This window comes from Neurospora tetraspora (assembly GCF_033439725.1).
Source record: "Neurospora tetraspora strain CBS 560.94 chromosome Unknown B0H65scaffold_7, whole genome shotgun sequence".
Lineage (NCBI taxonomy): Eukaryota > Fungi > Ascomycota > Sordariomycetes > Sordariales > Sordariaceae > Neurospora > Neurospora tetraspora.
The window spans coordinates 2,036,759-2,248,565 of NW_026944389.1; the positions used below are offsets into that span (position 1 = coordinate 2,036,759).

The following is a 211,807-nucleotide window of genomic DNA, read 5'->3' on the forward strand; positions in this document are numbered from 1 at the left end:
AGAGCTCGAATGTAACAGGTCATTATGAATCGAGTAGTGATAATATGCAGCGAGCGGAGAAAGGGGAGGCCTGTGGGTATCCGGAGTAAAGCTGCAATAAAGCATACCGTGACACCAAGTCCGTACCCAACGTAGTATAGTAGAATACTAGTCGTCGTCTGGACAGTTATTCAAGAGGTCCGTGGCCTCATACACTCAAGTTCCTCTCATGAGTCCGTTCGTTATTATAGTTGGTTCTGAGCACTCTCTCCGGTTTCTGTTGAGCCATCTCCCTCAATCGTTCGCCGCCAATGCTCGGGAAGGCACACGCACACCAGCGGGAATGCCTTGATTTCTCCGCTCACAGGAGGCGACACATCCCGCATCTTTCCAGACGTGTTGGAGACTCCACTGTCTCGCTGGGCTTGACGTCGACTTTCCCATTCCTCAGCAGTCTCATCCACCATGACGCCAGTTGCCCATCCGTCATCCCAAATACCAACGACCTTGAGCATGTCACCCCGTTCAAGGGCGAACTCGTCAGCAGCTCGTGGCTGGTATGCCCAAAGTGTGGCAACCTTATCGCCTGGATGGATCTCGTCCTGAGAATAGTAGTCTTTGAAGAAGGGCAGCTGCTCGCTTTGTTGGCTAGCCACACCACCCTGGGGTGATGACATTGGCGAGACACCGTCTTCGCCTGCGAGAACTGAACCGCTCGACAGAGAGCCACTCCTCTTCATCGTCGGCGGCGGTCGCAGAATGCCAATACCTCGGTCGGATATCGGGCTGTCACGGTATCCGTCGGAAGACGAGTAATCATCGCCTCTCCTTCTGCTGGTTCTACCAACAGCATAGGCGGCTGCCGTTTTCTCGCCAGATCCGGAGCTGAAGTCTCGATGAGAGCGTGGGGACGGGGCATCGCCCTCGAGGGCCGACATCCGGGCTATCCTTCCACCTGGTGGCCCTGCAAATCCATGATTCAGCCCGTCATTCTGTGTCATTTGCGCTGTTGACGGCCCTTTCCTAGCAGGCGTCGGCTGGTTGAGAATGCCGCCGTCCTGGCTGCCACGTCTCCTCCTCCTCAAGAAAATGCACGCGAAGATCAGCAGTGCCAACAGAGCCAAACCCACCACCACGCCCACAACAATTCCAGCAATCGCGCCGCCGGAGAGCCCCTTTTTGCTGCCAGGATCTGTTACCGGTTCGCTGGTCGAACTAGCGCTTGGAACGGGGTTCAAAGTTATTGATGGCGAAATCGAAGGGAGGACGACGTTGGCACATCTGGTCTCGGCGTCGGAATTGTAGCAACACGTATCCGTCGAGTTCGGTCCCCCAGATTTGCAATAACCGCACAAGCCCAAAAGACTGCTCCCGAATCCACAATTGTCGGGCTCATTCGCAATCCCCGAGATACACTCGCCACCAGATAAGGAGTCCGCCGGCAGGGCACACGTAGTAAAGTCGGCTCGAATCTGATCTGAGTAGTTGTCATTTGGATTTTCGCAAAGAGAGCTGTCAGCGACGATGTTAGCTTCGCTGATCGCGTATTGTGCCTGTTGGAGAAGTCAGCAAAGATCGTCCAATGAATGCCGGTCGGTTACTCACGCAAGTATCAGCGCAAATTGGTCGAGAATCTGCTGCTGAAAGGTTACATTGGGTAACGGAATTCTGAATGACGCCGTTACACAATACGGTAGTCGCGAATCGCGCATAGAGCTCTGTCGTATTGGTGAGCTTAATCCCCCCGCAACCGAAAAGATTTTGGAATCTGAGGCGATGTTAATATGGAGTTAACGGGTATTTTAAGGGCCAAGCCGACGTACTTGAGTTGAACGTAGTTCGTCTGTACATAAGACTTTAGCTGCTCATCAAACGTTGCGGTGTCTTTGACGTCCTTCAAGAACGGACTAGCAAGTAAAATAGGTCAGTTTCCAGACATTTCCCCAATTTCATTATAACGTACTATAGTTTCACCAGGTCCTCATCTGTCGATATCGAAGACACTTGGAAGGCAGAGCACGCCGTCGATCCCTTGAGTGGCACGCACTGGGCCATGGCTGTCGGAATTGCTGACAGGAAAGTGAGAAGAAGTGCTTTTGTGCTGCTTTGTCTGCGAGAGACCTTTCTTTTCGCAGAACTGTGATTGATTCTTTTGGTGATGTATGTTGGTGCTAACTTTTGGCGTTGGGCTCCCTTTGCGGCACCGACAACCAACATCTTTTTGCTGGCGTAATCGAGACTGTTGTTGTCGTCCAATCGCGGCCCGGGGATTCTCAACTCCAACCTCCTAACGTCATGTTCTTCCCCAAGTTGTATCATGGCTCATAATCGAAGAACGAAATCAGAAATGAATGACGGTGGGCCCAAAGTTGGGAATATCTGCTGGAGTGAGTGATACTGCTCGAACTAGATCCCTAACCAAAAAGACCCTTGGCGTCGAGATGGTCGGCGACGGCCCGTAACCGAGCTGTGGGCTAGCGTGGGGGAAGTGATCGCAACGATGACCGACGTCCAAGTGGTTGTTGTTGAGATGGCGTATGTTGTGAGGTTTAACTCAAAATGCGAGACTGGGCGGCGTAGGTAGAGATCGGATGGTAGCTGGTACACTATGCGAAAGAGTGGCAGACCGGCAGTGCCTTGCTTTTGAGGAAGGGACAAGTCGGTCGGAAGGGATCGTTGTTGTTTCGGTGGTGTTGTTGTCGCACACTGGTACACAGCGCCGGCTGCAATGCCAATTGGGCCCTCTTTGTCGGCAAGGCAGGGCCGCTTGTACTTGGGTAACCTGGGATGCAGCTGAGTGTTTGGAGTTGAGGCCGGGAGGTCGGTCTGGAGTGGTGAGGTGCCGTCGGGGTGCCTGAAAAAAAAGAAGGTGTGGGTGCCGTCAAAGTCGGGTGGTTGGATGAGGTGCAATGCGCCGACTCCAGTGGAATGCAAGCTTGACAAGGCAAGGCACACCCGTCGCAACAGAAGGGAGAAAGATCAGACACAGGGCGGGTGCAGCTCCATGCGCAGGAACAAGCCGCGCAGATGGTAAAGACGATGGATTGAAATTCGTAGATGGAGGCGGGCGGTGGCCTAGAGGGAAATAGATGATGAGGGCCGATTACCGACCCGACCAAGGTACTCTAGATAGCGCGACGCGACCTAGAATATGCGATCCCAACCTGGAGTTGATGATGGCGGTCCAAGGCGACGGTCTGTGGAGAGGACCGAGCGAGTCACGACGACGATTCCCGGATCGAGAAATCGTGTGTGAAGGGAGGAATTGGAATTGGATTGATGGACAGAATCCAGAACTGAATCTGTCTGTCACTTGCAACTGCCAACTGAGAGAATTGTTGCCCTGACTTTCACTCGGGACTTTGACCCTGACTTGGACACGCCAGGTGGCTGTCCGCGGAATTGGTGCGCAACGGTCCAATCTCGCTTGACGATTGCAGGCTCGAAGGTACTGTGTACGCCTTTCCTTTTCAGGTTAGACAACCGTAGCCCTTTGGCTTAGCACCCCTGTCCGAGGGCAGTTTCCGAAACTCCTTCCCTGCAACATATGCAAAGCTCACAGCTTTGAGACAAGGCAGGAGCTTTGAAGAATTAATCGGCGAAAACAATGGAAGGCGCCGCGCACGAAAATGATCACAGAGATGCTCGATAACCGATTGATAAATGCGATATCATCTATCCATCAGTGCTTTGTGTTCTTCGAGTGTGCTCAACACTGACTGACAGAGGCAACTTGAAGCTTGCCATCTGCCGAACTCTTTGCCGTAGTTGCCGGCTATGAAATATCCCAGCGGCTTTCTAATTTCAACTTTGACAAGTTTTTGGCCACCTTCATCTTTGGGAGATATGAAAAAAATGCACAAATGCTAGCCACCGTTCCATGCCTTTACTTACCCTTGTCACAATCAGGAAGAGGATTTCAAGCCCTTCATGACAAACAGGTATCATTTGGTTAGAGTTCAGAGCACGTGTCGGTTATCGGGCTTCTCCTCCCGTCCCAAAATGAAACGAACGATAAGGTAGCCGCGCGACCTTGAATGGAACCCCTGTCCTACAAGAGTGGGGTTTCGTCTTAATTTTCCCCAGATTTCGGGTGCTGAACGTGGTGCTTAGTCCAGGGGCATTGGTGCTGTGGTCAGTGGTGAAGTCTCGAACAGTCGAACTCCGGCATCCATTCGCTTGATCATCCGTCTGCAACAATGACATTCAATGAACTTCCCGACCTGACATTCATGCCGAACCCATGTGTCTGGATACCATCCACACCAATGATTCGGTAGTCTATACATAGTGAAACAAGAAGCATATAAGCGCCAAGGAGCATAACGAGACTCCCCGTCCTGCCCCTGAGTTACGTTTGGGAAAATCTGTCGACCATCGAATAAGGTATTACAAATAGAGGAGATGTGAGACCATGTTATACAAGTGGAAAGGAGTAATGTTGGCCATCTGTTGATTGATATTGGCCAGAAAATGTCTCCAAACGACGAAGTGTCCATCCGAACTTCCAGTACTGATTGTTGCTACGATCTTACAACCCCCAAAAAACATAACCAAGGACACCAGACCCAACCATTACTCCTCGTCGTCGTCGTCGCCGTAAAGCTCGCGCTACATCATTCAAGAACAATCAGTCAGTAACCATAGATTGACATCATTAATCAACGAAAGGAATAGTCTTGGAATGGTGAGTGGTTCGGTTCGGAAGGTTTCGTGTAAAGTGGTGTGTTCGTGCCAAAGGTGGTAAATCTCCCAAAGGAGAAATTAAAGAAAGCCAGAAACTAAAGGAAGGGGGAAAAGAAAGAAAAGACATACCATAGCCCTAGCCATCCACTCCATATCAGGATCCCCGGCAAGCGCAGTAGTAGCAATACTCTCATGCGTCTCACTAAACGGTAACTCCGGTAGTGACAGAGAAGAGCCACCAATCTTCCGGCTCTTCGACAACAAAGACCAATGCGAGCCCCTCCTGCTACCAGCCGACTCATAGATATGCGGCAAGTCCGCTGTTGTAAAGCCTGCTGCTGCTACTGCCCCCGTCCCCGCGACGCTAGAGGTAGTTGTGCCACCAGTAACACTCTTCGACAACAATGACCAATGCGAACCCCTCCTGCTACCAGCCGACTCATAGATATGCGGCAAGTCAACAGCTGTAAAGCCTGCTACAGCTGCTGTCCCCGTCCCTATCCCCGTCCCCGTTTCCGTCTCCATCGGGACGGCGTCCAGAATCGGATCCAGAACCCCACGACTGACCCTCTTCTTCCCGTTGGTACCGACACTAGAGGTAGTTGTGCCACCAGTAACACCAGCACCACCACCTCCATTGACGGTACTATTGCGCGCCCCCCCTATCCCTGCGCCTACGTTTGCCCCCGCCAGCACTCCATACTCCGACATGGAGTAATGACCCGGCGCGGAGCTGCCGTCGGGGATATGGAACCTCCTGTCAAACCGCGAGAGGAGGTACGTAATCACGACGACGAGCTCGATGCCAAAATTGAAGCAGTAAAACGCCGTCTTCGTCTGCGCCCATGCCGGGTTATTCAACGGGCGGACGACAAAGTTGGTAGCGGCGCGGAAGATGGCGCCCGTCGCGAGCAAGACCGAGGTAAACGTGAGCAAACCGAATTTGGTCCGGAAGTGACCGACGCCGAACCTGTCGATGGGCGTTCTGCGAGGGACCAAGGCAGCCGCTAATACGAGCGGGATAGGCAAGAAGGCAATTACCGCCAAGTAAACGCCGCAGAAGAGCTGGATTCCTTTATCGATGCGATGCGTCCGCCGGTTCAGCGTGAAGAAGGACTGGACGGTTACCGTGATGACCATGGCCAACACGGCAACGATGCTGCTGAACAGGCCCCTAAACAAACGGGTTACCCCCGGCGACCAGCCGAAAAACCGGTGGTAGGCGCGGATCATACGTTGGGCGAAGACGAGGTTGGTGATGAAGAGGAGAAGGACACCGGCGGCAACGAAGATCTGCGAGGCGATGGCGAGGTTCTCGTCGTCCGGGTGGAGTGCCCAGGCTATTCGTGTTGCTAGAGCGACTACCCGGGCCATGCAGAAGCCGAAGAGGAGGCCGGTGAAGAGGAACTTGAAGCCTATACGGCGGTTGATTTGGAAGATGGCCATGTTCATGGCGGCCAGGGCCAGGAACACGACCAGGAGAACGGCACACACTGGGACATCGATGGAGCGGGTGGGCTTGCCGCCTAGCTGAGCTTGATGTGGGAGGTAGGGGGGTCCGTCTGGTTCAGGCTGGAATTGTTCAAGACGGGTCAGCAATAATTTGTTAAAAGTGAAGGGGAGCAAGTGACGATGAAGCGGTTGGGCGGCCAGGATATGGACTGCACCTCCATGGTAGATGGCAAGATAAATGGGAGTTACATACGGGTGCGCTATTCCCTCCCGTCCCCCCGGAACTGCTTGTTGACGAGTTGGACATCCTCTTTCTTCACTTGTCGCTAGGCGAACGTTGACGGAAGATTGAAGACAACAAGAAGTGAAGTGTCCATTGAGTCTACTGTTGCAAAGTATGACTGACGGTTGAGTGATCACATAGCGGGGGTATTCGACTTCAGTTCCTTAAAGAACGAACAGAGAAGCTCAGCTTTACTTTTGTGATCAAGTACACACAAGGTATGACGACATGTGCTCGGCCTGGTGTTCTTGGAGGTTTAACAGAGGACCAGCAAAGATCTGCTGTTGGAGGCCAAACTAGCCATCAGCAAGCAAGGGTCGACAAGCACAGCGCAGTGGCAGAACACTGCATCGCACTTCGAAGCTGGTGATGGCTGGAATGAGAAGTGAAGAAGACCCTGCGCTGATTGGAATCACGTCCTGTTCAGGAGCAGAATCTACCAAGGAGAACGACACTCCCCGAGAGCCTTGACTAAGGGCGGTAGTGTAGAGCACTCGACTTCCTCAGCCTGGGCCAGTTCTGACATCACGATGTGTAACCACCGAAGCACACCAGGTGTCTGAACTGATAGCTGGAGAGCCTTCTTCGCCTGATATGTTGGATGATATCCAGTTCCAAGAATGAACAGCAATAGATATGTGAGTTCGGGAAGCAGGGCGCTTATGCATTGCTTACAGCAGACGACGTATTTGTGATGGAAATCATCACTATTAATGACCGTTGTCAGTACGTTGGTCTTTTCGAAAGTGTCTTGGTTGTTTAGGGTTCATGGTGACTACAATCAACTGGGTCCATCAGCAGATACTAACAGAGACCTGGCATTGATTACAGAGAACACCCACCGAAGACTGGAGTACCTGTGAACAGTTGAGGTGAATCGTAATTGTCACCCAAGATTTGTCGGAAGGAAGCGAGGATATGCACCCACATATGCAGAGCGCCGAATTTCTATCATGGTGACGAGTTATCATGTACTGCACCTCTACCCAATGAGCCGTCTCACCTGTTTAGCTCACCGAGCTCACCGATGAAGTCCAAAATGTCCACTCCTCCTTGGGAAGCCCACTGAGTAAGGAATACCTACGCCGGACAGTGTGGATGGAAGATGAAAATAAGTAGACGTCTCAAGCTGGAAAGCAAGGACGCACTGAATGTATTGATCTAGAACAACTGGTTATCCGATTTCTACATGAACTGACATGATCAAGGCCTGTGTTCCTTTCCGCCTTTACACCTGCATTCCCCAGTTATTCATGAAGTGTACACCAAAGGTAACTAACTGGCTGAGCAAACAAAGAGTAAGACATGACTCCGTTTCGAAGACGCTGGGCTTTGTTGTTGAGCCCGATGTTCGATACATTACTTGTCTAATCATGTCTCGCGAAACACAATGCTCACTATACGAACATGTGTCATGGGAATCGTGTCCTGGCTCCATCTAGCGCGGAGCTTATATATGGTTGCGCGAAGAAATGTATCATTAAGACTTTTCGCTCTTCTATGTCCCTTATTCTTTCTTCTCAGGGCATAACACAATGAGGCGAAGGCAGGCTTAATCATTAAAGGAAGTAATCGGGAGTTCCTGTGGATCATAGCATCAGTAAAAGGCACCATCAAAAGAATTGGTGAGTTTCGGGGAGTAGATGGAATTGGAATCTTACGTCTCGAGACCATAGGTTCGCCAGCCCTAGGGCACGGGTCGAATTGCAGGCTAGCATTTTGGTTAGCGACACTAGGCAGAGCAGCGTGAAATGCTTCACGGAGGGTATAGGAGAACGTACAATGTGTATTTCAGGTGTTCATCAATTTCCATGATGGCGGCTTGGTTACCGCACCTGTAGCAGTAGTTGGGTGCTGTATGACCATGTTAGAAATGTCCAAGGGGAACAACAGGTAGGTCTGGAAGGAGTCTGCTTACCCGAGAATATGGTGACAACGTTCCTGTCTTGGGACCAGTTGTAACCCTCCATCACAAGCTGATGCGCTCTGGCAATAAGCGTCAAACCGTTGTTGTGGTTGAAAGCTTCCGAGATATCCTGGCCGAAGGTATAGCCTGCACCACGGGGCGAGATTCCCCATCCGCAACGGTCATCGGGATCCGACCACAGCAGGTCGCACATGGGGCCCTCGTGGGGAACCTCCTGGATTCTGTCGAGCGCTCTGATGTTGTCGAGCGTGTCGATGCTAGGGGAAAGACCGCCGTGCAAGCAGAAGATTTGGTTGTCAATCAGGGCGGTGAGAGGAAGATAGTCGAAAAGATCGGTAAAGTACTTCCAGACGTTGGCATTACCATACTTGCGCAGGCACTCGTCGTAGAAGCCGTATACTTGTGTGATCTGGCGCGACTCGTGGTTGCCGCGCAAAATGGTGATGCGGTTGGGGTATCGGATCTTGAGGGCGACGAGCAAAGTAACAGTCTCAACTGAGTAATATCCACGATCGACATAATCACCTATACATCCGGACGGCTCACATTAGCGGGACTGGTCATGGTCTGACGGAAGTTGCTAAGGTTGGAGGCATACCCATGAATAGATAGTTTGTGTCCGGGTTCGAACCTCCGATCTTGAAGAGCTCCATCAAGTCATGGAACTGACCGTGGATATCTCCACAAACGGTAACGGGGCATTTCTGTCATCAGTCAGCGCGCCTGGCCAGTTGGGTAGAAGACGAATGTTGGCGAAACAGGACACATACCACCGGCTGAACGTTGGACTCGTCTTGGAGGACTTCGCGTGCCTATAATCAATCATCATGTCAGCATCAGACCCCGAACAACGGTGCGCACGCGACCGACAACCCTCGGCAGAACGGCCCTTCCCCACGGTAGCAGCAGCGGCAGCGACAGCGGCAGGGGGGTTTAACGTGCGGGAAGCCAAGCCGGCGCGGGCGCGATCGCGGTGGTAAACGGCGGGCGAAATGATGGCGGGACCGACCTTCTCGCACAATCTCTGGACGTCAGACTCGGCCAACTGCTTGCAGTTCATCAAGCTCTCAATCCAGCCGTCCAGTGTCGGGATGGTGGTTGGCTCGAAGTTCGACGAGGTAAGCTCGGCGGGAACGCGCCCGACATCCTCCATATTCGTATCCATGGTGGTGGGCAATTGGGCTTGGCTATTGCGGGGTTAGGTACGGGCGGTCGTGGGCGATAAGAAGACGGTGATCAGGATGTCGTCGATGTAGCGGGCGGTGATGGTGTTGAAGGCAATGACGTTGTAATCTCTAGGGCGCGGCGCGGATCAAGCAGCAGCTCAAAATTGGGCAGGTGGAGGGTGAGCCGGGTTGCAGGGCAAGGCAGAGTCGCCTCCCGTGTTCTCCTTTTGGACCGCAGGGGGTGAAGATGGACGGGAACTGGTGAGTGGTAGCTGATGCTCCAAATTGACCTTTGTCACTGAATCAAAGACGGCGCTGGGCGTCTAAAGGGCTTGCCGGTCGCCGCGAGAGATGTCCTATCTCGGCAGAGGGGTATACTGGGACGCAATCGAAGACTGGGGTGCAGAAAGTCGTCGTGACGTTTCGCGTGGTGTTGTCCCTTTTTTCGTGTGTCAGGTTGCTAGGTAGAGGTAGCGGATTGTGGTGGTGACGGGACTAGGCTGCTTGGTAAGGTAGGCGAGTTGAAGAGTGGTGGTGGGTGGAGGTGGGTGAGTGGTGCAGTAACCACTGCACACAAACGAAGTGGGCTGGGGCAGCAGCTGAGAGATTGCGCGCCCTTGTAAGGTTGGTCAACGTTCCCCTCTGGCTCCTTGTTAGCAGGTACAATGGAGACCCGCCCGACCCTGCTGGCGCTGTGCTGGTGAAATTGCCAGGGTGAGTTCAGGTTGAAGCCGGGAGGTTGAAGGCTTGGGAGGGAAGCCGGGGCCCAAGCCTGGTCCGGGTGGCTTCCGTCATTTGGCTGGATTGCGCGAGCTGGACAGCAAGCTGGATTCAATGGATCGGATTGTGCCCAGCAGGACTGGGTACCTGGTACCCGCAAATTGAGGAGAGACGGGCGGCCTTGCGCCCAATGTCAGCAGGTGGAATCCCCGCTAGCGTCCCTGCCTCGCGTGTACTTCTCCACGCATTTATCGGGGTAAGGTACCTCCTGCTAGGGAGGGGCAAGGGGCACACTCGCTTTCACAGTCACAGCCCAACATGATAGGGAACTTTATGATCAATTATGAACAATGGCATACTCGTCAGGTCTACAAAATCGACCGTCTGACTAGGAGGAAACCCCCTAGTCAGGGACAGCGATTCGTACATGGACAGCAATTCGTACCGCGGAAGCGACTTTCACTGGCTACCAAAAACCCTTGGCGCCGAAGTCGCCCACGCTAAGCCGATTAGCGGGCTTACCTGCATATGAATATGGTTTAGGTGCATCTTACCTCTCCGAGCTGAATGTCAGATGCATGCACACCATATACCGTCTCGGTACAAGAATCCGGTACGAATCGCTGTCCATGTACGAATCGCTGTCCCTGACTAGTGGCTCGCCCGCTAGTCAGACGGTCGATTTTGTAGACCTGACGAGTACTTGATGGCTTCAGTCTCATCCTGGGGACCACGATTCCGAGCACCGTGATCTGAAGGCACATTCAGCTCTAGGCCCTGGATCCGGTACTAATGCCCATACTTCCCTCATCATTGATATACTACGATTACTTTAGCTTGCTCTTTATATATACCTCCAAGATCACTTCACTAGATCAACTGTCTTCATAAATTAGGTCCATCAGAGCTCAGGACAGACCCAGCCCAACCGGAGCACCTCCAGACACTGTAGCAGATGTACCAACATTCCGCCCAACCAGGTTCCGAAAGTCAAGACCAACGTCGGAGAGCATGCTCGCGTGCTCCTTTGCCCTGTTCACACACTCGGTCCATACCTCGCCGCCCTCCTCCGCACTGCTGAGCTGTCTAGCTAGGATGACGTTGAAGGCGTCGACTTCCTCCTTGGCCCACTTGACGCACGCACTCATCATTGGCGGTGGGAAGCAACTCTGGAAGCAAATAACCGTGTTCCGGATGACCGTGAAGTAGACGAATGAGATCTCCCAGATATACAGGTGAAGATCTCCCTGGAATATGCATTGCCTACTGGGCGTTAGTCCAATGCCTATAAAGTAACATGTCTTACTGGTTGGGGCAAACATACCTTGATCGCTTTTGAATGACCTCGCTTCGGGCCTCAAGGTAGGCTTCCCGCGCTCTATCCTCGAAGCCCAACCTGACCAACCACGTCACGTTCCTCTTGGTCTTTTTCTGGTCATTGTGGCTGTTCATCAGCTCACGAACAACCAATGTCGCAAGCCTGGCGCATCTCTCATCAACCTTGAACGAGATAAAGTCCTGTGCGATCATGTTGTTCTTCAGACCGGAGGCAAGGTTTTTCAACATCTCGATTCGCGCAACGGCTGGCTCGATTTGCTGAAGGGCAATGTTGATGTCTAGCTCATCCATTTGGCTCTCAACCCAGCGCAGATTCTGTTGTTTTCCATCGACCTCGATGAGCATGTCCTTGATATCGGATAGGGTCTCCAGAAGCTCCGTCTTTTGGAGTAGACCGGGATCGCGTGAGGCAAAGTAGTTGATCGTTTCTTTCGCCTTATTAGTCGCATCGCGTTCTGATTGAAGGTTCCTGCGTAATTCCTCCACCGTCTTCCGAATATTGAGCATCAAAGTCGTCTTCTCGGGATCCTCGGGCTTCTCGGTTCTGTAAATGAAGGACTCGTTCTGGCCACCACCTCTGACCATGATCGCATCAGCAAGCTTATTACGGCCATTTGACGAGTCTCCGGTTCCAGCCATGTCAACAACCTCAACGTCCAAGAGATGCCAGCAACGGTCAGCAACGAGCTTCGTCATGGGCCCGCGTGCATCCGCTCCAGGAGCGTCAACCTTTCTCTTCTTGCGCGAAGCAATCAACAGATGATCGTTGAGCAGAAATATTTGCATGGATCGCCTCGACTTGTAGGTGGCGTTATCTAGTTCAACCCATGGGCCTGCATTCTGAACAACATGGCGGCCTTGTGAGTTGGGTAAGAACTTTTGTGATCCTTCGACAGTTTTGTATAGAGTCTATCGTTATGTTTAGCAATGGTAAGAGTGATTGCGAGTTTGTGGATAATACTGACTTGCATCTGAGCACTCCATAAGGCGGTTCGGTCAGTGATGGAGCTTCGCCTGTCTCTCTTACTCATTGAGAACTCGGGTCCCAACCCCCCAGAACTATCGGCGCTGTTGGACGAAGCCCGAAGGGCGGTAGTGTTCGTCTTAAGTTCCGACATAAGGTTGCGGAGGGTACGCATCTCTCCCTTAAGTTTCTCGGCCTCCTTGCTGATTTTGATAAACTGCGTGCGGTTCTGATAAACATTTTGCTGAAGGTCGGCAGCTGCTCGAGCCTTGAGCTGTTTCAAAGCGTCCTCGTAGTCCCGTATCTCGTCTTCGGTTGCTTCACCGAGAACCTCGGCCACATCTAGTAGCAAGTCAGCAAATCGATCCGTTACCCCTATCCTTGTCCAACCCTCCTGACTTACACTGCTCGGGCGCAAAGTTAGGGTCTCTCAGAGTTCGTATGTCCACCCTAGGTGGTTCCCTTCCCGCGGGTCCAAGCCCTCCAGCATCTCCTCCTCTAGATGGTGGTGGGCCGACCTGGGCTTGCATGTACTTTTCAAAGTCCGGAAGAGCAGGCATCGGATTTGAAGACGGGTCAAAGTCGGTCGGCATATGACCGAAGCGAGTCGAATATCGCTTCTTAACCAAATCTGATGTCTATCAGGAGTAACAGATACACAAGTTAGCCCCAACATTCTAGCCATCGGCGTTGCTGATGAGATGGAGCTCCTCTTACCTTGCCGCCCGGGGGCGGAGGCCGGGGCCGCATCGTGCGTGGCTCGTCGGCCATTGTGGCCCCCGGAGGGAGTTGAGGTGGTTGAGGCATGCCATTGTCTTGTGGTATCGGAGCCGAGATCTGCCTGGGAGAACTGATGGTTGGGCGGTTCTTCCGCTTGCCACCGCTTCTCAGCGATATCTTGGATCGTTCTTCGGACATGATGGTGGTCGCTACTCGTTAATCACCCGTCGGGACATGGGACTCGAAGGAAGAGGTCGCGTTGTTGTCGTCAAAGCTATCGCACGGCTAGGTACCGGCATACAGATACTGGTGAGGCGTCGGCGATCGGGAGGGCAAGAGTCGCGGAACGACAGACCACCGGATTTGACTGTGGTTGTTGATAGCTTCAAAAGTGACAGACAAGTGACGACCTCCAGGCCGATGGCAATGGGAAACGTCTCCGCAGTCCGGATGGACACACCCCCTGGAAAGCGGGTACCTGTACGTACCTGGCCGTGGACGTCCCTTCTGTAACCCCGGCCGTTGCCAGCGCCGTGGAAAGCCATTGGCTCGTGCACCACTGTTCAAGTCCTTGCTAGCGTCATTGGCCCGTGAGCTTGTCGGTAACGCGGAGTGCAGTTTGAAAAAATATCACATCGACAATCGCGTGTTGAAGGAATCCAAGTTGGAACAATCTCAAGAACAACAGTTCGTGTAGTGTACGGGTACGATAATTACGGTATGTGCAATGTCATGACCTGCAGCCTTCCGTTACCTCCAACCATCTTCGGGAGCGCTGTTGATGTTGCTTGTGAACCTTCCCGTGGAGCCCGTGTCATATACTGACCCCCACTTGCAGCAGTCTTTCAAGAAATCGAGAGAGGCTTATATCCATCGCATCTTTCCCTACTATTATAATTCTTCTCTCTTGACTCTCCCCCGCATCCACCATCACCGGTCTAAACCACCACAACCAGCCAACAAGATGCCGTCGCAAGCCGTCACCTACACCACCGCTGCCGTTGCGGCCGTCGCCACGGGTTTCCTCGGTTAGTTTGCACTTCGATCACAACGTCACCAATGTCTCGAGAAAGTAAACATTAGTCGCTGATGCCTTGCGCTCCCCTACCTTCCAGCCTACGCCGTCTACTTCGACTACAAGAGGCGCAATGACCCCGAGTTCAGGAGACAGCTCAGGCGCAGCGCCAGGCGACAGGCTCGCCAGGAGAAGGAATACGCCGAGTTGGGCCAGCAGGCCCAGAGACAACGGGTCAGGCAAATGGTTGACGAGGCCAAGGAGGAGGGCTTCCCTACCACTTCGGACGAGAAGGAGGCCTACTTCCTCGAGCAGGTCCAGGCTGGCGAGATCTTGGGTCAGGATCGTAAGTGTTTTGCCAATCAAGCGAGAAGAAGGGACTCCCGGAACATGTGACGGCTAACAACTCCGTCCGTAACAGCCACCAAGGCCGTCGATGCCGCCCTCTCTTTCTACAAGGCCCTCAAGGTCTACCCCACGCCCGGCGACCTCATCAGCATCTACGACAAGACCGTCGCCAAGGTAAGAGGAATACACCTGGTAACACGGGTGGCATGTTTACTGATCCGAAGGACAACAGCCCATCCTCGACATCCTCGCCGAGATGATTGCCTACGACCCCAGTCTCAAGATTGGCACCAACTACACCGGCGGCGTCGACGTTGCCGAGCTCATGCGCGAGATGGCCTCCGCCCCTGGTGTCGGCCTCGACTAAGCAAGTCCACACCATAAAACAGCAAGAAGCAAAACGCTAGGGAGAACATCAATAGCTCACCTCGCAAAGTCCGGAGAGGTGTCAGTTAATGTTGTGTCCCCCGCAGTCCCGTAAGGGGGTTAGTAGGGGGGGTTGGTGGTTATGGCTGTTGGAAAACGGCGCGCGTGACGCAAACCAACGATGGCTTTTGTGGACGAAATGAAGAAAGCTAGGAATAGTGGAAACAGGACGAGCATTCCAACGGACGACCCCCGATCGATTTATACCCAGCCAGCTAGAAGAAAAAGGGGAGACTAGCGGTCCTATATGCTTGTCTGACACTTACTCCCCTCCCCCTCCCTCTCCCTTGCACCACACTTCGGCTCTCTCCCCGGTCAGTGTATCTCTCTCACATCACTTACTCTTGCACCCCCAACAGGTCAGCAGGTTTACGGGCACTACACTCCCTCCCTCATCACTGGCTGGCTAGTATCTCGACGAGCGTTTCAGGTTCGAACGCTCACCCGGACTATCTGCCTACCACATTGTACATTATTTCTGTTCTGTTCTGTTCATGTTCCGGAGACGCGCGGGATGGGTGATGCGTCGTCTCCTATTTTATCCTGTAGCATCATGTACATAGCGAAACCGGGGTCCCATCAGGAAAACGGACGGTGATTTCAGCATACGCATACGGGACAGGCAGGTACGGGGTATGCAGGCCATTATCAGGGGTGCTTAAATGAGACAAAGAACGTAAAAAAGACATGTCCAAACCATATATCCGATCCTTTCACCAGAAGACGCAAACAATCGGCAACATCAAACGAAAATTTACATCATGTATGGCATTATGTGTACGTTATATATACCCCTAAATACCTATCATTTTTGTTTACCATGCTCATCCTCATCTCTATGGAGCCTCAATCGGCCTACCCTTTCTATCCACCCTCTGATCCCTAGGATCAAACCCGCCGTTACCCCAAGTCGCCCACTCGGGCGTCGCAGCGCCCATGTAGTCCTCAGGGGTAAAGTCGCCATCGGGACCCTTCTCCTCAAGCAGGTTGAAGAACTTCTCATAGTCAATAAGCGTATGCCACTTGCCGTCGACGTTGAACCGCTCGCTAGCCAGCAAGATGCAGCAGCTGTGCGCGTGCTCGGCCGCGATGCCGTACTTGAGGCCCCTCTTGTTCAGCGCCTTGTTGAGCGCGACAACAAAGTCGCACACCTCCTGGTAAAAGGGCACGTTGGCCATGGTCAGACCCGCGCTGCCGGCCGTCGACGTGCCGCAGTACGTGACGCCCTTGATCTCAACGAAGCAAGGGAGACCCTTCTCGACCAGGTCCGCGTACCCCTCCACCTCGTCCTCGAGGTTGAAGTCCTTGACCAGCGTGAGGCGGAAGACGGTGCGCTGGCGGAAGCGGCGCTCGCGCAGGATGTCGAGGCAGCGCTGGAAGCGCTCCCAGAAGTCGCGGTGCAAGGGCCGGTCGATGCGGCGCAGGGACTCCTTGTTGGAGGCGTCGATGCTGACGTACAGCTGCGTGACGTGCTGCAAAGCGGCGAGTTGGTCCGGATGCTGGGCGTTGCACACCAGGAACGAGGAGATGCGCTCTTTGTGCAGCATGCCGAGGAACTCGTTGATGTACGGGTAGAAGATGGGCTCGCCGACAAGCGAGAGGGCGCAGTGCCGGATGCGCATGGCCTCGGCGAAGCGCTCGGCGCGCACGCCGGGCACGCCGCGCATCATCTTGATCTTCTTGTAGTGGTTCTCCTTGACGCCGTTGAAGATGAGGTCGGGAGGGTCGACGACCCAGCGCCAGGATGTGCCCACTGGGTTGGTGCCGTGACGCCAGCAAAAGACGCACTTGTTGGAGCAGGAGAGCGAGGGGGTAGTTTCCATGCACTGGTGAGAGTTGATGCCGTAGAAGGAGTACTTGTAGCAGGAGCCGCGGCCGCGGAGGGCGGACTTGGTCCAACGGCAGATCTTGACGCCGGAGTGAGAGCCGACAATGGCGTAGCCTTGCTTGGTCAGAGAGGTGTACGTAGGCGAGCCTTTGGGCACCATCTCCTTAACGGTAACGGTCGCTGTCTTCCTTGCGCGGACGGTCTTTCCGGTCTTTCCGAAGTCGGTGAAGTCGATCGCAATCGGCGCGGCTTGTCCATCTCCCTGTGACTGTTTGATGATGCGTCCCAAATCCTCGACGTCTTCGAGGGTCTTCTTCGACTCGTACTCCTCGTACACAACCTCACCGTCATCTTCCGCGATATCTTCGTCGTCGCTTTCGATGGGCTCACCAGAACCGGGAACGCCCTCTCCAAGACTGCCAGTTTGCTCGATCATCTTGAGAACGTCCACCACTCCGGTTTGCCACTCTGACAGTCTCTCCTTACCATCCCGTTTGTAGTCGCCCATGCCGAGAGGGAATGCGCGCTTGCGCCCTGTAAGCTTGGCCATCCACTTGTCCACCTGCTTGGCCTGCACGCAGTAGCCCTCCTCCTCCGTAGGCCATCCATCTCTATCGCCATATCCAAACACTGAGTATCCAAGAAGCGGCGCCAGCGGGGATGTATCGATGCGGAAGTCGTGATGTGTCTCGTCCAAGTGCGCAAGGAAGGTGTCGTTGATGGAATCGATGTTATAGCTGGGAATGATAAGCAGGTAGAAGTAGTCGACCGGACCGTCCGCAGCAGCCTTCGGAGTGGAAAGGAAATATTCGTCGTAGTCGATTTCGGCGAGGTCTAGCACCTGGGGGGCCAAAAAGTTGCTCTCAGCCTTGCTCTCGGCGTCGGATTGACCAACGAGCAAGTCTCCGAGTTCCTTTGCGAAATCCTTGGTGTACCGTTCCGTGTTGCCCGTGAGTGACGAGTAGAAGACGAGGACCTGAATCTTTCGCGGTCCTTCGCTTTCGCTACCGCTGTCGTTGCCATTCGCCCCCTTCTTCGTGCGGACCTTGTCACCTTTTATCCGCTTTGGGCCACCATTGGAAGCCTTCTCCTTCTTGGTGGTCTCCACACCAGTCTTCTTGTCCTTGATTTCCTTCTCAACAAGCGCAGTTTCCTTCGTCTTCTTGTCAGTTTCGTAGATCGTGGGCAGGACGAGCAGCTCTTGTCTCGGTTCCGAATAGAGATGGAGGTACGTCCTCAGTAGACCCAATAGAAAAACGGTCGAGAGTAGGATTGGGATCCGGTGTTCGTGCCACAGTTCCACGGCATCTGATGTAGGTCGGAGCAGAGTGTACAATTAGCTTTCGCGAACCAATGCGACTCCGGTGTCACCCCAATGTCGTCCACTTATGCGCGCGAGCACGAGAACCGAAAGAGACAAAAACGTTTCGAGAAGGGATGACATACAGCGAGCAACCTCGGCGACGGCCGTCGGGTCCAGACCCGGTATTTCGAAAGCCATGACTGGCCTGGTGTTGTTGGTTTCCCTGGAAGGGAGAGGTTACGACATACGCAACCGAGTTCTGTGAATGTTTGCTGTTGCAAAACCACATACAAAGCTGAAGGCTCTAATTGTGAAAGATTTTGGGCCCCTCCAGCGCACAGTGGAAAATCTTGCCCCGCACTTAGGTAAGATGGACTCGAGCTACGAAAAAGAACGGGGCCTTTCAAGATCCCTGCAAAGTCATTGTGGAGTTGCTGTTTTAGCGCTATGCGGGGCCGAGACCCAGGGGCGTGTATCGAACACCACCAGACTTCCCAAGTTCACAGACTCTTCATCACGAGAGTAAGGACAGCATTGCTTCAGTTCAAGAATGTGCGCCTTTTCGTGCCATGAAGGATGGTACTCACCGTGTACACTGCATGCCTAATTTCCCTTGACTGTTATACTGCGCTTAAACTCAACCTTTGTGCAAGCAGGACCCGTATCATTCAACTTACCAAGAGGTTGTATTTCATATGACGCCGACCCAATGACACGCTCAAAATTTATCCAACAAAAATATATTGAAGAGATCTACCAGAAAATAACAAGGTGATCATACGGAGCTCTTACCGTCCGTTACCAGCTGCTTCACCACCAAGCATCGTGACGTCCTCATCACTTTCCTCCTTCTCCACCTCATCCACCACCGGTATTCCATCGCCTTGTCTTCCACGACTCCCCGACCCTTCAGCCTGAACAACACGCCTATACGTCCCCAAACCATCCTCAGCCAAACCTTCGGCCGAGCCACCCACGGAAGCAGCATCATTGCTGCCACTGCCAGTACCATGTCCATCATCTCCATCCTGTTTCGTGTCACTACTCCCTTGGCCTTCGCTCTCATCTTTCCGTCCGATAATCACGTTCCCCGCAACCAGCATAGCGGCGCCCACCCACCACATAGGCGGTAACGCCTCAGAGAAGATGACAAACCCGAGCATGGCGGTGATGACAAAGTTGGACGAGGTGTTCATGATGGAGACCTGTGTTGTGGAATGACCGCGTGCGAGGGCTTGGGTGAAGAGGGTCCACATCTGTGAGAGAGAGAGAAAAGGTGAGTAAGGATGGGATGAACAAAAGGTGAGCGAGCTGGTGAAGAGAGGCTTGACTTACTACACCGTTGAATACTAGATTGAGACCGAAGAAGATCTTATCATCGTAAAAAATATCAGATCAGCTCATTGTCTCTTCACCTCAGTAGTAGCACGTAAACGGTCAGGTCACAACTGCACTTACACCTCTCACAATAACCTCAATCATCTTCTCTTCCTCTGAAAGATGCAGTAGTCTAGCAATCGCCTGAGAGAAGCTCGAGGTAAGTTCCGTAGTTGTCCTAAATTTTTCAACACTTATTAGCCTCCCAAGTCATCACCTAAACTACGATCAACCACGACAATAAGCTCAATAAATAGTAAACTTACAACTTCGCAAAAGCTCCATTAAACGCAGCACACGCTCCACTAGCCATGGCGAGCACAATCCACTGATTCCGACTTGCCCAAGTCGTCTTTATGGGTTCAGCGGCAGAATCCGCATCAGTAGCTTGTTGGGCACGCCCGCCATCCAACAACGGCCTCCGTTCGTCATCCGCCTGTAGGTGCTGCTGAGCGAAATCCATCTTTTTAGCAGCAGGTGGCCTTCCTCTCCTTTTCACAGCCGGTTTAGGTTGTTGTTGTTCCGTCGATGTCGATGTAGCAAGTGCTGCTGCCGATGATGAAGGAGGCAAGTCTGTTGAGAATGAGGAGGATGATGATGATGATAATGAGTCGGTTGCAGTGGCGCCGGCGGGGTTGAGGCGGGCGCTGCGGCGTGGTGGCATTGTTGCGGGCAACGGAGGGAGTTTTAGTTCTGATCCGAACGTGTAATGACCGAAAACAAGGCGAAAGCCGAATGCGGCGCGGGGCGAACGGGGCGAAAGGGGACGGGAACCGGAAGAAGTGGGTTCTGCCGGGCGGGTTCCCCGGGCGATCTCTGTTGTTTCGAAAATTCCGGGTTGCCAGCTCTCTGGGCTGACGGATGGTTGATGCAGGTTTCAGGAGCTTGCCCAAGAAAGTGCAGACGACGGTACACGTATTTAGCCTGCTGCCCTGGCTTTTTTTGTAGCGAGGTTGATTGGCCAGGGTTGAAGGTGGTATCATGCGCCCCCTTTTAGTCCAGCAGCGCTGCGGCAGCCTGTGGTGATGACATTTGAATGACTCCTGCTACAAGAAAATCATAGCTCGTAATGAGAAGCAGATTCATGTCTTTATCAAGCATGGAACACATGTTATTCACTCATTATTCACCACGTGATTATAGGCACATTGTAAGGATCAATCTTTATATCCCCAAAGGTTGAACGAAAGCCATTAGATGCAGGCGTGAGCCCATAAACTATCTCGATTTATAGAAACCGGAATGGGATATACTGTGAAAAACTGTCCCCTTTGATCGTTCATCGAGATTCCTGATGCCCAAATTTCGCAAGAAAAAAAAAACGCCGTTCGTATGCGATCCGATGATGTCTGCTGCATTCCCGAACCCAACGCCAGCTCCTGTCTGATGTGTGATGAAGCCAAATCATAATGAAAGCCTGAAAGCAAAACCATAAAGCAACCGTTCCAGCGCAAGCTAAATGCATCCCGCGAAAAAGCCGTTGGTATCGTTTGGACGTTTCCTCCCGCCCACTCTTGAGGAGCTCGCCCGTCTCGAAGTAGCGTGATGATACTGCGTGCTGTGCGATGGTTGCCGCATCCTCGATGCTCCTCTTTAACGGGATAATCGAAAGTGCCGCCCTCTTGACCTAGAGGTAGGATTCCTTTTCGAATTAAGGTTCCTGTTCGACGAGGCGTGAACTGGTAGACCCCTCCGCCTTGCCCTGTTTTCGATCGCCTCCGTTCTACTTTTCGTCACTGCGCTTCGCGCTGCAGCTCACGATCTTGACCTTGTCTGCTGTAACCACTGACTGACCACCATCCATCTTGAAGGTGACGTTCTTGATGAGGAAAGTCCAGACTTCGTCGCAGAAGCGATAGGTGTCAAGAGATCCCTGTATGTTACTCGCCGGCAAGATGCCAGCAACAGTTAGTCAACCAGCTTTCTTCGTAGTACAGTGTGATGAGGTGCTCTAGCACACGGGAACGGAGAGGGTATGAATAAGATGTATTGGTTCTGTATTTCTGTCCAAAATGCACATGAGGTCCTGACAAGTGAAGTCCTTCGGTATGACCGTTGGAGCGAATGGGAGTATCCATGGGTCATGCAAGATCCAAAAAAGTAAGATATTCACCTTGAAGGTCAAACGAGCCTTGACTTTCTCATTGAGAGCCTCAGTAATAACTCGATCGAACTGCATGAGGACCTTCATCGCGAGTTGAGGATCCATGCGTTCCGCCCCAATGAGGTCGTCGAGTGCATCGGTCAGGGTCGTCCCAAGACTGGAAAGGGTTAGCATACAGAGTGTCCTCTATAAGTTGAGGGCGTAGTCAGCGCCCCAGGAGCCCTGCAAAGGGCCACGGTGAGACTGGCAATATGTACCTGCCATGGCGATACAAATCGTAATAGTTGGTGTTCCCGTTGGCCGCCATCTTGTATTTTTATTTCGATTTACTTGAGATGCACGGCGACGTTCAGGGCGGCGACGGCGATGATAAATCGTTGTTTGTTGATGAAAAGGTGAAGGTTGCTTAAATAGTCTGGGAGAAGGAAGAGGAAGGGGACAGTGGCTGAGTCAGCAGAAGGCGTAGGCAGCGTCATCAGTCACGTGTGGCCTAAGTTATAGCGCTGTCGCGGTGGCACGGGTGGCTGGCCGTCACTGGACGCAGTGCCTGGGATGAAAGTGGTGGGAAGGTACGTAGCGAATTGGCGCGTTGGACGGCCCATCAATCCACCATCCACCACCCATGAACATCGAGGTTCCCAGCTAGCACCCAAACGACGATAACAACGACGACGACGACGACGGCTGGCTCCAAGAAGGTCGCACCGGATTCAGTCAGATTCTATCGAAACCTACATTGCTCGACAAACACCACACATCCGCAAACATGAGCTTGACGTATGGTGCCGGCGGCATAGGGACGTCTCTGGCCGTCATTGGAGCTTGTGAGTATATGGCATCTTGGGAATGGCTTGACTGAGGCTATGCGCCTGTATCTTTCCATATTGCCGTGGCTAACAAGTTTTTTACAGACATGCTCTTTACCGGCAGCGGCGAGGCGTTCAATGTAGGCTTCACGAATCTCCCAACAATACCCACTCGACGTCATCCTCTGACACCCATGGAATCTGAATAGGTCGGAGCTTTCCTCGAATCGGTATCACCATACGCCTGGGCGGATCTGGGTATCGCGCTTTGCATAGGTCTTTCCGTGGTGGGCGCGGCATGGTACGTTTTGGAAAAAGGGCTACATCCATTCCCCAACTGGCGCATGGCGCCAGCTATGGCTAGCCAAGATGTTGGGCTAACCACCGGTTGATCTACGAACAGGGGCATCTTCATCACCGGTTCCTCCATTCTCGGTGGAGGTGTCAAGGCGCCACGAATCCGGACCAAGAACCTGATCTCCATCATCTTCTGCGAGGTCGTCGCCATCTACGGCGTCATCATGGCCATCGTGTTCTCCGCTAAGCTCCAACCGGTCCACGGGGAACAATACTACTCGGGTGACAGCTACTACACAGGCTTTGCGCTGTTCTGGGCCGGCCTGACTGTTGGCATGTGCAACCTGGTGTGCGGTGTTGCCGTCGGTATCAATGGCAGTGGTGCTGCGTTGGCGGATGCTGCTGACCCTACACTGTAAGTTTGTTGTTGTTGCGAACTGGATAGAGAGGTCGTCAAGTCATATTACTAACGTGTCGTTCTTTATAACAGCTTCGTCAAGATCCTGGTTATTGAAATCTTCAGCTCCGTCTTGGGTCTTTTCGGCCTCATCGTTGGCCTGCTTGTTTCCGGCAAGGCCCCCGATTTCGGTAGCACACAGTAGAGATGGATTAGAAAGGAGAAGAGGCATTCCTTGCTTTCTTTTCTCTCATGCATCTTGGTATGCACACAACACAACACAACACAACTTCTTCGGGCTGCTAGCAATCAGCAGGCTTTTTGACGCTAGCTAGCGGACGTGTCTAAGTCTATGTTCAAGGTCACATTGTCACCGGCGTTTATTGGAAGAGGCATTGGGATGGTTAAACGATTAGGGCGCGGTCGGCATCATCGCACATGAACAGAGACGGGGGTAGAAGCTTTCAAATTGTTTTTGTACAAACATGAAAAAGAGGTCAGTATCGTTATGGAGTTCATTAACATGTTCATTTGTCTGGGGCTGTGACCCTTGTCTGTTATATATGTCATGTTCTATCATCACTTACACATCACTTCGTAAACCGCCCATAAGCAATGCTTCCACCTTGGCCCCCTTCCGCAACGGCTCTGGACCGCTAGGCAAGGCGAGAAGCGCGTTCGCCCCTTTCATGCTTCCTACCATCGAGCTTCTCTGTCCTCCTGTGCTGACCGCGGTGAGCACTCCGTCCCTGTTCACAGAGACAATGGCCCGGTGATACTCGGGTCTAGATCCATCGAGCGAGAAATCATGGCCCAGTGTCACAGGCACCTTTGGCAAGCCAGGTGGTGAGATGCCCGACATTTGGTGCAGGGACGGCAGCACAAACAAGTGAAACGTAACCAAGGCCGATGCCGGATTACCTGGTAGCGAGAAGATCACCTTGGAGACCCTCTCGCCGTCGTTATCTTTTACCGGAACGGTCGCAAACGTGGTGGGTTTGCCGGGCTTCATTGCCACCCGACCAAAGTGAATCGTCCCGCCCAACGAACGCTCTATCGTCGGCTTGAGGAGATCCAGCTCGCCCATGGACACTCCGCCCGTCGTGATAACAACGTCAACCTGCCTCATCGCCTGCCGCAGCGTCTCCTCCAAGGTTCCAGCCTTGTCTCGCGCCACTCCAAGATCAATCACCTCGTACCCCCAATCTCTCGCCGCCGAGATAAGCGTTGGCCGGTTCGTATCGCGCACCTCGCCCAGCCGCAAGTCTCCCGGGCGGTCATGGTCCACAATCTCATCACCCGTAGACAAAACGCCAATAACAGGACGTCGGTACACCTGCACCTCACCAACGCCCATAGCAGCCAGTAAACCGATCTCACCACCCACAGCAGACACCTGATCCCCCTTCCCCAGAATCAGTTGCCCCTGCTTAATATCGCTGCCCACCTCCCTAACATTCTCGCCTTCCCGAACTTTATCCGCCGCAAGAATCTCCACCTCCTTCTCCTCCTCCACACCATCCTCCTCCGTCTTGGACGTCGACACCAACACCGTATCCTCCACCATAATAACCGACGTCGCACCAGGAGGCAGGGGCGCGCCCGTGGTGATCCGCGCGATCTCGCCCTCCTTGAGCGTCGGCATTTTTTCTCCATCTCCAGGAGCGGCGTGCGAGACCGAGACGACGGGATACACGCCGCGCATGTTCCCGTCTTGGGGCACGACGACCGCGTATCCGTCGACGATGCTGGCGCGGAAGGCGGGCACGTTTTCGCGCGCTGAAACGTCCTGCGCCAGAACGGCGCCGACGAGCGAGCTGTTGACTTTGGAGGTGACGATTTGTGGGGCGGGCGTGTGTTGCGCTATTTGGGAGAGCGCTTCGGAGACGGAGAGCATCGGGTAGGGAGACTCGCGGTGGCGGCGGCTGGGGCCGAGGCTGGGATCGTTGGATTTGGGGTTTTCGGAGGGGGTGGTGTGCCGGACTAGGCCGGCGTGGCCGTGGCCGTGATTGTGGTTGTGATTGTGGTTATGGCCGTGGCCATGGGCACCGCAACCTCCTCCTCCTCCTCCTCCTCCTCCTCCTCCTCCTCCTCCTCCTCCTCCTCTGTGTCCACCGTGGTTGTGATGCTTATGTCCGTGTCCAAGTCCATGAGCACCACCTCCTTCCACTCCCGCCTCCTTCTCCAACCTCTTAACTCCCCCCTTATGCAAAGCTCTAGAATTAGCGCCAGCAGCTTGCAAACAAGCATGCGGCAGCATCTTGATCACCGCCTGCAGATTCTCTTTCGCGCCCTTGGGGGACCCAGGCAGCGTAATGATAACGGTGCCGTTCCTGACGCCAGCTACGGGCCGCGACATCATGGCAAAGGGGGTGACTTGCAGCGAAGCCGTCAGCATGCCGTGCACCAGGCCGGGAGCTTCCTTGTGTAGGAGAGCGGAGACGGCCTCGGGGGTTTGGTCGGACACGGCGAAGCCGGTGCCGCCTGTGGTCACGATGAGGTTGATGTTGTTGTCGCCATCGGTCCAGAGTTTGACTTGCTTTTGGATTTGTACGACATCGTCGGGGACGATTTTGGATTCGTGGACCTCCCATTGCGAACCTTGTTGTTCTTCGAAGACCTGGCGGAGAGTGACGTCGGCCGAGTCCGTTGCGGGGTCTTGGGCTGCTGTGGTTGAGACGATAAGGATGGCTGCTTTGAGCGCTGCTGGAGGAGTACTTGAGGACATGATTGACAATTTGGTACAAGGATGGTTTTTGGGGATACAGTGTAACAGAATCACCCCGTAGCTGCCAATGGTTCACGGGCAAAGCAGAGAAGGATCATGGTGATGGTGTCATGGTGTTGATGTTCCATGGAACTCGGTACGTAACTGATAAGCACCCATGTACGTACCTTATCGGAGCTTCTTGACAGGGGACGATTAGCTAAAACTTGTGGGGAAGTGGAGCGCTGCAGGCAGTGGATCCTTGAGAGCTTGTTTTGTTGTTGCCGGCGGCAACCGATTCGTAACTTTCAGTCTTTGGAAGTTTGATTCCAATTCGCATTTCACTTCCATCTCACAGCATTCTCACGACCTTTACTTAAGGCTACGACAGCACCAACTCAAATCGATCTTTGGTTGAGTTATATCAACAAGCTTGTTCATTTTCAAAGAACGATACCTATCGGGAAACTTCCACAACCATGGTTCGCCTTAAAGATCGCTATCTGTTGGTCAACATTGTCTACACAGATCTCCCCACTGGACAAAAGGGCCCCGTACCCGATCTGTTACTTTATAACCAACCCACCATCGGGGAACTCAGGCCCCAAACCATCCTGAAGGGCATTCGCAGTCAGGTGAATGCGTTATTTGGTGATTGCGGGTCAGGCTCAGTCGAGCGCAGCCTACAAGGTAAACAAACACAACACCAGCACATACTGACTTACACTTGATGAAAGTGGCCACTAGGCTAACTTGGTTCAATAGTCAAGTACCTTTCTACTGCGACCTCAACCTTCATTCTGCGTATCTCACGAGCCCATTACAGGCTTGTTTGGGCCGCCTTGACTTTTATGGACCGCCTCCCAGTCAAGGACGGCAGACCGTGCGTCTTCCGCGTCGTCAGAGTTAGCGGCACCATCCGCAAAGTCGAAGAAGAAGCCATCCGCCGTGCCAAGCTTCTTGTCCTTGCCGCAAAGGACGAGATGGCTGGCAAGGCATCATCAGACGCCCTCAATGCTCTCTTCCGCGGCGACAAAGATTCAGTTCGCAATCTGGCCTTGGTCAATGATGACCATGATGACGCAGAGATGGATGAGGGTGAGGTCTCTGATGGATGAATAGCCATGCTATTCAATCATCATGTCTTCTGCTTACGCGTTACCCGAATACCCGAGCCACTGGTGAACTGTGGCGCCACACCAGGTACCGAGCCGCCACCGAGACCTGCTTCTTCAGCGGCACGGGCCTGCTCTGCCCGAAGTTTCTCCTGTTCTTCCTCCTCCTTCCGCTCCATCTCGTCATACTCTTCTTTGTTATCGATCCACCTCTCCTGGATATCTAGGGCATCGGGCAATGACGACTCGTTGCGCATGGCTACCTGCCAGACGGTATCGTTCGTGCCCTCAGCGCCGCCAAACACGTACCCACTTGCTCGATCAATCACCCGCAACAGATGCATCATACTCTTCTTGTTCTCGACTGCCAGCACCTCGAAGCTGACGAGGCCGAACTGTTCGACCATATTCGCAACGGCCTCGTTAAGCTTGGTGAACTTGCCTTTCTTGAGGGCAGGCGACTCCGCGTCGAGTGACGGCATGAGGTACCGTAGGTCTTGTACTTCGGTATAGTATTCGAGATTGAATGGAAGAGGGTCGTACGACGAGATTTTGTCTATCTTGGTCAGGACGTTGATGTGGGGAAGGTCCATCTGCAACATGGCGCGCAAGGAGAGGAGGACGTTGGAGATGAAGAGCGATGGTTGTGTGAGGCAGAAGCAATCGGAAAGGTGGACAACGACCAGCTACAAGCCAGTTAGCGAAAGGACTGCGATTCGGAGGGAGGAGGACACTGGCGCACCCTGTAGCCCAGCTTTTGTAACCGGTAAAAGATGTTGCGCAACGAGTTGTGGTGGGTGTAAAGCTCGACCTGACCGGGGCAGTCGAAAAGCACATAGTCTTCTCCAAGCTCTTTGAGGCCGTTCTCGAGCCATTCCATATTGTTTTCCAGCTCTTCAAGCGCATAAAGAATACCGCCATTGGGACCTAACTTATCGTCCGCCATGATCTCCTCTAACGTGACAAGGTCGCGAATGTCGAGCGCGCATGGGTAGTTGGTGTGGTCGTTCGCAGGGTCGAGGTTGACAACCGAACATTGTCGCCCGATGGCGCCCATAAACTGTTGCACTTGCAGTTGAGAGTTTATGTTAGCACCCGTGGAAGTACTGCCATGGAGAAGGAAACCGGGGCGCAAACTTACTGCCATCGCAGTATGTGCTCTTTCCTGCACCGGGACTGCCGAGTACTAATTGTCCAAACGGCATTGTTACTTGCTGCTCCGAGGTGGTGAGACTATATCGCGTGACGCTCTTGTTGGTTCTCGTGGGTATGAAAGGCGCAAACTTTGGATGTCCGAGGAAGAAGCTGTTCGAGAGACGGGAATGCTTTCAGCAATGGAACCCCACCCCCAAATTGTCGGGCTGGGTCTTGAGATGACGGAACGGCGCCCACCCCTCCACCAAATTCTAGAATGCCTTGTGGATCTGCGGCAAGATGGACAGGGGTCTGGTGCTTAACCCGGCATCTGCAACCCACTCCACCCGTCAACTTCCAATCAGGTTTCCGACCCAGCTCGGGAAGGGACCATGAATCAGGCGGTGACTCGTGGCAGAACTTTGTTTACTTGGGCAAGGTCGACGTCGCTGGAGTCGCACTCCCGGTCAAGCTCCCCTCTGCCAATTCCCCATTTCGTCGTCCCGATTGCCAACAGCTTCGAAGTTGCGTCAACACCACGTCGGGTTCAATTCAAACACCACACACCATATCCATCACAATGGCTCCTTGTAAGCTTAGAATATCTCTTTAGAACCCACTACCATTTATGTCCTCCGTGGCTAACATCACGTCCGTCGATTCTAGCAACACAATTCGAAGTTTCGCAGCCACCCAGTGACGTTATCTCAGCCGTGGTCTTCGCCCCCGATAACACCAACCGCCTTCTCGTCTCTTCATGGGATAGGAACGTCTACCTTTACGAGATCGCCGAAGGCACCGAAGATGCCACCCTAGTTAACAAGTTCGAGCACCGTGCTCCCATCCTTGATGTCTGCTTTGGCGCGAACGGAAACGAGGCCTACACGGCGGGTCTGGACTGCTCAGTCAAGAGGTTCGTTGCACACACAGCTTACTCAACCAAGGGCATCCATCATTCTGCTGCAGAGTTCCGTGGATGCTAATTCGAATCAACAGAATCGACCTATCCACAGGAGAGCAGACCGTCCTGAGCACACATGAGAAACCCGTCCGATGCGTCGTCTACAGCCCCCAGCACTGTAAGTCCGATCCATCATAGTCCAACCATAAGCCCAAGGAATACACTCGATAAAATTCTGAGACTCGCGCGTTCCTCGACTAACCCTGCATTCTCTTCTTACAGCCATGCTCATCTCCGCCTCCTGGGACCACACTCTCCATGTCCACAACACCTCCGCGCCGAACTCGACCCCAATCACCATCTCGCTCCCGGGCAAACCGCACGCCCTGGCTGCCAGCCCCTCCAAAGTCGTCGTAGCCATGACCGCGCGACTAGTACACATCTACGACCTTCCCACGCTCGCCTCGGCGCTCGCGTCGCCCGACCCCGCCTCCGTGACCATCGCCCCCTGGCAACAGCGCGAGTCCTCGCTCAAGTTCCTCACGCGCGCCGTGGCCTGCATGCCCAACGACGCCGGCTACGCCACCAGCTCGATCGAGGGCCGCGTGGCGGTCGAGTGGTTCGAGGACACGGCCGAGTCGCAGGCGCGCAAGTACGCCTTCAAGTGCCACCGGCAGACGGCGCCCGAGGAGGAGGGCGGCGGTGACGTGGTCTACCCCGTCAACGCACTGACGTTCCACCCCGTGTACGGCACGTTCGCTTCGGGCGGCGGCGACGGCACCGTGGCGCTGTGGGACGCCGAGGCCAAGCGCAGGATGAGACAGTATCAGAAGTTCCCCGACAGCGTCGCGGCGCTGGCGTTCTCGAATAACGGCAAGTATCTTGCCATTGTCGTGTGCCGCGGGTTTGAGACGGATATGGAGGATTTCAACAGCGCGGGGAGGACGAAGGTGTTTATCAGGGAGTTGGGTGAGACGGAGGCCAAGGGCAAGGGACCCAAGTGATTAAGTTCACTTGTCTTTCTGCTTCCTGTCCTTTCTCTCTTCGCTTGCTGTCTCGTGTGACATCTTTTCGGGTATAATCTAGGTGCAATCGGCGTTTTATATGATATGGGACAAAGGGCGGGCGGGGGTCATTATGTGGCATTGCTATTTGCGGAAACGTCGTCGAAAAAAAGTTAGATCGACATTGCGAGTTTTGGTAATTGACCGGGTCATGCATGATCAAGACAAATCAGATGAATAGAAATACGGATGATCAAAGACCTGAAATGGTTGTATGGTAGTTAACTGACTAGAGAGTCACTTTAAAAGTCAGGGTGCCGTTGGTACAGATAACCTGTCGGTGCATGAAGAAATAAGGTCGAAATCCCACCTCAACTCATGCGCACTGGTATGTCAACACAATTCCTACCTGATACATGTCTTTGACCTCGCCCTTAGAACTTCCTGACAAACAACCACATCCCAAACCTAACATTATCACCATTCACCGAAATCAAACAGTATCCTCAATACAGCTACAAAGGCCTCACTCCTTCCTTATCCCCTATTATCTTACTAAACCGCAGAATTCGACCTCCTAAGCCCCGAAGTCCCGGGCCCGCGAGAAGTCGAAGGAACCGAAGGCACCGCTGATTTGGCTCTCGAATTCAAAGGCCTTGGAGGAGTGGGAGTGTGAATGTCAGTCTCCGAGACGTACGTCTCCCAGCCTGACCCTGGGGAAGTCTCTTCACTCGGCGGCGCATCTTGAATTTTCTCATGATCTTGATCTTGATCTTCATGGCTCCCCTGACTCTGATGATGGTGTGACTCCCCGGGACTGTCATCATGGGAGGTAAGTTTGGGGGGCTCTGTTGTTGTATGAATCGAATGCTTCTCGAGTCCACGTTGAGACGGCTCGAAACTGGACTTGGACTTAACACTGTCGCTGGCGCTGGCGCTCTCTTTGATGGTGACTGGCCTTGGATGGGATTCTCCTGTTTGGACATGGTTGGCCGGTTGTGCTTGCTCTTCTACAAGCTTTTTGACAGTCCTTTCAGAAGGGTTTTCAAGAGGCTGTTCGAGAAGCTCTTTGGGAGACTTCTCGGCAGGCTGATCGAGAGCTTCTTCCACAACAGGTCCTTTGACAGGCTCTGTGACAGGCTGTTCAACAGCTTCTTCGCTAAGCACTTCAACTGTATCTTCTTGATGGTCTCCAGGAGTAGCCTTTTGCTGTTGGCATTCCTCTTGATGATTGAAAGCAGAGTGTGCGACCACCTCCTTTCTAGCCGGAGACTCACCCAGCTCAACGGATGGCTCTCGAGCAATAGGCTCTTCGAAGTCGATGTTGCCTTCCTCGTTGTCGTCTTGATATGGAGGCATATCAACTTCTTTCAATCCACTTTCTCCTTCGTTCTGTGTCTGTTTTTGTTGTTGGGAGAGCGCAACAGCAGCGGCGTGTGGTCGTCTCTCTGCCAACTTTGCGTATTCTCCCAGGATAGCACTTGTCAGAATAATCTTTGGAGTCGATGCGGTTGTAGGCGGCAGCATTTCTTTGTCCTCCAAGGGGTTGTCCTTCTTCTTCAACAGTTTGTGTCTCTTCCTCTGACGTTCGACTCGCTTGGGGTCAGGGAGAAATGAGTTGTCGTAGACTCTCTTCTTCGTCACCTTCTTATTCTGATTTGCGGTGGGATCTTTCTTGGGAGACCTTGTGAAACTGTACTGTGTCAAATCCAAAGCACCCACTTTTGATTCAACTTGTGGTGCTTTCCTCTTGGCCGTCGGACGCAAGCCCAACTGAACCAGCCCATTTGGTTTTGCTTCGTCTTTGGAGAACCCGTCGCCGAGTTTGTACTTGGCGGACAAAGTTGATGTGTTGCTGTCTTCAGCTTTGGGCTTCAGTCTCTTGAACCCGCGCGGCGGTAGCTTGTCAAAGAGCAAGAATGGGCGGCGTCTCAGGCGATTCGACTGATCTGTGACAGTCTTGGAGATATACTTGGTGCTACTGCTGGACTTCACCGATGAAGGAGGAGTAGACTTGGATTCTTCAGGGGTTGTTCGTTCGTTTTCGTCTTCGTCGGTGCTATACTCCAAGCTGGCAACCTCTTCCGTCGCATAGTCGTCCGGGCTTTGGGAAGTATCCGAGGCATATTGTGGCTCTGGTACTCGTGCATTCTATGGTTAGTTTTTGGATCTTCGCCAGGTTATGGCCGCCATATGTAGGAAAACGTACCAAATTCAAGCTCATGCGCATCCTCGAAGTCGTACTCAGCTTGGTAAGCAATAGTCTCTTCTTCAGGGATTGAACCATTGTCCTGGCGGTTTTTGTCCTGGGGCTCGGGTTCACGTTGATGCTTCCTAGCAAGGCTCGCCGGTAAGTCTCTGGTCCTTAACAACGGAAGCACGCTGGCCGAGGCAGTCCTCGCTTTGTGGGAATATGTACGCAAAGGGCGAGGTCTAGCATAATCTTCAAAGGGAACCTGGGGCTCCATCTGTTGTATATAGTTCCAGCAGATGAGTTTGTCTGGTTCGTCAAATCACAAGTAATGTTCAACTACGAGAAAAACCCGGTCGGCAAAGAATCCATGCCAACGATTTTGCTTCCCATTGCAATTTGTGGGAGCTCCGTCCGGGCTCGGGTCAGGCAGTTTACTGTTGAAAACATGGGAAGGTACGTTGGGTGGTTTGAAGCAATCGCGGAAAGAACGATCCTGCAGTTAAGAGCATAGACCGGCCGACCATTTCCCGCAACCAGGTGCTCCAGGCACCATTGAGATTTAGTCAACAATTCACTGGAAGAAGAAAAAAAGACATACATCTTTACACGTGGGTTGGTGACGCCAGAAAATCAGTTCGTAGCGAGTTTCCCAACGCGGGCAGATGGTATTTATCCTAAAATCGTGATATCGTAAAAAAAAAGTGATCAAGTCCATAGACACACTCTTGTCTTTGTGCCTGGGGTTACCATATGAAGACCAGATTACTGAATATTAATGTTGCAGCTTGGTTCTCGACTGTATGCCCCCAATTTTGCTGCCCTGAACATCATCGTTTTCATATTGGGCATCATGAAAAACTTGACAGGATGGCATGCACTGGTTAGTTTTCACAAAGTAGTGGTCCATCTTCCTCATTTCAGTTTGCAACAATGACGATTTTGCATTGGATTGATACTGTCTGCTTGGCTTCCCTTATTAGAAGTACAAAGTCCCAGAGAACTGAATATCAATAACCGTACAAGAAAACCTGGTTATTTCTAGTAATCCTCCAACCTCCCAGTTATTATTACCACGTGCCAGAGCTGTAAAGATTCCCCATCCCATGAAAAAGTTTCGGTTAGTAATTGAGCATCCGCCATATGCTTTGGCATAGCCAGTTGATGCAACATCTTCCGTATCGATCATGTGCTCAGACCTATCGTCAGAAGCAACTTAATGATGGCCACAGATTAGCGATGCCGAGCTGTTGAGCCCTCCAAAAAAACATCAGCCGTATCGTATACTCAAACAAAGGAAAGCCATATCAAAGACAGGAATATCGAGGCAAAGCCCTCGTAGCCAACTACGGCTTCTCCTTCTTGATGGTGGGCGATGACTGGGTGCTGCCGTTCGCAACCGTACCAGACTCGACGATCGTGACGCCCTCGTCCGCTGATCCGTCATCCGAAGTGGACGCGCCGGTGGTCAGGTTACCCGGCCTGCAGAGAAGACGGTTAGTTGTCACGGCGACCTGAAGTCATCTTCCAGCTTCCAAAAACACGAATGCCGGGGTTCTCGCTTGAGAGTGACGCCTGAGCTCCCAGGGAGATAGTGCAGGAGGATGCTTTCGGGGTGCTGCTGGTGGAGCTGTACCTGACCGCATGGCTTCCACCCTGAGACATGGTAGAATCCATTCCACTGTCGCTGTTGACGTTGATGCGGATACGGGCGCCGGAAGCAAATGAACTGTGCCCAGAGTTAGTCAGATTTGGCTCTCGTTAGACGTTCAGGGTGAAGGGTGACTCACGTATCAGATGAGTGGCCGGCGCTAATGCGACGGTTCCACGGGGCCTGGTGGGTGTAGATGCTGGGATGAATGCCGACATCCGCAGTTCCGTAGGCGCCAATGTTGTACTCGTTGGTGCGGAACTGGCGGCGCTCAGCCGTGATGCGCTTGAGTTCCTTCTGCGCCGGAGTGTCGGCGTAGCGAACCTGCATCAGCATACCCTCCTCTCCAATCGGGGCGCCGTGGAATTTCTTGATGACATCCTCGCATTCATCACGGGTCTCGAAACTGCATTGCATGTTAGAAGCGACTCTGGTGTCACAGGATAGCTTCAATCGATGATGAAACTTACCGAGCAAAACCGACACCGCGGCTGTTACCCATGCTATCTCTGAGAATCTTGCTGGAGACAATGTGATAGCCAACAAAGATAGCATTCAGCTCCTGAAACAATGTTAGATTCTGTATGAACGGACAACGAGACAACACAAAGGAGTTACTCACCGCCTCAGTCAGACGCTTGGGCAAGTTGGACAGATAAAGGTTGGTGGAGCTCTCATCTCCCTCTGCCTTGAGACGGGCGTTAAAGCTCTCGCGAGCAAAGCCAACCTCATAGCCCAGGTGGTAGAAGCCACGGATGCACTTCTCCGAATCACGAACGTTGGCAAACTTGGCGAAGCCGAAGCTAGAGGTTTGGTCAGTACATGGATGGAAGACTGAACGGTCAGACAATGGGACACAACATACCCTTTGCAAGCTCCAGTAGACGTGTCGATGATCGCCTTGCTCTGCTCAACCTTGCCGAAGCGGGAAGCATAACGAAGCAGCAACTCATCGTCAGTGGTGGGATGAAGGCCACGGATGTAGACGTTGCGATTGCCCTGGATGCGGTTCTCCAAGCACTGCTCGATGGACTTGGTGTGAGTGGGCGGGGTGAACACAGCAGGAACCGCGTCAGGGATGAGAGGGCTCTCCTTGAGCAGGGCCAGCAGCTCCTCGTCGACAACAGGAGCGGATTTGGCAACGCCGCCAGATGCAATAACCTGCTCCGGGGAGGGAGTGTTGAAGCTGGAGCGGATCACAGCAACCCGACCATTACCACCACGGTCCGAGAAAGTGCCAAAGAAAGGGGTAGCAGGGGTGGACTCGTTGGTGGAGTACGAGCCCCTACGGTTCTCGAGCCCAGGAGCCTCGCTGCTGCGCTCACCGTACGAGGCGACACGGCCAGGCGTGTAAGGCACAGAATGGTAAGGAATAGGCAGGGGAGCATATCCAGCCTGAACAGGATACTGTCCGGCAACGCCGATCTGATAGGCCGCCTCGGGGGGCACGCCGACGTGCATGGGGACAGGGTACTGGTAGGCAACTTGCTGATCCTGCATGTAGTACTGGTGACCAGCCTGGCTCTGAGGGACGGTCGGGTTGCCGGGACCAGACGGCAGAGCGAGGCTGCTGAATTGGTTCATCACAGCGTTCATGTTGTCAGGGCCATGGTTGGCCTGATGACCATGAGGGGCAGCGCCGTCATGCTGGGCAGCATTGCCAGCTTGAGTGGTGAGGTAGGCTTGATAGCCTCCCTGGCGGTTGTTGCCGTCCGACATGATAGCGGTATTGGTGCGATAATGGGACATCTTTGAGAGTACAGCCTGGGTATGCCACAGTTAGCTCCATGCCCTAAGTTCCACTCAGTCACGCCAAAGAAGTAGAAACGGCGAGTGTAGAAGGTGAGCGCAGAGAAGGCCAACCCCGCATTGGTCGCGCGACCGCAAGCCCTTAGGATATGAGCTGGACACTCGCCGATTATCCATCCTGAGGGCAGCGATGACTTTAAACCAAGTGATGAATGTGCTTGACAGGTGGGAAGGATGCTCAGGAGACAGGTGACCATTGCTTCGGCGCACTCTCGCTGAGCAAAACATGACCAGAGGAAGCGAGTAAGGTGACGCGCTTGAATCCCTTGGACATCCCGAGAGAACAAATGAGGGCAATTGGACGGGTGAAGGTGACTCAAAGGGCGCGACGTGATGGAGGAACAGAGTGAGGGATGGAGGGGAAGTTATCACGAACCATTGTGTCTTGATTGACTGCTTGCCGACGCGTCGCTGAGGATGAGATGTGATAGTGTGGATGCTTTAGAATATGAAAAGAAGAGGTGCTTGATACTCAATGGAGCTCAATGCATATCTGTGAAGATGATAGAGAACCAATTCAAGTGATATTTGGTGGTAACCCGTGAGATTTTTGATTTTTGTGATCAAGTGGGGGTTTGTGTGTGGGAGGAGGAAAAGGGGAGGAGGAGAAGAGGGCAAAGGTTCAGTTAAAAGGGACGGAGGGGGACCGAGACTTCGGCAGAAGACCGGAGTGATTGGCCGGGAAACGCAGGCAAACACCTTCCATCCTGAGGCCACAATGAACCCGCAGGCAGAGCATGCTGACGTCGAACGTCGACTTACCTCCAAAACGAGATGTGGTTCTTGTAACAAACGGCTGATTGGTTCGGGCTTGGAGAGATGCTTTGGTGACAAGAAAGCGGCGGCCGGCAACGATGGAGGATGTAAGTACCAAAGACTCGGATGCAAGCGAGCGCAGGGGGATTAAGAAGATGAACCGAGCTATCAAGCAAGATGAATTGAAGAGACTGTGGTGGTCGCTGGGATGGATTGTGTGTTGATGCTGTAATGATCGGAGGAAGAGTCTACCAAGAGTTGAGAGACAGGAGAGTCGAGTCGGACTGGATGGCGGAGGGAGGGAGGTCTTTTAAGTCCCGTCGATCGTCGTCTGGTATCTAAGATGGAGTGAAGGATCAGTGTCGTTGAGGTTGCTTCCTCACGATGTAAACAATGTCGAGGGCAGCCACGATGTAGACTGGCCAAGGAAGGAGGCGATGTTCCCCTGAAGCCTGCACCAAGACCCACGATACCAGCCAGGAGAGCTGAGGATGAGGATAATGATAAACAAGGAAGAACTCTCGTATGCTAAGTTCCAGCTTGCCGCATGAAAAGGAATATTGAACGGAGGAGAAGCAGGAGGAGAAGAAGGAGAAGAAGGAGATGTCGGACCATGCTAGTACTCGAGATTGCACTCGCAGCAGGAACTCGGATCATCGACAGGACAGAGAACTACTCGGACTGTCGATGCTGAAATTGGAGCTCAAAAGAGGAAGGAGAGACCTCCATGTTCATACTACAGATAAGGCCAAGCAATCCTGAATCCGACATTATGTTCCATAAGTTGACAGGAAGGGAGCAGAACAATTTGATTCTTTGCAAAAATTGGGGAAGACGTGACTGAGCCAAATGCACTTTACTGGTGCCGTGGGCTGGATGGAAAGGCAGTGACGCTGGTGGCATCCACTTTGGAGGCTAGGGGAGTAATGACACAGCTTCAACTTGAAGCAATCGCTATGTGAAGGTTGTTGCTCGTGATGCAGGTGTGGATCTTGGCTTGGTGTTTCCTCCTTGCTCTTGCCGTCCATGTGACAGAGTCCGCCTTCTGGCCAATTAGGTGGTCGGGGATTCGAGATGCCAGGAGCCCCAGATACGCAATCGATTTGTAGGGAAAGAGCCGCAGTGTGTAATGTAAAATATCTACCAAGTGAATGCAGTAAGAACAGACTGAAGGCAGTGCCACCCATTCCACTTGGATTTCAGGTACGGTCTGCCAGCACTTGCTGGAGTAAGTGCACTTTAACAGTCTACCTCTACAATTGACAGCCGAACTCGGAGTGTCTCCAGGATTCCTTCTCGTCGCGGATCGGATTCGTGATTCCAGGCAACCAGACATGGAAGGAGGCCGGGCAAGGCTGGCACTCGGTCCCGGGTGATCCACCTTCACCAATTGCACCCAGGGGCATTGAACCTTCTCGTCCACGGGTAGAGTTCCTGCACAACTGTTAGTGACGATTTTCTTTGACAGCGGGAGGAGGATGAGTTCAATGAGACAAGGAAGCGCAACACAACTCCCAAGATGATAGGACGATTGCAGCTGACACGATACAATTAAACAGATCGCCTTCTTCCTACCTAGTCAATTGACCAAACGGTTTCTTTCCGGTTGTATTGTCCGACAACGCGTCCCTGTTCGACCAGCGAAGGAACGAGCCCGACCGACGCATATCGCAACAACCCTACACGCGTTAGCTTCCCTTCCCAACAGTCAACACAGCTTCCGACATCACTCACCTGCGACCGGTCACTGCCGAAGTATCGTCCGCCGACATCACCCAAGATTTCAAGCTCGACAACCGGTACCAGCCACAAGGGAGAGGACTGATCGTGACTGTCCCCAGACTTCATCGACAGCAACTCGGAAGGACGTGTAGGAGAGGATGGACATAAGGAAATGCCTTCCGCTATTCATACGACTTGCCGACTGCAGAAGTCTTCGTCAACGGAGGTGACCCTGTCGTTCTCTTTCCTCTTGATGGACAGTGTCGTACGCTTCCATTGTACTGCCCCCTTCTTGGCTTCCACCACGGAGCTCGACTGCAAGACATGCGCTTCCTTCCACGCCGTGTCGTTATCATGGTAATGGTTGTGGGCAACAAAAGAGCTTGTGGACAATACCTTCCGTTTTGCTTGTCCTGGTGGCTTTGTTTGGCGACATGCTATGAGAAAGCCCAGAAGTCTGAGGTAAGTATTCATGTGTCGTTCTTCGAGTTCATCGTGGGCAAACAGATTCTTTGTGGCTCCTTGAAGTCTTGAACCCAACTTGAATATTAAACCCTGGAGATCCGGGTGGGATGGGCCAGGAGGACAGTCGATGGCAAAGAGAAAGGTGTCGTCGCCTTTGACCACGATAAGCTTACCTGCATCTTTCTCAAGGGTTGTCTACTTGAAGATTCACCTACCCACTTGGGCCACTTGACGGTGATCACTTGACGCATCCTCCATGGAAGATCATGACAAAGACCGACTGACTGACTCTTACTGGAATCAGAGTAGCAAGTACCGACGGCTTATTACTCTGCCACTGATAAAAGTACGTGTATAAATGTGTTTCTAGTCGACGAGAACTACTCGCGCAGAACATGAAAGCAAGAGCCGACGTTCAAACAGCGCCTGGACCCAGGCACACCCCCCAGTCGAGGCTCAACCAAGCCAACCCATGAACCTCCGATCCTCCAAAGCCCCTGTACCTTGTCGCTCACCCTAGGCGATGCGGAGATCCCCACAGCCAGATCCGAGACCGAGACGTCGGGAAGTTGAAGCCAGTCAGCGTCAGGACGGCCGACGACGTATGTTGTGTGGTCGCATCTGCGGGTGTTGAACGTCGGTCGACATCGAGAGAATAAGAAAGAAAGGACGGGCGAGATACAACGAGAAGACAGAAGAAATCCAGAAAGACACTCAAAGAGGGGTACTAATTTGTGAGAGAAGAAAAAGTGGTGGAAGAAAAAAAAAGAGCAGTGGACAAAAACAAAACAACGGGCTGCCGTGGCTGCGAGGTCGCAATATCGGCAATAAAACAGTGGCCCGCCCTCGGACCAATCAGAGCCCTCCGCTTTCCAGTCCGCAGCACAGCAAACGGCGAACACCACACAACTTCCACTTCCCACGGCCACAATATTAGAAAAAAATGGTCGTGTTTGCGAGAAGGTAGCACAAGCTCTCGAAAGCTTGGGTCCTTATTGGATGGCACGATGCCCTAAGGAGGTGTTTTGTGTTTCAAAAGGCTGAAGATTGAAGGAAGGCACATGAAAATGGTGGCGTCGGAGTACCGCAGTGACATCGGACGAATAACCACCGAAGTTACACACGGCGAGGCTTGCAAAAGATGACGAAATTAGTGGGATGATATTGTCTTGCCAAAAAGATGACGCCCAGGGAAATACCCCACTACCGTAATAGAAACGCCCGTTCAGACGCGAAACTTGAGGGCGCGAGGCGCTTCTAGCCCAGACGAGTAGAAGTTCTTCATGTTTCTAATCCTAGACTAACTAACCGTTCTGACATGAGGGAAGGGACACGCCCCTCGTTCGACGTTACATGGTATCCGGTGGGTGTGTTGTTGGGGCAGTCTGTGGCCCAGTATGTTTTACCATAGTCAGGATGTTCCTTATGAATATGCGCTTGTTGTTGTTGGGTATTTACTATAGGATCTGAAACTGTATCATTGGAAATTAAATCCCGACTATCCAATAAAAAGGGTCAAAAAAGGATGTGTATAATGTTTTTCCCACCCCACGCCTTCCAACCTTTTCTATCCGCTTTCGCTCTTTATTTATTGGCATCTACTACAATAGCGTATATAGTTTATGACCAGACATCCTCCTGTAAAGCAGACAGCAGGTTAGCACTGTGTTCCCCTTGACGCGAACGGCAGTCTGGGAAGCGTAGGGGCATAGTGAGAAGATCACGGCGTAAGAACGTACCTGGTACTGGTTCGACGACCTCATGTTCTTGACAATCTCCTCGGCCTTGGCCTCGGGAACGCCTCTCTGCTCGGAAATGATCTGGCCGAGGACGGTGTTGACCTCGCGCGCCATGTTGGCGGCGTCGCCGCAGACGTAGAAGTAGGCCTTTTGCTCGAGAAGCTGGTTGATCTCCTCGGCTCTTTCCTTGAGACGGTGCTGGACGTAGACCTTCTTGGGGCCCTCGCGGGAGAAGGCGGTGATGAGCTCGAAGTTGTCGCCGAGGATTTCCTTGGCTTCCTGTATTTTTCGAGGTTTGTTAGCATCATTAAAGTGTGATGGTGGGGGGGTTATGGGATGCGCGCGTAACTTACCTCCCATTCGTTCTTGTACATGAAATCCTCGGTAGACTTGCGGCAGCCAAAGAAGAGCAGAGTCTTGCCAACCTTCTCGCCGTTCTTGGCCTGCTGGACGCGCTCGCGGATGAAACCACGCATGGGAGCAACACCGGTACCGGGACCAATGCAGATGATGGGCTTGGAGGGATCCGAGGGAAGCTTGAAGTTGGAGTGGCGGACATGGACAGGGACGTGGATGCCGTCGTACTTGTTGCGGGGGCCAGTGATTTCGTAGGAAAGACCGAAGGGGCAGGGTTCAGGATCGCCGTTCTGCTTCTGCTTGAGCGCGAGGAGGTAGTTGGTAGCGACACCGCGGAAGGGGTCATCACGACCGGGAAGCTGGGTACTTTCGACGACGGCAGTGATGGAGATCTTCTTGGGCTGTTCAAGGGACGAGGACGAGATGGAGTAGTAGCGGGGCTGAAGCTTGGTGACACCCTCAATGAAAGCAGAGAAGGGGATGTTGGTCCACTTCTGGCCCTTGCCGACGATATCCAAAACTCTGGCGATGTTGAGATGGTGCACGCTGATCTTCTCTTGGAAGTAATCCTTTTCGGCGCCGAGCTTGGTCATTTCGGCCTTAGCCTCCGCATCGGGAGCAAAAGCAGCGAGCTGAGCGAGGAACTGACGAGAGACGGGAGCGCAGATTTCCATGTGGTAGCGAACGATAGTGTCGTAGGTGGTGGGAGTCGGGAAGGGAACCTTGGCGGTGGGCTCGACAGCCTTGACGCTGACAACAGTGTGGCGCTTTTCGGAGAGACCCAAGACGTTCATGAAGCGATCAACCTCCTCACCAGGGTTCGTAGGCCAAACAGCGATGTGGTCACCAGTCTGGTAGTTGAGGTTAGAGGCGCTGATATCGATATCCATGTGGAGGCAGTTGCGGTCCTTAACGGAGAAGAGCTCATAGGACTGGGCGATGGGAGCAATGTACGGGTTGTGGGCGTTGAAGGGACCCTTGGCGGTTCCGTCGAGATGCATCTTGTTGGGTTCACCGAGATAGACTTCAGGAGACTCCTTGGTAAGGCTCTCCCTTTCAACAATGCTGAAGACGGGCTCGTAAACGGCCTCGCGCTCCTCCAAGCCCATCTTCTCAGCGAGAGCCTTCCACATGGGTTCCTTCCAGGCCAAGAAATCTTCTTCCATGGTACCAGCGCCATCGTCACCCTCGCCAGCATCGCCAATACGGTGGGCACCCAGCTTCTGGAGCGCCTTGTCCACATTGCGAACCATGGAGTTGTAGTGCTCATAGGTGTTGTTTCCGAGACCGAAGGTGACATAGCTCAGGTTGCCAAGCGCAGGTTCGTTGCCCTCAGTGAAGTTGACGTCCTCGTTGGTGATGAACTCGTAGAAGTCCACGGCGTTATCAGTAGGCTCACCCTCACCATAGGTGGCGAGCACGAAGAACACCACCTTATCGTCGGGGATAGTATCAAGGTTGTCGAAGTCGTATTCCTCAAGGTCAGCAACCATGGTCTCAAGGCCGAAACGGCTCTTGCCCTCCTTGGCGAGTCTCGAAGCGTAATCCTCAGCAGTACCGGTTTGAGAGCCATAGAAGATGATGCAGTTCTTGCCCTGCTCCTCCATCTTCTCCACGATGTTTCTTGTCTTGCCAGCCTTTGCGCCGCTGGCATTCGCCAGGGAGCTTGCATAAGGATCCTTTGTAACGCCCCATAGTTTGCCCTTTGTGAAGTAGGCGACCGTTCCGAGGAGGATGGCCGCTAGGACCACGAGGTCCAGCGTGTCGAGTTCGGCCATGACGGCGATATAGACAGGGGACGATATGCGCGTAGTACTGTAGCGGGCACGACCGGTATACGCTTACAAGCTATCGGATATGGAGATGTCTAGAGGTAGGAATACCGGACCGGGCCGGTAACGCACTCGGCTCGCTTGGCTGCTTCTGGCAGGGGGGAGCCAAAAGAAGCTGCCTGCGAGGGCGGGAAATGTTAGCCCGGTGAACAACTAAAACGGCTCTTTGAACCAGATGACAGATGCTCGCGCAAGATTGACATGTGGTCTGTGATCGGCGCGCCGTATGCATGGGAGCTCAGGCCAGATGGCAAGATCAGACCACGGCTGCTTCGCATACGGCTTCTGTCGGGCAGTTAAGACGACGTGCGTACCTGGGACGAACCGCGCAGGGAAATGGCAGAAGCGACGGGACCAGAAGCTCAAAGAGACAAGCAAAAGGAAAGAATGTCGGCTGGTGGTCGAAAAGAAGACAGGAAAGGGGGTAAAAGATGAGATGGCAGCGGTCTATCACCCTATAAAAGAGGAAGGATTGGTAGAGGTAGCGAAGATAAACTGGAAACTGTTAATGACACATGGCTGTGGACGCGGCCGGGGCCCAGGGGGATCCAATCCCGTCATTCAGCGCTAAATTCCCGATGACCGGGCCCCTCCCGTGGTCCCCACTTTGACATTGGGACCAGCGGGCACACCTCCGTACATTCACAGGCCAGGTGCTGACGGGACTCGGCAGCCTTCATTCCCGACCTCATTCACCTGTGCAGTCTTGGCGGAAGGGGGGGGATTGTGCACACAACAACTTTTTACGAGACGAACAAGACTTCATTTGCTTGCACCTCTACCAAATGAGGAAATGCAGAAAAACTGACATAGAATTCGAAATCGTTGCACTTGAAACTATCAGCGTGACAGTCTTTTTAATAACTTACTTGAGTTCGTTGGTTTTCTTTCGTTTCGAAGGTCCAAATGACAAAAAGTTGTTGTGTGCACAATTCCCCCCCTTCCGCCAAGACTGCACAGGTGAATAAGTCCGGGAACAGTTCGCCGAACAACACGGGGAAGGACAACTGGCCATGGTGTAGAAAATGATCTCTAGGCACTCTGCGGGTGCGCTGTCAATCTTGGATGATGCTCTCATTTTATATTTCAGCCATTCACTGTCTCAAAAAAGGTATCCATTCTCGCTCCTCGAGGTTCGAAAACCCCCCTTCATTGACACCAGCGGCCGCCCTGAGCATCAATACGGTTACAGGTGGCCCAGGGTGTACATTCCCAAAACTACGATGCTTTCACATGACCAGCAGATGTACTTGCTCGGGAAGCCAGAGAGATGAAGTCCCATGGAAGTCTTGAGATTCGAAAAGCTAGCCAGTCACCCATCGTTCGATACAGATCTTTTACAGAAGTCGAAGTATGAGCGAGCGAGGCCAATACCGGCCGGGGTGTGTCCGACAGCCGAAGCATTTCGCGGAACCCAGATCCCTCTGTCACCCTCGATATGACATCAACAACGGGCTCGAAACATGTCAGCACCGAGACCATCTTCATGGAATCCAGTTTGTTGTTGGGCTACAAGGAGACAAGAGCGCTGTGGTAGAGAGCATCTCTTCCCGTGAAGCCCTCCCGAACTCCCGTTTAGGTAAGTTCCCATCGTACCCCACATAGAGTCTGCATAAAGTTATGAACACCTGGCGGAACGGGGTTCACACGATGCAAAGATGCACTTTTTTGCACTGAAAACACAGTCTCTGGCTCTGAACAAGTATGTTTCTCTTCAACCGATCCTACCTATCCACCCGTTCCGCTTCCGACTCCTTGGACTCGCCGGGAAGTGGTTTGCCGCGCCGGCTCGTCAACATTCAGCCGATTCGGCGCCCAAGCCCTGATCGGTAGTCGAGCACGAGGCCGGGGAGATTCTATTGATTCGGGCCCCGGACTCTTTTTGGGGTGAGCGCTTGAGGATTCGAACAAGACCGTTCGTAAAAGTTGGTGGTTGCCAAACATTACTTTTCTCTCGCTGTCGACCTTCTTCTGCGGCCCGGCCTTTTACGGGCAGGTCCCCAGAGATCCTATCGGCTCCTTGCATCTCCTCACTCCCACAGAGGCTCAGAGGCTCAGAGGTGACCGGCAGTTGCCTTTACACCGAAGACATTGGATTCTATTCGCCCACGCTTTCCATCTCTTGTCTCGTATGGTGTGAAAGTCGGCCCTACAGTGGGGTTACGTCCGCTTGACACCCGCGGCCGCCTCGCCGCGGGAGGAAGCGTACCTCTAGCTCTCCGGCGCTACCACAGGTATGTTTTATGGCTTTCGTGTCCTCAGGGCATCAAATCTGGAAACGATGACACGATTCCACATACTACTACACAGCAAATACGAGTATGGAGTTGGGCAGACTTGGAATTATTTTTAAGGTATCTTTATCAAGTTGTCGTTACCAAAGTCAGCACAACTGACGGGATCAACACCCCCCGTCCCCAGTCCCGGCACTTGCACCCCACGTTTTGCAGCGGGGTTCTGCCTCAAAGTACATAGGGGCGAGCTCTAGGTACCTTTATACATGACTGCATGCCTTGAGTTCGGCATAAACAGCTCACATCTGCGGGGAAAACTCTTGTCAGGCCAGCAGGGTTCGTTGCAAATGTACAGAACCGCTCTCGTGATGGTCATTCCTAAAGGCGTGGTGTTCATCCCTTCTCGACTTTAAAAAGGGGTAACAAAAAGACCCTTGACCCCAACGACACGAGATATGGTCCGAGCGTCCTCTGATCAACACGGGCCTGTCTAGGGTTGAACATCTTTCGGCTCTTGAAGCCCGGACAGGAGTCCGTATACGCGGCGTTACAGGTATTGTTACAGGCATTGTTACAGGGCTCGAACCCTGACGATGCGGCATGCACTTTGTCCTGCCAGTTAAGCAGCGCATTCTCCCAGGTCATTGCAGGCCTGCCCGTGCAATTATCGATCACAAATTGCACACATCGGATACACATCCATCCGATGTGTGCACTGCTTGAGTGGCAGGGCGCCCGTTCGTCGCAGGGCAACCAGATCGTGGGACGGGAGCCAGGGAGCGAACGCGCTGCACGGGAGACGGGAGGGCTTCCACTTGCTGCTGCCACAGGCAACCTGGAATCCCGTCCTGGATAGGACTAGCCTGTTAATGAATCTAGCCGCGGACATCCATCAGACAAGCAGAGGCTGGGAACTTCCAGACTGCGTTGCTTGCTTCTAGTCACCTTCGCGCCGGCCAGTCGCGACGCCATCTTTTTTGTCCAACTTCCTCCAAATAATCAGTGCATATACAGACTCACCCGGAAAAAAAACCACTGCCGCTGCCGGTCTGCAAGGCAACGCGCGCGGATTCGACCCCGCCCTGAATGCGCTGAAGGAATATCATGACCTCGAGAGGCGAGACATTGGCAAAATGGGTGAGTCTTGTGATGGCGCTATTCGACTACCTACTTGTCTCCTCTCCTTCCTTCCTATGTAGAACTTCAGTCTTTGCTGCGCATTACCATGGCTCGAAACAAGCGACAACGGGGCGGATGATGGGGTAGTAGCTTCCAGTTCTCATCCCACTACGAGTGGCTCTGGGCGACACTGAAACCAGACCAGAAGGGTTCTCACAACTCGTGCGCGCGCAGCAAGAGGAATTGTCGATTTTGGCTCGGATTGCTGACTCGCAATTTGCGCCACAGCTCCGTCTCAGACGCTGCCTTCGGACCACGAGCCCTTGAACTTTTCGCCCCGAACCATTGCCCGGCTTGAAGAGGAGGATGAAAACACCGACTGGCAGAGAACACTGAGGCCGATTGCGCCCGATAGCCGAAGCATTGCCCATTCCCGCGAATCGTCTCTCGAAAAACTACAGTGGTCTGCCAGCAGTACTGTTCGCGCCCATGCGCCCCAGCGCCTTGTCGACCCCAAGTCATCCTCGTACGGCCACCACAGACAGACGTCCATTGTTCACGGCATTGGCATCCAGCATTCGAGAAATGGGAGTCTTGCGAGCAACCACTCGAGCCCTCTCAGTCCCCAGATGATCGCCGCCGCCGGCGCAGGCATTTCCCCCGATCGAGCGGATTTACATGGCTTCTCGCGCAAGGAAACCGACGGCTCTTCCATAGGCTCGAGGCCTCAGACGGCCCTTTCCGGAACGACGGCGGCATCGGTACCCGTGATCCCCGAACGAACGTCGTCTGCAAACGCTATGAACGATCCCGCTGGCCAAGGAGGACAAACGGGGACACATAGGAAGCCAGAAAGGATGGCCAGTGGGAGGTCTCGACGGGACCACCCCCACCACCATTCGCACTCGTCTCGACACAAGGATGACCCGAAGACGGTCGGTGATTACGCGCTGCATGTGCTCTTTACGTCCTTCATTGCCCAAGCGGAAGAGAAGTTGACGGAAATAACAAGCATTCCTCTCCACGAGCCGGAACCCCATGTCGAACAAATATGCGGGCCCGGTGTTGACGCGGCCTTCGACCAGTCCATTGTCGCTCTTGGTCATATTGCCAAGCAAAAGCCCAAGCCTTTGATAGACTCGATGATGTTATGGAGGAAAAGCAAAAGTGATGCTGCCAATGAGGCCCGCGAGGCCCGCGCGCAACTTCACCAAGCGCGGAGTCATCTCCCTGGCGGTACTTTGCAAAGGAGGAATACCGAGCCCGTTCAGTCCACCGGTCCTGCTAGTAATGGCCAGCCCGAAGTCCAGCATGCCGGACAAGCCGATATTGCGCAAACCGTCGCTGTGGCTGAGCGCCGGTCCACTGTTTCCATTTACATCCTTTGCCGTGTTCTCCTCGAGGTCTTTACTCAGAGCACACTTGCTTCCATCACCCCGGAGATGGAGGACAAGCTTGAGAAGATTATTTTCCAGCAGCTCAAAAGTACCGAGCCTGATTCATTGTTAATCTCACCGTTGAAACTTGCAAATTGGAACCTCTTTGCTCAACTGTTGGGTGCTATGAGCGAAATCAGCTTCACGAGTGTGGCCGACCGGTTCATCAACGACCTGGAGCGCTCCATGCAAGAGCTAAACACCAAGATCCCCACCGGTGGGCGAGATGTCGAAAGCAGGATAGAGCTGATTCTCATTGGAATGAAGCACCTTCGGATCAGACTCTCACCTCCGGATGCCTGGGAGCGCTCTTGTAACTTCCTCATTTCTCTCGGCAAGCTCTTCAATGTTTCCCATGGCCAAAAGGTAAAGGCAGCCTTTTGCCAGATGCTTGAAATGCTCGTGCTTCCCATTGCCGCCACGGCCAGCAGCAATGATCTTGCCTATCCGAAGTGGAAAGAAGTGGTGACAACCATCACTCCCCGGCTAGCCCATATGTTTATGAGACCGCGGCACTGGACCTATTCGTTTGCCCTCACAGCAACGATGCTTTGCGCCGATGTGCCCGAAAACTTTGGTAGTCAGTGGATGCAGTTGATCTACCCGCTTAACAGCAAGCTCCAGGACCGTATGACAAGACCGCTGTGTTTGCAGGCCATTTCTAGGCTCTTATGGACCTACCTTTATCGCACGAACGATAGCGTTGCGAACTCTACGAGGAAGTTGGACGAAGTCGTGAAAATCGCCCTTCCCAATACCAAGCGAGCATTTAGCGCGGCCGACCTTTCTGTCACGGAGCCGTTGGTCCAGATCATCAGGCTTATCGGGTACAAGTACCCTGAATACTGTTTTCGCAACATCATATTCCCCTTGGTTAACGCCGACCAGTTTGCATCCAACAAGGATCTCAAGATCGAGTTTCTTGACCCCGATAGGATGGTGGTTGGCATACACGCTTTTCTCGCCGTGATGGCCGACTTGGAAAGGGGAGAGCAGGGAAAGCCGCCGTTCCCTCTGGGTTACACCTATTCCGCATCCCTCATGGATCGAGTTTCTATCTTCTCAGTACTTGCATCTCCACACAGCAGCCTGGCGGCTACACCGGCCCTCGGTGTCGAAGAAGATAGGCTCTCGAAACCGGTCCAAATATCAGTCCTATCTGACACGGTGAAAGACTACTACAGCCGATTTTGCGAAATACTCGGTAAAATCGCCATAATCTGCGATAACACATTTGGTGGACAAGCCGCGTTGGATGAGAAATTCAAGGACGAAAAGTTCAATAGTCCTGGCCCCAAGACTCCCATGACAGACACCTTCAAGTTTTCCCGCCGAGATGATCAACAAAGCGCGTACGAGCAGAAACAAGCATTCTACGAATTGTTTCACGTTGCAGTCGAGGCCCTACCACGGTGTTTGTCGGTGGACATCCCGTTCAACACACTGATCAACCTTCTGTGTACCGGAACCGCTCATGTCCAGTCAAACATTGCGCGTTCATCAGCGCAGTCACTCAAGGCCATCGCTCGACAGTCCCATGCCCAGCAAGTTACCATGGGGTTTGCCCGCTTTATCTTCAACTTCGACGACCGGTACTCTACCATGTCCGATGGAGGGATGTTAGGCCCAGGGCACATTGAAAAGACACTAATGCTCTATGTCGAGCTTCTTCACATCTGGATCGATGAGATCAGGCAGAAGACAAAAGATGCCGAGGCAGAAAGCGATGAACCTGGTGGCGCTGACAAACGAGGCATCAAACTCGACCTCTCTGGTATCTGGGCTGAGGTCGATCAAGTCGAAGCACATGGGTTATTCTTTCTCTGTTCTCAGTCCCGGCGTGTGCGGTACTACGCAGTCACGGTTCTTCGCCTGATCACCGAATTTGACGCAGCTTTGAGGAAGACCAGTAACCACGAAGAGGAAAAAACCACGAGACTCATTGACATTCTGGAGAACGATTCCATGCAGGTCATGAGTTTCAAGGATGACCACCTCTCTGTAGCTGAACGCAGCAGACTGGAGCGAGGCATGCAAAACTCGAACAGTCAAGGAGCTTTGCTTGAGCTCTGTACCAGTGATGTGTCCTACGACACTACCCTTTGGTTCAAAATCTTCCCAAACTTTGTCCGGATCGCATACGACAAGTGCCCGTTCACAGTTACGATCGGCCGCGACCTTGTCTGCAATAGAATCCTGCAGCTTTATCAGGCAATAGTCATTATTTCAGAGCCATCCGGGAGGATGTACTACGGATCTGATGGAAGCAACTCGCGGATGGCCAGGACCCCGACCACGCAACCTGAGGTGCTTGTTGAGCAGTTCAAGCTGTATCTTGTCTTTGCCTGCACAACGCTTGCAGACCCAGGTAGTGTTCAGTCGAGCTCGGCACAAAATGGTCAACATGGCCGAAAGGGTTCCAAAGCCTCTTCAACCGTTGACAAGATTGTCACGGCGCGGACCTTGTTCAAATACCTAAACCCTTTGCTTGGGGCTTCACTCAGTTCTGTCAGAGATGCAGCGGTTACTGCAATGGGCTCGATCAACATTCACATCTACCGCACCCTTCTCGAGGAACTATCGGGACATGTATCCCGGTGTAACGACGAAGCTCGGGCGCGAATCCAACCACACCAGCGCACCAACAGCAACCCAAGGCGTAACCGGAAGATGGATTTGGTGCGAACTGAAATCACCCACGTCTACAAGCTGACGGCCCACTTCTTGAAACTGCCAGAAGTGTATAATGACGAATGGATTCTTAACAATCTTGTCACCTATGCCAAAGACCTCAAGCTGTTCCTCATGGACGTCGAAGTCCAGATGGACTGGGAGTTTCAAAGATTAAGGCGACATTACTGTGGTCTCATGGAAGAGCTCTTCGAAGGCATCAATCGAACGAAAGATCCATCGCGCTGGATGACGTTCGAGTCCCGCAAATCAGCCTTCACGCTAATGGAAGACTGGTGTGGTTTCTCACCCAATCAAGCGCAAATTTCGCAAAGGGAAGCTACCATGAGACAGTCTGTCATCAATGAGCAGGGTGCAGGCGAGCGTGGTAATGTAAGCGCCGCTATGGAAATCGAGAAAAGAAACTTGCGGACAGCTGCCCTCAGTGCCATGGCATCGCTCTGCGGAGGTCCTATCTGTGTGCTTACCGAGAGCGGCTCGTTTCTCTACTTCGATGCGCGCCGTATGCTGAACTGGATTGATGCGATATTCAACGCGGAAAGCAACCGGATTAATCTCATCGGACGACGAGCTCTCAGGAACCTAATCGTCCACAACCAGCAATATCCTGCTCTGTTGGATCATTGCATCTTGAAGTGCTACACAACCGAGGTTCCCAAGGTGTTGGCCAGTTACTTCACGGTTGTGGTAGAAGTGCTTTCGGAGCATGTCGACTACCCCTGTCCATTCTGGAAGCTCCTCGGTCTCTGCTTATTCACCTTGGGTAACGATCAAAGTGATATACGGTCCAAGTCAGCACAAGTCTTGCGAACAGTTGAAGAGCGGCAACAACCGGCGCGAAACTCCAAGATACAAGACTTCGATATCAGCATATCCGACAAGACCAAGGCCGTCTACAAACTTGCTCAGTTCGAAATATCCAAGAGACTGGCTAAACAACATACCGAGTTGGCATTTTACATCTTTTCCGAGTTTACTTACTACTTTAAGGAGGTAGGGTCAGTGGCCCAGAGGAATGTGGTTGCCATCATCCTTCCCTGGATCCAGTCAATAGAGCTGACCGTCGACCCCAACGGTGGACCAACCGCGCAATCATATGTGCTTCTCGCCAACCTCCTGGAAATCACCGTCAAGTCGAGCGCGGCCTTGCACAATGAGGTCCAGGCACTTTGGCAGGCCTTGGCGACAGGTCCTCACCCGGGCAATGTTCGGCTGATTTTGGACTTCATCATGTCCCTCTGTCTCGAACGACGGGAGCAGAATTTCGTCGAATATGCCAAGCAGATCGTGGTTTTTCTCGCTAGCACAAGCAGTGCCCCTGGAAATAAGGTGATAGAGTTCCTGCTTATGCAGATCACGCCAAAGTCCATGGTTACAAACGACAAGCGGGAAGCCGTACCGCCGCCACCTGATATCAACACCCTGCCTTACTGTGCAGATCTCTCAGAGGTGCTCCCTATAGGGACGAAACAAGCTGGCTTCTCTCTTGGTCAGCTTTCCCTTATACTGCTAGTTGATCTCATGGTGGCTCCGGTTTGCCTCGTCCCTGATAATGTGCCTGTATTGCTTCAGGTGGTCACTGTTCTCTGGGATCATTACACAGCGCTAGTCCAAGAGCAAGCTCGTGAGATGCTGGTGCACCTTATCCACGAACTGGTCATTTCGAGACTCGATGATGACGTCCCCCAATCCACAAGAGAATCCATCGAGAGTCTCATCGATGCCATTCGCCGCCATGACCGGTCTGTCGTGTGGGGTTACGAGGATAGCAATGGCAACGTTGGCGCCCATGACAACAAGGTGCCCTCGAGCATGGAATACCTTACCGGCAAGGTGGTCAAGACTTTTGAAATCACATTCCCCGGCATCAAAGAGAAGTGGGGCAGGCTGTCATTGACTTGGGCAACATCTTGTCCAGTCAGGCACCTTGCCTGTCGGTCGTTCCAGATCTTCAGATGCATATTGACGTCTCTTGATCATTACATGCTAGGGGACATGATTGCCAGGCTCTGTAGTACTATCTCAGACGAGGATACCGAACTCCAGAAATTCTCTATGGAAGTGCTGACGACTCTGAAGACTCTCGTGGCGAAGCTGGACGCCGACAAGCTACTCACTTTCCCGCAGCTCTTCTGGACAACCTGCGCATGCTTGGAGTCCATCAATGAGTGCGAGTTTCTGGAGGCGGTCGAAATGCTCAACGAGTTCCTGGACAAGCTGGACTTTCATTCGCCGACCGTTCGAAGGATGTTACTCGATGGCCAGCCCTCTAAGTGGGACGGCTCGTTTGAAGGTTTACAACCCCTTCTGTACAAAGGCCTACGGTCTTCTACCTGTCTAGACTTGACTTTGACAACACTCGACAAGCTTATTCTACTGCCCAGCGATCCCCTGATAGGAGACGGTGGCCGCTTCTTCTTTACTATTCTGGCCAACTTTCCTCGCCTCCTGCACGCCATGGAGGAGGAGTCCCCCGATCCAGCTGTTGTGCCAACTGTCGAGACACTCCTGCACATTGCCGATATTCAAGGTTTGCGAAGCATTGCTGTCGCTTTGGATGATTATCTCGGGCATCGGTACCCCTCGGCCAAGGATTTTGTAGTCCAGCTGTACGCAGCCCTACGGGAGTATTACTTGCCTGATCTGGAGTTCCAGATGCTAACAATGCTGATGGGGCTGCTGACCAATGCCACCGCTTGGGTCAAAATTCACACGATGCGGATCCTCCGGGTCATAATAACTGAGGTGGACATGAAGAAGCCAGAAATTGCCAGCCACGGGTCCGACATGATCTCGCCGCTTCTGCGTCTGCTCCAAACAGAATACTGTATGGAGGCTCTCGAAGTGCTCGACAACATCATGAGTATGTCTGGCTCATCTATGGACAAGCATCATCTCCGAATGAGCATGACACGGCTCACCTCCAAGGCCGTCCGAAAAGAATACGAGCGTGCACAGAGCCTATTCGGCATCCCGGAAGCGTCTGGCTGGGCTATCCCCATGCCGGCACGCAAGACCGAGTCGACGCGCGCTAACACCCACGCTGTCTTCTACATGTGCCAAATGAACTCCCAGAATATGGAGGGTGGCATGCCCGAGAGCGATATCCCTACGCCCGCCGAGATGGAATTCGAGTTCGAGTTCCACGATGAATATGCCTACGGATACCTCCCTGTTTCCGACAGGGCTGATACCATGATGTCGGACGACGCACGCGGGCTGGAGCATCAGCCCATCGGTGATCTCATCTCCAAGCTGGATAGCCTTGACGACTTCTTTGACGACCTGTCGTCGACCGGTCCGCCTAGCGAAGGGCGATCATCTAGGACCATTACAGAGTTCTCCCCGGATAGCTTCGACGCGGGAGCACAACTGTATGACGAGCAGATCTTACCCATCCTTCACCAAGCGTCGGCGAATAACAACAATAACAACATCACTGCGGCATTCCAGAGCGGTTTCGCAGATAGGCCAAGCTTATTCTCGGGAGGTGGGCCTGGACCAGCTGTAGTTGCCGGGTCTACCGCTTCCTCGCCCATCAGTCCCTCAATGATGCACCCCGCCACGTTCGGCAGCATCAGCAGCATTGTCGGCGGAGACACCGGCGGAGGGCCCGGTGGTGTCGTCATCACCTCGCCCACGGCATCAACCACCTCCACCTCCACCTCGCAGCTACGACCATTCCTGATGACCAACATCCGACCGGGACTGCATGCTAGATCCATCACCTCCCCCTCGGCCCCGGCCTCGTACCTCGCCAACATTGGCGACTTCACCTCCGACGACGACGACGGCATGGCCGAATACCCAGAGGACATCGGCGTCTTCTCCGACAACGAGGAAGACCAGTACCAGAGACCTTCAACGGCAACCAGCACCGACACCGGCACCGGCGTCCCGCACTTCCGCCACCCGAACTACCACATCTCATCATCTACCACCAGCGGAGGAGGAGGAGGACACGGTGGTACCTACTATAGCAGCGGCGGCGGCAGTGGCGGAGTAAGCGGTAGTCACAGCGCCAGTCCAAGCGTCAGCGTCGGACCTGGACCGGCGGTGCCGCTTCATCCAACTTCCTCTTCTTCTTCAACAACAGAAGGCTCCTCCAAGCTCGAAAACATGATCCGCCCCTTTGCGCAAAGTACCCGATCCCGCATGCGCCGGTTGACGGGCGGAGGAAGCAGTCGGTCTAGGGAGGAGAGATTGGCGGCGGTGGCGGCGGCTACGGGGCCGTTGTCGCCGCAGGTACCGAAAGTGCCGAACGCGTTTTTGCCGTTGGGTCATCATAATCACCACCAGCAGCAGCAGCCACAGCAGCCACAGCAATCGGGGTCGGGTTTGGGACAAGCTCAGGGTCAGAGTCAGGGGCAAGGACAGGGTCAGGGACAACAGGGCCATGGTGGACAGGGGCAGGGGCAGGGGCATAGTCAATCGAGAGCGCAGACTCCTGTGTTGGCGGGGGAGATTCAGATGATGTGAGATGATATAAAGGGGAAATATTCGCGGAATGGTGGGTGACGGTCATATGAGTTGGTAGTGGCATTGTCTATTTTCTTCTTTTTCGTAACTGGAGTACGTGCGTGCGAGGAGTAATAGGATATGGGAAAGCGTTTGGGGATGGGATACCATGGGATGGATGATCTGGCTTTTTTACACGGGACATATGATACGCTGTGTATATTGAATGAACTCTCACGGATTTGAAGAAAAGTCGCGATGCTTTTGGTGGTGGTTACACTACTGTTAGTCACCACCCCCGAATTTTAAGTGGGAGGCGGGAAAAGGGGCGCCTAAAACCGGAAATAAATACATACACTTACTTGTTGGGAGACAATCCCAGGATGATGACCGGGTACGTTTTCCCCAAGCTACCTAAACAACAATCCTCGGGTTCCGATATTACGCCCCTGGAGGTTGGTGAGCATTCTCTTCAGCTTCCTCTTGCAGCCACTCATGTGATTGGCCACCGCAGATACAGTGTGAGAGTGCTTCTCGATGCTGTGGCTCTTGTCGGTTTCTGGTATTGATATTCACAGCTGACCCACCCAGCTGGACATCTATTGGCGGTTAGCTCCGAGTACAATAGGGCTGAAGAACTGGCTCTTGTCCCGTTTCGTCTTATCACCACCATCGGACTGTTTGTCTTCTCCGTCACCCAATCCACGCCGTTGAAGTTGGGAAAAACAATGGACTATCTGTACTGAGCAGATCGCGATAAACGACGCCTGGAAGTCGGTGTCGCCTACGAAAACTGGCCTAGCCATAGCAGGCAAGTACGGCGTCGATAGGTTCTCTGTGCTTCTATTCGTACCTCCGCCGTGGGCTACTCCTTGGACCGACATCGAGTTCTCTGTTTTCCGACTCCGCCATCCCTTGATTGTCTCGGCGACGCTCCTCTCGCATTTTTTCGAGTACCGACTTTCGCACGTCTCTTCTCCGCTACATTCGTTTCATCTGTGTTTCTAACAACACACCACTTGCCCTACAGACGAATCTGTTTCTTTGTTCCCCCACGCGAGCGAGCTGATAGGCGATCCGTTCAATTGGGATTCTGGGAACTGGGTGCGGTAGAGGCATACCTACCACTGTATACCTTCTAGGGATTCTTCTCCCTTGCCGACTTTCTGGGCGTTCATTACAGCAGCAATCATGGTCAGGGCAGGAAGGCAAAAGGTCAGAACGGGGTGTTATACATGCAAGTGCGTAATTCTGTTTACTCTATCTTACTTTATCCGTCCATCCCTTCCGGTCCCTTCGGTTCCCTTGAAGCGCGCCTATCATCTACCTACTTGAGTGTGTGCCACCTCGTACGATGAGGCTCGGACCGGCCCCATATCCTGTTGGCATGAAGGTCCAATGTAACACCGAAACCATACCGCCTACCTAGCACCGCAACCATCTCACCCAAAAGATACTCCGAGTCTCACCTCAGTCCATCTTCATATATCTACCTACTGCTCGTTATAAAAAGTCAGAGAAGGATCCATAGGCTAACATGAGCACGCTGCCATCTGCACTTGCTCCGTCACGACAGGATCCGCAAAGTAAAATGTGACGAGACCAAGCCGAGCTGCCTCCGCTGCACCAAGACGGGCCGCAGGTGTGATGGCTATCCAGCCGCTCCGTTGCATTCCCAGTCATGGCAGGAGCTCTTGGCCAAACGGCCCATCATCCCGGCCGTGACGCATCGTCACAACTCCCAGGAGGGCCGCGCCCTCGAGTTCTACCGGTGCGTGCTCGCACCCACCTTCTCCGGCTCGCTAGACGACGACTTCTGGACCCACGTGGTGAGCCGGGCCAGCTACCAGAACCCCGTCGTCCGCCATGCCGTCGTCGCCATCAGCTCCATCTGCGAGCTCATCAGCGACCCCAGCGTCAAGGGGCAAGCCCTCGTCAAGTTCCCAAAGGGTCGGTATGCCATCGGGCACTATAACCGCGCCCTCCAGGACATATCCAAGACCGACGATGAGGCCATGGTCATCTTTGTTTGTATCCTGTTCGTCTGTATAGAAATCCTCCAGGGCAACCGAGAGGCGGCCATCTCTCACTGCCATCATGGCGTCCAAATCCTGAATCAGCTCAACGGGGGCAAGAGCAAACTAAACTCATCAAGTTCCATCCTGTCCCGGGACCAGCTTCTAAACCCCTTTGCCCGTCTGAGCATCTTCCCCTTCTTCTACGGCAGCACAGTCGACGTCTTCCCCAGGCTCCTCCGGCACGGGTCCGAAGCACCGGAGTCAGACGGTGGTACCTACGGCGCAGGAACCGCCGCCGCTCTCGCATCCGACAGCGCCCTAACCGTGCTCGACGAGCTCCGGTCCGGTCTCGACCTCCTCGTCGCGCGCGCCATGCGCTTCCTCCGCTCCGCCGACCTCTACCGGATCGGGCCCTCGCGGCACGAGCCCGTCCCCTCCCAGATCCTGACCGAGCAGGCCAACCTGACCAAGTCCATCGACGACTGGCTGGTCCGCTTCACCATCTTCAGCGCCGTACACTCGCCCACCGAGGACGCGGCCGGCTTGTTCTACCAGATGCGCATGAAGAGCTACATCACCAAGATCTGGATCGCCACGGCGCTGGACCGCACCGAGATGGTGTACGACCGGTTCGTGCCCCTGTTCCGCGAGATCGTCGACATGGCCGGCCGCTATCTGGCCGCCGAGAAGAGCCGACCGCGAGGACCGTCGCCACCTCGACAGGCGACTGAAGAGGATGCTGGTGGTGGTGGTGGTGGTGGTCCCGCATCCCCACCCAACAACAGCAACACCAACAACACCAACAAACCCCGTTTCGTCTACGAAATGGCTTACCTCCCCATGCTCTACTTCGTCGTCATGCGCTGCCGCCACCTCGAGACCCGCGTGACCGCTTTGGAGCACATGACCACCTTATCCGCTCTCCACCAGGGGCTCTGGGACTCAACACTAACCTTCTGCATCGGCTGGCGACTCATCGAGATCGAGCACGGCGCCGACCGCGAGACGCTCTTGCTATCGATGGCCCAGGCAAAGGGTTTGGGGCATCAGTCCATATCCCGTCGTACTACTACTACTACTACTCGTCTAGCACCAGATGTCAACTCGCTAGTCGGTCGGATGATGCCCGGGACGACGCCGATGCCCCCCGACAGGATGAGACTCAGGGAGTGTGTGATTACGGGCGATCATACCGTGGAGCAGGAGGAGGATAACCCGGGCACGGGCGCGGGCAAGGGCTTGAGGACGGGGTATAGGAGGGTGATTTTCCATGTGTGGAAGCCGGAGAGGGAAGGGGGGGTGGGCACGTTTGAGGAGTGGGTGCCTATTTCGGAGCCGCCGCCGATGAGGGATATGTGCTATGATTATGAGTTTGGGGCAGCGCCGGCGGCGGCGGGGGCGGGGAATGAGCTGGTTGAGGTGAAGCTAGAGCATGGTTACAATGCTTCGAGTTTGGTTGAAGCTAAGCATAGCTTTGGTTTATCAGGGTTCGTTGAAACAAAGCCTAGTTTTGCGTCGTCAGGTTTTGTTGATTTGGGAGGGGGAGAGCATGATCTACCGACGAGAACTATGCCCCCGGTTTATGATGGCTTCAAGTTGGAGAGTGTGGTTTAAGTAAGAGGAGTAATGATGGTTACGTGTGGTGGTGTACTCAGTTGAGGGAAAATGTTGCATTTCCTTTTCCTATGTGGGTGGGTAGGAGACAATGGGAGGTTTGGGTTGTTATCAAAAGATGAATGGGCAACCAGATTAAGGGGCGAATGGGTCGTTAATAACTTGGACAATACCCTGTACACGAATGTAGGTATTCTTCTTGGCTTAGATTTGAACCCAATAGCACGGAGTTACAGGTTTCCTTAGCACCTTGCATGGTTCGTCTGTTTGTCTCGGGCTAAGTCATTGCTGGATTCATCCAAAGAGTGTGCCATGCCGTAACTATCACGAATGGAGTCAAGTTCTTAGGTATAAAGATGTTCAATAATTTGTTCAGCTATGTAGGAAAAAATGTAAAACAAGAGCAACAAACTACGAAAGGTATCATGAAAAGCGCATCATTCATCAACTCCTCCTCCAATTCAAGCAGCAACACCAACCTCCACCGCTCCCGTCCTCAGTCCAGGAATCTTTTCCTGCTCCTTAACCTCCACAACCCCCTCCTCCTGTTCCTCATGCACCTCCTCGCTCTCCCCCTCCTCACACAACTTCTCCGGCCCCTCCGGGAACTCACTCCCAGCAATATTACACTGCCTAAACAGTCTCACCTCACTCTCCGCAAACGCTCCCACAACACTATGCAACGTGCCCCTATTATGAAAAATCACCAAATCGCCCTCCTCCCAGTCATGCGCATAAACCAAGCCCGGCGCAATCCCCGGCCTCTGCAGTCCATAAACAATCTCCCTCACCTCCTTCAAATCCTCCACCACCGTCCCATCCCCAAGGTGCAGCCTCCTCACCGCGCTGGGATGGACCTGCAGCGCCAACTTGCCCGTAACCGGGTTCCGCCAGCACATGGGCAAGATCTGGATTTTATCCTCTTCAATCTCCGGCAGTTCTCCGAGTGGCATCTCCTTCCCCTCAGACACCATGCCCAGACCGGTACTGCGTGACTTGGCGCTCGACATCCAGACATACGGATGCGGCGCGTACTCGACCCTCGTCGAGCGCGCAAACGCCTTTTGGGTGTCGGACAAAATGTCGTACATTTTGTAACCCGACACGAAAGCCGTGGTGCCAAGAGGCACATCCAGCTCGTCGCCCGTGCCGTCGTCGTAGACGCACGTCTGCCTGCGACCTTTGGGGACTTTGACGGCGAGGAGCGTGGTCACCACGGGCGGGGCGCGGGCGACGCCGCCGTAGAGAGCGGCGTCGATGTGCCACCGGTAGAAACGCGTGTGGGTGAGGTCGTGGGAGGCGGGGATGGAGGTAGAGTGGAAGGTGTGGTGGTGAGGGTGGCGGAGTTGGATGTTGGTGAGCCCTTCGTAGGCGGGGACGAAGCCGTTGCCGATTACTTGGACTTGGGGCTGGTGGGGGATGGTCTTGAGGTCGGGGTGGAGGATGGATTTGCTGGCGACGGCGGCGGAGCCCGACTTGGAGTCGTTGCCGTGGCCGTAGAGGGGGGCGGCGAGAGGGTCGAAGCGTTGGGTCAACTCGTACTGGGCGCGAGGGGTGACGTGGGATTGGTTCTTGATGACGAGGACTTGGTGGGTGAAGAGGGCGGTGCGGAGGACGGCGAAGTCTTGGTCTGTTTTTTTGGGAAGGATGAGGTTAGTGCCGGAGTTGGGAAAGGGAACAACGCCAGGTGAAAGTATCTGGCTTGAAAGTTGAGTGGTGCCTTACCGAGGAGGTTACCGATTTTACGGGTATTCTCCCATGTGAATGGTAGATATCAAATCATCATAATCACGAATATCGAGTTTCACGTTGTTGCAACCTTACCAGTCAAGTTCTCAATGTCGACTCCCGTTACTGTAGCTCCAAAGTCGAGGTTCGAGCCCTCGGGATGGGCAAGGGGGGTAATGACGGGTGTGGTAGTGTTTGAAGCCATCCTGGATATGTGTGTCTCGATGTAGTGTATGTTGATTCGTTCTCTTGTTACTCGCAGTTGTATCCGGTTCAGGAATTTAAAATTGAGATGTTGTGTCGTTACTTATACTTTGGGTGGAAGTCCGCCCCCCCTTATCAGTTACCTGATGTTGTGTCTCATGGTGGAGTCGGCCGAGTCCGATGACACAATGCATATGCCAAAAAGACGGGGAGACACGGGCAGATCCTCAGGAACATGCTCATCATGTTCGGGAAGATGGAAACTGCAGTCTGCAGTGTGGCTGTTTAGGTACAGTAATGTCCCCTGCTTCTACAAGGAATCCGGGCAGCCATTTTTCTTGCATTTAAGGGGGATCTTGCAATTAGGGGCGCCGGTGTACAGACCATTTGCAGTCGCTGCCCACTCTCGAGCCGCTGTGATCGCTCACTAACTACATTAAAAGTGGAGTAAGTCGCCCAGTCCAGGGGCCAGAAATATTCTCTCCCAGCAAAAATACACCCCTGTTCTTGCAAATCCGCCTTTGAGGCCTTGCAATTTGCAGTTTGCAGTCTTAGTATGGGAAAATAATTCCGGCACGAGAATTCCTTGCATTTAACGGCGATCTTGTATTAGGGGGGGGGGTTGCAGAAGCAGGGGACATTACTGTAGTCCAGGAGATGACGCGGCGATCACTGATAATCTGACTGATGTCTCGCTGCAACCACCGAGATAACGGACGGGGCTCCGGCAGACGGCCGTTCCTCCTTGGCGGACCTTAGCGGCCAACGCCGCCATCCGGCGAACAGCGATAAATGTTACCCACTGCAATATTTATTTGGTACACGGGTGCGACGGCGTTTTGCTTCATGTATTTAGATGTTATCAGTTTGTAAGTTTTTGTAGCTAGTAATTGTACGAAAACGGCATTATTATCTACACTGGTCTCATTCACCTACGCATGGCCCTTGCGTTTCTTGGTCCCTGTGGGTCCAAATGGTTGTGACATTAGCCCCACCACACCCACCTACCTACCAATCATAATGTTACACCATTTGAACCCGCAGAGACCAAAAAGACTGCGGAACGGAGTGGATGGGGGCTGACAAATTAGGTTGAACGTCTGTTATGAGAGACTAATGTGACGCTACGATACCGCCGAGGCCGGACGGCCGATGAATACGTGACAGGTGGTAATTACAGACAAGGTTGATGGCTGCAGATTGTAGACATTATAAGCTCAACATTTTATCCGGGACATTAACCATTGAGAAAAACCCCTTGTGGTGTAGTTGGATATCACGTTCGGCTGTAATTGTCTAGATTGTATACCGAAAGGTCACCGGCTCGATTCCGGTCGAGGGGACTCATCTTTTTGCGTTTTTTTTTTTTCGTTGACATGCGATTTGCCCTTTTCTGTCAGTGCAATTGTTTCTTTCTCCTGTTTTTTTTCGCTTTCTCTTCTTTTATCGAAAACTGGCATTCATATGTTATGGTTTCCTCATTCTCCTCTAATCCTTTCGACGTTCATGTTTCATTGAACATTTCATCACGGTTGCATCACAACACCAGGTCTTCGGTTAATTAAAAGAACATCGTCCTATAACGCAGGCATAACAGCAGACAAAGTATATCGAGGTGAGCCAAGTGCAAAGGTTTCTCATCCAATTAGAATTCATTCCTGGTATCTAAAATCCAACGATAACGGGTATCACCATCCTCTTCATAGTCAAGGTTCATAAGGTGTCACATCCTTAAAGATGAGATGCGGCTTGCGCTTTGCAATATCCAATATCGTATCCGCAAAAACTCCGTTTGCCCAAGCGAACCAGCTTCCTATGTTGTCAAAATATCATGTCAGCTTTGTTCATGCCTCATGGACATCCCTCCAAGAGCGTGAAGAGTACTCACGTGTATAAGAATGAGACCAGTTCACATCAATGCTCTCATGAATCAACCCAAGCTTGCTCGCGTTCAGAACCAGGTTCAAGCACTTCATGATCTCATCGTCATCATCTGACGTCTGCGCCTGCACCAAAAGGCTCATGGGCCATGCATTCTGCAGGCCGATATGCGGGCCTCCGATGCCCATGAACTCTCTTCCCTCCAGATAGTACGGATTGCTGTTCTTCTCCAGCAGCATCTTGCGCGTGTTCTGGTATGTCGTATCGTCCACCGAGACAAAGCCCATCAGCGGCAGCGCCAGTAAGCTGGGGTAGTTGGCATCGTCCATCATCAGGGCGCTGCCGTAGCCGTCCACTTCGTACGCAAACACCTCGCCGTACTTGCGATGGTGGACGACACCATGTTCCCAGATACCCTCCGTGATTGTCTTGCTCCATGCCTCGGCCGTCTCTGCCCTTGTGGCATCCTTCTTGTTCCCTGTCGTCCTCAACATGGCCGCAGTCCGCTTGAGCTCTGTAGCCATCTGCGCATTGGCAGGGATGAAGAAGCCGAAGATGGTGGCATCGTCGCTGGGCCGGAACGCCGAGCGGATCAGACCCGTTCCGTTGTTCAGCGGGTTACCGATTCCGCCGAGGTTCAGCGTCTCGGTGCCCGTGTCGGTGCGGCGCTGGAATGTGTACTGGTTGCGCCGGTACGAGCCCGTCTCCGGGTCGAACGTGCTCTTGCTTTGTGCTTCGAGCACCTCAAACACCGAGTCAAGCGCCTTGTACCACCGCGTGTTGAGAAAGTCGGTGCTCTTGGTGTGGGCGTAGAAGGCGTTGGTCAGCGCGAGGAAGTGCGCGAGCGAATCTAGCTCGTACTTGCACTCGAAGACGAATGAAGGGTCAAAGGCCGGGTGAACGGTGTCGTCTTGGCCGTTCAGGCTAACGGGCAGCCCGGAATGGGGCGGCGGCTGGAAGGCGTTGCAGTAGGGCGACTCGATCACATACTCGCTCTGCGTGTTGATGGCGCCGAGGATGAGGTGGAAGATGGCCTTGTCCTTGGTGGCTAGCTTTTGGTACGGCTTCAGCTGATTGGTGCTGTCACGCAGCCACTCGGCCAGGATGTCGCCCGTGATGATGAACGACTGCGGCCCCTCCCATTTGCCTGGGTCCTCGTACGTACTGATCCATGGGTCATCGTCGATGTCAGTCACTGTCTTCTTCTTTTCCTTGCCGTCTCTGCCATTGGTGTGGAATTTAACCGTGGTGTCCGTAGTAGAAGGGAAGGTATTTTCGAAGAGACGTGCAAGATCAGGGTTCTTCATGCGGGATGTGACATCCTTGATAACCTTCTCGATGGCGTCAGACTGAAAGGTCCGGCACCTGACGTGGGGGCGCTGGAAGGGGAGGGAGAGAGGACCTTCGCTATAGGGTCGGCTGTCCACACGAATTAGCGACTGCGCCTGACCAAAGGAATGCTGGACTCACTGGGGATAAGTGGCATAGGATGCATAGTCTGGACAAGCAGTCTCATCGAATTTGCCCTTGATTGGCACCTGGTCCATATCCCATTTGAGCTCTGATGCCTCTACCACTGCCGGCCTCAGCAGAGGTATCGACAAAGGCAATATCAGCGACAGCCAGGACGTGGTGCGAGTCATAGCACTGGCTGACGTATTCCCGGATTGTTGGTTTTATGGTTGCGATGGGAGCGGCTTTGCAGCTTGGATGGTTCAACTTGAGTGGTGGTGATATGGAAGAGGCTTTTTGGACTCGCGATCCTTCCTGCAGATGAAGCTCTAGGGTAAGAGGCTAATCATGAGCAAACCGAAACCTCGCAAAATGAAAGGATCAACAACACAACGTTTAACCTCCACTCGATGTGTATGAGCGAGTGACGTCGGAGTAAGAACTCGAAACCGCGATGTCCACGAGACCACTAATTGCCTCCCTGCAGTTCCCTAACGTGTAAGGGCGTGTTCGAGTCGCCAGGAAGTGGTCTCGGAAAGGGTGACTTGGAAATGTGGTCTGTGCCAAGTACTTCAAGGTTTTTGGGCTAATTCCTGACCAAAGTCACTCTTTGAATGTAAGTTTCCAAGCGTTCATTGGGCTTGGAAATGTCTTGGAAGTTGAATTGCTCCACTAAGTGTGATGCGTGTAGTGTGATTGGCCCAAAAAATTCTTGGCGAGCCAAATTTCCGCGAAACTCTTCCGTCGATTTTGAGGAGGGGAACTGGTCCAAATGGGACCTGGAAATGCGCTCAGACCAGCTTTGTACCTTTCAACTTCCAAGACCATTTCCGAGAGCCACTTCCTGGCGACTCGAACACGCCCTAACGTCTTGGCTGCGGGGAAACAAAGTTCTGGTAGTTGCTGTTAGTGATATCTTTCTGTAGCGGGTTGACAGGCGCAAGTGGGACACCATGTTTAATTTCCACTAACAATGCACTAACAGCATGAGCAAGTGTAAACATGAAGCCAAGTTATTCAGTGCGAAACATCCTGCGCACTTCTTCACATCCCATTCTTTAGCCCCATCTGTATAACAAGTGTTCCCATTCTTAGTCCCATGTTTACAACAGTCATCCATATACTTGGAGGTACGCTTCCAGTAAGCCAAGTTCAAACCTCCGTCCTCTGCCAATGGTTCTCGGAATCGCTTCCTGTTGACTAGATCGCGTATTTCCTTTACATGATTCTTGATGCTTGATGTGCCTCGCCGCTCGTTGTCCTCTGTTCAGACATCTTTCGAATTGAAATACAAACCCATACACCAATTTAATATATCGAGAAATAGCCAGATATCCTAGCCATGTCTCTGGATAGCCAAGTTTCCTAGAAGCTCTCATCCATCCCCTCCGGTGCGGCGAACATCGCATTTACAGCCAGCCCCAACGTGTCAGCGCGCGTCGCTTTTGGACCATTGAATCTGCCGCTCCCGCTATGAGCTCGATTGTTCAGGTATGCGTGCGCATCCTCCACCACCCCTTTCTGGACTGACGCCGTGAACCGCGCCGGGTCAATGATGTTCATCAACCGATGCGTCACATAGAAGCGGCCCAGTGTGTCAACTTCGGTCCGCACCGCGTCCCGCTCAACCAACGCCCAGCCCCATCGCGCCTTGTTGTACTTCTCGATCTCATTCCTTGACATGACTTCTTCAATAAAGACTTGGCCCAGAGACTCGGGGGTGACGACGTTGGGTGGCATGGGCGGAACAGACCGGACGGTCTGGAAAAGATTACCCTTGAACCGAATATTCATTCCGTGGGCATCCGTAACAATCTCCGAGACAAGCATGACAGCGTTCGCCTCAGCACCACCGTTGTTATGGCCGTTGCCAACATGGCCTCCAACGACGCGTACAGGATCACCGACACGGATCATTTCAGCCCCGAGATAGACTCCTTCATGGAAAACGGTATCTTGCACGCCACTGGCGTTCGACTTGTTAAGTTTGTTGAATGTAGAATAGCAATCATTGATGTACTTGGCCGCCAACTTTGACGCTTCGAGTCCGACGGTCTGCCTGGCGATATCCAGCTGACTGGGATCCGTGAGGCCAAGACTCTGACAATATTGGACAGAGAAGGTCGGCCAGTCGATCGAGTCATATGTCCGATTTGCCAAGCTCGAGAAGTTTTCGCCAACACCTGGAACACTGAAGGTGAGGAATGGGCGCATGGATTTGGCGTCGATATAGAAGCTTTGTTGTCCCAACGTCCGGTGGCCCAGGGGTGCCACCAAGAAGTTGAAGGCCGCGTCTGGCGCAGGGCCTGGCGTTTGCCTCTTGGGGGCGATCGAGAGGATCACGCCGAGCCTCCAAGCCTGATGCTTGTACCAAACCAGCTCGCCTGCGCGGAAGACATTGGTGAGACTTGTAACCCCTGGGGCCGCAAAGACCTGTGACTGAAGGCTGCCTTGGGCTTGCTGCTGTCCCAGTTGCTGGTGTTGTTGCTGTTGGTTTTGTTGCATGATTTGTTGCGCCTGTTGCGCCTGTTGCACCTGTTGGATTTGTTGCTGTTGTTGCTGTTGTTGTTGCTGCTGCTGCTGCTCTTTTTGTTGCTGCTCCTGCTGTTTTTGCTGCTGCTCTAGTTGCTGCTGCCTTTGCTTTTGTCCCAGTACCTGTTGGATTCTCTGTGCATGTTGTTGATCGGCTTGCCTCAGCTTCTGAGACTCAATCATCTTACCGCAGAGATCGCAGGAACATTGACTGTGATCAGCGTGCTTGCTGAGCAGGAAGAGGGCATGTAAGACGAAGTCACCCGGAGTCCGATATACAGCCTTGCGGCCAGCCGGGTGACCATACAGGTAGTAGTCTCTACCGCCGTCCTTTCTGATGGCGCATCGAAGCTCGTACCCCTTGGGTAGAACGGCGAGCTTGTACTGTTTGTCGCTTGGGAGGCCGAGCTGATGCTGCAAATGACCACCGATGATGACCTCCCAACGTTCAAGCTGCGCGACGTCCTGGTCCTCCTTGGGGTCTAGTGCATTGTGGTCGAGGTTGTCGTATCCCTTGCCATCGCTGCGTGCGATTCTTAAGCCAAGGTAAAGGTTCTTGTCCTTGTCGTCGTCCTGGCCGTTTGAGGCGGACATGGTGACCATGACAGGTGCAGGCGGCGTCCTAGTAACTGGGTAAAAGACTTCTCTTCAACGGTGAAAATCAACACTGTTGATATGGTTATGAAATGAAGAAGGGTAAATGTGGGGAAGAGTTGATTGAGAAGTGATCTCAAATGATGCTGCTGCTGGGAATTGCACATGCAATGGGTTGGGTTGTCGAGATCAGACAAACACCAGGTAGGTCGGAAGCCCTGAAGTAGCACTGGCCACCTGCCCAACGGGTATGTATTTGTGCAGTGTTCCCCCGCCAGCACGGCTTGTAACTGACGGAAAACCGACGGAATGGAGCTCCAAGTCAGAGACACTACTACTAGGTAGTACCTGACAGTTGGTACAAATGTTGAGAGTTCCTGAAAGTTCTGAGAAATGTTTGGCTGAAGTTTGGCAAGAGTGAATGTCTAGATTAACAAAGTTATTGGGATTGAAAGTTAAGAATGGAAAGTGAACTCGACACGCTGTGACACGGCAGGTCGTTCAGGACGCGCAAAGGCACGGGCCCCAAACACCCCACCATGCTGAGGCTCTGAGCTCGCGGGAGACATGGTTCGTGCACAATGCTCGGTACGGTACCCGCCAGTCCGCCCCTGAATGTGTACAAGATAATGGATCCTAAACACATTATAACGACCCATATTATGTACCAACCAAACTACCATCCGCTCACCGACCTGAAGCAACCTCAATCTGCCATCTCTACCTGAGTAAACATGACAAATCGATCCCCTAACCCGAGCCTAGCTGACCCACTTCATGTTGAGGCGGTCACGGAGTTAAGCCCGGTATGATCGAGTGCCGTATAATTATGCCCGAGCGGCCCGGGAGCGGCCGCGGTGCCGCATAGATCGGCCTCTCATCCGCACCAAGTATTCACACTCTTGGCCTACATTGGAAGTCGTGGACCTTTGATACAATCTATTGATTTGTAATGGCGGGTCGTGTGAAGAGCTATAAGATGGCCTCAGACCTCTCATGTTCTCCTGCCGGATGGTTAGAGCAGGCTTTACCACGATAGACAGAGACAACTTCGACAACAACAGTCCAATTTACTTTCCAGTAACCCATCACCAAGATCAACAGTCCAGCATAATGTCGGGCATCAACTTCGATCTCAACACGGAAGGCCTTGATGTGGTACGCCATCTTCAAGACCAAGTGTCCGGACGCACATGCAAGTTCAACCCAGCTGGCTCTTCCAAGAGCTCCATCGCTAACACTACGTTCCTCACATTTAGTCCTTATCACCGGCCCAAGTGAGGGAGGCCTCGGCGCGGAAACAGCCATCTCGCTTGCCCATGCCAACCCAGCGCTGCTCATCTTCGTGGGACGCACCCTCAGCAAGATCCAGCCCACCATTGACGCCGTCCACGCCGTCAACCCATCCATCGCCGTCAAGTTCGTCGCTGCCGACCTCACCTCGGCGAACAGCGTGCGTGAAGCAGCCCGCGAAATCCTCAACGACGCATCCATCACCCACATAGATGTCCTCATCAACAACGCCGCCGTCATGGCCTGCCCTTACGAACTCACCGTCGACGGTTTCGAGTTGCAATTCGCCACCGCCCACCTCGGCCACTTCGTGCTGACGAACCACATCCTACCCAAGCTTAGAGCATCTGCCGGTGCGGGCAAGACCCGCATCATCAACCTTTCCTCCCTGGGTAACACCCTCGGCGGCATCCGCTGGGACGACCCCAGCTACACCAAGCGTCCGGAGGAGTACAGAGCCTGGGAGGCCTACGGCCAGGCCAAGACGGCCAACGTGCTTTTTACTCTTGCGCTGAACAAGCGGCTTCTCGCCAGCAAGACGGGCATCAGGTCGTATGCCCTGCACCCTGGCGGCATCTATACCCCCTTGCTCCGGTATATGAACGATGAGTTGATGGAGGAGCTTAAGCAGAGGTTGGGGATGACACAGGAGTTTCCGTTCAAGACGCTGCAGGCGGGTTGTGCGACTACGCTGAGGGCGGCGCTGGACCCGGAGCTGGAGAAGCAGGAGGATGGCGTGTTTTTGAGTGATTGTCAGTTCACGAAGGACCCGGTGATTGTGGCGCCTTGGGCACTTGATGAGGAGGATGCGGAAAGGCTTTGGAGGTTGAGTGAGGAGTTGGTTGGGGAGAAGTTTGAGCTTTGAGCTGGGGAGGAACAACCGGAAATGAGGACAAGGTGGGTTTATCTCGTGGGTACATATTTGAATGCTGATGGAGCGGAACATGACCGTTGTTTGGAAACAGTTGAATACAATGCATACATCTCCTCTCTTTAAAATTGACCTTTACCCACGTGTTGAGATTGCCCATACCGCAAATTCTCATTCACATGGGATTTATCCCCACGCTCTAACGGCCAATCATATCTTGGGAAGAGGTTGCATGCGACGGCTCGACGTGCCTAGGTAGCAGACCTACGATTGGCCAGTACCGTCTGTGGATAAATCCCATTTGTGAATGAGAATTAGCGGTACAGAAGTCGTGGTGATCCAACATGTCTTCACCTGTGACAGATCGACATCAGTAATGACTGAAAACCTACCACCACCATCACTTACCATTTGAATAAACGGAATCGCTTATTATTGACGCACTTCAAAACAATAGCCTACATTCGAGGGGTTCGCTTGTTCTTGATCACGGAACCGTGGGGGTTGTGTCTTGAACGGTAATAAGCGACACCGAACGGTTGAGTGGGCAAGGCAATGTAAACACAACGGGACGACATGACATGAACTGTGTTTCCTCCACAAACATATCCACTCGCTAATCCCACGGGATGATGGAGTTGAAGTTGAAAGCGGGGATGAGGAAAGTAATCAAAGGGGTCAGTCCCATCAAGGTAACTGATCGCAGCCTCATAGTGCCTCGTTCCGCTCGTCTAATTCCGCCCCTTGGCAGTGGTATCCATTTTGATATGCCGATCGGGATCCATATCATGGAGGTTTTTTGTTAGTTTGCCTATCTTTGTCCGTATGCAACATAGATCTTCGCTGAATGGACTGAACGATTTGCAAAACCTCCTAACGTCCCTGCAGATTGTAAGGTTTCATCGCATACTTGGGGGCTTCTGGGCGCCAAGTAGGGATCATTCTCTAGAACAACGGCCATCGCTTACTCCTTGACAACATGGGGTTAGGAGGTGGCTCAACGAAGTGAACGACATAGCATACAGCCTTACAACTGCCGAACTGTACACAGTAACTGTAACTGTATCCACACAATTCAAGCCACTCCGTAATCCGTACGCCCAGAGGGTGTTTAACGATCTTGGTGATGAACCAGAACATCTTCTGCTCTTGCGGTCAGTCATAGAGTACTTGGGGGAGTAGGGGGTTGAAGAAAGGTCCCAACACCGCACCACAACCGCCAAGTAAGTGAGCAGCATCTCATCATCACTAGGTACCCTGGATGATGGATGGATGATGGATGGGTGGATGGGTGGATGGATGGAGACAGTACCCAACCCACATCTCCTATTCCCCTTGGGATGGGGAACAACAAAAGGAGAATGATGATCTTGACTTCAAGTCCATCAAGAAGAACATCTACATAAACCGCTCTCCCCTCCCGTCTTTCCGGCCCAATTTTGTCATCACCACCAAGCTTCTCATTCACCACACTCGTTACCAACTCAACAATCACCACATTACTTACTTTTTAACATAATACCCATTTTAAACACCCAACCAACCAAACACCACCACCACCATCCAAAATGAAGACCACCACCTCTTTCTTCGCCTACCTCCTCGCCGCCTCGGCCTCCTCCGTCTTCGCGGCCGCTATTCCCCTCTCCACCGCCGCTCCCGCGCCCGTCCAGCAGGTCCACCAGGTAGCCGGCCAGCAGGCCAAGGCTGCTCTTGACAAGGCCTCTTCCTACGCCCCTGCTCAGCCTTCTGTCGCTGTTCCGCTCTCGACTAGCGTCCCCTCCGCGGGCCACTATGTGCACCAGATGAAGAACGTCGTTCCTCCTGTTGACGCTCCTGAGGCTCCTGCCGCTCCTGCCGTTGACGCGCCCGCTGTTCCCGCCGTCCCTGCCGTTGACGGTGTTTCCGCTCCCGCCGCTCCCGCCGCTCCCGCCGTCTCTGGCGTCCCTGGCGTCCCTGCCGTTGACGGTGTTTCCACTCCCGCCGCTCCCGCCGTCTCTGGCGTCCCTGCCGTCTCTGGCGTCCCTGCCGTCTCTGGCGTCCCTGCCGTCCCTGCCGTCCCTGCCGTCCCTGCCGTCCCTGCCGTCCCTGCCGTTGACGGTGTTTCCACTCCCACCGCTCCCGCCGTCTCTGGCGTCCCTGCCATCCCTGGCGTCCCTGCCGTTCCTGGCGTCCCTGCCGTTGACGGTGTCTCCGCTCCCGCCGCTCCCTCCGTCTCTGGCGTCCCTGGCGTCCCTGCCGTTCCCGCCGTTCCCGCCGTCCCTGGCGTCCCTGGCGTCCCTGGCGTCGACGGTGCTGTCCCCGCTGACGCCACTGCTCCTGTTACCGACGCCGCTGCCCCTGCCGCTGCTGATGCTGCCGCCGTTCCCGCCCCGGCTGAGGCCGCTGGCAAGGTCGTCGATGGCGCCAAGGCTGTCGCGCCCGAGGTGTCCGGTGTCCCCGCTGTTCCCTCCGGTGTTTCCGCTGTTCCCTCCGGTATCCCCGCTATTCCCTCCGGTGTCCCCGCTCTTCCCTCCGGTGTCCCCGCTCTTCCCTCCGGTGTCCCCGCTGTCAAGCGCGTTTAAACGAGTTGCTTTTTGAGCAAGGCATCGATGGATGGAGTCATGATTAAGGAATATTATAGCGGAGGATATGAGAACGCGGAACTACCGCTTTGGCTCGCATAACTTTCCATGGATTATAATGGCGGCTGAGATGGAGTGGAGGATTTTGATGACATGGGAATTCGAGGGAGAGGGAAGAAAGAGAAAGGAGATATCTAAATAACTCAATCCGGTTGGTTGCTGGAGAGTGCAGATACCTACTTAGACATATACCCACAAAAATAATTATAATGGATATTTTGCGACTTTGAACCGTTCTGCGTCATAGATCCTTGGGTGTAGTGACGATGGTAAGAGCCGGAGATGCAACTTTCTTCAACACGTGTGAATGTTCCTGGTTGGTGTCTTGATGAAAATGTCGTCAACGTCGATGTACCTAGGTTGATAGCTGGGCAGCTGCTGGGATAAAACGTCTGTGATAAGGGTTAGGGTTGACACCGCTATTTCCCCCTGACAATTCCGCCCTTCTTGACAGCACTGACAGCTCCAAGTTGAAGGCGGTGATCTGCAGACACCTTCTGTGCTTCTGGCAGCCGCGGCTGTCAGCTCGGATTGTTCCAACAAAGACAAACAAATGTTCCGTGCATCAACATTTCTCTGGGCAGGCAAGAAGCGGTAAGTTCCGATGACCCTATCCGACAAGTCAAACCGACAGATGACAAAAGTTGGAGGGAGGGGGGAGTTCATGCATGGCGCTGCAATATGGCTTGTTTTCTGTTCTCAACTTCCCATCACATCCAAAGAAATGCCCTGAGAAAGCAAAACAAACACCATCTTCACTTTCCCTCCCACCCATGGCGCTGCACACTGCGTTACCGTTGCACACCTCTTACCTGTCGCTTCCCGGGTTTCCCGCAAACCTTAATATTCTGATCGGCCGACGGCGCCAGCAAATCAGCAATCCCTACAAACAGTGGTCTGACTGGCTACTCAGGGTCATCCGACTCCGTGCATAGTCGACAACGACCTCGAAATCGCCATGTGTAATACAGCTCAGACTTGAATCGAGGCAAGCAATGTTTTGTGTTCAGTCTTTTGCACCGGCCCCGACCCGGAGGAGACCTGAAGCCCGTGACAGCGGTCTGGCACGATGACCGTTAGAACGACCAATGGGTTTACCCCTGAGGTAAGAAAAAACTGGACCACGAGTTCCAGGCCCGGGCCCTGTCCAGTGGGCCCCCTTTTGCTCTTTGACCTCATCGCTCACCGTGGGGATCGCCGTGGGGATTTGGGGAAAGGGTCCAAACTCCAAAGGGAGGACGACAACAAACTCCCAAGCGAGGTGTACACATCTGGAAGGGCAATCTGAAAAGGAATGCCATGCCCGTCACAAAAAGAGCAGAGATTCCACTTTACGTGCCGACCCAGACCGGTCGGTAGTTATATCTCATTCCCAAATGAGCATGAACGGAATCGCTTGTCGCTTGACCATTCATGTCATCCTTCTTCGTCCCCCCCCCCCCCCCCCCCCCCAGCGCCTCTCGTCGGAGACATTGATTTGAACATCGCTGTAAAAGTCCTCATTTCATCGACCGCTCTGGGGTTAGCGGCACAATATCCAACACCCTCGATCATTGGTCGCAACGAGGTGTTCCTGGCACGAACCCGTTAGCACACCACCCACCGATGCTACCTCGAGCCCACCAGCCCACCCGGTGCCGAGATGAGGCGCCCAGGGACACCGAAGCGGTCGGCTCGCTGATTGGGTACACCCCCTGAGTCTATCGCGACCTACAGGTAGCTTGTCTTCCCCTTCCACGCAGCTTCCTTTTTGTTGGCCCGCCCCGGGGAGATACACTGAGTGGAAAACGCCTGGACATGGGGCACGACATGGGCCACAACATGCTCGGCTCCTCGTCGACCCATCCCAATCCCATCCCATTTCCCCGTCTGGGGTGAAGCTTGGCTTTTTCCCTCTCGTGCACCAAGCCCGGGACAAGCCTTCTCTTCTCTCTTCCTGTCGCTCTCCCGATCTTTCTTTCCTTCACGGACCTTCGTTGGAACCTCCACACTCGCTGACCTTGACCCCTTCGAAGCTCGACGCGCCTCGGCTTGTCCAGTGTCCGTCGAATCTCCTCACGATCGTTCCGACCTGACCATCTTTACGATTTTATGTCCTATGAACACCGGCTCGAGTTCTGAATAGGGAAAGTGTTAGTGCTGGATATCAGTTGAACGACAACCGACTTTGTACCAGAGCTCATATCGCGACGCGCTGAGCTCCACGACCATTCGACATGAAACTCTCCACATTCCAGACCGCCCTTGGCGCGGCCTCATTATTCTTCAGTGCCCAACCGGTCTCTGCCGGTCATGGGGGTCATCGCCATCTCCATGAACGTTCCACAAGGAGACAAAGTCGTGTCGAGGAGACCATTGAGAGCGTTGAGATGCCTCAGCTGCAAAAGCTGCAAAAGAGGAAACCCCAATGTTCTCTGCCCGATCACCCAGACCTTGTGTTTGTTCCGGGGGGCATGAACAATGGTTTCGCCATGAGCCCCGATGAGCCATGTGAGGATGGAAAATGGTGCCCATACGCGTGTGTTCCTGGAAAGGTTATGGCGCAATGGGAACCAAACTCGACCTATCAGTATCCCCAGTCAATGGTGAGTTGAAACATACCTCGACCTAGTAAGACTTGAAGCGCTAATACATAGTCAAGCATGGCGGTCTGTATTGCAATAAAGGAAAGCCTGAGAAGGCCTTCGACGACCAGCCATACTGTGTAGATGGAACCGGTGCTGTTCAGGTAGTTAACAAGGCTGGAAAGGTTGTGTCCTTTTGCCAAACTGTCTTGCCTGGTAATGAGGCCATGATTATCCCCACCGACATCCAGGGCCAGTCCAAGATCGCTGTGCCTGGACCCTCTTATTGGGCCTCGACCGCTGCGCAGTAAGCATACCCACAGATGATGATATTTGTGACTCACCAAGCTGACCTTCTCAGTTACTATATCAACGCGCCTGGCGTCTCTTCTGCAGAGGGCTGCATTTGGGGTAGCCCAAGCAAGCCCATCGGAAACTGGAGTCCTTATGTTGCTGGAGCAAACACCGTTTCCGCTGGTGAGACGTATGTGAAGATTGCGTGGAATCCCATTTACATGGACTGCGACTGGAAGAAGACGAAGCCCAGCTTTGGTGTCAAGATCGAGTGCCCCTCTGGAGGTTGCAATGGTTTGCCGTGCTCTATCGATCCTTCCAAGCATGGTGTTGGAGGCCTGGAAAGCCCAGTCTCCACCACGGGTGTCGGCGGTGCTCAGTTCTGCGTTGTCACCGTTCCCAAGGGACAGACTGCCAACATCGTGGTGTTCAACGTCGATGGTTCCAGCGATGAGCCCAAGACATCGACCACCAAGAAGCCTGATCCTCCCAAGACCACCTCGACGCCCCCGCCGCCCCCGCCGCCTAAGACCTCCTCTACCACGAAGGCACCCACGACCACATCAACTCCTCCTCCCACCACTTCTTCTTCTTCTTCTTCTTTTTCTTCGGTCCGCACGTCTTCGGCTCCAGTATCCTCGGCTCCAGTATCCTTGGTAATCAGCATAGTAGAGTCTTCTGTTGAGTCCTCCGAGACACCATCAGCCTCGAAGCCCTCGCTCTGGGGTGGTGGTATCTTCAAGGAGAACGGTGCCGATTCAACCCCTACTAGCCAAGCCCCCGAGACAACGGAAACACCGAAATTAACGGAAACCGAAGAGCCCGCACCTGTCTCGACCACATCGAAGAAGAACGATGGCGCTGCTCAAGAAGGTGGCGCTGCCATTGCAGGCTTGGTCGTCGCCATCGTCGCCGCTGCAACTCTCCTCTAGAATGCTGTCTCTGCACAAATCTAGAACGAGTTGGGCCCCAGTATCCCGCTGGGAGGCCGATTCTTTGCTTTCTTGTATACGACGTTGGATTATCTTCTTCATCAGATTTCGCGGCCACGATATACGAGATACATCCGGTCGAAATCTACCTGACTCTGCTTCTTTTCTTCGATTTTCGGGAAACGGCGACGAACAGCGACGACATGACATACCCGTCTGAAACGACCACATCGGCCCAGTTAGCAAAAAGCCCACTCGTCAAAACCCGGAAGTCGACAAAAAACTTTACATACCTTTTTTAACACCCCCCATACATACGCTCAGTACCTAGTGTCTATTGTTATTTCCGCAGCCCAATTGGCGCGCCAAAGGCTGCTGCCATATTGTGCCCTTCTTCTCACTCAGTCGTTCTTGCTGCTGCAAGCGGCATTTTTATTATTCGACGACTTAATTTCGGTATTGGTGTTTGTTGCGAGGATATCTTATTTTTGTTCGGCGATATACCCCCATTGAAGCTCTTGGTTGTTTTTGGTCTTTGCGTTGGGTGCGGCGAGTTTTTGGATATCTTCTTCTTGTTGCATATTTTTTTTTGGTGAATGACCCTTGGATATTGTTGTCAACCGCAAGGTGGAAAATGAAATGTATGCGGTTGGAAGGTGGGAGGTGGTGGGAGGTTGTAAGGCCGCGGCTCGGTTCTATAATTAAGGTATAGGCTGGATGGGATGATGGATGTCGAAACGTAACTTTTTGGTGAAAGGGAGGTGAAAGGGTAAACAAACAATGATGAGGTTCCGTGGCCGGACGGAGGAGGCATTGAGAAAGTCTGGTAGACCTAGGGTCTCGACTTCCCGGTGTGCTCTGGAGGACTGGGTTGGGCATTGGGTATTATTTGAGACGAGACACTGAATGAAAGAGCAAACGATGTTCGTGACGACGAATCTGTTTAATCCCAGATTTTGCTTTTTAAAAACCATATGCTGATGGTGACAATGACGCTTTGCCGAAGTTCGGAGCTTGAGAAAAAAGAAATTGACGTGAGAAGGGGATGACGGGATGGAAAGGCGACGATGTCGGATTTTGCTAGAATTTGGTGGTTGATGAGGAAATAGACATGGGGAAATGATGAGAACCAAGGAAGGAGAGAATCAAGACGAAGAAAAAAATCACAAGAAGTCAACCGACAGGACTTGAAACATTTTATGAACACAAGGCAGGTACGACTTGGTGACTTGTCCTTGGCGGGTACTGTCATACATGTACGGGTCGTACCAGTCGGCAAGCCCGGTTCTCAGCTGCCTCGCTCCACGTTGGCTGTGAGCCCCTTCATCAAGTAAATACGAGCTCGCTCTAAAAATAACATTGGCCTTCGTATCAGCTCACTTTCAACGATGTTATATCCGGGGCAAAGCCAGCTTGGCAGTTCACGTTTATGGAGAGTGTTGAGTTTTGAAACCATCATATTACAAACGTATGCCCTATGAAAGCTCTAGGATAAATCCGATGATTCAGTTTTACGATGATGCAGTCTATCAATATGCCCGCTTCTCCCATAGCAACATTACAGAGTTAAAAGCAACGAAAACCAGAGCAAGTATCACCACCCATCAACTATTCTCAACCCATCTTAACCCAACCAGGCACATCCTCAAACTCACCCGGCGGCTCGTTCGTCTCGCCCGCATCCGCCGCCGCCAGCTCATCCTCGTAATCCTCCCTGAACCGGTCCATGATACTCTCATACGGGCACGGCCAACCGGCCGCCACCGCGTTCCCTCCCTTGCGCTTGGCGCCCTCGACCGCGAACTTCTTCTGTTGGCGAGCGATAAACCCATTAAGCAGGCCCGCGTAGACCAAGCCCGCGACGATCGACTCCATACTGTCAAGATCCGGTTGCTTGTTTCCGAAGATCAATCCTTCCGAGGGCATCAACCGCTTCGGCTGTCCGCCTGGGGGAGGGGTGAGGGTGAGAGTGGTGCCAGCAGCAACGGGGGTGTAGCCCTCTAGGAGCTTTTGGACGTACGTGGCGGTTACCACGAGGTCGGAGAGGGAGAGGGCGGGGGCGCGGTTGGTCATCATGTTAGGATCGTTTCCGGTGGCGCCTTCCCATGTGAGCAGGAACGTCTTGCGCGTGAAGGAGCGCCAGACGAGGGGTTTGAGGCGGTAGAGGAGCGTTAGGTAGAGGCCGCGGTCCCAGAGCCAGTCTCTGCTGGCGTTGAGGGCCTGGTGGAAGGCGACAAAGTTGCCGGTCCGGATAGCGGCGCAAATTGGGATGAAGATGTCGGCGAAGCCGGCGGCCTCGGGCCGTGAGAGAAGCATCTGTGACGGGAAACGTCCCAAGAGAAGGTTCGAGGGGATCCAGTAGATCAGAATCTGTCGACGATGCTTGAGGAATTGTGGGTGGCATTGTCGGTATGCTTCTTCGAAGCACCAGTGGGCACGCATGTAATGGCCATGATCGAAGTTGAAGCGGCCAAGGTAGTAGAGGAAGGTAACGCGTTGTGATGCAGGGTATAGTGAGAGTGCCGGTCCGCTTGTAGAGAGGTTGGTGAACATCTGGACGGCCAGTCGCGATTTGTCGCACTACAGTATAGTATGGTCATGAGTATATCTTCTAGGATCATCTCACGTAAAGGAGGAGCATAAGACTTACAGCAAACAGCAGTTTCAGTGTCAAGTTCGCAAATAGATACACGGCAATCTTCTTCCCCTTGGGAGGTGACCAGCGAGTACTTGATCGATCTGTGAGACACGATGTGAAAATCTTCTGAATGATATCTGCGGCAAGCTCGACAATCGACTTCTTCTCGCCAGCTTCATCACCAGTCATGTCGCCCTGAATCTGGGCCATGAGATGAGGCTCCTTGGTAATGCTCATTACCAACTTGGAGAGCGCCTCTGAAAGCGACATGCTGGTTTGTAGAAGCATGATGCCATACGTTGGATTAGCAAGTGCATTTGCACATGATATGAGCAGGTCGCTGAGCCGACCATAGAGTTTAACGATGTCGTTGAAGTCTACATCGCGCCAGTACTTCAAGTACTCCTCCATGAACGAGTTGAAGCCGGGCCATGGCGAGCCTCTTCCTTCTGGAACATCATCCTCCTCTGGTAAATGTTTCTCAACCAGCTTCTCGATATTGCCTGAATTTGCGGGACAGGACGACCTCAGTTGTTGTCCAAGCTCATAATAATGTGCGGCAACATTCGGTTCGACGAGCAACCAGTTGCGGAGCTCGTCACCATTTTGAGTTTGTACGAACCCGCGAATGCTGGCCAGAAATTCCGCAATAAGGCTCATGGCTGTGGTTGATTTGTAGTTGATGCGTTCGTGAACGGTCGAATTGTGTCAACCCAGCTTCCTCCTCCTAGGTCCTAGCCCGGCCGTGCCAGGGCACAAGGAAAAGCGAAAATCAATCCGAGCTTGTTGAAGGGTGAGAAGCGGAGTACGTCGTGAAATATCGTCGTAATCTGATATCTTGATGCTGAAGCTATTAAGGAGCTGGCGCTTAAATGAAAATCCGAAATGATACGATAAATAACTTGTTGTAGTTGTTGCTGGATGTTTGGTTTGCTACACAAAGATGCAGACCGTTCCAGTTGAAGTTGCGATCTCAAAGGTGAAGTTGAGATGAGTGTGTTTGCACTGTGCTGCATTGATGCGTTACGTGTCTGACTGAACGGCGATAACCCTAACCCTTCGGGCTTTACCTACGAACCCTGGGACTTTTGTTGCACGAGAGTTGGATTTTGTTCACTTTATTTTCGGTTGTAAATTTACATCACCACCAAGATTATTAGTGTCAACTTGTTAGTTCTTTACTTATTCAATTCGATTGTGTCCCTTTTACCCAACAAGATGCAGCTGTAACTATGTGCAGACCGGCCCTGCTTTTGGCAGCGCACTATACCATTTGTAAATAAAAGGAAGCCCAACCAACTCCGAAGCTTTGCAAATCTTCATCCCGATACAAGCGAATTCAAACAAACACCCATCCTTAACGCCTCGATATCCCCGTTTATACCGACTCGATCCTCTGGACAACCATGGCGGTGGCCGCACCTCCACCGTTGCAAATGGCTGCCACACCGTACTGGCCAGGCTGGAGCTGGTGAAGCAAGGTAACAAGAATGCGGGATCCGGAGCTACCCAAGGCGTGTCCGAGAGCAATGGCGCCACCAAGAGGGTTGACTACAGCGCCCTCAAGACCCAGAATCTTCTCGTTGGCCTTGATGACCGCGGCGAAGGCCTCGTTGAACTCCCAAATGGCAACCTGGTCCTTGCTGATGCCGGCACGCTTGAGGGCAAGCTCAACAGCCTTGGAGGGCGCAATGGGGAAGTCGATGGGGTCCATAGCGGCATCAGCATGGCTGACGATACGGGCAAGAACCCTCGAGCCCTTGCCGAACTCTTGCGCGAGCGACTTGTTGCCGAGAACCAGAGCACTGGCGCCATCGTTGAGGGTGGAGGCGTTGGCGGCCGTCACGGTACCGGTGCCATCACGGACGAAGGCAGGCTTAAGAGTGGGGACCTTGTCCAGCTTGATGTCGTTGTAGCCCTCATCCACCTCGATGATCTTGTCGCCCTTCTTGCCGGGAACGGTGACGGGGACAATCTCCTCAGCGAACTTTCCGGAAGCCCAAGCAGCCTGGGCGCGCTTGTACGACTGGATGGCATACTCGTCCTGCTGTTCACGAGAGATCTGGAACTTCTTGGCAGTGTTCTCCGCGCAGTTGCCCATGTGGAACTCGTTGTAGACGTCGGTCAAACCATCCTTGATAAGGCCATCCTCCATCTTGATGTGACCGAACGGGGGCATGCCGCTAGCGCGGGGAACGTAGTACGGCACCCTTGTCATGTTCTCCATACCACCGGCGACCTGGGCCTCCGCTAGACCGAGCTGGATGTTTTGCGCAGCGAACACAACAGCCTTGAGACCGGAAGAGCACACCTTGTTGATGGTAATGGCCTCTACGTTGGGGGAAAGGCCAGCAAAGATGACGGCCTGGCGCGCGGGGGCCTGGCCGACAGCGCCCTGGAGGACGTTGCCCATGTAGACATCGGTGATCTTCTCAACGGGGATGCCCGACCTCTTGACGGCCTCTTTGATGGCAACGGCACCGAGCTTGGGAGCAGGAACGGTGGTGTAAGAGCCATTGAACTGGCAAATGTTAGCACAAGCACCATCTTGTGGAAGTGGTTATTTTTGCGGAGCGGCTCACCTTGGCCGTTGGTGTCCTCACACCACTGAGAATGTAGGCATCCTGAATCTGCTGACGGAGGGCAGACTGAGTGGAAAAAAGACGAGAGGAAGCGACGCGGGAAGTGCGCGAAGCCGAGCCAACGGCTGTCCTGGCGTGGCAAAGGACCATTTTTGCTGTCGAAAAAAGAAGCTGCAGCTGGTGACGATGAGTTACAGGACGCAGGGACGGTACTGCACAGCGCAGATGTCGGTGACGAAGAGGAGATGGAGATGGCCGAACGGGAATGAACAACAGCACAACAGGAGAGGCAACACAGAACAAGAGCAGGAAAGAAATATGAATAGGGACAGGATCGCAAGAGAGACTTGTAGTATTGATGGGGAAAATGATTAATAAACTACAAAGCTGGGGAGCTCTCTCTCTTTTCCTCGGAGCTTGTCAGATGCCATGACGGCACTGGTCGGCTTGTGACGGTACATGTGGAGAGGATTCACACAAAAGCGATCCTCCACCCCGCCAATTGAGCGCCAAAAGTGGCCGCCACCGTGGTTTTCGCGGGGACCCCAAGGGGCACATGGGACACAAAAAGCTTCCACTTGGTATCCGGGGTTTTCCGTGGAGTCTGCCGCTGACAGCCAGGGGAAGCTCATCCATTCACAATGCCCTGCTTGGACCATGCCGTGCCCATGCCGTGGCCGGGCGGATGGAGAAACATGGAGGAGAGTTGAGGCCGCGGCGGAGAAACGGATCCGGAGGTGGACGCTCTCCCGTTCATTCACTCTTTCCGCAGTCTCCTGCTGCCAGTGCCGGCATCATAGCTGTACCGGATACGGCTCGTATAAAGTCAGGGATCAAAGCCCACTGCACGCTCAAGAGTCGTTTCGCGTCACTATGATATATCCCAGTCGCGCTTGTCCCTGCAATTGCCGTCCCGCGCGCGTCTGTGAGTGTTGGGCAGAAACAAAGGAACCACTTTACGCGCGGGAGGTCAAAGGCCGAGCTCCCAACGCGACTTGAGATGTTGCGTTAGTTCCAAGCAAAGATCCTGTTGTGGCGTTGAAGTGTTTTCGGGCAGCTGCCGGGGGTGCCACAAGAGAAAGCTTGAATCGCTGCTTCAACCCGAACAATTGGCTGACAATGCACAATTCTTGATGTTTTGCTTGGGATTCATTTGTCAGTCCGATTCGGATGTTTGGCTAGACAACCATTCAGCGGTGGCGCGATAGGTTGACCCCCAATCCAACAGCTGGCGGCCACCTTGTGCACAGGCCATAACCGCTTTGTCCTCAAAATTGATTGGCTGAGAAGTGGTCTTCGACAAGCCAGCGGCAATTGCCAGCCGGTCACTGGATGTTCATTGCCCTCGGCGCGCGTTCTCCCAGCTTCTTTGTGACGCCCCCCTCCAATCAGTTGGGTACGATAAGATAGCGGTCGTTATGCGCGTTCACTTGCTGGCTCTGCTGGTTTCCGTCATTCATCTCCGCATCTTCCAAAACAGTTGATTGTCTCGTCGCTACTCCAACCACAAAACCCATCTCGACTCGGACAAAGCATCGCATCCTATTCCATCAACCTTGTAGCTTTCCCTCCATACGTTCGGGCCGACTTAATCATCCATCACCAAAGCCAAAATGTCAACCGCTGCCCGCCGCCGGCTTATGCGAGACTTCAAGGTGCGAGACATCATGAGCCATCCCGTTGGGTTCACACCGCTCGATGACTTGGCCGCCATGAGCACAACATACTCACCTCTTTTCTCGACAGCGCATGCAAACCGATCCTCCTGCTGGTGTTTCCGCCTCTCCCGTACCCGATAATGTTATGACATGGTAAGGAGAATGGTTGCTGTGGTGCCCGCTATGGGCGGTCTACCCCCGGCACAGCGATGACTGACATGAGTCTCCATACAGGAACGCCGTGATTATCGGACCCGCCGACACGCCCTTCGAGGATGGCACCTTCCGCCTCGTGATGCACTTTGAGGAGCAGTATCCCAATAAGCCTCCCTCGGTCAAGTTCATCAGCGAGATGTTCCACCCTAATGTTTACGCCACCGGCGAACTCTGTCTCGATATTCTACAGAACCGCTGGAGTCCAACGTACGACGTGGCGGCTGTACTTACAAGCATTCAGAGGTACGACTCCTTTCTCGATAATTTGGGTGGTTTCAACATGCTGACGGAACTATCTACTTCAGTCTGCTTAATGACCCGAACACAGGATCACCTGCGAACGTCGAAGCCTCCAACCTGTACAAGGACAACCGCAAAGAATACCACAAGAGAGTCCGGGAAACTGTTGAGAAGAGCTGGGAGGATTAAATGGCTGCAGCATTCAGTACCACAGGGCTCCTCCATGGCGAAAAGCCAATAATAGGCCCGGGTGCTGCAAGTCGGTGTTGATATGGCTCACGGGACTGTTCGAGACAGATCTTTTGGCTATATCGACAGTCCGTTGTCGACCGACGACGAGTTACGAGATGATCCATATTCGAGGATACCCGGCGGTTTTGCCCTTTGGGCGTGAGGATGGGACAGATGTCGTGATATCACATTGCATTTGGGAGGCGTCGTTCTTTTGGGGCGTTCTTGGTATTTCAAATATCCGCATTTCTTGCTTATTGATGGCTGAGAGTCAGCCTGCTTGTCTGCAATGGAGAGAGTGGGATTGCTTGGGTTTGCCGACACATTAGGGCGGTTGCCGGGTTTGGAGTTTAGGCGCTCGTATCATACTATGACAAGCATATCTGGCGAGGCAGTCCCTGGATACTTCAACTCACCCCAAGAAGCCCTAGATAGCGTTTTTTTCCTTTTGTCCTAGATGTGAATAAGGAAGTGGTCTAGTGTCTTCAGGTTTCACTACAAAAAGCATACAGCGTTATGTCGGCCGGCTTAGATGTACAAGTTTCCGAAGAGTCCTGAATTTCCCACCTTTTGTGACAAATGTGTACATGACCCTGCTTGACGCCTTACATTCACATGGCTTATATGGCCTATAAGGCTTTAGGGTCATGTCTAACGTGCACATTGCGAACAGCGGCGTCCCTTGATATATGCTCATCTTGAATGCAAGGTCCCTGCGTGAATGAAAGACAAGCTGACTGCGTCCTGGTCGTACCTACCTACCTCTACAGAACCCTTTTGGAACTCTTCTCATATCTTGTATACTATTTCATATTGAATTGACGCTTTGCAAATGATCTACATGAGGGGTGAGGTTGTCATATTCTGTGGGTAGCTGAACTTTGGCTACAGCTGTAGCCTCTGGAAAGCTCAACTTGACATTTCTTGAAGGTTTCAAGTTAACCAAAAGGAAAAAGAAATGGCAACGGGCAACTTGAACAGGGAAGGAGGCTTCAAGCAAGGCATTGGGATGTGGTTGTAGAGGTAGGCATCTCCGAGAGTACTTCTGCTTGTATGCTTGTACCACTTTTAGGTCTCCATGCCAGGAACCTGCCAGCAAATTGGGGGATGGGTTCCAGATCGGGGTTTCTCATGACCACTACGTTGAGGATCCCTAACCAGTTGTAAACCTTGAAATATCTCTACAATCGAAGTAAATATCATCTACGCGACACTTGAGAGTGTTGGCCAGACATCCGATCTTGAGGCAGGTACATAGTCCTACACCTCGGGGAAGGAGGTACCGGTCGCCGCCCGCCTCGCAGCCCCAGCCGCCCCGAGTGCCGTCCCGGTTCAAGGGACAGGGGCAGCAGGCACAACCTTGAACCCGCTGGGTCCGCAGAGCGCCTGGGCGTTCTTGCCCCAAGAGGCCCCAGCCGAGTCGAGTCGTCCACTGGCAACGACTGGCAGCGGTTCGCTTTTAGGGCCCAGAGTCCCCTGGCTGCGCACCGTCCAAGCCCGTCCAGCGTCTCAGGTGCGACTCTGCACTGACCGACAAGACCCCACCATCTTCATCGCGTTTCGACATTTGTTTCTTCTAGACCCTTGGATTGCCTTGGGTACCGACCACACGTGTGATAGATACCCCTTCCTGCCCTTCCATCTCGACGACGATATACGGCGGCGGCAACAGTAGAGTAACTGCGGATACCCCTTTCAGCCCCTTTTTGCACATTCTGCACACGTTTGCCTTTTCACCTAAGGTATCCCCCAAGGTTTGCATTGCTTTGCATAGCTTTAGGTAGGTTGTTGTCTTTCCATCGCTGCGGCCCAAAGGGGTTCAGTTACCTAACGAAACGTTAACCTGCCTCGGCGGGCGAGTAGTGTGTCACATTGCCCACCTTCACTTCACCTTTTGCCTTTCTTCCATTACTACGCACACCGCACCCGCAGCCGCGAACCGCACCGCAACTGCACCACACCACAACCACCGCTCACGACGGACCGCGGAGGAGGGAAACGACGACGAGAACACGCGCCCAACCGGACCTCGCGACCTTTTTGTGATATTCGGATCCAACTCGGAGAGACAGCTGGACCCCGACTGACTGAGACCCTGCCTCTTCTCTCTGCTGCAGGCGGCCGGGCTCCTTGTCCATCTCCCCTCACCTCCCCCTCCCCCCCTCACTCCACCACCAATCCTCCCGACAACAACGGCCGCGCCGCCTTTCATGACAGTGCGCTGCCCAGCGCTGCAAGGGAATCGCCATCATGTCGTCAGGTGCGAATAGTATCAAGGTCGTGGCTCGATTTAGGCCCCAGAACAGGGTCGAAATCGAGTCCGGCGGCCAGCCCATCGTTTCCTTCCAGGGCCCGGATACCTGTACAATCGATGTGAGCACCTTCTTCTGCCCCCTAGTTCTCGCACCTAACAATGCCCTTGTGCCTGTCTTGCCATACCTTCACGCGCTTTGAATGGAGTCGGACCGCAGTAGCTAACCCATCTTCCTTGCCCACAGTCGAAAGAAGCGCAGGGTTCCTTCACCTTTGATCGGGTGTTTGACATGTCATGCAAGCAATCCGACATCTTCGATTTCTCCATCAAGCCTACCGTCGACGATATTCTCAATGGCTACAACGGTACTGTCTTCGCCTACGGCCAGACGGGTGCCGGTAAATCTTATACCATGATGGGTACCAGTATAGACGACCCCGATGGCAGAGGTGTTATTCCGAGAATCGTCGAGCAGATCTTTACCAGCATCTTGTCTAGCGCAGCAAACATCGAGTATACCGTCCGGGTCAGCTATATGGAAATCTACATGGAGCGAATCCGTGATCTTTTGGCGCCTCAGAACGACAACTTGCCAGTCCACGAAGAAAAGAACCGCGGCGTCTACGTCAAGGGTCTGCTTGAGATCTACGTCTCGAGCGTCCAGGAAGTATACGAAGTCATGCGCAGGGGTGGCAACGCAAGAGCTGTGGCTGCGACCAACATGAACCAGGAGTCTTCGCGCTCGCATTCCATCTTCGTCATCACCATTACCCAGAAGAACGTGGAGACGGGCTCGGCCAAGAGCGGTCAGCTTTTCTTGGTTGATCTGGCTGGTTCCGAAAAGATCGGCAAGACAGGCGCCAGTGGCCAGACGCTGGAGGAAGCAAAGAAGATCAACAAGAGTTTGAGTGCTCTTGGTATGGTCATCAATGCCCTGACAGATGGCAAATCCTCGCACGTTCCTTACCGAGACTCGAAGCTCACCCGTATTCTGCAAGAATCGTTGGGTGGTAACAGTCGAACAACACTCATTATCAACTGTTCGCCGAGTAGTTACAACGATGTCGAAACACTAGGTACGCTACGTTTCGGTATGAGAGCAAAGTCGATCAAGAACAAAGCGAAAGTCAACGCCGAACTCAGCCCGGCCGAGCTCAAGCAGATGCTTGCCAAGGCCAAGACCCAGATCACGTCCTTCGAGAACTATATCGTCAACCTGGAAAGCGAAGTGCAAGTGTGGCGTGGTGGCGACACTGTACCCAAGGAGAAATGGGTGCCACCTCTGGAGCTCGCCATTGTCCCTTCGAAATCAGCCTCGACAACAGCCCGTCCTTCGACACCGTCACGGTTACTGCCTGAAAACCGGGCTGAGACCCCTGCTATCTCAGACAGGGCCGGCACCCCCAGCTTGCCCTTGGATAAGGATGAGCGGGAAGAGTTTCTGCGGCGCGAGAACGAGCTGCAGGACCAGATTGCGGAGAAGGAAAGTATTGCGGCGGCTGCCGAGAGGCAACTCCGGGAAACAAAGGAAGAGCTTGTCGCTCTCAAGGATCACGACAGCAAGCTTGGAAAGGAGAACGAGAGGTTGATCAGCGAGTCCAATGAGTTCAAGATGCAACTGGAGAGGCTGGCCTTCGAGAACAAGGAGGCCCAAATCACCATCGACGGCCTCAAGGATGCCAACTCCGAACTCACGGCCGAGCTTGACGAGGTCAAGCAGCAGATGCTCGATATGAAGATGAGCGCCAAGGAGACCAGCGCTGTGTTGGACGAGAAGGAGAAGAAGAAGGCGGAGAAGATGGCCAAGATGATGGCTGGCTTTGACCTTTCCGGCGACGTTTTCAGCGACAATGAGCGGGCAGTCGCCGATGCTATTGCGCAATTAGACGCGCTCTTCGAGATCAGCTCTGCTGGTGACGCGATTCCTCCCGAGGATCTCAAGGCACTCAGGGAGAAGCTTGTGGAGACCCAGGGCTTTGTGCGCCAAGCTGAGTTGTCGAGCTTCAGCGCCGCCTCGAGCGATGCGGAGGCTCGCAAGCGGGCTGAGATTGAGGCCCGTCTCGATGCCCTTCAGCAAGAGCACGAGGACCTGTTGTCTCGGAACCTCACTGAGGTTGATAAGGAAGAGGTGAAGGCCCTTCTGGCCAAGTCACTCTCGGACAAGTCGGCTGTCCAGATTGAGCTTGTCGAGCAACTCAAGGCTGATATCGCCCTGAAGAACTCCGAGACTGAGCACCTCAAGGCTTTGGTCGATGACCTTCAGCGCCGCGTCAAGGCCGGCGGTGCCGGAGTTGCCATGGCCAATGGCAAGACTGTCCAGCAGCAGCTGGCCGAGTTCGACGTCATGAAGAAGAGCTTGATGCGCGATTTGCAGAACCGCTGCGAGCGCGTGGTCGAGCTGGAGATCTCCCTCGACGAGACGCGCGAGCAGTATAACAACGTGCTCCGGAGCAGCAACAACCGCGCTCAGCAGAAGAAGATGGCTTTCCTCGAGCGCAACCTCGAGCAGCTGACGCAAGTTCAACGCCAGCTTGTGGAGCAGAACTCGGCTCTCAAGAAGGAGGTGGCGATTGCCGAGCGCAAATTGATGGCGAGAAATGAGCGGATTCAGAGCCTCGAGAGCCTGCTTCAGGAGAGCCAGGAGAAGATGGCCCAGGCGAATCACAAGTACGTGTTTACCCCTCTGTTGTTGCTTCATGCCCTCATTATCATCAGTATCAGCGCTAACCTTCCGTCTTCCTATTGCACTAGGTTTGAGGTGCAGCTCGCTGCCGTCAAGGACCGGCTGGAGGCCGCCAAGGCCGGCAGCACGCGCGGCCTCGGCACCGACGCCGGCCTCGGCGGGTTCAGCATCGGCAGCAGGATCGCTAAGCCGCTCCGCGGTGGCGGCGACGCCGTTGCCGGTGGTGCCACGGCTACGAACCCCACCATTGCCACTCTGCAGCAGAACCCGCCCGAGAATAAGAGATCGAGTTGGTTCTTCCAGAAGTCGTAAGGAACGAGGAGAAGAAGACCATAGATGTGCGGGTTTTAGGGGGTCTGTTTGCATAGAAGAAAGAGTTGCTTGCACAAGAACGAAACAACAAGAAGTGGATACACAACAGTCATATCAAAAAAGAAAACGCACAAAGGTAAAGAAACTCTCATGTCACGAATGGAACGAATGATTATGTGGTGGGTGGGTGGTACGATGGAACACACGGGCTAGGAAGCAGGAGAAGGGAGGGAGCATTTAGATCTACTTAGTAGAATTAGTGTTGAAAGGAAAGCAGCCCGTTTGTTGTTGTTTTTTGGTGTCAATGAGTCAGTCAGTTACATAGTTGGTTCATTACGAACCCCCCGGATGATGATGAGTATGAAATGCGACGATTAGATATGTATCTGCCTTGTTTAGAGATATAGGAGGATGTAACCAGACCACGCAACGCATTTTCTTGCACATATATTGTCAGTTACTTGGTTATTTGCTTTCTGCATTGCGAATAGAGATTACATACAAACTGGTTTACGGTCAATCCTGTGCAGTAATTACTGAATTTCGTCCCGTCGTTTGCAGGAGTGTAAGTTGGACAATCATGTATTATGAGGAAGTCAATACAAATTATGTTGATGATAAAAAAGTAAATACAAAGTCATTCTCTTCATCGATAAAGTCGTCGTCACATCTTTATCATATCCGTTCACTCCTCCTGTACGACACCCAAATCGCCAACACCGAACCGAGAAAGAACAACATGGAGAGCCCTTCCTGGAAGAAGAGGCATCTCGCCATTTGCGCCAGAATGCGCCATCGTTACCTAGGTATTCGTGATCCATCCCGATACTTACAACAGCTCCGCTCGCTCCCTTTGAATCACTCTGTATATAAAAAGAAAACAGAATGGACATGGGAAAAAAAAAAGCATTAAACGGATAACTTACCTCTACTCACAACTACAACCCAAACACCCCAACCGCCCCCGCCACACCCAACCCCAACATCATAACCCTCCACCCAACCCCAAACGAAACACCAGCATCCTGCTCATCATCTCCATCCCCATCCTTTGCCGACCCCGATCCGGATGACCCAGAGGCACCACCACCAGCCGTAGCAGTCGCAGTCGCAGTCTCCTCCGCCCCTCCACCAGCAGCACCCGGGAAAATAACCGTCGTACTACTACTCCCTTCGTCTCCCCCATCCCCGCCGCCATTGAAGGGGTACGAAATAGTCATAGTCCCCACCACCACCCCCTCCGGTCCTATAGTGACAGTCTGTCCACTTCCACTTGCAAGGACCGTCGTTATCGTTTTGCCTCCGGTGCCTCCGGTGCCTCCAGTGCCGGTAAAAGAAGAAGGACCAACGGTATAACTAACCCCCTCCACCACCACCACCGACGCTCCCACTTTAATAATGGTAATCGTCGCTCCTCCAACGACTGCGAATTCAGTAGCCGAGGGGTCGGCGTGCGGGCCGCCTAGGGTTGTTACCGTCACCGTTACCCCCGTCGGTCCCGCTCCCGCTCCCGGTCCCGCTGCAGCTCCCGCTGCAGCTCCTGCTGATGGTGATGCGCCAGGGACGGGGACGGGGACGGGGAGGTGGTTATGGTGGTGGGTGATTAAAACTCCAGCAGATGGGTCAAGAACGATAGTGTCTTCATCACCACCATCGATGACGGTGGTAAACGTAAACGGGGAAGAGAGAGTGGTGTAAGTAATGGTGGTCCCGTAAATAACCACCACGGAGCGGCCGATGGCGGTTATCAGGGAGCCGCCTGCTACCACGACTTCTGTTGCTGTTGTTGAGGGTTGTGGTTGTGGTTGTGGTTGTGGTTGTGGTTGTGGTTGAGATGTCACTACATGTGCCCCTGAAGGGAGGGGCATGGAGAGGGTTTGGATTGTGATGACCGAGGATGCTGTGGCGATGGCGTTGGGGGGTAGAGGCGCGGTGAGGGTGATGCCCGAGGGTCCGAGGGTGAGGGTGAGGGTGTGTTGGCTGCCGCCGTTGTCGTTGTCGATAGTGATGGTGGTGGGTGAGGAGCCCGAGGCGGGGAAGGTGAGTGTGGATTTGGAGCTGCCGGTGCCGATGATGGCTACGGAGGATGAGATGATGGTGATGGGGACCCCGTCGATGGTGGTGGTTTTGGGTTGGCCGTTGTTGTTGTTGGGGCCGGGGCCGATGGTGATGGTTTGGTCGCGGGGTGGTGGGAGGGTGACGGTTGCGATGATGGGGTTGCCTTTGGGGTCGATGATGGCGATCCCGCTGGGGCCGAGGCTGACGGTGTGGTCTTCGACGACAACTGTGGTGGGCGTTGGTGGGAGGGTGAAGGAGGAGCTGCCGGTTCCGATTACGGCTACGGAGGAGCTCACGATGATGGGCAGGTCGTTGAGCTTGGTGCTTGTGGGTACGGGGGCGTAAATATTCCCCCCCGCCCCTGCTCCTCCTCCTCCTCCTCCTCCTTTGGTTGTAGACGGCCGGGCTACGGTGGCACCACCTCCTACTACCTGGGTTGGCCCGACCGTAAAGGTTTCACCGCCCACCACGACGGTTTGTGTCTTTGTCGTCGGGTTGTCGGTGATTGTGGAACTGTCAATGATTACCTCCGTAGGCTTCACAATGACGGTAACCGGCTTGGGTGGCGGTTTGGTTACTCCGCCCGGGTTGTTGTTACTGTGGAACGTGTTGTACACTGGTGGTTCAACCGGATCGACGCTCACAGCCGTAGGCCTCGGTGCCCCTGTGTTCTCGTTGGTTACGCCGTAGTTAGGGGTCTCCATTGACGAGTACACAACCGCTGGGTTTTTGTCTGTCGTGATGTAGGTAACTGTGGGTGCAAACCTTATAGTTGTTGAGGTTTGAGGGCCATATCCCCAGCTGTTGGTGCTGACCGTTAATGTGCATGATTTTGTCTCCGAGCCACTCGCAGTGACGGTAAAGCAGGTGGTTAATGTAATCCCTGGAGGTGGTGTTGTTCTCGTTACCAGATCTATGCACGGCGGGATGGTCTCGACGGGAGGCGGAATAAGCGTCGGGTAAGGCTGCGTGTAGTTCGCTGGATTGCCGATCCATGTGATCGTACTTATGTGCACAACTTCCCAGCTTGTGACAGTTGCCGACAGATCGGATGGCTGACACTGGCTAATAGTACTCAACGATAACGTTGTCGTGGTGTTTGGAAAACTGGAGGACCTGGTGACTGCCCCTGACGTGCTCCATGTTGAAGACTGATTGTAGTAAGGCGCTGTCGTTTGATTCCAGCCGCTGCTGATGAACTGCCCTCGAGTGGAAGTAGCATCGAAGGTTTGCGTGGAAGTGAATTCCGAGGTAGTGGTGGCAGGGACGTAGCCCCAAGAGGTCGGTATTTCCACCGGTGGCTGACCCAAAGAAACATCATCCCCAGATGACGCCGTCATTTCCACCCATGGAGGAATATCAGGAGGAAGGTTAACAATCCCGCCCGGTAATGTTTCCAACGGCGGCTGACCCAAAGACACATCCTCGCCAGAGGACGCCGTCTGTTCCACCCATGGAGGAATATCAGGAGGAATCACGACAATCCCGCCCGGTACAGCCCCTGCTGTGGGCGTCGCATCGTTTTGACCAGGCGACTCGCTCTTTTGCCCAACCGGTGCATAGTTCCAAGCTAAGGAGGAGGACGAGGTGAAGTCCGACGCAGAGGGTAATGGGCCGGTTGTGATAGTGGATCCTTCTTCGTCGATGCGGGAGGAGCAATCGAACGTAGAGGCAGAAGTCTTTATATCATCACTGGGATCTGTGAACGATGGAGACACTGCTATGGTAAAGGTTGACGATACAGCCTCCGGTGGTGCCGCTGAAGATGGATCGAACTCTGTCGGCACTGTCGATATTGGTGGTGCTGAGATCGGTGATTCCGAAGCATCTTGCGTGTTGGGTTGCAAAGAGTTGACAGTCTCAACCCCTACCGTCTGTGTCTCAAGCGCAGTAAAGGTTTGATAGGCACTCGTCACCTCAACTGTACTCCCAACGGAGGATAATGAGATGTGTGTTTCATCTGAACCGACTGTGGTGCTCTGGCTATAAGCCTCTGGAATGCTGCTGACGGTGACATTTCGAGGTAGATGATAGACTGAGGAATATGTTAGAGATATTTATGAGCTTTGTGGTCTCAGAACACACGAAGACTTACCTCCTCGAACAGCGTCTACACCAAGACCTGAAAGTACTGCGAGCAAAAGTAGTTTGTGCCTGCCCACAACCATACTGTCGTTGCTCAACACAACTCAATAAATTATTATCCGCTGTTCCTCAGCATCCGAGTCAAGAGAACCATCAAAATTCCTGTGTCATCAAGGTGCAGCGTCCATGGCGTCAGAAAGGGGCGGATGAGAGTTACAACGGGGGAGCCGTCGGTAGTAACTCTCAATGACACAAGACGCAAGAAAAAGGACAAGAGGAACTAGTGGTTGAATGGTCCGAGACGGGAATCCCAGTTGCAAAGAGCGGATAATATCTAGCGTCTTGTGTAATCCGAGCGGAAAAGTGAAGTGGTTATTACACTGCGTCGACGAGACGGGTGCGGGCAGCAGGCCATTGGGCAGAGACCTGGTCTCACTCACTCTCCAAACCCGATTGCGCCTCTCCGCCTCTCTCCGCCTCTTCGCGACCTTTCGCTCCTTCCTCCGGTTCCGTGTGGTTGGTGAACAATCTCGAAAGAGTCAGGGGCTTCTTGCACACTATTAGCAATGTTTGGTTGGAATAATGCCGGCAACAACAACACCGGGAGAAACTGAGGGTTTCCGAGAGGAGGAAATTGGGAGCAACAAGGTGCAGTAAAAAAGCACGGTGTCTGATGCCCAGAAGGGCTGGAAGAGCCACGCGGCATCGTACGCCGTGCATCACTGCAGTTGTATGTATGTAGTTAGGAAGACCGGGAGGAGGGGTCAACGAAAGAGACGACGTGAGGATTCGTCGAGAAAAGCTAGGGTCCCTTAGTCCTTGGCTACCTGAATGATAGAGACACAAGTATGGAACGGTCGTCCATTGGTCAGATTGAAACTCTTAGACATCCTGTTTCTGAAGGATTCACTCGAATTCCTAGCTGGGCAAAGTGCACACTGAAGTCCATCTGGAGCTCACTTGCGTTAGTAAAAGGATTGCATTTGATGAAGCCGTTGTGATATGACGGGTAGCAACATCACACCGACATCAGATACCCTGCTCTTCGGTGACATCTTGTAGGTGGGAAGAAGTCCTACAGCACGATACAACGACAACATTTCGCTGGTTCTGCTAGGAGGCGAACCAAGACCTTTGTGCTACATGGAAAATGGCGAGACTCCTCGGACAAGATGCGACGAGATGGGGACGTGGCTGGAATAAGGAAAGGCCAGAGCTCGATGATATGCATGCGATCTCTTGGTGGATGGCACCATGGCGTAAATACAAGACGGCGACTCGCCTGGATTTACGCGGCACAGGCACCCGGCAGGTCAGCAGCTTTGCCGCAAGAATCATGGAATCTTCTCCCGAGACGTTCCTGGTCCAGATGGTTACAGTAGAAGGGTGTGATCCTGTCAGCAGCATACGACATAGCAAAGACGCCATCTTTTTGTCCCTTTCCTGAACTCAGGTGAAGTTATCTGAAGTATACTTGTAGTCTTTGGAAGAGATATAGTTTTTTTGGTCTTTGATATTGGTCGTCTTGGGTTTGTTATGCAGGCGTCTTCCTTCATGGTGAGAAGACCCATGAAACAGATGTCCCTGTGGTGGCTGCCGATATGATTGGTAAGGCGGGCTGTTTGAGCATCTCGACAGTGCAATTCGACGTGTTCATGCCAACGCAGAAGCATCGTGTATCGACGATCCAGTATCTCGGCGAAAAATACTTAATCTCAGTAGGCTGAGGACATCTTACGCCGCGAGTGCGTGGTCGGTGCGGATGGGCGCGGAGAGGAGGGGAGGCCATATCCAACAGCAACGCCATCTTCTTCGGCAATTAGTTACCCTCACTTCCAACGTTTGGACAAGCTGCCGACAAGCCGAGACGCCCATAATGCACACGGCAGTGCATATCAACATCTACACAGTAATATGTGCTGGCTTGATAGAGACGATGGCGCATGTGCTGACCCGTTCTCTCGGCAACTTTTGGCGGGCTGGCGTCAGTGATTCCATATCGTCGGTATCCTGTTGTCCTGGGGGTTTCAGAGATATCCGAACAGAGTGCATATAAACCTGTTTGTTCGTTTCCGCTGTATGGTTGTGGTCCCTAAATGTGTCGTCGTGGATCCGAACATTCACTAGTTGAGTGAGTTGGGCGGCCGAGCTCTAGAGCGAAGCAAGATGCCGAGAGCTGAACCCACGGTGACATTGCGAGCGTCCTACAAGAATGCATAGATGGCTCCGACTGCAGCCATGAAACCCGTTCTGCGGCCAATGAAAAGACTCAGCAAGCGAGGACCGGACAGCCCGTTGGCGATTCTTGATGCTCAGATACTGAAGTTATAAGATGGACGCATACGCTCGTGATCGCCGTTGGAATGCCTTGACGTCGCCGGTCTTCGTATATAGACACCAACTGCCACCAACAAGAACTCGTCGCTGACAATCGAGTTAAATATTATAGACGGGAGGTACCTAGACAGGTAGGGTGCTGTATGTGCTCGGTATGGCAGGGGAAGCAAGAGAGAGCCGTCATGTGGAAGACCACACGGGCTGGTACTGATGGCTACTTGACAGAAGGCTTCGGCAAAATGACAGCCGCGCATTTATCCAGAGTGATCTCACGCTGTTGACGGCGAAATATATTAGCTGTGCCGTGTCTCTGTTGCGTCTATCCTAGTTAGTTCGGTTCGAGTTAACTTCATCCATGCAACCTCCAAGTCTAAGCCGTTGGGCCCAACGTGATAGCCCACAGACCGGAGCATGAGATGTTGGTTGAAGTCGGGGAATGGGTAACAGCTCTTGAATGCGTACCTAGTAAAGGTCTGCCCCTGGTCAGTGGGAGCCAAGAGCAACCCCCAACTCCCCAACTCAACTGCCCCCTCGTTTCACCCCAGAACATGAGCCCGTCTCACCGGCACTTGCATTCCAACCGGGCGGTATCAATGGAGCCGTAAGAGCAAGGCTCCTGGTAATCTAGACTCGTTTTCGTTTCCATGTCGAAGGCACGGTAGCACCTTATATATCAACAAGCGAACTCGGGTTTAGCGTTCGGGACATGGAACTCCACGTGAACATTCAGTCTAGTCTGGAACCCTCGCCCGCCTCGTTATGATGGAAAGACAAGCTTCAAGACATGTCAGTTCCAGTGCGGTTGGGTGAGGTGACTGGCGAAGGCGGCATCACCCATTCCATTGCCACCGGGTGTCGGAGTCGGTACCGAGTCGGCACGCTCGCCACTCCCTTGCGCCATTGCCCTACGTGCCTTGCATTCCGGCGACATGTGGATGGTGTTGACGAGATTGAGATTGTCGAGGCACGGAGGTTGCATTGCGAGATCGCGTTGTGGTGATGGCCTTCAAAGGCTGTTCGCAGTGTCCCTGGTGATGAGGGACGAGCTCAGTTCATGTCATTGAAAATGAAATTAGGGAGACGTCTACCACTGCATGTGTGGCCGTGTGAAGAAGAAAGGAAAACAATACAAAAAAAAAAAAAAAACGTTGAAATGATGATGGCGGCTTGGAAGGAAAGATGGGCATCGGAGGATTGGAGGGGCCGGCCGATGGAAACGAGCTACCGGTAAGTTACACAGGTGATGGGCCCCTGTCTGTCATTGGTCACTCAGCTCTTTACATAAGATAAGCTTCTGCTAAGAACTAAGACTTGGACCCACCGCTGCCTTACCGTAACTGCGCATCTGCACTAACAGCACCTAACGTCTTTAATAACCTTTAACCTTCAACCTTCGACCCTCAACCCACTTCTATTGACATGCGCACATCTCAGAACAGTCAACAGGCGGGAATAGAGGCACATGACATGTGCATGTCATAAAGCATACTTGAATTCCATTGCCCAGAAACGAGCACATGCGAACAATGGAAAGTGGGAATATCCACTTGTTAAGCTATAGCATCTTGGGCTATCTCCGAAACCAACCAAGACGGGGAGGGGGGGAGACACGTCTGGATCCCGGTCATTAAATGGTCTCTCTACAAGCTTCGTTTCTGTTTATTTCCCGTGTGTTACCTTACCGTACACTTCCCCGACTTTCCCTCGCTTCCAACAACCGTGGACGGCAATCTTGCCAAGGACGAAGGAATGCCAGGACGGGCGCAAGAAACAGAACCTAACCCTCTTTTTCTCTGTCTATCTGCTGTCTATCTGCTGACCACGGACGGCCAGTGTCTCTGACTTGTCTCTCCTCTCCTTTCCAGCCCGCCTCGAGCCCGCCAACCGAGTTAACTGAGGTGCTGTCAGGACCCGTGTCGTCCAGTTGTCAAGCGCTGATCCTTCCGAATCAGACAAAGTGTCCCGCGGCCGTACAACGTAGGACCATCTTTTTCCCTACCCGCCTGCGCAGAGAAATTGCTCTGTCCAGTATTCGTATCATAAAGGCCATCTCCTCGGTCTCAAGGGAGGCAGGCCCATTCCACTTCCAACCTGAAGGTAAGCCTAGCGAGCCCACCAGGTACGGTCTTGTACAACCTGTATTCAAGTACAACAGAGTGCCACGACAGGCCGGGAACCTGGAATCCGTCGTTTGTAATTACCCTAGTCTGTACATTGCCTTACAGCTTACACCACCTACCTTGTAGGCCGACAAATCTAATCTATCATCCTTCCCTCTTCTCCATCCGGAAGCTTCAGCTTCCCTTCTCTTGCCCACTCTCTTTCCCTCTCTCTCTTATCCCAAGCAATCGCTTCCGATCCGAGCGGCTGGTTTTTGCCGTCGTCCCATCATTACACACACAGCTCGCTACCTACCCTGGGACCCAGATTATTCCCCCCGTCCCGTCTTTTGGTGTCACCTCGACGACACCGTTCGTCTATTCGCCCGCACATCTCTTCAACATCATTGGTCCCTCGCTTTTGGGTGTGTTCGTCCTTCTTGGTCCAGGTCCAGGTCCAGGTCCAGTCCAGTCCGGGTTTTAGTCCGGCTACTCGTCAGGACTAGAAGCAGAAAGACGAACGCCTTCAAGGTACTCTCACACCGGGCCAGTGGAACGAATGGGGTTTGCCCTCCTGGAACACTGGAAACAAGGCGAGATTTCAACCGGCAACAGAACATACCTACCTTACATAGCACGACAGCTTTTTACTCCTCGACCGAGTGTTACGGCTTCTTGAATCTGTATAGGGCACAGGCTTGGATCGGACCGGAGCTTGATTGCAGCTCATGGAATACCAGGTCGTCCTTCTCCATGTCTTAGGACCCCGACTTCGACCTTCGCTCCCCTCTTGCTGCTGGTCGTGCCGGTACTTCTGGTGACAGACATAGCCCTGGACGCTTGCGTCCCCAGTCCGGCTGTCTGTCCGTCTACGACAACGCCAACTCGGGCCACGCTGCTGCGAAGATGCGGTTACCCTACCTCTCTTTCGCCGTTTGTCCTGCTGGCTTCCTGCTCTTGTCATCGGTGCCTTCACTTGTCCGCGCAGGTACGACAGCGACTACATCACCAGAACCAGTATGGGTTCAACCGTCCGGGGAATGGTATGGCATCGACGGTACCTGGTCAAACTTCATGTTTGCCGTGGGCTCTCCCGCCCAGATCGTCTATCTCACACCTGCCACTGCCCTATCCGAGACGTGGGTTATTGGGGCCGGCGGTTGCGCATCAGGCCCAGGCAGTAAGTTATTCCTGCCTTTATACACTACGGTTCCTGATCTAACCACAACGAAAAAGACCAGCCATGTGTGGACGCTCGTGGTGGTGTCTTTGACCATCACATCTCGGAGACATGGCAAACATTGGGGGCGGGTGCTTACGAGCTGGGTATGAACCACATCGGTGTTCAGAGGAATGGCGACTATGGTTTGGATACCGTCGCCTTCGTCGATACAATGGCCAGCTCTGCCACCTCCATTGATGGCGTACTGATTGCTGCTGTCAATGCTACCGAATACTATCAAGGCTACATCGGACTCGGCGTGACTCAAGGCCGCATAGGCTCTAACGTTACCTACCCTCTCATCACCCAACTCGCCGAAGTGGATGGCATGATTTCCAGTCATAGCTACGGATATACGGCAGGGGCGCACTACCGCGACACTACTAGTAAGCACTTGACCCTTATGATCGTCTTAGCCGTATGATAAACTCTTTGAACAATCAGAACTGATTTCATTTAGCAAACGGTACACATGCCTCGTTGACCCTTGGGGGCTATGATACATTGAGATTTGTACCACATGATACAACCTTCAGGCTCTACATAGGAAACTCAAACGCGGATCCTAATGACCGAGCGCCCACTGTACGACTTCGAGGCCTCACTGCTCAAGTCCCGTCCTTGGACAAGGCGCCTGGGAACTGGACATCGACCTCTCAGACTTTCGTCGCCATGAACGATTCTATCACCGCCATGATCGATTCGTCAACGCCGTTCCTCTGGCTCCCAACCGAGATTTGCGAACGTATTGCCTCTGCCCTTGACCTGGTTTGGAGGGAGGACCTTGGTGTTTATGTCTTTGCGAACGGAGGAAGTCAATATCTCAAGTACAAACACATGAAATCCACCGAAGAATTGTCATTCACTTTTACCGTCTCCAGCTACGATAACAGCGACAACTTCGGTTACCCTCTCAACATGCCAGGAGTGGTCAACATCACCATCCCTCCTGCAGCATTTGCCCAGGTCCTGCGTTATCCTTGGAAGAACGTTATCAAGTTCAACGAGTCAAGCATACCGTATTTCCCCTTGACACGATCAACAGATGAAACAAACAACAACCAGTATATTATAGGCCGAGTATTCATGCAGGAAGCATACATCATCACCAACTACGATAAGGCTACATTTTCTATCCATCAAGCGCTGTTTCCCGACAACTCAGCCACCAATCACTCCTTACAGGCTATCGAAAGGCCACCGAATAGTCCTTATCCCGAGGGTCCCTCGGTTAAGAAGTCGACCAAAAAGCCGCTGGGTGTGGGACAAACGGTGGCAATCGTGGTTAGTGCTTTTGCGGCTGGCAGTGTGATCGGACTGATTTCGTTCTTGTGTTGCCGGCGAAAATCGAAGGCGAAGAAAAACCAGGCCCGTAAACAACTGGATCACGGCACGGAGGAAGTTGCCCCGGTACACGACGAACCAGCACAGAGCCCGGTTAGCCGAATGCTGTCGATGTTTGTTGGAAGGAGGAGGTCAAGGAAGCAATCGACGTCGCAAGAGACGGAGGTGACCATAAGCGAACCTGTTGAGGTCGGTGCGGACGCTCATCATCAGGTGTTCGAACTGCCGGCCCCCCCTGAGCCGATCGAGTTGGATAACAATGACATTGGAAATGACGACGCCAACCTCGGGCTGGATGGTTCTCGGGACATGAGCGAATATGAAGCGGCGCGGCGAAAGCTCGAGCGACAACTTCAGGGGCCGGTACCGACCTACACGCCGACAACGGAGCACAACGAGCGTGCTGCTGGATATCCCAACGAGAAGTCAGCACAGGATGTAACCCCCGTTTATTACCGCCCCAGCGAAGAACCTTCCCCCGGATCGTCGCCTACATACGCCAACACCGACTCCCTCCCCAACTCGCTGCCATCGCCCTTGTCGCCAAATGCAGACTGGGCGGCCGGTAGAGTGTTCGATCTGCCATCACCAATGACCGTGGCCTCTCCCGTCCGGCTACACCATTTCCCAACGACGACAGGTTTTGCCGATCCAACATCCGGCCACTCGCCAGTCTCGTTACACTCCCCCCACTCACCTCACACATACCTTCCATCACCAGTGAGCCCGTCATCCGACTCCAACGGCGGTTCAGGATCCCCTACATCACCAACCGGAGGACCGGTCCCGCTGCCCGGCAGCGCGGCGATACAGCGTACACCCATCGACCCCATCCACACCCAAATAGTCTGTCTCGGACCGATGCCGGCAAACGTGCGACTACCAGGATCACACCATCCGCATCCGCATCATCGGCCAACTGTGCCACGCATCATCACGCCCGACGGCCGACTACATCTAGCGGAACAATACGACCAACTTGCAGGAAATGCCGATGCCGATGTTGATGGTCCTCTAAGACGTTCAGATTCGGTAACCCGCGGTTCTAATGAGACCTTGGGTTCCAACTTTACTATGGAGGAAGAGAGTCGGTTGAGGCAGGTGCAGTTGGCTGCGCAGCGAAGTGCGGCGGCTCAGCAGCAAGCATCATCGCCGATATCACCAACATCATGTCAACAACATCAACAACAACAACCACAACGACGAGGACGAGAAGCAGACGATACCACCAGCCCCACCGACGACTTCCCCAGCAGCCCCCGAAGCATGGAACGAATAGAGGCTGGCTCGGAATTAGTTCATGTTCCGCAAGTGGCTGCGCAGCGGTATAGTTGGGAAGCTGAGACTCGATGATATCCATCCATCAATCAACCTCATTCTCAACCCACGACAGTAACATCGTTTGTAACATACACACACACACACACACACATCATACTCGCTCCGACCAACAGACATTCTTAACGAGTTTCTTTTTACTGTACCATCGTATATACATCCGGACGGCGGAGTTTTTGGATCAACGGGACACGGGAAACGGGACACGGGAAACGGGACAGGGGGTTTATACCATTGGGGGGACGTCGAACGATTTGCGACGATGTCCTGTATTTTTTTGTTTATGAAAGAGAAAATTGGCGTTTCTTTGGTGGGTTACGTGTGTTTTTTTTGTTTGAGTTGGAAACGTTGAGTTGGGGTTGGATGAGGAGCAGCAGCAGTCAGAATAACAAACATTCATGGTATCGACCATGAGGCTGGTGACAGAATATTGCTTATCAGATATGTTGCGGAAGAAGAACAAACATAAGCTGAAAGGGATGTCTGGGGGGGACTGGATTGTTTTGACGCACAAGAAAGAGCGAGAGGACAGAGTTGAAGAGAGTTGAAGAGAGGGAAGGGGTTGGAAGGCAGGAAAGAATCAAATGATTACCAGAATAGCGGAAAAAAAGAGTCAAATTACCATTGCAAATGCGAACCTCGATCAAACTGAATCCTTTTTCCATCACTTTTTACTGGTGATGTGATGCAGTAAGATGTTCTTACGGTCGCGAGCACTTCTTCAGATGGGAAAACCAGGCTTCGTTTTCTACCTAGGTACCTGTGTCCAGCGTTTGTATGTACATAACTCTAAATCAATTCAATCACCCCTTTTAACAAGCCCCTCTTCGCCTCATACTTCCTCTTCTCATCTGCTTTCGTTTCTCCGCCTTTTCCTTTGCTTTCGTCCTTTCCTCTTCATCCTCCTCCACTTTCGGTTCCCATCCCATTCCTCGCTCACCTCCCCATGCCAACGATCCCATACCAAACCTCACCAACCAACCAGCCAACCACCAAACACTCAACAGCCCCTCAGTCCCCCAACCTACTACCAAGTCTCCTGCCAATAAACACAATTCTCCCTCCTATCAAACCACCCCTTCGCCTCCTCCTTGTCACTCACAACCCCACTCACAACCGCCGCATCCTCCAGCGCCTCCCTCACGCTCTTGGGCATCCGTCCACTATTTCCGCAAACGACAATGATGGGATTCTCCCTCAACAACTTGCCCACCTCCGCAGCATGCTGCCGGATTTGGTGTTGCACGTAGTTCTTGCCTGCGTCGTAGATGCCTGCTGCTCGCTGGAGGGCCGCGAGTTTGGTTTCTTCTTCTTCTTCGGTAGAGGAAGAGGAGGTGTCGGAGGTGTTGTCCCGGGAGAATGCGGGGTGGACGACCAGGTTGGGTACGGGGCGCCATTCGGCCTGGAAGTGGTAATCGGCGGCAGCGTTGCGGCAGCCGAAGAAGAGGAGGGTTGGGCCCATCATCTTCTCCTTGTTCTGGACAAGACAACAACGGTCCTGAAGCAAAGCGCGGAACGGAGCAATGCCCGTTCCCGTCGCGACGCCGATGAGCGGTCGCGAGTAGAAGGACAGGTCGTCCATGGCAAAGGGACTGCTGGGCGGCTTGATGCCGATTTGGATGGTGGTGCCGACGGGCAGGTGGCGGAGGTAGCGCGAGCAGAGACCTTGGCGGGGTTTGCGGATGATGGTGCGGTAGTGGACAAGGGCGGCGAGGATTTCGAACTTGTAGACGTTGTCTCGGCCTTGTTCGTTGGAGTTGGAGATGACTTGGTCCTCCTTGACTGTGGGATCGCCTCCGTTGCAGAGGCTGAATTCGCGGGCGCGGATGATGGGGAACTCGAGGAGTCGGGTGTAGGGGATCTTGACGCCGGGGAAATCCTCAAGGACCTCCAGGATGGTTCGGCGCGGGCGAGAGGTGTAATCGTAGAACTCGTCACTGTCACCTCGTTGTGTGAGCTCTTGGAGACGTTCCTTCTCGAGAGGGTTGGTGGTGTGGTAGGCCATGAACTCGAGGAATGTCCGTTTGGGGACGGCGGTGATGTCGAAGTTGTGCGTCAGGACGTCGCGAACTGTTGCTCCCTGTGGGAAATGATAGTCTCTTGGCCGAGTGTTCTTTGCCCAGTCAATCTCAATCCTCTGCTCGGCAACCTCACCCCATCCCATCAAGTCGATAAGCTTTTGTACATCCTCGGGGTAGTTCTTGGGGTAAATTAGGAGTGTTTGGCCTGCAAAGGATACGGCTCCATTGCGTCCTGGAGCGCGAACTTTGAGTTCAATGTGTCGGACGTCTTGCCAGTGGTCCTCTGGAGTCACCCTCTTGTTGCAAACAACTTCCGCTGTGAAAGAGCCGGGTATTGGCAACAATTTGGCTGGTGGGAAATCTGGAACTCCAGTTCCATCCTTCTGGCCCGGAGCCTCATTTTCCTGAGAGTCGGTGCTCATCCGCTCAAATTTTGCCGCTAGCTTCTCACCGTCCTCGGCTGGCGAGAGATGGCCTTCGCCGTTCGTTATTTTGTCCTTGACCGAGCCCAGTCGGATGTTGTACTTTGGTGGAAGTTGAACGTCGTCTGGTATGGGCTCCATGCCTTCTGGAAGAGGGAACTGTGATAACAGTGACTCTCTCAACTCCTGGTACCAGGGTAGATAGATGCTGTCGAGTCTGTTTTAAGGGCTTGTGTTAGCTAAATGAAACAATTACTTGTGGCAGAGCATAGAAGTGCCATGTAAATTTCACTCACCCATTTTCATGTCTCTCGTCAGCCTCGCCAGGTCTGAAGAATTCGGAAGCCCCAAGTTGCAATAGCCGCACACGAAGCTTCCGCGCTGCCCAGTTGAACCTTTAAGAACGAGAGAAGTCAGTTTCTGGTCCTATGATGGTTTAATGTCATGACTGATGCTATTCCAATCCGAGTGTCCAGAGATAACAGGTGTAATCTTACTTTGGATAGGAGCTATCACCAAGTCCAAAGATGGTGAACTTTACAGGTGCAAGGCAGTTGGTATTGTTGAGCTTTGTGCGTCTAAGGTTTTTCCAGAACGTGGTTGTGTTCTTTGGCATATCACCTTGACCGGTAGTGGAGGTGACAAAGATGGCCAAAGAGTAGCGCAACAAGTCCGTCTGGCAAGAAGAAAATCAGCATGTATAATACATTGATGAGCACACACAGTGAAACGCACCAACTTGAAGGCATCCATCTCATCAACAACAGTATTGAAGTGTAATCTTTCAGCCATTTTGGCCAGCTCCATGGCGATTTCCTCTCCATTTCCCGTTTCAGACCCATAGAGTATGATGATATTTCTCCCCTCTATGGTGGCCGGCTTAGCAACCGAAGCTGCTTCCACGGATTCCCCCATGATCTTCTCTTTAATATGAGTGATTCCTGGGTTGTGCCAGTAAGTGTTCTAGGCTGTTGGCCAGGATGTATGGTTGAACTTTTTGAGTTCTACCAGATCTACCTCGCAGCCAACCTGTCCAGGTATGACTAATATGAGAAAGTTCACCACCCAAAGACGGGTGCTATTTGAGTTCAGGTAGGCAGAACCGGGAGGGTTACAAGAACACAAGAACTCCTCTCCCTTCCGGGTTAACGTAGGGTTATCTGTGTTGAAGATGGAAAATCACGGGTATGGACGGGTAATTGAACGAGCTCTCAAAAAAAAAGGCCGATAAAAAGGCACTCGAGGTCTGGGCTTTCCCCACTGCACGAGCCCGCGGATTGTCTTGAACCACCCGTGCGCAACTGACTGCCTCGATTCGGATCACTGGGTACGTCACCCGTGAAGCTGGGGCGCCCTCGGATAGACAATGTCTTTTCTTTGCGTAGGTTGGCAATTTCTCGCGAACTTACTGGACGTCTGGGTTGATGAGCAAAGAGCTGTAGTTGGTAGTGGGGCGGGAAGGCCATCGCTGTATCAAGCACAAACATCTCACAGCAGGCTATCGGAGCCCACAGGCGGGGTGGCGCCCCGATCTCGGCCCCCACCAAAACCCGGAGCGCCCGGCGCGGGGAAGGGAAGGACACCTCACTGGTCCGGACATACTTAGCACACCACGAAGGACGGGAAGTGGTGCAAGTGACGGTTTCCGCCAGGTAATTTGGCTCTGATGGAACGCGAGGTCCTGCTAACGTTCGGATTCTAGCTTGTAATCACCTCCCACTTTCCAGTTGAATGACACGGGGACGGAGCGCTGGCCAGGCCTTGCACGTTAGCACGGAATGCCAGTTTCGGCCTGTTTCAAGCCTCAAGATAGAAACACCTTTCACCGACCAACCGACCACCTGCCCTTGCCAACCTTCAACAACATTATTCGTGATGCTTGCTTTGCCATCCCCATCCACGCGTTTTGGAAAGCCTAGTTAACGTAACATTCATAGCTTCCTCGATGCATAGGCGGTGAACCGCTCGAGTGGTTCTCATCTCCCATTTGCCCCGCATCGTGATTTAGGGGTCCTGCCTTTTGCAAGCGAAAGCCTAGACAGCCTGGGGACGACTTCAAGCCTCCGCATCCAAGCCGTGCAACGCATGAATGAACCCCGGACAAGTAGACCTGTGCGGATGAGGGGAAATACCGGCATAACCCGACACCTTGGGTTGGTACGTACGCAGTCTGTCGGTATGGCCAAGATCACCCCCTTTTTTCCTGTTCACAACTTGAAAGACCCTCGGCCCCCTCCATGGTGGAGGATCGTGATGATGTTTTGGGGCACGGCTCCAACCCGTTTTTGACAGTGGAGCACAAGTGGAAAGCATCCGCTAGGAACCTGGAAGCGTCTAGAAAGCGGATGCCACATCCACGTCATTCCGCAACCAAGTGGGAGCCACTTTCGACGCCGAAGCGTGTCATAATCCGGGCGAGCCATCTCGACGCTGTTTCATACCGCACCGTCGTCAAAAACCTATCGATTGGATCACACACATCACTTGCTTCTGGCTCACTCCTATTTCAAGGAGCCAATGAGAATGCATGCGCAAACGTTCTTTGTGCGGCTGAGTGCCGCCCGTCTGTCTCTCGCCGAACGACAACAGCTTCAATCCCGGAAGGCAAGAAGCTCAGGTGGAGTTGAAAGTTAATGGGGCTGCAGTGGAAACATACACAGTATCGCACACGGTGATATGGACTAGAGTATTTTATACATCACCGCCAGCAACCATCTCACCATGCGAAAGAGCCGAGTTGACATCGGATTTTACTCACATTCTGACCATGACCAGAGTCAGGCTGAGTGAAAGAGCGTGCAAAGATACAGTACGTTCTGCAGCTGACCGGGAACTGTGGCCCGATATGTCACTACGATAGTTGACCTCGGGGATATATCCCTTTACCGTTCGAAGAGTCAGTGTCACTTGCTTCTCGCTAACCAGGAGCAAGGCCATCTCATAGCCTCGCCCAGGTGAAGTGTATGCCAGTTTATCCTATATCGATAGTATAGACATTTTGATCTGGTTCAATAGTCGGTCCAGTCGCATTCTCAAACGCTCACCCGGTTTCATCTTTAACGTACGATGGAGCGCGAGTCACTTCTGCAGAACTTGAAAGGACATCTGTAAAGGTCGTAGGTTGAGCAGGCTGATCGTGAATGGCACATGTCACTTGAGATGGAAAGCCATCTTCCCTTCCCAAGCAGCGATCCGATGCAGATGACCTTGCTATTGTAACATGCATACCATCCCACATAGACCTGTGAAGGGAAAGAACGGGCAGTTGCTCAGCTATAAAAGAAAGCAGGAATCGTTCCTCAACCCACCTCGTTCGTTCTTCCCTTCTTTGACAATTCATAGCCCTCGCAGCAGCCCGGTAACATTCCCCGGAAAGATCGACTCGGAACGCGCCGTTATCAACGACGGGACAATAGTACTAGCACAAAGCCTCATCAAAGACTCCGAGTCCGTCAAGCCAAGACACAACACTTCCAAAGACAGGACGCTATATCGGTCTTTCCACGAGTTGTAGGTAAGTTCAAGTTGATAGACTCACCAACCCTACAACCGCTCCCATCTCCCATCACATCGCATTAACTGCGCCGCACTGTGCTTCCCTGATGCTTGAGCTTCTCCACGCTCCTTTCCCCTTCTGTGGATCCCAAATGGCAGGACAAGCGGACAGACCTTGGCGTTTGGCAGACCTACGACGATGATGGCGTATCCCTGAGTCGTTGCCACTTGCGAATGTTCAGTGGTTCATGTCCGCGCCTCCCCTCATTTCAGCGGGCAGCGCTTGACGCTTGTTGAGGTCGGGTCCGTTGCTGCTGCACCACAGTCCGGGCGGTTGTAACTGTGCCCGGTTCGGCCTTCTGTTCACGCAGTGAAGGTGCGTTCGGAGGCGTCGTACATTAAAATCGACGCCCGAGCGGACGGACTGAGCCTGGAAGCCCGGAGTTTGGCTGTCCAAAAACCCTGGGGGCAAGTGCGCTGACTTGCACCTGCCCACACTGGCCAGGCTGGTACATGCTGCCTACCCCAGTTGGCACTCGTCCGTTGTCCACTTCAGCGATTTGGAAGCGTAAAGTGACAACTGGAAGCTGGAACCTGCCTTGCGTCCAGGTGTAGGGCAGGTACTATGGGGACGTACCGGACGTACCTGGGCCAAAGCCGCCACGCAGCCTTTCGCTTAATTCCCCGAACGGTAGCAAAAAATATTTGAAATTTGGAGCGCGCCGACTCACCAACACCTGATCCTTTCCTTTCTCTTCCTCTCTTCTTCCCGTCAACCATTCAAGCAATCTGAAGTCCGCTCAACCCACCTTCAACCAAAACCCCCCTCAAGCTATCTAGGGCACCAAGCTACCCTTCTGACTCCCCCTCAGACCCAGAGTTCAACCTTTCTCGTCCGTGAACGTCCTTACAACACCCCAGGCGCTCATCTCCCTATCCGAACGAGTCCAACGCTCACGTCACCTCTTGTGGATCACCTACTCCATCCAAGTCAACTTTCGACATCACAATCAATCACCATGTCTGCTGTCGTGGAGAAAATCACTGACGCTGCTGCCGCCGCCGTCAACGACGTTACCAATGCTCTGGCCAACACCTCTCTGACTGGCAACAAGTCCGCTGACGAGAAGCCCGCCGCCAACGATGCTGTTCTCGCCAGCGCCGCCGAGGGTCGCCGCCTCTACATCGGCAACCTTGCCTATGCGACAACGGAGGGGGAGTTGAAAGAATTCTTCAAGGGCTACCTTGTGTAAGTTTGGCTCGTCCCGCCTACCCTTTTCCCTTTGTCGCTGCCTGCCCTTGTTCTCTCACCGCCTTTGCATTGTTTCCCTGCATCCCGCTTCCCCGCCTTGTTCGGATTGTATTTGCGCGGCTGGAAGCAGTTGCACGCCACAAGCTTCATTCCTCTTCCCGTTTCCATCGTGTTATCCTGGTTTAGCCCCCTTTGGTCCTTTGACGTCACGTCATCCACCTCGCTCCTCTGGCTGTGAGAGTGGGCCGCTGGCATGGCCGTAGGGTGGGGTTGACATTCGGTTTTCTTGGTCTCGTGTTACGTGTGCTCGTCCGTTACTAACCAGCTTCGTTGCGTGTAGTGAGTCTGTTTCCATTCCCAAGAACCCTCGCACCGACCGCCCTGTCGGCTATGCCTTCGTCGACCTCTCTACCCCCAGCGAGGCTGAGCGTGCCATCGCTGAGCTTTCCGGCAAGGAGATCCTCGAGCGCAAGGTCTCCGTCCAGCTCGCTCGCAAGCCCGAGTCGAACGAGAAGGCCGAGGGTGCCAACGGTGAGGGCCATGAGGGCACTCGCCGCCGCCAGTCCACCCGCGGTCGCGGTCGCGCCGGTCGTGGCCGTGGCGGCCGTGCTCGTGGCGATCGTGTAAGTCTCACTCGCATGTCTAACGGTGAAATGCACACAGAAACTGACATTCCTGCCCAGGGCGAGAAGAAGGAGGAGGGTGCCGAGGGCTCCACTTCCCCTGCTACCGAGGCTCTGAAGGACATCACCAACGAGACTCACAACAGCGACAACAAGTCCGGCAAGCCCCACAACCGCTCTCCCCGTGAGCGCCGCGAGCGCGGCCCTCCGGCTGACGGCATTCCTTCCAAGACCAAGGTCATGGTCGCCAACCTCCCCTACGACTTGACCGAGGAGAAGGTGAGTTTTCCTGCCCACCCGTACCATACCTGGAGACACGCTAACCCTTTCCACAGCTCAAGGAACTTTTCGCTGCTTACCAGCCTTCCTCCGCGAAGATTGCTCTTCGCCCCATCCCTCGCTTCATGATTAAGAAGCTTCAGGCCCGGGGTGAGCCCCGCAAGGGCCGTGGCTTCGGCTTCGTTACCCTTGCCTCCGAGGAGCTCCAGCAGAAGGCTGTTGCTGAGATGAACGGCAAGGAGATCGAGGGCCGCGAGATCGCTGTCAAGGTCGCCATCGACAGCCCCGACAAGACCGACGAGGAGGCCAACGAGCCCGAGGGCGAGGCTCAGGCCCAGGCCCCCACCAACGGCACTACCGAGCAGGCTGGCGCTGCTGTTACCGCCTCTGCTTAAACACTCCATTTGATGACGAGATGAGCGTGCGCACGAGTTAATAAAGATTTCGGTCACAGACACTACTTTAATCTCGACCGACACACGTCTTATGTTTTACTGGGCGCATGCATTTTTACCCTCACGATTTTGGCACGGAATGAATGATTTTCTTTTTATGGCGGGATCTGCAAGTGGGTATGAAAGCGGGAAGATTGGGCGGTGGGATAATGTGATCATGTCTGGCGTCACGGGTTATGGGGGGTTGCAAAGGCCTCAAATCGCTGGTAGACTTCAGGCATCATTATCTTGCGGCTCTTTGCAGGCAACAAAAATCTAATATTTTTATGACTTCTCTTCTTCATCTGTGTGTTATGGACCATCTTTACTCATGGTCGCTTACATTCATCTGGTGTTTTAGCATATTCAGACTTGTAGGAGATGGTCGGTCAAATCGGTCTAGGAATAGGAAAATAGACATGATTGGGACAAGGACTTATTGACTATGCTCAACACGTCAACGGGTGAAGTCGTTTTGTAACGATCAGGCAACCTCTCACCCTCAGTATGGGAATCGGTCGTGAGGCATTGTCTTGGATAAGTGAATGGATCCACTGCCCGTGCCTTGCGTGCCTTGTTGGGGACAGTTGCAGATGTTCCTGCAGGGCAGAGAGGGGCAGCTCCCCGTTTAACAAGCCGTCCCCTGAAACGCCCCTGATCTTTATTCGCAGTGACGAATGATGAGGGAAGACCAGGTCTGGACCTTCGCACAAAACATATGAATGGTCGATGTGATGGGAAGGTAGGATCCTAAAGGATGGACGGACGAGCTGGCTTGTAAATACGCACCATCAATGTGGCTTCCATCAGATACAGATCTTTACCTACAGACATACGTTTTGCTGGATTTGATCTCACGTACCTAAAATATTAGCAAAGCCAGAATGAAATATCAAAGTTTAATTGTAGTACTTTATGACATCGTAAACATGGCCGGTTGAGAAACGTGAATGAACAACATGCCTCGACTTTCAGCACTTCGGGTCGGGTTTCCGTCCCTGGCTGGCCGCTCCTCCGGTGCCACTAAAACGAAGGTGGCCGTAGGGCAGGGGGTGCCTGCAATAGCGTGGGCGGCTTCATCATTCAAGCCGCCAATTGTCTGTCCGACTGATTGTCCACCAGACAACCCCTACTGTAATCCGAAACACCACGCGACGCAACACAGCGCAATTCAAAGACGACTGCGAACTTCTTATTTCAATTCCCTTCGACGAGACTCTGTTCTCAATCCGGTCGTCCCAGCGAGAAACTACGATACCAGGCACCGCGCACAATTACACGTACAAGCTGCCCACCATGGCTACCAAAGGGATGTGGGAGATAGACCCGGAGACGAAGTCCAAGGTACGTTTACCACCAGCCCGCCCAAGGCTGTCCTTCCAATATTGGCTGCACGATCCAAGGGAAAAAAGCGACATGTTGACGCAAGGCATACTGGAATCTCCTGGCTAACTTTGGACCCTTGTAGCTCGCTGCGATGCAGAAGGAGAACAACAACAACATCTGCATCGATTGTGGCGCCCCAAGCCCGCAATGGTGTTCGCCCAAGTTCGGCATCTTCATCTGCCTCTCGTGCGCGGGCGTCCATCGCGGTCTGGGTGTGCACATTTCCTTTGTGCGCTCGGTTTCCATGGACGCCTTCAAGCAGGCCGAGATCGAGCGCATGCGGCTCGGCGGCAACGACAACTGGCGCACGTTCTTCGAGAACCACTCCGACACCAAGATGCGCGGAATCACCTGGGACGATGCGACGATCGCGGAGCGATACAGCGGAGAGGTTGGTGAAGAATACAAGGAGAGGCTGAGCGCCAAGGTCGAGGGAAGGGAGTACGTGCCTGGGGAGAAGAAGCCACAACTCCAGCAGCAGCAGGAGACAAGTCAGAGTTCGAGCAGCGGCGCGGCTGGGGTGCCGTTGAGCGGCACGAGCAGCAGGACGGCAAGCCCCAAGCCGGGAACGACGATCAAGGTGGACGACAAGTACTTTGCTAAGCTGGGGGCTGCCAACGCCAGCAGACCGGACAACTTGCCGCCTAGCCAGGGAGGAAAGTATCAGGGCTTCGGAAACACGGTGTCGTCGCCGAAGAACGATGGCGGCGCGAGCTTGCCGGGACTCGATGAGTTGCAGAAGGACCCCGTGGCGGCGCTAAGTAAAGGGTTCGGATGGTTCACCAAGACGGTGACCCAGACGGCGAAGACGGTTAACGAGGGTTATATCCAGCCTACGGCTAAGCAGGTGTGTATCCTTGGTCCTTCAACCCCTCCCTCTGTCAGGCATTGGCCCAGGACCAACTTGCTTGAATCACTTTCGAGATACATGTTTGCTAATTTGGACATCTTCCGCCCACTGTAGATAGCCGAATCCGAGCTCGCTGCAAAAGCCCGTGTTGCGGCAGCGCAAGCCGCCATTTCAGCACAGACTGTAGCACAGGCTGGCGCCAAAACCGCGTCAGAGAGCTTCAACCGGTTTGTCGAGGGAGGACCTTCCAACTCCCCTGGCGGCTATAGGTCAGTTCCCTCTGGCGGTGGTGGCAGCAACTTTGACGAGAGCAAGAGGTCGTTCTGGGATGATTTCTCTAGCGTGGCGGACCAGAGAAAGGCAGCCGGTGGTAGCTCGATCGGGACAGCAGTTATGGGCAAGGGCGGAAGCGGTAGCTCCACTGCTCCTGCCCCAGCAGCTTCTAAGAAGGACGAGTGGGATGATTGGTAGATGGTTTGTTGGTCTGTGGCGTTGTTGGATGAATAGCGAGGTGGAAGAGCGTGAATGGATCATTTACAACGTATAATTGAATGTCTATTTCTTGTCATTTGGGCTGATACGGGTCAACTGCGCTGTGTCCAAGGTGAGGCCACCTTGTAGAGTTAAAATGGTGTGTTTAGACTGATGGATAACTACCCCGAACCTACTCCGGCGTCGGAGGATTCACAGCTAGGTTATGAAGATCGGAGAGGTGCTTAGAGAGGCAGGCGAGTGTCAGCTGGTGGTCCATCTCTGTAAGCCGTAACAGGCTCTACAACGACGTTTTATTTCAACAGGGTTATTGAAGGATAACACCGAGTGGCATCGTCGTAGTAGTATTGTCGAGGACTCGAGGTTATCATCACATGTTGACATCGTCCTCCACAAGGATCTCAGGGGTCAGAGTCGCTGTCGGGGTTAGGGTTAGGGTGTCATACTGTGCACGCCGTGCCACCGTAGGCACCGTGCGCTTGACCGAGGTTGGCATCGGTTCTGGCCGGCGGGACCCGCTGCATGGACGGACGGCGGTTCGTCATCGTCCCCCCGTCCTGTCATTGAAACTGAGTCTGATGTGATTGCGACCAGAGCTTAAGCCATCGAGTCCACCCACCCTCATCCCACCCTTTTCCCCAGATATCACAAAACAATGTCAGCCCTACGGATATTGGTGCCCGTCAAGCGGGTTATTGACTATGCGGTATGTCTTCAATTCTTATACTACCTACCCAGTCAATGGCAACAAGAACACAGCGCGCGTACACGCATGATACAACAATCCCGATATGGAGTCCCTGCTACGCATTTACATGGTATGCTGTTGTACCTACCTGAGTACAGATGACTGATGTGGATACCCTTCAATCAATTACAGGTCAAGCCGAGAGTCAACAAGGCCCAGACGGGCGTCGAGACGGCCGGTGTCAAGCACAGCATGAACCCCTTCGACGAGCTCTCGGTCGAAGAGAGCGTGCGCATCCGTGAGGGCAAGAAGACCCCCGTCGAGGACATCTGCGTCATCAGCGCCGGCCCGACCAAGGCCCAGGACATTCTGCGCACCGCCATGGCCATGGGCGCCGACCGGGCCATCCACGTCGAGACCAAGGAGGGCGAGGACCTCGAGCCCCTGGGCGTCGCCAAGCTGCTCAAGGCCGCCGCCGAGCAGAACAAGAGCAACCTGGTGATCCTGGGCAAGCAGAGCATCGACGACGACGCCGGCCAGACGGGCCAGATGCTGGCCGGCCTGCTGGGCTGGGCGCAGGCTACCCAGGCGAGCAAGGTCGAGTTCACCGGCGGCGATTCCGTGCAGGTGACGAGGGAGGTGGACGGTGGTGTCGAGACGCTCAAGGCCAAGCTGCCCATGGTCATCACGACCGACTTGCGCCTCAACGAGCCCAGGTACGCGAGCTTGCCCAACATCATGAAGGCCAAGAAGAAGCCGCTCGAGAAGAAGACGCTGGCGGATTACGGTATCACGGCGGAGAAGAGGCTCAAGACTATCAAGGTCACCGGTAAGGACTACGATTCGTATATGGCTGGTGGAAGCTTGACGCTAACTCTGTCGTGCAGAGCCTCCCCCAAGACAGGGTGGTGGCAAGGTCGAGGATGTGGATGGCTTGGTCTCGAAGCTCAAGGAGCTTGGTGCTCTTTAAACTGGTTATACATCAACCAGTTGCTGACTCCCAGGATCTTGTCTCGAACACATTGTTTTGGAATAGAAAGAATAAAGTTCACATCCCTAAAGCTATGTTGTAAATACGCACTTGGATACAATGCGTTTCTAAAAACCCGTAGGGACGTCACGCCGTCTTATGGGGACCTTGACGGCTGGGGGCCTGGAGCTTCTTCATGCATGCTTACAAGCTGGCCAGTTGAGATGAAAGAAGCTTTAGCCGGCCACATTGGCGCCAACTTCGTCGCACGACGTGTCGCGTCAAGTGCAACAGTAGGAGGAGGCTATGTATTGTGTCGTGTCGTGTCTTGCGGTTTTCAAGTGATGCAAACCTCGCCAGGTGTTCTGGTCCCTGCTTTTATCTTGTGTGCTCGGCCGAGGAAGCTGATTTCGTCCAAAGCGGTAATGCCCAACATCCAGATGCTACGCGATGTATCAAATGCAATGTGACGTGTGGCAGCTTGTCATCCCCCACGTATGTATTGGTGCTCGGCTGCTGTAAGGTACCACCACCGCAAGGATGCTACTTACGTGGTTTGACAAGGTGGTGACGATGCCTTTTTTGAATTGGTGTGTTGTCGCCGGGATTATATGCTGGAACCAGATGCCAGATTTGATTGTTCCTTCCTCTGTCTGCGTGCAACCTCCGTTGTTCGTGCAGCCGACCACGACGGCGGCTCTGGCGCAACCTGGGTTTGGAGCTTCAGAAGCTTGAAAGCGAAGCGAATTGCGATCCTACAAGTCCCCGCAACTTGAGTCACCGAAAGGGCGGGGGATCCACCTTTATCTCTCCGACTCCGAGATTTGGGGCGCCCCCGGGCAGAAGATGCCGAGCTGGAGTCGATTCTCTGTGAATGCTGTGGCTGGGGTTGTGGGCGGAGGTTGCGATATTGAACACCGGATGGCGGATGGAGGATTCCAGTTGTGAGGCTCCGGGACTAGTAGGGATGGTCAAAGTGGCATGTGGAACTTGCAGCGTAACGAAATCCCAGTCATCCCAACACCGCGATCAATTACCCCTCGGTCCCCGTAAATCGGCCTTTGGGACTCGCTAGCAGCGGGAGTCACCGAGTCATGGGCCAATCAGGTCGGCGCCGACCCTGCCACTTCGGCTGAAAAAGACAAAAAGCTCAAAAAATTGTGCCCGATCCAATGAAATGCCGCCCTTTTTCTATTTGCCTCTCCCACTTTCGCACCCTCTTTTATCTCGCGCGCATCCAAGTTTCCCTCCTCTACAACTCTAAATCTCCGTCATCAACCTTTGCCCATCTGCAAAACACTCAAAAACCCCAATCGGTTCCCCCGACTTTCGGACTCTTTCGTCCAAACCTTTTCCCCTCAGCTGAACTTGTCTTGTCACAATCTGCCCTTATGAACGGGCGCCCGTCAGTCTTCACCTCTCAGGTACGATAACGCGATAACCCCTCCATTGTCATGATATCCAGCCACCATCTACCCAGTCCATCAAGAAGTCCCCCGGATGAGCAACGAAACCCCCATACCAGCCTGACTCGCGATGCTGTATCGGAGAAGTTGGGATGACCCGCCATGAACCCAACGACCTGGATGCTTGGCGCCATTCCGCTTCAAGTTGGTTTTATAGATGTGGGCATCTGCGATCCTCAAGGCTTAGCTCGACGGATCCCGACTGCATATTTCTCTTAAGATATCGCAGCAGCCATCCTGGGGGAACTTCTCTTTCTCAATTCTGCCGCTTGCCGTTTGTTTGTTGTGTTTGACCAAAACTAATCTTATTGCGTTTATAGGATTATCTCTCAGGTCCGCATCTCCTCCGACCCCCGAGTCCGGGTTGACTCACCGCTTTCGGGTAGGAATACTGACGATAAATCATGTGTTGCAGACCATCTGTGGAGGGCCCTTAGCGCATAAGAGCCTCTCGTTACCCAGCAGCCTTACCAATCACCACCACACCCCATCACCCCTGAAGTCAAGATGTTCTCTCGCTTGGCCGCTCGTCTCCCCAAGGCGTCTGCCCTCAATGGCGTTGCCGCCCGTCAGGTTCGCAACCTGAGCCAGCCCGCCGTTACCGGCAGCAAGGGCAGGAACATGCCCGCCCGTGAGCCGCGCACTACTGCCGCTGCCACCGGCGCCGAGGCCACCTTCACCATCAGGGTGCGTACCTATAACTAGCCCCCTTGAGCATGCTCTTTGCCTCTACTTCTCGAAACTAACATATTGTCGTACAGGATGGCCCCGTTTTCCAGGGTACCGCCTTCGGTGCCAACTCCAACATCTCTGGTGAAGCCGTCTTCACCACCTCCCTTGTTGGTTACCCCGAGTCGATGACCGATCCCTCGTACCGCGGTCAGATTATCGTCTTCACCCAGCCCCTGATTGGCAACTACGGTGTCCCTTCGAACGAGCGTGACGAGTTCAACCTCCTCAAGTACTTCGAGTCCCCCCACATCCAGTGCGCCGGTATCGTCGTCTCCGATGTCGCTACCCAGTACAGCCACTGGACCGCTGTTCAGAGCTTGGGCGAGTGGTGCGCCAGCGAGGGTATTCCCGCCATCTCCGGTGTTGACACTCGTGCGATTGTCACCTACCTCCGTGAGCAGGGTTCCTCCCTCGCCAGGATCTCCATTGGTGACGAGTACGACGCCGATGAGGATGAGGGTTTCGTCGACCCCGGCCAGATCAACCTGGTCAAGCGCGTGTCTACCAAGGCTCCCTTCGTGGTCACCAACCCCAACGGCAAGTTCCACGTCGCTCTTATCGACTGCGGTGTCAAGGAGAACATCCTTCGCAGCTTGGTTAGCCGTGGCGCTTCCGTTACCGTCTTCCCCTACGACTACCCCATCCAAAAGGTTGCCGACAACTTCGATGGTGTCTTCATCTCCAACGGCCCCGGTGACCCCACTCACTGCCAGGAGACTGTCTACAACCTCGCCAAGCTTATGGAGACTTCCTCTGTTCCCATCATGGGTATCTGCCTCGGCCACCAGCTTCTTGCTCTCGCTGTTGGTGCCAAGACCATCAAGCTCAAGTATGGTAACCGTGCCCACAACATCCCGGCTCTTGACTTGACCACCGGTCAGTGCCACATCACCTCGCAGAACCACGGTTATGCCGTTGATATCAGCACTCTCCCCAGCGACTTCAAGGAGTACTTCGTCAACCTTAACGACGGCTCCAATGAGGGTATGATGCACAAGACCCGCCCTATCTTCTCTACCCAGTTCCACCCCGAGGCCAAGGGTGGTCCCATGGACAGCTCCTACCTCTTCGACAAGTATATGGAGAACGTCGAGCTCTTCAAGAGCAACTCCCAGGTCTACCGTGACAACAGGCCTTCTCAGTTAATGATTGACATTCTCGGCAAGGAGCGTGTTGGCGTTGAGCCCACTCCTCTTGCTAACGCTGCTTAAGCGGCGAGAACGTCTTTTCATTTTCTGATGAATGGTTTTTGTTGTTTGTTTTGGGTTTCTGGGTTTTAACACAACGAATATGGGTTTTGTAAAATGGGACTTTTTGAGCGACGTCCTCTCGTTAATAATGGTTTGGGGACCATGATATCTTTTTTACTACTTCAAGGGTGAATGAAATCAGCAAGATTCAATCGGGATTAGGCTGTTATGGCGCAGAGAGGATCATATGTAGTAAATACATACCAATGTGCTATTATATTCAAACGTCTTCTAGTCGTTGCATTCTATCCGTTCCTGGTAATTGTCCCATGTATTCCAGTCATATACTTCCCGTCTTCAACATTCAGGGGTCATGTTGACAGCGTAAGCACTGGTTGCTGGGGAGCATGGTTTCATTGAAGGGTAAACCAGCCCCTGTGCCCTGGCCAGGCTTGTGAAACCCAATGTCAACATTATCAAGCATGTCATTCTGGTTGATATGGACTGTCTCAAGTTGGAAAAAAAAACGCCCATCTTGTAGTTACCTTGGGGCATCAGCCATTCTTCTTCGTCATGAACAATAATGCGTTGGATATTCTTTGTACTGTGTTCTTTATTTCTGGTCTTCTTCGCTTGGTGTAGGTACATTCGCACCCTCGACTGGAAGGATGCGTCAACCCCTCCCTGCGCTGCTTATCCTGCTGTCTACCCTTACAGTTCTATGTTTTTTACAATGTACAAAATTTCTTTTGTGTTGGGGTCCGTCCCGCGATGCTGACCCCATGCCGTGCCGTCCATGCAGTAAGTACTTTTTGCTATATGTACATGCCGGAAAGACTATCAGAAAGACAACTTCTGTGAACCACAATACTGTCTTCTGTACTGGAACTTATTAACTGCCGAGCGTCGTCCCAGACGCCGCTCCTTTTTTCTTCTTCTTCTTCCTTAAAGACAGGGCGAAAGACAGGGGACTGGATAGCAGGTAGGTAGGGAGGCCCTCTAGTATCGATCCCTCTAGTATCGATCACCACGGAACCCACCGCCGCCGCCGCCTCCTCCACCACCACCACCACCACCACCACCACCACCATGGCCGCGTCTCCGTCTCCTAGGAGGACCACCCTCAAACGTAGGCAATGGCGCGCCGTCGAATCTCGACCTAGGTTCATCTCCACCGCCACCACCGCCCCTCCTCGGAGGCGGCTCATCGCGTCCTCCTCCTGAACCACCACCGGGCAGGTACCTATCACCACCACGGGACCGGCCAAATGGAGGGGGAGGCGGCCCGCCACGACCGCCGTCACCACCACCACCACCACCGCCCATACGACCACGGCGACGCTCCGCCTCACGATGTGGCGGCCTGATCCCGACAAACACCTCCTTTCCGCGATCGACAAACGAATCGTTGTCCTCGAATGTGTACCGGTTGATCTCGTCCTCGCGGCCCATGTCGCGGTGCCGGTCGCGGGTGTAGAACGACCGCATGTTTTGCAGACGGCGCTCTGCGAGCTCGGCGTTAACGGGCCTGTAGAGCAGCGAAGGGTGGGTGCGGGTCGCCTTCATCTCGTCGCCCGTGAGTGCGGGCTGGGGCACGCGGCCGCCACGGCCACGGGGGCCCGAGGGCGCGCCTTCAATGCCGGGATGTTGCCGGCCGGCAGCGGGACCGGAGGGGATGACTGGAGGGGGAAGGGGCTCGCGGGCTGTTGAGGATACTGATCCGCGGGTAGCAGAAGCAGCAGCGGCCACAGCCGCTGGCGCCGGCTCGAGCTCGGCGTTAACGAGACGGGTGGTAATGTTGCCGTCCTCTTCGTCACGTTCGTAGCGGACTTCCCACCGGGCGAGATTGCCGCGACCGCCTTCGGATTGCTCCGTCTCCGCCCACTCGTTCACCCGGTCGGGAGGGATGAAATCTACCCACAGCTCCTTGCGATTCCGCTCATTAGGCCAAATCTTTCCGTGGAGAGCGACACGAACGCGCGAGGCAGCCGCGACGGAGGTGAAGCTGACGAAAGCGTGGGTGCGTATTTGATCGAGATAGAAATCCTTGATGGAGTCTGGATCCGGCAGGCTGCCCGGGGGCGCGGCGAGCTCTTCGAGGTATTCACGGAGAATGTGAGGGCGGAGCGGTCTCATGAAGTTCTTGATGTATAGCGCTTGGGTGGCGGGGTGTTCGGAGGGGGCAACGTCTCGCTCGTCAATATCCATATCGGCCTCGTACTTTACAGCGCTCCGGTCGTACGCTGCCCGTTCGGGGGATTCTTGCTTGAGGTCGGCCTCGGTCTTTACACGGTCGCGGGACTCCTCCTCTTGGTCACGATAGTTCGAATCGCGCGGTTCGGAAGCTTCGCGGTGCTGTGGTGCTTCGTGCATCTCAGAAACCTTCTCTGAGTCGGCTACCTGGGGAATCTCGGGGTGGATAGTGGCGTAGGAAGCGTCTTTCCCGCCCTGCTCGTCATCGAGGGGTAGCACTGTTTCGCCGGGTTGACTTTCAAGCCCACTCATGCGCGTATCTTCGTCTTCTTGCTCGGTAGGGCGCGCACGCTTCCTAGACGTTTCTTCCTCAGGAGGGGGACTGCGAGATCTGCGCTTTCTGCTAGGTGTATCGCTAGTGAGTTCAGGAGCCACGGGTGCAGGTTCGGTAGATACGCTCTCTTCGACCTTCTCTTCCTTTTCTTCAGTTGTGTCGTCTTTGGTCGCAGGAACATTGTTTGCTTCGGGCGCAGATTCTGCGGCGGACTCTCTTGTCGGCTCGCTTGATTCCTCTTGTTTGACGTCCGGTTCTGTTTGTGTGGCGTCTTGCGCAATGGTTGACTTCTCTTCGGGAGCAACTGACTCAGGAGCTGGGGTGTCAGAGGCAGCTTCGGGCTGAGGTTCTTGCGAAGGAGCTTTCACCGGCGACGGGGCAGGGCTGCCGGAGCTCTTTGTGGCCTCATCTTCGGGTGCAGTCTCAACAGGTGCGTCGGTGGCCTCTGCTTCCTGATCCTGTTCCTTGTCCTGTTCCTTGTCATCCTCCTGCTCCGCCTCTGGGGGTGCGTCTCCTTCTTGCTGCGATGTCTGGGCCTCCTGGTCGTCGACAGTCAAGCGTTCGACAAGGTCGGCCTTCTTACCGGCCTGGGAGAGCCCGCGGCGCTTGAGCTCTTGACGTAGGTCAACGACTGTAAGCTTGCTCCAGTCAGTCGTCATGTTGACCGTTGATCCAACTGAAATTGGGGTATGTTGTGGCTATTGAAATGACAGCGCAAGGTAAAAATTGGGGTGGAGTTGGCTGTCTTTGCGGTGAATGAAGCCTGCGGCGAGCTTGGGACGGGACTTTTTTCAAGCAGCAGCATTGGAGCCACCCACACCACGGCACCCACTGTGGTCGGCACCCCGACGCTCGGACTCCCCACCGTCCCTAGGCGCAAAACGAGTGGTCGCCCCACGGCAAACGGAGGACAGGGTCCCCTCAGCTCCCCTGTCACGCCCCATTACCTAAGCACTGCCCCACAGTACGTACCTCCTTAGCTTCTCTGCATCCACAACGGTGACGTCGGTCATAGATTTCGAACAGAACAATGGCTTGAAACCATCAACCACTCTGCAATTGCATGGCTGTATCGTGGTGTGAGCCCTCAACTTCCACATCACATCTACAAAAATAAACCAATTGTAAATCCTATATGTCGACAAATTCGTCAGGTGTTTCATGTCCCTTGTGCCCTGACCTGGGGAACCCTTAGACATTACTCGACTGCATTGTCCAACCGTCCGGGCCAGGGATGAATTGAGCATTCAAGATGTTGCTCAAACTGGAAGCGTATGTGGATAGACGACTCATCGCTTCAAAAATATTCAGAACTCATCCCATCTCAGTCGTCGAGAGTTGGGCATCAGGATGGTGACACAGGCAGCTGCCTTAAGTCCCGTCAGCATCAATGCTCGGAAGTATCGTTGTACCTGGCAGCGGGAAGGACAGAACACGAACCGAGCCGAGATGGAAGGAGCTACCAAATCGGCAGGCACACAGCCTTGTTAGTCGAGTAGATGGAAGGAGAGGTCGAATGGGATGCAGCCGGACCGCATCGATCGTGACTTCCCAATTGTCCAGGCAACCGACTGGGTGGCACCTTCTCATTGAACCGCGTTGACCGCACCTCGACCAAAAAAATCAGCCACTCGTTCGGGTTGGGCGCCGAGGTCGTCAAGTCAAGAGTTCCAACGGAGTCGTGAGGCTATCCTGTCATCGCCGAACCAATTATAAATTTCGTCCCTACACCTCTCTTGACGTGCGGCGTTGAAGACATCTCATCGGGTGTTGGATGCGTGGTGCCCAAGCTTTGGCCGCACAACATCGATGTCGATGCGGGCATTGCGGAAAGCTTTTTACCTTATGCTTGTCCCTCCCCGACACTGTCACTGAAGAAGGACAAACAAAGCTCACTTCCTGGTTTCATCCAGGTTGCCGGCCAAAAGCGCTCTTTCATCTAGACTACAGCATTGTTTTCATTGTTCCGACTTCGAGACAAAGAAAACCCCAACTCCCAATCCGGACGGGACAGGAGGACCCCTCTTCAAAGCGGACTGCTCACAACTCGCCCATCCGCATACACTCCAGCTGTCTCCCGGCTCTCAACCCCGTCGAGCATCGTCTCTCGAACAAGGAAATCAACTGCAAGAGCACTTCCCTTGACCCTCACATCCCCACTTTGTATCGCTTCGATCACCCTTCGATTTTGACCTACGGTCTTCTCTTCACTTTCACCTCACCCAAGTTTCACATCTCATCAGAGAGTTCCGCGGAGCCTGGCGTTCTTTGAGCTTTTCCCCGTCATTCCTCCTTTTCTGTTCCCGTTCCCTCTTTTTTCTTCAACATGAAAACCTCACCTCGAAAGTCAGGAACCCAGCGCTATGCGCCCTACCAAACACGCACAAGAAATATGCGACCTTCTGCGATGGCCACTCCCAGCCCCACTATCACCGACGCCGACGGTGATGTCGACATGTATCTACTCCAAGCCCAGCTAGGCATCAGCTCGCCAAGCTTCACCGAGTTCTATTTTACCCCGGATGATGACAGCAGCGCAAAACTGGAGCTTCGTGGAGGTTATGTTGCTCCTGGAAGACAGACTACCCCTCGGAGGAAGCCAAAGGATTTGGTTTACCCCACCATCGAGGTGGCCATATCGCCCTCCACCAAAGGATCCGAGACTGATGAGGCGGATTTCGATGAGGAAGACGAGTCCGAGAACGATTACGATGATGACAGCGCCGACGATAACGATATTGATGACAACCGGGGTTATCATAGCGGCCACACCCAAACGACCAGCAGGCGCTTGACGCGTGAGACGTCTCGCAATCCGGCGTATAGCACCAACAGTAACTGGGACCAATATGAAGAAGTCCCTCGCCATCTTCAAGACTATGCCATGGTCATAAAGCGTGTCTCTGGATACGAGGACTGGAATGAGGAGCAACGTCATCTCCACAAACTCATCTTTCTAAGAGGCCTTCACCCGGTGATGCCAGCTTCATGGCGATGGAGCTACAAGATGTGGGGTATCGCTGAGGGCAACCTCACTCATGTCTTCGCGCCAGAGGATAGCAGGAAGGAGGTTATTATCAAGGCCTATGGGAATGAACTTGCTGGTACGTATGCTACTCCAACTTCCATCTCTGTCTTCTGCCAATTTATGCTGACTAGCTTGCTGTCCTTTAGCCTGTAAAGCACTCGAATCGGTGTTCCTTTGCACCCAGCACATCTTGGACTTTGAGAGGCTTGGTCAGCGCGAACTGATGGGGCCATACACCGCGAAAACCATCAGCCGCTATTGGAGATGGGCTTTGAAAGATGCAGGGCTGGACAAGTGCAAGTTTCCTCCGCTGCTTCTGGTGCTGGAGTACGAATACTCCCGCAGGAAAGATTTTGCCCATGAGATTTCTGATAGTGTAAGGAAGAGGGTAGAGGACGTTGCCCAGCGTTGGCGTGAGGTGCTCATGGACGAGGACACTGGGGAGTACGTTGCGGAACCGCCTACCATCTTTGTTTTCACCGTGGTTCAACACACCCTCGTGCTGTCCACTTACGATGCCGCATCGCCAGAACAAGGCGTCGTGCAGATCGAGAGAGTCGAGTTCAACGCGAGAGGGCTTTGGCTGTGGAACTCACTGACCGTCGCTATCGCTGTTCACATGGCTCGGGATACATTGATGAGGGCATGGAGATATGGATTCATTGGTGAAGTTCGACGCCAGAGAAGCAAGAAGGATCCTGATTTCTGAGATGACGGGCGGGCAAACGCATGGTTTGGCGTTGGTGATTTGGCGTTCAAGGCTTTCGCAATTTCAGTTTTTCACGTCTTTTCTCATGAACATCTCTTTGTAACGGAAGGATCTAATTTGCTTGCTTCGAAGATACCCTGCTACGGTTATTGCTGTTCTATCACACCCGGAATTTCTCTCTCCACATATACCTGCTTTGTGTTCTCGTGGGTTTGCAAGCAGTTCTCCGTTTTACTACGCGCAAAAACCTGGTCAAAGGTTCATGAGGTCGAGGAAGGTTGCCTTTCGATTATTCTATCAACTGATAGTTTGCTGGGGAAATATGGTGGGGCATTGTTTTAAGGCCTGTTGCCTATGTTTCCCTGTATGTTCGATGGGTTATTTCTCTCACAAGATTTGTTTAGGTACTATAATTTGCCCACAACTCTCCAAATGACAAGTGGTGTTGATATGGAAAGCTTCGTTCTGTTCGGATTGTTCATAGGAAGCTACATACCGACAAAGTGAGAGTCTGAACATCGATGTTTGCCAATGCACATGTAATATAAAGTAGTCAACATAAGTGATTGCTCAAACATAGTGGATTCCCTCAATGATTCCACAACCCTCATCCTAGGTACGTTCTAGGTAGTGCATCGTAACGAATTTTTCTTCAGAATTGCAGCACAAGACGTCAACAAATACGAAGCCAATCACTGGATTGGTGATTATGCGCCGGATTCCTAATCGTACCGGGAAGCATGCCGGTTGGTTGGTTGGAAGACTTCAACAGGATCAACGAGCCGAGGTGTTTTTAGGAACTGCGGAGGGTGTCTGGGAATATCGTTGATGAAAAGCTCCACCATATCGATCAAAGATCTATCGAGATAGCGAACCGAATCACACCGGATAGTGGGCGGGAGGACCTTTGTTTCTCTACTGGTCAGTCAAAAGGTAGACAGAGTCATGACATGGCGTCAAGCCTTCGTTAGTGTACGTATGTAGTTGGGTGCTGATCAACATGCATCAGAAGATCACGGATCCGGCCGAGCGAGCCTCAATTCGCACGTGGTCGAAGTGGTGTCTCCCGTCTTCTGTCAAGCGTCAACGAAAAAGGCTTCCGGTCTCCGGATCGGATGGGATGTTGACGTTTTCCTAGGGACTTCGGAAAACAATCCACATGGAGAGTGGAGTTCGGAGATGGTACCAAGTGGGCCGAGAGATAATGGAACTGATCCGAACCGATCCTCGTGCTAAGATGGAACTGATGCGGAATTGAAAAAAAGGCTTGGCAAATACTACGGCTGTACGGGTCCACAGAACCCCGATCATGGAATGATCTCCCTTTTTCGGGGCTATCGCTATCAGATCGTCGGCTGCCGGGGGTGGATGAGGTGATTGGTGTACTATCGGTCAGAAGATTAGATCACGTCGCTCAGGGGATGAGTAAAAATAGACTGTTCTCTTTTTGTCTGGACTGGGGTTGTAGTGTATTCGCAGTTGAGCAAGAGTGGCAGTCGGTTGAAGTAAAGAGAGTGAGTGAGCTTGTAGTCGACGTAAGATTGTAGTGATGATTTCAACTTTCAGTGAGCTTTGAAGGGAGGTTGAACACTTTGCAAACTCATGGGAGTGTACTGAAGGTGAGTTGATGACGAGGTTAACGAGCTCGTAACCCGGAGGCAAAAGTCCTTTCCATCACATGAACGGGGAGCACTGCTGTTTTACATAATATTGGCTGACCACCTTGAACTGTCGTGGACTGTCGTGGACTGTCCAATCTTGGTAAGGTTGTACGAGAGGAGATGTATGGTGTCCTGGATGTATGCACGATAGGCCGATCAGGGGAGTGCCAAGGTTATCTGATTGAGGCGGTCGAGGCGGGAGTCTTCCCATCATCAAAGCGATGCCTACCAAACTCCGAGCCCGACCTTGGTACGTAGCACCGCGACTGTTCGCATCGTACTGAGTCTGATCTCGTGGTCCGTAACGTGAGTAAATGTCCGCGGTAGAGCAGGCCCGAACGGAAAGATATGATGTGTTCGGCGGGGGTGGGTGTTGCTTCAAAACCTCACGAGTAGGAAAAGAAACCCCAATGTACACCTCTACATGGATATAAAATGTTAGCTTGGTTTTTGCGGGTGGCAAAGAACCTTCAATTCTGCACAAGAAATTGCTTTCTTGCCGTTTGCCTTTTCCCTGTTTCTTGTAGGACTGCCGTACGGAGCTAACATTTTACATCCATGCAGAGGTGTAAATAAACGAGAGTTGACAGCGGCGCATTATGTAAAAATACAGAGTAAAATTGGCCGGATTACAGACCCGTCGCTGCGTTCCCGTACCCAAGGCACGCATCAAGGAACCCCGGTCATTCTCATCTAAGCCCTGTCTGCTGACATTGCGCGGGCTTTGATTGGCCAGATTGAGGGTATCTTGTGGGTCACTTATTCCCTTGCGGCATCTCCCCAAGTCGACCAGTGACACTGGGCCTGCAAAAGGGCCTTTCTCATCCTGTAGCCAGCCCAATTCCACGTCCCATGATCTCAAATCAGGTCTCCCGAACAAATGCGGGTTTGATTTTTGTTGTGCAAAATCCTATCTGTGTCGTTCTGTAAAATCAAACCACGTTGTTCTATTGTGGCCCTCCTCCAGGCTAAGACACTGTCGAACCTTCCTCCCTCCCAGACGCGTTTGTCCTCGGCAACGACTAGCAACAACCCCTGGGTGAACCTTCCAACCGTCTCTCAGCCCTTTGGTCGCCAGGATTATCCGTAGATCAGATAACAGATCTGTGGAGCAGTGGAGTAGTAATCAGAAGCACAACAGAGACTCTTGAGGCAAAGGGGGAAGGATATGCAGACATTCGTCTGTCCACTCACCTAGAAGACGCAAAAAGACAGAAACGTTGCCTTTTCTGTCCACCAACCCTTTTGCTCCATCTCCCCATCTGTCACCTCGGATCCCAACCGACTTCGCCATCCTCGTGCACTCTACTGGAGTACACAACCGTCCAGGTCTTGCCACCAGCGCGAACTCGCTCGTACCACAACCGGACTCCCTGTCCAAGCCTTTTCTTCCAGCATAACCAACTCCTGATTCAGCGGCACCCTGCTGCCGTCTGTAGCACCGGCTTTCTCTGGCCATTTTCCCCATCAGTCGTCTGTTTCGGACACCCAACACGTGCTGTTCTCCTGGTACAAACGCTCGGTACTGGCCAAGATCCCGCCTGATCGTTAGCGGATATTGCCCAGAGATTGGGGTGGCTTACTTGTCATCCAAGTACAACTCCAACGATCGATCTTGGCATGTGTTTGACCGCCGACCTCGATACCGTTTCCACCACTTGACGATCACGGAGCGACATCGAAGCCAGCCTGCGCAACCTCGAGACTCCCGGCGACGTACAGCATCCACTTTCTTTCGAGCAGGCTTTCAACACATTGTGTCCCTTCTCAAGACGGATAACTAGCCTTCAGCAAACGTATCGTTAGATTGAGATCGAAACACAAACACATCGAGAAGGAATGGCATTGCCGGATGACACTCGCCTTATGAATAACCAAACTTCCACCGAAAGTAACTCAGCACCTGGCCGTACGGCCCTTCCATCAAGGCCACCCCCAATGACCCAAAGTAACGAGCCCCCGAAGCACGAGTCAACCGGTCCGGTTGACGAGGCGTCTTCCAAGTCCAAATCCGGGCCCTCGCCGAATTCAAAGAAAGCGGGGCATGCTGCACAGAGCCCATCTGGTCGCAAGAAGTCTCCAAAAACTCTATACTCCCAACCAGCACAATCTTCAACCGAGACCGTAGGGGTGGTAAACGTTGCAACGCTGGGACTTGTGCCTTCTGTTCAAGGTCATGCAGGTCAAGTCTGCAGGTATGGATATTCCTTTCCTATTGATTGAATCTGAAGCGCTAACGGCTGAGTAGCAATTGTGGTACAACACATACTCCTCTTTGGCGAAGATCCCCTCAAGGAGCCATCATTTGCAATGCTTGCGGACTGTACCTAAAGGCGCGTAACGCGGCTCGCCCCGCCAACATAAGGCGCCCCCCGAGTGTGATGGCGAGCAATGTTAGGCAGGCCCCGACCAAGTTGTCCCCCAAAGCAACTGCACCGTTATTGCCGAGCAACCCGGGAGCAACATATGTGGCCGCCGATCAGACGCCGTCAGGATCGTGCCCTGGAGGCGGAAGATGCAACGGCACAGGTGGTGCGGAGGGGTGTGGTGGTTGCCCCGCATATAACAACCGTGTTTCCAAGAGTGCCAGTCTCGACGTTCTGAAATGTCAGGGCGCAGCAGCCGCGTCTTGCAAGAAACCTCAAGCAGCAGAGGGCAGTGGGGAAGAACCGACCGAGGTGGATATCACCGCCTTACACGTACAGTCGCAAAACACCACCGTTGTCATTGCTTGCCAAAACTGCGGCACTACCATTACTCCGCTCTGGCGAAGGGATGAAGCCGGTCATACCATTTGCAATGCGTGTGGTAAGTGCATGAACCTACTGTCCAGACAACTAGGAATGGGATGAAATATGCTAACCTGACTGAAGGTCTCTACTACAAGTTGCATGGCGTGCATCGGCCAGTGACCATGAAAAAGGCAATAATCAAACGGAGAAAACGGGTGATTCCTGCCGCCGGAGGTGAGACAGGGAATGAGCCAAGTGAGGCTCCAGATTCACCACCCCCGGCACCGGAACCTCCGATGGAGAAGGGTACGGTCAACGAAGATGGATCTGTTAATCTCGGAATCCGTCGACGTCCAGTACGACCATTGACCCTCGTGCCTGAGGATGAATTGCGACGAAACAGACAGGCATCACCGCTGTCTTCAGCCGACTTGGGACAGTATCACTCATCTCATATGAATCACGGAGCTCGTGAATCTCTCACTTATGAGAATCGGCTGGCCCCAATTCATTCATTGGCGCTCCCGGTTGATCGACAATCGTCCCTATCACCAGCATCATTCCTATCCCCATCAAGGAAGCGGTCGATATCCGCTGTGGAGAACGAATCTTCTACTCATAATGACAATGAAAGTCATAAGCGTTTGTCATCCATCAAATCCATTCTCAATCCGATGCCGAGTTCCGAGATGCACCGAGAGGCCTCGCCGGCAGACCAGTTACGGATGCAACAGCCCTCCCGGTCCCCAGCCATGAGCAGCCTGACTCCAGCACCCAGCCCAGGATCATTCTCAAACAGCACGGTCATCGGTACACCAACATCAGCCCCGACCATGCGGAGTGGTTCAAGGGATCCTCTTAGTGATGGTGAGCGGCTCAAGGCAGAGCGAAGGGCAGCGTTGGAGCGCGAGGCCGAAATGATGAGAAAGTTGCTGGCCGCAAAGGAAAGAGAGCTCGCCGAATTGGGTTATGATTAATATGCGGAGGCTGAAAAAGCGCATTCTGTGATTTTGAGGGATACTTACGGAGTTACTTGGGAGAGCATACCCTTGGGTTTTGACTGTTGTATAGATAGATAGCAACGGAAGGCATAGTCTTTCTGAGGAAAGCCGAACATTACCTGGACACAAAGTTTGTGTTACAAAATCCTCTCCAGGCTTGGTAGTTTTGTATCTGTTCGTCGAATTCACTGGGCTTGATTTCTATGGTAAAAGCCATCTCGTCGCTGTACCCCTTAACTGCATCCCCTATTTGCAACACCCTGCTATGGTGAAGCTTAATGCGGCAATTGAAGTTTCAGAGTTGACGGAAAGCCCCTGCCTTGACAGGCCGCCGCAGGCGTGACATGGGCTACGTCAGCGTCGTAGGGCGGAGCTTCCACGTTGCCGCGCGTTTGGGCCCGGTTTAGTGGACGATGTACCCCGGCTCAGGCGCATCGTTAGGGACCACCCGACCCTCCTGTGAGGCTGTGACCGGCCGCCAACCTCCACAGATTCCTGACCTTGAGCTTCGATTGTTCCAGGCAACACTTTTACACTATCCTTACAACATCTTTCGTCGCGACGTCAAGTACCACCTCTACGTGGTCATATCTCTATCTACAATCGCGCGACTCTCCGAGACTCGATCCCGATCGATTGCCTGACCACACCGAATTCGCCAGATCGCAACCATTTCCTCCGTCTTTCTATCAACCTTTGCGACGCATTCGCTTTAAAATACCACAACGCCAGGATGGATCTCTCTGACTCTTTGTACGTTTACAATCCCGCCCACCCGTGCGACTGTGGATGAATCCCGAGAAATCATGAAGACGGCGATCAAGGCTGCTGGTCCCCAATGCTTCGCGAATCCAAGCACCCATTCAAGGTCCAGAACAGCTTGCTAACATTATATCCCACTCTCCAGTCGCATTGTCAACCTCGCGGTTGCGGTGCTCATGATCCTGGGCGGTGTCTCCCAGTTCTTGTCTCTCGGAATGTACGTTCCCTCATCTTACGCTCATCGACATGTCGAACAATACACGGACTCAATGCGCTTCTCTCTTCCTGAGCGGACGGATTCCTCGGACGCAAATTTGGCGGCCGCCGGGGTTGGTCAAGGTCCTGGAGTTTGGATGTCTCCCGGCTGCCAGTGCGCGCCCGCCTACACCCGCGGAGGGGGTTATAACTTCGCCCGAGCTGTGCGCCGGTTGATGAAATAATATGGGATTTGAAACTGACGAAGTTATTGTTGACAGTCAATCAATGATCCTCGGATGCTACACGATCCTTTTTGGTGCCTGTAAGTGATCGCAATATCCTTTGACAGTAATGTCCAAATGGGGTTTCAAAACGCTAACACTTCTTACAGCCACCGGTCTCATGGGTAATGCGCTCCCCTTCCCGCTGACTTACAAGCCGTCTCCAACCTCTTCGGGCCGTGAACATAACCTACTAACCCGCTTTCTTCGTCCTACGTACAGAGTTCCAGATCCCTCACCAAGTCCAGCGCTATGCTTCGTTCATGTTCTCGTTCCTCGGCCGTGGCGTTTGTACGTTATTGTCCCCCCTCCTCCTTCTCCTGCTGTTGCCAGGTTCGTGTACACAGCTGGGGCTTGGCTAATCGTCGTTTTTAACTATGCAGTTTACATGTTCGTCGGCAGCATCATTCCCCACGGACACTGGGCTACCATCATTATCGGCTCGATCATCTTCCTTGTCGGCGTTGCCTATGCCGCTCTCGAATTCGTGCCCTCGATTGAGCCGCCTGCGAACATGCGCGAGGCGGATGCGGGCTGGGGTGCTGAGCAAGTGTAATCCATGAAACACGCACGAATTGAGAAGTGAAGCTCTGCCGAGGGTGGGTCATGCGAAAGTCTGAGAAGGCATTCATGACTGACACGGCTGATGAGTACCGAGGAAAATGTCATGTCGGCCGAGACGAGATGATTGGGTTGCGAGATGAGGTGGAATATTGCCTGTTTGACAGCTTTAGGAACGCTGTCGGTGATTTGCTGGTGTCGAGATGTTGAGGGACAGTGTGCTCCAAGTTGAATGGAGTACAAGTGAGAGGGTACGTGTTGGCTTTTAGTAGACAACACCTGAGGATGGGAAAGAAGATCTCAACGATTTAGCCTACGCATTAGATTGAGGGCAGCAATTGTGCTGCCATGTCAATATTTTGGACAAGACTGGCTTGGAATTCACCGGCATCCATAGACAGGCAGTGATTGTGAGAATGACGTAGTCTCCGTCTTTCAAAGTTCGTGATTACAGCCGTCCATCCACTGGGTCCAACGTGGCTGGAAATCCGGGCCACCCCCTTTTTTTAAGTTTTGCCAGAGCGATGGTTGTCCTAGCAACTGCTTGTCCTCATTTGTTGCCGACATCGGTAAAACGGGGCAGGGTTAGGGTTCATGCAGGCAGGCGATAAGGTCCGTCCTTATCGAACCAAAACCTTAAGGGCTGCATTACAAAATTTTGAGCTCGACGGCCTGAGTGACCTCAAAGTCAACCACATATCACAAGGTGAGGACCCCCGTGAACACGATTTTTTGTGAAATTTGTGACTAACAAGTCGAACAAGGATAATTTTTATCGAGTCATTCAAGCAATACATTCAAGATGGGCAAGAAGAGATCAAGAGAGGAAGCCCAGAAGGAGGTCGTCCAGAACGACTCCACAGTCGATAAGATGGATGAGGATAGTGACAGCTCAGACTCGGATGAGGTGAGTAGTAGTGAACACAACCAACCATTGCACTTACTTCCTATTGGGGGAATCAAATTACTAACACAGGCTTGGAAATAAAAGGATATGGACATCATCAACGTCGACTTTGAGCTATTCAACTACGACAAGGACATCGACTTCCACGGCGTCAAGACGCTTCTCCGCCAGCTTTTTGATGCCGACGCCCAGCTCTTCGACCTCTCCGGCCTCAGCGACATGATCATCGAGCAGAACACCATCGGCTCGACGTGCAAGGTGGACGACAAGGCCAACGACGCCTACGCCTTCCTGACCGTGCTCAACGCGTGGGAGCACCGTGAGAAGAAGCCCGTCGCGCAGCTGATCGAGTACCTGTCCGACAAGGCCGTCAAGGCCGGTGACTCAAGCCTGGCCGTTCTGCCTGAGCTATTGACTTCCGGCAAGGCCCAAGTGGGCATCGTCCTGTCGGAGCGCCTCATCAACATGCCGGCCGAAGTCATCCCGCCCATGTGGAACATGATGATCGAGGAGATCGCGGACGCCGTCGACGACAAGGAGCCGTACGAGTTCACGCACTACCTGGTGGTGTCGCGCGGGTACGTCGAGGTCGCGTCGAGCCTGGACCAGGAGGAGCAGAAGCGCAAGCGGGCCCGCGGCGAGAAGGGTCTGCAGTACTTCCACCCGGAGGACGAGGAGATGCGCAAGCATGCTGTCGGTGCGGGAACCTACACTTTTACCAAGGAGGGCGACTCGGCCGACAGCAAGCGCGCGTTCCAGGAGCTCGGCGTCAAGTCACAGGGCTTCATGATGCTCATCGAGGCGGGCAAGTTTAAGAAGGCTGTTAAGGCTATTGGGGATTACATTGGCGCGGCGGCCAACTAATTTACTGTAATGAATTACAAAAAAAAAGATGGAAGCTCCGGGAAAGGGGGAATATGAACGGGAAACTTTAACGCATCGTCAGTTCCTGCCTGCATGCTTGTTTTTCTTCTATCAACCGTCGCTTACTGGTGAGCTTTGATGCCGAACGTTCCTTGCATCATGGCTATTGGGCGGGCGTCGGCTCCAGTCTCTGTATGAGGTACTCGACCTCGACCTCTTTGGTAAGAGGAATCACGAATTCCTCGTACATAGCCACGACGGCCTCGACGTTGATCTTGCGCTGGCTCTCCGCCTCAGAGGCGCCTATCGATGGGTCGGTACCGTAGGTCTCCGCCTTGAGCTTCAGTCTCTCCAGCACCTTCTTCTCAACAGCCTTGTTGGTGATAGCCTCCCCAATGGCTTCGCGATCGCCGGCCTTGATATACTTTGTGAACTTTTCCGTCTCAGACTGGAACTTGGATTCGGCAACGAATTTGCCGAAGTGAATGCGCCGGGAGATGGCCTGCAGGCAGGCGATATCGCAAGTAGCAGAGGACCCGTAGTTCTCCTTGTTGGCACCACGGTCCTCACGGCCAAAGTCGGGGCACACGCTGGGAAGGAACTTTTGCGTATAGAACTCCTTGATCTTGTCGTTGACGTTGACGTTGTTGGGGTGGAGGATCTGGGGGTAGTCGATCGGTTCGAGGATGGGCTTCTGCACGGCGTCGGGGAAGAAAGGGTATTCGTCGGGCGACTCGTAGCGGCGCATGAGCGACTGGAGACGCTCTTGCTGCCAGAGGTACCAGTCCATCAAGCTGAGGTCGGTGTCGGGGAGCGGGACGGCGCCAGGGATGTAGATGTTGTGGTTGAGGGGGAACTGAACACGCTCTATCAGATGGAAGATGATGGTATCCTCGAGACGACTATTCCAATGCGCATGTCAGATGGCCTGGATTTCAAACGCAGGTGCAAACCGTTCAATGCTTGGACGCTTTTGACTCACATCAACTGGTAGCGAATGCGCGAGAGATCAAGCGCCTTGTCGACGTCAGACAGGTCGATGATAGCGTCCATTTTGAGAGCCGAGTGGTCACTAGGAATTGAGGGGATTAGGTTGAGATGTAAGGTACGAGATCAATTGGTATAAAGGAGAAGAAGCTGTTGTTGCGTGCGGTGAGTGTGAGCCCCTCCTGAGGACCCTCAATCGGGAAAGTTGGGACCAAACAATCGCACTTCGATATCGGAGGACAATCGGATTCCACGTTGCAAAGCTAAAATTTAGGTATGACGCACCAGCACAGCGGATCCGGTACCCCACTGGTCTTCAGTGTTTCTCTCGGGCAGACACCGGATCCCTGCTCTGTCACCCCCTTCTGAATGGAGCCAAGCCTGAATTGGCGCGATTCCGCGTGCGGGGAGCCAAGGGGGGTGAGGGGAAAATGGAAATTGAGGGGGCGCGTCTTCGGCTGTCGGTTCGTGGGTGTGGAAATCCACATCCACATGCTGCGACCAGCCTGCTGCCAGCCGCAGAGGCGTGTTCAGAGGGTACCTTCCAAGTGATGTGCCCCATGAGCGTGATGGTGGTATCTGCTAACAGCCCAGCTGAAGTGATTCCTGCCACGGCGCTTTGCCTGTGCCGCACCCACTCACGCAAGAGCTCTAGAGCGAGGTACCTTACCTTAACCTCTACACCATTCCATCCCATCTGTCTCAATTAATTCAGCCTGCCGTGGTTACATGCTGCTGCCCCGGGCTCTGGCATTGACAACATCGCGTCGGCATTGCCACCACTAGCCGCAGCTGCGCTCGATCCCGGTTGTGCGGTTTTGCAGCGATAGTAGCGCTCGCAGGATTTTCTCGCCCCGTCGTCGTCCAAGTGTCCTGCTTCTATTCGACCTCTCCGCGCTTTAGTAGTTCGTCGGGCGGCAACAACCTCTTGGGCATTTATTCGAACCTCTATCTATTGGGTAGCAGCCTTCCAGTGCCAACGGATGGCCAGCTCCGACCAGAACCGTGATGCGTTCCCCGACGATGTGTCGATTGATGACGATACCTCCGTAATCTCTGTGAGCTCTCCTCACCTCCGTCCTTCTACACTCTTTCTACCACTATGACCCCCTTCTGTCGTCCCTAAATCCCATTCGCATTGCGCCTGGCGCAGCCCGAGAGTCCCAGACTAATGAAAGATGGGGGAACTGCAACAGACGCGGGGTCTTGAGGCCTTCGGTCGCAAAGTGACGACAACCGCAAGTCACTTGATAGGCCCCATTACCGACCCGACCTCTCATCCTCACTACCAAACCGCCATGACCGAGATACACAAGCAGCTCCAGAAGCCCACGCTTCAACGGAGCGTCTTCGCTATAGCGCGTACTACGCCCACCGATTTAGTGCGCTCCAAGCTGTCGTCAAAGGAAATTGAATCTCGAGCACTGGCCTACGTGCCCGATGAGCTTCTCAGAAACATCCCTGCCAGCTCCAACTCATACTCGTTATTCCAGGGCTTTCAGGCCAGTTTTCCCGACTTTACCGATGATGGAAAGAAGCACAAGCGACGGGTTTCTCGGGGGAGGAAGATGCTCGATGAGAGCCCAGTGCAACCAGGAAGCCCACACGCGGTACAGAGGTTAAAGAAGGACAAAGCGTCAATGATGCACCAGCTTGAAATGCTTGGTGTTCGGAAGAATATGGCTAGCAGCGAGATCCGTGAGATTGACAACAAGATTGCCAACCTGCACGGCATGAGAAAGATCATTCTCGACAGGTTGGCTAATCTTGAAAAAGAGGAGGCGGTGCTAGAACATGACAGTAAGTGTTTCTGTTCTTAATTTTTGGACCTCTTACTAACCACAAGTTGTAGTCATGGATGTTGAGAGCCGGTTGGACGAAGCTCAAGAACTTGCTGATGAGGAGGAATTGTTGGCTATGGCGACACCGAACAAATCTGAGGAGGATCTATCAAGAACTGAAGAAGGATTCATGTCGCAATCGATCTACGAGAAATTGCCAGCTGCCAACACTGCTCCGGGCAAGAAGAAGCCTCGCAACCACCGCAAGAAGTCACTCCCGATTCTCCACGAGCATTTTGAACCAGGCACCATGATCCGCTCGATGCGCGCGCACCAGGATAACATCACGGCTCTCGACTTCGACGCTCCTTTTGGTCTTATGGTTTCCGCTGCTGTGGATGACTCGGTTCGTGTTTGGGACTTGAACGCGGGACGCTGCATCGGTACTCTTGAAGGTCACACGGCATCTGTGCGCACTCTTCAAGTCGAAGATAACTTCTTGGCTACTGGTTCAATGGATGCGACAATCAAGCTGTGGGACTTGAGCAAGGCCCACTACGACCCTCAGGGTAGCCAGGAGGTCGACGAGGAGGACGAGGACCTTGCCTTTGTGAACCCGGATGATCACGCAGTCGACCCACCTGCCGGAAGCATGGCTGATTGCCCTCTTTTCACTCTGGAGGCCCATCTGGACGAGATTACGGCTTTGCATTTCAGGGGAGATGTGCTCGTTTCTGGTTCCGCCGATAAGACGCTTCGTCAGTGGGATCTCACCAAGGGTCGTTGCGTGCAAACGTTGGACGTGATGTGGGCCGCCGCCCAAGCCACCGCTATGGGTAGCAGTGACGGTCCCTGGAGGCAGACCAGCCGCTCTGCCGACGGATCGGCAGACTTCGTTGGTGCTCTGCAGGTCTTCGAATCTGCTCTGGCTTGCGGTACTGCTGACGGTATGGTTAGACTCTGGGATCTGAGAAGCGGACAGGTGCACCGAAGCCTGGTTGGACATACTGGCCCGGTTACCTGCCTCCAGTTTGACGATGTTCATCTCGTTACTGGCAGCTTGGACAGAAGTATTCGTGTAAGCAATCCCTTCATTCAACTATGACACCACGAAACGAACTGGCACTGACATTGCTTTTCATCACAGATTTGGGACCTTCGCACTGGATCAATCTTCGACGCTTACGCATATGATCACCCTATCACCAGCATGATGTTTGACACCCGCCGGATTGTTTGCGCTGCTGGTGAGGATGTGGTCAAGGTGTACGATAAGGTTGAGGGACGGCACTGGGATTGTGGCGCCGGCATCACTGAGGCGGAGAAGGCCAAGTCCCCTGCCATTGTCGAACGCGTGCGCATCAGGGACGGCTACATGGTTGAGGGCCGTCAAGACGGTGTCGTCGGCGTCTGGACATGCTAAAAGCGACATGAATCGGGGGTTTGCATTGCTTGTACGAATATGACACTATACGACACGACTTGAACAGGATTGGAGCAAAGGGGCGGCCACGTATATTGATTTATATATTTTTATGAAGAAGACTCGTTTAGCGATAAAATGAAGTCAATGTTAGGGTTCTTTGGATACCTTTGGGTATTTATGAATGTTCGTCTCCAACGCCAAGGTTGTCTAGAAGGCAATATACACCAGCTACACTTGGTGTCCTTCACCGCACCGGTGCAAAACTGAGTCGATCCAAGGTTGAGTGATGTAGCCCCGTTATTTATATGTCTCCGAGCCACGTACGACTTATCCCCAACTGAACCAACCTGAAGCATCAACCCCATTGAAGGAATAGGTGAACGCGCTTGGGCGCAAGTGGGGATCATCCCCAATGTCGAAGTCATGAAATCATCGGAGCAGCGTCCGAAGAGGGGGTAAAGGTGCTTCCGGTCTTTACACCGGCCTCATTCTTACTTCCGGTCGTTGGACTCCCTCCGCGGAGACAACCTTATCTCCAGTCGGACTTATAAATCAACGATTTCTGTAGAAAGTGATGGCATAAGATCGAGTGGAGATCGTGGAAACATCCTCTGATCGTTCGGGAAGTTTGGCAACCCCGGGGAGCGGACGCCCTTGGCCCACCTTGGGTTTGAACCCCACTTGCCTACTTGTACATGGTGACGGCACGCAGCCGGAGTACACGGACTCTGATATCGAAACCATCACCTTCGTCTTCTCGGGTGCCCGAACATTTCCAGTCTTCTTGTGTGCCTGGCATCCCACCGTGGAAGAGCGTAGAGATCTGATCCCCGCTTCAACTTGCCATTGCCTTCAAGCCGATCCCACTTGTACCCGACACTGCACTACTTGCTCCCGCCTCCGTGATCTCTCTCTGCCTATCTCTGCCTATCAACTTGCACAGAAGGAAAGAACGACCTTCAGGTCTACCTTCCGTTGTTTAACGAAGTGCTATCCTTGTTTCTCTTTTTACGTATCCCTGACCTTTACTCGAGCCTGATCTGAACTCAGATACCTACCGTACATATAAGCTCTCTTCCGTCCCTCGTCCGTTCCCTCGTGTGAACCTCGTGCATCTGTCAGGCTTTCAGTCTTCAGTCTTTCATCTCACAGTCTTCCTTTCGTCCAATCTCACCTATATACCTTCAACTTTGACTCAAAATGGCCCTCCCAATGGCACCTCCCCCCAAGTCGCCCCTCGGCCGCTACCGCCTGCTGTCCCCTACTGCATCCGTCCGCGTCAGTCCGCTTTGTCTGGGAGCGATGAACTTTGGCGATGCTTGGTAGGTTTTACACATTGGCTTTGTGCTGTTAACCGTTGGTGAATAGTTTGATTACTAACCTGCGGAACTTTACTTTACAGGCAAGATTATATGGGAGCGTGCAATCAAGAGACTACGGAGAGCATCTTGGACTTTTACTATGAGAACGGAGGTATGATGGAGTATCCTATGATCCCAGAAAGTGATTGACATCCAGGCTGACTTGATGATGTTTGGTAATGGGTAGGCAACTTCATTGATACCGCCAATAACTACCAGAAGGAGGAATCTGAGAAATGGATTGGGGAGTGGATGAAGAAATGGGGGAATCGGGATGAACTTGGTAAGTTGCTAATTAGCGACCATCTGTGAATGCCTTTTGGGCGCATCACATGTTGCCAATGAGCAGACACTGATCGTCTTCCTAGTCATCGCAACCAAGTACACCACCAACTTCAGAGCTGGTTATGGTGAAACAGAGATCATGGCCAACTTCGGAGGCAACGGCACCAAGAGCATGCGGACCTCAGTCGAGGCCAGTTTGAAGAAGCTCCAGACGGATTACATCGATCTCGTACGTTCTTCTGCTTCCAAACATCACACGCAGACCTGCTAACATGACCCTTGTACAGCTCTACGTCCACTGGTGGGACTTTACCACCTCCATCCCCGAGCTGATGCAGTCCCTCAACCAGCTCGTCACCAGCGGCAAGGTTCTCTACTTGGGTGTTAGCGACACCCCGGCCTGGGTGGTCAGCAAAGCCAACCAGTACGCCCGCGACCACGCACTCCGGCAGTTCTGCGTTTACCAAGGCCGGTGGTCCGCCGCCTCGCGCGACTTTGAGCGGGAGATCATCCCCATGTGCCGGGAGGAGGGCATGGGGCTCGCGCCCTGGGGCGCCCTCGGCGGCGGCAGCTTCAAGTCGGAGGAGCAACGACAGCAGCAGGCCAACGACGGCCGGAAGATCAAGGCGACGGAGGAGCAGATCAAGATCAGCCGGGCTCTGGAGAAGATTGCGCAGCGTAAGAACACGGCCATCACCTCGGTCGCCCTGGCGTACGTGATGCACAAGGCTCCGTACGTGTTTCCGATTGTCGGCGGCCGCTCGGTCGAGCACCTGAAGGGTAACATTGAGGCGCTTAAGCTGGCGCTGTCAGCCCAGGATATCGAGGAGATCGAGGGCGCGGTTCCGTTCGATATTGGGTTCCCTAACTCGTTCCTTTATGGCGAGAAGGTTCCTGCCCACCCCAGTCAGGTCTGGTTGATGGGCATGGCGGGCACCTATGATTATGTCCCGGTGCCGAAGCCTATCGTGCCAACGGCGGAAGATGGTCAGTAGAGCCGACATCGCCGCCAGAGGTCATTGAAGGTTAGGTGGGAACAGAAGCTGTAGTGTTTGGACGTTTGAATGTGATCCGAGCTGGGCTATATTTGATCGTGGTAGGGTGTCAAACTGCTGCTGTGGAGGATGTCATAATCATCGTATGCGATGGGAAGAACTAATAAGCATGGAGCTTTCAAAAACCTATCTGGCACATTTTAGTACAAATTTGTCGGATAGAAATGTATAGTATTTGGGGGTATCTCAAAGCTGACATGAAACTTGTTTCCTTTCTCCTCTCGTTGTGCTTCAAACCCTTCGCTTGCCACCCTTGCCGCCAAGTGATAGCTTTTCCAGCCCCTTCTCTGCGTCTGACAAAGGCCTTCCAACACTAGCCGGAATCTCGAATACGGCTTGTTCCTCTTCCTCTTGTTGGTCTTCCTCATCTTCCTCGTCATCTGAATCGTCTTCGTTGTCATCCTCCTCGTCCTCGTCCTCGTCGAGTTCATCTTCCTCCACTGCCTCTCCCGCATCAATCTTTGCCTGCTGTTCCTGAATAGCCTTCTCCAGTTCCTTGAGCATCTTCTTGGTAAACCCTGAAGCTTCCACAGCAGCATCCAACCGCTTAGCACCGTCCTTGCCAACCGTCTTCTTAGCATCCTTGAAGAAAGGACCGGGTTGTGTGGGAACAAAGTGGAAGCGCTTCTTGAAGAACCTCTTGATGCATTCGACGTCGCGGTCAAAGTACATCTCGGCGTTTACGTGGTCCATAGACACCATTTGTGGGAAGTCGATAATAATCGGGACAAGGGTCACCGTCTCCGTCTCCTTCTCCTCGCCGTCCTCGATCGTGTACTTGTTGGTCCGCTCCTCCTTGATCAGAATGTTGAACTCGTTGAAATCACCATGGATGAGGCCGTGCTTGGCCAGTCGGAGGATGAGGTCGATGAGCTCGGCGTAAAGGCTCGCGGGATCTGGGACCGAGGAGACCTGTCTGAGTGGTAGGGACTCGACCAGGCTCATGACGATGGTGTGTCGGGACTGATTAATCGGTTCGGGCACGGGGAAGCCTTCTTCTTGGAGAGCCTGCATGAAGGCGTATTCCTTCATGGCCGCGAGCCGCGAGAGGTACATCCACGAGCCGCCTTGCTTGTTGCGCAGGTAGTCGCGGTTAGACTTGACGGTGCGGAAGGAAATGCGGCCCAGGCGATGGATCTTGAGAATCTTCTGCTTGCCGGTCTTGTCGGCCACGATCATAATGTCGGATTCCTTGCCGACACCCACACGACTGCCGACGCTGTAGACGACATCCTTGGAGGAGTGGGTGTGCAGAGCGAGATAGTCGAGACCGCCGTAGGTCAGTCGGTAGCCGTCGTACTTGGCCTCCTTCATGCGTCCAATGAGGCCTGACTTGGCAAGCGTCGCTATGCTCCTGTGGACACCGCTGACACCACCCTTGAGACGGGACATTCTCTCGATCAGAGGGGTCGGGACAAGCTCGTGGTTCTTGCTGCCCATCTCGACGGCAGCCAAGACTTTCCAGTCTTCTGCCGTGAGATGGCGTAAAACTCTGGTGTCCAAAAACATGACTGTGGATTTTTGCTGCTAAACGTCGGTCTGCTTGCTGTGAGAAATTTCCTGTTGTTGTGGTGTCGTCCAAAGATCGAGGCTCTAGTCGAAGTACAGGCCCAGGTTGGGTGAAAGTGATATGATGTACCGACTCGAAACTTCAAAGCTGATGTCCAGAACGGAAAGTGGGCGTCCCCAAATTCCAAATGCACGGTTGCGATAAGATCTTCCCGATAAGATAGGGCTGGCTGTGGGCTCGTGGAGGTGGTGGTCCAAACGCCAGGTCCAGGCCAGTAGCTTATCTTATCAGAAGCTGGGGAGGAGCGGAATTTGTATCTTCCAGTCTCTGATGACGCCTCATCCCCACCAAGGCTTCAGGACCCACTTGAGGCGGGCAGCATCGCAGGGGCGTTCTCAGCCAGACGGGGAGCTTCAGGCGGCAAGCGAGTCGCGTAACCACTTGTCTGCTGCAACCGCACCTGCTTGGCTGGAGCTCCCTGGCATTGACTCCACAGTACCGTAACTGCCACTGACCTTTGCTGGCTTCAGCAACTCGCTGCTTCTGGGCGAATCTGTTAAGCTCCGTCCTCCAAACCGTCACCTGAACAACAAACTCAAACAACCCAACTCATCTCATCCACTTTTAATTCTGACATTCTGCTCACGACCGGACCTCAAGTTCCTGTCGCTCAAGCAATCTTGGTGACAAAACTTGAACATTTCTTCAGCAGCAAACGCCACCGCCGCGTTCATCGACCCCGGTCAACCCAACCGACCTTGGTTTCCCCTCCAACTGGACCCATCGGCTTTGCGAATCCTCCCACCTACAACCATCACGACCATTAATCATGGCGCAAGAAAGCGACCTGTCCAAGACGGCCGATAAGGGCAAGGGAAAGGCCGTCGACGACGAGAAGAAACCCCAAGATGTCGATGGAAAGACCCCCGCAAGCGGAAAGAAGGAGGAGGAACAGAATGGTGGGTTTCTCGGTCACTCCGACCGACTTTAGGTATCGGCGCCGGGCTTCTGCTGACAGCGCTTTGCGTTAGCTTCCGAGGAACTCAGTGAAGAGGATCAGCAGCTCAAGAGCGAGCTTGAGATGCTCGTCGAGCGGCTAACGGTTAGTTTTTCGCAATGACGTGATAGAGGCTTGAGACGGGCTTCTCTAACAATGCATGTCTCCAGGAATCCGATGCGACCCTCTACAAGCCGGCCCTCGAGGCCATGAAGAACGCCATCAAGACATCCACATCCTCCATGACGGCGGTACCGAAGCCGCTCAAGTTCCTGCGCCCGCATTATGAAACCCTGACGAAACTCCACGACGAATGGCTCGCTGGCCACGACAAGTCATCTCTCGCAGATGTTTTATCGGTGATCGGCATGACATACTCGGACGAAGACCGCCAGGATACTCTTAAATACAGACTCCTTTCTCCGACACAGGATATTGGATCGTGGGGTCATGAGTACGTCCGCCATCTCGCCCTCGAGATTGGCGAGGTCTACGCCAAGCGCATAGCCAACGATGAGCCGACTCAAGAGCTGGTCGATCTTGCCCTGGTCCTGGTGCCGCTCTTCCTCAAGAGCAACGCTGAAGCCGATGCCGTCGATCTGATGAGCGAGCTCGAGATCATCGAGGAGCTTCCCAAGTTCCTCGACGAGAACACGTACTCGAGAGTCTGCCTGTATATGGTCTCCATGGTCAACCTCCTCACCTATCCCGACAACGAGACATTCCTTCGCGTAGCGCACAGCATCTACAAGAAATACAACCAGCATACCCAAGCCATGGTGCTTGCGATCAGACTGAACGATCTCGGACTCATCGAGAACGATTTCGAGGCGGCGGACGAGGATCCTGCGCTTCGCAAGCAGCTCGCTTTCCTTATCGCGCGCCAGGGCATTCCATTGGAGTTTGAAAGGAGCAACGATGACGACGAGAAGATCTACGAGTGCCTCTCCAACCAGAAGCTGTCGGAGTATTTCAAGTCTCTCGGAAAGGAACTCAACATTTTGGAGCCAAAGACGACTGAGGATATCTACAAGAGCCACCTCGAGAGCAGCCGTGTCGCTGGTATGACCAACTTTGACTCTGCCCGACACAATCTCGCCGCTGGCTTCGTCAACGCTTTTGTCAATGCCGGCTTTGGGAGCGACAAGATGATGCTCGTTGGTAAGGACAAGGACAGCTGGGTGTGGAAGACCAAGGATGAGGGTATGATGTCTACAGTGGCGTCGCTCGGAACTTTACTCCTTTGGGACGTCGAAAACGGTCTCGACCACGTCGACAAGTATACTTACCTCGAGGAGGAGCAAATCCAAGCCGGCGCATACCTTGCGATCGGTATCATGAATACTAACGTTAGGACGGATTCCGAGCCCGCGATGGCCCTGTTGGCCGATCCCGACAAGCTTGCGCACAAGAACCCGCTCATCCGCGTGGCTACCATTATGGGTCTCGGATTGGCGTACGCTGGGTCTTGCAAGGAGGAGCTTCTCTCGTTCCTGGTCAACATCATCAGCGACCCTGAGGAGAGCATGCAGGTATCGGCCATGGCTGCCCTGGCCTGCGGTATGATTTTTGTTGGCTCCTCCAATTCCGAAGTCAGCGAGGCCATCGTGACTACCTTGTTGGACGAGGAAAGTGGGAGCCGACTCAATGACAAGTGGTCCAGGTTCCTTGCGCTTGGTTTGGGTCTCCTGTACTTCGGCCGCCAGGAAGAGGTGGATGTTATTCTTGAGACGCTCAAGGCGGTTGAGCATCCCATGGCTAAGCCAACTGCTGTTCTTGCTGAGATTTGCGCCTGGGCTGGCACCGGTGCCGTCCTCAAGATCCAGGAGCTCCTCCACATTTGCAACGAGCACATCGAGGATGGAGAGGAGAAGAAGGGTGAAGAGTTGCTTCAGGCCTACGCAGTTCTCGGTATTGGCTTGATTGCCATGGGCGAAGACGTCGGGCAGGAAATGTGCCTCCGCCATTTCGGCCATCTTATGCACTATGGCGAAGCTAACATCCGACGAGCGGTGCCGCTGGCTATGGGTCTCATCAGCCCTAGCAACCCTCAAATGAAGGTTTACGACACCCTGTCGCGGTACAGCCACGACAATGACAATGAAGTCGCCATCAACGCCATTTTTGCCATGGGTCTCTTGGGTGCCGGTACAAACAACGCCAGACTTGCCCAGCTGCTTCGTCAGCTGGCTAGCTACTATCACAGAGATCAGGAGTCTCTGTTCATGGTCCGTATCGCGCAAGGTCTTTTGCACATGGGCAAGGGCACCCTTACCGTTAGCCCCTTCCACACAGACCGTCAAGTGCTTTCGAACGTGGCTGCGGCCGGTCTCCTCGCGGTCCTGGTGGCCATGATCGATGCCAAGCAGTTCATCACCTCGAACTCCCACTACCTGCTTTACTGGATCGTGACAGCAATGCACCCCCGCATGCTTGTTACCCTGGATGAGGACTTGAAGCCTTTGACAGTGAACGTCCGTGTCGGTCAGGCTGTTGATGTGGTGGGCCAGGCTGGTCGCCCCAAGACCATCACCGGCTGGCAGACCCAGAGCACACCAGTACTACTGGGCTATGGTGAGCGTGCTGAGCTCGAGGATGACCAATATATCAGCCTTAGCAGCACCCTTGAGGGTCTCGTCATTCTTCGCAAGGTACGTGCAGATCGATAACATGACCTATAAGATTGTGTTTTACTAACCTTTTCCCGCAGAACCCCGACTGGGAGGGTGAGAAGTAAAGGGGCTGCAGGTTGGGCGATGTATAGGGTTATGTGATCTGGTGTGTTTTAGAACGTTGAGAGGGATCATTAGGAGGAGATGGAAGTATTCATCGAGAGCCAAAGAAAGGGAGGCTAAGCAGACACCACGCACATGCATATGCAGTAGAAAAGCGGACTATATCATTTAAACTGTGTCATAAGGTTCCTAACGGGTATTCAAGATAGCATTTCTGGGAATTCGATTGCAAAGGTTGTACAAAGGAGTCTTGTGGTTGATGCAGTTTGGATGGAAGAGGCTGAAGCCCCTTCATTCCACTGCATTTGATATTTACACAAAAGTCCAGCCGGCCTACTCCTTTTGTCTCGTCCGTGAGATGGGAAGGTTCAAGTTTTGTCGTAGCAGCCCGGTGACTCACTGTACGTAATCGTAACTTTTTGTATTGCTGAGGTCATTTGGGGAGTCAGTGGCGAGTGGATGTTGATTTTCCATGTTGCGCCAAGCGTGACCTCGGTGTCAACAAATAGGAGTCTCCGGGAATCGGATAGTAGAGTTGATATTACAAGCCTGACAAAAGTCAAAGATGGTGTTGTCCGTAAGCGTAGGAAGTTGTGAATAGAGGCAGGCGAGGTAGGTGTTAGTTGTCGCACCTACCCCGGTCCCGTCTATGCCGGGGACGGGGCTGCATAGGAAGAGCGCTTAGTGCTACCGGGCCTGCCATTCCGGTGGATGATCCCGCTAGCGCTACGGGCGCTCGAAGGGCGCACTCTTAACACGTCTGCCAGGGTCTAAAAGGCAAGAAGTGGGGGAAAAATTCCATGTCAGACAAATGTTAGTTGTTTTATTTCATTCCGAGTCATCTTTGGAAACTTTCATCGGTTTCTCTTTACCCGAACCTCCCGGCTGTCTGTCAAACTGTTCCTAAACCTCTTGAGAACCATCCCCTCGGTTCCCTTCGGTGGCAGCTGTCGTCCCATCCTCAAAGAACCCTTTTATGCTTTCTGCAGTCTGCACGAACGCATCTGATCATCGGGTTCGTTGATTGGCTGGGTTGTTGCGTCACCGCAAAGACAAATTAGTCCCGTCTATTCCGCTCGAGCATCGAGGACACGGCGTTCTGCAGGTAAGTTATGCAGTGTTACTGTGGCTTTACAGCTATGACGGCTAACAATGTTGAGTAGGTTGTGACTATAAACATATGTAAAATCCAGGCAAGCTTGAATTTTCGATATCCAGATTTGAAGGGATAGAAAAAAGGCGTGTCTTACATCAAAACCGCGTTCCGAGCTTCTCACCGTCTCTTGTGAAACAGAGGATCAAGTATTGGCGTGGGCCGACCTCGAGAGGGAAAAGCTCAACAAGAGGAAAGGTCCAACATGTCTTCCAACCAAGCCATACCTCCCAGGAAAAGGTCGGGGGCGGGCCTTGACTTTGCGTCTTCTTTCCGTTCTGCATCGCCGCTGGCCCAAGAGGTGTTGGCCCGAGACTTGGCTGAGTTCTCGGATGATGCGGCTGACGAAGTCGACAATGAAGCACTATCCGTGAGCGATGACGAGGACGATACACCGGGTCCTACACTTTACAGACGACCCAGCGGTGTCGCATTTGGAGCGATTAGACCTGCCCTAGCTGGGCCCGGAGGGCTAGGAGAAGAGCCAATCCTCACCAGAGCCGAAAGGACGCGAAGTCGTGATGAGGAGCGATCTCTCCTCCGAGACAACCACATTCTTCCTCCGAAGCACGACCGTCCGCCGCAAGAGCCGACACTGTTCAGGGCTTTATATACCAGACTATTCAGTACCAAGGTCCCACGAAGGATACCGGATGAAGAAGGGGCCGCCAGTCCTATCCAGATTGTCATCGCCCCTCCCACGCCAACAGTGACTGAGACTGAGCCGTTGCTTGGCGAAAGACGTCTCCGACACCGCGGCGCCAACGGTCACGGCGGTGAGCCCTCCTCTCACGACCGCGAACATGAACACGAGCACCTCAACGAGCAATGGGAAGCCGCCGTCGCCGCCGGTCAAATCAAGACAACCTGGCAGCGCGAAGCCAAGACCATCGCCGTCTATTCGCGCTCCCTCATCGTTACCTTCCTGCTCCAGTATTCCCTCAACGTCACGTCCATCTTCGCCGTCGGCCGCCTCGGCACCCTCGAGCTCGGTGCCGTCTCCCTTGCCTCCATGACCGCAAGCATCACCTGCTACGCGCCCATCCAGGGTCTCGCCACCTCGCTCGACACGCTCTGCGCCCAGGCCTACGGGAGCGGCCACAAGACGCTTGTAGGGCTGCAGCTCCAGCGCATGGTGTATTTCCTGCTCCTCCTGCTCATCCCTGTGGCAGCCATCTGGCTCAACGCGGAGCCGATCCTGGCGGCCATGATCGAGAAGGACAGCGCCAAGCTGGCGGCCCAGTATCTCCGTGTGATTCTCCTCGGCACCCCCGCCTATGCCATGTTCGAGGGCGGGAAGCGGTTCGTGCAAGCCCAGGGCCTGTTCCACGCTACCACCTACGTGCTATTGATCGCGGCGCCGGCCAACGTGCTGCTGAACTGGCTCTTCGTGTGGAAGCTCGGGTGGGGTTTCGTCGGCGCTCCGCTGGCGGTCGCAACGACACAGAACATGCTGCCCCTGCTCCTGTTGCTGTATGTCTGGAAGGTTGACGGGAGGCAGGCATGGGGAGGCTTCAAGAGGGCGGCGCTAAGGAATTGGGGGCCCATGGTCCGGCTGGCGCTGCCGGGCATGGTCATGGTGGTGGCCGAGTGGTTCGCGTTTGAGATCCTGACGCTGGCGAGCGGGAGGATTGGTGTCGCTCATCTGGCGGCGCAGAGTGTGCTTGTTACTGTCACGTCCACGACGTTCCAGATCCCGTTCCCGTTGTCGATTGCTGGCTCGACCAGAGTTGCGAACCTGATCGGAGCCAAGTTGGTGGATGCTGCGAAGACGTCGGCTAGAGTGGTGAGTGTTCAGTGATATGTTTCTGGTTTCCCGTTGCGAATCAATGTCTCAAGGAAGGTTACTAACACAAAACGTGGCTCTAATCAGACTGTTGTCGGCGGTGTCATTGTCGGCCTCTTCAACGTGACACTATTGTCCGTGTTTCGGAACCAGATCGCACTGTTGTTCACCCAAGACCCCGAAGTGATCAAGCTGGTGGCCCAGACGCTTCCCGTTTGTGCCATCATGCAGCTGTTTGATGGCATGGCTGCCGTGTCGCACGGTCTGTTGCGGGGTATCGGTCGCCAGGAAATCGGCGGCTACGTGAACCTCATAGCTTATTATGTGATTGCCTTGCCCATCTCGCTCGGCTTGGGCTTTGGCTTGGGATGGAATCTCGTGGGCTTATGGATGGGCGTTTCGTTTGGACTTTTACTGTTTGTCTACCCCCCTCTCCTTCTCGTGATTACCCACTCTCTTTTGAACTAACTACTGACCTTGGGTTTCTCTTGATTGCAGGGTGTCATTGGTTGAGTATTGGTTTGTCTGGTATTCTGATTGGGAGTTGGCTGCCAGGGAGGCGGAAAACAGAAATGCCTCCGGTTAACAACACTCGAGTGCCTTCAAAGGCTCAAGCATTTCGGGCGTTTCCATATGCTGCGAGAAGGACGGATGCATATCACTGCGCTTATAATCTGGCGCTTATTTGGGACATCATCTAGAAATTTGGAATTCTTCCATTACTTCTCACGTTGTACGAGTGCTATATAGTGATTGAGAGCGGAAAGATCCTCAACTCGGTAATGGTGTCTACCTACTCTTCAGAGTTTGAGCATCGTGCTACTGGTGAAGGTTTTCAGATGAAGTGCAGGGTAAGCGGGCATCCTGGGATGGCGTGTTGGTCGCTGACGTCTTGCCAGGGGAAACAACAAATGGGGGCGCTCATCCGTACTCCAAAGCGTGGGGTAGCGAATGCAGGGATCAACGTTAACGGTACCTGAATCCACTACCGACGGGATGGCTCGGCGGTGAACGGACGAAATAAAGTGTGCTGTAGCATTCTCTAAAGCAAATGGAAGCTCTGCGTCGAGAACCCCTATTTTCGTTTCTGCTTGGGCAAAACAACCAATCAACGTACAAGACGCCATTCCCACGTCAACGGCCAGCTCGCTTGCGTCCACGAAAACTGCCAAACAGTCTCTTATCTCAGACCTCGGAAGAATTGCCAACATTCAATGCGAGCCCAACCGATATTCAGCCTAGTCGCCCGGGCTCGCCCAAACCGTTCAGGCGATAGTGTCGCGACTCGCGAGTGTTTGCCGAGCTCTGAGTGGTCGAAAAGGGGTTTGTCACATCAAGGGCCCGTTCTGGACTTGGCTCGTGCCCCGAAAATTGCCTGTTTGAGGTTAACTCCCCCGCGGCGCCCCGCCACTCCAACATTATTATCATTGTTTGTGGCTGCTGTGCCGTCCCATCGTCGCCTCTGGTGCTCCCGAGAGGCGAACCGCTGCTTCTCGACCTCGACCCCTTTTTCCTCTACAAAGGCCGTCCCTCTACAATCGATTACTTCCTCGACAACCCTCACCCTTCGAGCCAACATGTCGACCGCTACCACTACCACCGTTGCCGAGCCCATCACGGCCGAGACAATCCTTCGCCTCTTTCCCGACATCGACACGAGGAGCGACGCGCTCGAGGGTCACGATGAGGAGCAGATCCGCTTGATGGACGAGGTCTGCATTGTCACCGACGAGAATGACCTCCCCATTGGCACTGCCAGCAAGAAGCTCTGTAAGTGAAAAAGAGAAAGAACTAAGAGCCGCCCATTGACACAATTCGCTGACCGACACCACTCCCACAGGCCATCTTATGACCAACATCGATAAGGGTCTCCTTCACAGAGCCTTCTCCGTCTTCCTATTCAACGACAAGAACGAGCTTCTTCTCCAGCAGCGCGCCACCGAAAAGATCACCTTCCCCGACATGTGGACCAACACCTGCTGCTCGCATCCTCTGAACCTTGCCAACGAGACCGGATCGACCCTTCCCGATGCTATCGCCGGTGTCAAGAACGCTGCCCGGAGGAAATTGGACCATGAGCTGGGCATCAAGCAGGAGCAGGTTCCCTTTGAGGATTTCCGTTTCCTTACCCGCATCCACTACAAGGCTCCTAGCGATGGAAAGTGGGGTGAGCACGAGAGTAAGTACTGCACGATAACAAGGTCGAGGTGGTGATATTTGCTAACATGTGTACCCTAGTTGATTACATCCTCTTCATCAAGGCCAACCCCGAGGTAAACGCCAACCTGAACGAAGTCCAGGCCACACAGTGGGTTTCTGCCGAGAAGCTCAAGGAGATGTTCAAGGACCCATCTCTCAAGTTCACCCCCTGGTTCAAGCTCATCTGCGAGTCCATGCTCTTTGAGTGGTGGGCTTCCCTCGACAACGGGCTTGAGAAGTACACCGACGAGCAGGAGATCCGCCGCATGCTTTAATAAGCGAGTGCAAGCAAAGAGACAAACACGATGAACGAGAGCACCATCGTGTGTGTGGAAACGAGAACTTTAAAGAAAGAAAGAAACCATTGCCTGCCGGATTTACGCCTTTCGCAGCCAGACAGGACTTATAACTCTAATCATATTACCTACGTTCACCCAACGCCGAGATATCCGCTTTTGTGCGCTTGACGAATAAGACGTCGTGCAAAGAGCCTTTTAGTTTCTGATTTTCATTTTCTTGCGTCGGTCACGGTTGGCGCTCAGCGGGATTGTTCATTCGGGAGCAAGATGAGGGGCGGGGGGGAGGGCAAATAGAGGACAAAGAACATGTTACACTTCCACATCCACCACCTGTTCCGAACGCCTTGATTTGAGGGCTTGAAATGGTATCCCTAGTTGGTAGCACCGTGGAATGACATGCGTTGCGATAAGAAACGTTGCGGAGGTTGCGCAAGCCTGTGGATGGAAGGATTGGCGAAGAACTGGTGAGCATTACCAACCACCTTCGAAACCGGGATACTGTCTTATCTCAAGACAAATCAACATCTTATTCCCTTTTTGTCACTGAGCATCTCTATCAAGGACTTGATTGATCAGTTGTAGGGCGGCCGAGAGAGCAATGGCTGCGTCACCTGATCACCTTGCATGACCATATTCCTGAAGCCAAGGCCAACCACAAATGGATCGTCCCGTTGCAAAGCGCCTTGGTGCTCATGGATGAGGGTCTGTGATTGGATATTATGAGACAACAGAGGCAATTCGGGGCGCTCCGAGACGGGGCCTCAACCGGCTATGTTTTAAGCCGATCTCTTTCTCCCGCCTCGCCAGCCATCAAGGTGCCACCGGTGCTCCTCGTCATATCGTACCTCCAATCCTCCTCACCCACGCTGCATATCGCCTCTGCCTATCTCGGTGTTTGCTGACCTTCAACATCGGATTCTAGCCAGGACCCCCACAGGCGTTGACATCAATTCGGTACATGCCCTCGTGGTGTTAAACTTCGTCTCATGCCGTCTGTCAACCTGGGGAACAATTGCTATCCAATCATCCGCGGCACGCCTCTCCCTTTACCCGACCCCAGACACGAGTATCCTTGTCCACCATGGACCATTTCTCCGAACTGTTTCTAGAGTATCATCGTCGTTCCCAATGGAATGGTCAGATCTTGAGAATAAGGCCAAGAGCAAATGTGTCAGAGATCCAATAGCTTCCCGTTTGTTTGCTGCATCTCCGCTCCACCCAACTCAGTCCAGTGACTCTAGACCCCTGTCTCATTACGTCTGTCCAAGACATCGGTACGGGATGTTGGGTTATCATCACCTTCAGCTACCCGTGGGCTTGAGGGGCTTGCTGCCGTCAGTGCGACCGCTCGTCTGAATGGCGATGGGGGTTGGTCGGTGGAGGAACAAAGCCAATAGGTCAACCACCTTCAACCCACGGGGTACATATTTCTGATCATGCCTCCATGGGATGCTGTTTCTGCTTCCCTTGAATCTTCTCTCATCCAACTTCATCTTCTCAAGCAACACCAAAACATAGTTATCCAAAGTCCCCTTTCTGGGGCCCATCTTCACAAGGGCTGACAGTAGCTACTGTTTCTCTCGTGCTCAACCCTTCACACGGTTACCTACAATAACCTCATACCACAATCCAGCTCCCATAACCAAGAGTTCACTATCCGAATTACATACTCTACCTTGACACTACGCTGCTCCTGCTTCTCTACCTACCTACGTGACCAAGCCTCTCGCCTCGACTGTCTGTTGAACCGCCGAACTTTGGTTCACGCAACCAGCACCACACCAACACATACAACGCCAGGACCGTTCGTCGGAAAGGTCTTATTGATGTCGGCTGACCTCCGTACCGCCCTCAACTGTCTTCGACACCCATCTAGATTTATGCCCGTCTCGAGAAGTCAACTCTCGAGAGTCCATACGGGTGATAGTATACAAAATATATTATCAGACGTATAAGCAAAGTGCGTGTTAAACCTCCTTCATGTCTTTTTCACCAAGTGTTGTTCCTGCTTGGATTCATGGTCTATGTATTCCCCTTGATGGTAGTGTCCAAAAGGACGTCTTACTTGTACTTCTTCTCTTCCTTGACCCATTCTCCACGTCCCCCTCTCTGTGATACTTCAATCTCCCCATGAAGAACACGTTGGCTTACACATCAGGTACTTCAGGAGTAACCGCTGCCCATCATGGCGACCGTCAATACTAGTAATAATTCGATTACTAGTAATTCAACTACATCCAACAACGCTTCTGGCAATGCAAGCTCCGCGCCGGTAGTAACCGTTGTCGAGCTCAAGCGCTACTCCCTAGTGCCTCCCAAATGGCAAAAAACCGTGCGAGTAGCCGGCATGTCGGAGTGTAGGGAGGCCGCGCTGTCCCTGGCTCACGCCTTTGCTGCCGATGACTACGCACAGTATCTTGTCAACACAGAGGACCCCGAGGACGAGAAGGCTGTCGTTCCTGGTTCGGGAGGAGGCAGCAGAGGTGTGATCTCCAGCGGCACCATCATGACTCCAGAAGACAAGTGGAAGCTGCACGTGGATATCATGACCTATGCTGTCGCGATGCATTGTCTTAACGGGCTGGTGACGACGATTGGCCCGGAATATGATAGCGTTGCGCTTTGGTAAGTCGTTTTCCTCCTCCTCCTTCTGTTGAGTCGAGACAGCTTCTTTCCATAAGCGCTTGAGACTTGAGTATGCCATTTGCCGTCTACATGGAGATGATATCAGCACAAATTACAGAAAACATGTCTTGGCTAACACATACACACTGACTCCTTGCCGTGCGTGCCAAAACCTCGAGCTCCGTGGGCGCGGGCTTCGACCAAGTAAAAGGTAAGCCAAGGTAAATATGCAGCAGAAACAAAAGACCCGGGAAGGTCCTCGAAGCCCGCCTTATGCGAGAACGTCGCGGGTTTTCGCAGCCGCACGGTAACTGTGAGATCAAGTGTGTAACCAAACATTGCAGGCTACCACCTGGTCGCGATCTTGATAGCTGGTGGGTGCTGTTCCGCAGCGGAGCCTGGAGGCTCTACTATCAGCTTTCGCCCGAGGGCAGGAAGCGCTACTTCGACGAGGTGGTCCCGCTCCTGCACGACACCAAGGCGGCAGTCCTGGGAGAGAGGGATCACGATGCCTGGTACTTGGTTTACTTGGGCACGAAGCCGAGCTCCCAGGGAAGGGGGTACGCGGGGAAGCTATTGAGGGATGTGATTCAGCGGGTGAGTAGTGCTGCGCCCGTCCGTCGTCTCAGCATAGAAAAAACGGGGATGGAAAGTTAACAGAGGTTTGATGAACCTAACTAGGCCGACGCCGAAAATAGACCCATGTACCTCGAATCCAGCTCGCTCGCCAACAACTCCTACTACCAGAAGTTCGGCTTCGAGATCAAGAGGGACATCTTCCTGAAGCGCGGACGGAACCCCGTTCGTTTGTCTATCATGGTCCGCGAGCCCAATGCCTCTGGTGGTGGCATGACTTCCAACACCCGCAAGGATGTTGTTACTGGTGGCTCGAACGTTGGCGCGCTCTTTGCTGCTGCTGCTGCTGCTCCTTCGACGACGACCACGACCACTAGCAACACCCTTATGGGATCTACTAGGGTCAAGTTCCCTACTGTCGGCTCCCACCATCACCATGGTCTTGCTCATGGTCATTACCATGTTGGTCTGGGAGTTGGCGGTAAGAAGTTGATGTAAGTTGTTGGTGACAGGGGGAATTGTGCGTGAAGGATTATGCGGATATTCTCAGATTGGACACTTTTGCTTTTATTCACGTTTGACCTCGGACCGTGAGATTCACTGTTGGATGTCCGGCTTTCGTTAACTGATTTTAAGGTGGGATAGTCAGCTGCACATCAATTATAGTAGGTACACACTCCTTTTGTAATTCAGCTGTCAGGCCTACCAGAATGTTAGCTTTTTACTATACAACAGATCATCAGACAGGCCTTTTCTACCTCAATTGACTCGGGTATATTCTCTTCAAATGTTAACAGACGCAAAACCGCAAAAACATGAATTCATCCATTCCTGTCCATTCTTGTAAAACATCAAACCTTGAGGCGCCATTCGTTTCCTCATCCAGATAGGGACCAAAACAAAGATGATCCTCTTCAGACTTTTCCTGAGCCTTCCCCATCCTTTTCCTCCTCTAGTGGTATTTCAAGCATGGCCTGCCAGCACCACTTTCTCTGCCTCTCCATTCTCGACTCCTCACGCAAAGCTCCTGCGAAAACCGAGCCTTCTGAACTAATAATCCAGAATAGCCCACGTCTCGTCATCCTGCGTAGTGTAAATGATACCCTGTCCCAACAACTCGTCCGCCGCATTCACAATATCCCTAGTCGACATCCTCGTGCCCTGTGCAATCACATGCAAATTGACACCCTCCGTCCCGCCAGGCGAGTTGTTGATAAAGTTGCACATGGTCTGCGCATTCCTCGAGCACGTCGACAACCTCGCCTGCATCGCACTGTTTCCTCCACCGGGGCCAGCGCCGCCCATAGCGACATCGCCTCCTCCGGCTCCGTATCCCTGATCGACAAACATGTTGTCTCCTCCACCACCTTCTTGTTTGACGCCACCACCACCAGGAGCTCCCTTGGTAAAGAACAGATGCACATACGTCGCCTCGAGCAGGTGGTAATTGACCTCGTTGAAATCCTCAATCTGGCGTATGAAGTTGGCGCTGACGTGTTTCTTGCCGCCGAGGCTCTTGAGACGGCCCCACACGCGCACGAATGCGTCGGGCGCAATGGCGCTGGCGCCGCTACCGTCCTCTCCGCCTTGCGCTTCCGAGTCGACCCACTTCTTGACGTCGATGGCACCCGTGCCGTCGTCGATCCGGTACGTGATGTTGGTCGGTTGCGGCTTGACGGAGCGCACTTGGCCCACAATGGTCACTTGGGTTACCGGGTGGCCGTCGATGGCGGGATCGGCACCGGAATAGGGCTCTTCCCAGTCGAGGAGTTGTTTGATGGTTACGGGGCGGAGGGATTCGTCGGCGTACTGGTTTGTGAAGAAAGAGAGACTGTTCAGTGTGCGCCTAGGTGCGAAGAGGGGGGAAGGATGAGGTAGAGGGGGGGTGAGATATGTAACGAACTTACCTTGGAACCACCGGCTTGACTACCACCTTGTTGAGATCCGGACATGAAGCCGCCGCCATCACCACCACCATATCCGCCGTAGCCCGCTGTCAAGGTCACAGTTAGCTGACTGGAGATATGCGGGGGCCTGGGAGAGCAACTGAGGAAGCTGGCATGGAACAACTTACCCATGATTCCTATGTTATATCTATAGGCAATAGAATGAAGAGTCAATTAGCGTTCCCTCTTGTCGCAAGAAATCTAGTCGGAGGCAATGAGTGTGATGGTCGAGCTGGTATCAAACGGTGGATTGCGGGGTGAAAGATTGATGCTGGGAGACGCGTTTGGACGCGCCGAGAGGCAGCAAGCACTAAACGCGGACCCCCACTGTCCCACTGTAAGGGACGGAGCAGGCAGCAACCTATTAAGGGTTAGGGTTGAGCTGTAGTGGGATGACGTTATACCGCCTTTTTTCAGTCGATGTGGTTTTGCTCAAACAGGTATAGGGCCGGGACCATCTGGCAGAAGCAAAGCCTAACAAGGGGTTCAACCAATCTATTACTGAGTTGATGCGGGTCACAGTCGATCGTACGCTTGCCAACGTGGTCAGTTGGTTCCTCGGAACAGTTCAGTAACAGACATTGGTGTGATTGTCGGTATGACCTGCATCCCCGTGTTAGGCTTTGCTAGTCCGGACCTTAGCGCAGGTTGAGTAAAACCACATCGACTGAAAAAAAGCGGTAGTACCCGCCTCCGTAAACCAGCATCCCTTACTCAGTATTCAGCTGGGTCAAGGGCTATGAATCAAAACAGACATACAAGTATACACTAACACGCCATCAACAACGAACTCTAAGTGGTGTTTTGCTGCAGTAATACAAATCTTACATAGTCGACATTCTTCTTGGTTACACCCAATGTCTCAAACAGCAACATCCCAAGGCGCCACCCTCGTCGCCGAAGACGAGGAGGAAAATGGCACTTACACCAATAGCGGAATCACAGGATGCTCATGCTGTGTGAACCCTTCATCAGTGCTTGAGCCCATCGACCTCTCCGACAGGCCCGACACCAGTCTTCTCGATGAAAACGAAAACACTTTCTGCCTTTGCCCCTTATTTGGCCCTTTGCTGTTCGAAAATGAGAGTAGCGACTGTAGAGATCACTGCGCGAACGAGAGAAGTACGTCTTTCGAATTATATGTTTAACTCAAGCCTACCTACTTCTGAGTGAATGAATATTTCACTGATGCCATGCCACAAACAGCGTTCCTCTCCTTCCTTCGTTTGTCCATCTACATGGCTATCGTCTCAGTCGCCATAGTGCTCTCGTTCCATCTTCGCAAGGCGGCTAGCGAATTGGAGTTGCGGATGGCGAAGCCGTTGGGGATCATATTCTGGGCGTTGTCTGTCTCTTGCCTTGGTGTAGGAGTCGCTAATTATATCCGTACGTTGTGTTCACTTTGATCATCCTATCTCGACATCAAAAACGCAACGCTAATCTGAGCCGATTGGTACGCTCCAGAAACTGTGAATAAGTATAGCCGTAGGGCGGCAATTGTTCAAACAGGTTGGAGAACACAGACCGTAAGCAGAAAGGACCTTCACCTCCCCAGTTGCTATAACTAACCAATCGTTTGTAATGCATAGATCATGGGCGTGATAGCCCTTTCCATAGTCGGGGCATGTATTACGCTTTTAGTTGTGAACAAATACGGAGAGCAAGCTGACGAGTAGTCTGACGAGGACATCATCATGCGGAAGTTGATTTGAATATCTTGCGACAGATAGAAAAAGTAAGTATAACAAGAAGGTTATCAATGGTTTGTTAATAACCACAAAGCAAAGGAAAGACCGAAAGCGGACAAGTGTCGGGGACAATCGACACGATACAGTGCAAAACAATGCCAGCATTAACCTACAATCTAGTGCTGGTTTATTTGTTAGCTTGGTACCTACTACTGGTACACTGGGCAAGATCTCTTCCGAATTATCCCAAACCTTTCAAGGACTAAATGAATAGCTAAGTACGGATCCGAAAGGCATTAACAAGATTTAATACGGTGTATTTTATTTTGGAAAAAGCATATTCCCAGTTAAATTACACTTTGGTCGAAGAACGCAACGAATCACTTAGACATGAAAACGCCTAAGGAAGTTGACCCGAGGTCTCGAGCTAACAAACAAACCAGTATTGGACTGTACGATATCCAAGACCTCCATCATAATACAAAAACAAAAGCACATCACCCCCAATCAACCATCCAACTTCGTTACCTATTACAAAACAAATCCTCCACCCCCCCTCTCCTAACCCCACTAGCCAAAATATCCCTTTCATCCTCCTCATCCTCCTCATCCTCACCCTCATTCATCTGACTCTTCCCCTTCTCCAACTTCCCACACCCCAACGCTCTCCTAAACTCATCCACATACTCCCCAGCCCTTCTATCCACCTCCGCCAAGCTCGTCATCTTTCCCTCCCAATCCAGCAACGGCATATCACCAAAGGGCAACAGATTGCCTCCGGCGGGTAAGCTATCCAGTAGCGAGCCCAGAGAGAGGCTGATTTCCTCCTTTTGTTTCCCTAGCTCACTCCAGCTGCCGCTATCGTTTCCATCACCAACACCGCCACCACTGCTCCCGCGATACTCCTCCAGCGCCCGATAGAGCTCGTTGTGCACGGTTGCTAGGTTCCTCGCTGTTTGGGGGCTGGGGTAAAGGGTGAAGTAGCCGCGGGCGCGGGCGAGGCGGAGGGCGTGCTCGAGCCAGGAGGGGTAGTGCTTGCTTATTTGTTTCTGGGTGAAGAAGGCCAAGGCTGGGTTGCTGCTGGTAGTAGCAGCTTGCTGTTGTTGGTGGACAAACTCGAGCGATTTGGACACGAGTTTGTGGAGTTCCGTCCACTTTTGGCCGCTGTACAAGATGGCGTTGCTGCCGGGGGCTTGCCAGAGGAATGGGGTGTTGTTTTCGGTGGGAGTTTTCTTTTGTTGTTTTTGTTGCGCAGTAGTAGCCTTCTTGGAGGCAGAGGGCGGGCTGAAAGGTTTGAGAGCATCGCCTGGGTGGGTTGAGGGAAGCTCTAGACTGATGCCGAGGAGGCGAGAGTCCCATTGCTGCATGGTAGCGGGGACGGAGTAGCTGTATTCAAGGAGTGCGTACTTTAGGTCTTTATCATATGTTGTCAGCGTTGGGGGCTTTCCAAAGCATATATGTAACAATTGAGGGTTCGGCGGCTTACAATGATAGAACCGAGGGGACAACTCGGTATTCGGAGAGAGAACCAAGACATGGGAGTGCTGGTTGGCGGGCCAGAAAGACTCGAGGAATCGCACTGAGCTCTCTTCTTCCGTCAAGCTGTTACGTGGTATACGGTGGCGAAGAGTCAGTTGACGAACGTGAGTCGGATTATACGCTCGGGAAGGCGGCCACTGGAAGTCCTGTAAGAATTGAGTCGTAGCGGCATCGATATCGTGAGAAAGCTCGATGGTCAAGTGCGGAACAGCACAAGCGGTAAAGTCCGCTGCCGACAGAGATTTAAGCAGTCGAATAAGGCTTCCCGAGGTGCCAAGCGAGGCGTAGACTAGGATCTCGACATTGACTTTGTTCCAGGCTTTGTTTGTTGACGTTAGCAATCATCATTTTGAAGAACAGTCAACGGGCTGTTGTCTCCTCACCTGCTAAAGAAGCGCTATCCAGCTTCGTCATCCAAGCAAGCCGTTTTTGTGTGCCCTCAGGCAGTTCGATCAAAGGAAATCCCTCTTCGGAGGCCTGAGCTCTTGCAGCGGAAAGGAAATACTCCTCTTCTTCGCCCGAAGCATCTACAAGCACAGCTTGCGGGTGCATATACGTTTGGACGTGGTCTACCAGCCACAAGTCAGATATCTACAGCTAACAACTTTTGTAGGAGAGGTTCATAGTTACGGAAGGCACGAGATATGCCCTTGGAGAGGCGTGTCTTGGTCGACTCGGTCGATTTATCCAGACGGGCGTCTACAGCTGGGTCAGCAACACAGGTCATAGTTATCCACTCTCTGCTACAAAGAGAGCTCTATCATACCGTGAAATATGATCTGGCAAGACTGATCAATGCCATTGATAGCCTGCAGCTGTTCGATATCGATATCACTTCGGCTCATGAGCGCAAAATGCACATAGCTCCTCAACTCGGTTCCCATCTGACAAGCCATTGGCAGCAACTTGGCAGCGCTCTTAAGGCTGGATGCCGCAAACAGTATGTTTTTATTCTTGGGAGACGTTCCTTGCGTCTCATATATAGCTTGTAACGACACGGCGAGGTTCGGGAACGTAATCGGGCCATTGTAGCCAACATCCGAGACAGGCTTTAGGTCGACTTCAGGAACAGGCTTTGGCTTCTGCTTAACCGTCTCGGGCTTTGTCGGTGGCTTCCAAGGACGATCGGGATTCAACTTGGGAACGCTCGGGGCGTTCGAGGGGTGTTGAGCGGGAACGGGGCGATAGACGGGGTGCCGGTGGTCTCGAATCGGGTTATCTGTAGGTATGTTGTGTATAAAAAGGTAGACGAAGATGGCGACGGTCAAAGCTATAGCGAGACGCTTCAGCGTCTTACGGGGAGGAATTCGAGCGGCATTCCAATATGAAGATCGGATTGGAGGGATCTTGGTCCGCTTGTGATCGTCGTCTTTCTTCCCAAGCTCCTCGTTCGTCATGAACAAATTGGCCATGGCGACCTAAAGCCGAAAGACAGGTCGAGGTCGGGCTGCGGAGGAACGGCTGGCTGGCTTCAAGGTGGTTTAGGCGAGATCAGAAGATGGCGCGCTTTGTATAGGTATCGATGGATATTATCGCCCCAGGTTTGCGATTCAAATATTAGTGTTGACACCTCTCGCGCCTGATGTTTCGAGGTGGTTATTGTGAGGTCATTCGCGTACGTTTTGCGGTTGCGCCGCGCAAAGACAATGGCGAGGAACGTCTTTGTCCCTCAGTTTCGATTGATCTCGGGTCCACTGCCGATGTTTCAGATCCCTGTGGACCTGCTACAGCAAGCTCAACAGATGATGTCGGCAACTCGGAATGGAAGCAAAATGCCCATCTGCTTCCAGTCTGATGTCACATGAAAGCTATGAAAGATTGATCCTGCGATAACGGTAACAAAACGTGGCTCAAGGGTCAGCGCAGAGGACGGCAGGGGCAGTTCCGCAGCTGCGCCTGTCGATCTCATCCCCACTTGCCAAGACAAGCTTCGGGGTTCCAAGCAGTTGGGGAAGCCCCACTACGGGAAGGGTGGGGCACGAACAGTTTCCATCGCAATTGGAGAAAAGCTCTGGTTTTTTTTCTTGCACATTTCTTCTCTTCCATCATTTTCTGAAGTCCATTCACTACCATCACAGCTTTCTTTTGCCTGCTTCCCACATCGACAATTGTATATCATCTTTAACCATACCAACCTTTTCATACCTTCAACAACTGTCTATTTACCTTTCGGCATTACACAATGGGCAAGTCTCGCAAGAACAGAGTCCGGCCCAATCGCGCCGACCCTATTGCGAAGCCTGTGAAGCCCCCCTCGGACCCCGAGCTCGCTGCCTTGCGCGAGAGCCGCATTCTCCCCGTCGTCAAGGACCTACAGAGCCCCGATATCAAGTCTCGCACAGCTGCTGCCGGTGCCATCGCAAACATTGTTCAGGACACCAAGTGCAGAAAGCTGCTGCTCCGCGAACAAATCGTTCCCATCGTTCTTACCGAGACCCTTACCGACAACAGCATCGACAGCCGCGCCGCCGGCTGGGAGATTCTCAAGGTTCTCGTCCAGGAGGAGGAGAGCGATTTCTGCGTCCACCTTTACAGACTCGACATCCTAACCGCCATCGAACATGCCGCCAAGGCCCTCAACGAAACGCTTGCGTCAACCGAGCCGCCCTTTGCGAAGCTCACCAAAGGCCAGCAACGCATCGTATGGGATATGAGCAATTCGCTCCTCGTCCTTCTCAACTCCCTCGCCCTCGCTCGTGATGAGATTCTCGAAGCCATTGTCGCCAATCAAAACGTTGTTCGCTTCCTCTTCCGCATTGTAGCCACCGATGCCGTTCCTCAAGAAACATTCGAGGAGACACTCTCCTGCCTCATGACGCTCTCCGAAGACAACCTACCACTCGGTCAAGCCATCACCGACGATCAAGAGACCCGTTGCTACGACAAACTCCTCGAGCTCGTGGCTGCTGGCGGCCCCCGCTCCGTGTTCGCTTGCGGAGTCCTTCATAATGTGTTCGCGTCGCTCCAGTGGTTGGATCACAGCCCAGGCAAGGATGGTGCTTGCGATGCGATGCTTGTTCCAAGCTTATCCAAGGCCTTGGAGCAGCCTCCTCCGAGCAACAAGGCCAATGGCCAGGCCGATAGCTGGGCTCAGATGATGCAGGTTGCTCTCGAGATCGTGGCCTCGATAGGTACGGACTTGCAGACCGCGCTGGAAAAGGGTAACCGCCCTCAGCCTGGTGCTGCTGCCAAGGATGAAGAGTGGAATGGGTTCGAGGAAACCGAGAAGGACGACGACGCTATGGACGTTGACGAAGGCTCTGGTGACGATAAGGACGAGGAGGAGGACGAAGAGGAGGAGGAGGAGGAGGAGGAAGGCGATGAAGAAGAGGGTGATTCAGATGATGAGGAGTTCGACGAAGCCGACTTGGAAAAGGTGACCGGCATGGACTCCGAAGACGACAACGAAGACGACCTCGATGATCTACCCACCCTCCGCGAACTTATAAACACGGCAATTCCTCAGCTTATCCGGCTGACCAACATCGCCGCGGATGACGACAACAGCATAGCTATTCAGGGCCACGCCATCAGCGCGCTCAACAACATTGCCTGGACCATTTCATGCATTGAGTTCTCTGATGGTGAGAACGCCAACATCTGGAAGGCGTGGGCGCCAGCCGGCAAGAGAATCTGGCAGCGGACCATCTCCCCCATCCTCGAAGCCGACAGCGCCGACCTGCAGCTTGCCACCCAAGTGACCAGCCTCGCATGGGCTGTGGCCCGCAGCCTCAACGGCACCACCCCTCTCGGCAAGAACGATCACCGCAAGTTCATGTCTCTTTACCAAGTGTCCAGGGCCCAACAACAAAACGCCATCACACCCGATGTAGACGATAAGAACAAGGAGCAACAACCTCAGGAGGATCCCTTCCAGGGCCTTGGCGTCAAGTGCATTGGCATTCTCGGCGCCCTTGCTCGCGATCCCGCCCCTGTCGATATCAACAGGGAGGTCGGTTTCTTCTTGATGACTCTTCTCGGTAGTGCCGGGGAGCCTGGGGCTGCCCCGGCGGACATCATCCAGGCACTTAACGAAGTGTTTGATATCTACGGTGATGAGGAGTACACATGTGATGCCGAGGTATTCTGGAAGGACGGCTTCCTCAACCACTTGGAGGAGCTTCAGGCCAAGTTGAAGGCCGTTGCCAAAGGTATCAACAAGAGGACCTTTGAGGAGCTCAGGATAAAGGCCGATGAGGCATTGGTAAACCTGGGAAGGTTTGTGCAGTACAAGAAGAAGCATGCGCCCAAGGTGAAGGAGGCGAAGGAGTAAACCTTCGGTATTTGTGTCACGGAGTGGATGAGAATTGGTGGAATCTTCGTCGTCGAATCTACAAATCTGCGATGTATACTCAAACAAAGCATGCACAACCTACAAGTTACAAAAGAGCTGGAGCATCTACAAGAGGGAAGACGAAGACAGGCAGTTCATGGAGAAAATATAGCAGGAGGGGAGGGAGATACCCGACGTACCGTCAAACTTGTCAGCTGATAAAAGATTAGTAAATATGAGAGTGGTGCAAAGCTGGGAATAGAGAGAGGAGTCAATATAAATAGCGCGATTCACGCTCATCGCATGTGCGGGACGACAAACCAATCTTTGAGCGGGAATCTCGACTATCAGATGACGTAGCTGCTAAGATACCTGAGAATGATGATGCCTCCTTGAAAGCTTTGGTCAGGTTCAGGTAAGAAGTTGTGATATATCTCTTCAAGTTCTCGGACTCACATGATTCTCTGTCGTGTATATGTATGTCCATAAGCACACCTTCTCCCAAAAGCGACCAAGTCGCGACCCCAGCTTTGCGTATTAACACCCCCATTCCTCCAAGCCTGAAAAAATGGCTTCCTTCGACCCGTTATAAGCTCCGCTGCTGTGTCGTCGACGAACACATGTTGCAATTGCCGTAAAGTACTGCTGCGCACGCTCATATGAGAGAGCATGCAGGTTCTCTTGTGTCGTCAATCAGTTCAGCCAATAGGCTTCAACTTCTTTTTCTTTTTCTTATCCGAATCCCCGGACTTGCCCTTTTGGAACGCGCGCCAACTATCGATGCGTTGATCCCTCGTCTTCTCCCAGTCCTCTTCGTGTTGCCTCTTGCGCTTGCGCTGCTCAGCCTCCTCGTCAGCTTTCCGCTGCTCGCGACCTTCTTCCTGCATCTGCGCCTTGAGCTGTCTGCGTCGTCGCTGCTCGTTCTCGATCAGCACGAACTTGGTCTTCTCCTGCCACTTCTTCTCGAACTCGGCCGTCTTGAGCTCCGGGCTGTCGACCGTCCACTTGTTCTCGCGGATCAGCAGCATGCGCGCGTCCGCGATGGCTTCGTCTAGGTTCTTGCGGTGCTTCTCGTCCATCAGCTCCGTTTGCGCCTTCTTCAGTCGGTCGAACGCCTCGGGCGCCAAGGGATTTTTGGTCTTGTCGGGATGGATCAGCAAGGACTTTTTGCGGTAGGCGATCTTGATGTCGGATTCGGTCACGCCGGGCTTGAGGCCGAGGACTGTGTAGGCGTCGAGCCGGAAGGCTTTGAGGATACGGTCTATTTCGGCATCCTATCAGGGAAACTGATTGTTAGCAATTATGCAATTGACGACGAGAAGGTTGGTGAAATTGGGCGTCGTTGTTGTTGTTGTGGCTTGCCTTGTCCCACTCCTTGGCTTCGGATTCTAGCACTTCGAGCGCATCCCGAGTGTCGGCAGGAGTTTCATCTTTGACGTCTTTCACGTCCTTCGCGTCCTTGGTGTCTGTCGCCATATTGTCGCAGAGATGAACTTGGATAGCCGGGAAACACTAGGGTCAATCGGGATGCTTGTTGTATCACAGAGGGTTGATAGATGAATTCTGTCAACAAAACGGAATGAAACTCTGGGGAAGTTCAGGGAAGTCGGGCAGTTGCGACTTGCGACAGGAGCGCGAAAGCGCAGCGAACGCACGCGGCGCTGCCAAGACCCTTGGGTGTAATTGATAAGCTGATAAGTGAAAAGCGTCACATCGGCCCCACTAAAAAGTCGACCATCCAAAATTTACGGGTGACGGGCAGGCATTGATCGCTACAACCTACAACCCCGTCCGTCTTTGCATCTTCAGTTTGGCGACTTTGTGCTGCAATTGACAGCAACACAACCTTCGCCCATCATGCCTAGACGCGCGGCGTCCCCCACACCGTCCGAGAACGAGGTCGACATTGCCGGTGCTTTGTTCAACGACGACAGCGACTTCGAAGACAACAGCAGCAAGCACCACACCAAGAAGGGAGCCGTTACGAACAGCGGTCTCGAGCTCGACTTCAACGATCTTCTCGGTAACGGCGATGATGGACTACCTAGCTTTAACGGCGAGGGCGATGATGACGAGGCCTTTATCGCTTCGCTCACACGGAGCTCGCAAAGAAAGTCCTCCAATATTCAGGGCAAATCAGTCAAAAAGGGTGGAGGCTTCCAGGCAATGGGTGCGTAGTCTCCCGTCCCATGGTTCAAGTTCATAATACTTGAGGCATGACGCTGATACTCTCCTAGGTCTAAACGCCCATCTCCTCCGAGCGATTACCAGAAAAGGCTTCTCCGTCCCGACACCCATTCAGCGCAAAGCGATTCCCCTGGTCTTGGAGAGAAAGGATGTGGTGGGCATGGCCAGAACCGGTTCCGGAAAGACTGCAGCATTCGTCATCCCCATGATTGAGAGGCTGAAGGGGCACAGTCCGCGTGTTGGCGCGAGGGCGCTCATCATGTCCCCCTCGCGTGAACTTGCGTTGCAGACCCTCAAGGTCGTCAAGGAACTCGGCAGAGGTACCGATCTGAAGACCGTATTGCTCGTCGGTGGTGACAGCCTGGAAGAGCAGTTCGGTATGATGGCGTCCAACCCCGATATTATCATCGCCACACCCGGTCGTTTCCTTCATCTCAAGGTTGAAATGAATCTGTCCTTGGCCTCCATCAAATACGTCGTCTTCGATGAAGCCGATCGCCTCTTCGAAATGGGTTTCGCTACCGAGCTGTCCGAAATTCTCCACGCCCTCCCTCCTTCCAGACAGACGCTTCTTTTCTCCGCGACACTCCCATCGTCCTTGGTCGAATTCGCCAGAGCCGGTCTCCAAGAGCCAAGCCTCGTCAGATTGGATGCCGAAACCAAGGTGTCACCCGATCTCGAGAGTGCTTTCTTCGCAGTAAAGGGCGGCGAGAAGGAGGGTGCCCTTCTTCATATTCTCCACGACGTCATCAAGATTCCCCTGGGTCCGCCCGAGGGCACAAAGGAAGAGAGTGACGAATTGCAGTCGAGGAAAAGGAAACGCGAGTATAGACCCAATCCCAAGGAGAAGCCGACGGAATACTCGACCATTGTCTTCACAGCAACGAAACATCACGTCGAGTACATTGTGAACCTCTTGAAGCTTGCAGGCTTTGCCGTGTCCTACGTTTACGGCTCACTCGACCAGACGGCCCGTTTGATCCAAGTCGACAATTTCCGTAGGGGAAGAACACACATCCTCGTGGTCACCGATGTCGCCGCCCGTGGTATCGATATGCCTGCTCTCGCCAACGTCATCAACTACGATTTCCCATCTCAGCCCAAGATCTTTGTCCATCGTGTTGGTCGTACAGCTCGTGCGGGTCAGCGTGGTTGGGCTTATGGTTTGGTCCGTCAGTCAGACCTTCCATATCTACTTGATCTACAGCTCTTCCTGGGAAGGAAACTTATCATCGGCCACGACCAAAAGAACCCTTCCTTTGCGGCAGATGTCGTAGTCGGAACACTAAAGAGAGATGGAGTGGATGTTAGCATTGAGTGGGTTGAGAAGACGCTCAAGGAGAGTGCTGATCTCAATGCGCTGAAGGGTGTTGCCGCAAAGGCCGAGAAGCTCTACATGAAGACGAGGAATTCTGCCTCGAGCCAGAGCGCAAAGAGAGCCCGCGAGGTTGCGCAGTCCAGGGGCTGGACACAGCTCCATCCTTTGTTTGGAGAGGAAGCCGCTGAAGCCCAGGCAGCTCGTGATGATCTTCTCAGCAGGATAAACCGCTTCAAGCCTCAGGAAACCATTTTCGAACTTGGCCCTAAGGGCAAGTCTAGCCGTAACAAGGCCGCGGAAGTTGTACGAAATATGCGTTCCAGATTCAAGGAGCGCAAGACTACTAACGACGAGGATGATGAGGACGTGGACATGGAAGATGCCGAGGGTAAGCCTGATGGCGAGGAGACCAACGCGTTCGAAGACTTTGAGGATGAGGAAGAGGCGGAAGAGGCGGAAGACAAAGAGGAGGACAAGGAAGACCCATATGCCGACGACTCGGATTCCGAGATGGAGGTCACAGTATCCAGCAGCATGCATACGAAGAAGAAGGGTGGCCCGGTCAACTTCCAAGATCCCGAGATCTTCATGTCCTACACGCCCCGCACCACCAGCCTCGCGGAGGAGAAGGCTTACGGTGTTCACTCGGGCGGCTACAGCGGCAACAGCTTCGTCGAGGCCGCTCGCGACGTTACCATGGACCTGACCAACGACGAAAGTGCCAAGAACTTCGGTGTGCCCACGAAATCCAAGATGCGTTGGGACAAGCGCCACAGCAAGTACGTGGCGGTCGCCAACGACGAGGACGGCTCCAAGGGCGCCAAGATGATTCGCGGCGAGTCCGGTGTCAAGATTGCCGCCTCGTTCAAGAGCGGCCGCTTCGACCGCTGGCGCAAGGACAACCGTCTCGGCAAGTTGCCGACGATCGGCGAGACGGAGAAGTCGCAGCTCATCCGCAACTTTGGCGGCCAACCTGGCCAGCCGCGGTACAAGCACAAGATGGAGAAGGCGCCCAAGGATGCGGATAAGTTCAGAGATGATTACCACGTCCGCAAGAAGCGCGTTGCCGAGGCCAAGGAGAAGAGAATCGGCAAGTACAAGGATGGTGAGGGTAGCAAGAGGGAGCTCAAGACTGCTACGGATATCCGCAAGGCGAGGGCGGTCGCGGAGAAGAAGCGGGAGAAGAACGCTAGGCCGGCTAAGAGGCAGAAGAGGTGAAGCGGTTGTTAAATTAATACCAAGGGACGGTTTGTTTCAGCAGCAGCAAGTAGCACTAGCTAGCACAATTGGTTATCAGTTTCAGGCTCTATCTTCATGACGATCTGAATATTCGAACGTCAGGGATTCGTTGCATACTTTACCCTAACCCTGAGCGTCCAACAATTCATCGGGCCTATCGATGCGTCTCACACCTCACCAACGCAAGGCGCAGCCAACAGCCCAACAGAAGACCGAAACTGGTGCCTTCAAGCAGTTACATCGTCATACACCGGATAGGCTGCCCGAACACGAATGGTCTTTGGTCGTTGGCAACGTTGTAATACAGTAGTGTAAGGTACTGGCAAACGGTACTGCAGCCCAAAGCCGGTTTTTTGGGTATCATCGTTGGCTTCATCTGAGGATACTATTGGTTTATCATTTTGCGCGCATTGATACATCGCTTCGATGTGTTGCCTGTGGTGCGTAGATAGTAAAGACGGGGCCTTGATTGTTCAGACATGGAAAGTTTGGCTTGGTTTGACACACCACAACCACGAAGTATTTTGACCTCCGGCAGTTGGTGACCAAACATCCAGGGCAAACGGTGTTACCAATGAAGGACATGAAAAAGCCAAGTTCGGCCAAGGAAAACAAGCCTTCGCCATCCATCAGCATCTCGAAATCTCATGGCATTTCATGGCAATCGCTTGGCGAAAAAGCTTGATTGCACTTTCCATTGTTGTCAAGACTTTTCTGTAGTGTACATACCTTCGGTGCCCCGTAAGAAAGGCGGTGGCCGGTGGGTAGGAGTTCAGTTTGTCTCTTGTCGGCACTCAAACATATCGAGATCCTGTAGGTCGCCGGCGGTGGGACATCATCTTGTTTTGTTTCGTTTCCTGGCTCTAGGTACTGGCAGTTTTAAAATCTTGATGCCCTTGGTGTTTTGGATAGAGTAAATTCTAACGTTGGGTATCGACGTCATACAGGGGTTGTGGTCTTTGACGTACGGCCAAGTTTTTTTCGGCAGCTTCCGAACGGGCAGGTACCGGTACGTATGGAGGAAGTAACTTCTACTTCCTTGCATGTGAGGGATGCCGCCTGCCTGGCCAGCAGTTGGTAATGAAAGGAATGATGGAAATGTGGAAGGTGTGAAAGAAGAAGTATGAGACTGGGACACAATATCTTTTTCGCAAGACGATGTTTCGAGGTTACCTTAGGTATAGAGGTGTGCACGAGAATCTTGATACCGGAGTGAATTACCGGGTAATGTACGTACAGATGGAATGGACGACATCTGCATTGCGACTGGACCCTGGAGTCCCTGGATAAGCTCCTCTTTTTACGCATTGTTTCCCAGAGATATCCAATTGCAATTCCAAACTTACCAAATCGCATGTGCTCGATTACGTCTTGGGTTAGCTAGTAGGGGTTGCACCCCATTTTGCTCCATCCCTCGAGCAACCTGAAACCCCTGATGCTGGGAATGGAGTCAGTCTAGCCGCCATGGAGAATGTTCAGCTACGATCGTCGAATGTGGAGACGGAGGGAGACCGCCTCCCTTCGTTTGGAGCTCGAGTGGTGTTCGTAAAGTATGAACGGCGCACAACGAAGAATCACCAACAAAGTAGGTAGTTGGTAGGGTCTTCTTTGTTGGGAATAGAAATGCTGAAATTGGGTGAAGGGAAAGCTCACGTGATGACAATACATAGGTACTCGAGGTACTACGTGTACCTATCAATAACCAAGTTTCACCCCTGTCACTTCCGTTGTTCATAGCAACATGTATCGGCCACACACACCATTCCAACCTCTTTCAATCCAGATTTTTTTCTCCCTGTGACTACCTTTCACTTCTCGAACAAAACCTTTGGTCCAAGTCTTCTCCCTTCTTACGGCAAGCTATCGCGCCTCTCCTCTATTGCGCATACACTGCCCATCCCTCGACGCTTGTCAACGTGGGATCGGATCGTCCCACGCCTCATTTTGTTTTAAGCGACTAATTTCGGCGCTTCCCTAACTTGCAGGGAAGAATCCCCTTCTACATCTTCGAACCTACAACTCTTCTCCTAATCAATATCCCGCACGGTAACGTTTTCAACATCATCGCCGAAGACTTGCTCCTGGAGGGCGCCTTGGCGGAGAAACGACCAAGAATTACCAGCACCGAGGGGCTAGCAAGCTCACCTTTCGTAGGACCGAGACCGAGACATTCACACCGATTTGCGCATCTCTCCCGGATTCCAAATTCGAATTGACCCGGCACCCGAACGCATCGCCAAAAAAAACGACTGCGATTTGCTTCCGAAGGCGCAACATCGACTGGACGACACGAGTCTAAGGCTTTTAAGGCGGTCTGACTGAGCGTGAGTGCGAGCGCAAGTTGAGAAGGAATAGAGCAATCGAGTAATCATGGCTTGTAAGTATCTTGCATCTGCCCAATTACATCAACACCCGCCAACCCCGAATACCAACCCTTCATGCCCTCCACGCTGTGCCCAACACAAAATCGGCCGCCCTGCCGCATGCGCAAATGGTCCGCCCAACGGGGCTGTGTACTCATCACTTTTTGTTCCAACATTACCATTGAACTCCCAACGCGCAATTCCGTGGCCGGGTTAACAAACATATATCACCCTTGGCTCACGAGTGCGGCATCACAAAATCTATGGATAAGGGCCTTGATTTACAGGAGCCATTCCACGCTATGAAACAAAATCTAATCCAATGTCTTTTAATCTAGTCAACAATTTCAGGGTGAGGCAGGAGGCGCATCGCGTGAGCCGCGACAGCAACTCGATCATGAACCCCTGGCGAAACAAGAGAAGCTCGACCTGGGACGTGCCCGAGTCACAACGCTACTCTCAGCCGCCGATGGCGCTCGAAGGACTCGACGATACGTCGCCCATCAAACACTCAGCAACGGCGCCATCACGGGTATCCAATGGCTACAACAGTGCAAATGGAGAGCCCTCTTACAACCACGCGAATATCGAGATGCAGGACATGGAGCCCACCAGCCAGATGACTGGGCTTACGGGGGAGACAAATGTGGAATCAACACAGGTCCCTACGGGTTCCGCACATCAACGCAACGGTAGCCTCAGTCTTATACGCAGGAGGACAGGCGCCAACGATTCGCGGACCGAACTGAACGGCGCAGGACAAAAGGTGGCCGAGAAGGAAAATGAGAAGAAGGAGAGGACTTTCTTCAAGCACCTCCAGCCCAAGGAGCCGTTCACCGTGGGAAATCAGATTCGGCGCACATTGTTGAACTCGTGGCTCAACGTTCTACTCGTCGCGGCGCCGGTAGGTATTGCGATCAACTATGTTGAGTCGGTACCCCGCGTTGCGGTGTTCGTTGTCAACTTCATTGCCATCGTTCCTCTTGCGGCCATGCTGGGTTTTGCGACGGAGGAGATTGCATTGAGAACGGGCGAAGTACTGGGCGGACTTTTGAATGCCAGTTTCGGGTAAGTATCAACTTCATTGGTTAGGGCGGTAGAGAACAGTGCTAACACTCCCACAGCAATGCTGTTGAGTTGATTGTGGCTGTTATTGCTCTGACGCACAACGAGATTGTCGTCGTACAGACTTCACTCATCGGCAGTATCTTGTCCAACCTTCTTCTGGTTATGGGAATGTGCTTCTTCTGCGGTGGTCTCAACAGACGGGAACAGTTTTTCAACACGACCGTCGCCCAAACAGCGGCGAGTTTACTTGCGCTTGCCGTCGCCAGTGTCATTGTACCTACGGTCTTTGACATGGCGGCTAACACAGATGACAAAAAGGTGGCGCAAATTTCACGCGGCGTCTCCATTATTCTGCTTTTCGTTTACGGTGGTTATCTCCTGTTCCAGCTAAAGACCCACTCCGCCGTCTTCGCCGAGGAGAGTCAAAAGGTCGCGGCCAAGCCATTCAACTTACGAGGCGGCAAGGATCTCAAGGACGGCGCCATTTCCCAGGGCTTGGTAGGCCCTGCTGGTATGGTAGGAGGCCACGCGGTTCCTTCGCAGGCCAACAATGAGAGCATCCGCAACCACCTGGACACCGCGTCCCATCAGGAGGAGGAGGAGGAGGAGGAGGAAGGCGAGGAGCCGCAGCTGCACTTCATTGTCGCCGTTGTCACCTTGGTCATCGCTACTGTGATCATCGCGTTTTGCGCCGAGTACATGGTCGACGGCATCAGTGCCATTACCGCCGGAGACAAAGTCAGCAAAGAGTTCGTTGGCCTTATCCTGCTGCCCATTGTCGGAAATGCCGCCGAGCACGCCACTGCTGTCACGGTCGCCATCAAGGACAAGATGGATCTGGCCATCGGTGTGGCCGTCGGTTCGAGCATGCAGGTCGCCCTGTTCGTCATCCCTCTGCTCGTTATTATCGGCTGGGGAATGGGCATCGAGGATATGTCGCTCAGCTTCGACACGTTTCAGGTGGCGGTGCTGTTCGTTTCGGTGCTGCTGGTTAACTACCTCATTGCAGACGGAAAGAGCCATTGGCTCGAGGGGATGCTGCTTATTTGTCTGTATCTCATCGTGGCTGTCTGCGCTTGGTGTAAGTTTGATGATATCTGCCCAACCTCCCTGGCACTCTTTGATGCTAATGTGTTTTTCCTTCTCTACAGTTTACCCGAATTCTTGTGATGGCCCTGAGTGCAAAGGGTCCTGAGTGCAAAGGGTAAAGCACGGCCTGAAAACAACTTGATGAAGATGGATACGATGCCCAATTTCGATTAGACACATATTATACGTTTGAGAGCAATGACTCGTTATTTCAGTTGGCACGCGGTCTTTTTTCTTTCGATTCTAACGACACAACATTTCTTAGCTAGCGCGCGCCAGATTTTTTACTAGAAACGAGCAAGCAAGCAGCCCAGTTACACTATCCTATCCGACGTACATATTTTAAAGTAGGGACCTCCAAGGCTCATGATCGGGCGTCGAGGTACTACTAATAGGCTGATGACCATGTATCTGTCAGCGGGAAGGGAATGCACGAAAGGATAAACCACCCAAGGGGGTGGACAAGAAGGAATCATAGTGGTAAAAAGGGAGAGACGAGAATAGGAATGGGAGGAAATAGCATAAATGGAGATATGTCAACTCTCCAAATTAGAACATATAAACCCAACAACAACAACCAACTTTCAACAATCAGGAAACATTCCCTCGTGGCGCAATTGGCTAGCGCGTCAGACTGTTAATCTGGAGGCTGTAAGTTCGATCCTTACCGAGGGAGGTTGAAATTCTTCTTTTTGCGTCATTTTTGTCTGCAAGCGGTATGGATTCTGGTGATGCGATGCAGTGCAGGCAGGGATGGGGCGTAACCGTGCTGTATCTCATCGATACTTCTTTTTTTTAGACGGTTGTTGTATTTTTCTGTCCTGCCGGCGAATATCATGTCATATCGAACAGGATGATGGTAATTACATATGTTGAGCAACTCCAGGTGTTCGTCGTCGGTAGTAGAGATTTCTATCGGTTGGCCTTGCAGAATAGAGTTATGGGAAAGCTTACATGGTGGACTCTTTAATGTGCAAGGAGCAGTTACGACAAGCGAAACGAATCCATCGTCAGTCTTTGAAAGCGACCACTTAAGCCAGAAATAGTTGCGACTGTGAGAATTTGTACAACCAGACAGCATGCAGGATACTTGAGCTCAAGACAGTTGACACTCATCTCGCTCTGATATTCACTATATACACTTTTGACCTGGCATCGTACTGAATGAACAGTCACTGTTATAGTAAGTAGGTAATACTTCAACTTCGTATTTTCATATCATGTTCCGATACGCTGCCTGTCATCATTTTCATTCAATCTCCATCCATACTTTTACATCTTTTCAAACATCATGGGACAAGAAACATCTTGACCCATCCACTTCCCAACATCATCATGTCCTATCTCCCCCTACCGCCCTATCCCTCCTTCACACTCTCCCTCAGTCCTCACTAGCACCTCCCCCAGCACCACCACCACTGTTTCCACCACTTGTTCCACTACCACCACCACCACCAGCCGCAGCTCCCGCCGCCGCCGCCGCCGCCGCCGCCTGAGCAGCCGCAGCAGCAGCCGACGCACCTCCCCCAATCCCCAAACCAATCCTACTCCCCATCACCCCCTCCTGCACGCTCGCTCTCCTCAACATCATCGGATGGGGATGAGCCGACGCAGCCGACAACAAGCTCGGACTTCCCACTCTCACAGGACTGATTCCCAACCCGGTCCCGCTGCCCACCAGTTGCAAATCACTCAAGTTGCTGAGGCCGGTGCCGCCTGTTGCGGCTAGCACGCCCGGAGGAAGACCGAGGGTGGGGATGTTGGTGTCGGGGACTGTGTGACCCGTACCAGTGGCGGTGCCAGTGCCGAGGTGACGAGGAGTGGAGGCGAGGGTTGAGTAGTCTTTCGTTGCTGTGGTTGACAGCACCGTCACGGGCGCGAGGCCGGGGGTGGTGTTGGGTGCGGGCGGGTGCGCTTCGCGCTCGAGGATTTCGCGGTAAAAGGCCTCGAGGGCGGAGCGGTCGCGGCAGAAGGATTCGAGCTCGTCTTTGACCACCTCAGGGTCTTGGCTCATGGGGGTTACAGGGACTGTGACGGTTGAGCGGTTGAGGGATTGGCCTGTGATGCCGAAGCCGTTGGTTGAGGGGGGGCCGCTGGCCATGGGCCCCATCAGGTGCGGCCGGAGGGCGGGGGAGAGGAAGGCTGTTGTTGGTTTGACGAGCGGGGAGGGAACGGCGGTCGGCTGGTCTGGGTGGGCATTGGGTCCGTAGAGGCCTGGTGTTGAGATGCGGCCGGGGCCGGGGCCGGGACCGAGGTTGTCGCCCCCGGCTCCGCCTCCGCCTCCCTTCTGCTGCATCTCCTTCTCGCGCTGGGCGGCGGTGCGGTTGTTGTAGAGACGGTTGGCTAAGATGAGAATGTCGCCTTCGTCTGTGATCTCGGCGATGAGAGTACCAGATCGGTGAATGAACTGCGTGTACTTGAAGTCTGGCTTGCCCCATGAATAAGACACGTCGACGTTGTAGGGGAAGCTGGACGCTGGCTCCATGTCGAGAACAAAGTCAAACTTTCTTAGGAGAGCCCTCTGATAGAAATGCCGCCCCGGCTGTGCTTGAGGAGTAAACGAATTGGGATCAAAGTAGGTGATGGGCTGTTGATTCGGTGGTTGGACAGCCAGCTTGATCACGTACGGTCGGCGGAACGGGTTGATCTCCGTTATATCGCAAGCTTCAGCGATAGGAACCTCAACAAGCCGGAGCCCATACAAGGCCGCCTCACGAGCCCATGCCTCGATAGCATCTTCGATCAACTTGGCGGTTACGTTCATCCAGTCGATTCTGATGTGGTAACAGTTGTCGGGGTTGTGAAGTCTATCGTAATGCAGATCAACCACTTCGGGCCGGTAAGAGCGCTTTCGATGGTCTACGTCGTATTTTATGACTTTGCTCAGAACCACCCTGGGCTTCTTGCCACCGGCCATCATAGCTGCCGTTGGGGTCACCGTTCCAGACGTGGGAGAACTGTCCTCGTGGATAGACGTTGGCCTCGACATCGACACATTGGACCTTGGCGAATCCCGTACTTCCGAATGCGGTGTTGATGGGACAGACACTGGAACCCGCCTTGTGTTGAACCAGCCTGGCGGGTTAGGTTTTGCATAGTCGCTGCTGATCTGGTAGAAATACTGGCCATCCCTAAAAGGATGACGCCTTTCAACGTGCACGAAGAGGCCGCCGCCTTCCTTCCTTCCCTCTTTGCTGTCATCCTTTGACTTGTCATCTGAAGTGACCATCAGACGGTTACCGAGCTCCTCGGCTTCCTCTCTGTCTTCCAAGTCTTCAAAGTTCTCGAGGAGCCAGGTGGTCATGTCAGACCCAATGAAGCAGTTATAATGAAGGCGCAAATGCCAGCGCCGGTTTTGCATACGAATGCCTCCATTCTCCACGGGCTGCTGGATAGCCTCTGCCAATGCCACGAGACTGAAATTCTTCTTTGAGAATTTCTCTCTGCTTGTGACCAGCTGACCCTTCCTGTGCCCACCTTCGAGGCCCTCAAACAGCGGAAGGGTTTCCAGCTCGGCCGCAATGACTACAGATGGGTCTTCTGTCTTGTAGACGATATCAAGGGGGTTCATATCCTTTTTGCGGCGCGATGCTTGAAAGCTCCGTTCGCTCGCCGGGACGTACCTGTGTTTCTGCCACATCTGGGCGAGTTTCCGGATACCTTCGATGCGGATCTCTTCCTCACTGTCCCCATATTGCGTCTTGGGGAAAAACGAGTGTCTAGCAGTCATTGGTATCAGGACGAACCTAGCGCGCCAGAACCTCAGATGTTCTGACAACTCGTCATTATGTCCTGCAACGAATGCATCAACATAATTCCAGTTTCTATCGGGCGTAGGAGCCACCATGTCAAAGGGATGGGTTTTGTAACTGTAATCAAGTAGGGTTCGTATCGCCGGTTTGTACAAGTAACGGTCATCGTACAGTTCCGGCGAGGCGATCGGCTTCCGGACAAAGATATTAACTTCAATTTCGGTGCCATTCACGCACGAGAGTTGGTGAATCGTGTTGCCAACCGACATAAAGATGCTTGTACCATCCTCCGCTGTGTGGTCGCGGGAGAATATGTCGGTAACCTTGAGTTGCTTCTGGCCAAAGGCTTTAGCAACAGCTGGGCCGACAACGACTTGGAATCCTTGGCAGAATCTGAGACTGATCATCTCACGCAGCATCTCGTCGCGTGACTTGGGTTCCTCGGCCAACTCATCATCGGCATTCTGCGAGACATTGTACGGTTGACGGTGGTACTCTGACTCGAACTGTGCCTTGGTAGGGAAGTATTCTGTGGTAAGTGGAACGGCAGCGGGGGAGCACAAAGACTTCCATTTCATCACCCGCGTCTCGTTTGGCCTAGGAAAGACATGTTGCCAACGACTGTACAACGTGGCAATATCGACCTTGTTGCTATCAGGGTTCGACGGGTTGACCAACGTCAGCCAAGGTGACAACGCGGTTGTCGGCGATAAAGTTGACGGTAATTCCGGTACCGCTCCGGCCAAAAGCTTGTTATTGTAAACCTTCTTCGCATCCTCGGCTCTGATTGCATCTGAGTAGAAGAGATCACGATTGTCAGGAACGTAATCGGCCCGTAGTGTTGAGGCGAGCATTGAGCCTGATAGCATGTTGGCTGCAGGGTCAGTTGGAATCTGTTGCGACTTGATTGGCATCGGCCGGCTTGGAGTGCCCTCGAAGTACTGATGGCCGGGCGCGAACGAGCCTGGTGTAGCGCCCCAAGGGGAGAAAGCGGGAGTTCCACTCGTAAACATCTGGGGCGACATTGACCGGTTGATTACTGCTTTGGCTGGAGTTGCAGCAGTGCCCGCACTCATCAGAGCCCTTGAAGATGTCAATGATCTATCAGCATTCGCACTTTCAATGCTAAGTTCTGCCGTCGCAGCTTTTGGTGCAGCAATGCGAAAACCGGAGCTGCCAAGGCTGATCTGCTTCATGAACTTTGGAACCTTTGGAATGATTGTAGGTGAACGCTTGGAGTTGAGTTTGTCGAAGTCGACCGTCTTACGGTTACGCAATTCGGGTTTGTCGGCGTTGAAGCGCTGACCCAATCCATGCCCAGTTATTGTCATTTGTGAGGCACTCGTAGACGGCCTACGCTCAGTGTATGATGTCCCAAGAAGACTCGCGTCATCAGCATGGTGTCGCCTGACGGAATCATCGTACTCCCGTACATGTCTCGGAAGCGCCAATGTGCGGCGTAATGACGGCTGGCGCGCTCTCGAGTCGTCGTAGTCCTGCAATTGCTTCCAAAGTGACTTTTCCCCCAACTTTGCGTGCTTATCCGGGGCGAATTTCTGAAACCCGTACACATGATCAAAGAGTGTTTCTGGGATGCGGGAGTTCTGTATGAAGACGTTGCCATCTTGATCAATGTACGGTTTCGGTACGTTGCTTGCCTGCAATGCCTTATGAGGGAAATAAGGATCCAGGTGCAACGGCTTGGTTTCGATCTCGTTGGTTTCCATGACGCTGCGCATTTGCAAGTCATACATGCGACATCTTATTAAGAAGTCGTCCCCTGACTGTGTTTGCGAAACATCAGAGACCGATAGAGCAATGCCATGGTATGACAAGGTTTCTTCGGACTCGCCTGTCCAGTACGAGACATGTAGCCATTGCGGCAAAGCATAATTCCATTCGTCTTGGGCCGAGCCAGAGCCAGCATAATCACCATGAAGAGTGATGTCGGTGCCTCTGCTTGGGGAGTATGACCCCGCCATGCTGTTAAAGCTCTTATAGCTCCCAATCATCGGCGCTGTCTGTTTGGGAGTACTGGAAAGACTCGGGGCTGTTTTTGCCTTGTGATGATGTGTCGGTTCTGTCGAGTACTCGGGGTTGCGGTACCGGAACAAGGGCACGGAGTGGAGGGGAGCTTTGGGTATGCATATAAGATCAATACCAATCCCATTTCCAACCAAGGCTTCGGTGGTACGGCGCAGTGCGTCGTACTCGACTTCAAAGATACCTGGACTAGGGCTTATGACGATGACAGATATGCCGGTTCGCATCAGATCACGATCTATGTAATCGTGCGCAAACAGCGAGGATGCCATGTTGATTGCCTCTAGAAAATTGCCATAAATGGCCCTTGACGCCTCGGCCTTTATTCTGTTCAAGGCTGCTTGCTGGTCGGCTGGGTCGTCTGAAGAAGAAAAGGAGTGCATGGCCTTCTGATGGAAGGTGCTGATATCTCTTCGGAAGTAATTGAACTCGCGCTTCAACTGGTAGAGGATTTTGGTCCACTCGCCGCTACCCATGTCGCTCACAACAACGCGGTAGAAGTCCTTATAGGGGCGACGATCGCCAGACGACTGGACACCGGTGTAGTAGTCATTATGAACGTCCGGATTGCCCAATTCGGTGGAGATGCCTGTGTCATACTCAACCCGAGCAAAGAGAACAATACTGACAAGGTGCCTGACTTTAAGTGATGCCCACTTCTTAAACAAGGCGGGCAGAAAGCCGTTTACAACCTTGTTGAACATGATCTCACCAGAACCATCTGAATCGAAGTCCCACATTTCGCGCGCCATCTGGATAAAAAGCACGTACCGGGCAGACTCGCTTCGGAAGATGGGTTTTGTATTGTGGCCGAAGAATGCGGATGGTACCTTGCGGCCCTCGACATAGACAGCGGTAACCTGAGCCTTGAGAGTGCCCATGAACAGAACCATTTGGCCTTTGTAGACAGTCCTCTCTGAAAGCTCACGAACAGCCAACTGCCACATGTCGGAGCGGGACATGTACTGGTCTCTGAAGCAAAGCTCGACATGAGAGGCCTCGATGGCTGGGTTATGATCATCAATCTAAATAGTTTAGTAAGGGTTCTACGCGGCTACAAGTAAGGAGTGGGGGCGTACTGGGGTCAGGGTAACCTGCGAACCCTTCCTCATGCCGAAGACATCAGCAATATGCTTTGCGACGTAGACTTCAACACTCGGGTAGCGGGCTTTGAGTTCCTTGGGCATGTCCTTGACGACAAAGATGTAACGCTGTTGACTTTCTGCAGCCTCTTTCGTGCGGTCCGGTGGGGGCTGTTTGTGATGATGGTGATGATGGTGGTGGTGGTGATGGTGATGAGAACCTTGCGCTTGCTTCTCCGAATCAGGCCGGAAGACGTCGATAGCCATGAGGCTGCCTGGTTTTGCCTCATCGCCTATGAGATCAAGATTGAGCAAGACTTCATCGCGGGCAAAGGACTCGTTGACGGTGACGGTCCATCTCCTCTCAAAACGTAAGCGCCTTGAGGATGAAGAGGGCCGGTCACGGATGGTCGAGTTACTAGAGACGGTATCCGGGGACCGGGGCATATCCGGGATGCGCTCCAGGCTGTTTCTGCTGAACTGCCGGAGGTGCGACGACCAGTTGGGCGGCCTGGCCTGTCCCGGCACCCCCGAAGAGACATTGCGCGACGCCATCAATGCCGTCTGACACTAATCATGGGCTTAGTTCCATGCGTTGATGTCAGATGCTCAGGTCCTAGCTCGCTGTCGGTGGTTGCGATCTCGAGGCCACCATGCCTACGAGACGCATCGGAGTCTGCTGGAGCAGATCGAGGGAATCAGGGAAGAATATGTAAGACGGATGTTGCTGAGGGTGTACTGAGTTTATTTCATCGTCTAAATACATGCAGTGGTTGGCACGATGTCGCCGTGAGAGATCGAGTCTCGGTTTGGGAGTGAAACGCAAAGAGACGACGTCCTCAGAGGAGCTCGGACCATCTGTGCTAGCTGCAGGTACGGTCATAAAGGTACCTGTACTGACACTCTGACAGTGGGATGAGGCAGAATTCAGTGTCCTCTCATTCACCGCCCTGCTCCTGCACCCAGCTACTGCGATGCCGGCACCTTGATAGCGCACGGACCATATGACAATTGGACTTCATTTCCAAGAGAGGCACCTTGATGGCTCTTCACCTTTCAACAATTTACAAATCAAACTTCACCATCATCTTCCCGGCCGTTCGGACCGCGACGGCAAATGTAAAGATTCTCATACGCTTGTTGATCCAAGTGCCAAGCCAGCTGCCCGCCAAAGTCGAACGGCTGTCTGATGATGGGAAATCTTTGTGTATCCATCTGAAAGTCGTGAGGTGGCAGCGCCGCCGCCGTGCTCCGTAGCCCAGGCCCGTACGACGTCAATGACCAACCTCCAGCTGTCTGTCAGAGCCTCGCTGTCTCTCATAAAAGGCCCCTCTGAGACAGACCACGTCTGCTTAGCAATTTTCCGGTCTTAAACCACACACCTTGCCCATGCCTTGCTGCCGTCGGTTTCTCATCAAGAGGTTCAAGCTAGTGGTCACCTACCACGACATATCTTGTTGAGGATGCGCGCTTTCCATATGCCCAACGAGCGGGGAGGGATCAGAGACACTTTTCTGCAAGAAAATGAAAGCGGATCTGATTCAACTCACCCAGTCATGAAGCCATCAAGGCACAAGCTGCAAGTTGTTCACAGCATCGACTGTTCCTAGGAGTTATTGGTTGAAGCTTTGTACCGTACCTCGTCAATGGGGTGGATTTTTTCATTGGAACCGGTGTCGACTTTGTTCGCTTTTGACGTCGAAGAGGGTACACGGTCCAACGTGCCATTGTCATCCATCTTGATCTCTTGGCTGCTAGTCACTCACCAACGAAATGCTGCTCGACTTGATCATTGAGAATAGCATCACCAGCCCGTCCAATGGCCGCCTTACGTCGATGGATACCGACCGGCTCCCTACTTTCAAATGCCCTCCGGAAGGGAGAGGACCTTCATGGCTCACGGTTCACATGCAAGTCCGTCTCCGTTGCACCTGCTGTACCCAACCGGGCTAGAATGCACCTGCTCCCTTAAATCGAGCCGACCCGGGAAGGCGGGACGGTGCCAGAGTCCCCTCCTCGATCTCAACTGGACCTCAATCGTCTCAGCATCGACATCAAACTAGCCTTCTTATTTCCAGGCCGTCCATGTAAACACCTATAACTGGTTTCCGACCGACCTCGACATCTCCCGCCACTTGCTCGTTAAGCAATGGCTCCCAAAATTGGACCGAAGCAGAGGCTAGCCGCGACAATAGCCATATCCTCTGCCTTTTTTGTATCAGAACTTGCTGGTCTGTTCTCGTCTACTTCTGTTGCCACTTGTCTTTTTTTTTTTTTTTTTTTTTTTTTGAAGTGACAATGGAATATGTTGCTGACAACAACCTCACAGTTGCTTTCAAGACAGGAAGCTTGGCTCTAACGGCGGACGCATTTCACTATGTACTTTTCTAATCCGTACCCTAGAAACCATGGTAGCCCATGCTAATAGTTTGCCGGCCAGTTGAACGACCTGATCAGTTTCGCTGTCACCTTAACCGCCATTATTGTAAGTTGTCTTTCCGTTTCTTTCCCATGAGACTCCTCCTCTTGCAAAGTTCTGTGTCATCTTACCCGGTTCAGGCACTGACACTTTCCTAGAAGACCGAAGGGACCGGCTCACCTGTAGGGTTTTCCTTTGGATGGCAGCGCGCCCGCCTTCTCGGCGCCTTCTTCAATGGCGTCTTCTTACTTGCCCTCGGAACGAGCATCTTCCTCCAGTCCATTGAGCGGTTCATCACCGTCGAAAGAGTGGAAGACCCAAAATTGATGCTGATTATGGGATGTGTGGGATTCACGCTCAACGTTATCACAATCACATTCCTGCATGGTAGGTTGGTCGCGGACCCATGAGCCAGAAGAAATCTGACAGTTCACTCGCAGAGCCACATGACCATATGAGCCACGGTCATTCTCTAGGGCATTCGCATGGACATGGCCATGAAGTACCTCTTGACTTCGACACATGTTGCCGGGCGGGTGGAGATACAGAGTCTGTATGGCAAACTCAAAAGTCGACGCTTACTTGATACGGACACTAATCAGTTGTGTTGGACAAAAGCCTTTCCACCCTCATTTCCAACATCGGCATTCCTCCTTTCCTGATATCCAGCAGCCTCAATGTCGCGACCTGGGCATGCTCGGCGCTCTCATTCACGTCATGGGCGATGCGATCAACAATCTTGGAGTCATCATGGCCGCACTCCTGATCTGGCTAGTCAAGTCCGATGCTCGCTTCTATGCCGATCCCGGTGTTAGTGTTGGGATTGCTATCATGATCATCCTCTCGTCTGTGCCCCTGATCAAGAACAGCGGCGAGATTCTTCTCGAAAGCGCTCCGAAGGGAGTAAGAACCGAGGATATCAAGCACGACATTGAGAAGGTATGTCAAATCCAAACCAAGAAGACGAGAACAACAACTGACTTTTCCCTCACGAACCAGGTTCCAGGAGTCGATTCGATCCACGAGCTGCACGTCTGGAGACTCGACCAGCACAAGGCCATCGCCTCGGTCCACGTCGTCCTCACCGAAGATAGTATCGTGAATTTTATGGACAAAGCGAGAACCATCGGTGAGTGTCTTCACGCCTACGGGATCCATTCGGCGACTATTCAACCCGAGTTGCCTCCCGGATACGAAGAATACGAGCTTGTGCCGACCTGCAAGGCACCCCCGACCATAACCATAGCCTTGCCGGACGGAGACGGCCTTGTGGACGAAAGTGAGTCGACGATGACAACACCTGGCGGTGGCGCTACTAGCGCGTCTTCGTCAATCACCACCACTAGTGTCTCACTGGCAAAGAGAAGACGGGCCAGCACGGCGACGACTTGCCATCTGGTGTGTGGAAGGGGATCCTGTGCTGGGCTCGCGTGTTGTCAGCCTGTTGCCCCTGATGAGCAGTGAGCTTTTATTGTCAGAGTATTAGTTTGGGTACAACATTGGCATTCAAAACACTCGTGTAGATATTTTTCTCCATCCCTCCTCTCCAGTCATCTACCTTCTTTGATATCTCTGTTCTGGAAGCCACTCTTTTTGTCTTCCCAACCAAACACCCGCATACGACACCCCTTTTCTGCATCTATCTTGTACATGGTCATTATCGCGCAAGTATAAAACCCCCAATGGACTAGATTAGAGTAACCCTTTCTTGTTAGCCGGTCCCATATCAAGGATTCGGTCTCAAAATGCTTCTGTTCACAACGTCAGGTTAGGGTTGGTCTGTTTTTCTCTTTGTTTCCCATGCGTTTCTTGGAGGTGTGGTCTAGTTCTTCTTCCTTGGGGCGTTAAGTAGTGAATGTTTATATGTTTCTCTTCAATTTATCAACATCATCTGAACCCGTCTGCTCTGTTCTATGTAATATCCAGACCTCTAGGTAATATCCTTACTCTGGCATGCACTGTAGTGAAACTGCCTATGGTGCCTGGATTCCATGAAGCAACAGTGACAAAATCCCGGCTTTCATGGAGTGCACACCGTCGACCCGTTTACCAGAACAGGTCGCTAATACAAAGCCGACTTTCTGGATGAGAGTGTTTAAAATACACAATTGTAGACTAGTTCGTTGTACATATGTAAGTTAGTCAATAAGATACAAGTACATTCATCTGGCGTACGTTAACTACCCATTCATTCATCAAACTGAGCTCCTAGGTATTTCCTTCTCAATTGGCCATAGGCTTAGGTTGTTTTGTCACACAATGTCCATCGATGTGGTGTTACCACTTCTCATCACTACTTACAATCTCCCTTCGCCGTATGTATGCTTGCTACCTATGGTAAGTAGTCACGATACTGCGCCGGATCACAGCATTTCGCCCACCCACATTGCACATTATGGATATGAGCCCGTCAAATTCAAGTATATATCGCGTTTGCCTTCTTCGAAGCGGTGAAGAGCCTTCTCGAGTCTCTACCAACCCTTACTCAAGTTTTATCTCAAGGATCCTTCCCTGATGTCGTCAAGTCTTGATAGCTTGATGTGTGTACCTATGACGGACGGTATATCGGTTATCCGAAGCAAACAACTGTTCTTCGCTTTAGCAACAATGGTGGTGGGTGTAGCTCGCCCGCCCGCCTTGCCTCTCTGCCTCTTTTCTGTTTGCAGCGGCACACATGCGCAAGCAAGCAAGCAAGCCACCATACACCATGTGGACGTTTAGTTTATGTTGTTGGTTGACGAAGGTTGTGGGGAGTGATCAAGCACAATACATAACATGTCGCGGGAGAGACGTGAGAAAAGTCGCAATTAGTCCCCTTGATGAACGCTCTGCTCTTTTCTTGAGCAATCAGTTAAAAAAGTTAGAAGGGCACTCGCCCCCCCCCCCCTCCTTTTTTTTTTTTTTTTTTTTTTTTTTTTTTTTTGCCTATTTCCATTGAGGTGATCTTTGGAGACTTCACAAGGTTCGCCTTACCCTGTGAGACCTTGCCTCCTACCAAGCTTTCCAAACCAGTCTCTCGGTCTGCCTCTCTGTCTTTGCTGTGGGTTCGAAAACCTGCAAAGACGGGCCGCCGATATGAGTCAGGACAGAAATGAAACAGACGGAAGAGAAGAATTGCAGCAGAGTCAACTGTACGACACTGGCATCCAGCATATGCCCTGACAGATCTCTCCTAGTCGCAGTCTATGTGCGAAGTAGGCATTTTTTGGGTGTCGCATCTGATATGCTGTTAGATGCACATGTGCTGCGCGTTAATCTGTACCATATATCTCTTCAGCTTACTTAACATACTGTGTATGTACGATATTCTGCATAGACGTTTGTGTCTGCATCGTAGGTACACCAGACCCTACGTTGAAAGACTTTGTTCGATTCAAACGGCTCAACGGCAACAACGTCTCATGCATACGTGCCAGCGTGGGGGTTAAGAATGAAGATTGTGTGTTGTGCGTAGTAGATGGGGGACAGTCGACCAGTGATACGGAGTGATCAACAGAGGGGGAAAAGAGGGCGGCGAGGGCGCGGAGAAACGAGAAACGAAGATCAAACGGCACACAGGGATGAACCCCCAACTGTTGATGTACGTACCTGACTGGTACCTGATTTCTCAGCGCCATCTTCGCCTCTTGATTTTTTTCTTGCGGATGCCGAAGGGTGGTAGACATTATGTAAGTTGGCGAATTTTCGGATGAGACCCTGATGGTCGGGCAAAAGCGGCACAGAATAGGAAAACCCAAGAGGACGGAGCGGAGGGGTTGAAGAAGAGGCTCTGCGGTTGTACCTGTACCTCTCTGACTGCGACGTGAATAGTTTCTCCATCCCAATCGATGTGGAAAGTCTTTGCCGTAGGTAGAACTCAAGCAACATCGCCAGTGAGGGGTAGCCAATACCGGTCGGGGGAAATTAGAACTCCGTACATGATGAGCCTTAACGATCACGTCAGCCTTGGTTTCCTCCTTGGGCCATATTTGTACGCCTTCTTGTTGATCTATTGGTTGGTGTGCCATTGGTTGTGCATGTTGCAAGGGTCTGAGACCTGTGTAAATCCATTGGCCTTGGAGCTCGCGAAAGAGAAGGAGGGGGACATCTCTGGTTCTTTTTTTCATGATGTGGGCACGTGAGGGATATGTCGAGCTGTTGGAACATGAACCCTTCCCGTTGGGAATAGCGAGACAAATCCGACAAATCTAGATCTAATGTTGTATCGGGCGGGTAAGGCATGTCTTTGAATCGCCGCTCAGAAGGGGTCTCCACTTGGACGTTCTTTTGAAAGCGAGGCTGTGGTCTGCGAGTCAGATCGGATGATAGCAAGTTTCATACTGTAGTCGGAATTGAAGTGAGATCCCGTCTTCTTTCTTCCTGATGCTGCCGGTTTGAGTAATTAGTGAAATAGGGTCTCGGCAAGCATGCGGGATGCCATGGACCACGGTTTCGAATTGCCCACGTCAAAGGGTTCCCATCATGTGACAGCTGATGCGGAATAATCCCGGGGTCCAAATATTCGGAGGTGTCGCCGGTGGCAGTAATATAACGTTGCTGGAATTGATCGTCCAGCAGTCCACCTGGGTTGCAGTCGTGAAGTAAGGATGCAACCTCATAAGCGCGATCTAGGGAAAAGGTACGTATTTCAGCTTCAGGGCATCCATTTTGACGTTGGAGCACGGCCAGTTCCAGGCACCAGGCAAGGCCCGAGTTCGGTTCTGGCGGATCTGGGATCGCAGTCTTCGGCAATCGAGGCCTCAACGTCGTGTGCGTAACTGAAGCAAGCGGTATGAGAGAAGCATTGGATGTCGGGTATGCAATGTGAAAGTGTTTGCCATGCGCCAGCAACGACGAGTCTGGAGAAGTGGATGGGAATAAAATTGAATTTCCAACGTCGAGCTCCAGCATCTGGATGACGGCAAGGACGGAGACTCGAGAGGGGTCATCGGCTTGAGGTGGGCTTTGGTGGGGACGGCGAGTCTGGATGTCGTACAGATACCTACATGCACCTATCTTCCGGTACTCAAGGGTACTTTGCATGAACTACCCCTGCTGTGACGAGTTGAGGTATCGATCACGTAGCGCTGATATGTGCCACCACCTCAGTGTCCGCCGAACGCAGCGATCACTTGAGTACCTCTTCGCTTCAGTTTCCCTACTCGAGTGTTAGTGAGGTCACCTTACCCGTTTCGGGTAGGGTTGCGCAGTCCACTTCGCAATTTGAACGATTTTTAACGGTGTCGATTAGTATCCAGAATATGAAAACTCATGTACCAAATCAACCCCAATGGAAGGCCCATTGTGTTTCGTGCCATTGGGTCGAGGCCTCTGTGCTGGAGCTCCGAGCTCGAGCCTTGTCTGCCGCTCACAGTTCGTCTGCATCCACCAGTGAATCCACAGTCAGTGGAGCCTTGAAGTTGGATGCCAGTGCGACTCCAGTGCGACTTCCCAGTGTGACCTTGCGGTTCTTGACCTCTTGGGGCCCGCGCGGGCTTTTGAATTGAGCTGGAACCTGAAGGAGCGTGGGAGCCTCGACCGGATTTCACACGTCGTCACCGCCATTCCGAACCCCCGCCAGGTTCCATTCGCGACCGTGACTGCCAGAGGAGAGTCCGGGTGTGAGTCTCGACGGGAGTCTGGGTCTCACATCTCAGTCTCGGCGGGGAGTCTTGGTCTCGACTACAACATTATCTACAACTGAACAACAAACACCATTGAAGCCTGTACTCATGCTCCCTGTCGTCACAACGTGTCCGTGAAAACAGAGGGAAACAGCGTTTGTGTGTTTCTACCTTCCCTGCTCCCCCAGGTGCCCCGCGCGCGTGTCCGTGTCATTCATCTTGTTCGAATCAAGAGGAACCTGGTCGCCGTGGATTACCGATTACACGGCTTACCCTAACTCTACCCTGTCATTTTCACAACTCGGTAAGTTTCCAATGACTTCCACTTCCCGTCCGTCCCCGTCCCCGTCCCGGATAGCCTCATCCACAACCTGCAGTGTGGATATTGTATACAAGACCGACCGCGTCGATTCTCTCCTTCAGTCGACGGTATGTGTACCTAACTGCGTCCATAGTACACATACAACACTTCACTGCCGAGACTTGGTGGCCGCCGCTATATACGCTATATACCTGGCAGACCTTGGCTCACTGGGCCCATTATATCCCATCCACTCACTGCGTTTCCTCGCCTCGCCTCACCACTTTTTGCGACCGAGGAGCCGCGACGTCCGGATCCACGGCAGTCCTAGACAAGTCCAGATCGCCCACGATCTCGTCTCGCGCCCCCGTTCTTCCTCTGTCCCTCGTCGGTCGTGGGTATCGGTCGTCGAGGCCACGCACCACCGTCTAGCTATCGACAACTCCATCGCCAGCAACTCGGGGGTGCCGATTGCTTTCCTCTTCCATCTTTCCACGCGCACTACGCAGTAGATCAAACCTCTGAGCCCTGCTCATCACTGGACAGCCAGTCCGAGCCAGTCCGCACGAGGATTGTTGGAAAGCTACAAGACATTCGTCTGTCTGGTATTTCATCTTTGCGCCGAACCCCACGGAATCAAGCCACCTGCTTGTGAGGACGACTCACCCCCTTTACTTGTTTTGTTGACATCCTTACTCTCATCTCTCTTCCGTATGGCGACCGCACCGCTCAGAATGCAACCCCTTCGGCTGGCCGCCCCAAGAGGATGCTGTTGAAGACGATCACTCCGTGACTTGTCTGCATCTTGACCGTTCTCGCCTTGGACTGACTGTTTATACAAAGACGAACAAAACTGTCAGCCCTTTCTTCTCTCCAAAGAATGCTCGGGAAACTCTTCAACCTCGGTGCTGTCTCGGGCGCCGGAGATTCCGCTTCAGCCCAGACAGCTTCCTACAAATCCATTACCTCCTTAGATTCGGTCCAAGAAGACATACACACTCGAAATCTTCTCTTTCCCGATCCGCAGGACTTGTTCGAACAGCGTCTCAACGACGTTTTCCCCCTATCAAGCCTCTCTTCTGTCACCGCGAGCCCCTCGACCAATGCCTACGACTACAATGGCAGTATTGAGCTCGACGTGCGCGATGTTCGCGTCATCATTATGCAGGATGCTCTAGGCTCCCTCACCTCTTCCCTTCTCTACGACAGCCAGTCGCCGCCTGCCGTCCAAGTCAACCCGTTGATGGGCGGTCCTTCATCCCTCTATTCCGCCCAAGATAACCGCCGGAACCCGACCTCTCCACGGAAGTCCAGTCTCAGCCATACACAACGTCCTATGGTCATCCAGTCCAGCAGCCCCAAGACACGACAAGGTGCTTTTGAAAATCGAAATTCCCTCCATGGCCGAACTCCGGGCCATGGTCACTTCGAATCCGACTCCCAACGCCACATGCGCGAGTATCGTGAGGAACTTGCCACTTTCTCCAGCTGCATCTTCGGCAATTCTGAACTCATGGCATACAAAGGAACATCGACAAAGGTTCACGTGGTACCGGCAGAAGCCAGACAGACCGACTCCGGTTCGGCGTTTGCTGACAGGCGGAGCTCCATCGGGAGGGCAAGTATGAGGTCGAGTCGGCTCTCACAGTCCTTTTCCTCGGAGACCATGCCGTCTTATGCCGGAGCTCAAAGCGCTACTACAGCAAACCGTATGCCAGATCGTAAGCGAGTCCTCGTTACGAGACTGTTCCCCGTGAGTCTACCTGTTGAGGAAGATATGATCAGTCCTCGGGGGGCCTCCTTTACCGAAGAAAGCACAGGTTACCCCTTTCCACAGGCCGCCGAAGACGTCAGAAGTAAAAAGAATAAGGTGCAGCCCAAACAGAAGAGAACTCCCATGTACGCGGTTGCATTAGTTATCAACCTTCCTCCGTCCTCCCCTCACCCCACGCCTACCACCACGTCGAGGCAAGGGTTTCGGGGATCCAGTTCTTACCAAGAACAAGATTCGTTTCCTTCTTCCCTTAGTTCAACACGTCCTTCAGGTTGGACTATGGTTGGCCAGGGAGGGTATGGATTTGAGTCTTTTGAGACCACTTTCGGCAGTGACACCGAAGACCAAATCGATGTTATCACAAAACATTGGGACATAATTATGAGGACGCTAAATCAGCTGCAATTTGTTGTTGCCAAGGTTATATTATCGATGCTTCTACAGGCGGATCTCGCTTCCCCTGACCCTCTTCCGGCTTACATCCCCCCTCAGATCGCACAAGGCCAATCAATAGCTGGACGGCGCAGCGGCGATCCACCTCCACCCAAACCACCCAAGACAAATGCAAAACACGTTACACTACCTCCGAACTGTCTTCTCGAGAATCGACATATCAGCCGGGAAACGGACTACGCCAAGGCCAGGATAGTTGATGGCATTCGAGCGGCGCGGGTCGTCACTGGACAGAACCGTTGGCCCATTTGGCGGGAGGAAGCTCGTTGGGTGGCCAAATGGGCTGGCGGCAAAGAGCAGGGCTTCTTTTTCAACTTACTCACAGGCTTTCTTGCGACACATACCGATTGGTTACAAGCGCTAAGTCCCCCGTTCTATCGGCGTCGCTATTGTATACAGCAGAAAGGGCGCTTGGACGCAGATGCGTCGGTTCCCAGTCGGACTGTTATTGTGGCCCAAGACAAAAGCGTCGCGAGGAGATTACTATTCTTACTGGCTGCATTCTTGCCGGCATCCCAACAGGTTCCCGGTGTCCGTCCTCACCGGCCAAGTACCGCTGCATCACTCGGGACTTTTTCGCAGTCTCCCCCGTCGCTTATTGTGCCTATCCTTAAGGAGGAGTCGCTGCGGAGGAGGATCAACCGCCGTACAGGTCCCGGGCGAGCATCTCACTCGCGAAACCTCAGCTTGCAGTCGCAAGGCGCACGTACTGCCGCAGTTCCGATTAACTTGGCGCACTTGAGCATGGAATCGAGGCACGAGAGGCGAGCCTCCGATGCCAGTTCGATACGGACAACCCATCTCCCAATCCGAGGCATCGATCCGACTATGCGGAAAAGCAGTGCTGCTACAACTGGAGCCATTACCCCTGAAATGAGCATCCCTCATTTTGCCATGGTCCATCGCGCCGACTCTTTTGCTAGTACTCGACCGAGCAGCAGCAACAGCTTTGCTGCCGACGACCTCAAGCGTATCTCGCGGACTGGGAGTGGAGGTTCGCAGAGCTTTATGACCGGTGAGCAACGGCAGACTTCGAGGTGGGGGAGTGTTATCAGCGGCTTATGGAGCACGCGAAGAAGGGGCTCCATCGTCTCAGCAAAGCCTCGTAGTGGCAGCATTGGGCAAGGCGAGGCTACAACCCCACCGATGAGGAAGGACACGGACAGGGCATCCATGCCACCCCAAACACCCGGACGGAGCTCTATGCGGCAACCTGGGGATGCTCAAACTCGTGCTGCCCTGGATCAAAGGGGAAATCCAAAGTCGCCGGTTGAAGTGCCTGGAGAGAACCGAAGCTTCTCGGGCCAAACAACTCCCGGACAGAAGCCCCAAAGGATTCCCGATCCTTCAGGTGCCTTTGAGTCTCCGGTCAAGACGTCCATCACCGATGACGGAGTTATTGACGTCGATATCCCTTTTCCCGACTATCTTGCCTCCTTCGAAACCGCAGTGAGTTCGCCATCGAGCAGTGGATACCTATCCATCGCTGGGTTTGGCACAGCATTCGATACGTTTGAGCAGTCGTCGCGCGTATCTGTGGATGGGGATGGGCCGTTGAATGCTGCTGGTTGGTTGAAGAGTTACCATCCAGATTTCGTACTCCAGGCGGTGCCGGTGCAAGAAGGCCTCAAGGAGCAGATTAAGGCCTCGATGGAAGCCGAACCACCCACGACGTGGGTCCCCAGTTCGTCTGAAAGTGCCACGGAGAAGTGGGTAGATGTCAGCACGGCCATCATCGCCGATAGTACTACGTTCACGATTACGCGAATACGATATCGTCGTCTCGTCAAGGCTAGTTTGGTTAGTGGCCCGAACACGCCTTCCACTATGACGCCGGTAGCTGTCTCCCCAGCACCCACACTGCCGTCGCCTTATCCATTCGAACCACACGTTAAGGATGAGTTTATCGAAGAGACATTACTCAGCTCAGATGATGCCTTGGTTGAAGCTGTGGAGAAGGTCATTACTACCGCCGCCGATATCAGCAAAGGAAGCTCCAAGTGCTCTTCGCGCTCAACCAGCAAGCTGCGAGAGAGGAGTGACAGCACGTCGTCCCAGCAGCACCCAGAGGACACCTACCATCGCCCAAGGGAGCTTGTTGTCCCTCAGGAAGTCCCTAGGTCACAATGCAAGACGGTGATCTTGTCGGCTCTAGAAGAAATTATCCGTGAAGTCATAGAAGACTTGGACCCAAGCTCAGGGCAAAGCACCGCTGGCGACAAGGAAGCTAGCTCAGGAATAGGTCGAAGGCGAGAGAGGGAGAGCCTGGAGGCCCAAAGGATTCCAGGAAGCATACTGCGAGAGGCAGTCAGGAGATGGTGTGAGAGTGTTGATATGGGGAGCGAGTGATTTGTTGTGAAATTCTGTTGATACCCTTTGTTTTTCCCTTTTTTGTTATCTTTTGTTGTTGGTCTCCCACCATGCTGGCACCCGCATACAGGTATTCAACACCAGCTTCGTTAAGCCGCCACAGAATCTATCTTTACCAATGTCTTTATACACTATCAAGTGTCTTTCACCACAACGATAAACGCCTACCGCCTTTGGTCGAATGGTGGAGAAACAGCAACCAGGTTGGGCTACCTTACACGCCTACACCAGTCTTTCGAGGTGACCGGGCACCGATCAATGTATTACTAGAAACATTCACATCATACACTTTCTAAGCTAGTACTGTCATTGAAAGGGAGTTAGGGGGAAGAAGGAGGCATAGCATGGGAGGAAAGCAGGAAGGGGTATAACGGCGTTGTGAGTTTCAGAGGGCATGTAGCATGTAGCCTGGGCAAGGGCTTGATTTGATGATACACCACGATGAATGAATCTTCCTGTTTTTCTTAGCTTTTAGCAGTTAATACCCACGTTTGATTCCATCTTGTGCTCAACAGCAACGGGCCTGTGGTCATAATCACTTGTATACTACTGTAGGTAACTTCTTAAAGGAAGAGATAGAAACCCTACGCGAACGTGCGTCCACCCAAAACCTACAAAACCTACTACACGCAACCTCCTATTCTAGGACACTCGTCAACAGCTTGCTACTGACACAAGATGACCTGTTGAGAGTTGGTGAGACAAAATATTTGACTTTGATATTCTCGTAGATATAAGTGTTTTCTGGTAGTAAGTACGTAGAAGAGAGGTTAGGAAGCCACTTATGACAGGCCTGGTGTACACAATGACCAGATCGGCCAAACCTAAGGTACCTTCCACGGGAAATAAAAGATAGGACGATGTTCAGCTTGCCAGCAGAACTCGGATGTGCACACTACATAAGAATCGATGTCACAAGGTAATTATGTCATGCCGCTTCCGACTACGTACAGTGGCCTTGCTTCTAGGTATGTAGTCCGATGCGATTCTTGTGGTACAATCCGTGGTCCGTTCGTTGATGCAAGTGGGAGAGTCGTCGAATATACGTTATGAGCGTATTAGTACTACTGACAGTTGGAAACAATCCAATATCACCGTTTAGTTGCAGGTTCGACTCCTCTCCTGTGCGGGTCACTTTCTTTTGCTTCTCTGCCTTCTACGGCCCCTTTCTTTCTTTCTTTCTTTCTTTCGTCTCATGTTAGGTCCGTCCTCGTAAACTTTCAGATACAGGTGGCGGGGCGGGTTGTTGAGTTAGGCTGCGTTTGTTCTCGTACGGTTTTCGTACAGCGCTTGGAATAACTCAACTTACTCAACCAACTCGACTCAACTCAACCCAACTAAACTCAATTCGAGATCCCCAAGGCGAGTTACAACTCAACTCGGGACAGCCAGTGAATTGGCCGCCTTTTTGAGTATAAAAAATGTCGTATGAGGCCCTTTATACGAAAACCGTACCAGAACAAACGCAGTCTTACTTACTCACTCAGATCGGTTCGGTTAATTTCAGTTTCATCATTAGGTAGGTACCTTAGTCATTATAAGTTCCGTCAGTTCTGACTTGACCTCACTGAACTGTCAGTATGAGATATTCGCTACACTTTGTAACTGAAAAGATGTTTCTCGTCCAACTGCTGTAGTCAGTCAGTGCGCAAGAAGGACGAGTCTTGGGTCACTGCAGCTTGAAGTCCATCCAGGGTTAGCCATTCGTCTCTCGAATACTTAGGTTGCCATGCTTGCAACAAATTCGGCGCTGCACATGCAATCACCGTACCCAGACAAGTTGTCCGTCAACAGCTTTGTTGACTGACCGCTATAAAGAAACACATTCGCGAGAACTAAATATCAACAACTTTCCTACGGCCGTTACCAATGAAGTTTCAAGATGCGATCGAGTGTTAGGAGAAAGTTGTCGGTCAGTGTCGGAAGCGTTGGTTGGGGGTGCAGGAAGTCTTTGTTACTCAACTCTCCGTACGTATTTTCCGTCCACTGCAGTGGCACTGGCTCAATCAATGCTTAAATCGGGCTCTTTTAACGACGGACCGGACGTGTTAGTTCAAGTTGTTCGTTGTCCGTCCATCATTCACTGCACCGTTCTGGCAGTCACTTCAGGTGAGCTTAAGTTAAGTACGCCGCGCGTGGAACGAACGAACTGAACTTAAGTCCTGATGCGTACTAGTTCACGCAGTTGGTGCAGCCGGCCGGGAAGGAAGTACATCTACCGTTGTTAGGAGAAAACCCGTAAATATCTCATTACCATCCAGCACTACTAGCAACCATAAGGCATCCGCAACGCCGGTTGCGACTTCCTGACCGCGACCGCTCAATAACCGCCCAGCAACGACTGGATGGATCAGTAGGGAAGGAGCGAGGGTTCAGGGAGAGGGCAGATGTACCTCCAGTCTGTTAGTGAGGCACATGCTTAAGTATGTAAAAATTCAACGCTCTACTACCCCTTCTAACAGATATTTTGCCAGTGTACCTGTCATGGAAAGGGTTCTTGCCGACTGGGTGTTCTTGGTGGCCGGGGACTGAGGAGACCTTATGGTTTTTCTCTCAGAAACCGTTCTTCCCTTGTAACGGTTGTGCCTTCTTAACCGCCCGGAAACCGCCCAACAACCGTAACTTTTCTCTCACAAGATACCCCAGCTAAGTATACTTTGGTCCCTCGTCAGCTTCTTTCTAGTTCATTCGTTCAGTTCGTTCGCCCGTTCGTCCGTCAAGCAGGTCGGCCTCGTAAGCACTCGCTCAATTCTAATCGATTCAGTTTTTCCAAATTCAATCCAGCTCTTCCACTTCTACTCTCGCCCACTCAGTCTCCGTCTCATCCAAATTCTGGCTTGCTATTGACTGGGAAGGAAAACGCCAGGATCTTCCCTCTCAATGCCGTGCTCCTCGTAATGCAGTGCCACAAACCGTACTCGTTGCTTATAGACATGATCCCCTAGCGTTTGCGCACACCGGCTTACAGCATCGACCTCTAGTACATGAATCATGAAATGCTCACTTGAATTCCTAACCGATAATTTTTCATCGTCACTTAGTCCCCAACTGTCCGACCATCATAAAAATGAACACTTGTTAAAACTAAGAACCAGATCAATTCGAGCCATGGACGAACGCTATCCTTCATAAACCGAAAAACCAAGATATCCAATCATTTCTCGTCAAGTTTTCGCCTCGTAAACCAACTGCTCGTTTCGTGTTGTACGAAATCGTTTTATATCCAATGCCCAGAAATGTCAACTCATAACGTCGTGAAGTAAAGACATGATAACCACCACTGCAATCTACTCCCAAGCCCTGTCGCGGGATTCGCGATCCCGTCCTGAGTAAGGAGCCCTGACGTGCCTAATCCGCTCTCCGGCATCCCTGCAACTATTCAGCATCACACACTTAACTGTAAATTACCCTCAATCAACGGAAGGCCAGGCTCAACATACTTGTTCCATTCCTGCACTCTTTCCATACCTTTGCTGGGACCCCCTAGCCCAGCAAGGACCGACGGCGGAAGGTCGTCTTTGACGTGTTCTTTCGTCGCCTGGCCGGATCGGCGTCTCCCGCTGGGAGTACGTGCCGGAATTCCGCCTTCGTAATACGCGGGATACCGAGGTTGCTGTGCTGATTCGTGGTAGGAGTGGTGTCTTGCAGGCATTGGCATCCTGTCGCGGTCCGACGATCTAGTGCTCCTACTTGTTGTATAGAAGTCATCTGCTTCTGTCAGGTGTCTCTTCAACCCAGGGGGTGGTGGTGGTGGAGCCGCGCTGACGGGCAAGCGAGACATGATAGGGGCAGTAGCAGCGTGGGAAGGGGGTGTTGCAGCCATCATAGGCGGAGCCGCCATGGTAGAGTAGCCGGGGCCTTGTCTGGTGTCTGCATCAAATCTGCTTGCGAGCTTCCGCTTTTCGAGCGAGGGTGTGATCGTTCTACGCTTACTGGCCGAGCGGTCCGGATCTCTCTCAAATGAAGGGGCGTGGCGCATGTCGGGAGAAGCATCTCGGTGTCGTGATGAAGTTCGCTGCCTCTCCAATGATCGGGGTCGAGACTGACGTCCAAACTCGGGAGATACATCTGCCCACCTATCGGATGGGTATGCGTGTCTAGGAAGTGACGGGGCCCGGAGCCTCTCCTTTTCGAGCGATGCATGGCGAGACATCCGGGGCCGCAACCTTTCCGGTGAAGGGGAGCGTCGTCTGTCAGAGGGATGTGGAATTATAGCGCCCATCCAGTCGTTAGGTGTTGGTCTTTCAAACGCCGAGTGGGCAGGCGGCGGCATCGTATGTCGGTGCACTAGAGGCGGCGGCACGGCCGTTTCAGGTCGGCGGACATGGTTAACGGACTTCAGAGGACGATCTCTGTCATCCCTTCCTCTGCGATAGTCGTCGTCCACTTCTCGCTCGTCAAACTCTTCAAACGCCCCGGGAACATGGAACCTACGGCTGAGGGGATCATCGCTACGTTTTTCACGCAGACGATCCGTCACCAGTCTTTCCTCGTAGCTTTGGGGTCGACTGTGGACCGCAACCACTGGTCGTGGATGCCCACCATTTGAACGGTACGTCCGCGGAGAAGGTGGGTCAGACTCCAGCTGCATCCCATGGGTAAACGGATTCGATCGAGGGTCGGCTGTTAACAGTGTATCGAGCGGTTCGCTTTCTTCGATATTGAAGAAAGGGCAGTCGCATGTCTTCCACCGTAGGCCGCAGACAGTGCAGCAAGGTGTATTACATTGACTATCGGTGAAGATTAGCAATTCAGCCGTCCAGTGACACCAGAAGGCCGCCGTCTTACCAAGTGGTATAGTTGCAACCGGGTTCTCCAGGCAGGAGCTTTTTCCTGCATCGACCGCAATGAGGCATGGCATCCGGTGGGCATTGAAGTGCTTTGTGCCACCGCCCACTGCAGCCAACGCAAACCTCTGTACCGCAGTAGTGGCATTCACCAAATTTCCTTCCATCTTCGTCACGGAGTATATCCTGGTCTTCGATAGGTGCACCGCACTTTGGGCTTGGACAAACCAAGCTACGGGGACGCGCACCCACGAAGATTGATGAATGGACAAACTTGCTGTCCCATTCCTCCTTGAAGGCGGGATCAAAGAGATCGGCCACGAGCTGAGGCGGGATATAATGCTTGCAACATACTGGAGCCTTCCTTGCAGGGTCCTCAATGGAGAACAAGAAGCTTCGTTTGAGGCACGTGCTGCACCAACGATGCTCGCAGCCCGGCAGCTTGTGAGCTATTTGCCCGTATTGACCGTCGCATGATTTGCAGGAATCGCTGTGCAGCAAGTTAGAATCTTAAGCCATCGAAGAAAGGGGAAAGCCTAAAACAGAAACTAACACTTTGCTAAAGCTCTCTCGAGCGTATGCTTTCGACGGGCCTCTCGGAACGTCATCATAAGTATTAGCGCGCCTAAGTCCCGGATTGGGATATGCTTCACCGGGGTAATATTGATTCCTAGAAGATGAAGGGCCGGGGAAGAACCCGTCGGACTCATAGTCTTGCCTTGACGGCCTGATAAGCTTGTTAGTTAATGGTACTCTCAATAGGCATGTACTCTAAATAGGCAAGGAATCTCACCTCTGAGGCCTGGGACGGGACCGTAGGTCATCCGAAATGTCTTGTTCATAGACATATTCAGCATCGGATTCCTCATCATCCAAAGCTTGGTGCTCAGGGGCTCCTGAGGTTCTAACAAGTGCCCGCCTCATGGAAGGAGCCCGTGAAGGAGCCCGTGAAGCACCCCGTGGTGGAGAAGACGGCCTGGACCGAGACTGATCCCGAGATGGCGAGCCATGCCTTGAGGGTGAACGGCGGCGAGAAGGTGAAGAAGGTCTAGACTGTTCACGAGGTCTCGATTGTGCGCGAGGTCTCGATTGCGCACGAACGCGGGACGGTGAACGGGGGCGGCCTGAGGGCGCATATCCTGAGGGCCTTGGTTCTCCTACCTCGGGGGCAGGTAGCCTACGGCTCGGACGCTCGTGAACTGAGGGCGGAGCAGGCGGCGCATGAGGGATGCCATAGCGAACGAGCTTTTCATCACCAGAGTGGTCGGTGAGCTGAGTTTCTCTATCAGATGACGACCTTGGAGACCATCTTGAGTCTGGCATAGAGCGCTGACGATTTGTTGACGGGCTTCTATTGCGCGGTGCGTCGTAGCGACTTCTGGACCGTGAGCGAGAATCATAGGCACGGCTCACCGGCCGCGATCTGTTGTCCATGGTAGAACGGGGTAGAAAGATCTCTTCTGCGTCTTCGTCGTAGAGAACGGATGGCCGGCGGAGTCTTGCTTCTGGAGGAAGAGTGTCGTCACGAAGTTGCATGCCAGCACGGGTATGTGATACTCGGGGCCGTATAGGGCGGCCTATGTCGATAAAAGATGACGAAGAGCGCGCAGTGGTCGATGTCTCCTCAACGCTTGGGGCCCTTGTACGGCGAGGATAAGGTCTTGTATGCTCGGGGAAGTCGTCTGAGTCCTGGTGTCTCTCACGAGGCGACGGAGCAGAAGATAGATCGTCTTCGGGTGGCCAATCAACGTCAGGAAAGGGCGAAGAGTCTTCTTCTTCTGGCGTTTCTTGGTCCCTGGTGTGTCTTTCGCGCCTTGGGGTGCCCGGTGGCATGGGCATGGGCATGTGCTTAGGCATAAAGATGCCGGGGCGGGCATGAACGTGATGGAAAGACTCCATCCGCTCCCTTCGGTCCATTCGTCCCTGCATCAGCCTCAGGAAGGCAGCATTCGCCGATATGGACTAGAGAGTAGTACTGTGTAAGAGGTGAGGCCTGAGAGGGAGGTCTGGCAGTAGCGGCAATTCGACGGGAGGTTAGACGATGACCAGATGGTTGAGCGTGGTTGGGTAGGAAGAAGAATGGATGTCAATGGCGTGAATGGGTTTCTGGCTCCACCAAGTGCGATTGGGCTCGTCTAAGTCGTCTCCAATGCAGGCTCGTTGCAGCCTGGGTGCAGTATGGGTGCAGTCGAATGCACGTCTAGTCCAAGGGAGCGAATCGAGTGAGCACTTGTGCGGCTTCGTTGTGGGCCAGACAGGCCTTAACCAAAGCAACGGATGGAATTGAGGCCTGATGTTAACCTAACGAGAGTTGCCCCTCGCGCTGGAGGATCGAAAACCACCCCAGCCCTTGTGGTCAGCCCAGATACCGTTCCGAGTACGCAGCATGTACACACATACACAAACGACAGGGGGCACACTCGCAACGGGAACCAGCAGAGCCAGAGACAGGGGGAGGACCCGACTTGAGGTGACAGGACGAGGGGACGAAGGCAACAAGGACTGAGTGTTTTTTGGGCACCGGAGGACCTCGCGATCTCTCAACCCGACCAAAGGTTTCTCGCGAGAATGATGAAGAAACGGGATTGGGTAACGAGTGGAAGGGTGGGAGCAGAGTAAGACGACGACAAAAGATTCCGGGAGCATGTACATACGTATTCAGCGAGGACGATGAGGGAAGCACAGGTTCAGCAGAAAGGCTCGGAAACTTCCAGGATACTGCTTTCCACGTCTGGCGTTGAAATGTCGTTGACGAGGTTGCTGTTGCTGCCGTGATGAGTGTGTGATGACTGGCAGCCTGGACAGTAGCGGCAGAAGAGTCAGCAGTCCAAGTGGATAGGATAGTCTTTAAAAAGATATCCGATATGGAATTGATTGACTGTTCACGACCGGGAGTCCAGTCAGGAGACAGAGACCGACATGAGCGAGAGGGGAGAAAAACCTGTCGCCGGGAAGCGACGATGCCATGCGATGCGATGCAAGTGAGAAGTGTGAGACCCCGGCAGCCTGGAGGTTCTTTCCCTCCCAATCTCGTTTGATGTTCTCTGTCGTTGTTTCCTTCCACTTTTCTTCTGTTGCAGTGTCGTCTTGTGTTTGGCGGACCCTACCTGATGCAAAGCTGTGAAAACAAAAATTCCGATACGAACATCATCCGCACCCAGCCATTTTACCTTGAGATTCAAAATGGGCCACTAGAAGGAGAGGAACGGAGGAACGAGGCATAAACCAAACCGTCTCACCATCATCGCCGTTCCAGTCGGCGCAACCACACATCCCCTCCTCGCCGATACTACCCCCTTGCAACCCCTCGCTCACAGCCCAGCAGCTGACAATCAATGTACATCCGATGCCTGATTCAGTCCAGAAGAAGATAAGATCCGGTTATCATTGCGTCCCAACGGCCGGTACATATGATTTTCCACGTGAGATCACTCACTTGGGTATAAAGAGTGAATTATCTGATACACTACCTATGGATGGCGATGATTCAACTGTTATCGGTATCGAGATCAAGTTCTGGTCCGGGGTGGTGAGACGGGAGTCCAGTCAGACCGTGACAGCCTCCTCGTACCGTAGTGCCGTGTGTGTGCCGCCGTGCGTGCGTGCAGTGGTGTGCTGCTTGGCCGAGCGAGCATTTCGCAAGCGCCGTCAGCCCGTCCGTCACAAACAACAAACAGGGAAGTCCCCCGCAGACAACTGCGCTGCAGCGTTCCACAGCCGACCACCAAAGCTCGGACCCTCCGTGACGGGTGCGGGACAAACGAGTCACCCCCACCCGATTTCCATCCCCGCACTCCCGTCCCCATCGATGTGACCTCGACTCCCGCTCCGCAACTGGGAGCGGAGTGCTACGGAGCTCCCCAGCTCCCGTCCCCGGCCTCGGCCAGTTCAGTGGAGCTCCCCTTTCCACTCGACAACCTCAACATCCTACGGGCGCATGGACGGACCACGAGACGCCGTGATCGCGGAGCTCACAGGCGGCTGCAGTGGCCTCTAGCCGACTAACGTCGAGATTGCAAACCCGCACCGCATCTACATGAACGTGGGTCAAGGTGAAGGCCGGGACGACGTGTTACCAAACCGACAAATCACCGATGACGCGACAGCTGCCTCTCTCCCGAGTTTTGAAAGCCCGACGTACGTACCTGCATAAGCGTTGGCTGTCACCTCATGTTTCCCGTCCTTTTCATCGCTTCCCTCCCCACAGTACACGCGGCATTCGGGTTTCGAGACGACATATTGTCACGAAAGACCGCTTTAGACGGCCATATATGATCGGGAAGCTGGTCTCGGTCTCGAATTCGAGCAACGCCAACAACAGACAAAGCCCATAAAACAGAGCAGAGCCCCCAAAGAGGGGAGAGAAAAAAAGAAGAAGGTCAAACGGCGGCAGCGCAGAAGAAATACATACATACCACTGCACACATATTACGGCATTTTCCAAGACATACATACGCACATACATACAGCCAGGCAAAGCAGAAGCGCCGTGCAACCACCCATCATCTCCTTGACTACCACCGACGTCGTCATCCCTTTTCCCGACTACCTATATTTCCTCATGATCTGAAACGTACTGTAAAGCACCCACTAGTCTCCTTCCGTATCGTGATAGTAGGGGGAAACGAGGCTTGGGAGGAGAGAGGGTAGGTAGGGTGCCTTCGCTCCAGAATGGATGCTGGCTGTTAGCTGGGAGTGATATCTTCTATCTTTTCTTTTCAAGGGACATGACACGGGGAACCAATTACTGTAGAGGGTAGAGGGTTTGTGGAGGGTAGCGGTCTGATGGGACACTCGACAAACAAAAGGGCGAGAACCACTCCTCAAACGTACACTTCGGTAACCGAAAGGCAATCTCGGGTTCTGAACCCGAGCAGAACCGTTCGTCACCGAATGAATGACCGTCAACCAAATGCAACGGTTGGCGTGTGCACTTTTGGGTAGTAGATTTAGGGCCGCGGTTGAACACATCATACACATGACATTTCAAAGCGATTGGGACAGAGGTAGTCGTAAACCAACCTCATTCAGCACCTCCATGTGTTCAACAAGGAGACTCCCATCTTCGCTGGTTTAGATACCCTTCTTTTTCTGAGCGATAGGTATCATATATAGTGATAAGTGAGTGAGTAGCCCCCTCGCTCCGTCCGTAGCTTCAGCCTACCCACTTTACTCTTTTTTTTTTTTTTTTTTTTTTTTTTTTTTTTTTTTTTTTTTTTTAGAAATCATGCATCTCTCATCACCTACCACTTGAATTTTTTCGGAACTTACGTTTAAGAAGGGGACTGGAGTTTATGTAACTTACTTGCCCCGTTCATCTTGTCTCTTCTTGGCGCCTGAAACTTTAGTACTTACTTTGCCAGCCAGCCTTCCCTTCCGTTCCCTCATTATCTTCAGTCAGGTAGCGCAATCGGTTGTTTCATGTGCTCTTGTAGTCCCCCGTGCCTTGCGATATGGTCACACAAATACACACAAATACACACAAATACACACAAATACACACAGATACACACAGACAGACACACAGACAGGCAGACAGACAAACGAGCGGGCGGCGAGTGGGGAGATATATAGTAGATAGATAACTCATATTATCCATCGTCCAGTCAGGGTAAGTTTTCCTTGACAAGACCTCATCGATAGCGTCGGCTACATACCATCTTACTTGAATAGTAGATAGTTCACTTCAGCCTCCTTACCTCGTTCGGACGCGAAAGGTAGAGGGACCATGGAAGGGGGCGAGGAAAAAATGGGAAGAGGACAACGCGCATATGTAAGTCTCATACCGTTCAAGTGTCTGTGGCAACACTCTAAGGTTTTGGTCAAGACTTGAAGAGTTTGTAAAAACAACTGGTAAAGGATTGGGTATTGTGAGGTGTATGAGGTATCCTATTTGTAAATCAACAGGGAAGAAAAGGGGGGAGATAGCCAATCATCCCAACGAAGAGAAAGAAATAAACAGAGAAGCAGACTATGGTACAGATTATTCGTCCTTATGTAAATTGTATGTGTTTGTCTCGTTTCCCGATGCCATCCAACCAAAAGCCAGCCATAAGCACAAAGTGCTTCCAAAACAGCGACATGACGGAGTAAACTTTTGCCTTTCATCTCATACTCGTTCATATCGCTGAAAGCCTTAAAAGGCTTCTGTAACCACGAAAGCTTCAACCCGAAAAAAACAAAGCCTGGAGGTCGAATGAATGCCGTAAATAGTTGCAGATAGTTGTTCGTCCACCGGGCGTCGAGAATAGAAGGGCTGAAAATGATCATCACTCCCAAGTTTCCTTCATGCATGCGCAGAAGCCCGTCTGCAAGCCTACCACTTTGGTACTGGTGTGATCGGTAGGTAAAAGAGGATTTGTAAGTAATAATGATATGTGAAAGTCGCCCCCTTCTTGTCTCTTCTTCCAGCCCGCCCATCAGGAAACCGCCTCAAGACCAAAATTCGATGGAATGGAATACAAGTTCCCACAAACGGTCGCTGTCTGAAACAGGAGGAGAGAGGGGTAGAAGGAATAAAAAGCAAGGGTCGAAGAGGTGGGGTGTTTTCGGATTTTCGGCCCGTCGCATCCGCATCAATGTGCCATCCAACACCCAGCCCGTGATCAACCACAGGCAAATCGGGCACTGTCCATATTCTTCTGCGTTCAAGGTGTGTTACCCCAGGCCGTATGCTCCGGCTTCCACAGACTTTGTTGCGGGGTGTTCTGCTTGGCGCTCCGTTGCTGGTCATCGACGTCTCTGGGAAGAGGCAAAGGGTGATCGCCCTGTGCAAAGTCGTGAAGAACAAAGGTATGGGATTGTCGGCCGGCCGCTGGTCGGGGTTTCCAGTCCAGGTACCATTGTGTAGCCAGCTACAACGGGAGTGTAAAGAGATACCAGCAGGTCAAATGCTCGCAAAAACCGGCGTGCCCAAAGTCAGGGCCATAGTTTGTCAGGTAAGGCTGGTCGATCAACATGGACGTTGGTATGATCTTCTGATCATTCGGTGAGCGTCCTTCCGGAGGCGAAAAAGGTCAAGCGAATGGCTGTTTCGGTCGCAGAAATAGACTTGATAGTCGATGCAGCTATCGGCTTGGACGTCGACCGTTCCAGACGTGAAAAAATAGATCTTGTGCCGGCGTTGCATCCGTGGAGGACCAGATGCACCTGTAGCTTTTTTCGTGCCATGACAGAATATCCTAGGTTCAGCCGCTGTTGGTTTGACTTTTAGGTGACTGAAAGGTTTGGATGTGGCGGTTTTGATGGGATTGTTCGACCTTTTGTGTCTATGGCATCGGGTGTAGTAAAAGTGGTTTCTCAACCACTCAGGAACGTTCGTCGCCTAACCTCCGCCTCCTTGATAATCTCCGCCGATAGGCTCAGACTCGGTGAGAGTACGGAATAACGCTCGATTTCCATGACGACATCGTTGATGATCTGGTCGATAACGTCGCGGTGTGAGACTAAGCTCACCAGAATACTGTTAAGTGACGGTGACATGGTGGCACCCATAATCAGAAGTGTCTGCGATACAATCGAGAGTGCCCCTTGCCAAAGGTACGGCATGTGTCCGGCGTGACTGCGGCCTTTTGTTAGATTAAGACGTAAAAAAAAGGAAAAGATAGCCAATGAAAGACCGGAACATTAAGTGGAAAAGACTTACTGCGCACTGATATGCTCCAATTGTCTGATTGAAGCCTCCAGACACTTTGTGCACGCGTCACGCACTGAGGGGTCCAGTATTGCCTGCTCATTGTCGAGAACCGCGAGAATGTATGGCCGGTAAATAATAGTCCGGCAAGCAAAGAAGCGCAACCGCAACACCGTCTGGACAGGATCTGGGAGCATTGTCCGAGTAAAAGGGAACTGCAGCGGTAGAGGCAGGCTCTCGTACCACTGCGTTAATTGGAAATCCAACTCGGTCACGATGGGCTCGAGACTCGTTGTAGAGGCCAGGGAGTCCTTGGAGTAAATGAGCTGGCTGACGCGGTTGAGTAGTCGCCGAAGTGCTATCTCGGCGAGGAAATACCACAAATCATCGCGACCAACTGCCTCTTGTTCATCCCCCTCAAAACCACCTGGCAGACCGACATTTTCTTCAAACGCAACAACACCAGAATGCGGAAGGTCCAGCTCAGCGAGGAGGTCACTCTCGAACAGCAGAGCATTCCAGTAGATTCTCTCACTCAGTTCCCTTTGGTCGACAGGCACCCGGTTCGGCGTCATGAGTAGGAGCTGCAGCTTGGTACTTGTTGTACAGAGAAGGTTCCATGCCTCTAAAGGTCGGACGAGGTAGAATAGGTAGGCGGCGGCCAAAAGGTGGCATTGCGCGGCAAGAACGCTGTTGGAGGTCATCATGCCCGGTAGCAGGGCCCATGCGGCAGTGAAATATTGGAGGCCCGGAGGATCCTCGTGTGGCACGATCCTGGATATGCTCCCCCTTGAACTTGCCTGGCCGAGAGCCAAGACGAGAAGCACAATACAACTTTCTGGTCCTTCCCTGAAACCGTTGGAGAGAGCAATCCGGTAGTGGCTTCTCCATGTGTAAGGGTTAACACAGGCGTACCAAATGTTGACACGATCAAAATAGGCTTCGATATATGCGGTGGTGTTGGAGAGGTCCACACAGGGGGTCTTTGTGAGAGAGTGTAGTGGCTCCCTGGCCATTTCGAGTTGGAGGAGAATTTGTGGGTCGTAAGGTCGTGAGACAAGATCCCGAATCATCGGCCATTGCAACAAATGGAGGGCGGCATTTGTGTGGACCTTGGGCATTGTCGATAAGCTGTTGGTAGCGGTGGCAGACCATGTGCCCAGGCCTCCGCTTGGGATCACCGAGACAAAGCCGGCGGCGTCGGGATTTTGCATCATCAGGTTGTCACCACTCAATCCTGTCCCGTTGCTCATCCCCGGGGAGTTATGGGATAGTCCTAGGCCATTGGTATGGCCGGCTAAGCCCATGTTTATCTGCAGCAGACTTTCTATCCTGTTGAGGCGTTCGAGGATGAGCTTGTCGCCGGCATCCAGCTTGATACCAGGCTCGCGATATATGCACTCGGCGCCCAACTCTGTGCACAGCTTGCATTTTGGTTTTGTGCCGTCACATCGCGACTTTCTCGAGCGGCATACCTCGCACTATTCAACGAAATGTCAGCGTGTCAATTCACCGCGCCAGGTTCTCCCACTGCTCCAGAGCCCAAACATACCGCAATGGTTGCCCTTCTTCTGGGGTAGTCGACACCAGCATCCGTATTCCTTCTTTTCAGCGGATTGGTGCTCTCCTCGCTAGGAGCCTTTTGATAACCATTAGAAACATTGACATTGTCAGGCCGGTTTTCGGACGACTGCGAGAGGTTTCGGGCTTTCTGGGCCGATCCAAGAATGCCTTCCCGGCTGAAGTTGGGAGCACGGGCAGACTTGAGAGTGGATGGTGACTTGATGGTGTTGACCCCATTGGCAGTGGGTGCAAGTTGGGGCGAGGGTATTTCGATTGTGAAGTCTCGATTCGGCAGAGGGTATTGCCTTACAGCGTTAGGAACGGCCTGGGCGGCCATGGTCATGCTGCCCACTACCGAAGCGGGAGAGTCGCCGTTGGAAGACGGCGACATGTCGTATTCAAGCGGTCAGAGTCTGCTTGGTGGTCGACCGAAGTGGACAGAAGACAGTGATGTAAAGGTCGACCCTTTGCCCAACACACCTCAACCAGCCCGAGTCAAGACCACCTCAGCATGAACCAGAACTTGTTGAACTGTTTTGTTGTTGGCGACAGGTTAAGACGCGACTATCTGTAAGACCGGAGTGCCTCAGATATCCACCGTGTGTTTCGATTACCGAAAGGATTACCGAAAGTGAGGAACGTCGTGTATAAGCGGGCCGTCTCGTGTCTGATAGTCGGTATATGTTCCTTTGGTAAGGAGGGTGGGGGGAAGGGTGAAGAAGAAAGGAGTGATCCAAAGCCGTGGGAGAGGTCGGATTGATATCTCGTCATACGGGACGAGCTTCGCTTGCAGATATGAATGGTAAGCCAGCAGTCCAGCCTACCATAACCAAGTCGAGGTACCCGCGGACCTACTTGGTGACGAGACTGAGCTTCTCTTGGGTGCCTCTCTCTGCTCTCTGCAGCGCGGACCCCAGACCCCCGGTGGCTTTGAGACAAGCCAGGCAGGTCAACTCAGCACCCTATAGGCAGAGAAAGATGGGGCCCCTTGAACGGCCCTAGACGAACCCGTATGAGCCTGAGCCTTTACTGGCCTAGTGTAGCGCGGAATTGGTTAACCACCAACCGCAACCCTTGAGAGCCTTGAAGCCCCGGTAGGTACCGGTGAGGTGGAGGAGGCGAGCAGGTAGGCAGAGGAGGTAGGGGAGTAGAGGAACCAAGGAGTAGAAGCCGGAGGATGGAATGAGAGACGACGAATCTGTGTTACTGTGTATACACCTGACCAACACTCTCACGTATTGAGGTTGAGGCTGGATCAAGTTGGGATGAGAGATGGAGGTGAAGTTGAGATTGAAGCTTGGAGGTCGCGATGGATTGGATCGTGCCTCCCGTCAATGTCTGGGAGAATCGGAGGGTGGAGGTAAGGAGGTGAAGACGGGTGATGGTGCGGAGGAAGGTGGAGGGCGGGGGAGGACTGGAGTACCTGTACCCGGACTGGAGTCACTTCAGGTTGGCGACGGGACGGACTCGGAGCTTGCAAATAGTACGGTACTGCGTATTACAGTGTACGGTATATAATAGAACTGAACACTTGTATGGAATACGCTCAAGCACTAAGGGGAGAGCGTTTTCGCGATCAAAGCAGACATAATCGCCGGATTTTGTTGTTCAACCTTCTTTGCGAGATCATTCTGCTGGTCGTGGTCTTGTGGCTAGCCAGCCATTGTATGTGCACGGGTGTGGTGCTTTGGCTGTGTCAGTCCGGCTTGCCTCTGTTCAAAATGCTTGGTTGCGAGCTGGAGGACGGGACGTCGTGAGGTTGGCGTGAGGTTTTGTATAGTTACCGTATTACAGACATCCGGGACCGGATCGACTTAGACGACCCGAATTCACGTCATCCCAAAATTCCATCCACATTTCAGTCCCAAGTGGATACTGATGAAATGATGATTCTGTAGTCATACGTTAGGTATTCTACTCCATCTGACTGATGACCGAAGCCATCTGCTGTACGGCAGTTCTTGAGGCCAACAACAGCATCAATTGCGAACCGAAGCAACAAAAATGTCGAGGGAAGAATGGAAGCGTGGAAGGTGAGGACGAGGTAACATTGGGTGGAGTCTCCAAAATTTGCGGAGAACCGTGTGGAGAAAGTCAGAAGGTTCATTTGTGGACACCCCGGAACTCCAGTAGACGAACCCCAGGCTCCTTGCCCAGCACATGAAGGCGGCATGGCCGCACGTGCTTGGGAGAATCAGACGAAGAACGACAGGCACAACTGGTCGCTGCAGATGCGGGGAGAGACCCACCAGCAGCTGCCAAAGGAACGGAACTCCAAACTCCAACTGACAATTCGAACGTCCTCTTGTCGATCACATCCAACTCGAGTCCATCCGTCATTGTCCCCAACCACAGTCACCACATCACACCCTCAATACGTAGGCATTTTCATGCTACCTCTACTTGCATTACAGTCTTTCCTTACATGTTGGAGACTGCTTCAGTCGCGGCCAGCATTGTGCATCACGCAGCTCGCACTCCTGGTGATGGGTGAGGGTGATCCGGGCCATGCAAACGAGGTTTGATGATACTCGTATGTATCGTGGATCAAGATATCTCTCTCCTCCTACGGTTCTCGGTACATACACACCTACACGCTAGCACCTGGCTGTCTGGGTATTACTATTGTATGCACCCTTCTCGATTCGTCCTTCACGTCCCCTTCTCGAGGTCGCCATTTGAAACCACATGGAAGCCCATAACGCTTGTCTGAACCCTGCGTGTCGCAATTTAGCATAAACTCGCCAACCGAAGGCGTTGCTCCTGTCAAATCTTCCCACCAGGCCAGCATCTCTAATCTTGCCGGGTGCGTGTCTCACCGAGAACACCACACCTACCCTTCCGAGCTTCCACACCTTCCAGAACTTGCTGCCCCATGTTTCAACAAGCTTCTGGGCGTCGACAAGTGTACGTGCGTGTACATGGCATAACTCCACCCTTGGCTCCGGTGATCCGTCTTGTCCGTATCCGGGCAGCCAGGACAAGCCTTCCAGCACCCATCCTCCTGGAGGCTGACTGACCGGTCATCAACGGACACCCAAGACCGGTCGATATCTCCGAGCTTGGACACAGATATTAGCTCGCTTGGCCTCGTCTCCATACTGTCCTCTTCCGCGCCCACCTTCATTGCTCCTTCGAACGGAACAGACGTCATGTGTTGGGACATGTCAGAGCTTCTTTGCCACCGCAATCACCATGGATTGAAGAACCGTTCTTCATCAGACATCAAGAGCATTGGCCTTCCTTTCTGGTTGGAGCTTTTGTCCCATGAACAGAACGCAGGGCTCGCCAAGCCAGTCCTATTTCAGGGTAGCCGAAGATTGACAGATATTGGATGTTACCGACAGCAAAACGGGGACCCCTCTTCCTACGCAGTATCTAGGTACATACCTACGTACCTTGGAAGCTCTGGGACTAATTCGAGATGTGCGATACTCTGGAAGGGCACATCAACCTGTCGTACACCTCATTTGGTCTATAGCTCGACAGCCTGTCACCAGTTGAGCATTGCTATTGCTGACGGATTGGTCGCCAAGGGTATTAACAGACCATTTTCTATATGTACACCAGCAGGTACCACTGGGTATGTAATCCGGAATTCAGTTACCAGAGTTCCATGGAGGCACATTGGATCTTTGACGTCTGCATGCACAGCACAGTACCAAATCACACCTCGAAGACGGTCGGTCCGATTACTTGCAACAAACCCCTTGAATCTACGGAAAGGTTGAAGATGCTGATATCCGGTTTTTGAATTGCATTCAGCGATTTCAACCTAGCAACCTCAGCTCGATCAAGATGACAGATCGATGACAAGTGAATAGGATCGGACCGAGACGGCAACTACATCGGGGTCCACTACAAGGAAGGTCCAGTGTTTGAGAGTTTGAGGGGGGGATGGAGACTCCTCCATCCGGTAAGCCGGATGAAGAAAATAAGTAAAAGTGTTGGAAGCATCCGACTCTCGACTCTAGCTTACAGACAAGACCAAGGCACGACAAGAGCCCGCGCTATATTTATCCCGAGCAGCAACTGGACAAATCAGGACGTGATGTTTTGCTACTTGCGAAGGCCTGTCCAAAACCGATACAAGATCGTCGAAAAAGGGTCAGAAGCAGCGAGCGAGGCACGGGTCATGCGTCTCGCTGGCTGGGGCTTGCCGCCTAAAATATATTAACCGGCACATGTTGTCACGGAGAAGCCAGCCACTGCATACCTCCGCAATTCCGCATGTCTAGACCTCGATAGCCCGGACACCGAAAGAAAGCGGGGTCGGAAGGGAAACTCGAGATACCTCTGTACCGGTACCCCGTACCCGTGAACTGAACAGCCTCAGTTACACGGAATTTTGAAAAGTGCCGTTAGTCGCCGCTCCGGTCATCCTTCTCCGGCGGGGGGGTAGGCGCTCTGGCGCTGTTCGAGATCATGTTTATTACAGGTAAGTATGTATTTTACGCTACTCCGAATACAAATACAATATCCACTAGGTAGGCCCCGGGCTGATCGTGATGGTCATGTTCAATAACCCCCGATTATGTAACGGTTTGCGGAAGGCCAAGCACGTTAAGCCTTGCTAAGGCTAGGCGCGTGTTTAGACATGTTGAGCTATCACAATGCTAACACTTTTTGGTTTTCTCCGGTCTGAGAGGAAAACCCCCAACGCCTACATTTTGGGGTTCGCGAACCTGCGCTTCGGTTGCTGAAAACAACACCGCTCCTCTTCTCCTTGCCAGCCCGTGCCGAGGGAGGTCCTGAAGGACGCGGACGCGGATTTGAATGATGGGAATTGGACATAGAAGGTGGCGTTTTGACTCGAACGGCGTGTTGTGACAGGCCACACTGCAAGGATCTTGCGAATGAAACGCAATTTTTGCCTAGCATCGAGGCTCGAGAGGACGGCCTAACATTTCAGGTTCTCCCTTGTTGTTCACCCCCGTTGATACTCTGCCGAGCGTGAGCCGAGGACATCGACACTGACGATTGTTAAAGTGGCGCTCCTAAGTACTACTGCAACACTACACTAGGAAGACGGAACAGCAACATTGGAATAAAACCAGAAGAATCGCATCTCTGGGTCGCCGCAACCCAGTTTAACAAAAGCGTCCATCGTTGACGACGGGTGGGTGGTTTTATATTCAAAGTTTTCGGGGCACCATCTCTTAACACACGACAACTTAACTTTCGAAAACCGTTGCTCAACAATCACAACTTTCAACAATGCTGTCAACTTCCCTTTCGTCGTGACAATCTGTCAACCGGCTCTCTTTCCTTTTTCACAACCCCTGTTTCTGACTTCCTTCTAGCGGCGCTCCATGAAATTAGCCTAAAAGTCTAGCGCGAAGCACTAAGACAGTCAAAACCCACCGTGACAAAACCCGCTAGCCTCGCTAGGGACCTTGAGAATCTGGGGCACAAGCGAGAAGCGACGATCTTTGCTAGTGGATGGGAACTCACTGGGGCTCTTCGATAGTCGGATCGGAAATCGGAAATTCCACAACTTCCCGTGCCCTTCTCTCGCTCTCAGGCCTGAGGTGACGGAGGACGGAAGTGGTGGTGATCAACCATTGTCTTTCACTATCTAGGTTTATGTGGAGAAACCGGGTTGTCAATTCTATCAAGGAATTTACTATTGGGTTTTGAAACCCGAGTCCTTGATATCAAAGAGTCGTTCGACAAAGCCGGCCGGCTTTTATACCTGACCGTACAGGTGTTTTCGAGACGTCGACTAGTCACGCACTTGCCGCATTCCCCACGATACTTCCCTTATTTTATGTCCCACCTTGCAAGGCCCGGCCGGTATCGAAAACCTGCACTGCACGAGCTCGCTAATCCCCTTTCCACCATTTCAAACATAGGTACAGCATGTATGCTACCTTAGCTAGACTGGCACTATACCCGAGTGATGGCAGTGTACAATACACTCGGGGCATTCGGGACCTAGGGACACCACAACACAACGTTCAAATCTGTAACCACCATCTCATCGGAGGAAAGTCGAGGATCTCTCTCCATTTCTCATTCATTCAGTCCCACCTACGCGGGCCTTTTGCCGGGCGACGGACGACGACGACGATCGTCCAACGTTCCACGTGCATACTACTACATGCCAGATACTACTGTATGTACTTCGGTGCATCAGTGCGCGCCGCCACGCGCTTCGATTTCACCGGAGAAGCTCCTCCTGGCGGGTGATAATTGGTAGATCCTGGGGTTGATATACCGTGATGATAATGGTGGTAATCATATATCCCAATTGTATTTTGGTCCAGGGACTGGCTTCATATTTCGTGCAAATACCTATGTCACGGATGAGGCCACCCACATATGTGAACGTGAACGGCAGGCAGGTAGTCTGCAATGCCAAGTTATATAAGATGGAAAGAACATTGCTATGTTCGGTGGCGAAGGCGTTACTAAGGTACCTATCCTTTTCACGTTGACGGACCGATCCAATGGAACATAAACGTGTTATAGTTACATAGAAGGTGTCGTCAAGCTTTCTTTGCAATTCCATCAAGGCGCCTAATTTGATTGCTATCACATATGCAATTTGAAGGTTCGCTGAACAAGCCCACATGTAGAATAGGTGGTATACTCGCAAGATGTTGGAAAGCGCTTAAGGGCATCCCAACGAGACCACCCCGTGTCATGAGATC

The 211,807-nt window shown here is 53.0% G+C and overlaps 63 protein-coding genes and 2 non-coding genes across 65 annotated transcripts; 35 read left to right on the forward strand and 30 right to left on the reverse strand.

The window, feature by feature from the left end:
- Positions 1-224: 224 nt before the first annotated feature.
- On the reverse strand, positions 225-2,298 carry B0H65DRAFT_433189 (uncharacterized protein; the record flags this gene model as incomplete). Its single annotated transcript, XM_062825048.1, has 4 exons — positions 225-1,532; positions 1,585-1,747; positions 1,803-1,886; positions 1,943-2,298. The coding sequence occupies 4 exons, from the start codon at positions 2,296-2,298 to the stop codon at positions 225-227; spliced, it is 1,911 nt and encodes a 636-aa protein (XP_062678551.1).
- Positions 2,299-4,406: 2,108 nt separating this feature from the next.
- B0H65DRAFT_292960 (uncharacterized protein) lies at positions 4,407-6,663 on the reverse strand. Its single transcript, XM_062823035.1, has 3 exons — positions 6,371-6,663; positions 4,795-6,237; positions 4,407-4,590 (listed from the first exon to the last, which is right to left on the reverse strand). Exons 1-3 carry the CDS (start codon positions 6,422-6,424, stop codon positions 4,555-4,557), a joined length of 1,533 nt encoding a protein of 510 aa, XP_062678552.1. The 5' UTR covers positions 6,425-6,663; the 3' UTR covers positions 4,407-4,554.
- A 1,296-nt stretch (positions 6,664-7,959) lies between these two features.
- B0H65DRAFT_551935 (Serine/threonine-protein phosphatase PP2A catalytic subunit) lies at positions 7,960-9,492 on the reverse strand (the record flags this gene model as incomplete). The annotated part of the gene is made up of 7 exons (XM_062829858.1): positions 7,960-7,982; positions 8,062-8,111; positions 8,182-8,254; positions 8,319-8,852; positions 8,926-9,031; positions 9,098-9,139; positions 9,226-9,492. 7 exons carry the CDS (start codon positions 9,490-9,492, stop codon positions 7,960-7,962), a joined length of 1,095 nt encoding a protein of 364 aa, XP_062678553.1.
- Positions 9,493-10,981: 1,489 nt separating this feature from the next.
- Positions 10,982-13,809, reverse strand: B0H65DRAFT_591492 (Cullin repeat-like-containing domain protein). Its single transcript, XM_062831099.1, has 5 exons — positions 13,233-13,809; positions 12,919-13,153; positions 12,517-12,857; positions 11,538-12,460; positions 10,982-11,476 (listed from the first exon to the last, which is right to left on the reverse strand). The coding sequence occupies exons 1-5, from the start codon at positions 13,431-13,433 to the stop codon at positions 11,122-11,124; spliced, it is 2,055 nt and encodes a 684-aa protein (XP_062678554.1). The 5' UTR covers positions 13,434-13,809; the 3' UTR covers positions 10,982-11,121.
- A 390-nt stretch (positions 13,810-14,199) lies between these two features.
- Positions 14,200-14,965, forward strand: B0H65DRAFT_551937 (mitochondrial outer membrane protein 19; the record flags this gene model as incomplete). The annotated part of the gene is made up of 4 exons (XM_062829859.1): positions 14,200-14,263; positions 14,351-14,596; positions 14,672-14,772; positions 14,831-14,965. The coding sequence occupies 4 exons, from the start codon at positions 14,200-14,202 to the stop codon at positions 14,963-14,965; spliced, it is 546 nt and encodes a 181-aa protein (XP_062678555.1).
- Positions 14,966-15,771: 806 nt separating this feature from the next.
- B0H65DRAFT_541969 (uncharacterized protein) lies at positions 15,772-18,451 on the reverse strand. The gene is made up of 2 exons (XM_062829194.1): positions 18,299-18,451; positions 15,772-18,160 (listed from the first exon to the last, which is right to left on the reverse strand). Exons 1-2 carry the CDS (start codon positions 18,351-18,353, stop codon positions 15,861-15,863), a joined length of 2,355 nt encoding a protein of 784 aa, XP_062678556.1. The 5' UTR covers positions 18,354-18,451; the 3' UTR covers positions 15,772-15,860.
- A 72-nt stretch (positions 18,452-18,523) lies between these two features.
- On the reverse strand, positions 18,524-20,407 carry B0H65DRAFT_475696 (uncharacterized protein). Its single transcript, XM_062827321.1, has 4 exons — positions 19,799-20,407; positions 19,614-19,710; positions 19,491-19,526; positions 18,524-19,411 (listed from the first exon to the last, which is right to left on the reverse strand). The coding sequence occupies exons 1-4, from the start codon at positions 20,194-20,196 to the stop codon at positions 18,944-18,946; spliced, it is 999 nt and encodes a 332-aa protein (XP_062678557.1). The 5' UTR covers positions 20,197-20,407; the 3' UTR covers positions 18,524-18,943.
- A 703-nt stretch (positions 20,408-21,110) lies between these two features.
- Positions 21,111-22,034, reverse strand: B0H65DRAFT_293128 (transcription initiation factor IIA, gamma subunit-domain-containing protein). The gene is made up of 3 exons (XM_062823037.1): positions 21,894-22,034; positions 21,646-21,793; positions 21,111-21,405 (listed from the first exon to the last, which is right to left on the reverse strand). Exons 1-3 carry the CDS (start codon positions 21,941-21,943, stop codon positions 21,256-21,258), a joined length of 348 nt encoding a protein of 115 aa, XP_062678558.1. The 5' UTR covers positions 21,944-22,034; the 3' UTR covers positions 21,111-21,255.
- A 149-nt stretch (positions 22,035-22,183) lies between these two features.
- Positions 22,184-23,530, forward strand: B0H65DRAFT_293148 (ATP synthase subunit C-domain-containing protein). Its single transcript, XM_062823038.1, has 5 exons — positions 22,184-22,460; positions 22,548-22,582; positions 22,652-22,743; positions 22,846-23,154; positions 23,230-23,530. The coding sequence occupies exons 1-5, from the start codon at positions 22,403-22,405 to the stop codon at positions 23,339-23,341; spliced, it is 606 nt and encodes a 201-aa protein (XP_062678559.1). The 5' UTR covers positions 22,184-22,402; the 3' UTR covers positions 23,342-23,530.
- Positions 23,531-26,028, reverse strand: B0H65DRAFT_580310 (gephyrin). Its single transcript, XM_062830789.1, has one exon. It carries the CDS (start codon positions 25,862-25,864, stop codon positions 23,720-23,722), a length of 2,145 nt encoding a protein of 714 aa, XP_062678560.1. The 5' UTR covers positions 25,865-26,028; the 3' UTR covers positions 23,531-23,719.
- Positions 26,029-26,148: 120 nt separating this feature from the next.
- Positions 26,149-26,971, forward strand: B0H65DRAFT_293170 (Rpp14/Pop5 family-domain-containing protein). The gene is made up of 2 exons (XM_062823039.1): positions 26,149-26,533; positions 26,609-26,971. Exons 1-2 carry the CDS (start codon positions 26,323-26,325, stop codon positions 26,959-26,961), a joined length of 564 nt encoding a protein of 187 aa, XP_062678561.1. The 5' UTR covers positions 26,149-26,322; the 3' UTR covers positions 26,962-26,971.
- Positions 26,972-28,348, reverse strand: B0H65DRAFT_293178 (uncharacterized protein). Its single transcript, XM_062823040.1, has 3 exons — positions 28,100-28,348; positions 27,701-28,026; positions 26,972-27,644 (listed from the first exon to the last, which is right to left on the reverse strand). The coding sequence occupies exons 1-3, from the start codon at positions 28,161-28,163 to the stop codon at positions 26,982-26,984; spliced, it is 1,053 nt and encodes a 350-aa protein (XP_062678562.1). The 5' UTR covers positions 28,164-28,348; the 3' UTR covers positions 26,972-26,981.
- A 225-nt stretch (positions 28,349-28,573) lies between these two features.
- On the forward strand, positions 28,574-30,368 carry B0H65DRAFT_475712 (WD40-repeat-containing domain protein). The gene is made up of 4 exons (XM_062827322.1): positions 28,574-28,682; positions 28,759-29,005; positions 29,089-29,171; positions 29,276-30,368. The coding sequence occupies exons 1-4, from the start codon at positions 28,673-28,675 to the stop codon at positions 29,995-29,997; spliced, it is 1,062 nt and encodes a 353-aa protein (XP_062678563.1). The 5' UTR covers positions 28,574-28,672; the 3' UTR covers positions 29,998-30,368.
- Positions 30,369-30,446: 78 nt separating this feature from the next.
- B0H65DRAFT_500269 (uncharacterized protein) lies at positions 30,447-32,465 on the reverse strand (the record flags this gene model as incomplete). Its single annotated transcript, XM_062827831.1, has 3 exons — positions 30,447-31,062; positions 31,108-32,132; positions 32,207-32,465. 3 exons carry the CDS (start codon positions 32,463-32,465, stop codon positions 30,553-30,555), a joined length of 1,794 nt encoding a protein of 597 aa, XP_062678564.1. The 3' UTR covers positions 30,447-30,552.
- Positions 32,466-33,106: 641 nt separating this feature from the next.
- B0H65DRAFT_475716 (uncharacterized protein) lies at positions 33,107-36,321 on the reverse strand. Its single transcript, XM_062827323.1, has 7 exons — positions 36,025-36,321; positions 34,705-35,603; positions 34,462-34,642; positions 34,310-34,401; positions 33,979-34,245; positions 33,825-33,917; positions 33,107-33,670 (listed from the first exon to the last, which is right to left on the reverse strand). Exons 1-7 carry the CDS (start codon positions 36,025-36,027, stop codon positions 33,535-33,537), a joined length of 1,671 nt encoding a protein of 556 aa, XP_062678565.1. The 5' UTR covers positions 36,028-36,321; the 3' UTR covers positions 33,107-33,534.
- A 3,890-nt stretch (positions 36,322-40,211) lies between these two features.
- On the reverse strand, positions 40,212-42,465 carry B0H65DRAFT_433475 (NADPH-cytochrome P450 reductase; the record flags this gene model as incomplete). Its single annotated transcript, XM_062825073.1, has 3 exons — positions 40,212-40,229; positions 40,331-40,609; positions 40,684-42,465. The coding sequence occupies 3 exons, from the start codon at positions 42,463-42,465 to the stop codon at positions 40,212-40,214; spliced, it is 2,079 nt and encodes a 692-aa protein (XP_062678566.1).
- A 2,905-nt stretch (positions 42,466-45,370) lies between these two features.
- Positions 45,371-54,848, forward strand: B0H65DRAFT_531141 (cell morphogenesis N-terminal-domain-containing protein). Its single transcript, XM_062828937.1, has 2 exons — positions 45,371-45,890; positions 46,172-54,848. The coding sequence occupies exons 1-2, from the start codon at positions 45,858-45,860 to the stop codon at positions 54,476-54,478; spliced, it is 8,340 nt and encodes a 2,779-aa protein (XP_062678567.1). The 5' UTR covers positions 45,371-45,857; the 3' UTR covers positions 54,479-54,848.
- A 647-nt stretch (positions 54,849-55,495) lies between these two features.
- B0H65DRAFT_580333 (uncharacterized protein) lies at positions 55,496-58,089 on the forward strand (the record flags this gene model as incomplete). Its single annotated transcript, XM_062830790.1, has 3 exons — positions 55,496-55,698; positions 56,034-57,952; positions 57,998-58,089. The coding sequence occupies exons 1-3, from the start codon at positions 55,649-55,651 to the stop codon at positions 58,087-58,089; spliced, it is 2,061 nt and encodes a 686-aa protein (XP_062678568.1). The 5' UTR covers positions 55,496-55,648.
- A 344-nt stretch (positions 58,090-58,433) lies between these two features.
- On the reverse strand, positions 58,434-61,040 carry B0H65DRAFT_541977 (uncharacterized protein; the record flags this gene model as incomplete). Its single annotated transcript, XM_062829195.1, has 5 exons — positions 58,434-58,779; positions 58,881-59,719; positions 59,914-60,023; positions 60,165-60,302; positions 61,030-61,040. 5 exons carry the CDS (start codon positions 61,038-61,040, stop codon positions 58,765-58,767), a joined length of 1,113 nt encoding a protein of 370 aa, XP_062678569.1. The 3' UTR covers positions 58,434-58,764.
- Positions 61,041-61,275: 235 nt separating this feature from the next.
- On the forward strand, positions 61,276-61,364 carry B0H65DRAFT_t382. Its single transcript has one exon. It is a non-coding gene; the product is annotated as a tRNA-Tyr (tRNA).
- A 361-nt stretch (positions 61,365-61,725) lies between these two features.
- B0H65DRAFT_293330 (uncharacterized protein) lies at positions 61,726-63,647 on the reverse strand. The gene is made up of 2 exons (XM_062823042.1): positions 63,373-63,647; positions 61,726-63,321 (listed from the first exon to the last, which is right to left on the reverse strand). Exons 1-2 carry the CDS (start codon positions 63,543-63,545, stop codon positions 61,866-61,868), a joined length of 1,629 nt encoding a protein of 542 aa, XP_062678570.1. The 5' UTR covers positions 63,546-63,647; the 3' UTR covers positions 61,726-61,865.
- A 696-nt stretch (positions 63,648-64,343) lies between these two features.
- B0H65DRAFT_475739 (transcription-silencing protein Clr2-domain-containing protein) lies at positions 64,344-66,666 on the reverse strand. The gene has a single exon (XM_062827324.1). It carries the CDS (start codon positions 66,487-66,489, stop codon positions 64,720-64,722), a length of 1,770 nt encoding a protein of 589 aa, XP_062678571.1. The 5' UTR covers positions 66,490-66,666; the 3' UTR covers positions 64,344-64,719.
- A 402-nt stretch (positions 66,667-67,068) lies between these two features.
- B0H65DRAFT_475742 (NAD(P)-binding protein) lies at positions 67,069-68,809 on the forward strand. The gene is made up of 3 exons (XM_062827325.1): positions 67,069-67,208; positions 67,266-67,675; positions 67,740-68,809. The coding sequence occupies exons 2-3, from the start codon at positions 67,477-67,479 to the stop codon at positions 68,636-68,638; spliced, it is 1,098 nt and encodes a 365-aa protein (XP_062678572.1). The 5' UTR covers positions 67,069-67,208; positions 67,266-67,476; the 3' UTR covers positions 68,639-68,809.
- A 1,238-nt stretch (positions 68,810-70,047) lies between these two features.
- Positions 70,048-71,385, forward strand: B0H65DRAFT_580339 (uncharacterized protein). Its single transcript, XM_062830791.1, has one exon. It carries the CDS (start codon positions 70,213-70,215, stop codon positions 71,206-71,208), a length of 996 nt encoding a protein of 331 aa, XP_062678573.1. The 5' UTR covers positions 70,048-70,212; the 3' UTR covers positions 71,209-71,385.
- Positions 71,386-73,321: 1,936 nt separating this feature from the next.
- On the forward strand, positions 73,322-75,282 carry B0H65DRAFT_293421 (uncharacterized protein). The gene is made up of 3 exons (XM_062823043.1): positions 73,322-73,853; positions 73,910-74,139; positions 74,194-75,282. Exons 1-3 carry the CDS (start codon positions 73,485-73,487, stop codon positions 75,056-75,058), a joined length of 1,464 nt encoding a protein of 487 aa, XP_062678574.1. The 5' UTR covers positions 73,322-73,484; the 3' UTR covers positions 75,059-75,282.
- Positions 75,283-76,390: 1,108 nt separating this feature from the next.
- On the reverse strand, positions 76,391-78,666 carry B0H65DRAFT_475761 (uncharacterized protein). Its single transcript, XM_062827326.1, has 2 exons — positions 77,709-78,666; positions 76,391-77,638 (listed from the first exon to the last, which is right to left on the reverse strand). Exons 1-2 carry the CDS (start codon positions 78,354-78,356, stop codon positions 76,673-76,675), a joined length of 1,614 nt encoding a protein of 537 aa, XP_062678575.1. The 5' UTR covers positions 78,357-78,666; the 3' UTR covers positions 76,391-76,672.
- Positions 78,667-79,074: 408 nt separating this feature from the next.
- B0H65DRAFT_445430 (Thiolase, N-terminal domain-containing protein) lies at positions 79,075-80,428 on the reverse strand (the record flags this gene model as incomplete). Its single annotated transcript, XM_062825744.1, has 2 exons — positions 79,075-80,217; positions 80,279-80,428. The coding sequence occupies 2 exons, from the start codon at positions 80,426-80,428 to the stop codon at positions 79,075-79,077; spliced, it is 1,293 nt and encodes a 430-aa protein (XP_062678576.1).
- Positions 80,429-81,772: 1,344 nt separating this feature from the next.
- On the forward strand, positions 81,773-82,747 carry B0H65DRAFT_293459 (mus-8). Its single transcript, XM_062823044.1, has 4 exons — positions 81,773-81,933; positions 82,025-82,089; positions 82,171-82,395; positions 82,458-82,747. Exons 1-4 carry the CDS (start codon positions 81,892-81,894, stop codon positions 82,579-82,581), a joined length of 456 nt encoding a protein of 151 aa, XP_062678577.1. The 5' UTR covers positions 81,773-81,891; the 3' UTR covers positions 82,582-82,747.
- A 2,126-nt stretch (positions 82,748-84,873) lies between these two features.
- On the forward strand, positions 84,874-87,872 carry B0H65DRAFT_432169 (kinesin heavy chain; the record flags this gene model as incomplete). Its single annotated transcript, XM_062824985.1, has 3 exons — positions 84,874-84,996; positions 85,122-87,544; positions 87,629-87,872. The coding sequence occupies 3 exons, from the start codon at positions 84,874-84,876 to the stop codon at positions 87,870-87,872; spliced, it is 2,790 nt and encodes a 929-aa protein (XP_062678578.1).
- A 572-nt stretch (positions 87,873-88,444) lies between these two features.
- B0H65DRAFT_580345 (uncharacterized protein) lies at positions 88,445-92,098 on the reverse strand (the record flags this gene model as incomplete). Its single annotated transcript, XM_062830792.1, is given in 5 exon segments — positions 88,445-88,998; positions 89,146-89,236; positions 89,246-89,511; positions 89,521-90,813; positions 92,026-92,098. Coding segments are annotated over 5 exon segments (1,911 nt in total). The 3' UTR covers positions 88,445-88,810.
- Positions 92,099-92,178: 80 nt separating this feature from the next.
- On the reverse strand, positions 92,179-92,802 carry B0H65DRAFT_293548 (uncharacterized protein). The gene is made up of 2 exons (XM_062823045.1): positions 92,456-92,802; positions 92,179-92,356 (listed from the first exon to the last, which is right to left on the reverse strand). The coding sequence occupies exons 1-2, from the start codon at positions 92,733-92,735 to the stop codon at positions 92,259-92,261; spliced, it is 378 nt and encodes a 125-aa protein (XP_062678580.1). The 5' UTR covers positions 92,736-92,802; the 3' UTR covers positions 92,179-92,258.
- Positions 92,803-97,214: 4,412 nt separating this feature from the next.
- Positions 97,215-100,581, forward strand: B0H65DRAFT_293615 (aspartic peptidase domain-containing protein). The gene is made up of 3 exons (XM_062823046.1): positions 97,215-97,631; positions 97,688-98,059; positions 98,134-100,581. The coding sequence occupies exons 1-3, from the start codon at positions 97,358-97,360 to the stop codon at positions 100,368-100,370; spliced, it is 2,883 nt and encodes a 960-aa protein (XP_062678581.1). The 5' UTR covers positions 97,215-97,357; the 3' UTR covers positions 100,371-100,581.
- A 501-nt stretch (positions 100,582-101,082) lies between these two features.
- Positions 101,083-103,861, reverse strand: B0H65DRAFT_293657 (uncharacterized protein). Its single transcript, XM_062823047.1, has 4 exons — positions 103,534-103,861; positions 103,296-103,474; positions 103,095-103,193; positions 101,083-103,015 (listed from the first exon to the last, which is right to left on the reverse strand). The coding sequence occupies exons 1-4, from the start codon at positions 103,711-103,713 to the stop codon at positions 101,383-101,385; spliced, it is 2,091 nt and encodes a 696-aa protein (XP_062678582.1). The 5' UTR covers positions 103,714-103,861; the 3' UTR covers positions 101,083-101,382.
- Positions 103,862-107,312: 3,451 nt separating this feature from the next.
- Positions 107,313-108,842, forward strand: B0H65DRAFT_551963 (uncharacterized protein; the record flags this gene model as incomplete). Its single annotated transcript, XM_062829860.1, has 4 exons — positions 107,313-107,542; positions 107,886-108,168; positions 108,229-108,447; positions 108,504-108,842. 4 exons carry the CDS (start codon positions 107,313-107,315, stop codon positions 108,840-108,842), a joined length of 1,071 nt encoding a protein of 356 aa, XP_062678583.1.
- A 960-nt stretch (positions 108,843-109,802) lies between these two features.
- B0H65DRAFT_475794 (uncharacterized protein) lies at positions 109,803-111,983 on the forward strand. Its single transcript, XM_062827327.1, has 3 exons — positions 109,803-110,225; positions 110,350-111,114; positions 111,232-111,983. The coding sequence occupies exons 1-3, from the start codon at positions 110,178-110,180 to the stop codon at positions 111,586-111,588; spliced, it is 1,170 nt and encodes a 389-aa protein (XP_062678584.1). The 5' UTR covers positions 109,803-110,177; the 3' UTR covers positions 111,589-111,983.
- On the forward strand, positions 111,815-113,267 carry B0H65DRAFT_511461 (electron transfer flavoprotein beta-subunit; the record flags this gene model as incomplete). Its single annotated transcript, XM_062828484.1, has 4 exons — positions 111,815-111,872; positions 112,212-112,315; positions 112,490-113,126; positions 113,185-113,267. The coding sequence occupies 4 exons, from the start codon at positions 111,815-111,817 to the stop codon at positions 113,265-113,267; spliced, it is 882 nt and encodes a 293-aa protein (XP_062678585.1).
- A 1,676-nt stretch (positions 113,268-114,943) lies between these two features.
- On the forward strand, positions 114,944-116,844 carry B0H65DRAFT_293909 (arginine-specific carbamoyl-phosphate synthetase small subunit mitochondrial precursor). Its single transcript, XM_062823049.1, has 3 exons — positions 114,944-115,066; positions 115,149-115,420; positions 115,495-116,844. The coding sequence occupies exons 2-3, from the start codon at positions 115,241-115,243 to the stop codon at positions 116,674-116,676; spliced, it is 1,362 nt and encodes a 453-aa protein (XP_062678586.1). The 5' UTR covers positions 114,944-115,066; positions 115,149-115,240; the 3' UTR covers positions 116,677-116,844.
- A 642-nt stretch (positions 116,845-117,486) lies between these two features.
- B0H65DRAFT_293892 (uncharacterized protein) lies at positions 117,487-120,040 on the reverse strand. The gene has a single exon (XM_062823048.1). It carries the CDS (start codon positions 119,839-119,841, stop codon positions 117,670-117,672), a length of 2,172 nt encoding a protein of 723 aa, XP_062678587.1. The 5' UTR covers positions 119,842-120,040; the 3' UTR covers positions 117,487-117,669.
- Positions 120,041-121,574: 1,534 nt separating this feature from the next.
- Positions 121,575-122,919, forward strand: B0H65DRAFT_511465 (uncharacterized protein; the record flags this gene model as incomplete). The annotated part of the gene is made up of 2 exons (XM_062828485.1): positions 121,575-122,286; positions 122,357-122,919. The coding sequence occupies 2 exons, from the start codon at positions 121,575-121,577 to the stop codon at positions 122,917-122,919; spliced, it is 1,275 nt and encodes a 424-aa protein (XP_062678588.1).
- A 3,315-nt stretch (positions 122,920-126,234) lies between these two features.
- B0H65DRAFT_293935 (siderophore regulation protein) lies at positions 126,235-128,359 on the forward strand. Its single transcript, XM_062823050.1, has 3 exons — positions 126,235-126,775; positions 126,829-127,388; positions 127,454-128,359. Exons 1-3 carry the CDS (start codon positions 126,420-126,422, stop codon positions 128,287-128,289), a joined length of 1,752 nt encoding a protein of 583 aa, XP_062678589.1. The 5' UTR covers positions 126,235-126,419; the 3' UTR covers positions 128,290-128,359.
- A 383-nt stretch (positions 128,360-128,742) lies between these two features.
- B0H65DRAFT_475813 (Golgi apparatus membrane protein TVP15) lies at positions 128,743-130,572 on the forward strand. Its single transcript, XM_062827328.1, has 6 exons — positions 128,743-129,066; positions 129,221-129,292; positions 129,552-129,595; positions 129,665-129,679; positions 129,777-129,845; positions 129,938-130,572. Exons 1-6 carry the CDS (start codon positions 129,047-129,049, stop codon positions 130,108-130,110), a joined length of 393 nt encoding a protein of 130 aa, XP_062678590.1. The 5' UTR covers positions 128,743-129,046; the 3' UTR covers positions 130,111-130,572.
- A 131-nt stretch (positions 130,573-130,703) lies between these two features.
- B0H65DRAFT_475818 (p21-C-terminal region-binding protein-domain-containing protein) lies at positions 130,704-132,035 on the forward strand. The gene is made up of 3 exons (XM_062827329.1): positions 130,704-130,821; positions 130,880-131,022; positions 131,107-132,035. The coding sequence occupies exons 2-3, from the start codon at positions 130,918-130,920 to the stop codon at positions 131,884-131,886; spliced, it is 885 nt and encodes a 294-aa protein (XP_062678591.1). The 5' UTR covers positions 130,704-130,821; positions 130,880-130,917; the 3' UTR covers positions 131,887-132,035.
- Positions 132,036-132,049: 14 nt separating this feature from the next.
- B0H65DRAFT_432997 (chorismate mutase) lies at positions 132,050-132,939 on the reverse strand (the record flags this gene model as incomplete). Its single annotated transcript, XM_062825034.1, has 2 exons — positions 132,050-132,788; positions 132,869-132,939. The coding sequence occupies 2 exons, from the start codon at positions 132,937-132,939 to the stop codon at positions 132,050-132,052; spliced, it is 810 nt and encodes a 269-aa protein (XP_062678592.1).
- A 599-nt stretch (positions 132,940-133,538) lies between these two features.
- Positions 133,539-136,243, forward strand: B0H65DRAFT_531210 (putative mitochondrial fission protein). Its single transcript, XM_062828938.1, has 4 exons — positions 133,539-133,931; positions 134,070-134,673; positions 134,726-135,732; positions 135,802-136,243. The coding sequence occupies exons 1-4, from the start codon at positions 133,857-133,859 to the stop codon at positions 136,075-136,077; spliced, it is 1,962 nt and encodes a 653-aa protein (XP_062678593.1). The 5' UTR covers positions 133,539-133,856; the 3' UTR covers positions 136,078-136,243.
- Positions 136,244-137,200: 957 nt separating this feature from the next.
- On the forward strand, positions 137,201-138,867 carry B0H65DRAFT_294044 (norsolorinic acid reductase). The gene is made up of 5 exons (XM_062823051.1): positions 137,201-137,402; positions 137,483-137,553; positions 137,629-137,724; positions 137,810-137,955; positions 138,014-138,867. Exons 1-5 carry the CDS (start codon positions 137,281-137,283, stop codon positions 138,719-138,721), a joined length of 1,143 nt encoding a protein of 380 aa, XP_062678594.1. The 5' UTR covers positions 137,201-137,280; the 3' UTR covers positions 138,722-138,867.
- Positions 138,868-138,912: 45 nt separating this feature from the next.
- Positions 138,913-140,521, reverse strand: B0H65DRAFT_475826 (Rio2, N-terminal-domain-containing protein). The gene has a single exon (XM_062827330.1). The coding sequence runs from the start codon at positions 140,288-140,290 to the stop codon at positions 139,013-139,015; it is 1,278 nt and encodes a 425-aa protein (XP_062678595.1). The 5' UTR covers positions 140,291-140,521; the 3' UTR covers positions 138,913-139,012.
- Positions 140,522-141,120: 599 nt separating this feature from the next.
- On the forward strand, positions 141,121-144,025 carry B0H65DRAFT_432404 (26S proteasome regulatory subunit rpn-1; the record flags this gene model as incomplete). The annotated part of the gene is made up of 4 exons (XM_062825003.1): positions 141,121-141,250; positions 141,323-141,393; positions 141,459-143,939; positions 143,999-144,025. The coding sequence occupies 4 exons, from the start codon at positions 141,121-141,123 to the stop codon at positions 144,023-144,025; spliced, it is 2,709 nt and encodes a 902-aa protein (XP_062678596.1).
- A 1,356-nt stretch (positions 144,026-145,381) lies between these two features.
- On the forward strand, positions 145,382-147,548 carry B0H65DRAFT_432423 (mate-domain-containing protein; the record flags this gene model as incomplete). Its single annotated transcript, XM_062825005.1, has 3 exons — positions 145,382-146,962; positions 147,050-147,378; positions 147,461-147,548. The coding sequence occupies 3 exons, from the start codon at positions 145,382-145,384 to the stop codon at positions 147,546-147,548; spliced, it is 1,998 nt and encodes a 665-aa protein (XP_062678597.1).
- A 487-nt stretch (positions 147,549-148,035) lies between these two features.
- B0H65DRAFT_475834 (NUDIX hydrolase domain-like protein) lies at positions 148,036-149,743 on the forward strand. The gene is made up of 3 exons (XM_062827331.1): positions 148,036-148,732; positions 148,803-149,141; positions 149,201-149,743. Exons 1-3 carry the CDS (start codon positions 148,177-148,179, stop codon positions 149,434-149,436), a joined length of 1,131 nt encoding a protein of 376 aa, XP_062678598.1. The 5' UTR covers positions 148,036-148,176; the 3' UTR covers positions 149,437-149,743.
- A 1,902-nt stretch (positions 149,744-151,645) lies between these two features.
- Positions 151,646-153,159, forward strand: B0H65DRAFT_511476 (uncharacterized protein; the record flags this gene model as incomplete). Its single annotated transcript, XM_062828486.1, has 3 exons — positions 151,646-152,074; positions 152,410-152,682; positions 152,767-153,159. 3 exons carry the CDS (start codon positions 151,646-151,648, stop codon positions 153,157-153,159), a joined length of 1,095 nt encoding a protein of 364 aa, XP_062678599.1.
- Positions 153,160-153,376: 217 nt separating this feature from the next.
- B0H65DRAFT_294157 (uncharacterized protein) lies at positions 153,377-154,974 on the reverse strand. The gene is made up of 3 exons (XM_062823053.1): positions 154,736-154,974; positions 154,569-154,654; positions 153,377-154,470 (listed from the first exon to the last, which is right to left on the reverse strand). Exons 1-3 carry the CDS (start codon positions 154,737-154,739, stop codon positions 153,712-153,714), a joined length of 849 nt encoding a protein of 282 aa, XP_062678600.1. The 5' UTR covers positions 154,740-154,974; the 3' UTR covers positions 153,377-153,711.
- A 323-nt stretch (positions 154,975-155,297) lies between these two features.
- On the forward strand, positions 155,298-156,665 carry B0H65DRAFT_475839 (uncharacterized protein). Its single transcript, XM_062827332.1, has 4 exons — positions 155,298-155,729; positions 155,814-155,993; positions 156,072-156,133; positions 156,197-156,665. The coding sequence occupies exons 1-4, from the start codon at positions 155,465-155,467 to the stop codon at positions 156,281-156,283; spliced, it is 594 nt and encodes a 197-aa protein (XP_062678601.1). The 5' UTR covers positions 155,298-155,464; the 3' UTR covers positions 156,284-156,665.
- Positions 156,507-159,407, reverse strand: B0H65DRAFT_294154 (uncharacterized protein). The gene is made up of 5 exons (XM_062823052.1): positions 158,601-159,407; positions 158,465-158,533; positions 158,218-158,403; positions 157,782-158,153; positions 156,507-157,709 (listed from the first exon to the last, which is right to left on the reverse strand). Exons 1-5 carry the CDS (start codon positions 159,244-159,246, stop codon positions 156,820-156,822), a joined length of 2,163 nt encoding a protein of 720 aa, XP_062678602.1. The 5' UTR covers positions 159,247-159,407; the 3' UTR covers positions 156,507-156,819.
- Positions 159,408-159,876: 469 nt separating this feature from the next.
- Positions 159,877-162,437, forward strand: B0H65DRAFT_294470 (uncharacterized protein). Its single transcript, XM_062823055.1, has one exon. The coding sequence runs from the start codon at positions 160,017-160,019 to the stop codon at positions 162,105-162,107; it is 2,091 nt and encodes a 696-aa protein (XP_062678603.1). The 5' UTR covers positions 159,877-160,016; the 3' UTR covers positions 162,108-162,437.
- A 19-nt stretch (positions 162,438-162,456) lies between these two features.
- Positions 162,457-163,743, reverse strand: B0H65DRAFT_294478 (DnaJ domain-containing protein). The gene is made up of 3 exons (XM_062823056.1): positions 163,470-163,743; positions 162,564-163,381; positions 162,457-162,495 (listed from the first exon to the last, which is right to left on the reverse strand). Exons 1-2 carry the CDS (start codon positions 163,581-163,583, stop codon positions 162,806-162,808), a joined length of 690 nt encoding a protein of 229 aa, XP_062678604.1. The 5' UTR covers positions 163,584-163,743; the 3' UTR covers positions 162,457-162,495; positions 162,564-162,805.
- Positions 163,744-163,812: 69 nt separating this feature from the next.
- On the forward strand, positions 163,813-167,025 carry B0H65DRAFT_475847 (ATP-dependent RNA helicase dbp-10). The gene is made up of 2 exons (XM_062827333.1): positions 163,813-164,277; positions 164,345-167,025. Exons 1-2 carry the CDS (start codon positions 163,965-163,967, stop codon positions 166,828-166,830), a joined length of 2,799 nt encoding a protein of 932 aa, XP_062678605.1. The 5' UTR covers positions 163,813-163,964; the 3' UTR covers positions 166,831-167,025.
- A 2,232-nt stretch (positions 167,026-169,257) lies between these two features.
- On the forward strand, positions 169,258-171,626 carry B0H65DRAFT_294497 (Sodium/calcium exchanger protein-domain-containing protein). The gene is made up of 2 exons (XM_062823057.1): positions 169,258-170,282; positions 170,339-171,626. Exons 1-2 carry the CDS (start codon positions 169,537-169,539, stop codon positions 171,450-171,452), a joined length of 1,860 nt encoding a protein of 619 aa, XP_062678606.1. The 5' UTR covers positions 169,258-169,536; the 3' UTR covers positions 171,453-171,626.
- A 347-nt stretch (positions 171,627-171,973) lies between these two features.
- Positions 171,974-172,047, forward strand: B0H65DRAFT_t383. Its single transcript has one exon. It is a non-coding gene; the product is annotated as a tRNA-Asn (tRNA).
- A 494-nt stretch (positions 172,048-172,541) lies between these two features.
- Positions 172,542-179,119, reverse strand: B0H65DRAFT_531243 (vacuolar membrane-associated protein iml-1). Its single transcript, XM_062828939.1, has 2 exons — positions 178,246-179,119; positions 172,542-178,191 (listed from the first exon to the last, which is right to left on the reverse strand). Exons 1-2 carry the CDS (start codon positions 178,801-178,803, stop codon positions 172,753-172,755), a joined length of 5,997 nt encoding a protein of 1,998 aa, XP_062678607.1. The 5' UTR covers positions 178,804-179,119; the 3' UTR covers positions 172,542-172,752.
- A 1,180-nt stretch (positions 179,120-180,299) lies between these two features.
- B0H65DRAFT_294525 (cation efflux family-domain-containing protein) lies at positions 180,300-182,136 on the forward strand. Its single transcript, XM_062823058.1, has 7 exons — positions 180,300-180,479; positions 180,578-180,627; positions 180,689-180,733; positions 180,826-181,054; positions 181,108-181,220; positions 181,286-181,606; positions 181,667-182,136. The coding sequence occupies exons 1-7, from the start codon at positions 180,398-180,400 to the stop codon at positions 182,129-182,131; spliced, it is 1,305 nt and encodes a 434-aa protein (XP_062678608.1). The 5' UTR covers positions 180,300-180,397; the 3' UTR covers positions 182,132-182,136.
- A 1,454-nt stretch (positions 182,137-183,590) lies between these two features.
- B0H65DRAFT_294548 (uncharacterized protein) lies at positions 183,591-185,036 on the reverse strand. The gene is made up of 2 exons (XM_062823059.1): positions 183,950-185,036; positions 183,591-183,885 (listed from the first exon to the last, which is right to left on the reverse strand). Exons 1-2 carry the CDS (start codon positions 184,771-184,773, stop codon positions 183,840-183,842), a joined length of 870 nt encoding a protein of 289 aa, XP_062678609.1. The 5' UTR covers positions 184,774-185,036; the 3' UTR covers positions 183,591-183,839.
- A 2,231-nt stretch (positions 185,037-187,267) lies between these two features.
- On the forward strand, positions 187,268-191,390 carry B0H65DRAFT_294567 (folliculin-interacting protein N-terminus-domain-containing protein). Its single transcript, XM_062823060.1, has one exon. It carries the CDS (start codon positions 187,452-187,454, stop codon positions 191,145-191,147), a length of 3,696 nt encoding a protein of 1,231 aa, XP_062678610.1. The 5' UTR covers positions 187,268-187,451; the 3' UTR covers positions 191,148-191,390.
- Positions 191,391-194,455: 3,065 nt separating this feature from the next.
- Positions 194,456-197,884, reverse strand: B0H65DRAFT_433426 (uncharacterized protein; the record flags this gene model as incomplete). The annotated part of the gene is made up of 5 exons (XM_062825068.1): positions 194,456-194,537; positions 194,609-195,898; positions 195,957-196,445; positions 196,509-196,682; positions 196,749-197,884. 5 exons carry the CDS (start codon positions 197,882-197,884, stop codon positions 194,456-194,458), a joined length of 3,171 nt encoding a protein of 1,056 aa, XP_062678611.1.
- Positions 197,885-203,254: 5,370 nt separating this feature from the next.
- On the reverse strand, positions 203,255-205,542 carry B0H65DRAFT_511490 (uncharacterized protein; the record flags this gene model as incomplete). The annotated part of the gene is made up of 3 exons (XM_062828487.1): positions 203,255-203,516; positions 203,601-205,069; positions 205,141-205,542. The coding sequence occupies 3 exons, from the start codon at positions 205,540-205,542 to the stop codon at positions 203,255-203,257; spliced, it is 2,133 nt and encodes a 710-aa protein (XP_062678612.1).
- An 881-nt stretch (positions 205,543-206,423) lies between these two features.
- On the forward strand, positions 206,424-208,865 carry B0H65DRAFT_445462 (uncharacterized protein; the record flags this gene model as incomplete). Its single annotated transcript, XM_062825745.1, has 6 exons — positions 206,424-206,511; positions 207,566-207,641; positions 207,886-208,058; positions 208,224-208,533; positions 208,633-208,734; positions 208,811-208,865. The coding sequence occupies 6 exons, from the start codon at positions 206,424-206,426 to the stop codon at positions 208,863-208,865; spliced, it is 804 nt and encodes a 267-aa protein (XP_062678613.1).
- Positions 208,866-211,807: the final 2,942 nt, after the last annotated feature.

Excerpts from the sequence above, each read along its gene's own strand:
- B0H65DRAFT_292960 (XM_062823035.1), bottom strand. The coding sequence starts at position 6,424 with ATGTCCAACTCGTCAACAAGCAGTTCCGGGGGGACGGGAGGGAATAGC. Across the intron at positions 6,238-6,370 it reads CGGGAGGGAATAGCGCACCC|CCTGAACCAGACGGACCCCC; the intron begins GTATGTAACTCC and ends GAACAATTCCAG. Across the intron at positions 4,591-4,794 it reads AGTGGATGGCTAGGGCTATG|CGCGAGCTTTACGGCGACGA; the intron begins GTATGTCTTTTC and ends TGAATGATGTAG.
- B0H65DRAFT_591492 (XM_062831099.1), bottom strand. The coding sequence starts at position 13,433 with ATGTCCGAAGAACGATCCAAGATATCGCTGAGAAGCGGTGGCAAGCGG. Across the intron at positions 13,154-13,232 it reads CTCCGCCCCCGGGCGGCAAG|ACATCAGATTTGGTTAAGAA; the intron begins GTAAGAGGAGCT and ends TACTCCTGATAG. Across the intron at positions 11,477-11,537 it reads GTCATTCAAAAGCGATCAAG|GCAATGCATATTCCAGGGAG; the intron begins GTATGTTTGCCC and ends AACGCCCAGTAG.
- B0H65DRAFT_541969 (XM_062829194.1), bottom strand. The coding sequence starts at position 18,353 with ATGGCTTTCGAAATACCGGGTCTGGACCCGACGGCCGTCGCCGAGGTT. Across the intron at positions 18,161-18,298 it reads CGTCGCCGAGGTTGCTCGCT|ATGCCGTGGAACTGTGGCAC; the intron begins GTATGTCATCCC and ends GACCTACATCAG.
- B0H65DRAFT_475696 (XM_062827321.1), bottom strand. The coding sequence starts at position 20,196 with ATGCCACCACGCCGCAGCGCCCGCCTCAACCCCGCCGGCGCCACTGCA. Across the intron at positions 19,711-19,798 it reads AATGGAGCTTTTGCGAAGTT|GACAACTACGGAACTTACCT; the intron begins GTAAGTTTACTA and ends TGAAAAATTTAG. Across the intron at positions 19,412-19,490 it reads ATCTAGTATTCAACGGTGTA|ATGTGGACCCTCTTCACCCA; the intron begins GTAAGTCAAGCC and ends TCTCTCTCACAG.
- B0H65DRAFT_293128 (XM_062823037.1), bottom strand. The coding sequence starts at position 21,943 with ATGGCGGCCAACGGGAACACCAACTATTACGATTTGTATCGCCATGGC. Across the intron at positions 21,794-21,893 it reads GATTTGTATCGCCATGGCAG|TCTTGGGACGACCCTGACCG; the intron begins GTACATATTGCC and ends AACCCTTTCCAG. Across the intron at positions 21,406-21,645 it reads AGGCTCGTTTGACCTTCAAG|GGATCTCTTGACACCTATCG; the intron begins GTGAATATCTTA and ends AGTAACATACAG.
- B0H65DRAFT_293148 (XM_062823038.1), top strand. The coding sequence starts at position 22,403 with ATGAGCTTGACGTATGGTGCCGGCGGCATAGGGACGTCTCTGGCCGTC. Across the intron at positions 22,461-22,547 it reads TCTGGCCGTCATTGGAGCTT|ACATGCTCTTTACCGGCAGC; the intron begins GTGAGTATATGG and ends AGTTTTTTACAG. Across the intron at positions 23,155-23,229 it reads GATGCTGCTGACCCTACACT|CTTCGTCAAGATCCTGGTTA; the intron begins GTAAGTTTGTTG and ends TCTTTATAACAG.
- B0H65DRAFT_580310 (XM_062830789.1), bottom strand. The coding sequence starts at position 25,864 with ATGTCCTCAAGTACTCCTCCAGCAGCGCTCAAAGCAGCCATCCTTATC.
- B0H65DRAFT_293170 (XM_062823039.1), top strand. The coding sequence starts at position 26,323 with ATGGTTCGCCTTAAAGATCGCTATCTGTTGGTCAACATTGTCTACACA. Across the intron at positions 26,534-26,608 it reads AGTCGAGCGCAGCCTACAAG|TCAAGTACCTTTCTACTGCG; the intron begins GTAAACAAACAC and ends TTGGTTCAATAG.
- B0H65DRAFT_293178 (XM_062823040.1), bottom strand. The coding sequence starts at position 28,163 with ATGCCGTTTGGACAATTAGTACTCGGCAGTCCCGGTGCAGGAAAGAGC. Across the intron at positions 28,027-28,099 it reads GAGCACATACTGCGATGGCA|TGCAACAGTTTATGGGCGCC; the intron begins GTAAGTTTGCGC and ends CTCAACTGCAAG. Across the intron at positions 27,645-27,700 it reads TACAAAAGCTGGGCTACAGG|CTGGTCGTTGTCCACCTTTC; the intron begins GTGCGCCAGTGT and ends ACTGGCTTGTAG.
- B0H65DRAFT_475712 (XM_062827322.1), top strand. Across the intron at positions 29,006-29,088 it reads CTGGACTGCTCAGTCAAGAG|AATCGACCTATCCACAGGAG; the intron begins GTTCGTTGCACA and ends TCGAATCAACAG. Across the intron at positions 29,172-29,275 it reads CGTCTACAGCCCCCAGCACT|CCATGCTCATCTCCGCCTCC; the intron begins GTAAGTCCGATC and ends CTCTTCTTACAG.
- B0H65DRAFT_475716 (XM_062827323.1), bottom strand. Across the intron at positions 34,643-34,704 it reads TCTACTGGAGCTTGCAAAGG|CTTCGGCTTCGCCAAGTTTG; the intron begins GTATGTTGTGTC and ends CCAAACCTCTAG. Across the intron at positions 34,402-34,461 it reads CCAAGCGTCTGACTGAGGCG|GAGCTGAATGCTATCTTTGT; the intron begins GTGAGTAACTCC and ends ACATTGTTTCAG.
- B0H65DRAFT_531141 (XM_062828937.1), top strand. The coding sequence starts at position 45,858 with ATGACCTCGAGAGGCGAGACATTGGCAAAATGG. Across the intron at positions 45,891-46,171 it reads GCGAGACATTGGCAAAATGG|ACGCTGCCTTCGGACCACGA; the intron begins GTGAGTCTTGTG and ends GCTCCGTCTCAG.
- B0H65DRAFT_293330 (XM_062823042.1), bottom strand. The coding sequence starts at position 63,545 with ATGACTCGCACCACGTCCTGGCTGTCGCTGATATTGCCTTTGTCGATA. Across the intron at positions 63,322-63,372 it reads TCCTATGCCACTTATCCCCA|CCGACCCTATAGCGAAGGTC; the intron begins GTGAGTCCAGCA and ends TCGTGTGGACAG.
- B0H65DRAFT_475739 (XM_062827324.1), bottom strand. The coding sequence starts at position 66,489 with ATGGTCACCATGTCCGCCTCAAACGGCCAGGACGACGACAAGGACAAG.
- B0H65DRAFT_475742 (XM_062827325.1), top strand. The coding sequence starts at position 67,477 with ATGTTCTCCTGCCGGATGGTTAGAGCAGGCTTTACCACGATAGACAGA. Across the intron at positions 67,676-67,739 it reads CCAAGTGTCCGGACGCACAT|TCCTTATCACCGGCCCAAGT; the intron begins GCAAGTTCAACC and ends CCTCACATTTAG.
- B0H65DRAFT_580339 (XM_062830791.1), top strand. The coding sequence starts at position 70,213 with ATGAAGACCACCACCTCTTTCTTCGCCTACCTCCTCGCCGCCTCGGCC.
- B0H65DRAFT_293421 (XM_062823043.1), top strand. The coding sequence starts at position 73,485 with ATGAAACTCTCCACATTCCAGACCGCCCTTGGCGCGGCCTCATTATTC. Across the intron at positions 73,854-73,909 it reads ATCAGTATCCCCAGTCAATG|CATGGCGGTCTGTATTGCAA; the intron begins GTGAGTTGAAAC and ends TACATAGTCAAG. Across the intron at positions 74,140-74,193 it reads TGGGCCTCGACCGCTGCGCA|TTACTATATCAACGCGCCTG; the intron begins GTAAGCATACCC and ends TGACCTTCTCAG.
- B0H65DRAFT_475761 (XM_062827326.1), bottom strand. The coding sequence starts at position 78,356 with ATGAGCCTTATTGCGGAATTTCTGGCCAGCATTCGCGGGTTCGTACAA. Across the intron at positions 77,639-77,708 it reads CACTGAAACTGCTGTTTGCT|TGCGACAAATCGCGACTGGC; the intron begins GTAAGTCTTATG and ends ACTATACTGTAG.
- B0H65DRAFT_293459 (XM_062823044.1), top strand. The coding sequence starts at position 81,892 with ATGTCAACCGCTGCCCGCCGCCGGCTTATGCGAGACTTCAAG. Across the intron at positions 82,090-82,170 it reads CCCGATAATGTTATGACATG|GAACGCCGTGATTATCGGAC; the intron begins GTAAGGAGAATG and ends GTCTCCATACAG. Across the intron at positions 82,396-82,457 it reads GTACTTACAAGCATTCAGAG|TCTGCTTAATGACCCGAACA; the intron begins GTACGACTCCTT and ends TATCTACTTCAG.
- B0H65DRAFT_293548 (XM_062823045.1), bottom strand. The coding sequence starts at position 92,735 with ATGCACGGCGTACGATGCCGCGTGGCTCTTCCAGCCCTTCTGGGCATC. Across the intron at positions 92,357-92,455 it reads GGCGCAATCGGGTTTGGAGA|ACGCTAGATATTATCCGCTC; the intron begins GTGAGTGAGACC and ends GGATTACACAAG.
- B0H65DRAFT_293615 (XM_062823046.1), top strand. The coding sequence starts at position 97,358 with ATGCGGTTACCCTACCTCTCTTTCGCCGTTTGTCCTGCTGGCTTCCTG. Across the intron at positions 97,632-97,687 it reads TTGCGCATCAGGCCCAGGCA|ACCAGCCATGTGTGGACGCT; the intron begins GTAAGTTATTCC and ends ACAACGAAAAAG. Across the intron at positions 98,060-98,133 it reads GCACTACCGCGACACTACTA|CAAACGGTACACATGCCTCG; the intron begins GTAAGCACTTGA and ends GATTTCATTTAG.
- B0H65DRAFT_293657 (XM_062823047.1), bottom strand. The coding sequence starts at position 103,713 with ATGGGGGAATCCGTGGAAGCAGCTTCGGTTGCTAAGCCGGCCACCATA. Across the intron at positions 103,475-103,533 it reads AGATGGATGCCTTCAAGTTG|ACGGACTTGTTGCGCTACTC; the intron begins GTGCGTTTCACT and ends TCTTCTTGCCAG. Across the intron at positions 103,016-103,094 it reads GACGAGAGACATGAAAATGG|ACTCGACAGCATCTATCTAC; the intron begins GTGAGTGAAATT and ends CCCTTAAAACAG.
- B0H65DRAFT_475794 (XM_062827327.1), top strand. The coding sequence starts at position 110,178 with ATGGCTACCAAAGGGATGTGGGAGATAGACCCGGAGACGAAGTCCAAG. Across the intron at positions 110,226-110,349 it reads ACCCGGAGACGAAGTCCAAG|CTCGCTGCGATGCAGAAGGA; the intron begins GTACGTTTACCA and ends GGACCCTTGTAG. Across the intron at positions 111,115-111,231 it reads TCCAGCCTACGGCTAAGCAG|ATAGCCGAATCCGAGCTCGC; the intron begins GTGTGTATCCTT and ends CGCCCACTGTAG.
- B0H65DRAFT_293909 (XM_062823049.1), top strand. The coding sequence starts at position 115,241 with ATGTTCTCTCGCTTGGCCGCTCGTCTCCCCAAGGCGTCTGCCCTCAAT. Across the intron at positions 115,421-115,494 it reads AGGCCACCTTCACCATCAGG|GATGGCCCCGTTTTCCAGGG; the intron begins GTGCGTACCTAT and ends ATTGTCGTACAG.
- B0H65DRAFT_293892 (XM_062823048.1), bottom strand. The coding sequence starts at position 119,841 with ATGACGACTGACTGGAGCAAGCTTACAGTCGTTGACCTACGTCAAGAG.
- B0H65DRAFT_293935 (XM_062823050.1), top strand. The coding sequence starts at position 126,420 with ATGGCATTGCCGGATGACACTCGCCTTATGAATAACCAAACTTCCACC. Across the intron at positions 126,776-126,828 it reads CATGCAGGTCAAGTCTGCAG|CAATTGTGGTACAACACATA; the intron begins GTATGGATATTC and ends ACGGCTGAGTAG. Across the intron at positions 127,389-127,453 it reads TACCATTTGCAATGCGTGTG|GTCTCTACTACAAGTTGCAT; the intron begins GTAAGTGCATGA and ends ACCTGACTGAAG.
- B0H65DRAFT_475813 (XM_062827328.1), top strand. The coding sequence starts at position 129,047 with ATGGATCTCTCTGACTCTTT. Across the intron at positions 129,067-129,220 it reads ATGGATCTCTCTGACTCTTT|TCGCATTGTCAACCTCGCGG; the intron begins GTACGTTTACAA and ends CCCACTCTCCAG. Across the intron at positions 129,293-129,551 it reads CAGTTCTTGTCTCTCGGAAT|TCAATCAATGATCCTCGGAT; the intron begins GTACGTTCCCTC and ends TATTGTTGACAG.
- B0H65DRAFT_475818 (XM_062827329.1), top strand. The coding sequence starts at position 130,918 with ATGGGCAAGAAGAGATCAAGAGAGGAAGCCCAGAAGGAGGTCGTCCAG. Across the intron at positions 131,023-131,106 it reads ACAGCTCAGACTCGGATGAG|GATATGGACATCATCAACGT; the intron begins GTGAGTAGTAGT and ends TGGAAATAAAAG.
- B0H65DRAFT_531210 (XM_062828938.1), top strand. The coding sequence starts at position 133,857 with ATGGCCAGCTCCGACCAGAACCGTGATGCGTTCCCCGACGATGTGTCG. Across the intron at positions 133,932-134,069 it reads ACGATACCTCCGTAATCTCT|ACGCGGGGTCTTGAGGCCTT; the intron begins GTGAGCTCTCCT and ends GAACTGCAACAG. Across the intron at positions 134,674-134,725 it reads GGCGGTGCTAGAACATGACA|TCATGGATGTTGAGAGCCGG; the intron begins GTAAGTGTTTCT and ends CACAAGTTGTAG.
- B0H65DRAFT_294044 (XM_062823051.1), top strand. The coding sequence starts at position 137,281 with ATGGCCCTCCCAATGGCACCTCCCCCCAAGTCGCCCCTCGGCCGCTAC. Across the intron at positions 137,554-137,628 it reads CTTTTACTATGAGAACGGAG|GCAACTTCATTGATACCGCC; the intron begins GTATGATGGAGT and ends GGTAATGGGTAG. Across the intron at positions 137,725-137,809 it reads GGGGAATCGGGATGAACTTG|TCATCGCAACCAAGTACACC; the intron begins GTAAGTTGCTAA and ends TCGTCTTCCTAG.
- B0H65DRAFT_475826 (XM_062827330.1), bottom strand. The coding sequence starts at position 140,290 with ATGTTTTTGGACACCAGAGTTTTACGCCATCTCACGGCAGAAGACTGG.
- B0H65DRAFT_475834 (XM_062827331.1), top strand. The coding sequence starts at position 148,177 with ATGCGAGCCCAACCGATATTCAGCCTAGTCGCCCGGGCTCGCCCAAAC. Across the intron at positions 148,733-148,802 it reads CACTGCCAGCAAGAAGCTCT|GCCATCTTATGACCAACATC; the intron begins GTAAGTGAAAAA and ends CCACTCCCACAG. Across the intron at positions 149,142-149,200 it reads AAAGTGGGGTGAGCACGAGA|TTGATTACATCCTCTTCATC; the intron begins GTAAGTACTGCA and ends TGTGTACCCTAG.
- B0H65DRAFT_294157 (XM_062823053.1), bottom strand. Across the intron at positions 154,471-154,568 it reads GTCAAGCCGGTGGTTCCAAG|TACGCCGACGAATCCCTCCG; the intron begins GTAAGTTCGTTA and ends TTCACAAACCAG.
- B0H65DRAFT_475839 (XM_062827332.1), top strand. The coding sequence starts at position 155,465 with ATGTCTCAAACAGCAACATCCCAAGGCGCCACCCTCGTCGCCGAAGAC. Across the intron at positions 155,994-156,071 it reads AGGAGTCGCTAATTATATCC|AAACTGTGAATAAGTATAGC; the intron begins GTACGTTGTGTT and ends GGTACGCTCCAG. Across the intron at positions 156,134-156,196 it reads CAGGTTGGAGAACACAGACC|ATCATGGGCGTGATAGCCCT; the intron begins GTAAGCAGAAAG and ends TGTAATGCATAG.
- B0H65DRAFT_294154 (XM_062823052.1), bottom strand. The coding sequence starts at position 159,246 with ATGGCCAATTTGTTCATGACGAACGAGGAGCTTGGGAAGAAAGACGAC. Across the intron at positions 158,404-158,464 it reads GGGCATATCTCGTGCCTTCC|ACCACGTCCAAACGTATATG; the intron begins GTAACTATGAAC and ends TGTGGCTGGTAG. Across the intron at positions 158,154-158,217 it reads GGATAGCGCTTCTTTAGCAG|CCTGGAACAAAGTCAATGTC; the intron begins GTGAGGAGACAA and ends CAACAAACAAAG.
- B0H65DRAFT_294470 (XM_062823055.1), top strand. The coding sequence starts at position 160,017 with ATGGGCAAGTCTCGCAAGAACAGAGTCCGGCCCAATCGCGCCGACCCT.
- B0H65DRAFT_294478 (XM_062823056.1), bottom strand. The coding sequence starts at position 163,583 with ATGGCGACAGACACCAAGGACGCGAAGGACGTGAAAGACGTCAAAGAT. Across the intron at positions 163,382-163,469 it reads AAGCCAAGGAGTGGGACAAG|GATGCCGAAATAGACCGTAT; the intron begins GCAAGCCACAAC and ends TTTCCCTGATAG.
- B0H65DRAFT_475847 (XM_062827333.1), top strand. The coding sequence starts at position 163,965 with ATGCCTAGACGCGCGGCGTCCCCCACACCGTCCGAGAACGAGGTCGAC. Across the intron at positions 164,278-164,344 it reads TGGAGGCTTCCAGGCAATGG|GTCTAAACGCCCATCTCCTC; the intron begins GTGCGTAGTCTC and ends ATACTCTCCTAG.
- B0H65DRAFT_294497 (XM_062823057.1), top strand. The coding sequence starts at position 169,537 with ATGTCTTTTAATCTAGTCAACAATTTCAGGGTGAGGCAGGAGGCGCAT. Across the intron at positions 170,283-170,338 it reads CTTTTGAATGCCAGTTTCGG|CAATGCTGTTGAGTTGATTG; the intron begins GTAAGTATCAAC and ends ACACTCCCACAG.
- B0H65DRAFT_531243 (XM_062828939.1), bottom strand. The coding sequence starts at position 178,803 with ATGGCGTCGCGCAATGTCTCTTCGGGGGTGCCGGGACAGGCCAGGCCG. Across the intron at positions 178,192-178,245 it reads CGCAGGTTACCCTGACCCCA|ATTGATGATCATAACCCAGC; the intron begins GTACGCCCCCAC and ends TAAACTATTTAG.
- B0H65DRAFT_294525 (XM_062823058.1), top strand. The coding sequence starts at position 180,398 with ATGGCTCCCAAAATTGGACCGAAGCAGAGGCTAGCCGCGACAATAGCC. Across the intron at positions 180,734-180,825 it reads TCACCTTAACCGCCATTATT|AAGACCGAAGGGACCGGCTC; the intron begins GTAAGTTGTCTT and ends ACACTTTCCTAG. Across the intron at positions 181,607-181,666 it reads TCAAGCACGACATTGAGAAG|GTTCCAGGAGTCGATTCGAT; the intron begins GTATGTCAAATC and ends CTCACGAACCAG.
- B0H65DRAFT_294548 (XM_062823059.1), bottom strand. The coding sequence starts at position 184,773 with ATGAAAAAAAGAACCAGAGATGTCCCCCTCCTTCTCTTTCGCGAGCTC. Across the intron at positions 183,886-183,949 it reads GTACATACACAGTATGTTAA|ATGCGACACCCAAAAAATGC; the intron begins GTAAGCTGAAGA and ends ACAGCATATCAG.
- B0H65DRAFT_294567 (XM_062823060.1), top strand. The coding sequence starts at position 187,452 with ATGCTCGGGAAACTCTTCAACCTCGGTGCTGTCTCGGGCGCCGGAGAT.